This window comes from Capricornis sumatraensis, chromosome 3 (genome assembly GCF_032405125.1).
Source record: "Capricornis sumatraensis isolate serow.1 chromosome 3, serow.2, whole genome shotgun sequence".
In the NCBI taxonomy this organism is placed as follows: domain Eukaryota; kingdom Metazoa; phylum Chordata; class Mammalia; order Artiodactyla; family Bovidae; genus Capricornis; species Capricornis sumatraensis.
Genome location: NC_091071.1, coordinates 4,767,091 through 5,015,818, shown reverse-complemented (window position 1 = coordinate 5,015,818; position 248,728 = coordinate 4,767,091). Strand labels below are relative to the sequence as shown.

At 50.1% G+C, this 248,728-nt stretch overlaps 3 protein-coding genes and 1 non-coding gene across 8 annotated transcripts; 2 read left to right on the top strand and 2 right to left on the bottom strand.

Moving 5' to 3' along the window:
• Positions 1–5,428: 5,428 nt before the first annotated feature.
• On the top strand, positions 5,429–97,181 carry SMURF1 (SMAD specific E3 ubiquitin protein ligase 1). Its single transcript, XM_068967539.1, has 18 exons — positions 5,429–5,483; positions 71,824–71,862; positions 72,984–73,092; positions 74,588–74,721; positions 74,877–74,942; positions 76,330–76,405; positions 77,842–78,083; positions 78,793–78,877; positions 80,539–80,685; positions 81,745–81,943; positions 83,339–83,442; positions 87,335–87,449; positions 88,593–88,771; positions 89,774–89,911; positions 90,572–90,692; positions 91,549–91,750; positions 93,028–93,103; positions 94,355–97,181. The coding sequence occupies exons 1-18, from the start codon at positions 5,429–5,431 to the stop codon at positions 94,452–94,454; spliced, it is 2,187 nt and encodes a 728-aa protein (XP_068823640.1). The 3' UTR covers positions 94,455–97,181.
• A 3,655-nt stretch (positions 97,182–100,836) lies between these two features.
• TRRAP (transformation/transcription domain associated protein) lies at positions 100,837–188,616 on the bottom strand. 3 transcript variants are annotated; one of them, XM_068968837.1, is made up of 72 exons: positions 188,515–188,616; positions 188,060–188,109; positions 183,520–183,630; positions 182,395–182,499; positions 181,377–181,460; positions 180,573–180,629; positions 178,864–178,989; positions 177,251–177,328; positions 176,965–177,053; positions 176,047–176,143; positions 175,143–175,281; positions 173,825–173,903; positions 172,997–173,231; positions 172,046–172,412; positions 171,862–171,959; positions 171,240–171,434; positions 170,201–170,392; positions 168,104–168,269; positions 165,864–166,120; positions 163,721–163,921; positions 161,206–161,357; positions 160,549–160,748; positions 159,086–159,303; positions 158,786–158,983; positions 157,715–157,975; positions 157,075–157,236; positions 155,496–155,592; positions 154,079–154,200; positions 153,590–153,760; positions 152,123–152,191; positions 149,725–149,778; positions 149,573–149,593; positions 147,854–147,973; positions 147,498–147,617; positions 146,979–147,143; positions 146,701–146,882; positions 146,349–146,547; positions 145,787–145,915; positions 142,670–142,936; positions 141,308–141,514; positions 139,900–140,058; positions 139,669–139,803; positions 139,298–139,408; positions 138,219–138,365; positions 136,651–136,864; positions 135,969–136,094; positions 135,162–135,308; positions 134,313–134,512; positions 133,676–133,797; positions 133,291–133,504; positions 132,013–132,192; positions 129,555–129,701; positions 128,299–128,418; positions 127,785–128,072; positions 127,509–127,646; positions 126,798–126,910; positions 126,268–126,403; positions 123,231–123,422; positions 120,610–120,805; positions 119,701–119,966; positions 119,049–119,149; positions 115,908–116,109; positions 114,597–114,761; positions 113,142–113,232; positions 111,443–111,642; positions 110,458–110,719; positions 108,340–108,565; positions 107,350–107,567; positions 106,301–106,485; positions 103,298–103,501; positions 103,015–103,209; positions 100,837–101,778 (listed from the first exon to the last, which is right to left on the bottom strand). In XM_068968837.1, the coding sequence occupies exons 1-72, from the start codon at positions 188,612–188,614 to the stop codon at positions 101,494–101,496; spliced, it is 11,625 nt and encodes a 3,874-aa protein (XP_068824938.1). In that variant the 5' UTR covers positions 188,615–188,616; the 3' UTR covers positions 100,837–101,493. The 3 variants fall into 3 exon arrangements, with proteins under 3 accessions (XP_068824938.1, XP_068824939.1, XP_068824940.1); XM_068968838.1 differs by lacking the exon at positions 149,573–149,593 and having other exon boundaries at positions 111,443–111,588; positions 120,577–120,805; XM_068968839.1 differs by lacking the exons at positions 149,573–149,593; positions 149,725–149,778 and having other exon boundaries at positions 111,443–111,588.
• Positions 188,193–188,386, bottom strand: LOC138077338 (small nucleolar RNA ZL1). Its single transcript, XR_011144783.1, has one exon. It is a non-coding gene; the product is annotated as a small nucleolar RNA ZL1 (small nucleolar RNA).
• Positions 188,617–197,573: 8,957 nt separating the features above from the next.
• Positions 197,574–212,620, top strand: TMEM130 (transmembrane protein 130). 3 transcript variants are annotated; one of them, XM_068969298.1, is made up of 8 exons: positions 197,574–197,658; positions 204,167–204,472; positions 206,276–206,435; positions 207,441–207,607; positions 208,294–208,378; positions 209,424–209,626; positions 211,848–211,960; positions 212,468–212,620. In XM_068969298.1, the coding sequence occupies exons 1-8, from the start codon at positions 197,574–197,576 to the stop codon at positions 212,618–212,620; spliced, it is 1,272 nt and encodes a 423-aa protein (XP_068825399.1). The 3 variants fall into 3 exon arrangements, with proteins under 3 accessions (XP_068825399.1, XP_068825398.1, XP_068825400.1); XM_068969297.1 differs by having other exon boundaries at positions 212,432–212,620; XM_068969299.1 differs by lacking the exon at positions 204,167–204,472.
• Positions 212,621–248,728: the final 36,108 nt, after the last annotated feature.

The following is a 248,728-nucleotide window of genomic DNA, read 5'->3' as shown; positions in this document are numbered from 1 at the left end:
GGAAGACTACTTAGTAATAAACAGGAAAGAACTACTGATACTTGTAACCACTTAGATGGCTCTCCAGGGAATGATGCTGCGTGAAAAAAAAATCGATCCCCAAGGATTACATTCTATACGATTCCATTTATGTAACATTTAGAATGAACAATATGTAAAATGGAGGTCAGATTAGTGGTTGCCAGGTGTTGAGTGGGACAAAAGGTGTGGGTATAAAAGGGCAACATGAGGGATCCATGTGGCATTGGAAGTGTTCACTGTTTTGACCATGGTGATGGATACTTGAACCTACCGAATGTTAAAACCATATAGAACTTCGCACACACCCCAGTATAAGTAAAACTGGGAAAATCTGAACGTGATTGGGTTGCATCAATGTCAATACCCTGGTTGTGATATTATACTACGGTTTTGCAAAATGTTACCATTACGGGAAACTAGCAAAGTATCTAGAGGCTCTCTGTATTGTTTTTTACAACTTCATGTTTAAAAGCATTATCTCAATAAAAATTTCAATGAGGAAAAAACGTATTACCAGTGATAATAACATACTAAGACTTGCATCGAGTTTAGGCTGTAATTTAGAGAAAGATCCTAAAGCCTACTGGGCATAGAAGAATAGACGAATGTGCTCATTAATCATAATTGGTTTTTTAAATTTTTATTTGTTTATTGGTTGTGCCGGCTCTTCGTTGCTGTGAGCAGGCTTCCTCTTGCTGAGGTGAGCTGGGGGACGTGCTTCTCATTGTGGTGGCTTCTCTCATTGCCGAGCACAGGCTCTAGGACACGCAGGCTTCAATAGTTGTGGCACATGGGATTAGTTGCCCTTCGCAAGTGGAATCTTCTCGTACCAGGGACTGAACCTGTGTTTCCTGCATTGGCAGGTGGACTCTCAACCACTGGACCACCAGGGAAGTCTCACAATTATTTGTTAAAACTTGATTTTTAGGTGAAAAGTAAAAGAATCCTAGATCCTAGATCTACAAAAGACTGTAAAGGTTAGTTTGATGTAACCGCTGGTCTCAGAGGCACCAGCTCAGGTCTAAACGTGTCTTCTCAAGAGGCATGTTTTAGAGCTGTCTACTCCCACCAAGGATTCTCTGCACGATATTCCAAACAGATTTCCCTGGGCCATAGTACTTGCTGGTTTCAGAGCAAAGACTAGCACATGCCTTTTACACATACTAATTTTGTTGTTGTTGTTTAGCCACTAAGTCGTGTCTGACTCTTTGCGACCACATGGAATGTGGCCTGCCAGGCTCTTCTCTGACCATTGGATTTCCCAGGCAAGAATACTAGAACAGGTTGACGTTTCCTCCTCCAGGGGATCTTTCCAACCCAAGGATCAAACCTGCATCTCCTGCATGAGGGCAGGCAGATTCTTTACCACTGAACCACCAGGGAAGTCCTCTTGAACACATACGTATGGGATATCCCCAGTGCTGTTCATTTGATCGTTGCCTTTAGATTAGGAGTAACGGGACCTTACAGGATCCATAAATTGGTTTCAGGTGTTCATGAACCCACGGAAATGGGATGCAAAATTCGGTGTGTATTTGCATAGATCAATTTTTCTGGTGAAACTCTCCACTGTTGCTATCAGATTCTCAAAGAGTTTGGGACACACAGAAAGAAGTACTGTAGTCAGACCCAGAGAGATTTTTTTTCTTCTACTGGAAAACCTTTCAAATGCCCAATAACACTGAGTCAGGGAAGTGATACATTTGGGGGCAATAAAATCAGCTGCCAAATCCTACACAGAAAGCTGGATCAAGACTGCTTTCTGTAAAGTCATTGCAAAAAGGATACTCACTGAACTTTGTCTCTCTCTCAGCAGCATTGTTTGGCAATTCCTGTCTATTTGTCAAGGTAGCTTTAGGAGAGAGTAGACATCCCTTCCTATCTGGGTAGACTGGTCCAGGACCTCCTGAAGATAGCAAAATTTTGGGATGCTCAAGTCCCTTATATTATATAAGATGGCATAGTATCTGCATATAACCTAAGTGTATCTTCCTGTTGGGTCAGTTTTTTCCGCTCAGTTCTTGTCTTGCAGCAAAGAATTGAAACGACAGACCAGGACAGCTCAAACAGGCAGGATTTATTAAGCAAGTGGCATGCAGTACACGCTTGAGATGTTAGAGCAGACCAACCCTGGTAGGAATGGCCTCAACTCATTCAGGCTTCCCTTTTTATACTTTTTGGAGGTTATACTTTGGAGGTTCCTGAGGCTATTCCCCATGTAAAATGCGGTTTGCACCTCAGACCAATCAGGGAAGGGAATGCAGATAAGAGTGTATGCTCAAGGCCAATCAGGGAAAGGGGCATGTTAGGCATCTTTTCCCCAATAGGTTCTCACCCCCAGCTGCGGTTTTCCTTTTCTCAGGCTTTTTCCTTTCCTTTGTCTGGTCTCTGCATGCTTCTTACCACTTCCTCTGACTGCCATCTTGGAACCTGTTTCCCTATTCTAACTACCTAACATTCCTAGAGACTTGAAATCATCTCTAGATGTAGATGCTATGTAAATAGCTGCTGGTACAGAGGGCATCAAGTTCTGCTTTTGGGAAATTTCTGGAATTTTCTGAATATTTTTGATCAGAGATTGGGTATCAGGGTACATTTTTTTTTAAAGGTTTAATTTGGAGCTGAGAAGCACATTGAACACATTAAGGATATTTGTATAGTGAAATGATTTTTTTTTTTTGCCACTCAGCATGTGGGAATCTTAGTTCCCCAACCAAGGATCAAACCCATGCCCCCTACATTGGAAACATGAGGTCTTAACCACTGGACCACGGGGGAAGTCCTTCAAGGTACATCTTAAGTTTGATATAAGGCTGGCCTACAGCCTCGGCACAAAATTGTGGGGAGGATTTTTAAGTGGGCAAACATCTTTTCATCATCTTTATCAACTTTTAATGGAGTTGGTGTAAGGAGAGAAATGCAGCAGCTATGTGACTGCGCTGCCACTGAGCCCTGCGCTAGAAAATGCATTCGCTTTGCACAAGCTGTTCCCTCTGTCTATAGTGCCCTTCCCCACTTCTTGGCTCAAAAGACTTCAACTTGCCTCAAAATCCCTAGATCAAGATCTTCTGTGACTCTTCTGAGCTCTCCATCTCTCTCCTTCCAAGCAGAGTGGTACTGTAATCTACTTTCTAGCCTCAGACACTGTATCTTTGTCCGTTCTTGTCTGTTTCAGCCATTCAGCAGAGCCTTGCAAGTGCTGTGCTGCTGTTGCTAAGTCGCTTCAGTTGTGTCCGACTCTCTGTGGCCCCAGAGACAGCAGCCCACCAGGCTCCCCTGTCCCTGGGATGCTCCAGGCAAGAACACTGGAGTGGGTTGCCATTTCCTTCTTCAGTGCATGAAAGTGAAAAGTGAAAGGGAAGTCACTCAGTCGTGTCTGACTCCTAGCGACCCCATGGACTGTAGTAGCTCTGACTTATTTATGTTTCTTGTCCCTAGTCATGTATTACTTGCTAATGAGTAAATAAAATGCAATTCAGTAACCTCCAGAAGTAGCCTTCTGACTCAGGAGTTGAGGAAACAATTAAGAAAAGGCCCAGACATCCAGGAAGGTAAGACAACAATGAGGTTAAGAAATGAAAGGTTTTTAGGTCAGAAACAGCTGGCGTAAGAACAGGGTCCAGCACCCAGGTAAGCAGAGAAAGGAAGACATTTAGTGTAGTTTACAGAGAAGAGGCTCCTCAAATATGGGAACCGAGCGAAGGGAGAAATCCTGACTGCACTGAAAGCAGAATGGGGATTACTTGAGGCACTGCAGACTCTAAATGGACTTATTTAGATCCAGGGACTCGGTGACAATCGTCTCAAAGAGGAACAGAGCTGTATATTGGATCCACTGCTCTGTTGCTTCAACATAGCTTGTATTCTTGGATAGTTCACTAGACTCATTCAAAGTCTGAGCTGCAAGGGGCCACAGAAATGATCTAGGTCTGTCCTTTTAAGTCACCGATGGAGGCTGGGAGAGGCAGCCTTGAATCCAGCTTGCGAGTCGAGCTCAGCAAGGGCAGGTGCGCATGTCAAGGGGCTCTAGGAAGAGGGCTCTATTCTGAAGACTGTGACCACAAGGAAGGTCCCCGGCTGCAGGGGATGGCCGCAAGGGATCAGAGCCTGGTTTCCTTAAGACACAAACCAAAGAAGGCATCCAGAGAATCAGGTAGTTGGTCAAAGAGACAAGTCTGATAAACAAACCCAGCTTTCCCTATCAACGTTTTTCCTCTTTATAACAGGTTAACGAGGGGTTTGTTTGCTGAAGAAAGCATAATGAGCTTTATTTCCACCCTGAAACTCTGGCAGAAGTGTTAGCAGAAGGCAGGGAAACGCAGGCCTTAAAGCTACCTTTTTGTTTGGCTCAAGTGTCTGTTGACTGGATGGTGAAAACATTTACCTCTTTATCCGCCTCTCGCATCTTATTTACCTTGCTCATACATGGCACTTCCTGCGATTCTGGCAACTTTGTTACGGGTCAAGAGACAGCACTAGTTGCCCAGAACCCACCTAGGGGACTTTGTCTCTTTGAGAAGTCCCTCCCTTGAATTGCATTTTTTAAGACACTCTTTACTCAAAGTAAATAAACAAACTGGAATTGCACGCCTATTCGTGCAAAGTCGTTGGTGTAATCACAGACCTCGGTTTGCTGTAAGCCCGCTTTCAACAGCTCTCACGAGCTCGGAGCCTTAAGTGAGAGGCCTGGAAAATCGATGCCGTTCTCTGAACCTCAACGTCCGCATCTGCAAACCGGCTCCGTGGGAGAATGTGGCGGAGAACGAGAAAGCCCGCACGCGGGCCTCGCCGTCCCGCCCGCCCTGGGGCGTGCCCGGCACTCGCTCCCGGCCGCCGAGGCTCTGAACGTCGCGCCGGGTCCCCAGGGCCTCCGATCCCCCTCCTCCGCCCCGGTGCGGGACGCCCCAACCACCGGCTTTGGGACCCCGTGCGCCAGGGGGCTGGGCCGGCGACGCGGGCGTGCTCCGAGCCCCGCCCCGCCGTCCCCGCGGGCGCGCGCACGCACGCAGGCGCGGGGCCGCACGGCGCGGGCGCGCGCAGGGCCGGGCCGGCACGGCGGCGGGCGCGCGCGCGGCTCCGGGAGGCGGCGGCGGCGGCGGAAGCGGCGAGGGCGGCGGGCGTCCGGCTCTGAGGTGGTGGCGGCGGCGGTAGCGGCGGCGGCTCCGGACTGGGCTCGGCTGGGAGCGAGCGAGGGTCGGGGGCGCCGGGTCGAGCGCCGATCCCCCGGCTCGACCATCTGCCGGCCGTCCGGACGCCTGGGCCGCGGAGTTTGTGTCCCGGCTCGGACCCCGGCGCCCAGCCCGGAGCCGTAACCTTGAGGCGGCGGCGGCGGCGGCGGGGCCGGGCCGGGCCGGGCCGGGGGGCGGCGGCGGCGCTGGATCCGCGGCTGCCCGATCGTTGGCGGGAGATGTCGAACCCCGGGACGCGGAGGAACGGCTCCAGCATCAAGATCCGTCTGACAGGTACGGCCGGCAGGAGGCCCCCGCCGGCGCCCGCTCGCAGCCCGCACGGCCCCTCCAGCAGCCCCGGAATTTCCCGCAGGGCGCCTCGGGGAGGCGGCCCTCCCCCTTGCCGGCCGCCGTCCCGGGACCGGCTCGCCCCCCTCGGCGGGCGCCCCTCGCGACTCCCTCCCGGCCCCGCCCCCGCCTCCGGCCCCGCCCCCTCGCTTCTCGCCCCCACCCGCCCCCCGGCTTCCCTGCTTCCCCGCACGACCTGTCCCCTCGCGTCTCCCCTCCTGGCCTCCCTCGGTCTCACTCCCTCCATCCTTCTCCCCTCCTCGTCCCCCTACTTGGGCCTCTCGCTCGCCCCTCCCGGCCCCGCCCCCTCGCGTCTCCCCTCCTGGACCCCCTCCGTCCCCCCCATTCCATCCTCCACGCTCCCCTCTCCTCCATGCTCCTCCCCCCCTTGCCCCTCACTTTACCCTCCTGGACCCCTTCCGATCTCCCCTCATCCTCCTCACTCCCCCTCACTTCTCCCCTCCTGGACCTCTTCCGTCCCCCCCCCAGCCTCCTCGCTCCTCTCGCCCCCTTGCCGCTCGCTTCTCCCCTCCTGCCCCGCCCCTCAGCCCCTCCGTCCCCCTCGATTTCTTCCCTCCCCCCTCACCTGCCCCCTCTCTTTTTCCTTCTCGGTCCCGCCCCTCTCTTCTCGCCAGCTTTTCCCATCCTCTGGCGTTTCCCTGTCTTCCCCCGCCCCCACCTGCCCCCTGGCTTCTCCCTCCTGGCACCCCCCCCCTCACCTAGTTCTCCCCCTTCCCCCATCCGTGCTCCTCCTCTCCCCCCCGCCCCCCACTTGCCCCCTTGCTTCTCCCCTCCGCGCCCCGCCCCTTTCTCTTGAGCCCCGCCCCCTCACTGGTTTCCCCCCCGCATCCCGCCCCCCGTGCTCTACCTTGTCCCGCCCTCGCTTATCTCCCAGCCCCGCCCCCTTGCCTCTGTCTGGCGGCCTCCACCCTTTCCTTCAGCCTCTAATTCCTCAATCCAGTCTCGTAGCTTCTGCCGGTCCCGGTCCCCTCACTTCCCCTCTGGTCCAGACCTCTTCAGTCTGGGCCACTTCCTCTCTCTCTCAGGCCAGGCCACTATCTTCTCTTGACTCTGCTGCTTCAGTTCTTTGCGTTACCGTCACCCCTGTCCCACCCACCTCACCCCCGTCCCCGCCCCCGCAACACTCGCACGCACGCGCGCACACACGCACACTCTGGAGGCTTTGGCAGCTGCATTAGCGCAGGCTTTCTTGATTCACTCTCATTGAGTCTTCAATGAAATGCCCGTGTCTCCTAGGTGGCTCTGTAGTGCCACCTTCAAGGGTGAGCGCGAAGCTCTGTTCTCGGCCTGCGACGTGGTGGTTCTGGTGTGTGCCAGACGTGTCTGCCGGCCGTGTCCCTGGCTGGCGGGCTCCAGAGATCCTGGACCAATATGCACCCGCTTCTGTCTTTTCGTCGCTCTCCCCACTACTACTGTCCCGTCTCCCGGTTTAAATTCACACCTGAGGCTGGATTGTAGTGTTGCAAATACGGTTCTGCTGGGGGACTTTCCAAACGCAAATATTTCCAGCTCTGGAAAGGAAATATAAAGTTCAGGCTAATCCCTGTTAGGGGTTTTCCCCTGGATTTTTCTGTTCAGTGACTGGTCTGATGATGACTTCAGAGTCGGTCTGGCCAGATTCTTTAAAAAAGAGAATGAGCATTTGGGATGGCCCTCAATTATTGGTGAAATCCCTGAAAACAACAGAGAGTGATTTTTTTTAAACTAAAATTTCCTCTGAGAGTTCTTAGTTGTTGCATGATCCATTTTTTGTTTCAAGGAAAGGGAGGTAGTTTTTTTTGTAGAACCATGTCAGATCAGGTTATGATTAGATAACACAATCAAATCACAATGATTTGGACCCAAATCCAGACCCTGGTTTTGTCAATAGCAACTATGTCCCAGGGATTTTTGTCTCTGGAGAAATACAGTTCTTTATTCCAGGGCTGGTATGAAACTCTCACTGTGTAGATGCAGTGTATACATTGTTTTATGGTTACGTAAAAGCCACGTTTTTTACTTTGTAATACTTATAAAACTTTAATGACTGACATCTTTCATTTGGTTCTCATTTGCAGCATAATCTACAGTTGACGTGAGATTGGTTTCAGGTTTCTTGTTAAGAGCAGAAGTAACTGATTTTGTGAGTTACATAAAAGTGTGATTAATGTTTTAGAAGGACTAGGTTTTAATTACAACGTTTGTGTCAGGTGTATATTATTAATCAAGCCTAGTTAGCAGGTCTGGACCTGAGCTTTTTCCACCTGGAGTGGGGGTTGGTTCTTCCCAAATTATTTTCAGTTCCAGGAATTTATTATCTTTAGTTAGTTTTTGGCTGTGCTGGGTCCCAGTTGCCGTGCAGGCTTTTCTCTAGTTGTGACGGCGTGCTGGCTCCTCATTGCTATGGCTTCTCTTCTAGCCCAGGAGGAAGGGTTCTAGGGCACATGGGCTAGGGCCGCTGAGCCACCAGGGAAGCCAGTTTTCAGGAATTTAGATGCCACTGATGCAGAAATACTGCAAAGAGTTTTTGGACATGTTTGCTATTGAAGCATCAAGTTATGAATGTTCTTTCCAAAACAGTTTTTCCCTTTCCTCCTGCTGATGTTATTCCTGAGGGACTGAGGGATGATCTGAGGGACTTTGTGGTCCTTCCTGAAGAGAGGTTGAGAATTTAGTGTTGATTGTAGATGCACATGATGCCAGTAGTCTGATGAATGTTAATCTACCTGGAAACTACGTAAATTATGTGGAAACTTCGTAACTTACGTAGGAATGAGCCGGGGCAGTGGGAGGATAGGTTTCTGGCCCCATCTTTGAACTTGTCAAGGGGAGGTTAAAATCTCTTCTGGAAACTTGGGAAGCCATCTTTCCAAAGGTGTGTACTTTTGTTACCTGTTTCAGGATTTACTTCCCTGTGTGATATTTGAGAAAAGGGATTTTTTTTTTAGAATGAGGGTTATTCTAACCAGTCAGGGAATACCACACAGGGCACAGTAAATGAAAAGCATGAGCAAAAGCGCATTTAGAACTTTGGGGCCCACAGTTATATTTGGTGGTTGAGTAGAACTTTGGGTTTAGAATTAGAAAACTCGATTCGGGTAAGATCTACCATTAACTATGATATGGAGCAAATCATTTAACCTTTCTGGGTTCTCTGTTTCCTAATACATATAGTAAGATTTCAGTTCCATTATAGTTTTCTTTTCCTTCTTGAGGATATATCAGTTTGACTGCCTACTTGTTCCAAATTACTGTTTGCTTATACTTGCTTTTGTTAAATCTCAGTCCTGATATTCAGAATTTATGTTAAAACACAGCGCCTCTGTTTGATTTATGCCAAGCAGTACTTTTTTGTAACGGTTGCATTTTTGATTTCTGTCTCCCCTTTCTCTGGAGCCCTTTTTGTTTTTGAAAACTATTGTGTCGCAGGTTGGCCTGCGTTGGAAAGCAGGCCCAAACTAGTAGAAGAACGTTTGTTTTTATATTGAAAAGAATATGATTTTAATGAATGTCTTTGTGATATCTTAACAGCAAAATCATTCTTAAATGGTTTCAGTAGGCTTGGAGCATAATGTGTACCAGACTGAGTGATCTTGGTTGAAGAACTTTATTTTGGAGATAGTTTAGAGTCCTCTGACAAATCAAATACTTTGGAAACACTTTTTATCTTAAATTCAAGCAGAATTTGCAAGAACTTTGTTCTTACATGGTACACAAATGAATCCTCGATACGATATTTAGGCCACTTTGGTAAAAGAATGGAAATTTTGAGTTCTTAGGGTTCCACAGTGCTCTTCAAACAAATTCAGTTTTATTCTGCTGTTATCTTGTGAGTTAAAATGTGGTGTGTATGCGCTCAGTTGTGTCTGACTTTTTGTGAGCCCATGGACTGTAGGCCGCCAAGCTCCTCTGTCCATGAAATTTTCCAGGCACGAATACTGGAGTGGGTTGCCATTTCCTACTCCTGGGGATCTTCCCCACCCAGGGATTGAATTTGAATCTCCTGTGTCTCCTGCATTGGCAGGCAGAGTCTACCACTGCGCCACCTGGAAAGCCCAGTTAGTTAAAAAAACAAATGCCCAAACTTTTTTTTTTGGTGCTTTTATGTCTTGAAACACTCTCAGATCTCCTCGTGTTTTTATATCTTTCGGAGCGTGACTGTGTACTGGAAAGGGAGGAAGATTCTAATTCCAAGTAGAGAAGGGGAAAGAGACCTTCCTTGATAGCCTGTGGCTGTAGAAGCTGTTTTTAGAGTTGTAGCATGTGTAATGTAGGGCTGACTTTTTTGGTATCTTGGATGATTCAGCTTGGAGAAAAGCAGTTGTAGTCACTAGCTGTTAATAACCTTAATTGATCAACCACAGGTGACCTGAGTGATTCGAAATAGTTGTTTTTCTTAAAGATGGAAAAATCTGAAGACGTAGCCTGTGTCAGTTTGTACCAGCAAAGAACCTGACTTACGTAAGGCAGGCAGAACTCTTGTTTATCAGCCGAAACTGTGATGGGGGACTAAGTCGTCAGTATTTACCCTCCACCTGAGTTTACCTAACCGTGTTTCAGGTTCGTGAAGGTACAGTCCAAGCCCTTTTTTTAATTGAATTATCCAAGGATGAGTGGTGGGGTTAGATCAAATGCTTATTCAAAACTTAAACTGCAGTTACACTTTAAAAGCAATCACCTTCTGCCAAATACATGTTCTCGTATTGACTTTATTTTTGATTTGGTTATATCCATGCTGTGTTAAGAAAAATATTTTCCCTCAAATCCATTAAAAAAACAAAACTGTGACCACCTAAGTGATTTGAGAAATGAACCAGTCCATACGCCCTATTTCTTTCTGTATGTGATTGTAGTTGTGATTTATCAAACTACAATTTTTTACTTCAAGCCTGTTTCTTTGTCAGTTCAGAACTCCTATTTTTGGAACCATGAAAGCTGTGTCTGAACTTCAGTTTTTCTTTCTCTTCTCCAAATTTTCCTTTTCTGTGTTCGGTCACATTGGCTGGTTCTAATGTGGAACGTTGGGTGAGGGGGAGGTCCTGGGGACTGAGTCACTTGTGAAGGAGTATTTCCTAATGAATTTAAAAAAGAAACAAAGACTGACCCTTAATATTTCAACATCAGCTCACTGATCCAGTTCACTAGCCTGGCTATTTTGTAACATGCTTGTGGGCACTGGTTAAAAGTTAAAATAGCTGAATTGTGCATTTTCTTGAGTGCTAAGAGCAAAAAGGAAGTTCAAAAAACCTTCTGAGATGGATGAAATAATTGGGTGTTCATACCATGCTCTGATTTTCTGGGTGAGAAACCCTAACTTTTAGGATTCTGAAATCAATGTTTTGTTACTTAAGAACCATTTCAGAGGTTAAATGTCTTTAAACAAAGAGCATGTAAAAAATATGTGGGTTTGTTGTGGGTTTTTTTTTTTGGGGGGGGGGGTCACTGAATGACCTAAATGACTAGTTTGCTTGTTTTGTCAATGAATTTTATCAAGAAAATGCCCCTCACTTAAATTGTCTTGTTGTCAGCCACATCTAGCTGCCCGCAGTCCCTAAGGCCATTCTAGTTAAGAGCTGCCGAGCTCTCTCTCATGGAAAAAAAACAAAAAAAGCTCATAGCCTTGTGGATCAGGCATGTCTTCTTTTTAAAACGTTAGAATTCCTGTTGTGTCTATAGATGAAATTGAATCCATTTAGATACTTAAACTGAGGGAAATGTTGTTTCCATATTTCTAGATTAAAGGGGGAAAAAAAATCCTCTCATTGTTTTAAAACAAGGCTTAAATAATGTACAATCAGTGCGTCTGGTGATGGCCCCACTCTGTAATTCCAGCTGTGTTCACCTCCATTGCAGCTGAAAGGAATTCTAATTGGCTGAGGAATGTTGGCAGCATCGTGTATCACAGAACGCGGACCTGTTATGCTTGCTGCCGGGTGATGCATTTCAGATGTTTTAGGCTCCTGAGTCTAACTTGAAGGTTGCTTGCAGGGAGTCTGGAAGAGCATGTTGTGAAGTGGGGGTTGCAGAGAGCAGCCTGGTTTGCTTTCCTCGTGTTGTTGGGCTAAATTCTCTAAAGGCTTTGGTGCTTCCTTGTGGCTTAACTACCTGACTGGCGGTCAGAAGGTCTGACTTTTCTTTCTAACTCACAGAAGTGCCTTGGTGAAGAAAGGGGGTGGTGGAATTATCATCCATTTGTGACTCGGTTTTCCAGTCAGTAATGGAGGCACCTGCCTTTTTCTGTCAGGCGAGGACTTGATATGGATTCAATATTTGGATGAGTAGTTGTGAATTATTCCTAGATGAACTCAGTGTAAATACAAAGTCATAGATTCCTGTTATTTCTTTTTTTGTTTGTTTTTCCTGTTATTTCTTATGCTTAAATAATCATGTAAGTGCTCAAGCTAATAACGTACTGAAGGAAATTATGGAATCTACAGATAAACATGGAGAAATTACGCTCAAGAATGAATTGCTAAATTCTCTATGAATTCAGAAAATTCCTTAGAGAAATAGTATCATAAGCCAAGTGGTATCACAGCATTATTTTAAATTGTGAAACCTTGGAAGCATTCCCGTCAAAATCAGGACCAACGCAGGGATGCCCACTGTCACAGTTGTGTCAGCTAGAGAAAGACATCAGAAAGCAAGATCCCTATTTGCAGGTGATTATGATTTTATATCTTTGAAAGTGCAAAAGAATCAGCTGAAAAACAGTTACAAGCAAAACTTTAGTAGTTGGATAGAAAATTTTTCCATGGAAAATAAAATGGATAAAAATTGACAGGCTAGGAAAAACACTTGGTAATCTGTATGTTATGAAATTCTAGCTTGCTTAATATATAAAGAGCTTTCAAAATCAGTTAGAAAAAGGCCAATAACCTATTTGGCAAAGGATATGGACAATTTTCACAGAAAAGGATGAAAATGGGTTTCAAACATGTGAAAAAACACGCAGTCCTGTTCATGCCAAACAAAATTTACCGATTAAAACTAAGGGGAAAATGGTTTTTCATCTAGCAGATTGGCAGTGACCAGAGTTTAACAGTATGTCATGATGACAAAGGTGTGGACAAGCAGAAACTGTTTTACACTGTGTGTGGTTGAGAATATAAATTGGTACAATCGAGTAGGAAGGGCAGTATGATATCGGATAAGAAAAGTATATGGGGCTTCTCTGATGGTTCAGAGGTAAAGAATCCACTTGCGATGAAGGAGACTCAGGAGACGTGGGCTCGATCCCTCCTCCAGGGGGAGGGGGCTTGGCAACCCATCCAGTATTCTTGCCTGGAAAACCCCATGGACAGAGGAGTCTGGTGGGCTACAGTCCATGGGGTCCCAAAGAGTCGGATTCGACTGAAGTGACCGAGCACATGCAAGGATGTAGATACCCTTGTACCTGACAATTTTGCCCTTAGGAATTTTTCTTACAGATATTATATTCATACATTTATGTAAAGCCTATGTGCAAAATTGTTGCAGCATTGCTTAAAATTATAAAAGACTAGAAACAAATCTGTATTAATAGAGAACTAAATAAATTATGACATATCCCCAGGGATACATAGCTGTTTAAAAGAATAAGCTAGTGCTTTATATTCTGAGATGGAATATTTTCCAAGGTCTGTTATTGGAGGGGGGGGGCGGAAGCATGATTCAGAAGAGTGGAAATTTATGGCTTATGTGTATAGACATCACTGGAAGAGTTCTGTTGAAATATTGATTGTGATGACCTCTGGGGAGGCAAACTGGGACTTGAGGGTACAGATCAGAGCGGGAAAGAGAGACTTTGTTTCACTGTATTTCTTTTACTATTTCATCTCCTCCCCACCCAGTTCTTGTCCCTGCTTTGAGCATATATTGCTTTTCAACAATTAAAAATGGTAAAAACAAACAACAAAAGAATCTACAACTCTTTAGCAAAAATTTCTTAGAGCAACTAGTACATTAATTGCTAATAGTAATTATTTCAAACATAGGTGTTCTGGACATTCAAAGTAATTGTGCCAAATGCATTTTAAAGGGCTGAAGTAGCATCTAAGTGTATATATCCATGTCATGTGTATTTCACTACTAGAAAGATTCCTGGGTCCTAGAGAGTAAAATGCATTGCATACTTTGTAAGTCTGAATAGATTATTTTCCCCCCAGAGAATATGTTCATTCTGATACTGAGAACCCAAAAAACCCAAAAGCAAAAAAAAAAAAACAAACCAAGCAGAAGCTCAAAAGCCCTTGTTCTAGCATAATATTAAAAGCTATTCCAACCCAGATGATTCTTTGCAGATTCAGGAATCTAATCCTCCTTAGACCTACTTTTTTATGGATAGTCCTTTGAAAGACTGGAGTCTCGATTCTGAATAACAGTGCTGGTTTATATCTTTTATTTGGAATGTCATTTGGGGTTATCACTGACTGACCTATTTTTGTTTGTAAAATAACCTCCTCCCTGAAGTGGGGTAAAAATGCTAACTTGCATAAACCAGCTGTAATAATTGGGTAAATTTGATATTTTTCCCACATATTTCTAATCAATAAATTTATTTTGAACCTCTAAAAAGGCCTGCTTTTTAATGTTGTCGCTGCTGCTGCTAAGTCGCTTCAGTCGTGTCCGACTCTGTGCGATCCCATAGACGGCAGCCCATGAGGCTCCCCCGTCCCTGGGATTCTCCAGGCAAGAACACTGGAGTGGGTTGCCATTTCCTTCTCCAATGCATGAAACTGAAAAGTGAAAGTGAAGTCGCTCAGTCGTGTCCGACTCTTAGTGACCCCATGGACTGCGGCCCACCAGGCTCCTCCGTCCATGGGGTTTTCCAGGCAAGAGTGCTGGAGTGGGGTGCCATTGCCTTCTGGTACCCAAAAAAGAAATATTGATAGCTGACTCTGTAAATGTAGAAAAAGTCATCACCACATGTAATGTGTTGCTTTTTTGTTCTCTTAGAGCTTTAGGATAAAAATTTTAAGTTTTACCATATTGTATTTCTACATATATTACCTACAGATCATAGATTTGAGAATTGCTTGATGAGAGTTTGTCCATATAAATAATACTAATAGTGATAGCTTTATATCTGTACAGCGTCTCATAGTTTCCAGAGTTCTCATAAGCATTTCCTCACCGGAGGCAAGATGCAAGCCAGCCCCAAGAAGCTTTTTTTGATTTTTGTTTTTAATTGTGTTTTTGTTTCTAGGTTAAAAAAAAAGCTTGAAATTTGTTTTATTCTTTAAAAACACATTTAATGGGAGAGAAAAGATAGTTTCTTTCCTCCTAAATGGATAATCATTTCATGGGCTGATAGAAAAATTCTCAGAAGCAGCTATGATAGATGCGTTCCCTGGTGGCTTAGATGGTAAAGAATCTACCTGCAATGCAGGAGACCAAGGTTTGATCCCTGGGTCAGAAAGAGATCCCTTGAAGAAAGGAATGGCAGCCCCCTCCAGTATTCTTGCCTGGAGAATTCCATGGACATGAGTTGGCAGGAATGAGCAACTAACACACACGCATGCTTTGCAATAATCAATAGTCACGTGCAGGAGAAGGCCTGCATGTCTTCATGGGATGTTGGCTTAACTTAGGCTACACTGAGGATAATCTACACTCACAAAATTAGACAAGTTTTTTTGGGTGGAGATAAGGTAGCAGTTTTTTTCGAGGTTGGAAACATGACGTTCTTCTCCTCTACAACATGCCCAGTAGACTAAGCTTTTCTGATCCCCTTCCCAGGAAACCTTGCTCTCTACAGTCATTCCCACTTCACTGAATCTACCCAGTTGCCCAAACCAAAAAAAAAAAAAAGAAAAAATCAAAAAGAAAAACAAGCCTCGTTGTCGTTCTTCGTATGTAATTCAGCCTTAAGTCCTCATTTCTGTCAGCACATTTTGTCGGGAATGTGTCTTCTCTTCGTGTCCACTGACCCCATCCTGGTTCCAGCTGCCATCATCAGCTCTTGCTTGGACAGCTGCCGCTTGCCCTTTTGTATTTCAGTGTTACTTACAACCAGAACCATCCGGCTGCAGTGTTAGTTATTTCTCTCTTTCAGTGATGTTAAAGGATTCATGAAAAAAGTCCTCATGTGGGCAGATCCTCAAGTAGGGTGGAAAGAAACTGGCTCCATCCGTTCCTCCATCCAGCCACTCATTTCCCACTGCCCTGAGGGGGAGGCTAAGTGGAAACCGGGAAAGCTGCTTTCACTCCTGCAGCGCCTTCCCTCCGGCCTCTGTGCCCACTGCCTGCAGCTCCCGTTCCAGGGGCCTTGCAGAGGTGGCCAGCTGCCCTTGTCAGGGTGACATGGGGCTCCCCTCTGTCTGATGAGTTAGGGGTGGCCAGTGACAAGCTGAGTGGTGTCCAGTGGCGGAGCTGGAGAGCCTGTTGCCAACAGGAAGCCTTTGGCCTTGCTGTCCTGTTTACGTCGGTTGTCCCACTGAAGGTGGCTTGGCTCACAGTGGTGCTCACACATATCCGTTGGTTGAGGGAGCTAATGACCTTCTCACTGATCGTGTTCCATGGCTGCATGTGAGTAGGGCACTGGAGGACACCCCTCTTGGAGGTGGTGTTTGCCACTTCTTGTGGGCCACGGGGTGAGAGACTGGGGCTGGGAACTGGGCAGTCACAGCCTGTGGTTGGCTAGGCTTAGGATGTCTGTGGCCATATGACACCCCAGAGCTAATCTGCTCCTGGACTTTGGGCAGTTCCACAGGTTTGAACCAAAGCCTCAAATACTCTCAAGTCTAGAATTTGGCCTATCTTCGTAACCTTTGGTTTCCCGGTTATCTCCTCAGCTTCTCCCTCAGGGCTGTTGGAAAAAAAAGTAGTTGGATGAAAGTAGTCATTAATTTGTCCCTTGCCTAAGGGGTGCTTTGCAGTTACATCTTGAATGATGTTTCCTGTTTTCAGGCTGAGAATACCTAACAAGCATGTTTGAGGGTGTCCTGGGGGTCAGGATTCTTTTGCCCACCCCTACCCTGAAGTCTTATTTCCTGCCCAGGGTACCATTCCCCTCTCTTTATCCTGTTTCCTCTCTTCACACCTACTGGTCCCCTTGGATTGCAGTTTGAAGCAGAAAGGCCTTCTTTTAGCAAAGGCATATTTTTCTCCCTTTTCATTTTATCTCCTCCTGGAGCCTTAAAAAATCCTGTGAGTAGGAGTCAGAACCTTTCCTTGTCTTGAATCTTCCTGTTAAGTGCCTTCATGCTCCTTGTATTGTCATCTTGGCGGGCACATGAGGCCACAATCTGTTTTTTCTTAGAGAGTAAAGACAGTTAAAGGCTCAGGCTGAGATCCTAAGGTGTTCATTGAATTTTATCCTGTTTCCTTTCTTCAACCAATTTCACATTTTAACTTCTGTCTTGTATTTACAATACCACACTTCCTGATTCCAATTTTTTTATTAGTTTAAAAAAACAGAATGCTTTCAGATGGAAGTAACAGAAAACCTAGCTTAAATTGGCTCAATAGAAAGAATTTTGTTCCGTAAATTTACTGAAAAGTCCAAAAGTCATTCCAGCAGCATGGCAAGGACCTGGTTTTCCCATTTCTCAGTGTTGTGACCTCAGACCATTCTTGGCTGCCTCCACTTGTGTTCGAAAGGCAGGAGGTGGCCACCAGCAGCTCCCATGGCTGGTTGCGTCTAGCTTTAATCAGCAGAGATGTTAAGAGAGCACTTCCCGAACGGCTTCTTCCTGGAGTAGAAGTCCTGGAGCTGAATCTTCTTGTCTGATTGGCCTTTTTGGGTCCACGTGTCCATCTCTGAACTAGCCACTGGCTAGGATGATGGGGATTAGGGTCCATCTTGGAATCTAGTACTGGTATTAGTCTCCCAACATATACAACAGGGGCATTTGAGGGAACTGGAAACTAAATATGAGGAAGGCAGCCAACAAATAAGTAGATGATAGTATTTAAAGAACTTTTGAAGAAAAAAATATAGCCTCTGTACTAGTGTGAATTAAAAAATGTGTTCTTGTAAAAGTCCCAAACATTTTTGCCAAGTGTTAGGAATGGTAGTTTTTTATGTGAACTTACCCCAACAACCAACTCAATGGGCATGAATTTGAGCAAACTCCGAGAGATAGTAGAGGACAGGGGTCTAACGTGCTGCAGTCCGTGGAGTCCAAAGAGCTGGACATGACAGCAACTGAGCAGCAAGCACGCTAATAAATTTCATCGTTGATGTATACGTTGTTTTATTTGGGGCTGTTTCAACACTGATTTAAACAAAATTTAGCTACAGAGTAAAGGAATACATTCTTATATCATTCCTCTAGCAATAATAGAATTAAAAAACTTTTTAAAATATTTATTTGGCTGTAGTAGGTCTTGGTTGTAGCATGCAGGATTTTGGTTTCGGTATGCAAACTCTTACCAACCCTTCCTTTAAGTAAAGGCTATGAATTAATATCTGTTCTTGATATTTGGAACTCTATATTTTTACTTCTATATTCCTTAAAAAAAAAAAAAAGTGCTTAGAAGATGCTTGGCTGAGCCCTGAACTCATGCCCCAAGGAACAGTTGGCTCTCTCAGACCCCCAGCAGGCTCTTCCTCCGTGGAGTCAGTGGCAGGGGTGAAGGGTAGGATGAAGGGCTGAGCTGGAGCCAGCCTGTGCCTTTAGACAAGTGACCTCGTCTCTTAGTTTTCCCAGCTATAAAAATGGGGTAAATAATTGGAGCCACTTCAGAGTATCATGGGTATTAGATAAAATAATCCACATGCAATGTCTGGTATACAGTAAATGTTCAAGACTTGTTAGCTGATATTAACATTGTCATATTTCGGTGACTGAGTTGAAAGTCACACCATTGTTTTATGGACCAATAAAAAAGAAACATCAGTAATTACACTACAGGGTGATTCACTTGGCAATTGCAGAGATGTTAAAATATGAAGAACTGTGTCTTAGCATCAATGATACATGGTATTATGGCTGTCTCGGACTCTAAAGTCCTAGAAATTGTTTGCATACCCACAAATTAATGCCATCTGTCTTCAGTTTAAACATAACACGGTGGGATCTGCAGTTTCCTTTCCTTTGTGTTTTTGTCCTGAAGTTATATTGGATTTGGCCTCATGTGTCGCAATATTGGCAATTTCATAATTGCTAATTCATTGTGTACATTGAGTAGTGGATCCTGTAAGACCCATGAAAGGCTTGGCACACTTGGGTTCTTTGCGTTTCTTCACTGATCTAGAAAGAAACTTGAGAGACATTAAAGGAATTCATTAATATTAGTTGAATAAACCTATTTGGAGGCTCCCAGCAGGTTAAATGATAGTGCACATAACCTTTAAGAAAAGCACAAGTTGTTGGCAGAGAGCCCACTTAGGAAAGTGCCTTTGATACACCCAAACGCGTTCTGTTTGGAAAGCGTAGTATTGCCATTTGAATGAAATGCATGGCAGTTGATTTTCCCCTAAAATATAAATGCGGACAGTATATTGTAGAACTTGAGAGATAGTCACAGGCTATTTAAGTACTAACTTGGTATAGTAAAAAGTGGCTATGTAATGTGCTTAGCATAAATTTAGAAGGAAAACCCATAAGGATATCACATAACTCGATAGAGTGCTATTTCTCTTGGAAATTTTCTGGTATTTTGAGTGCTGAGAATGGAATAGTATAAGCCTGTTTTATTTTTTTTTAGGCCTGTTTTTGATATTGAAATTTAAATGATGATGAAAGAGTTTTGGGGACTTGACCTAACTGTTCGCTTACTGCGTTATTCATGGCTCCCTTCATCAGCTGAGTGTCAGCAGGATCCTGCTTCTGTTGGCAGCTGCGTGAGTGGAGCAGACGCGTTGTTGGGTCACAAGCCTGGAGGCAGGCCCCGGCACATCTGGCCCTGAAGTATTTAAGCGTTGTTTAGGGATGTTGATCATGATTTCGGCAAAGGCTATATCTCAGTGCAGGCCATATTTTAATGCATTCTGAAACACTTCTGGGGAGAACCCAGGAGACTTTGCTGGGTTTTTGGGTTTTTTTTTGAGATTTTGCATAAGATTAAGCTTAGCAGTGCCAGAAGTACACTTTTATTTTAGAAAAGGACATTTTCTTTAGAGAATAAATGATACTGAAGTTGAAGTAACAGGAAAAATTATTTCAAAGCGCAGACATTTGATCGACTTCAGTACTTTTCTCATCACCTACAATCGTAGTGATGTTTATATTTGGAACAGAGAGAAGTCAGTCCAAAATCTGTCAGCGAGGCTTTACAAAGGGATGTGATTATGTCAGTGTTACTCCAGGTGTTTAATTTCAGGCTGTATGAGTCAAGAACTTGGTGTTTCTTATATTAGAATAGATTGGACTTGATTTCAGAAAAAAACCCTCCAAACAACCTATTAATTTGAAGTGTATAAATCACAGCCTAAAATTTATTTTAGTTTAAAAATAGATTACACGTGTGTGTGATATAAAAGGGTACCCATTAAAAATGCGTTGTCCTCCTCCCTGTCCTTTGCCAACCAGCTTGCCTCCAGAGACGTTAGCTATTTTTCAAAATGTTTTACATATTTTAGAATTTTTTATTGGTTTTTAACGCTGTTTGTTTTAATGTGACATTAGAAATTCTGCTTATTTATTTGTACCTTTTTAATATTCTTCTCCATTATAGTTTATCACAGGACATCGGACATGTTTTCCTGTGCTACACACAGGAGCCGTGTTGTCCATCCTATATGTGATAGCTCGCAGCTGATAACCCCCTCCCTCTTGGCGCTCCCCAGTGTGTTCTCTGTTGGTGACTCTGTTTAAGCTGCAGGTTCATGGTGTCATGTTTCATATCCCACATATAAGGATGTCATATAGTATTTGTCTTTGACGTCCTTCACGTATATGGTAATCTCTAGGTCCGTCCGGGTCGCTCTGTCCCTTTTTATGGCTGAGCACTATTGCACTGTGCGTATGGATCGTGTCTTCATGCAGTCATCTGTCTATGGACATCTAGGTTGTTTCCACGCCTCGGCAGTTGTGAACAGCGCTCTTACAGACATCGGGATGCGTGTGTCTTTTTGAAGGATAGTTTTGTCCGGACATGCGCCCAGGGGCGGGTGGCCTGGCTGGATCATATGGTAGCTCTTGTTTGAGTTTTCTGAGGGCGCGTCATACTGTTTTCCACAGGGGCTATCCCAACCTACATTCCCACCGCCAGTGTAGGAGGCTTCCCTTTTCTCCACCGCCTCTCTCGAGCATTTGGTATTTGTAGGCTCTATAAGGACAGCCATTCTGCCTGGTGTGAGGTGGTACCTCATTGTAGTTTTGATTTGCGTTTCCAGAGAGGTAACTGTTTTTACCACGGTAATACTAGTTTCTCCCGTAGTATTTGCGCAGAGGTTTTCTGTCCCCTTTTCTCCGTTTCTCCCTCCTGTTAACACAGAGGATAGCCTACTCCATGCGCTCTTACTTCTTTCATGCCCCACCCCCCAGCACTCCAGAGCGGCCTCTGCAGTGGCGCAAACAGCTCAGTGACTGTCCTTGTGCCCTTCAGTTGGCTGGGACCGCGTGGTTGGTTCAGGCTGGTCAACCGTGAGGAGCAGTGATCTCGCCCACCCTGAGGCTGCTGCTATAAGCGCCTCCCACTGTGCCGTGGAGCACCCAGAACTGTGTACCACGTGGGAGAACCTCCATCAGCCTGGGTCCCTGAATGATTATGTGGAGCGGGGCGGGGGGGGGGGGTCCCCTTCTGCCCCAGCCCAAGCCCCAGACCCAGCCTGTGTTGGATAAACCAGCCACGTGCTTATTTCAAATTGTCTTACAAGTTGTAATTGGAGCCTCAGGGGGCTCCTCCAGTCTTGATGGTAGGCTGGTGTTTGTGTAGTGGGTTTTTTTTTTTAAAGGTGTTTGTTTTTTGGACACCAGGTCTCCTTTCATTTACAGTCAGGTGCTGTTTAAAATCCTTTTTCGTGCAAAAGAAGTCACCCCTAAGTGCATGGAAGGGCATTGCATGGTGTTGGGGGAGGCAGACTCGGTGGTGGAAGGCCCTGCCCTGTTTCCCTTCCCTTCACCCTGCCCCACATCACACAGGCTGGGGCTGGCAGCCTTCATTCCCAAAGTGTGGGATCTCTCCCCAGATACTCTAGAATGGGAGTCTGCCAAGTGCCGGCTTCCGAGCTTCCGTGTTGGGAAGTCATTCATTCGTGCGCCCCTTCTGTCCTATAGCCCTTTATACGCAACTTTGAGCAGTGGATCCAGGGCCATCCCTGTGTGCAGAGTGTGGGTTTTGGAGCACGGCTGACCTGGGCTTCAGTTCCAGCTGTGCTGCTCAGGAGCTGGGTGGCCTAGGTAATCATAACAAGGTATCTGGCAGTTATTGACTTTTTACTACTTGCCAGACAGACGCTGGGCTAAGCAGTTTCCCTGAGGTCTGTTTCCTCCTCTCAATAAACTTACCAGGGAAGTTCTAATCTTGTCCCCATCCTGGAGACCGTGGAGCGCAGTGGAGTCGGCAACCCAGTTTGACTACATACCAGTGACCTTGAGCAAATCGGATATTTCATCTTTAAGCAGCAGAAGGTACCCACCTCCTAAGGTTGATGCCAGAAATAGTACCCTCCTCCTAAGGCTGTTGCCAGGAATAAATGAAGTAACCAGACGCCAAGCAGCATATAGTAGGGGCTGCCTTGCCCACGACTTCACTGAGGACCTTGTGAATGGACTAACGTGGACTAGCGTGGACTAGCGTGGACTATGGTGGACTAGCGTGGACTAGCGTGGACTAACGTGGATTTCCTTTGTTACCTTTGCATCTTACTTTGTAAGTTGATGTCAGAGTTGTTTCTGAATCTGGTTCTTTTCCTTTTTGTCTCTGAATTAAAGCCTTCATTAAACGTCATTCTGTGAGGAACTCTCAGGTTCAACCGCCCTTCCCAGAGAGTGAGCATTTTAAGGGTTGTTATATGGAGAGGGAAGTGAGCCTGACACAGATGGGTAACAATACAAATAGGAACGAGAATATTTGTTCTCCCCAAATTTCCACCATCTCTTAACCAACCTCAGGTGTTTTTTTTTTTTTTTTTTTTGTATTAGCTATTTCCTACTTGGCCTATACCCCTATTGATTATTTACGAAAAATCAGATTTGACTGTGCCTTATTATCATACATGTATTACTGAAATGTTACTCTGTTGTTACGCTTCCACAGAAAAAATAAAACCTTGGTGACTTTCAGACGCTCTCACCTTCTTGGTGTAAGTTAGCCCTGTGCTGCCTTTCCGTTTGGTTTGGCCCCTGGGTCTCCCCACGGGCTCACCCAATGACTCGGCGGTAGAGAATCTGCCTGCAATGCAGGAGACGCAGGTTTGATCCCTGGGTTGGGAAGATCCCCTGGGTGAGGACATGTATTCTCTAGCATTCTCCACTCCAGTCTTTTTGCCTGGGCAATCCCATGGACAGAAGAGCCGGCTGGTTACAGTCCACGGGGTTGCAAAGAGTCAGACATGACTGAGCGACAGCCACATAGCCCACCATACCAGGCCTCCCAGCCACCACGCTGGGAAAGAGCTGGACAGTCTGTTCAGTGTAATGAAGCCGACTGTTGCTCTGAGCTGGAGTGTTCTGTGGCTCTATGTAATCTGTGAACTCAGGAACCAAGTCTAGGAGAGAATTTGCTAGTACAGATAATCGTGTGATTTGGGAGACGGTTTGAACATCGGCCAAACACAGTGTGAAACGTGGTCCAAAAGACACAAGAGAAAGGATGTGAAATGGTGATTGTGTAAAAAAGGTGGATGTGGAATGTCAGGGTGACTATCAGCCTTTTCAGTAGTGCAAGGACCAGGACATTTCAGAAATACTAAAAACAGGTCTTTCTAGTTGTTTTCATTTTGGCCTAACAATATCAAGCAGCTTCTGAGGTTACACGAGAAAAGAAACATGCCCAGTGGCACAGAGTGGAGACTTGGTTCACCTCACCTCCCACTCCTCTTCCCTCCCCCTTCTGCTCTCCCTTCCCCCAGGGAGTAGGTCTGTTGGGATCGCAGTTGACTGACCGATTTTGGCTGGGCTGGCGTGTGGGATCATTAGTTGTGGCAGGCAGTGTCCGACCGTTGGCGACCTTATTGGACTGTAGGGTCCAGGCTCCTCTGTCCATGTAATTTTCCAGGCAAGAATACTGGAGCGGATCGCCATTTTCTACTCCAGGGGATCTTCGCAACCCAGGGGTCAAACCCGCATCTCTCGTGTCTCCTGCTTTGGCAGGCGGATTCTTTACCACTGACATGCATGCGGCATCTTGAGCGCGGCATTCGGGATCTAGTTCTGTGACCAGGGATCGAACCTGGGCCCCCTGCGCTGGGCACTCAGAGTCCTAGTCACTGGGCCACTAGGGAATTTCCCCCCCCTTTTTTTTTTCCCTTGTGGAAGCTCTTTTGAACAATACTTTTCCCTTGACGTGTGAGGAGTTTTCCTTGGGTGTGGTGCCCCCCTCCACCATTTGTATAGTTTCCAGCTTGCTGTGATTTTTATCTCTCAGCAATGTTCCAGGAGGTTTTAGTGAAAATACAAAACTGCCAAACCGTCTATCAAACAGAGTTTGCAGAGAGACCTCCTGGGAAAGGACAGACTGAGTATTTTAAGTGGTCTACGATCCACAGCATTTCCTGGGTTGAGTGTTTATCGAGGCTGAGCTTTACTTCCAAACTAAGCTCGGGAAGAATCTGGGACTGTTTCCCAGCTGCTGGGGGGCAGGGAGAAGAAGAGACAAGGCTTCAGGAATGAGGAAACTCACTATTTGTCTCTTACACAGTCATCTGCTAAAATCTGTCTAGAGAAGGCTTGCAGAATAGAAGCAGTTTTGGAACATGAAGTTGGATGAGGCTGTTAAATGTTAATTTTAAAATTATATATAATATTTTAACTTTATTTTGGGACTGGAACATTGGCAAAGATTAGCTTTTAAATGGCTCACTCTTAAAGGTTAAAAAAATGCACAGAAAAGAGCATTATCTCTCTGTTGTTGTCAGTGTTTAGTTACTAAGTCACGTCCGACTCTTTGAGACCCCGTGGATTGTTGCCTGCCAGGTTCCTCTGTCCATGGGATTTCCCAGGCTAGAATACTGGAGTTGGGTGGCCATTTCCTTCTCCAGGGGATCTGCCCAACCCAGGGATCAAACCTACATCTCCTGCATTGCAGGCAGATTCTTTACTGCTGAGCCACCGAGGAAGCCCCTATCTCCCTGTTAATTGTTGTTGATCTCAAGTCATACCAGGTTTTTGTGTTTGTGTGTGGGGATTGTTTTCTTTTTTTGTGTGTCTCATTTTAGAGTTGAAGGTCTAAATCAACACATTTGGGAAGAGTAAGGTGTTGGGGAAATAGTACCCGTAAGAAAGTAGATGGTTTTTCCTTCCTGTCTGACTCAGTGTAGAGAACTCCTTTTCAGACAGTATGCTGATTTCAGTACCTTGATGCCAGATGATGTCATGACAGACATCCTGGTATACAGAGTAATTCCTTGCTCGAAAACCTGACTCCCTTAGTTCACTGTTTTCTTTCCCTGAAAGTTTTTGTAGTCACTCCTCCTTTATCGAGAATTAAGATGTTGGTGGGACCAGAAGAAAATTTCTTTGGGCTGAATCGTGCCAGCTTCACTTCCCTCAATGATGACACATTTATATGTACTTTTTAAAGTTGTTGATTTCGCCCCCACCCCCGCTGTGCTGGTGGGCATGTGGGTTCTCTAGCTGAAGAGGCTGGCATCCATGGTGAAAGACTTCAGTCTAAATTTAGCCGCTTTTCAGAGGTTTCATAGAATACTTCCTTAAATGAAGTCACAGGCTACAAAACCTCCTGCTGCATGGGGCTTCCAGGTTTGTTATTTTTTTCTGCTCCAAATGAAACCAGGAGGAAGGACAGACTCTTATTGCCAGCTGCTCCAGGAGGTTCTCTTGTTTTAGCCAGAACCAACTAGCAGCCTTTGTAATGAACTTGAAGATGAGGAGAGAAGATTTGGTGGTAAATGTGACAGAAATGGGAAACAGTCACGAGCCTGAGAGAGTGTGGGTGAGACAAACACTTTGACTCGGTCATATTGCCGGTTGTAGGTAGCCATGAATTTAAAAGACAGTTGCTCCTTGGAAGGAAAGCTGTGACAAACTGAGGCAGCATATTAAAAAGCAAAGACATCACTATGCTGACAAAGGTCTGTCTAGTCGAATCTATGGGCTTTTCCAGCAGTCATGTACAGATGTAAGAGTTGGACCATAAAGAAGCTGAAGAATTGATGCTTTTGAACTGTGGTGTTGGAGAAGACTCTTGAGAGCCCCTTGGACAGCAAGGAGATCCAACCAGTCAATCCTAAAGGAGATCAGTCCTGAATATTCATAGGAGGACAGATGCTGAAGATTCAATACTTTGGCCACCTGATGCAAAGACCTGACTTATTGGAAAAGACCCTGATGCTGGGAAAGGTTGAAGGCAAAAGAAGAAGGGGGTGGCAGAGGATGAGATGGTTAGATAGCATCACTAACTCAATGGACATGAATTTGAGCAAACTCTGGTGGCTCAGCGGTAAAGAATCTGCCTGCAACACAGGAGACTTGGGTTCGATCCCTGGGTTGGGAAGATTCCCTGGAGGAGGAAATGGCTACCCCACTCCAGTATTCTTGCCTGGAGAATCCCATGGACAGAGAAGCCTGGCAGGCTGTAGTCCATGGGATCACAAAGAGTTGGACATGACTTAGTGATTAAACCACAGCAACCGGGAGATAGTGGAGGACAGGGAAGACTGGGATGGTGCAGTCCATGGGGTTGCAGAGAGTCAGAGCTGACTTAGCAACCGAACACCAACAAAAGAGAGCAGCGGACACCGAAAGGACTTCTTTATTTTCCTGACACCTGTCAGTGTGCCCGACTCACTAGCCATGAATTAAAGCAGTATAGTTATTTTGGGCAGTTAGTGATACAGTTGGAAGATCTTCAGAGTCACGAGAAAGTGTTGAAAATAGGCCTTTGGACTATAATGGTGGTCATGGGTGTTCGTACAATCTCTGTCTTGTAGGATTACAGATGTTTTAAGTCAAGCTCCTTTTCAGTATGGGGAACACCCTTACCTGTTAGTGCCTGAAGGCCCCAGGCTGAGATCTTAACTGGGAGGAAAAAGGAGCCCAGGTTTCCTGCCCAAGGGGTCAGGGGTCCTAAGGATGGCTTGCTTGTTGTCACTGACTCAAATAGCCTTTCAGTTTCTTACGTAAGCATCGCATTGTTTATACAGTCTTCTAGTTGGGAAATGTGTAATTACGCTCTTAAAAAGTATTCCAATATCTGACATTGTTGTAGAATCTCATTCCCAGTGCTTTTCCATACCCAGTATGGATCCGCATACTTAACATACCTTCCCGTAAACATGTTTTCATTATATAAGCATCTCTTTATTTATTCTCTTGGAAAGGTTATATATATATTTTTTTTTTGACAGGGTCGGGGGAAGTAATGTACACATACATTTAGGTTGTTCAGGAGGGCTTATTTTGAAAAGGAAGTCTCTTTATACCTACCTGGCCATCAGATTCTCTTCCCCAGAGACAGTTTCTTACGAGTTTGTTGAAATGTTAGATAAAATGCTTGTGTGTATAGCCTTCCTTGACCTGTTCCCCCCTTTAAGGGAGATCATATCATTCACAATCCCATGCGTTGCTTTTTTCACTAAATAATGCATCTTGGAGTGCTTCCAATATTAGTATAGAGAGGGCTGCCTCTTTTTTTTTTTTTTTCTTGTAAATTGAAGTAAAATTCGCCGTGTGATCCAGTGACTTTCCATGCATTCCTGGTGTTGTGCAACCATCACCACTATCAAGCTGTGGAATGTTTTCCTTGCCCCCATAAGAAATTGCTGCTGCTGCTGCTGCTGCTGCTGCTAAGTCGCTTCAGTCGTGTCCGACTCTTCTCGATCCCATGGACTGCAGCCTACTGGGCTCCTCCGTCCATGGGATTTTCCAGGCAAGAGTACTGGAGTGGGGTGCCATTGCCTTCTCCGATAAGAAACTGAGCACCTGCTAAAAGGTCCTTCTCCACTGTCCCCACCCTAGCCCCGACATCTGCTTTTGTCTAGAACTTTGCCTGTTCTGGGCATTTCACAGACTCGTACGACATGTGGCCTTCTGTGTCTGGCTTCTTTCACTTGGCATAATGTTTTCAGGGTCTATTCTTGTTGCAGTATGTGTCAATACTTATTTTTTATAGCAGAATAATATTTCATTGTAAGGATATAGGCATTGTGTCGGTCCACTCGTTAGTTGATAAGCATCGGGATGATTTCCATTTTTTGGCTAGTATGACCAACACTGCTGTGAACATGTGTGTCCATGTTTTTGTGGAACTGCATGTTTTGTTCTCTTGGGTTATACCTAAGGGTAGAAATGGTGGCGTCACATGGAATTCTGTTTAAATTATAAGGAGCTAGTAAACTGTTTTCCACAGTGATTGCATCATTGGTGGACAGGGAGGCCTGGCGTGCTGCGATTCACGGGGTCGCAAAGAGTCGGACACGACTGTGCGACTGAACTGAACTGAACTGAGTAAACTGTTTTCCACAGAGATTGCATCATTTTACCATCTCACCAGCAGTGTCTGAGGGCTCCAATTTCTCCATATCCTAGTGAACATTTGTTACTTTGCATTTTTAAAAAAGTTACTACTATAGCTGTCCTAATGACGGTGAGGTGATATGTTATTGTGATTCTGATTTGCGTTTCCCTAAGGATGTTGAGGATCTTTTCATGTGCTTATTGGCCATTTGTGTATCTTCTTTAGAGAAATACCTATTAATTGGTTTGTCTTTTTGTTGTTGAATTGATAGAGTTCTTTATATATTCTGGGTACCAGATCCTTATCAGGTACGTGATTTCCAAATATTTCCTCTCCATGGTTAGGTTGTTTTTATCACTCTCTTGGTTTTTATCACTCTCTTCCTTTGCACAAAAGTTCTTCATTTTGATGAAGTCATTTGTTTTTAAATTTTGTTTGTGCTTTTGGTGTCATATGAAGCCATTACCTAATCCAAAAGTAATGAATCTACCCCTGTGTTTCCTTCTAAGAGTTTTATAGTTTTAGCTCTTACCTATAGGTCTTTAATCCATTTTGAATTAATTTTGTATATGCTGCAAAGTAGGGATCCAAACATACCCTTTTGTGAGTGGATATCCAGTTGTCCCAGCATCATTTATTGAGAAGACTGCAGTGGACCCCTGAACGACGTGGGTTTGAACTGCACCGGGTCACTTGTGCAGAGGGGTTTCAGTAGTAAATACTCCAGTGTTACTCGATGCTTTGTCGGTTGGCTCCACAGATGCAGAAGCACATTTTCGGCTGCCTGGGTGGTCAGGTCCCTAACCCCCACGTTATTCAAGGTTTAACTGTATTTGTTGAAAAAGACTTTACTCCCCATTGATTGGACTTGGCACCTGCTGAAATCATTTTACCATAAATGTGTTACTTTATTTCTAGACTCAATTGTATATTGTCTTCGTCTCTCCTTACGTCAGTACCACACTATTTTGATAATTATTACTTTGTAGTGAGTTGAAATAGAAAGTGTAAATCTTTTGCCTTTGTTCTTTTTCGAAGTTGTTTTGACTCTTCAGGGTCCCTTGCAGTTTCATCTCAATTTTAGAATGAGCTTGTCCATTGCCATTAAAAGAAAAAGCATTTGAGGTTTTGGTAGGAATGGCTTTAAACCTGTAGATCTGTTTGGGGGTTGTTGTCATCTTAACATTATTAAATATTACAATCCATAAACATGGGATTTTATTTTTCTATTTATTTAGATCTCTTAAAATTTCTTAAAACCGTGTATTATAGTTTTCAGTGTATGAGTCTTGTACTTCTTTGGCTAAATTTATTGCAAACTATTTTATTCTCTAATGTTAATGTAAATGCAATTGTCTCCTTAGTTTTATTTTTGGATATTCATTGCTAATGTATAGAAATACAACTGATATTAGACTGCTGACCGTGTATTCTGCAATTTTGCAGAGCTCATTTATTAGCTCTAATAGTTTTTATATGGATTCTTTAGAGTTTTCTGTATGTGAGGTTTATGCCATTTGTGAATAGAGAGTTTCACGTCTTCCTTTCCGATCTAGATGGCCTTCATCTGGCAAAAGCAGCCATTCTAGTCTTATTCCTGCTATTAGGGGAAATCATTCAGTCTTTGGCGTCTTCCCCAGTGGCTCAGTGGTGAAGGATCCATCTGCAGTGCAGGAGACCTGAGTTCGATCTCTGGTCTGGGAAGATCCCCTGGAGAAGGAAACGGTAACCCACTCCAGTATTCTTGCCTGGGAAATCCCATGGACAGAGGAGCCTGGTGAGCAACAGGGCATATTCTCTTAAAATCTTACTTCTTAGTGAACCCCAGGTTCACTGCTTGTATTAGCGATTTGAGTCATCTCTCTCTTTTCCATGGCCAGTCTAGATAGAGATTTGTTGGGTTTTGTTGATTTTTTCAAAGAACAAACTTTTGGTTTTGTTGATTCTCTCTACTATTTTATTCTGTATTTTGCTTGTCTCTGCTCTGATCCTCTGCCTGCTTTGGGTTTAATTTGTTCTTTTCCTGATTCCTTTAGATGGAAGATTAGGTTATTTGAGATCCTCCTTTTTCAGTGTAGGCATTCAAAACTGCATTTCCCACTTTGCAGTGGTTTCGCTGCATCTCATGCATTTTAATATGTTGGATTTTCATTTTCATTCATTTCAAAGTATTTTCTAATTTATCTTGCGATTTTTTTTTGGTGTACTGTTTTTTCTAAAGTGTGTTGTGTAGTTTCAACGTATTTGTGAATTCCAAGTTTCCTTCTGTTACTGACTTCCAGTTTCATTCCACTGTGATTGTAGAAGATACTTTGAGTTATTTCAGTCTTTTAAAACTTACTGAGACTTGTTTTTTGTCCTAATATATGGATTGTCCTGGAGAATGTTCCACATGCACTTGAGAAGAATGTGTTTTCTGCCATTCTTGGGTGGAATATCTGATATATGTCTGTTTGGTCTAGTTGGTTTATGGTGCTGAGTCTTTCATTTCCTTGTTGATCTGTCTTTCTGTTCTTTCCATCATTGGAAGTGGGGTATTGAGGCCTCCAGCTGTCATTGGAGAACTATTTCTCTCCTCAACTCTGTCAGTTCTTCCTTCATATATTTGTGGCTCCGTTGTTAGGTGCATATATAATTTTTACATCTTCTTGATGAATTGACTCATCATTATATAAGGTCTCTCTTTGTCCAGTCTACCAACTTTTTGTCTTGAAGTCTATATTGTCTGGTATTGCCGCAGCTGCTACTCTAGGTGTCTTTGGCTACTCTTAGCATGGAATGCCTTTTTCTGTTCTTTCACTTTCCGCTTATTTGTGTATGAGTCTCTTGTGGGAATTCCCTGGCAGTTCAGTGATTAGAACTCAGTGCTTCCACTGCGGTGGCCCGGGCTCAATCTAGGGTCGGGGAACATGTGACATGGCCAGAAAAACAAGTCTTTTGTGGACAGCATATAGTTGGGTCACGTTCTGGTGTCTACTCTGTCCATCTTTGCCTGTTAATTGGAGAGTTAAACACTTATACATTTATGTACTTGCTGATAAAGCTTTCATCCATCTTGATATTTGTTATCTGTATGTCTTACATGCTTTTGGGGTTACCCTTTTCCTCCGCTGCCTTGTTTGTGTTAAATCAGTTGGACTTCTTTGATGGACATGCAGGGGTCTCTAGTCTTAGGGTTTTACCCAAGACTCCGCCCCGCGTGTGCTTGAGTGTGTCTCATGGTGCACATCTCAACGGCTGGAGATCCAGTTGCTGCGGGAGTGGTGCTGGCAGAAATAGAAACACAAGGAAGAAGCCCTTTGTTCTTTCTCTCCTCTTCTAGCCTCTCTCTAGGATTTCCCTTTGGCAGAAAGGAACAGGGCGCCAGCCAGCACTGGGTCCTAGAAATGTAGATTGTAGAGCTGTAGCCCCAGCTTCCCAGAATGAGCTCAGAGAGGATAGAAGATGCATGAGCAATGGCCTGCAAGAAATCATCGTACTCTCTTAACATCTTATTTCCAACGTCTTAAAATTCAGTCAGTTTCTTAATATCATATCGGGAGAGATCAATCTCTTGTGAATTACAGTTCACAGCGCAGACTTGTTAATTTTGTGATTCAGAATCCTGTGCATGGTTCTTACGCACCTTCTCCTGTGATCCAGGGTGTGACTGTTGTGTTAGGCTTGCAGTTGTGTCTTTTGAAAAAGGGACTCTGGGAAGTGCCGTGCAGCTACGGTTACTGTGTCCTTTTTCACATCAGGGATGCGTAAGATGCTGTCAGTTCCTGCATCAGTTTACTGGACAAACAATGCATTTCAAGTCTCAGCTGTATTTTACCTTCCTCCCCCCCGGCCCACTTCCTATTATTCTGCCATTATCAAATACAGGTCTACCTCAGAGACATTGTGAGTTTGGTTCTAGATCACTGCACTAAAGTGAGTGTTGAATAAAGTGAGTCAGTGGACTTTCTGGTTCCCCAGTGCATATAAAAATCATGTTTATGCTCTACTGTGGCATTCTGTCTAAATAATGTCATGATGTTGTTGTTTAGTCACTAAGTCATGTCCGACTCTATTGCTAAAAAATGTTAACTAGCATCTGAGCCTTCAGTGAATCATCGTAACGTCAAAGATCACTGATTACAGATCACCATAACATATGTAATAATAATGAAAAAGTTTGAAATATTGTGAGAATTACCGAAATGTGACAGACACACAAAGTGTGCAAAGGCTGTTGGACAAATGGTGCCTGTAGACTTGCTTGACACGGGGTTACCGTAAGCCTTCAGTTTGTAAAAACCTGCAGAATCTGAAGTTCCATAAAGTGAAGCACCGTAAAATAAGGTATGGCCGCAGTGTGCCTGAGAGGAGGTGGCCTACCCAGTGTTTTGGCATCTATAGAACAGTGTAAATAACGCCTTAGAACTGGGAACAAGTTTTATCTGGTGGGAATATTCTAGAGTAATCATACTCTCAGTTTTTGCCTGGAACAGTTCTGTTTAACCTTTTGTTTGACCCTTTTGTCCTGGCATAGTTAATAAGAGGACCTTCTCTTTTTCTAAAAAGGGCTCGCATTTGGTTGATTTGGTCACTGGATATAAAACTTAACTATTATTCAAGCCAGTTTCTCTGGTATTATTCTATCTTTAGAAATTCTGAAACTTAGCTGCTCAGATGTCCAGCTGTGTCATAGGTCACCATGGGAAGAAGACTGACATAGAGAGAGGCTAAAGTCTGGGGTCGGGGTTAACATAAGGCCTGAGACTGAAGACCGTAGATCCGTAGACATAACATGTACAAGGTCTTCAACATACGTGATTTGGCAGGAGATAAAGAATCCACCTGCAATGTAGGAGACAATTCCTGGGTCAGAAAGATCCCCTGGAGAAGGGATAGGCTACACACTCCAGTATTCTTGGGCTTCCCTGGTGGCTCAGACAGTAAAGAATCTGCCTGGAATGTGGGAGACCCCTGGGTTGGGAAGATCCCCTGGAGGAGGGCATGGCAACCCACTCCAGGATTCTTGCCTGGAGAATCCCCATGGACAGAGGAGCCTGGCGGGCTCCAGTCTGGGGTCGCAAAGAGTCGGAAATGACTGGGCGACTGCGCCCAAGCACACATCCGCACATCCAAATACATGCTCATTTCTAACGAGACTGTCCCAGTCAGTTCCTTATTAAAGGAATGATTCTTTTCAAGATAAGCAATCCTATTACTCTTTTAAAAATCGAAAGTCGAGTGCAGGGGAGTGACAGGGGGTGCCTGGTATGGGCCAGCTGTGGAGACTCTGCAGCAACAGTGGCCAGGGTTCTTCAAGTTGTGAGCGGGCTCTGGGTCCCATTATGGTTCGCCTAGGTCTGTTCCGCTGGTGCCTTTCGCACGGTTTCAAGGGTTTCTCTTAAACCTTGCAGTGAGTTTGGAGATGTCTGTTCTCAATGATTTTTTTAGAGAGAGGAATGACTTAAAAAAAAAAAAATGAAGCATAGTTATTATAATTTACAATGTTTTAGTTTCAAGTGTTCAGCAAAGTGATTCATTCACCTATGTGCTTAGTCGCCCAGTCATGTCCAACTTTTTGCGACCCCAGAGACTGCAGCCTGCCAGGCTCTTCTGTCCATGGGATTCTCCAGGCAAGAACAGTGGAGTGGGTTGCCATTGCCTTCTCCAGGGCATCTTCCCGGGCCAGAGATGCAACCTGCGTCTCCTGTGTCTCCTGCATTGGCAGGTGGTGCTGAGCCATCAGAGAAGCCCCATTCCCTCTCTCTCTCTCTCTCTCACACACACACACACACACAGACACACGCTCTTTATCAGATTACACACACACACACACACGCTGTTTTTCAGATTCCTTTCCATTATAGCTTATTACAGGATATAATAAAGTTCCCCGTGCTATTCAGTAGGTCCTTGTTTTCTTGTTATTTACTATTTTACATATAGTAGTGTGTATACGTTAATCCCAAGCTCCTAATTTATCCTCCCCTGCCACAAGAAAAATGACTTTGGAAACTGTTCTCATGTAGGCAAATAAGATTAGCAACCTGGCTTTTGCTCCTTTTCACAGGGTTGGGATGGATGTTTGTCATCTGTTTTCTGGGTCACATGTGGGTAAATGCAGATGAATTTGCTGTTGACGTGAACTATAGGATGTTTCTCTCCCCTGGTGTGGTTTCTAACTGTCAAGAGAAGAAGTGAGATTCCATTGAGGATACCCTTTTCTCTGGGAAGGCCATTTGGTGCCACTTAGGACTGGGAACAACAGACTGGTTTCAAATAGGAAAAGGAATATGTCAAGGCTGTATATTGTCACCCTGCTTATTTAACTTCTGTGCAGAGTACATCATGAGAAACGCTGGACTGGAAGAAACACAAGCTGGAATCAAGATTGCCGGGACAAATATCAATAACCTCAGATATGCAGATGACACCACCCTTATGGCAGAAAGTGAAGAGGAACTAAAAAGCCTCTTCATGAAAGTGAAAGTGGAGAGTGAAAAAGTTGACTTAAAGCTCAACATTCAGAAAACAAAGATCATGGCATCTGGTCCCATCACTTCATGGGAAATAGATGGGGAAACAGTGTCAGACTTTATTTTTGGGGGCTCCAAAATCACTGCAGGTGATGATTGCAGCCATGAAATTAAAAGACGCTTACTCCTTGGAAGAAAAGTTATGACCAACCTAGATAGCATATTCAGAAGCAGAGACATTACTTTGCCGGCTAAGGTCCGTATAGTCAAGGCTATGGTTTTTCCTGTGGTCATGTATGGATGTGAGATTTGGACTGTGAAAAAGGCTGAGTGCTGAAGAATTAATGCTTTTGAACTGTGGTGTTGGAGAAGACTCTTGAGAGTCCCTTGGACTGCAAGGAGATCCAGCCAATCCATTCTGAAGGAGGTCAACCCTGGAATTTCTTTGGAAGGAATGATGCTAAAGCTGAAACTCCAGTACTTTGGCCACCTCATGGGAAGAGTTGACTCATTGGAAAAGACTGTGATGCTGGGAGGGATTGGGGGCAGGAGAAGAAGGGGACAACCGAGGATGAGATGGCTGGATGGCATCACTGACTTGATGGATGTGAGTCTGAGTGAACTCCGGGAGTTGGTGATGGACAGGGAGGCCTGGCGTGCTGCGATTCATGGGGTCGCAAAGAGTCGGACACGACTGAGCGACTGAACTGAACTGAGGACTAGGCTTAGGGGAGGCTGGGACCATTTAACATTGCTTCCTTGCTGTGACTGTAAGCTGCTTGGCACAGGGCAGTCCTGCAATTAACAGAAAGATTATTTCCACCGGGGACTGCTGAGGGCAGTTACCCACCTCTCTGTGTCTGAGAACAGTTGTTTTCCTGTTGTGTTCAGTTCCAGGGATTTCCAAGAGCTCCTTATGAGTCTGGACCAAGAGGAAAGCAAGCAAACACAATCAGAACGATCACAATACAGGTTTCATATCCTTTTAAAAATATTTATTTTTATTTATTTGCATGGCTGTGCTGGGTCGTGGTTGCGTTGTGAGAGGCAGGATCTTTAGTTGCGCTGTGCAGACTCTTAGTGGAGGCCTGTGGACTCCAGCTCCCTGGCCGGGGATTGAACCCAGGCCCCCTGCACTGGGAGCGCAGAGTCCTAGCCTTCAACCACCAGGGAGGTCCTGAGGTTTCATACGGTTTTACGTGAGGCTTTATAGTGTTCAGGAAGGAGTGCATGCGTTGAGATGCTCCCACCAAGGGCTGCGCATGACAAGGGCTTTAGTGGGTCACCCAGGGAGGGTGGGGGAGCGCTTTCTTTTTAGAGTTTCTGTCTTGTTTCGGTTGTGCTGGCTCTTGGTTGCTCTCTCTCGGTGCTGGGAGCAGAGGCTGCTCTCTGTCGCGGTGCTTGGACTTCTCACTGTGCTGGTCCCCCTTGGTGCAGGGGCTCTAGCCAGGAGAGCCCACTCTGCGTTGGATCTGCGGGTGGAGAGGGCAGTGAGTCTTTTTGTTCGTTCTTGTTCCTGTTGGTGGCCCAGGATCGCACCTTTCCTGTAAACGGATCACAGAATCTTCATGTTACCACCTGGTTAATAACCGTAACTCCGTTTGGGTTTCGCCCTCCCATTTTCCATAATTACGTATCCGATCTGAGAAAAATGCAAAGGGAATAATATTTTCTTGTCTCTGCAGTGATGAGCAGGTAACTCAGAAAAATGCAGACAGCTTCTTAGCTTTGATTGAGCCCATAAATCACTCAAGGAAAACCACCTGGAGGAAGAAGAGCTCTCAGAGGGCAGTGGACTCCCGGAGGAGGGCTGCCCTGGAGGAGGGCCGCCCCGCCTGCCTCGCCTGTGGCTGTGACCCTCTGCTGGTGGCTCTAGCAGCAGCCCGAGTTTAGGCTTTTCCCTTGTGGTTCATGTGACCTTGTGTTCCCAATATTTACCAAATATTTGAAATAGTTTTCCCCAAAATTTCCTCCTTCATTTCCCCCAGGGCGCACATTCAGACCATAAAAGGCTCTTTTGAGATAAATGTTAAAATTTCACAAATGATAGTGTCTCTTAATGATAGGTTTTCAGACTTAGATTTACTGGGGCTTAGAGTAGTTTAATGATAGCCTAAGGTTTTCTAAATCTTTGATATTTTCCAGTTGCTTCCTTTGATAATCCATCTTGATGGAGAAGTCTTTACAGCCTGGATTTATTTCCTCAGTGGTTATTAATCAAGCAACTATTTCTTGCAATGACCTTTTTCTATGCAGTGAAGGATACCAAATAAGAGAAGGGAATTGATCAGACTCATGCGAAGAGTTGACTGATTGGAAAAGACCCTGATGCTGGGAGGGATTGGGGAAAGGAGGAGAAGGGGACGACCGAGGATGAGATGGCTGGATGGCATCACGGACTCGATGGATGTGAGTCTGAGTGAACTCCGGGAGATGGTGATGGACAGGGAGGCCTGGCGTGCTGCGATTCATGGGGTCGCAGAGTCGGACATGACTGAGCGACTGAACTGAACTGAACTGAGTCGCTGCTTTCTAGACTCTTACATTGGGAGAGTAGGATGGCAGAGTGTAGTATGCACTCCACTGGAGGTGAACAGAATCACAAGGATATAGGGGCCAGCAAACTCACTCCATCTGGGTGGGCTTGGGGGAGGTTTGTGGAGGATGTGGCATTTGAACTTGGTGTTGTGTTACTGGATAGAAACAGGAAGAAGGGTAAAGGTTTGGAAGGACATTTAAAATGATGGAGATTGGGACTTTGCTGGCAGTCCAGTGGGTGAGACTTCAAAGCTTCCGGTGCAGGGGGCACGAGTTTGATCCCTGGTCGGGGAACTGAGACCCCATGTGCTGCAGCCAAAACAATAAAGTCACCTAACAAAACAGTTAAATTGTGGAAATAGCTTGAGTGAAGGCTTAGAAGTGAAAAAGCAATTGGCATTTGTTGGGGGAAGGGGTGTGATGAGATGTGCTGTGTGTGGGGGCCATAGTCTTAGGGGGAAAAGCTGCAACAGAAAATGGGGTCTTTATCAGAGTCCATGCATGTGGTCAGTACTGTCCTGCCCTGTGGGCACCAACAATGTTATGTTTTGAGCAGAACTCAAATGTCTGTCATCATAAAACAAAAATCAAGATGCAGTATATAGGGTAGTTAAGGACACAGGATTTTGAAGCTGGGTTGCCTGGATCTGAATCCTGAATTGCTGTGTGACCTTTGGCAAGTTACTCAGTCTCTGTGGGGCTTCAGTTTCCTCACATATAACATGGGGATAATAATACCTACTTAAAAGTTTATTGCAAGTTTTTGGAAAAGGAAATGGCAACTCACTCAATATCCTTGCCTGGAAAATTCCATGGACAGAGGAGCCTGGCGGGCTACAGGCCATGGGGTCGCAGAGTCAGACGCGACTGAGTGACAGGGCCCGGCCGTGACAGCAGAATGGCGCACAGTATCAGCGACTGTAGCTGCAGTGAGTGGTGGCAGCAGTAGTGGTTAGTATTTGGGTCTGACGTGCAGTTTGGCTTCTTCCTCTGAGAAGGGGATTAGCCTGGCCTTTCCGCGGATGGCCGTCTGTGTGGTTTTGCGTTGGTGAAATTGTAGCACCTTGGCCTCTAAGTGCATGAAGGTGCCTGTGGCTTTTGTATCCGCTGAAAGAAAAAACGTCTGTCTTGAGAACCTGAGTCCCGTGCACTGCGGTTGTCTAGCTACTGACTGCTTCCTGGGATGGAGCTGATTTTGTGAGGGTCAGTTGGTTGTGTAGCTTGTCATTTGTGTGTGTGCAGTGGAATTATAAGAGAATGACATCGTGTGTATCTGTACAGTGTTGTGGTTACAAGTAACAGAAGCTGACTTGGGCTAATTTGAGCATCAGATAATTTATGCGAAGGCTGCTGAGAACGCCTACAATGGCTGGAAGGCTGGCACCTAACTTGAGAGAAGGCAGAACTGAGTGGCCTGGGTGTCCATTTCACAGGCTAACAGCCTGGTCAGTGTAGCCACGGTCAGTGTCTCTGTGATTTAGGACATCCTCCTTCCAGCCCCGACATCTCCTCGTGCCCCGTTATGATAGCAAAAGGCTGAAGACAGTTTACATGCCTGGCGATGAGGGTCAGGATCCATTCTAGAACAGCCATGTAATGGGATGCACTGCAGCCCTTAAACATTTCATAGTAGAATATTTAATGGCACGGAAACTGCTCACAGATTCTAGTAAGTGAAAATGGCAGATAGCAAAACTCTATAGGTAGGATAATTACATTTAAAAATTCAGTGAAGTAGCTGCTCTTATTATTCCTGTTTGACACGCAGATACTGAGTTCCTAAGTTTGCTCAAGGTCATGGGGCTGATAAAGGGAAGAGGCAGGATTCAAACCTGGGAGTTCAGAACCAGGCACTTAGCCACTTTTATCGCATGCTCTGACAAAGACGCACCCTGATGGAAAGCCGTCACGGGGTTATGGCCAGGTGGTGAGGTTATGGGTGGTTTTATTACTTGCTCTGACTTCTGGATGAGCATATATTACTTCTGCAGTGACCAAACTGGCTCTGAGGTTACTGTAAAAATGTAAAGTTTTAGATTTCTTTTCCAGTTACATGTCCAGAGATAGCCACTGCAAATATGTTAAGTATGTAACAAGAAATCTCAAAAGTTATCTCCATCAATATATGAATTCCCTTCTTGAACTTGTACGTGTCATACAGTATGTGTTTACCATTAATGGAACAAGTGATTACCATCATCACAACCAGAAAATGTTACTGGGATTTTAAACTCAGTGTTGCTGCATTTTCAGGATTATATCAAAGCACTGATAACACAGCTTGTGTTTTAAATGGAAGATTTAAATCTGTGAAGCTTTTTAAGATTTATGTTTGTCGTGTCTCGGCATGAGTTTCTCGTTTGTAGTCTAGTTACGAAAAGACTCTGGTTTCCATATGTATATTTAAAATACTCTGAGTCATGGATTCAAATGAGTAATAGACATTATATCCATATCAGATTTCTGCTTTGTCATACCTTAACTTGAAGGCCATGCATTTATTTTGGTACTTGGAATAGCAAACATTGAATTGGCAAAAATGAGATTAGTTTAAAGTATTCTTCTCTGTGTTTTTTATTACTTTCCAAAAATTTGTTGGAATGAAAGTTGATATTCTGTTTCACAGGAAGTGAGGGAAGGAGCCCATGGGTATATGCACAAAGGCATATATATATAATACACATATATATACACATACATATATAGTGCTGGGTGGTATGTTCATGGTTGTTAGAAAACTAAAAACAAAACATTTCCTGTTTCCTCATCCTTTTCAGCAAGTCTCAACTCAAATATCAAAGCACACTGATTGTGAGAGGCCATTATATGCAGTACTAGAAAGAGAATGTTGTGCCTTATTTATATTATTTATTTATTCTATTGGAGGAAAGACTTGTTTAAGTATAGGTTTTTTTTTTTAATCATGTAGTATTCTTCTGAATTATAATTAAAAAGTATAAGTAAACTGGATGAAAGAATCCCTAAAACAACCTCACATTCAGGTTGATTCTGAGTCAGCTGACCCAGAATCGACAATATTTGTGCCTTTCTACACTAGGCCATAACGAGAGTTGGCAATGCGACTGTTTTGGAAGAGTGGTCCACTCTTTCTCTTATTTATTTGAAATAGCATTGATTTACTGTGTTGTGCCGGACAAATTTTTAAATAGGAGAATTGTTTGCTATAGACAGTGGAAGCTGTCTGCCTATCCTATACCCCTCCCCGCTTTCCCCTGCTATTAACTGATAAGATAGCTGTTGATTCCAGAGTTAGGAGCGTGAGCCTGCAGGTTTCATTCTAGGCCTGTGGCCACATTTATTGCCATCATTTTATCTTCCTCATATTCCATTGTCGTGGGATCATACTAATGTTTCTGATTTGTTTAGAAACATCTATTTGGAAGGAGATGTAGCAACTTCATTTTATTCTATTCTCTGTTAAAATTTCTATTTAAGAAATGTAATACTCTGCCTATGGTAATAAATAAATTAGAGAAGGAGCACCAAAGAGATTAGGCTGAAAAACTGACAATATCTCTGCCTTCCTTTCTCCACCCCCCAGAGCTGCTATGTTTGGTTCCTTTGGTTACTCCAGATAATACAGATATACTTATCAGTGTCTACTTACTTTTGCAGAACAGTGTATTTACTATGTCAGAACTTTTCAGGTTTATATAGATTCTGTTTGAAGACAGCATGACTGTTCTCCACCCACTTTTATTTAAAAATATCACCTCTGCTCCTAAGACCAAAGTATAGTCCCTGCTTCATTACTGAATTTCTGGCAACCTTTAAGTCTGGGTTTCTTTCACCTGTGAATCCAGGAATGTAACACCATTCCCGTCATATGGCATGCCTTTCTTGTAATATTGACATGACTCTAGAGTAGATAATTTCTCTTTCAAAACTCTTTAGAGACAGATGTATAGGATGGTAGTAATATATACAAAGAACCAAAAAATGCCGAGATGAATCCATTAAAACATTAGCGAGATTTTAGAATTAGATATAAAAATTTCAAGTTACTGTCTATAGAAGATCTTATTTCGCCTAAATTTTGTGCAAATAAAAATTGTACAGCCATCACCAGGATCTTATTTTGGAACATTTTGATCACTCTAAAAAGAATGTAGATTTAAATGGGATTAAAAAAACAAGAATTCTAGGTTGTGCCTGTAAAAAGCAATTTATGATGCCTTATTAAAAATTTTCAAATGTACATCATAATATCATATTTTATTTAACCCCCCCATAATATCATGTTAAAAGTCTTTGAGTTTGACTAGATATGGAAATGCAAAATAAGAAAAACTAAATTATTTTGTGTTTTTGTATATATCATTTTTATCCCCTTCAGTGTGAGATTAAAATCTGAGTCTTCAAAAGTGCAATTGCTACCCCCATTTACAGAAATTGATTGTACATCATCCAACACATTACACATATGTGTTGTGTTTCAGTTTGAAATTTAATTGTGCATGTCTCCTATAGTGTATTTATTTGTATGTCTAACCTCCAGTCCAAACATGAGCCAAGAACACAGTATCTTAGTTTTTAAATTAGTAGAAACTGCATGTTACATTGATGGGACATTCTTATCAATATCCCCCAGCTCAGACCCCAGATTTCTTTAGGACATAGCAATCGCATTGCTCCTGAACAGGAATCAAATTCACTGGTAACTTTTTAGAAGATTGAATTCTCAAATGGAAATAAACAGTTGGAAAATTGATTGAGATTAGAAATTGGTTACCTCTTCCTCTCATTATTTGTGTGTGTGTGCGCTTAGTTTCTTGGTTGTGTCTGACTGTTGCGGCCCATGGAGTGTAACCCGCCAGGCTCCTCTGTCCATGGGGATTCTCCAGGCATGAATACTGGAATGGGTTGCCATGCCCTCCTCCAGGGGATCTTCCCAACCAAGGGATCGAACCTAGGTTGCTCCCGAGTTGCAGGAGGATTCTTTACCATCTGAGCCACCAGGGAAGGCCCAATTATTATTATTTTTTGAAGTCTTTAAATCACTTTACTAAGTAAAGAGTTCTTTCTCCTACCAGGTTTATCTCTGGCCATTGTTTTTTGGATATGGGTTTAAAATTTGATGGGGATTATCTTCTCTCTAGCTAACTCTGAAAATTCTTGTTGCTTCACAGTGTGAAGCATCCCACATGCTCTTCTCCATAGCACATCAGGAAATCTCGCTTCTCTAGTCTCCGTTTCAGCCTCAGTTTGATCATTGATAGAATGTTTCTAATATTAACTTCTAAACCGTGACTATGAGTTAGTGATTGTTGTTCCAACAAAGATACAGAACTTATTCAAGTAAATGTGGTTCTTTATACATATCACCTGGGAAGACAGGATCTATATTTCTATAGACAGTTGGGCTCAGAACTTGCAATTTGCTTTTTGTAATTGAGGCTCCGGTTGCTCTCTTCCTTTTTTTATTTAAACTAAAGTGCAGCATCTTTCCAGGACTAAATTCATAGGTTTCCTGTTGTCTGGCCTGTTGCTAACCTCAGTGTATTTAAGTGAATGTGTGATATTTGTAAGCCTCGGTTATTAATAATGATCCTGGATCAGTTGTTTAAAATAACAGGCAGAGACTCTGAGTTTTGAGCGTAATTTGCTTCAAACCTTCTGCTCACAGGAAATAAACGCCTGGACCTCCATTCTGTCCAAACCGATTAACTTGTTACAGCCCATGTCTTTCCCTGTACTTTTCCCTGCTTTGTTGCTATTTAGCCCGCATGCCTGAATAGCTCTGGACTTTGTAAAAACAGGGACTGTTCATTTAACTGGAGAGATTAGCTTGACGGTTTAGAAGTAGATCTTACCCTACATATTTAGAAAGCATATAACATTTGGCATTATTTAAGGGTAAAAATCTTTCAGAGTCATATCTTTATGCTGTTTACCTCACCTTTGTGATGGTTTTTTTGGTTCAATATTTTCCGAATAAATCTTAAACTGATTGTTTATAGAAGAGAAAATAACCCATCAACACCAGTGCCAGTTTGGTTCATAAGCAATCATATATATATAACAACTTTATTGAGATATGATTCAGTAACATAAAGTCCACCTTTATGGACTTAAAGTCCAGAAATAAAAAGCATAACAATTCAGTGGCCTTTGGTGTTTCATGGTGTTACATACAACCATCACCACTGTCTTTATTTATTTACCCATTTATTTGGCTCTGCTGGGCCTTCGGTTGCGGTATGTGGGATCTTTGAACTCCTGTTTGCGGCATGTGGGATCTAGTGCCCTGATCAGGGATCAGGCTCGGGTCCTCTGCATGCGGAGTGCGGAGTCTTTGGCACTGGATCACCAGGGAATTCCGCACCACTGTCTCATTCTAGAACATTTCCATCACTCTAAAAAGAAACTCTGTGCCCAGTAACAGTCAATCCCTATATCCCCTCCCTTCATTTCATGAAATCTACTATTTTCTGTCTCTATGGGTTTGTTCGGCATCACCGACTCAATGGACATGAGTTTGAGTAAGCTCCAGGAGTTGGTGCTGGACAGGGAAGCCTGGCGTGCTGCAGTCCACGGGGTCGCAAAGAGTCGGACACGACTGAGCGACTGAACTGATGGATGTGTCTATTCTGGACATTTCATATCAAGGGCATCATACAAGATGTAATCTTTTCTTTCATTTAGCATGTTTTCAGGGTTCATTCATGTGGTTTGTATCCGCAGTCCATTCCTTTCTTTGCTGAATAATAGAATAATATTTCATTGTACGGGTATGCCATATTTTATTCATTCATCGTTTGAACTGTTTTTGCTTGGGGGCTATTATAAATATGCTGCTAATGAAAATTTATGCACAAGTTTTTATGTACACATACATTTTCGATTCTCTTGGGTACATACCTTACGTGTGGAATTGCTGGGTCATATGCAGTTCTGTGTTCAACATTTTAATGACCTGCCAAACCTTCCCAAAGTGACTGAATCATTTTACAATCCCACCAGTCATGTTTTAAGTATTCCAGAACTTGTTAATGTTATACTTATTTTGCCTATCTTAATGACTGTGACATAGTATCTAACTGTAGTTTTGATTTGCATTTCTCTGATAAGCATCTTTTCCTGTACTTAGTGACCACTTGTATATTTTCTTTTGAGAAATGTCTCTTCATATCCTTTGCCCATTTTTAATGGTTGTCTTTTTATTGTTCATTTATAAGAGTTCTACATTCTGCATACAGGTCTCCTTGTATATTTTCATATAGTTTTGAAGTATTCTGTGGATTGTCTTTTTGCTTACAGTTTTTAATTTTGATCCAGTACAGTTTATATATCCTTTATCGCTTCTGCTTTTGGCACCATATCTAGATAACCACTGCCAAAACCTAAGGTCACAAAGATTCGCTACTGTAGTTTCTTCTTAAGAGTTTTATAATTTAACTCTTGCATTTGGGTCCATGATCCATTTTGAGTTCATTTTTGTGTATGATGTGAGCTAAGGCTCCAGCCTCATTCTTTTGCATGTAGATATGCAGGTATTCCAGCACTATTTGTTGAAAAAACTGTTGTCTCCCCCATTGAATTATGTTGGCACTTGTCCAAAATCAATTGACATAAATGTACGGGTGTATTTGTGGACTCCCAATTGTAGTCCGTTGATCTATATTTATATGTCTCCCTTATGCCAGTACTGTGCCATTCTGATTACCATAGCTTAGTCAAAAGGTTTTTAAAATTTGTGTTTATTAAAGTGTAGTTGATTTACAATGTTGTGTTAATTTCTGCTGTACAGCAAAGTGACTCAGATATATATATATATATATATATTTCTTTTTCATATTTTAGGCCTTGTTAAGGATTTGAATACCAGTCTGAATTTGTATAGTGCCCTGTGCTGTACAGCAGGGCCTTGTTGTTTATCCGTTGTGTATGTAATAGTTGGCGTCTCCTAATCCCAGACTCTCAGGCCGTCCCTCCCCCACCCCCCTTGGGAACCACATATCTGTTCTCTATATCTGTGAGTCTGTTCCGATTTCATAGATATGTTAATCTGTGTCATATTTTAGATTCCACCTATAAGCAATATCATATGGTATTTGTCTTTCTCTTGCTAAGTCATTTCGCCTAGCATGGTAATCTCTAGGGCCCTCCATGTTGCTGCAGATGGCATTATTTCATTCTTTTTTTAGCAGAGTAGAATTCCATTTATATGCACACACACTGTATCTTCTGTGTCCGTGCTTCTGTTGATGGAAATTTAGGTTGTTCCCGTGTCTTGGCTGCTGTGAGCATAGGGGTGGCTGCGTTTTCGAGTTGTAGTTTTGTCTGGACATATGTCCAGGAGTGGGATTACTGGATCGTATGGCAGTTCTCTTTTGGCTTTCTGAGGAGCCTCCATACTGTTTTCCATAGTGGCTACACCAATTTACATTCCCACCCACAGTGTAGGAGGGCTCCCCTTTTTTCCACACCCCCTCTGCACTTGTTATTTTTAGAGCTTAGTCATAAGTTTTGATACTGCTGTGAGTCTCCACCTTTGTTCAGGTTGCTTTGGCTTCTGAGTCCAATGAATTCCCATAGGAGTTTTGGGCTCAGACTGTCAATTTATTAAAAAAAAAAAACAGCTGGAATTTTAATAGGAATGCAATCAATAGTAGATTGCATTCAGCTTTGAACAGGTCTCAGTTATTTCAACTGTGCATAGGAGATTTTTGTCTTGGTGGATAACAATGCAAGTCCAAAACTAAGTTTTTTGAAGAAACACTCAACTGGCATTATCTTTGTATTAAACTCTTTCCTTGGTTTCATTATTAAAAATACAGATGTGAAAAAAAAAATTAAAAAAAAAATAGATGTGGCATCCTTTGGTCAGAGTATTTGTTTTGCCGGCTTTTTACTCTTCCCATTTTTTAAAGTTTTCACTTAGCATTAAAACAAATGTGTCTATTGGTTTGTTTGTTGTTGGCTGAGCTGGATCTTTGCTGTGAGCAGCCTTTCTCGAGTTGTGGTGAGCGGGGGGCTACTCCAGGGTTGTGTGTGCGGGCTTCTCGTTGCAGCGGCATGGGCGTGTGGAGCACAAGGCTGGTTGTGGAGCGCAGGCTCCAGGGCACACGGGCCTCAGCAGTTATGGTACACGGCCTTAGTTGCCCCATGGCACGTGGGATCTTCCCAGACTAGGAGTTAAACCTGTGTCCCTTATATTGGCAGGTGGATTCCTTACCACTGGACCACCAGGGAAGTCCCCCACCAATGTTTTGAGATCAGTGAAATTGTGATAAAGACAAGGAGAGACAAAATTCGGAGAACCAGGGTCCCTCAAGGTTTTAGCTGTATATTATAGAATGGTATGAAAGAAATTGGTGGTCTTATCAGAGTATACATGGTGTGGCTTTTTTTTTCCATCCCCCTATCTTGAGGAAGAAATTGCCTTAGAAAGCAAGAAAGCAGTTTGTAAGAAGTTTAGGTCTTTTTCTGTTGGAGTCAGTTTCGTTGAGCATTGCCTTCTCTTGTCACACCTAAGGCACTGTGGTAGCTGCTGCAGGGGGAGAAGAAAGGAGACGTCCTTTGATTTTTGAAACAGCTTCCAGATAACGTCAGTCTTCTTGCCTCCAGCCTCTCCCCATTCCTTCTCATTTTCTCCTCCAGCGACAAGAGTTCCTAGCTTCTTAACCAAGTCATCTGGCTCCTGGTTGCCCGGGTTGGGGGTAAAGTCCAAATTCCTGAGCCTTGCAGATAAGACCTCTTCCAGTCTGGCTGTAGCCTTTTCTCTCATTCCGGAACCAGGTAACCCGCAGAAGCACAGTTTTCCCTGAATGCATGATGCCTCTCAGACATGCCTTCCTGTGTGTTCCTTCTCTGTAGAATCGCCTACTCCAGCCCCGTCCTGCTAGACAGAGGCCAGTCCTCTTCTCATCTTCCTGCAGCGGTGTCTTCAGAACCTTACTCAGATTATTCTTTTCCTTGTCTTTGCTGCTGCTAAGAGGCAGAGACTCGGCCATCTGTTTCTCCAGTGGCGCAGGGCCTGGCGGAGCACTTCCTCACTCTTATTTTCTTTATTTGAACTTTTATATCGGAGTATAGCTGGTTAGCCGTGTTTTGATAGTCTCCGGTGAACAGCGAAGGGACTCAGTCAGACATATGCACGTCCCCCTCCTCCCTCACCCTTCCCTCCCATCCAGGCTGCCACAGAACGTGCTGCACAGTAGGACTTTGCTGGTTACCCGTTCTAAACACAGCCCATCTCAAACTGGTAATTTAGAGTCAGCATGTGTCAAAGATTTATTTAATTCATAAATGAGGAAGCCAGTAAAGTAGCAAGAATGATCTTGGCCGTATAGCTTTTAGTTATATAAATGAAGGTACTGTATCTTGCTTCCCTGGTGGCTCAGATGGTAAAGAATCTGCCCGCATTGCAGGAGATTTGGGTTCAATCCCTGGATCGGAAAGATTCCCTGGAGAACAGAAAGGCAACCCACTCCAGTATTCTTCCTGGAGAATTCCATGGACAGAGAAAGGAGCCTGGTGGGCTACAGTCGATGGAGTCACAAAGAGTTGGACATGACTGAGCCACTACAAAACTGTAGTAAATTTACTGTATAATTTTAAAGTTCACTGTTGAGAACTTGCATGTTTTGTTTCATGAATGTTTTAAATAAAAGCATTTTTTGATGGTGACAATGGAAATTTCACTGGTAGCTAATTTAGGTTTTGTTCTGAAGAGATCTTTATTTCATCTTTTAAAACATTTTTAAAATAAAAATTTTTATTTTTAAATTTTTAAATTAAACTATAGTTGATTTGTAGTATTGTGTTAGTTTCAGGTATCCAGCTCCAGATTCTTTTCCATTATGGGTTATTATAAGATACTGAATATAGCTCCACGTGCTATACAGTAAATCCTTGTTTGATGCGTACTGTCAATCCATGCTCCTAATGTACTCCCTCCGTCTCCCCTTTCCCTTTGGTAACCATTACTTTGTATTCTGTGTTGATGAGTTTTTCTGTTTTGTAAATGAGTTCGTTTGTTTTAGGCTCCGCATATAAGTGAGATCATGTAATATCTGCCCTTCTGTGCCTGACTAACTTAATATGATAGTCCTAGGTTCATCCATGTTGTTTCAAATGACACGATTTCATTCTTTTGTATGGTTGAGTAATATTCCGCTGTATATGTGTGTGTGCACACACGATTATATATATATCACATCTTTGTCCATTCATCTATTGATGGACATTTCATCTTGCTTCTTGAAAGCTGTTTTTACTGGGTAGAGAATTCTAGAAAGTGAAATGTGTCAGTTGCTCAGTCATGTCTGACTCTGCAACCTCATGGGTGTAGCCCGCCAGGCTCCTGTGTTCATGGAACTTTCCAGGCAAGAAGACTGGAGTGGGTTGCCATTTCCTTCTCCAGGGGATCTTCCCAACCCAGGGATCGAACCTGCTTCTCCGGTGTTTTCTGTACGGGCAGGCGGATTCTTTACCACTGAGCCACCAGGGAACCCCAGTAGTCTTTCCTTTTTCTATGGCGATTTTTAGGATTTTTCTTTGTCTTTCATTTTCTACAGTTTTGCTCTGATATAACCAGATATGCTTCTTTTTATTTATTCTGCTTGGGCTTTTTGAATTTGTGGATGATGTTTCTTCTTACTTCTTACATTCCCAGCCAGGATCTCTTTCACTGTTGCTTTTGCCCGCTCTCTTTTTCTTCTCTTTCTGGGACTTCAGTTAAACTTACAATTAGGGTTTCTCACTATAAGTTTGTTTTGACCTTTTCCTAATTTTTTAAGGTATAAAAGATTGTCCATTTGTAACTTTTCTAATAAAAAATTTTAATCTCATAAGTTCCCTTCTGAGCCTTACTTTAGCTGAATTCCACAAATTTTGGTATGTTTTTTAAAATTTTTTCTTTCAGTGTAATAAAATATTCTTTAATTTCCCTTTAGACCTTCCCTTCTATCCACTGATTATTTAGAAGTATGGTATTTACTATCCACGTGTTTGAAGATTTGTTTGTTTTGCTTCATAGTTGAATTCCAGTTTGATCAGAGAACATAGATTGTACAGTTTCAATCCTTATAGGTTTGTTCATTTGTTTTTCACGCATTCTGTGGGTAATTAAGAAGCGAGTGTAAAATAAATGTCAGTTTGGTCCAGTTGATGGCCTTCTGTCCTACTCTATCCTCCTGGCCGTCTGTCTGCTACTTTTATCAGCTGCTGAAGGCGGTGTTGAAGTCTGTAGCTATAGTTTTGTCTTTTTCGGTTCTGTCTTTTTCTCTGGCCGTGCAGGTCCTTGTCGCTGTGCGGGGTTCTCTCTGGCTGCCGCGAGCAGGGGCTGCTCTGCAGTGCGCTGTGCAGGCGTGGTATCGCAGTGGCTTCTTCTGTTGCGGAGCAATGAGGCTCAAGGGCACTGAGTTCAGCAGTTGCGACATGTGGGCTCAATAGTTGTGGTTCCCGGGCTCTAGAGCTTGGGCTCAATAGTTGTGACGCATGGGCTTAGTTGCTCTAAGGCATGTGGGATTTTCCTAGATCAGGGATCGAAGTCGAATCTCCTGCGCTGGTAGGCAGATTCTTCACCACAGAGCCGAGGAAGCCCCCGGTTCTGTCCCCAGTCCTGGCTGTCTTTGATTCAGGTATTCTGAAGCTCTGTTAGGCGCCCACGTGTTTATGGTTATTATGTCTTCTTGGCAAATTAACACTTTTATCATTAGTTAATGTTGCTCATTATCCCTTACAATATTCTTTGCTCTAAAGTTTGCTTTGTTTCATACTGATACAGTGACTCCAGCTTTCTTTTCATTAGTGTTTGCATGGCGTATCCTCACACAAGTTGCAATTTTCCTTGGTTCTTTGTATGCTGAGTAATTTAGGTTTATATCCTGGACATCTTGAGTGTTATGTCATGAGATTGCATCTTGTTTAAATCTTATGGAGAATGTCGATGTATAGTTGACCCTTGAACAACACAGGTTTGAATGGCACAGGTCCACTTAAATATATTTTTCAATAAATATGTGTTTCAGTACTACTTGAACTGTGGTTGACTGAGTCTGTGGATGTGGAATTGCAGATACTGAGAGGTGACCAGTTGCAGGGAGTGGGGATCAGTGTCCCTTAGGCCCAGGTTGTTCAAGGTCCAGCTGTATTTGTTTCACTGTCATTGACCTAGTTGGGTTCAGAGTATGTGTTCTAAGCAGCCCTCTGGGCATTGTGGTTCAAGGTCAGTTCTGTTTCAAAACCTGTTCAGAGCTGTCTGTATCTGACTTGTGTGCTGCTGGTAGTCACCTGACGCTCGGTTGGTAGTTTACCCCATAGATGAGAGGTGCTGGACATTTGTGTCTGCACGTCGTTTGTAGTAATCCAGAACTAAGACTTGAGATTTTCTTGGGTACCAACTGATACAAAGGTGGGCTGCTGCCTGAATTCCTACCCCCAGCATGCTGCCTCCTGGGACTAGCCCAAACTGAGAGTTTAAGTGACTTACAAGATGTTGGTTTAGCCAGAGTTGTATTTTAAAAATTAGCTGTGCAGCTATTTAAAAAGTAAGTTGACTAACTATTTCCCTAAACATGGTCAGTTTTGACATTTTCAGTTAGTAGGAGATGATTTTGTTTATGATCTGTTTAATATAAGGCTGTTCATTTTTCCAGTTGATTTCCTTCCTTATAAGAGGGATTATTTATGAATTTTTATTTTGATCCTGTTTTTATTTCTAGTATTTTAGTTTTCTGCCCTGTAATATCTAAAGTTACTTTCAGGTAATAATGATTAGATTTTAATTTTGAGATATTATATACTTGGGTTTCAAATAACTTCTATCATTTATTTTAAAATCTTGTCTATAAATGTCAACTGAGTTAATACTAATGAAACTTACAACTTGACTTTTGTTGTCTGTTATTTTTTAAAATTCACATTAATGTATTATAACATAGAAAGCCCAGTTATTTATTTAGACTGAAAAGCTTTTATTTTAGCAAATTATTTATAATCAACTCATAACTGAAAAATTGACTTACCTTAATTCAACCTGGGGATTTATACGTAGCTTTTATTTTAAATTGTTACACACACACACACACACACGACTGTACATGTAGGATGATGTAATTTGGATCACATTGATATTTTTCTAAATAAAGAGAATGTCTTAAAGAACAACCCTATATATGAGGAGAAAAGAAATCATAAACTATATTTAGCTTGGCATAAAATAACTTTTGCATAAGAATTTTAGCAATGAAACTGCAAACCTCCTTAGGATTGGAGCACCATTTCTGTAGGGCTCTGGCAATTTGGTAATAATTAATATCATGGCGTGGTTGCTATGTTACATTTGACTGCATTTTTTGCAGTAAATTCCAAGAGAATCTCTATTTTCCAGGACAAAACACACTAAATCTTTGTGGAGATAATTCTGTCTACATTCTCACCTAATTTTTATGGCTAGAACTGAAAATAGTGGCTTTGAGATGAGAGGAAAGAAAAGTTGTAAATTCATTGATAAATTTGATAAATTATCAAGAATGCCAGACTGAAGGCAGCTTTCAATTTGATTAACTAATTTGTAATTCAATTTTGGAAACATTTTCTGAATATAGGGATTTTGGAGATTACTACCAAAGCTGCTTATCATTCTGAAAGTAGGGAGGAGCAGAGAGGAACAGAATATGTTTTTAGTGTAAAGCTTGCATTTTCTCCTGTCCTCGTTTGAGCAGTGTGATTATTGGAATACCGTGTTTGCCTGTCTGCATTCTGCTCTTGTTCCTTCTTTTGCCAATACTCTGCCTGGCTCGAATCAGTGCCTGATGGATGGTGCGAATTGGCGGTGGCCTAGAAACTTCGGGTGTGAGTCTGTATAATGCCTGAGGTGTGGATAACACCAGATCTGACTGTCAGTAGAAAGCAGACTCTACAGTTGATCCTTGTTATCCATGGTAACTATGTTCTAAAGTCCCTCAAACTAAATCAGTGGACACAGAACCATGGCTTCTAAAGGAATACAGGATTCTCTTCCCATGAGCCTCCCCTTTTCGTCACCTGATCAACACATAAGCTTGTTTCATGCTTCTGTTGAAAGACACCGTATTTAATATATATTGCCAATTCATTAACACTTAAAGCATGGCCAGCCCCTGCTGTGAGTCATCCTGGATGAAGCTCACCTAACACACAGGAATTTTCTGGAAGGCGCATCGCATCCTTCTTTGGTTTAGGAGCAGTAGGTCGCACTTGAACACTGTGCTTTGGGCCGATTTTAAATAGCAGAACCACCAACCAAAGCACAGAAACGTGGAAGATGCGGCACTAAATGGACCAGGAAAAGGACATTTCATGTGGCATGACACCTGAAACAAGAAGGCAGAATATCACCCGCTCAACCACAGCTGGGAGTGTGCACGCTGGGTGACGAGTTAGTGCTCATGCCACTCTGCATGTGTCTATGAATGACAGGAAAAGTGCCACACGTATGGATTTTGGAGTTACAAGCACATTTTAACAAGGAGGCCTGTTTGTGAATACCGAATTCATGAGTAACGAGGATTAGCTCTGCTTCAAAGACTAGGGGTTTGTGTCTGCTAATCCCAACTTTCCAGACCATCCCTGCCCAATCCCTTCTCCGTCTTGCCAGCCACACGTCTGTTCTGTGTCTGAGTCTGTTTCTGTTTTACCAGCAAGCTCATTTTGTTGTATTTTAGATCCCGCATGTAAGTGGTGTCACGTGGCATTTGTGTTTTTCTCTCTGACTTCCCTGAGGATGATGATCTCTAGGCCCATCTATGTTGCTGCACATGGTAGGATTCCGTTCTTTTTCACAGCCGAGTAATAGTCCCCTGTATATATGCACTGTGTCTTTACCCAGTCCTCTCTTGATGGAGCTTTAGGTCGTTTCCATGTCTTGACTATTGTGAATAGTGCTACTGTGAACAGAGGGCTGCGTGTATCTTTCCCAATTTTAGTTTTGTCTGGATATATGCCCAGGAGTGGGTTGGCTGGATCATATGGTAGCTCTATGTTTAGTGTTTTGAGGAACCTCAATACTGTGTGGATCAATGCTAGTTTACTTTCCAACATTATTTTGACAAATAGCATAAAAATTTAAAGGCTTGAAGATAAACTAATCAACAGTATTTTAAACATTTAATTCCTATCTTTGTCTCAGTCCTCCCAGTAAAATGCAGTCAATTAACACATGGATCCTGGGCTTTACCTCCCTCCCCTGCCTGCCTCCTCTGATTTCTGACAGTATTTCCTTTCCATGAATCCAAAACCTACCTAGCCTTTGAACCCAACTTGTCTCATTTACACAAAAACCAACCAAAACAACCTTTCTAAGCACTCCCACAGTAATATTGTGTTTCTCTGAATTCTTCTGATCTGCCTGTACAGCTCGTTTTGAAATTTGATTCCATGTGGTGGTGGTTATTGAGCAAGATGTTAATCTTAGGTCCATTTCTGCCATGGATCCTACTTTCAGTTTAAAATCTGTTTGGAGGGGTATATAAGTAACTAGTAAAAAATGTAAGTAACTCTACAGGGCACTGAAGGATAGGGGACAGATGATAGGAGAGGGGAGTCCTGAGCTTGGTCTGGAATCAGAAATCTGGAAGGATGATGATGTAGAGGAGGGCAGTGGGTGGGGGCTCTCGAGCAAGGGACAGAATTAATTCATGAGCGGGGAGGGATATTGGGGGGATGGATTGGGAGGTTGCGATTAGCAGATGCAAAGTATTTTGTGGAGAATGGACAAACAACAAGATCCTACTGTATATGGCACAGGGAACTGTATTCAATATCCTGTGATAAACCACAATGGAAAAGAGCGTGAAAAAGAATGGATACATATGTTTACCTGAATCACTTTGCTGTACAGCAGAAACTAACACAACATTGTAAATCAATTATCCTTCAATAAAATTTTCAGAGAAGCATGAGAAAGATCTGGAAGACAGTACAGTAGTCTGACTGGAGGGGCAGCACTTTTTGGGCCCAGACGGGTGGTAAGGCCAGAAAGTGAGTGGGACAGAATTATAGAAGTTTCTGTGCTAGATGCCAAGAGTTTACACTTTCTCTCTCTCTCTCTCTCTCTCTCTCTCTCAGAGGGAGGGTGGTGTCCAGGGATGACTTTATATTTTATTTTGTAAGTGATGCTGAACTCAGAGGTTTTTATTATGTGAAGGGGGTTACATAATAGCATTTTATTCATTTAGCCAACAAATAATTATTTCATGATTAAAATGAATTCGAGAAAAGAAATGCCAGAGCCTCTTGTCATAACTCAGGAGACGAGAGTGGCTGGGGATTGAGCAACCATAGTGGGCCTGGAAAGAATAGATTTCAAAGATACAACAAAGGATGAATTGATATGACTTGATGAGTCATGAACAAAAGGGATCTGCTTTGCACTATTGTGTTTCTTGACTTATGGTGTCTGTTGAGCCAAACTGTAAGCTCTTCGGGAGATACACTACATTTTACCCTCTTTTGTTGTAGGTGCCCATTGTCTTTTTATTCCAGTTTAAAGAATGTATTGACACTTATTATTCCACACGACGTGACAGTTTAGACAGTGTCCTATAACTCCCTAATAAGAGAAAGCTGAGACTGAAGGGTGTGTCTTATGAGAAACAAACACCACTTTCATTAGTCCTTGAATCACTATTGCATTTAGTTTTTAACTGAGATATGATTATATCATAAACTATACACTTTCAAGTTACAATTCATTGTTTTCAGTATGTCATGGAGTTTAACCACTTACCAGCTGATTTCAGGATATTTTCGTTACCTCCTAAAGGAACCCCCACCTACTTGAGCAGGCACCCTCTATTCCTCCTTATCCCCAGCCTCTGGCCACCACGAACCTGTTTTCTGTCTCTATAGATATCCGTTCAGACTGCTGTAACAAAATGCCACAGGCAGCCTGGTTTATAAGCAACAGAAATCAATTTCTTGTAATTCTGGAGGCTTGGAAGTGGCACCAGCTGACTTAATGTCTGGTGAAGCCCCAGTTCCTGGTTCATACGTGGCTTTCTTCTCTCTGTCTCTCTGTGGCCACCAGGGCAAGGGCGCTTTCTTTTGTAAGGGTGCTAATCCATTGGTGAGGACTCCACCCATGACCTAATTGCCCCTCAAAGCCCTCGCCTCCAAGTACCATCACACTGGGTGTTAAGATTTAGCATATGAATTTTGAGGGGACACAAACATTCAGGTTCTAGCGGTGGATTTGCTTATTCTGAACATATCATATAAATGGGATCATGCAGTATGTGGTCCGTAAGTGTCTGGCTTCCTTGACTAAGCATAAAACGTTCAGGGTGCATCCACGCTGTAGCGCGTGTCGCGGATCAGCGCTTCTTTTTTACGGCCGAGTAATATTTCATGCAATGGCTGCACCGCGTTTGTTTATCCGCTCATCAGATCATGGACATTTGGGTTGTTTCTACTTTCCGGCTGTCAAGAATAATGCTGCCACGGACATTCATGCACAAGATTGTGTGTCTCCTGAGCGTAACTAGCAGTGGAATTGCTGATTCATGGGGCAACTCTCCGCTTGATGTTTTGAGGAACTTCCAGGCTATTCCAAAGTGACTGTACCATTTTACATTCCCACCGTCAGTGTATGACTGTTTCAATTTCTCTGCATCCTTGCCAGCTCTTGCATTTGTCTATCTTTTTTATTTTAGCCATCTTAGTGGGTGTGAAGTGGTATTTCATTGTAGTTTTTATGTGTATCTCCCTGATGGTCAGCGGTGTTGAGCATCTTTTATGGGCTTGTTGGCCATTTGTATATCTTCTTTGGAGACATGTTGGTTCAGGTCCTTTGCCTATATATTTTAACTGGGCTGTCTTTTTATTGTTGCTTCGTAAGAGTTCTTTAAATACTCTGAATTCAACCCCTCACCCGATTTTATAAAAATTTATGTGTGTCTTCTCCCGCTCTTTTAGCACGTCATCTTTTCACTTTCTTGATAATATCTGTTGAAGCAGAAAAGTTTTAAATTTCAGTGAAGTCCAACTCACCTATTTTTTCTTTTGTTGCTTGTGAGTTTTAAAAGATGGTTTACTTTTTATGTTTATGGCTGTGCTTTGGGGTCTTTGTTGCTGTGTGCAGGCCTTCTCCAATTGCAGGGAGTGGGGGCTTCTCATTCCAGTGGCTTCTCTTGTGGAGCACAGGCTCCAGGCTCCACGCTTCAGTAGCTGCAGCTCATGGTCTTAGCTGCTCTGGGCTGTTGGGATCTTCCCGGACCAGGGATCAAACCCATGTCGGCTGCATTGGCAGGTGACTTCTTTACCACTGAGCCACCAGGGACGCCCCTGTTGGTGGCGATTTTGGTGCTACATTTAAGCAACCACTGCTTTGTCCCAGATGTAGATTTATTTAATCGGGCCTATGATTTCTTCTAACTTTTATATCTGAGTGAGATTAGGGGTCCAGCTTCATTCTTTTGCATGTGGCTACTCAGTTGTCCCAGCACCATTTATTGAAAAGACTGCTGTCTTCCCATTGAAGTGGTTTGGCACCACTATTAAATTTGAATTTTCATAAGTTTGACAATACATTCATGAAATAAGGTCCAGACATCTATTGTTCTAACATACTGACTTTATTGGGTTTGACTTTTACAGAGCTTGCTTCAGTTAGTGGTGATTGTGGATTTGGAGAGTATTTCTAAGGCTTTTTGAAGCAATAGCATGAAAACCACTGTTAATGCCATGAAACTCGTGGTCCTTTCCAAAACCACAGGATTGTAGTCAGGAGCTGTCATGGCACAAAGCTCCCTGTGTTTATGGGTTGGCTTGCTGTTACCACTGATTTCTTCTGATAATTTTATGGATTGCTTCAATGAGGATAACTTCAAAGAATATGAGTTTGGAATTTTAACCAGCCTATTAAGAATTCAGGACTCTGAGGGTGCTAATGGGTTTCCCTGCTGACTCAGTGATAGAGAATCTGCTTGCCAGTGTAGGAGATGTGGGTTTGATCCCTGGGTCGGAAAGATCCTCTGGAGAAGGCAGTGGCAACCCACTCTGGTATTCTTGCCTGGGAAATCCCACGGACAGAGGAGCCTGGCGGGCTGGGTCTCCCGTTCTTCGCAGTGTCTATGTGTCTCCCTGATGCTCCTGGGTATGGTCCTGGTCTGGCGTTCTGCAGTGCAGAGGGCTGCAAAGAGTTGGACCTGATGTAGTGAGGAAACAACAAGCAAGGTGCTGATGGCACCTGGTTCCAGCTCCATGCGTCCTGCAGGTGGTTGGCACCGTGATGGCTAGATTTGCCGTGAGTTTCACACTTACTGGGCACTTGGATCCACCACATCAGACACGAATCCGGTAAATCCATAGCCTGGTCTAGCCTCGTACCCACATTGTGTGCTTTCCAGGGAGAGGTTGGGGTTACAGAGGCTTAGGAGCTGCTGTGCAGCAGGAAGCCGTGTCGTCCTCCGTGGCTCCCGTGTGCTCGCGTCACCCATCTGGATGACAGCTGCCAGTAGACAGAGGCCACATATTGTCTTCTATATGGATGACGTGAATTTTCATCAGAGTTACTGTAAACGTCAGGTGCTACTACTTCCCAGGGAAAGCAGTATGGCTACTCAAAATACCTTTGATATATTGAAGCTCAATTTTGTACATAAAAATGTGAAAAAAATTAATGCAGAGGCCACAGCCAGGGATAAAATATTTACAAAGGATATATCTGATAAAGGACTGTTAATCCAAAATAATAACTTAAAAATAAATCGAGGTATAGTTACTTATAATAGTAGTTTCAGGTGTACATAGGATGCTTAAAACTCAACAATAAGAAAACAGCCCACCCACTCAATTAAAAAATAGGCAGACGACCTGAACAGACATCTCACCAGAGAAGATATACAGATGGCCAAAAGTATATGAAACGATGCTCCACACCATACGTCATCAGGGCAATGCAAAGTAAAACAACGATGAGATACTGCTGCACACCTATTAGAAGGGCCAAAGTCCAAAATACTGACACCATCAAATGCTGGTGAGAATGCGGAGAAATAGGAACTCTCGTTCACTGCTGGTGGGAGTGCAAAATGGTACAGACCCTTTGGAGTATGGCAGTTTTTTTCAACACTAAACATATCCTTGCCGCATAATCCAGGAGTTGTGCTCTTTGGTATTTAACCAAAGGGGATGAAAACTTAGTCCACAACAGAAACCTGCACATGGATATGATGAAATAAAATTACTTTCGAGACAGGACAAGAAAATTTTTAAACATGAAATTCTCTTTGCCTGTTTGAGCCCCTTTCCCTCTCACCTTTAGTGAGCATGGTGTATTTGCATTACATATTACCTAGATCCCCCTAGAAGATACAGGAATGCCTCCTTGCCAGAATAAAAGGCAATTTCCCCCTGGCGCCAGCAAGGTAACTCCTTAGGAGATAACATTCCTTCCCCAACCCTGCAAGGGGCCACAGGAACCCACTACTGGCCTTGTGGGACAAGGACACTATCAATATGTTACTCCCCAAAACTTGCATTACTGTGCCTTGACCTCTAAAAGGTGGAACGGTCCTTATAGCTTTCTGAAAGACTGTCTCCTGGGGTTATAATCCTCAGGTTGGCTCAAAATTGTCCATTTCCTTGTTAGATCGATGTGTTGATTAATTCTTTTGTTGGTAGATGTTTATTGAAGTTTTATTCATAATTGCCAAAACTTGAGAAAGCAACTCTAGTCCATCCAGACAGTGGAATATTCTTCAGTACTAAAAGGAAATGAAAACCACTACAATATTATAAAGTAATTAGCCTCCAATGAAAATAAATAAGTTAATTTAAAAAAACAAAAGGAAATGAGTTGCCAGGTCATGAAAAGACAAGGAGGAGGAGCTTTAACTGCATATTACTAAGTGAAGGAACTCAATCTGAATAGGCTACATACTGTGTAATTCCAACCATATGATATTCTGAAAAAGACGAAACTATGGAGGTTGTTTAAAAGATCAGTGATTGCCAGGAATTTGGAGGAAAGGATGAATAAGCAAAACAACCTTCGGGGCGGTGAGACTCTTCTGGTGATCCTGTGTGTGGATATGTCTCTGCAGGCTGCGCAGCACTCGGAGCGCACCGTCCGGTCAGCTGTGGCCTTGGGGCACTGCTGCGCCAGCCTGGCTTCACTGACTGCCGCAAAGATGGCACTCTGCTGAGGGCTGCTGAGAGCTGGGGCGGCTGTGCACGCGGTCGGGGAGCATAAGGGAAATTGCCCTGCTTCCCACTTGATCATGCTGTGAACCTGAAACTGCACTAAAAAATAAAGGCTGCTTTGAAAATACGATTCAGGGCGGTACATGTCAAAGGCAGGAAGTCCTTTAGAAGTTCAGAGAAAGGAGAAATCGCTGTTGGCCTAACAGGGAAAAAGTTAAGATTTGAGCTGTGACTGAAAGAATGAGTAGAACCGCAGTGACTGAACGGTGTTTCCACGTGTGCAACCTTGGCTGAGTTTGTCCTCAGACCCTTGGGTTCTTCCTGGGGTTTGTGGAGGGGTTCCTGGAGGTTGCAGAGGTGAAGTGCTTGGGACAGAGTTGAGCAGGAGACAAGTAGAGCTCTCAACAGATACTGACTGAATACCTGCTCTATGGGTTAAAAAATTTTTTTTATTGAAGTATAGTTGATTTACAGTGTTTCAGGTATATAGCAGAGTGATTCAGATTCTTTTACATTATAGGTTATTACCAGATACTGACTATATAGTTCTCCGTATATGTAGTACTGTTTAGCTGTTAATCCCAAATTAATCCCTCTCCCCACTTTCCCTTTTGGTAACCATAGGTTTGTTTTCTATGTCTGTGAGTCTGTTTCTGTTTTATAAGTAAGTTTGTTTGTATCCCTTTTTAAGATTTCACGTGTAAGTGACATGACATGACATTTGTCTGACTTCACTTAGTATGTTAATCTCTAGCTTCATCATCCAGTTCGCTGCAGATGGCCTCATTTTATTTTTATGGCTGAGTGCAATTCCACTGTGCCTATATGTCTGTGTGTGTGCATATATATAGGTGTATATATAGTATACAAAGGGCTTCCCTGGTGGCCCAGACGGTAAAGAATCCGTCCGCAATGAGGGAGACCTGGGTTTGATCCCTAGGTTGGGAAGATCCCCTGGGGAAGGGCATGGCAACCCACTCCAGTATTCTTACCTGGAGAATCCTGTGCACAGAGGAGCCTTGTGGGCTCCAGTCCATGGGGTAGCAAAGAGTCGGACACGACTGAGCAACTAACACACACACACACACACACACACACACAATATACGTATGTTATATGTAATATACATATATACACAAACACACCACATCTTTATCCATTTATCTGTTGTGGACATTTAGGTTGCTTCCATTTCTTGGCTATTGTAAATCATGCACAATTGTTGGACTCACGCTCTAGCTCAAAAAAAAAAAAAGAAACCGCCTGCTTAACTATCACAGAAAGAGGCCAGCATGCAACAGGAAGAAAGGCCCAGTGGTAAAAATTGCTATGTTGTGGTCTGGGAACAGTTAAGTAAACCATACTTGGGTGATAAAGCTGGTTAAAGTAGATCAAGAGAAATTTTATTTTGTGTTTTGAACTCCAAAGGGAGCAGTCTGTAGACAGTGGAGATCCTTGAGATATTATCAAAAAGGATTTTGGTAATGTTTTAAGAATAATTAGAGTTTAAATCAATATAGGAAGCAGGGATTTCAGCTGTGACTCTTCCAATAATTTTGAAATCATTGTAGCAGTCTTTAGCTGGTTTGTTTAATGGGCAGGTCATTTGTCCATCTAAAATGGACTTGATCAACATTATAAAAGTAAACAAGTTTTTTTCTTTCCGTAGTTTAATATGCTGGCATTCAAACTTAGCTTCAGATGATTTAACTAATTTGTAAAAAAATCATCAGTCTTAAACAGAGTCTTTTTGACATTGGCCTGGGGAAATGAACCCTATAGTCTTTCCTATAGAGATAAACTCCTTTCATCTTGTACTTTTTCATTTATCTACGCAATGGGGTTCTCTCTCTCTTTCTGTTTAGTAACACCTTTATTGAAGTAGAATTCACATATTATAAAATCCACTCATTTTTAGTGTATCATTCAGTGGTTTTTAGTATGTTCGCAGCGCTGTATAACCACCACCACAATTGCAGCACTTTTATCGCCTCCAAAATGAACCCTGTATCCCTTAGCTGTCATCCTGGGTCCTCTCATTTTAACTTCCTTTATAGCCATTAATCTACTGAAATGAGAATTGAAGACAATTCCTTCTAAAATAGCATCAAAAACAGAAAAATAAATATTTGAAAACCAGAAAACACTGAAAGAAGCTGAAGACCTGAGTAAATGGAAAGACATTCATGCTTACGAACTGGATGCATCTGCACCCGTAGCAGTTCAGTTCAGTCGCTCAGTCGTGTCCGACTCTGCGACCCCACGGACTGCAGCACGCCAGGCTTCCCTGTAGCACAGAGCCAGTCAACATCTCAGCAGGCTTCATTTGGGGAATTTACAGAGATTGGTCTTCAGATTCATATGGAAATGCAAGAGATCTAGAATAACCAAAACAATCTTAAAAAAACGACAATTGGAGATTCGTACTTCCCGGTTTCAAAACTTACTATTATACCAAGCCATGGTAGTCATTACAGATGGTAGAAGTATATAGATCAGTGGAACAGAATTGAGAGTCAAGAATAAATCCTCATGTCCTCATTCAGTTGGCTTTCAGCAGTGATGTCGAGACAACTGAAGAGGGAAAGAGAGGTCTTTATGTCTCATGGTGCTGGTACAGATAAAAATACTCGGAGGTGAGGATGCAGAGAAATTGGGACTTTTACACATTGCCTTGGGAATGTAAAACTGTGCAGCCACTTTGGAAGACAAGTTGGCAGTTCCTCAAAATGTTAAACATAGAGTTACCATATGATCCAATAATTCCCCTCCTAGGTGGATACCTAAGAGAACTGAAAGCATGTTTCTACGTAAAACCTCATTGCATGAATATTCATACATCATGCACAGTAGCCCAGATGTAGGAACAACTGAAATGTCTATTTTCTGGTGAGCGGATCAAATGAAGTATGATATATTCATACAACTGAGTATCATTTGGCAACAAAAAGGAATAAAGTATTCACACTTGCTACAATGTGAACGAACCTTGAAATCCTTATGCTAAATGAAAGAAACCAGTCATAATAGGCCACATACTGCATGACCCTGTGCGTGAGGTGTCCGCTGTAGGCAAACATCAATACAAATATAAACAGAGGCAGAAAGCAGATTAGTGGTTGCCAGAGGCTAGGACAGGGGTGAAGGGGTGTGTAACCACTAATGGTACAATCTCTTTGGGAGATTACGAAAATGTTGCAAAATTAAATGGTGGTGATGGTTGTACAACTCTGAATGTATTAAAAACCACTGAAATGTATTCATACTTTAAAAGCATGAGTTTTATGGTTTGTCAATTATATCTCAGCAAGTTGTTATATTTTAAAATGTATGCTTAATGAGATATCACTGCTTTACAATTTTTTTTTCATTTTCTAGTTAGAAGTAGGATTTAGCAGAGTTGGTTCCCTTTTTATTTTTTTTAAGTCATATTTGTTTGCTTTTACAAAAATATGTGTTTCTCTAGAGTATTCTGGCTTCCTTATGTTTATGTCAACTTGTCACCGTAATTATACCTTTTGGAAACTGTATCAGGATGCATGCAGTAGAGCTTGGGCTCTGGAGCCGGTCAGACGCAAGGGAGAAATTTACAGGTTCCATGGGCTTGGGCAAGGGATTGAATCTCACCTGTCTTGGCCTCCTTCTTTGTTGTGTTAAATAAGATATAATCTGTAAAGTGCTATTGATAGTGTTTGGCACAGAGTAAGCTCAATAAATATCAGCAATTGTTACTGTTAGTTTACAGTTAATCATTATTTGATCTCCTTCTCAATGTATCTGCTCTTACTCCCTGCATCTATAATTGTTCTGCCACGTGAACGTATGTTTGTGTGTATTTTTGTTAATTACATGCCTAAGGGTGGAATGGCTGGGCCACGATTTTTTTAAAAATTTAAAATGATCTTACGAATTCAATATTGGCCACACAGACTGAAAAATTTTAATATGGTGACAAATGGTTTCATTCCTAACACTCAGTTGTCTTAATGAAGGAGCATAATCCAGTGAGCTCTGTGCCTTTCATTCATGGATAAATAAAGTTCTTATCTCCATCACTGACTTACCAAGGTCACCTTGAACAAGTTGTTCAGTCTCCTTTTCTTCTATTTTTCTTGACTAAACTGAGCATAATAATTTCACTCCGACTAATGCTGTGATGTGAATAGTGATTAGCTCCACAATTATAGACGATTTTGTGATAAAACTGTGCCAAATAATACCTTCACTTCAGTGCTATAGAAAGTATGATTATAAAGTGATATATAGGAAAGAAACGTTACGGGACTTTGTTTGAGAAGAGTGTGCACTGTGGCTTTTTCTTAGCTGTTTGTGGGGATATTTGCTAAAGCTTTGGTCTCCCCTTGCAGTTTTCTGTTGACCTTTCTATGCATCAAGTTAATAAAGCCTCATATGTCAACTCAGTAACTGAAAGAAAATGCAGCCAGAACTTTCTCAGGCTATTATTACTTTTTCCTTGTCTATTTGTTTTAGGTCTGGACTGATTGTGAGGTTGTAGGAGAGCTTGCTTAATTCTAGCTCTCTTCCCACAACGTTCCTTCATTTCCCTTTCACCCTCAACAGTTACCACCTTGTTTAAAATGACTTAGCCAGCAGAGCACAGTTTGCATTTATCTTAATAGTTCTTGAGCACTCAACGGGGTGGGGATGTTTGGCCTTATGGGAGGTTCTCCTTGTTAACTCTGGATTATCTCCTGTCAGTGGAGTTCATTCACTTTCCTTCTAAGGTGACAATCAAATATCATTTACTTAATGACAAGCTTTTGGGGGTTAAAATTCATTTCCTTCCTGACAACGTTGAGTTTTATTTTACATCATATAACCTTAGGAAAATAGTCTAAGCTTAGGAAGTCAATTTTAAGCAACCGTTTAAAAGGAAAAAAAAATTTACCTGACTTGCCTTAAAAGTCAAACCCTCAGGCCTGAGAAGCACCCCAGGACAAGCACCTTTTTGGTTTGGTTTTGTTTAGTTCTTCATAGCATTCTGAGCTTGGAACAGGACTTGGCCTCTGGTGGGTCATCAGTGGATGATTGTTAAATGGATAAACTGATGCACTGCCCAGAGCTGCAGCATTAACCGTGGCTTTTGTTGGTCAAGTTGTGTGATCTTGTTAAGCCCCCATTTTCTCATTAGGAAAATAAACATGATAGTAACTGTCTCATGGGATTATGGTGTTGGATAAACCTGGCCAGGCGTGTCAGACCCTTAGGGTAGTGCCTCATACCTTGTAAGCATCTGATACATTTTAGCTTCTGTTGTTAGGTCTGTGAAAGGGAATTAGATTGTATTTGGAACGTTTCACAAAACAATGACAAAGTTTCCAAACCTCCCACTGTGATTCCATTGATAGATTTCATCGAGTGTTTTTGGCAGAGGCACTGGTCAGATGGTTGCTGGGGAGACGGTCTGCTTCACAGGGTGGTTTTTGGAAGCACCAGTAGTTAGTTCCTGGTTATAAAATCACTAGGAGCTTTTGAGGAGATGAGATACTAGACATCAGGGCTGAAGTTTGGGAGTTTTATTTTATTTTTTTAAGTTTTGGAGTTGAGTAAACGTCACCACGTTATGACTCTTGAATAAGGACGCTTGAAAACAAAGAAACATGTAGGGAGACAACATTGATACTAATAATCAACTGATCGATTAGGTGATTAATTTTGGAGTGTAACTTTAATTATTTAGATAAAACATTCTCTAAGGAAAACTTAAATTTTCCTCAGCTCTTCACAAGGGAAAATGCTTCTACCTAGAAAATTCCCCTGATTCTTCCTGCTGTCTTAGTCCCACTCGAACAAGGTTGAAAAACATCTCATTTACTTTATTTAAGACAGAAATATGATCTGGAGATAGAAATTATTCTAAGTGACAGAGACCCTTAATGAACTATTTTTCTTATCTTCCAAGGCAAAGGTGCCTAGCCCTGTAATATTTGAGGGAGAAAAAAGGTCAAACCAACCATAGCTTTGGAAACTGCTTCCCGTGAGGCCTTTCTCCTCCACCCAGGAAGTCATCCTCCTGTAGGTTCTGTGGGGAAATCCAGGTGTCAAGGAAAGCAACGTTTTAAGATTAAAATTAAAAAATGTCTTAAAAATTTAAATTTAAAAAAATTGAAAATTGCCCCTCAGTTATAGATTTTCTTTGAATGTAATGGCTTCACTGGTCCATGGAAATCATCCCTTAAGATATTAAAAAGTGACTGTTCATGAAGGAGGGCTTTGTGCAAATATAGTGAAAGTCACTTAGATGTGTCTGACTCTTTGTGACCCTATGGAGTATACAGTCCATGGAATTTTCCAGGCCAGAATACTGGGAGTGGGTTGCCATTCCCTTCTCCAGGGGATCGTCCCAACCCAGGGATTGAACCCAGGTCTCCCACGTTGCAGGCGGATTCTTTACCAGCTGAGCCACAAGGGCAGCCCAAGAGACAATCGGGTTTACGCTCCCAGTGTTCTGTGTTGTGCTTGGTTACTTAGTCAAGTCCGACTTTTTGGGACCCCATGGGCTGTAGCCTGCCGTGCTCCTCTGTCCATGGGGATTCTCTCGGCCAGAATACTAGAGTGGGTAGCCCATCCCTTCTCCAGGGGAGCTTCCCAACCCAGGAATTGAACTGGGGTCTCCTGCATCGTAGGTGGATTCTTTACAGCCTGAGCCCCCAGGGAAGCCCAAACACAATAAAAAGTCCCAAATGCGCTCTGGACTTTTTGTTGTTTAGTTGCTAAATCATGTCTGACTCTTGTGTGACCCCTGGAGTTTGTTACTTGTTTTTTTTAACATGAACGATGTTTCTCCCTCACTGTCATACAACCTCTGGCTTGGAACTGCAGGCAAACATTTTTATCCATAGTGCCAACCAACAGACACTAATGAAACCGTAAGGAATAGCATAGACTCCTTCTGAAGAACATGATCTTTCAGAGAGTGGGTGAATCCCACAAATAGCGGGGGAAATCCACAAATAGTATTTTCGGGACTGTACACATCCGTCAGGGAGCTGGTAGAGAAGCTTGACTCACTAACTGAATGTTAGCAAAACACGCCTTTCCGTGTACTTTCAGAAGCTAAGTGAACATTATGTAGTTTGTTCTTTCTTTACCCCCCAAATTAGGAAACTGTGGCATATGATTGGGAAATTACTGGATTTAGACATGATTGTCCGCAGTAGAGAGCACCTCAGAGTTGAAGAGAACACACGGCAGTATACTCTGAAAAAATCAGCTGCTTTTTCTTGAAAGAGCAATTGTCGCTTTTGTTCATTGTTGTACTTCCAGAATCTTACTTAAAATTGGTATATGTCTTTACAGTGAGTGGTAGATCCAGACAGAGTGGGATTTTAAGTGCAATAAGTTATCTCTTATCTCATAGAGTAGACAAACAGAATTCTACCACAGGATCACAAAATTTTTCTGCTCAGTTCAGTTCAGTCACTCAGTCGTGTCTGACTCTTTGCGACCCCATGAATCGCAGCATGCCAGGCCTCCCTGTCCATCACCAACTCCCGGAGTTCATACTCACGTCCATTGAGTCAGTGATGCCATCCAGCCATCTCATCCTCTGTCGTCCCCTTCTCCTCCTGCTCCCAATACCCCCCAGCATCAGAGTCTTTTCCAATCAGTCAACTCTTCTCATGCGGTGGCCAAAGTACTGGAGTTTCAGCTTTAGCATCATTCCTTCCAAAGAAATCCCAGGGCTGATCTCCTTCAGAATGGACTGGTTGGATCTCCTTGCAGTCCAAGGGACTCTTAAGAGTCTTCTCCAACACCACAGTTCAAAAGCATTAATTCTTTGGCACTCAGCTTTCTTCACAGTCCAACTCTCACATCCATACATGACCACTGGAAAAACCATAGTCTTGACTAGACGGACCTTTGTTGGCAAAGTAATGTCTCTGCTTTTAAATCTAGGTTGGTCATAACTTTTCTTCCAAGGAGTAAGTGCCTTTTAATTTCATGGCTGCAGTCACCATCTGCAGTGATTTTGGAGCCCCCAAAAATAAAGTCTGTCATTGTTTCCACTGTTTTGGGACCAGATGCCATAATCTTTGTTTTCTGAATGTTGAGCTTTAAGCCAACTTTTTCACTCTCCTCTTTCACTTTCATGAAGAGGCTTTTTAGTTCCTCTTCACTTTCTGCCATAAGGGTGGTGTCATCTGCATATCTGAGATTATTGATATTTGTCCCGGCAATCTTGATTCCAGCTTGTACTTCTTCTAGCCCAGCCGTCAATCAAATGCCCTTAACTAAACTAGATTCATAGTGACCGTAAATGATCTTTGCACAAAATCGAGGCAAAATTCTCTTTGTGCTGACAATATTGAAACCCTCGCCACTTCTTGAGGTAACCAAATTCCACTGGAATGAGCCTTAAATGAAAACCCTGTTGGTCTTCCATGCTCCCAATGCCAGGAGCCTGGGTTCAATCCCTGGTCAGCGAACAAGAGCCTGCATGCCGCAGCTAAGAACTAGCACAGCCAAGGAAAGAAAGAAATACTTTTTTAAAAAAATTACTTGTCTTGTGCAAAAGAACAAGGATTAATCTTTTTGGATGTTACCAGAATTCTTCCAGTCAGAAGCAGTCCAGCATCAGCACCTTGGGAAACCAAGGAAGTGGAAGGGAACAGTACCTCACAGGCTCATTTGAAGAGCAGTGAGAAAGATGGCAGGTTTACAATTATTATGAGGCAAGTGATCACCTATACCCAAATAACTATTAGAAAGTGCACCGAAAAACCATAAAAGAACAGGTATCTTGGATGATTGTTTTTAAAAATGCAATGAAAGGCACTCTCCCATTCATCACAATAACAAAACCGAAGACACGTAAGAGTAACCCCTATTAGAAATGTGGAAAACGTGAGTAGGTGAAAATGTTACTTAAAGTCATTTAAAGAAGAATTTAATAACTGGATATATATGTTGCTCTCAAGAATGGGAATGCCTAATACTGTAAAGCAGTAAATTCCCCTCAGATTTATTTATGAGTGTTTTGAAAACTTGCTCAAAGTAATTTTAAAGTTAAATGGGAAAAAAGGAAGTATGTGAGACCAGCCAGGAAAATGCTATTAAAAAACAAAGGATAACGATGAGATTTTGGAGGCATGCATTTCCTATTTACACATTTGCAAGTTTTCATTTTTTGTAAGTACTTTTGTCCTTGATTTTAAATTAGAGAAACAAGTAATAAAGCCCTAACCAGAGCTGTAATAAATTATGGTCCAGCCACAAAAAAGGCTGAAGAGTGTTGTGTGTGTGTGTGTGTGTGTATCTCCATTGAAAGAAAGGGTGTAAAGATTATACTGAAGAGGAAATGTAAATTTCTGTATAGTTGGTAGTATTTTCGTATTATCAGGAGATACTGTAAACAACTGTATGCCAATAAATCAGTAACTTAAGTAGAATAGACAAATTTCTAGAAAGACACGAACTACCAAGGCTGATTTGAGAAGTGAAAAACGTTACTAGACTTGTGAAGAGATTATGGATTAGTGACTGGAAACACTTTCTACAAAGAAAAGCCCTGGCCTGGCTGGCTCACAGCACACATTAAAAGGTTCTGTTATGCGCCATAACCAGGTGGCCTTTAGCTCAGAATGCAGGGTTGGTTTCACGCTGGAAGTCAATTCATGTGAAACAGCATTATCAGTAGGTGCAGGACAAATAGCAGTCGGTCATCCCAGTAGGTAAAGAAAAAGACGCAGACCTAGAGAACAGATTTGTGGACACAGTGGGAAGGAGAGGGTGGGCCGAATGGAGAGAGTCGCATGGAAACAGACACGTTACCGTGTGTAAAACGGATGCTCAGTGGGACTTTTCTGCGTGACTCAGGGAGCTCTGCCTAGAGGGGTGGGAGGGAGCGTCGCGAGGGAGGGGACGTATGTGTACCTGTGGCTGAATCATGTTGATGTACGGCAGAAACCAATACAACACCGTAAAGCAATTAGCCTTCAATTAAAAAAGTAAAAAAAAAAAAAAATGCTAAGAAGCCAGTCACGGAATACCACGTATTCTATGATTCCATTTATGTGAACTATCCATTCTAGGCACATCCAGAGATGTAAAGCAGATTAGTGGCAGCTGTGACTGGTGGGGTTTGCGGTTAATAATGAGTAACTGCTAATAGGTGCAGGATTTCTTTTATGGGATGATGAAAATGTTCTAAATCGATGTGCTGATGGTTATACAGCTCAGTAAGTATATTAAAAACCAATAAACTATACACTTCACTGGGATGAATTGTATAGGAATTTTATCTTGATAAAGTTGTTATATAAAAGGTACTAAAAGCGTGCAGAGCAGTATGTTATGAATTTCCTGCCAGTGAAACAGTCGCTAGCCCTATCACCTGTACTTGCCTTAGTAGTGATCTGTGCGCTCTGCCACTTCAGTTGTGTCTGGCTCTTTGCGACCCTGTGGACCGCAGCCCGACAGGCTCCTCTGTGTATGCTTTTGTCAAATAAGGTCACGGTAAAACACTGTATTCTTCAAAATTGGGATGCTATGTATGCACGATACATCGGTGTATTTTCCCTTCGTGCCATAGTTTAATCATGTAATGGATCTGGTGGCAAAATTTCTCACCAGCTGTATACTACCGTTGTTGCTCCTTTGCTCAGTCGTGTCCGACTCTTTGCGACCCCGTGGACTGCAGCACACCAGGCCTCCCTGTCCATCACCAGCTCCCGGAGCTTATTCAAACTCATGTCCATCAAGTTGGTGATGCCATCCAGCCATCTCATCCTCTCTCGTCCTCTTCTCCTCCTGCCTTCAATTTTCCCCAACATCCGGGTCTTTTCTAATGAGTTGGCCCTACGCATCAGGTGGCCAAAGTATTGGAGCTTCAACTTTAGCATCAGTCCCTCCAATGAATATTCAGGACTGATTTCCTTTAGGATTGACTGGTTTGATCTCCTTGCAGCCCAGGGGACTCTCAAGAGTCTTTTCCAGCATCACAGCTCAAAAGCATCAATTTTTTGGCTCTTAGCCTTCTTTATAGTCCAACTCTCACATCCATACACGACTACTGGAAAAACCATAGCTTTGACTATATGGACCTTTGTCGGCAAAGTAACGTCTCTGCTTTTGAATATGCTGTCTGGGTTTGTCATAGCTTTTCTTCCAAGGAGCAAGTGTCTTTTAATTTCGTGGCTGCAGTTGCCATCTGCAGTGATTTTGGAGCCCAAGAAAATAAAGTCTGTTATTGTTTCCATTGTTTCCCCATCTATTTGCCATGAAGTGATGGGATCAGATGCCGTGATCTTTGATTTTTGAATGTTGAGTTTTAAGCCAGCTGTTTCATGTTCCTCGTTGACCTTCAGCAAGAGGCTCTTTAGTCCTTCTTCACTTTCTGCCATAAGGGTGGTGTCATCTGCATATCTGAGGTTATTGAGATTTCTCCCGGCAGTCTTGATTCTGGCTTGTGCTTCATCCAGCCCGGCATTTCGCATGATGTACTCTGCATAGAAGTTAAATAAGCAGGGTGACAGGATACAGCCTTGACATACTCCTTCCCAATTTGGAACCAGTCTGTTGTTCCCTGTCGGGTTCTAACTGTTGCTTCTTGATCTGCATACAGGTTTGTCAGGAGGCAGGTGGTATAATATATATCGTGCATTTTCCCTTCATGTAATAGCTTTAATCATGTAATGGATCTAGTGACAACATTTCTTAGGCACCTCGTTACTAAAACGGGAACAGCGGGCTTTGCTGCATTCTTTCTGTACACCAGCGTTGTGCGGAATTCTTAGCATGCATTTCATCATTTGTTTTTCACAACATTTAATGACGGCCCCATATTTTCCGTCACTCTTCCGTTCTGTTCTCCAGCATACCAGAGCTTACGTTCATAAAATTGGGTTACTTAGTCAAACACCAAAGATGCACGGCTCCTCTTATGAGCAGGTGCTCTGAAGATACAGACTGTAGGCCTTCATTTCAACTGGTGTTAATGTGATCCTGGCAGTTTTAAGAACACATTGATAAATCCACCCAAGTATGTTTAAGAAAGATTTTTAAGTTTAAACCATTTTGCATTTGTTACAGTTGATTTCTAACTGAAGGAGAACACATTTTCTAGTTACTTGTCAGTTTTTTGTTTAATGTAACACTTAATTTGAGATACAGTCAATGGCAAAGATAATTTTGAGTTTTTTTTTTTTTTTTCTTCCCATTGCAAATATAGGCTAGTGCCTCAGCCAGTTTGGGCCACTAGCAAAATCCCATCGGCTGGCGGTTTACACAGCAAACATTTATTTCCCATAGGAGGCTGGAAAAGCCTGAGATGAGGAGGGGCTAGATTTGGTTCTGGGCCAAGGCCCTCTTGCTGCCTTGTAGGCGGCCACCTCGTGCATCCTCACACGGAGAGCTGAGTGAGGGCGTGTGCTGTGAGCCCTTCTTCATAGAGGCAGGGACCCCCCATCCTGACAGCCCCACCCCCATGACCCCAGCTAACCCCAAGCGCTTCCTGAGGGCCCCACCTGTGGATACCTTCGCATCAGGGCCTGGACCTCCAACATACGAGTTTTGGGTGGGGTACAGTTCTGTCCATAGCGACTGACTGTGGTGAACATCTTGTCCGTAAGTGCTAACTCTTGCCTTTTTTGTTTGCTTGTTTTTAGTATTATGTGCCAAGAACCTTGCAAAGAAAGACTTCTTCAGTAAGTAAACACCGACTTTTGCTCTTTCACTATTGATATTCTTCACATATTTCTTAAATTTAAAACTTTTTCAAAAAACACTGGGTGTATTCTCCTAAAAGAAAAGAATAGAAGCCCATGGTTTGACAAACTTCATTTCCCAGTTGACTACGGCACAGAGGCTCCTTAGCTCCAAGGCACAGAATTTATAACTCAATCAAGAAAAACTCTCTCTCATTCCCTATTCTGGCCACACCATTTTCTCTGCCTTTCCATCCATTAATATATCGCTTTCTGCTGAAGTGTTCTCTACTCAAATACAGATGAGACATTTTTCTATAAAGCATCTGAGTTTCAGTAAAAACTGATAGTCAAATTTGATAAATTAAATCACACTTGAAAAGTCGTGTAATGAAAGGAATTGTAAAAATAAAAATAATAAATAGTCATTTTCTTATGAAAGGAATCGCTTCTGAAGAAGCTCACCTACTATAAAGTAGGTGCCCAGAGCAGGAAAATTTTCACACTCTTTCTGATCCTCACCAGAATGCTGCTTGGTTCCTAAGTGGTGTATTATTCACACTCTCAGGTGAAGAAACTGAGGTTCACGGGCTTTATTCAAGGAGCTAAGAAGGTGCAGAGGGATGGATCCCATCCAGGTCTGTCTCTCAGACCTGGCCACCTCTCTGATCTTATAAACCTGTCTGATTCACACTCCAGCATTTAAGAACCTACCTCATGAAAACTTGGTGAATACTGCTTCCAGAGATAAAATAGACAAAGGCCAGCAAACACAATGTCCAAGTATTTTTCAGAAAGCACAAATGCACTTATTTGTGGACACTTTTTCCTCCATTCACCTAGTAGTGATCTTCAGAAATAGGGATCTGAATTTAAGCCTGTTTTCAGAGTTTCATTACTAGTGTCTAAAAATCTGAGGAGGATGCCATTCTGGGCTGCTTTTCTTAGAGAGCTTAATGGAAATAACTTATTTTGCTGATCGAAACTGACCTTAAATTTGAGGATGGAATACACCAGGATAGCTGGGTGGTCTTGGCGCGCCCTTTACCTGCGGGACCATGTTCTGTGTCGCGTTGGCAGACCTGTCATCTCATCCAGTGTGGCTGTCCCCTCTCCTCCAGGGCTCCCTGACCCTTTCGCAAAGATTGTTGTGGACGGATCTGGGCAGTGCCACTCAACGGACACTGTGAAGAGCACATTGGACCCAAAGTGGAACCAGCACTACGATCTGTGAGTCGGGTATCCTGCAAGGCACTTGGGAGTGAGAGGAGAGGCGGGGTCTAGCTTGTAAGAGAAGCATTTTTTTGAGAAAGGGATCACCAGCTTCTTTCTGGTAACACACGTGGATGGCCGAAGACCCAGTGCCTACTTTTGGAATTCATACACTTGGGAGTTCTTGCATTTGTTTCTATACAGTGTTTATGGTTTGCTTCTGTAACTGTGATCTTCAAACATTCAGTCTCCTGGCCCTCTCTAACAGGAAAAAGGGGCTATAGTTCAGGTCCTCTATATGCTACTGTTTTTTCAGCAAAACCATGAGCATAGTTGTAAAACGCATCATTTGAAATGCATTATTATACATATTTATTATGTTGTTCTTGTTGTTTAGTCTCCAAGTCATGTCTGGACCCCATGGATGTACCCTGCCAGGCTCCTCTGTCCATGGGATTTCCTAGGCAACAATAGTGGAGTGGGTTTCCATTTCCTTCTCCACATATTATACGAATATTTTATACACACACACACATACATATATATGCCGATTTTAAAAATTTTGCTTAGATGGTAAAGAATCTGCCCGCAATGCAGGAGACCCAGGTTTGATCCCTGGGTCAGGAACATTCTCTGGAGAAGGGAATGGCTACCCACTCCAGTATTCTTGCCTGAAGAATTCCATGGGCAGAGGAGTCTGGCTGACTACAGTCCATGGGGTCACAAAAAGTCGGACACGACTGAGCAACTAACACACACATATTTTTTGCAAGAGCAAATAAAGTTTGGTATGAGTGAATGTATATAAGCCCACTCGCCATCCGACAACTTCTTGTATCCAATCATTACGTGGATTGCCCTTTGAAAATCACCATTTTATCTTCACCTCTGTTTTCATGTCCTTGCTGAGAAATTTTTGTCAGGTAACGCTGAATGATTACTGCTTTGTTTTACCGCCACACCACAGACTGTGCTGCTTTTGAGTGGGTTTTTAGTAGCTGGATCCTGAGGCCCATTTTCAATTACACTGTGGCACAGGAGGTGGTCTGGAAACCGGTTGTCAGTCCAAGCCCTGGAAGCCCCCTTGTGGCTGACCTGCCCTGAGAGGCGGGGGTCTCCTCTCCGAGCTCTGCTCTTGCCTGTGCTTTGGGTGGATGGAGGGTTTGTAAGGAGTCCTTTGCTGCAGACTGGTTATTCTCTATGCAGCCTAATTGGTGGGAGCTTATGAATCCTGCCATTATCTTTGGAACTATTAAGATCTAGTAAATCCCTGTTACAAGGTTATCATCAGCATGTAGTTATCTCCATGTGCTGCTCACATAATCAGCTGTAGCCCTTTTGCCACCCATTGAAGTTGGTAGACAGATATTCATCGAGTGCCTGTACTTGTACATATAGAGCCAACATTATTTTCAGAGAATTCTCCTGGACTAACAAGTCAGTCAGATAGAATCTCAATGGGCTGTTGTAATATAGAAATGCAATTAAAGATGAATTCGCACTTTGGTTTCAGATATGTTGGAAAAACGGATTCTATAACCATCAGCGTGTGGAACCACAAGAAGGTTCACAAGAAGCAGGGAGCCGGCTTCCTGGGGTGTGTGCGGCTGCTCTCCAATGCCGTCAGCAGATTAAAAGACACTGGCTGTAAGAGCCCGACGCTTTTCTGCCTCTTAATGTACCGAGGAAGGCTTATGAGCCATCATTTTGTTTATTATTATTTTTGAATACTGAATACAGAATTCCTGCCCTCCTCCCTAGTTAACATTCCCCAGGTTAAGTTTTGAATTGTTTGTTTGCAGACCAGCGTTTGGATCTGTGCAAACTAAACCCCTCAGATACTGATGCAGTTCGTGGCCAAATAGTGGGTAAGAACTTTCTCATCTCTAAAGAGATAACTTTTACAGAACTTAACATCCAGCTCTTCATCACTGAGAAAACACACAAAGCCACTGACCCATGGTGACATACGCGAAGGACAAGCCACATTTGGGGGCCATCTCTCCAGTACTAAAAAGTTTCATCTTGTGTGGTTTTTATTACTTTATCCGATTGCCTTCATTTAGTCGTTCCAGGTGGAGTTAAAGTGACTAAGGTACACAAAGATGTAGGGTGGTAATTTTTGATGTACTTTTAGTCCTCACATTTGCCCCGCTACCCAAGCGCGGATGGTAAACATGGTGGCCGCGCACGGGTGAGCTGAGACAGCTCCACAGGAAGACCAGTCCACATGTAGGAGGCAACGGGATTTCTGAAGACTTCCGTGTCCTGTGATTTTACAGAAGACTGACTTACTTAGAATGAAGGCGCGAAACATGCTGATGCTCCGAAATGTTGACTAGACATACTCTGCTGGAAGTTAATTTGCTGGTTAAGCAGTTCATCCTGTTATCCACACATTTCAGAGTAACTCAGATATTGACCCTGCATTGCAGGGAATCCAAAAAAAACCCCATAGTATTTCAGTGGCACACAGAATGACTGATGACCCCAAATCTTTTAGGTCTTGTCTTATGTAGAACTTGTTGTTCAGTTGCTGAGTGGTGTCTGACTGCAACTTCAAGGACTACAGCACACCAGGCTTCCTTGTCCTTCACTATCTTCCAGAGTTTGCTCAAACTCATGTCTGTTAGGTCAGTGATGCCATCCAACCATCTCATCATCTGTTGCCCCCTCTCCTCTTGTCCTCAATCTTTTCCTAGCATCAGGGTCTTTTCCAATGAGTCAGCTATGTAGATCTGACCCAGGATAAATGAACAGTGAGTATCCATCCTGCAGACTCTCCTGATGACAGGGTTCTCACTCTCTGCCTGTTTGTGATGTCTCCTTTTCTTTGTGGAGGGATGTGCGGGGCAAAACCAGTATCTGGAAGCAACTTCATCAGTGTCTTTGTTGATTGTATTGGGGACGGAGAGTAGATACGCAGACGCGTGTAGATTGTGCAAAGAGTGCTCTCTGTGTCCTTATCCAGCACAAGTCGGAATCTTCAAAAAACAAAATAACTTGGAAAAAGTGAATATTGTGTTATTTTTATGGAGAGCGTGGAAAACACAGCACCTCCTTCTGTTCCACGTTCACGAGGAAGGGTCCGGGTGGTGTGCAGTGGTGTGGAGCCACTGAGTGAAATGTCTCATACTTGAAAGCCTCCCTTAGTAAGAATCATCTCGTATATGAATGATGCATTTCTAGTGGCTCACTGTATTGCAGCCGTGTAGAGTATCCCTGGATTTTAATGCGAGTGTCCTTTCCTTTCAGTCAGTCTACAGACACGAGACAGGACCGGCACCGGCGGCTCTGTGGTGGACTGCAGGGGCCTGCTGGAGAGCGACGGGTGCGTGCCCCGGCCGCCGGCGCTCGCGCTGCCGGAGGGCGCCCCTCACACCTTGTCACTGCCTTGAGTGCCTGAGGTGCAGGGAGGGACTTCGGGGTGCAGCTGCGACCCAGTTTCCTTGTCTGTAAAGGAAGCTGTCAAGACGAGTAGGCTTGTGCCCCAAAGACTCAGGGTCCAGTTTACAGAGGTTCCCACTGGCCTGAGAGCATTGGTCAAGAATGATAACTGCAACACATCACACCAATCTGTGGAGTTCATGACGATACAGAAAGAAATAAGTTATAAAAAACCAAACCCCCAAAGCTGTCAAGAGCTCTCGTTGGTCACTACCATGATTTTCCGATCCCCGATGAATTAACTCTTAATGCCGTTAATAGTTGTGGACACCATCAGGAAAGAGAACCTGGCGTGAACACAGGTCTTGGGGGCCCCAGGGGTGGGAATGGGCTGCCCAGCCCCAGGGGACTATAGCAAACCCCATCCAAAAGTGGGGCTCCCTGTAGAGTGGAGCAGACCTAAGCCAGTGTCCTCGGCAAATACGCTGCAAGGAGAAGAAGGGAATAAAAAGGAAGGAAGAGAACCTGCAAATTTAATAAACAGGATTTAAGAGACCCACCTACTAGATGCAGTGTGTGCATCTATTTGGACCCTGATTAATGAGATAGTGGACTGGCGAAATTTGAATATAGACTGGCATTATGATGACCCATTTTTGGGATCATGCTAATGGTAAAAGGCCTGTCTTTCAGAGCTATGTGCCAAAATAGCTAAGGATGAGATGGTAAAATGTGGGGACTGTTTTCCGAATAATCCAGTGGAGGGGGGAAGAGCTGGACATGCGGCCACGGGATGGTATCGGAGGTGGTGAAGACTGCAGGGCGCTCACCTAACTAGTCCCTCTCTGTTTCTCTGAAATTTTCCAGCGTAAAATGTTTTCCAAAAGTACTTGCTTAAAAGGGAAAATAGCCTATTAAGGTAAATTGTCTTCACAGTTGTTCAGGGGATGAGGATTTATGGTAAAAGTCACTTTTAAAGTCATTGTAATATTTGATGTAACCAGGAGTTCTATTATAAAATGACAAGGCAAATGTAATGTTTGAATTTGATTCCAAGTCAAGAAAATTGAAATCTCCTTTCTGAACTTCTTACATTCAAGGTTGGTGTTTTCCGACCATTCAGCTATCCCCAAGTTTGAAATCCTACCTTGGCCTCAGTGGCGCTTAACACCCGGCTTCCTTAGGCCACTGATTCTTCGTGAACAAGTTCTGCTTCCCAGTGAAAAAGGACAGGATGAATTTTATGAAACTAAGCCCGGGGGACATTCTGTATTGTCTAAGAGAAGCAGAATAAACAGGCGTGAGAGTGTGGTGTGAACTGGGGGCGCGTCCCCGGCTCCGGCGGGTGTGGTCACGTGGGCTGTGCTCTCCCCCTTCCAGAACCGTGTATGAAGACTCCGGGCCTGGAAGGCCCCTCAGCTGCTTCATGGAGGAGCCAGCCCCGTACACGGATGGCCCCGGGGCTGCGGCCGGCGGGGGCAACTGCAGGTTTGTGGAATCCCCGAGTCAAGACCAAAGACTTCAGGCCCAGCGACTGCGAAACCCTGAGGTGCGAGGGTCGCTCCAGACGCCACAGAACCGGCCTCACGGCCACCAGTCGCCGGAGCTGCCCGAAGGCTACGGTGAGGGTGCGCGCCCGCCATTCCACGTGCGGTCGGCCACGTGTCCCTCTCCGGTTTCAGACCTTTTCTGGTACCGCGTGCCTGCCAGAACCGCTGATGTTTGCAGAGCTCTGCCCCATTGTGTCAGTGTGATGGTTGATAAATCCTGCTCCTCCTCAATGTATCCGCCCTTGCTTCAAGCTTCTAGGATAGCAATTGTGTGAAGAATTTAGGCAAAGGAATGTCAAAGAGAGCCAAGAGGACTGGGGCGGGGGTCTGGATGAAGCTCTTCGTAGCGTCCTGGGATTTGAACGTGGGAAGGACGGCCTTGGGTAGGAGTGGTAAGACATACCACTATCACGAAAGGTAAAACAGAATCTTTTGACAACCACAGAGGAAGCGCCTAAATGAAGGAGTATCCATGTAGATCCGTGTTGGAGGATCCACATAGATGGGGCAGATGAGACCGGTAGTATGAGCAGGGGACAGGTGGAGGCAGGATGCGTCTGGAGGTGGCAGGTTGAGGGGTGTGGCCGCCTCTCCAGGTGGGAACAGAAGTGAGATCTGTCCACACACTGACCCCAGCAAGCCAGGCCCAAGTTCACTGCTGCCCTCCACACCCTTCTCTCGGTCCTTTGAAAGACTGTGGGAAGGAAGTGGGGCCTCCGAGCTTACAGGATTGACTCCTTGAAGTGAGTGTCACTGACCATGTCCCCACTGTGTCATGCAGAGCAGAGAACCACGGTACAGGGCCAGGTGTACTTCCTGCACACGCAGACGGGAGTCAGCACGTGGCACGACCCTAGGATACCCAGGTAGGTCTCCTGCGTGGCTCACCAGCAGGGCTGCATTCCAGCAGTGCCCGGGCCCTCTGGCTGTGGGCAATGCAGCCCTTAGGGCTTGGAGGTGTGGGCTCAGAGGGTGGGCTGCCTGAGGTCCTGACTCAGACTCGCGGGGCGGGGGGCGGGGGGGGGGGGGCGGCAGTCCCAGCTCTGCTCCTCCCTCCCCCCAGCTGGTCAGCAGCTGCTGTAACACACTTGGGTCCTTTAGACTAAAGTTTAGAGAGCGACCCTGGGTCTTGAAATCAGGTTCCATAACTGGAAAAGACCCTTACCCTTAGATGAAATCAAATGCACTTACTCAAAAAACCTTCAAGATGTGGTTGCTCTCTCAAAAAACCTTCAAGATGTGGTTGCTCTCATTTTAAACTAAAAATATTGCTGAATAAAATGATCTGATATCTGACCTGATGCTTTAAATAATTGGAGTGGGGGAGTGAGTGGGGAGCCCTGGCGTCAGGTTGGTGATGAGCTGGTAATTGTTGAAGCTGGTTATTCACTATGGCCTCTCTCTTTTTTTATATGCTTAAAATTCTCCATAATAAAGAGTTAAACAGGAAACATAAAGACTCTATCACCCTTTTTCTCTTCTACTTTACCATCCCTATTGCCTCAGTCCCTTGGGGACCATTCCTGGGGGAGATGAAGCTTTTCTATACGAATTCCTTCTACAAGGCCATACATCTGAGCCCAGGTCAGAGAGATCCCTGCCCCTCCCCTACCTGTAATGGAGTTAAGTTTCTTTTTTCTCTTTGCTCTGCTTTCTTTTTTTTCTTAGAAATTTTTTTTGGTTTCAGAATAGCATTACTGCCTAATAACATTTTAGTAATGCTCATTTCCTTTTTGTTCATAATTTGTTTCATCTGAGAAGAAGCTTCTTGCCTTTGATTTGCCAAATCTATGTTGAACTTACAATTCAGTGTCTATAATTAGAATGGAAGTCTTACCTGCAAACGAATGAGCTATCTCCTTGGTACTCTCGGGAAGGAAGTTCAGGCTTTTGTGCTCATTAGAAAAGCATCTTGGTCAGTAATGCTTGCTCCCAGGTGACTGTGGATTGGGTTGAAATAATTAATCAAGAGGTTAGACTTAGAGCTACTTGCTTATTAACAAAAGTGACTCAAAAATGAGACGGCCTTGTCCTGGCGCAGCTCTCTAGAATGGGAAGATTTCCAGTGCATGTTCTTATACCCCTGACTGCTGGAGAAAACGTGTTTCCTGGGAGCTTTCCCACGGAGAGACCCTTCTAACCTTGAGCATCTCGTTAACTTGTGAACCCAGAGAGGCCTTCCGGCAGCATTCAGGTCCCCCCGCTGCTGGGCTGGCCAAAGGTTCGGTCGAGGTTCCCATTGCATAGGCAGTGTTGCACTCCTCTTTGGTGGAAGAAATGGAATTCCCAGGCAGACCATGCTCCCTGTCCTGACCACAGGCTCTGAGAGTTGCGATTTTATCCGTGGGATTTTGCTGCCTCGTGCACCACGGAGGCTGGGCCTCGGTGGGTGTTTGGTGTAAGTAGCGCCTCGATTGGCCTGCGTAGCCCCTGGGTAAGGGGGCGCCCCTGGTTCTCTCACTGAAGTTTTGGTGTCAGGCCTCCACGCTCAGATGGACAAACCGCTGTGTGTCTTCCTTTCTGGTAGAGACCTTAACAGCGTGAACTGCGATGAACTTGGACCACTGCCGCCCGGTTGGGAAGTCCGCAGCACGGTTTCCGGGAGAATATATTTTGTAGATCATAATAACCGAACAACCCAGTTTACAGACCCACGGTTACACCACATCATGACGTAAGACTCTGACCGGCTCTTTTCGGCCTCTGTACCGTTACAGTGCCGTGTTTCCTACTGCTATTTCCCTTCATCTGTCGACTGCCTTGTTGGTTAGCAGAGAATAAGCGTGAGCAAAATACGCTAATTACTGAGTGGACAGTCATGTGTTTTAAACGCTCAAGCCAGCTGGGTGCAGTCCTGAAGGCCTGTGTCACAGCCAGCCTATAGCTGAGCTGCAGCCTAAATCAAACCCCCGAGCTGGCGCAGCTTCATTCTCGGAGCTTCCACACGCGTATCTGATGAGACGGGTGGCCTCAGAGTGGGAAGCAGCGGAGTGAGGTTTCCCTTGGGGCCTGCTCACCACCACGGGGGAGGGCTGGTCCAGAGCGCCGTTTGGCTTCCCAGACCATCATTCCCGGGGGAGTTGGGTCTGAAGATGACCTTGGATCCCACGCTCCATGTCCCAGGATAAGGGACGTGTGTCCTCAAACGAGAGCCCAGAGGTGCTTGTCACTGAGAGCTGACATAAGTCATCAAAACTGGAGCAGAACAGATAACTGGTCCTGGGCCGCCTCTGTCCCTGGACTTGTGCCTCTGGGAGGAGCCCTGGAGATGCCCCGGATGAGAGGAGGAGCGGCCCCCGCCATGTTTCCCTGGCTTGCTCTTCTGCGTGTCGCCTCCTCCACTCTCATCTGATTTCAGTGTTCCAGTCACCTCCATGTAGTTCTCAGCCCCGAGGCCCCGCTGAGAGCGCGTCGGCACTAGATGCCGATGAATGCTAGAAGCTTCTGTGTTTACTCATGGCAGTGAGAATGTATGAGGCGGAGATGGGGGTCTCCTTTGTTATATCCTGGACACCTGTTGGGTTGGCCAGGAAGTTCGTTTGGGGTTTCCGGTAACATCTGATGAAAAGGATGGTCTGAGGGTGGCCTCCTGGATTTTCGCGTATCTGCGTACAGAGTTGTGTCACCGGGGAAGCGGTGTCCTGACCTCTCTTCTTGGTCCCTTGGTGTGTGTGTGGGGGACCCCACTGGCCGCTGCCCTTGGGGTGACCGCAGCGCTTCTGCTCTCCTCAAGTCACCAGTGCCAACTGAAGGAGCCCAGCCAGCCACCACCACCACCCAGCGAGGGCTCCGTGGAGGACGAGGAGCTGCCCGCCCAGAGGTACGAGAGAGATCTGGTCCAGAAACTGAAGGTCCTCAGACACGAGCTCTCCCTGCAGCAGCCCCAGGCTGGCCACTGCCGCATCGAGGTGTCCAGAGAGGAGATATTTGAGGTACGGGGTTCTGGGCAGCTGGCCGTCAGGCGGACTCTGTCCCCGGTCAGTGGACAGTGAGCTCTGCTTCCTATCTGGTGTGTCGGGGGTGAAATGCAGCGCTTTATCAGGGCTGAAGCCCCAGGTAAGAGAGGGGTCAGTATTTCCTCCTGTGGTCAGGGTTTAAAAATCAGTGACTTCTGAGTGAAGATCTTGCGATCTGTATACAGCTAGTACGAAGTGGTACTGTAAATCCCGCACCTGCATCGTACGGATGGTATTTCCTGCCGTTGGCACGGCATCCTCAGAACTGAGCATCCCCATGCGGGGCCTGGCCCGCCACCCCCCCGTAGGGCACTGTCTCCCTGGAGGAGCCAGTGGCCTCCCTCTCCCTTCTGGCTCTGGGTGGCATGCTGACCTCTGTCCAGCTGCCCTGCGGCATTGGGCTCCCTAAATAGGGGACCTCTGGCAGGCAGGGCCCTTTTCTCAGGACCACCATCATCGGTAGAGTCTCAGCCGTGTACGGGCCTCTGTGGAAGCCTCGCTGAGGCGCAGGCTCTCCTGGCCCACAGCAGCCGGGGGGCCGCTCAGCCCCTTCTCCAAAGTGCCCGAGTCTGCATGAGTGGAGCAGCTCAAGTGCCTGGTTTTGCCCACTGAGCGTCTTAAACGGCTGTCAGGATGGGGAAGCTGAATTCTGGACACGCTGCTGCCAGATCTTTTCCATTCAACATCCCCTTGCCTCTTGGGATGGTCGCTTTTGAATCCCGTTAAATGTAAAGCAAGAAAAGGTTCTTAAGTGCCTTTTCACTGAAAATACCCACAGACACTGAGCTGGTTCCACTCCAGAGGCTGACTCTGAGGCCCTGTTAGGCTGACCACATGTTTCCTCTGTCTGATAAGCTGCTTTATGTTCCACTGAACGCCTGCTTGGCTTTTAGACTCAGTGGGAAAATGTGCTTTTTGACTTCAGATGTAAAACCAGGCTCAAGATTCTTTTACTGTTTCTTTCTTATTATTTTACTCTCTTATGAGGTCTTCATTTGGCTAAAGCATATAAACTTATAGGACACATTGAAATTCATTTGTGTGGAGAAAATCAACCCTAGAGAGGACGTTTAATCCTTAAGTTGTGATTGTGCTGAGGGTAACTGTGTGTATCCTTGGGTACAGTGTTAGCTGCCATGAGCTTTGTTGTTTCTGAGGGAGTGATGGTGGGAGAAAGGTGAAGAAGGAGCAGTGAGCCAGAGCCCAAAGTAACATCCTGAACAGGAACCAGACAGGACTCAGATTGGAATTCTTAAAAATAAGCTCGGATCTTATTTATAGTCGGGCTCCATTATAAATAACCTTTCATCATGTTATGACTTTAAAAATAAGACAAGTTCTTTTCTCTGAAACTGTAATTTTGACGTGCAGGAGTCTTATCGCCAGATAATGAAGATGCGACCAAAAGACTTGAAAAAGCGCCTCATGGTGAAATTCCGAGGAGAAGAAGGCTTGGACTATGGCGGGGTGGCGAGGTGAGAGGCTCGTGTGTCCCCGCTCCTGCGTGGATGTCAGCGCACCTGTGAGCAGATGTTTGCCGAGCAGCCCTCTGCCCCTTCCTGGTGCTGATCTCGGGGCAGTCAGAACTCGGGTCTTGCCATCAGAGAGCATTCTTAGGAAAAGAATTCCTAAAAGCGTGTGCTTGCTAGCATCTCGCTGTGACCCATCAAGACCCAGCTCTTGACCCAATCATCGCCTCACTTCTTACAAAGTTTGAATTAAACTTTTAACCTTACTCTCTTCTCCAGCTGGCCTGGGAAGACAGTACACTCACTGAACTTCCTGAACCGGAAGTTAATGTGGAGACAGCCTGGCTTTTGTCCTAAGAGGACTTTCAGGGGTGGGAGGGAGGAAGGCATGTACATTGCCTTTGTGTCAAAGGGGTTTTGTAAAGTGAGGTTTGGGTCAAAATGATTCATGCAGATGATTTTAAAGGCAGTAGTTTCTCATGATTAAGTTATGTGTCCTATCTTCCCTCTCTTCACCTTTGAGACAACAGTTCTTTGGCCCTTTTAACTGTCTGTCTCAATAGAACTAGTCATCTAGATGGTGAACTTGCTCAAGTTCATTTATCATCTGCTGACCCTGTGAGGTGTGTTTGTAGGCACATAGACTAGGTCATGGCTGTGGTGAGGATCAAGTTTAATCCTTTACAGCTTTGGAATCTCAGTGTCTTCAGTTCTTCTGTTGTTGGCTTTGCAACTGTGCACGATGTGTTTCCGCCTTTATTTTTCTGTTGTCCACGAGAGACACTGTCTTTTGGCCTCTCTTTTTCATAAGAGAAGGATATCAATGCTCCTGACTTTCCCTTCCTTCCACTTGTTACCTCTTGCGTTCCATTATCTGTAGTATAACTTTTACAGTGTCAAGGCCAAAGAGTTACATTTTGTTCTGTAAGCAAAATTAAGTCAGTCTCCTGTGCTTACGTATTATTTGTAAGAGTCGAAAGTCAATACATTGTTTTAAATTATTATGACAGTGTAAATATTGTTCCCTGAGGGATTAAGTGGTATGCTATCATTTATTTTATCCGTTTGAGCAAATTTTAATTTTTCTAAGAATTTCTTCTTTTAAACCAGGTCTTGTCTTTGTTGCTCCATTGAATATCGCCTTTGGCCAATTCCCCCCTCCCATCCTCTCTTGTGGAGGCCCTGTCCCCTGACACGGTTTCTTTAGACCTTCTGCATAGCTGTCTTCATGGGACATCACTGCTTTCTTGGGTTGGAGCCATTGTTGTGTGGGTCTCACGGCTACTTATTCCTTGGCTTACTCCCTTGTGTTATTGGGGTATATCCTCAAGTAGGTTTCTTAGAAAGGGTGTGTGTGGGGTTAATTTTCCAAGATATTAGGTCTGAAAATGTCTTATAATCTTTGCTTTGATAGCTTGGCTTCTTATAGACTTCTAGAAAGAAAATCATTTTCAGTCAGAACTCTGAATTTGCTCTCCCGTCTCTCTGCCCCCGGGTCACTGTCTGATGCGAGTCTGGTTTCAGTCACTTTTGTGCTGTTTGTCCCCATCCGGGAACACCCGTCATCCATAGATGCTGTACCTTTTTCCCGTTTTTCTCTCTCCCACTCCTGTCTTCAAGGCCTCCTTGCCCGTATCCACCGTCCTGCTCACTCCTCCCACCCCCTCCTCACTTCCTTGCTTCTCTTTCGGCTTGCTGTCACTCACTGGCAGAACCCCAGTTCTGAAGCGTCCCATCCCCTGTGAAGGAGTCCCCTCTCTGACAAGGTTACGAGTCAGAGAATCACCAGTGACTGCGAACCTCAACTCTGGTAGGTGCTGCAAGGGGCCTCGTTAACATGCAGTCGTGTGTGACAGTGACAGGAGAGCCTCCCACCCTCACAGTTTAGAATACACAAGCAGATTCTCACCCCTGCAGTAGTCAGCACCAGCAAAATTAGGTTCTGAGAAGTGATATGGGGGTCTCACTACGTCTCTGGGTGAAGTTGGGATCTTTTCCAGCTGCCAAAAGTAAGTAAATGGGGCCAGGAACAGAATCGTTCCTCCAGCCTCTTCCCATAGCGTCTGCCTCTCTCCCCTCCTGCCCCTCCGTCTGGGATACAGGTTGAGCCCGGGCCTTCCTGACCACATGCTCACACTGCAACTGCCTCTCCTCGGAAAGTGCTTTTTCTTTCCCAATTGTCCCAGGTTTCTTCTTTGATCTTCTCCATATTGAGTCTAGAAAGCATCTTTCTTCTGGCAAATGTAACGTTCGTCTGCCCTGAAAACATGAGTCCCACATTCCCAACAAGACAGGGGCTCTAGGCTTTCCGTCCCTCTCTTCAGGGAGACTTCTGTTTCCTCGTTCATGTTTGTCCGAAATTCATGCCACACTACTTCCATTCTCTCTCCTCTGCCTTTTTCTTTCTAGTCTCGGGATGTCTCAAGAGTCAGTATCTTGAATGGTTTCACTTTACATTGTTCCGTGTGTAGCTGGGGTTACGGTCCCTAGGCGAGCATGTGAACAGCTGGGTGAAGTTTGATTTGGAAGGAGTTTGCTTTCTCTACCGTTTTCCATGGTTATGAAGTCTTGCAGGTGGAGATGAGTGTTGGTGTAGCTGCCTTGATAAACACGGTGCTGCAGGGGAAAGAGCTGAGAAGCCCTGCTTTCCTGCCGCTAGTCTGATCTCCCGCTTTTTCAGCTCTGGCGTCTTCCCCGTGTCTGAACGGTCCATACCTGTCGCGGAGGGCTGAGATGTCAGTTACCTGTGTGTTACACGTGCGTGTATGTCTGTTCCTCTGCCCTGCCTCTGGGTCTGAACCTTTATCCTCTCTCTCTCCCTTCTGACTCTGGGGATAGCTCTTCCTTGACCACTTCTGGAACTTTTCTCGTGCTCTATACCTCGTCCACAGCTCAGTTGGAATGTTTGCTTGTATTTTAATCACTTCCTGTCTAGACAGTTGCAGGTCCTTGGCGTTTATGAAAATAATTCTTTGTAAATCCAAACTCTGAAACTTGAGGCTGAACGAAGCACGAGTTGGGAAGTCCTGCCTTCCTGATAAAGAGGCTTCCTAAGACTCAGCATCTCATCTCTGACAGTTCCTTCCTGTTGGAGTTCGATATGTCACTTTGTGTTGGTGTGATCATTTTGTGGGTATTTTCACGTGCTCCTCCGACAGATTATCTGCATTTGTGCTTATCCTTCCATATTTTCTCACTTCTGTGTTTTCTATTTCAAAGAGTAAGAAATTTTAGAACTTAATAAGATTCGTCTATTTAAAGAAGTTTTGAGTAGAAAGAAGACAAGGTTACACAAGTGTTTATATAAGACTGCATACCTGGGTTTACCAAACCTGACCACAGCAACTGAGTCACGTTTTCTGTTTAGAGTGCTTTTTTTTGTTTGGTTTTAATTTGGGCCTTTTAAAAATTAAAATATTTATTTGGCTCTGTGGGTCTTGGTTTCTGCACACGTGTGAACTCTCAGTTTCATCACGTGGGATATAGTCTCCTGACCAGGGACTGAGCCTGGGCCCCTGCATCGGGAGTACAGATTCTTAGCCATTGGACCACCAGGGAAGTCCCATCGTCACCTGAGATTTTACCTCTACAAAGTAGCAGAGAAAACCTTCCCTGGGGCACAGGCAGGCTGACAGACACCGTGCCTCTGAGCTGGTGATGATTCCCAGCAGCCAGAGATAGTTCTCAACTTCGGAGTTGCTGAAGTTTTGATTTTCTGGTACCACTAGAAGCAGTTGTTTCCTTCTTGAAGCCTATTTGCCCAGTCTGTACCAATCACCTTTTCTCAGAGCCAGGCAGCCTTACGAGTTTGGCTTCCAAGGGCATAGCCTATCAGTCCCGTGATGAGGATCTAAAACCAGGGGGTGTTAACAAGTCTTCTTGTTGTTGTGCCTTCTAGGGAGTGGCTTTATTTACTGTGCCATGAAATGTTGAATCCGTACTATGGACTCTTCCAGTACTCCACAGACAACATTTACATGTTGCAAATCAACCCAGATTCTTCAATCAACCCTGTAAGTATTAATGAATATGGAGGTCAGAAATTAAGTTGGAGAATTTAAGTGGCTTTCCAGTTTCAACCTCAATTCTTGGTTTATTCATTGTAGACCTACTCAAAGTCTGTGGCAAGTAAAACATGGAAAGGTAGAGTGACAGCGGGATCAGGGATGGGTGGTTTCCACCCCTTCTCTTCAGTGACTGGGGTCACTGAGTATGTTGTTTCAAAGACAACAAGAGTGCAATTGAGCTGCTCGTGGACTCAAAGCATTTTACTGCCATTTGAGGGAACTCTGGCTTGATGGCTGTGTTTGTTGACAGTGTCATTCTGAGAAGTGGGGTACGAGGTCCGTCCTCCACCCAGCCAGAACTGGAATATTCCCTTCTGTAACTGGCCTTTTTGGCCAGCGTGCTGATACTCTTAGCTGCTTGTCATAGCAATGAGGAAATGGGAGCAGAATGTGGCCCAGGGGTGGCCCACGGCGAGCGGAGGGCTCTGCTGCGGGGCCGCGTCCTGTGGTCCCCACCGTGCACGTGGCTCTGAGGGGCAGTCAGTGCGACTTTCACCTGTGTGGACACTCTGTAATTCCAACCTAAGAGTAGAAACGGGGGTTCCCTGGTTACAGACCACAACAGCACTGGTTTTGGGCTGTGTCCCCCGCTCAGTCCCTTCTCTGGATTTTTCTCTCTTCTGCTTTCCTGTGGGATGAGGGAGGGATGGCAGAGGAAGAAGGGGGCTGCCTTTTGCCTTTATTTGCTCGTGGCACGCCGGGAGGAGAGGCCGGCGGCCTCCTGGGTGTGCCAGCACCAGGCGCTGCGCTGAGAAGGGGCAGCTCATGGTTGACACTTTGCATGTTGAAATTCTCCATTTCTGAATAAGAGGTTCTGCATTTTCATTTTGCACTGGGCCCCACAAATTCAATAGCAGTTTGGAGAAGGTATTTGAACCAAGGGCACATGAAGTGTCATTCAGATGACCTTTCCAGAGTCCTGCTCTCATGTGACCTTTGACCGGGTGGGTCCTGAGCGCAGCCTGTGAATCACTGATTCAGCTTCCTGCCTGTGGGACGGGTCTCCTGAGAAGCCTGGAGAAACACACCTGTCCGTCCACCCGGCCGGTCAGCTTCCTAACACTTAGTGTTCTCTGCTGCCCCCTGCAGGACCACTTGTCTTACTTCCATTTTGTGGGTCGGATCATGGGTCTGGCTGTGTTCCACGGACACTACATCAATGGGGGTTTCACGGTTCCTTTCTACAAGCAGCTACTGGGGAAGCCCATCCAGCTTTCTGATTTGGAATCGGTGGACCCTGAACTCCATAAGAGCTTAGTGTGGATTCTGTAAGTACCGACTCAGGGAACTGAAAATTCACGCGTCACCTGTCTTAGTTAGGGTGCACCAGATCCATGGGTGTGAGACTGGAGGAGAGAAGCAAACCACCTGAGACAGAGAAGCTGGTCTGAGAAAAATATCTAATTGACTTACTATCTCCTATACTGTTTGACCAGCTACTCTTCATGGACCAGTTTCTTTTGTTGTTTCCTTGAATTATTAGGTTATAATTGTGGCTGTTAATCCCCAGGCCTGGTTTGTTTTTTTTTAACACTCTGAGGTGTCTCATGGTCTCTAGAGGGACCAAGTGAAGTGAAGTGAAAGTCATTCAGTCGTATTTGACTTTTTGCGACCGCATGGGCTGTATAGACCATGGAATTCTCCAGGCCAGAATACTGGATGGGGTAGCCTTTCCCTTCTCTGGGGGATCTTCCCAATCCAGAGATCGAACCCAGGTCTCCTGCATTGCAGGAGGATTCTTTACCAGCTGAGCCACCAGGGAAGCCCCTAGAGGGACCAGGAAGTTATCAAAAAAGTCCTGATATTCAGTCGCCTTTGTTTTAAGATTATCCTAAAAGTCTTAAAAGCAACAGGCACAGCTACACGGTCGCTGTGGATGTCGGGGGTCCTCTTGAATGGGCTGATTTCACAGGAATGGGAGGTCCAGCTCCTTCCACATGTCCCAGCTGCTAAGGCTGGGGTGCGGGGGTCAGACCTGCATCCTGTGAACCACCCCAGCTGTGTTCCCAGAAACGTGGCAAAGGAGCCAGCTCTAGCTTTCAAGGGCTTCTCTGCACTGGAGCCTTGGAGGGGCTGCCTGGAGGCAGGGCGGCGCTGTCTTCTTGGTGTGGCTGCCCCTTGACTCCGTATCCCCGTCACTCTTCCTCGTGTCTGCTCGGAGACTCGGGCACCCTGTCTCCAGGAGCCTCAGCAGCATTGCTCCCATCACCCTCCTCTTCCGAGGGAGGAAGCCGGGCCGCCCTGACCCCCGCCTCTGTGCTCCCCCCCAGGGAGAACGACATCACCCCCGTGCTCGATCACACGTTCTGCGTGGAGCACAACGCTTTCGGGCGGATTCTTCAGCACGAACTGAAACCCAATGGCAGGAATGTCCCCGTCACAGAGGAGAATAAGAAGGAATATGTCCGGTAGGCAGTGTTCTGGGGCATCCGGGGAGGGGGTCACCCTGGGACGGCGGGCAGAGGTCATGTTGGGATGGCCGAGGCTCCTCTGCTGCGTGAGCCTCCCTTCCCATACTTGGACCAGAGTCACAGTAGAGACTTCCAGAAAGCGGTGGCATCAGCAGTGGGAGCTCTGAGTGGAGGGCTGACCTGTTAAAGGGGGATTTGTGACCCCAGAGCCCAAGGGGGACTGGCAAGGGAGCACTTGGTTCTGGCTGTGACGGTGGAGACCACAGGAGGCGGGGAGGAGGAGGAGCCTGGAAGCTTCCTGAGCTCAGTCTCAGGGCATCTTCCCTCCGGTCTGTCCTCCCCCTTCTCCATGGGGTATTCAGACACATGTGGGGGTGTCGTTCTCAGGGTCCTATATTTTACTTTCAAACATTTTTTTTTTCAACTATGGCATCCCTAACAGGTCAGGTCAGATCCGACCGATTTCAAGCAGAGAATCAGCACGTCTAAGGGAGGGGCTGGCTTCCTTCCTCTGAGTCTTAGGCTGGTCACCAACCAGCAGGGGGCGTTGCTCCCCGTCAGCGGGGCGGGCGGGCAGGGCTTAGCAGATGTCAGCCCCGACTAACGGAGGAAAGAACTGCTGCGCTATTGCTTCCAACGTGTGACTTTTGCTCTCAGGTTGTATGTAAATTGGAGGTTCATGAGGGGAATCGAGGCCCAGTTCCTGGCTCTTCAGAAGGGGTTTAACGAGCTCATCCCTCAACACTTACTGAAGCCTTTTGACCAGAAGGAGCTGGAGGTGGGCCATGCAGGGCTGGGGTGCGAGGGGCTGTTGTGTGCGGGGTGGTCCCTGCCTCCCGGCCAGGCTGTGGATGAGGCCGCACAGTCCCCACAGGCATGGGGGTCGCCGTGGCTACAGGAGCAGAGACAGGGATGGGGGCAGGGGGCGTCGGGGAGCCCCGAGCAGGGCTGACGAGACCCGGCGTCCATGTGGTGGCAGGGAGTCCAGTTCAGCCGTGGGCCATCAGTCATGGTGTTCCATGGCTTCCCCTGACTTAGAGACCTCCAGCGTAGAGAGGATGTGACCGTAACCAGCTGCTCAACCTTGATTCCAGCTGTTATCAGGCCCAGGACGGGGTGTTACTGTCCTTTCTTGTCCATTTTCACGGGACACAGCGATTCACTCACGTCTTGTCCACCTCTGGCGCCGCGTAGCTCAGGCGTTTTAAAGTGTCCCCAACCTTCTGCCTTGGTGTGCTGGAGTGCACGTGACCCCCCGGTGGGGAGTCATACTTTACACCCCACACGTCCCCAAGTGTGCCCGAGAGGGCCCGGGAGGCGGCCCCGCTGGGTAGGTGGCCCTGTGCTGCCGTTCTGGCTCCTCAGTGCACGTGTGCGCACACACACACACGCACTCAGTTGTAGGGAAACGTCACGTTAGCGGCCGCCCCGCGCCCCGGGGGTGGCAGCCAGCCTGGAAGTGCAGACACGGACAGGGGCCTCGGGCTGGCTCTGTGTGTTGGCGGGGGGTGTCCCCTTGTCTAAACATTGCCCGGTTGACTGGGGCATGGTTGGTCGGTCTCTCCATGGCCCGGGAGCCCGGGCAGCCTGTCGCGTTGCGTGTCTGGGAAGTGACCCGCCTTCACGCCCCGCAGCTGATCATCGGTGGCCTGGACAAGATCGACCTGGACGACTGGAAGTCCAACACGCGGCTGAAGCACTGCGGGGCCGACAGCAACGTGGTCCGGTGGTTCTGGCAGGCGGTGGAGACCTTTGACGAGGAGCGGCGGGCCCGGCTGCTGCAGTTTGTGACGGGCTCCACGCGGGTCCCCCTCCAGGGCTTCAAGGCGCTGCAAGGTGACTGCAGTGGCGGCCGGGCCAGGCCGGGTGGGGGCCTGGGACGTCTCCTGGCATCGGGTCTTCCATGACGCACGCAGGGCACGGCAGTGTCACTTGTCCAGAGGCCTCTTCTCTCTCCACTGCCTCTCCCAGCGTGAAAGAAACATCTGTAGACTGGGAGCCCGTGTCAGCCGCACGCGTCTTCCACACCGCCTGCTCGGGGTGCCTCAGCCCATGGGCCCGCAGCGGCGGCTGCTGGCCGGCTGGACGGGTGTCCCCGCGGGGCTGGACCAGGAGCGACCCCACCAGCAAGGCCAGGGGGGCCGGGGTAGTGGGTGGGTTCCCCGTGCCCAACAGAACAGATGGCTTTGGGGGAGGAAAGCAGCTGTAAAGCGCTCGGGTTAACTTCTGAGTTCTCCCGAGCGAGCACATAAGCACGCTGTGCAGGCTGGGCCCTCAGTCCCCTCATCCATTGGCCCGCCTGGTCGGCTGCCTTGTCCAGCACGGAGCCGTCCTCCCAGGTGTCCCTTTCGGCTCAGACTGGGTCCCCGGGAAGGGTGCTGGGGGCGGCCGTGCACAGTATTGCAGCTGAGCTCAGAAGGGGCTGTGGGGCTTGTGGTTGGCACCTCCACCCGGGAAGGGCCTCTCCTGCGCGCTGATGCTAAATCTGGGGGTTTTGTCACTTGATAACCCTGGCAGAAGGTTGAGAATACTAGTATCTTAAAACTTAGTAAATGGACTTCCCATGTTCCTAGTGAGAGCGGGCAGGTTTCACGCGAACGTTCCCTGTAGCCTTGTCCTTAGCCTGAGGCCCTCCTGGACTGAGAAGTTCCCTCCTGTCCCGGGGCTTTGGTCCTGGTGTTCATGTCTGTCTGTCTTCCCACCGGCCACTGCACAGGGGGTTTCCTGACTCCAGAACCCGCTTGTCCTGGGACGCTGCCATCCGCTGCCAGCAGGGGGGCTGCTTGCTAGACATACCTGGGGTTTTTTTTTTAAACAAATTCCTGGTGACGTAAGGATTCTTTCAGACACCTGCCCTGGGGCAGGCTCATGGTCGGCTGTGAGAGGACAGCTCGGTCTGTGCTCTTTCTGCGCCCGTGAATTTCCTAGAATGTCTGATGTTAGTCACTCTGTGGCCACCATGTGCATATCTCGAGACTGCGCAGAGCTCCCAGGGTTACGTGCACCCTGACACGGTCTGGCAGGACGGGCAGGGGGCCCCGGGTGGTGGCAGGGGGCCTGGGCCCCACCTCTGAAGCGTGTTAACTAGACTGTGGTCTCGTAAGGCTCTACAGGCGCCGCAGGGCCCCGGCTCTTCACCATCCACCTGATCGACGCCAACACGGACAACCTGCCCAAGGCCCACACCTGGTAAGGACCGGTGCCCCGCCCTGGGGGTCCGTCTGCGGGGCAGCCCACACGTCAGGGTCAGCACGAGGCTCTTTCAGGAGTGCAGTTAAGTCCCGAGACGTGGCTGACCTTGAAGCTACTCCCCTGACCCCTGCTGCGTGTGTGTGCGTGTCCGTGTGTGTGTGCGTCCCCCTGTGTGTGTGTCCCCCTGTGTGCGCCCGAACTGGTGCCGTCAGGAGGGAGCACTGCAGGTTTAAGTCTGGGGTTACTGGTCTCTTCCTTCTTGGACCTCTGCCTGTGACAGACGTGCCTTGTGTACTGAAAAATGTTTCCTCCCTCAGTCTTCACTTAAACAACACTTGTAGTGGGGTTAGTCCCTTTGCGGTTTAAAATCTAGTCACTCATTCACCCTTGTGAACCACGTCGTGAGTGTCCCTCCAGTTGACCAGAACCGGTTCTAGACGCTGCCGGGACGCATGGTGACGTTGCGGGAGGTTCCTGGCTGGGAACCGGGGCTGGGGGTCCCACGCTGACCACGACATCCAAGTGGGTGGGCCTTCATGTCTATGAGACAGAGGACAGCCCCCTGGCCCACGTGAGTCTGTGTCCAGCGGGGTCGACCCCCAGGGCCACCTCTCCCACCCCAGCAGGCTTATGTCCTTGGGGTCAAGGACCCCTGAAAAAGATTCCACACCCTGTAGCCTGATGCCTCCTCAGAAACTGTCCTAATGGCTTAGCCCCTAGCAGTGCAAGAGGCCTCTGTGTGTCCTCTCAGTCAGAATTCTGTAGTTTTGAATTCATTGTGAGGTAAATAGATTCTTAGGGCTTTTGGACACAGCCTTGGGAATGAACATCCCTGAGGAAATGCTGGCCCGTTCATCTAATCCCGTTGGGGATCTGCCATCTTGTTGGTTTTGAGAGACAGTCTATCTCTGCTGGAAATACTCCGGACTGGCCAGCTGTGGTTAGCCCGGGTCCTGGAGGGTTTGGTGCCGGGCAGTGAGCTGAGAGTGGAGTTTAGACCACGGTGCTCTGCAGCTGTGTTCCTGGTCTGAGAAATGACTTCTCCCCAAACAAGAAACCAAACAAGGTGACAGCTTTGTCCTAATCTGCCCAGGATGCACTCACCTGGTTTCACTGGTTTGAAAATCTTTGCCCAAGAAGCCCCAGGTGTACACACAAGTGCTCAGCCGCCCGCCCTCGCCCCTCTCCCGGGAGCAGGCCCTCGGCCAGGCCAGCTCGGCGGTGTGTCTCACCTCTGTCTGTTTCCAGCTTTAACCGGATCGATATCCCGCCCTACGAGTCGTACGAGAAGCTCTATGAGAAGCTGCTGACGGCGGTGGAGGAGACCTGTGGCTTTGCCGTGGAGTGAGGTACACCCCGAGGAGCAGACACAAGCTCACGGCCACCAGACCCCGAGCGGCAGCTCTCTGGATGCCTCCGTGAAGCCGGCTGAGGCCCTGGAATCCTAGAAACCCGAGGGAAAGGCTGGTCTCCCCTGCTTTTCGCTGGGGGAGCGAGGGGGCGGGCCGACTGTGGCTGGTGGCTCCCCCCACATTCTCCCCCTCCTGGCAGGAACCCCCCCCACATCCACCCCATCCAATAAACGCAGCCAGGTCAGCACGGCTTCGGTCACACAGGACCCTCCACTAAGGCCGCGGCCCTCGCAGTGGCAGCTCGGCGCCCGTGGGCTCCACAGGAGTCTCGACCCCCAGGGAGGGAGCCGCGTGGGGCTGCCCGGGGCACACCCCACCGCTGGACCTGCTGCTGTGCCTCAGAGCCGCCCTAAGGCCCCTTTTTGAGTTCAGCAGCTCGGATTCCACACCCCCCGTCCAGCGGCCTGCTCTGGGTAGCAGGTTAAGTTCTAACTGACGGTAACCGTAAAATAGATGCTCACTGGAGTTCCGCCACTGCAGGAAGCTGGCGTCAAGACTGTGCTTCCGGTTTGGAAGGGGACACAAGTTGGAGCGGCTTGCGCTGGGGGCCTGGGTGTTTCTTTTCAGGGTTTCCTGGCTGAAAACTTTGTTCTGCAGAGAGAAAAATGATCTTTCCTTTTCAGAGTCCTTTTAGCCACATTGTCTATCCAATTCAAAATATTTTTCCAGCGAAACCACCACATAACAGAGCTTATAAAACAGACCAAAACCAGCCCCGGCCCGCACCCACACCTGCACCTGGATACTAACGAACCATTTTGTGGAAAGTGCTTAAGAACTAAACTGACAGGACAGAATTCTGTCTTCATAGCTGCTGGCTTGGTGCGAACTAGCTTGAAAAGGAGAGAGAGAGTGTCTAACCCTCATGACCTACGTTCACCCCAAGTCACTTTTTTACAAAAAGCGGGTCGTGGATGGAAACCGAAGGCAGAGGGGCCCCCGGAGCTGCTGGCCCACGTCCCCATCTGATGGCAACACTAACCAAACACTGCGGCGCGGCTCACCCACCCAGGCGATGAGAAAGCCTCGACCCTAAATTTCTAACACCGTTCCCCAATTTGCACAAAAGTTCAAATAATTTTTAGAGTAGTTCGGTTTCAGATAGCTAAACTTCAGTGGAAAAAGAGCAGTGGCAGCAGCCTCTCCGTGTGGACGGCCGTTGTTTTTGTTTAGGGGCCAAGTGCAGGGTAACTCACTACCAGGACGTGTCCCTGTTGAACTTCTGTCGTGGACGTTCCCGAGGTCCGTGCTGGGATCCGGCTGTGGGTCTGGAAGGCGCTTTCTGGCCTGTCCTTTTTCGTTCCCGACGCCTGTGGACAGCGTTGACCCTCTGCATCTTGCTGTGGTTCTTCTCTTGACCCAGAAGCAGTCAGTGGCCTGGGGTTGGGGGGCAGACTGCAGCTGGGGGTTCAAGGAGAGAGAGCTGTACTGCTGGGTGACTCGCTGGGGTTCTAGAATAGGAAGGATGCCGTTGGCTGTAAAAGGAAAAGCACCCCCTCAGAATGTGCTGGCCAGGCTGAGTGCTGAGCCGTGCCCGGGTTACCGTCATGCTTTCCGGGCGTGCTGGGAGCTAGCTCCTCGGGGGTGTCCTCTGGCAGTGTGAGGGTGCAGACACACCCGCCCTGTAACCCGGACCTAAACCTAGAGGAGGGGACCGAGGGGTTAAGACACCTGGTTTTCCTGGGTGTCGGCCAGAACCTGCTGTATTTAGGGAGGAAACGGGGGTCTCGTGGCTGAAAAGACCTGGAAGCAGGAATGAGGCGTTCGCCTCCTTTCCAGTGACCTTCCTGCTGATGGGGGGTGGGCTGCTGGCGACAGTGAGCTTCACCTCCCCCCAGGGCCCGGCTCTGTGCTTCCCTGCTGGCACGTGGACGCCTCAGCCCCCACAGCTGGTGTCGGGGAGCCTGGCAGAACCTTCCAGAGCTCCAGGTCACTCTTGCCAAGCAGGCCTGTCGGTGGCACTGCCCCTCAAACCTCAGTGTCCATGGGGAGTGGGCCTTTTGACCCCCCCACCCCCACCAAAGAATTGTGTCTAGCCCTGGGTGGTCCCAGGTGAGCCCCCCGACCCCTGCCCTTCCTGGGAGCCATAGACGCCCCCCGTCCCCCCGCCTCTGCCCGGAAGCTTCAGGGCCCGACCTCCAGGCTTGCCTCACCAGCGGTCATCAGCCGACCCTCAGGGATGTAGCAAACCACCGCTCTTCAGTGCTTTAGAAAGACCGGAGGGGCTGCGGGGCGGCCGCCAGCCATCTGCCGACTCCTCCCGGGAGAAGCGCCTGGGAATGAGGCCCGGGGCTCGCCCAGCCCAGGGTCCAAGTCCAGGTCTGGCGGTCCTCCAGGCCAAGCTATCCGAGAAGACGCCCCCCGGCTGCAGCCAGGTGTTGCCGCACGGCAGCCTTCCCAACACATAGTATGAATTTTAAAAATTTGTTTATTTTTGTCTCTCAACCACTTTATAATGTATTTTTATTTATTTTAAGTACTGCTGCTATCCTTGTTATCCTTCCCACGGTTTTTATTGCTGATTTATTTTGTGAAAGTTGTACACTAATGTTGTTTTATGTCAAAATCAAAAGTATTTAAAGAATACTAGTTCTATTTAATGTGGTTATAGAACCAGCTGGAAACAAAAAACAGTGGTTGGACAGCAGGCTGGACCCCGGCGGTCAGGTTCATTTTGTTACATTTGCAATAAACTCACGACTCTACATTTTTGCCGTCTGTTGTTTGGTGTGCGAAAGAGTTTCCAGCTTTTTTTTTTTTTTTTTTTTAACATGACAGGAAGTCAGTGGCAAGGGTCTTCCAAAGAAAGGGGCAAACTTACCACTCCAACGGCAGGAGGAAGTGACAGCAGCACGTTTGGAAAACAGTATGGTTTCTCAAGAGACTGAAAATAGAGCTACCATGTGAGCCAGCAGTTCCACTCCTGGGTTTACACCTGAAAGACAGCAGGCGCACTGGATCCGAAAGATGCACCCCTCAGTGTGCACAGCAGCGTTATTCTCAATAGCTAAGACACAGAAGCCAGCAAAGCACCCATCAACAGACGAATGGATAAAGGACATGCGGTGTGTGTGTGTGCGTGTGCACATGCATATACACACGAGCACACGCGTGCGCGCGTACATGCACATATAGACGCGTACACGCACATATACACACGTGTACACGCACAGTGGAATACTAGGCCATAAGAAGTATTCTGAAGTTCGCGACAACACAGATGGCCTTGGAGGGTGTTATCCTAAGTGAAACAAGCCCAAGAGACAAATACTTTGGTATCACTTATAGGTGGAATCTTAACTAGTGAATGTAACAGAAGGGGAACAGATTCACAGGGAAACCAGTGGAGGGGACGGCAGGCGCGGTAGAGCGTAGGAGCTGGGGATGAAGAGGAACGAAGGACTAGGCACTGCGGCTTCCCTGGTGGCTCAGGTGAAGAACCCACCTGCCGGTGCAGCAGACGTGGGCCCTGACTCAGGAAGATTCCACGTCGTGAAGGAGCAACTCAGCCCGTGCGCTGCAACCACGGAGCTGGTGCCTTAGAGCCCACGTGCCCGTCCTCCGCAGAGAGAAGCCTGTGCACCGCAGCTAGAGAGCAGCCGCCCCCACCCCCTGCTCGCTGCATCTAGAGAAGAGCCCGCGGCAACAGCGGAGACCCCAGCACAGCCTCAAATAAAAACGAAAACTAGGTATAAAATAAGCTACGAGGGTGTAGTGCACAATACAGGGAATATATAGCCAGTATCTTGTAATAACTATAAATGGAATATAACCTTGAAGATTGTGAATCATTACCATACACCTCTAATTTACACTGTACATTATCTATACTTCAAGTAAATAAAAAATAGTAACTTTGAAAAGAGAGAAATGATTAACCTGAAAGGAAAAATGAACCAAATAAAAATTCGGGAGCTGAAAAATACATGAAGTGGGAAATTCACTAGCAGGTTTCATAGCTGACACTGGATTTGGCAATGATTCCTTAGATGTGAAACCAAAAAGCACAGGCAACAACAGAAAAACTAGACAAATTGAACTAAATCAAAATTTAAAACCTGTGCAAGAAAGGACACTATCAACAGAATGAAAAGGCAGCCTGAAGATGTGGAGGAAATGTCGAAGTCACATATCTTATCATAAGGGTTTAAGATCCAGAATCTATAAAGAACTCCTACAACTTACAGAAACAATGGTTTTGAATTTACATTTCTTCAAATAAAACTCAAATGGTCAGCAAGCTCATGAAAATATGCTAAACCTCACCAACGAGAGAAACGCAAACCAAACCTACAATGAGGACGAATAGTACTTTACACCCCTTAGGATGGTTCTTACCAAAAAATAAATGTGTTGGGGACTGGCCTGGCGGTCCAGTGGTTCAGATCCACGGTTTCATTGGAGTGGGTGCTGGTCAGATCCCTGGTCAGGGAACTCAGGTCCCACAGTTAAAAAATATATATACATATATTTTTTTCTGATCAGAAAATAAGTATTGACAGGGATGTGGAGAAAGTGGAACCCTTGTGCGATGCTGATGGGGATGTAAAACGGTGCAGTCACTAGAAAACTGTATGGAGGTTCTTCAAAAAATTAAAAATAGAACTGCCATATAATCCAGAAATTTCAGTTTTGTATATATTCCCCAAGGAATTGAAAGTTGGAAGTCGAATGGGTATTCTGACTCCCCTCAAAACAGCCATGTTCATTCCAGCGTTTTTCACAGTAGCAGAAAGACGAAAGCAAGCCAAGGGGCCAAAAACGTGGTCCACACACGCAGCGTATAACCTTATCCGGCCTTGAAAAGGAAGGCCGTTCTGTCACGGGCTGCACTGCTGTGCCAAGTGAGCTAAGTTGGTCACAAAAGAACAAAGAGCATATGCTTCTACTTACGAGATTCCTGGAGGAGTCAAAACCGTAGAAGGGCCGGAGGAGAAGCATGGGACTCGGGGGCTGATGGACAGTTTCTCCTTGGGACGAAGGAGACGAAAAAGTCCTGCAGGTGACGGTGGCGAGGGCTGCATAATGATGGGAAGGTACTCAAGGCCACTGAGGCGCACACACGGAAACGGCGGAAACGGCAAATTCTGTCACATGTAGTTTAGAGCTGAAGAAAAGCTTAATGATCATGCTTACCTGGAAACCGCGTTAAGAACACTGGGCACACACTGGGGTTGGCTCCCCACACAAGCCCTCTGTCTGACCTTCCTCGCTCCTGGGTACCCAGGTCCCAGCAAACCCACATTTTTTTGGGAGAGAGAGCAGAGGCTTCTGGTCACGGAGGTGCTGGCTCAGGGCTGCCGACTCCGGGAAGAACCGATGGTGCACGGGCGGGACTGGGTCTCTACTGGGGAGAGGCTGGCTTTCCCAGGAACAAGGGTCAGTGCCTGGGGCACGGTGTGGGCAAGCCTGGCCTTGAACCTGGGCCCTTCTAACACCCAGACGCTGACTCCAGACTCCAAGCAGCAAAGCTGAGAAGCAAATGCTCCCTCCACCTGAACGCTGTCCATGCATCTCTGCGACCACCAGGCTCCACACCCGCTCAAAGAGGACCGAAGTAACTCAGCGTCTGGTTTCAGCTACGTCCTGACCCCGGCTCTGGAGACCCTGCTGCACAGTGAGGGCTGTCAGACAGATGGGCGCCTTCCCCTCCCAGCCTGCTGGCTGTGTGGTGACACCTGTCATTTGAAATACAGGCTCCTGTCATTCCAGAACCCAAGACGCTTGCTCACAAAAACAGCCAAGTATTAGTAAAATAACTTACAATCAGTTCCAAATAAAGGATGTGACAGTCCAGTCAGATGGACCAAGCCCAGTCCCTCAGGCTCTGTCCGTGTCGGGGCTGGAGTCCAGGGGATGAGGTTCAGTCTGTCTGTCCCGCTGATAGGACGGGCCGCAGCCGGGGACGCGGCTCCAGGCCGCCACTTCTGGGTGTCTCCCTGTTGCACGCGGTCACTGGGCTGCAGCCCTGAAACTCGGGAATGGCGCCGAGAGGGACCAGCCCCCTGCGCGTGCTTTCCTGCTAAGGCCCGACTCGCCTTTGCCTGTCGGGCCCCTTAACCTCCATGACCTTTGCCACAGGTGGGACTCCTCGTGCTGGCTCCCGGCACCTGCCTTTGGTCGGGACCAGGACTTCATGCTGAGGGGAGTGGACCCGAGCCCTAGCTGAGGTCCCAGCCCGGCGCATGTCACAGTCGCCGTGGGGCCACCCTGGGGCCCAGGCCCCGCTGGCCCGAGGGGCGGGAGGCACACTTCGCAGAAACAACACGTCCTTTGATAAAATATTTATTCTAAAAAAATCACACTGTACAAATTTAGAACGTTCTCAAGGCTCATACTTATAAAAATGTGAACAGAACAGATTGGAGGTAATGAACAAACCTTCGTTGCTTCTTTTTAAATTAAGAGGGGAAAATGGTTTTTCCAGGTACAGTGACAGTAAATATTGAGAAGACAGCCAAAGAGCAGCGGAACGGCGAGGGGCGCGCTTGCTCTCCGGCCCTGCGGCCCCCGAGGAATCCAACTCCAAACGCAGGGGCGGGCAGCCCCGGCCTCTCCATCCACGCCGGCCGTGCTGGGAGGTTCTGAGGCTGCTTCCCCACAGCCTGGAAGTTTGTGCTTAGAGAAAATCCAGCACGCTGTCTTCATAATTTCCTGTTTCTCTAACAAAGTGGGCTTTCTGTACACTTGTTACAAAGCTCTGTACAAAAGCTTGAAGCTCCTGGGAGGTGTAACCTCTGAAAGTTAAAAACGACAAGGAAGCGTTTCCTACAGTTCAATCTGTACATTCACACGAGGGAGGAAGTCAATAAAAAAGAATTCACAAAGAGATTCCAGGCCAGGGAATCCTGGCTTCTCTGAAGGCTGCTTTAAAAGCTGCGGGTTGGTCTCTGCTCCTGCCTGGACTTGCCTGGCCTTCCTGATGCTCAGCCCCCAACCGTCGGGAACCGCCCCATCCCGCCGATGTGGCCGAGCTCACAGCCAAGGGTGCCAGGCGGGGTCCATGCGGCACAGGTTGTCCAGGCTGTTGGCGGCGGCCACCAGGGTGTTGACTTTGCTCTCCCCGCCCTCAAACTGGGCGAGGTTGTGCAGGCGGGTCATGATGGCTGTGACGGCCTTCTGAACCAGGGAGACCAGCTGCTGGCTGTCCATGTTCTCAGGCTGCCCGGCAGCCGACAGCGGGGACGACGTGTCCTCCTGCGTCTTCTTGTGCCAGGCAATGATCTCGTCCCGCAGCACGGTTTTCAGGATGCCGTCCACCTGTGGGGCGAGAACGGAAGGTTCGCGTTTAACTACCGGCCCAGAGGGCAGCGTCCCAGTGAGCTGCTCTGTTGCGGCGGCCGTCAGGGCCTCAGTGGCCAGGGCCCGCACTACGGTCACTCTGGTGGGGACGCTGCAGCCAGACACGCGTGATGACCCCTGGGGTTCTAAGAAAGTGGCAGGGGACCAACGGCTGCCACACCCCCGGGTCAAGGCACCGTGGAACGGAGTCCTGAGGGAAGGTGGTGGGGGCTGGAGGGGGGCCCACGGGAGGACGGCTGGGAGTGCCGGAGGGAGGGGACAGAGGAGGGCTGGGGTCCAGGCCCATCGGCCTCTGACGGCAGCACTGGGATGACAGGACAGTGTGATGGCAAGACGGAAAGACCATGTGCAAATCCTCCTGAACTGGATGCCCAGCCGCAGCCCACTGCCACATCAGAGACGCTGGGGCTGCTTAAATGTAACCTGGACTGACACGCTGAGGGTCTGGCCCCAGCACAATGTGCTGAGTGGTCTCTATGTTGATCTAATGCAAAGGCAATCACCCCACTGGGGCTGGAAGGAGCATGGCCCAAGTGTGGAGAAGCCCAGCTTCCTCCCCCACACAGTGATGCCGGCAATTCTTCCAGGTCGTAACAGGTTTTTAAAAGGGGGTTTCCAATCACGGGCCGCTCTTGGATAACCCTGTCTCCACAAGTGTTTCTACATAACGAGAACTTCGTGCTGTATTTCAGGTCTTCACCCTAAGTGGACGAGCGTCACTGCCTGAGAGTGGGCTCCATGTTCTGACCCGTTTCACAGAGGCCGTCACGGGCCCTGGAGCAGCGCCGAAACCGGGAAGGGGGACGGGGGCAGGAGAGCAGTCGGACGTCAACAGAGCTCAAAGTCTGACTGCAGTCAGGAGGTGACTCGACTTAAAACCTGTTCTGAGTAAACGTTTTGCAAAAGCAACTGGTATCTGAAGCCTTCTCTAGACACAAACTGCTTATCTGGGGAAAGAGCAATCAGTACAGACGGTCCCGGAAGTCAGAAGAAAAGAGAGTAGACTGTGTGTTTGGCCCCAACTGCGAAGAGACAGACTTGGGGTCAGATGGACTGGACCACACCCCCGTCTGTCCTCCCAAGCACGGCGTGCAGCACAGCGCTGCCAGAGCCCTGGCGTGGCCACGGGTGTCTGGCCACGTCTCATCCCCCGGGGGTTCACCGCGCGCTCCTCCTGGGACGGCCCTGACCCACCTTGAAGTTGGGCTGGGCGAAGCAGCGGGCGACGGCAATCATGGACGCGGTCAAGGGGCCAGAGACGCCGACGGTGGTCAGAAACTCAGAGATGTTGGGCGTGAGGCGGAAGGGGACAGGGCGGTTGGCATCCAAGTCCCCGGTGGCGTCGTTTATGTCAAAGCGGAAGTAGGCCACGTTCAGCTTGCCCGTGTCCTGAAGGTCGGAGGCAGACACTCAGGGGCGGAAGCGGCAGGCGCAGACTGAACGGGGGTGGGGCGGGCGGCCGCGGCCTCCACGTTACCTGCGCGATCTGCAGCATCTCGGGGTTGAGTCTGTTGAGGTGCAGGACGAACTCCGCGAAGCCGATGAGCGCCAGCTGGATGGTGACCATCTTGCGGAAGGTCCAGTAGTCGGTGGCGTTGGGGAAGGTGTGCAGGGCCCACTCCTTGAGCATGCTGCGGGGGACCATGTTGCTCTGAACCTCCTTGAGGATGTCTCGGAGGACCTGGGGGACAGGAGTTCGGCAAGTGGGTCAGGCGCGGGCTGGCTGAACAGACACCTCGGGCGGGGGCAGGGGGCGTGGGTGTGGGTGTCTGAGGCGCTCAGGGCCGCTGGGAAGGTCCCAGCGTCGGTTCTGGGTATTCCTCAACGGCCTCCTGGGCTGACTGAGCCCAGCAAAGTCACCACACACACAGCAACACACCACGTGGGGAAGGGCCTGACGGTGAGTGTGGCCACACTGTATTATCCAAAACATCCTTCTGTTTTCAACAGAAGGTTATGAGGCACATGGAAAAGAGGACGATGTACACAGCACAGAAAGAAAGTCACCTGTGTCACCACTCACATCCAGATCATAGAAAGAATTCTCAGAATCAATGGAAAGACAAGTCTTTTTACAAATCACCCAACATAAAAAAAGAGCAAACGGGGGTTTCCCTGGTGGTCCAGTAGTTAAGAATCTGGCTGCCAATGGAGGGGACGGGGTCAATCCCTGACCCGGGAAGATTCCACACGCCAGGGGGCGCGGAGCCTGTGTGTCTCAGCTACTGCAGCCACCCCTCGAGCCAGGGGTCCATAGCGAGAAGCCGGAGCACAGCGACGAGAGCTGACCCCGCTCACCACAGCTGGAGAAAGCCCGAGGAGCAGCGACGACCCAGGGCAGCACAAAATGAAAATAAAAATCTACTTAAAAAAATGAGCAAAGGACTTGAACTGACTTTCCTCCAAACAAAATATGCAAACAGCCAATTAGCAAATGAAAAACACTCAGTGTCGCCTGCTAGCGACCAAAATAAGCCAGCACGCCACACCCACTCGGGCGGCTGTAGTCAGACAGACAGACAGACAGAACCAAGTGCTGCCAAGAACGCGGGGAAATCAGAACTTGCATACACTGCGGTCACTTTGGAAAAGTCTGTGGCTCCATCAAAATGTTAAACGTAAGAGTTACCAGCGATTCTACTCCTGGTATATAGATGCCAAGTGAAGTGAGAACACAAGTCCACATAAAAACCTGTACATGCATGTTCACAGCAGTATTAACTTAACAGGCAAAAGGTATAAATGTCCACCAACTAGTAAGTGGTAAGTTAAACGTGGTCCCTTCACACAAGAGAATCATCAGCAAGAAACAGTGCCGACACACGCTGCCAAGCGGATGGCCTTGAGAACACGCTGCGGAGGGCGCCGGGCACGAAAGACCGCATGCTGTGTGGTTCTGCTCTCATGACGCGCCCAGAATAAGCACACTTACAGGCAGTGTGGTAAGAAACGCAGAGGGTAAAGGAGCCGAGTTGGTAACAAAGCAAACTAGGGCAGGAAGACTAAGAAGAGACGTCCGCGCCGTCCCTGTGCCAGACCCGCGCTCAGCTCCATCTTCACAAAGCGGGAGGGGGCTTCTGATGTAGCCACACATTTGCAGACAAGGGTCACTGGCTCCCACAGTCCAAGGAACATAGAGCCTTGAGAATCCAATCCATTCACCTCCCACCAACACCTCCAAACTGCCACAGTCCACGGAGACCGCTGAGCACAGAACCCCACCTGCTTTGCCCACACGACGGTAGGGGCTGACTCCAGACCCTATGCCCCAACGAGCACGGCACGGGGCTGAGACGGGCACCCCTGGGCTCTGTCCTCGTGAACCAAGCCCTTCAGGACCCAGATTAATGGAGACCAGTCCCTGGACAACAGAGGGCTTCTGGGGGTCTCTCCCCAGATCCGGGAGGTGCCCACGGGGAGCGCAGGTAGGACCACGGAGGCAACAGGGGAACTGGCCACAGGGCTGCCTCGTGGTGACCCAGAGAGCCCTGGACAAAGCCTTCTCACCCACGCTCCCCCTGCCCTGCTGCCCCAGGCGGGGACCGCAGGTGCAGAGAGACCCAGGCCCGCCAGCAGGCGCAGAGAGACCCAGGCCCGCCAGCAGGCGCAGCGGGGACATCCGGGACTCCCAGATCTCCGCTGCCCCGGGCGGGACCCGCAGGTGCAGAGAGACCCAGGCCCGCCAGCAGGCACAGAGAGACCCAGGCCCGCCAGCAGGCGCAGCAGGGACATCCGGGACTCCCAGATCTTCGCTGCCCCGGGCGGGACCCGCAGGTGCAGAGAGACCCAAGCCTGCCAGCAGGCGCAGAGAGACCCAGGCCCGCCAGCAGGCGCAGAGAGACCCAGGCCCGCCAGCAGGTGCAGAGAGACCCTCGGCCCGCCAGCAGGCGCAGAGAGACCCAGGCCCGCCAGCAGGCACAGAGAGACCCAGGCCCGCCAGCAGGCACAGAGAGACCCAGGCCCGCCAGCAGGCGCAGAGAGACCCTCGGCCCGCCAGCAGGCGCAGAGAGACCCAGGCCCGCCAGCAGGCGCAGCGGGGACATCCGGGACTCCCAGATCTCCGCTGCCCCGGGCGGGACCCGCAGGTGCAGAGAGACCCAGGCCCACCAGCAGGCGCAGCTGGGGCGTCCAGGAGTCCCGGATGCCAGAGAAACACCCGAGGCCACAGAAACAGCTGGCCCGGCAGGTTTCTGCTTCCCCACGTTCTGGACTTCAGCAAGGACACACTGCACAGAGACTGCGTGCGGCCTGGAGGCCCGGCAGCAAACCTGTGAACGTGCCCAGGAGGGCAGACAGCCTCACACCTGCTACGCCCTGCTGTCAACCAAACGAACCTGCCAGGAAGTTCCTTTAAAATTCACATTTCTGAGCTGCTTTGCGGGAAGGACTCTGAGCTTCTACAAGGCTGAATGAAAACGTATCTCTGTCCTGCTGCAACAAATGGCCCTTGGCTGAGGCCCATGGCCCCGCCCGCCCGCACCTGGTGGCTGGCCTGCGTCCCTCGCGCCTGCACCGTGGCCAGGCGGTCGTAGTAGCGGGAGATGGGGTTGTCGTGCTCGATGCCCTTCTTGGCACAGCGCTGCTTATAGATCTCCACCAGCGACAGCGAAGAGGGGTTGTCCTCCACCAGGCGCATCTGCGGGGACACGGCCACCACGCGGGGGACTGAGGAGAGAGAGGAGACGGCGGGTGAGGCGGGGACCGACTGGCAGAGCACGTCACGCGTGCGCCCGAACACCCACAGCGTGCTGCAGAGCGGATTTCTCAATTCACTTATCTTGGGGGATTATGAACTTAAGGGTGAGAGACTTTAGGTCAGAAAAGGCTGGATCACAGCGCGGCCAGCAGAGCGCTCCGAACAGGACCAGACACCACGCACGGCAATGTCAGGGGGGACTGCCGTTCTCTCCCCGGCTGGGGAGTCACAGGCAGCCCCGCCCCGCCCCGCGTGACAGGTTCACGATTCACCCACCACCACTTGGTTCTGTAAAGACCTCACCTGAGGTTGCTGGGTGCCGCCTGAACAAGATGTCAGGGGCCTTCTTGGGGCTCCTCGACTCCCAGGTAGGCGCCTCAGGTGGTGCCCACAAGGCAGGTGGTGCCCAGAGCAGATCAAGAAGTTACAGTGAAAGTCGCTCAGTCGTGTCCGACTCTTTGTGACCCCATGGATTATACAGTCCGTAAAATTCTCCAGGCCAGAACACTGGAGTGGGTGGCCGTTCCCTTCTCCAGGGAATCTTCCCAACCCAGGGATTGAATCAGGGTCTCCTGCATTGCAGGCGGATTCTTTATCAGCTGAGCCACCAGGGAAGCCCAAGAGTTCAAAGATTGTGCTTAAAAACTGTGTGGAGCACGCCATCAGCAAGCCCTGCTCAGCCGGCGTCACCGGAGCCTGGGCAGGCTCCCGGGCGAGTGGAGATGGCTGTTCGCCCGGTCGGGGCCTGCTTCTCCAGGCAGGCGCTGGTCAGGCGCGTGCTCTGCAGGGGCTGTGCGCCAGCAGGGCGTACCCGGAGGCAGCCGCGCGCGTACCTGTGAAGAACAGGTGCCTCTTGGTAGTCTCCTTCCGCTTCTCCAGGCAGGGGTTGAGCAGGCGCAGCAGCTGCAGCACGCGCTCCTCCCGCCGGGACTCGGTCAGGCAGGCGTCGTTCATGACCAGGTACGGGTAGATCTTGCCGTTGTGCCCGCGGATGTAGAGCCTTCTGGCGGCCGTGTTGTGCTTCTGCACAATCTCCACCCGGGGCATGAACCTGCCAAGACCCCGTGCGCTGAAACCACACCCCGCGCCCACTCCGCCCCTCTACTTTGAGAGGGTTACCTACGCCCCGCCTCGCGGGGATGGGGGATGGGAGCGCCTCGGCGTGGGAAGGACAAAAGGCGAGGAAGAGTGGCAAAGCTGGGGTTTCACACAGTTGCGCCGAAGGCTAGGCCTCAGCAGTCAGAGGACACTGGGGACCCTAGAAGTGGGAGGGCCTGGGCCCCTGGGGCAGAGGAGCTGCTACTGATGAGCCAGCATGGGGCCTCTGCACCCTCGGGGCTCACAGCAGAGGGGCGGCGTGGGGCCTGCACACCCTCGGGGCCGACAGTGGAGGGGAGCAGCAGGGTCCTATCTGGAGGGCCCTGTTAAGGGTCGCCACTTCCCAGCTCACTTTACATTTTAAATGAGATGCAACTTGCTTTGCTCTAAAAAATTTCACCATCGTCTGATTCTGTTTTGAATACTGTGCTTTCAGAGTATACAAAACACTGCAAAACTCTGCTTCGTCAAGTTCTACAAGCATTCAGAAAGGATTCTTTGGAGAGCAAGCACAAGCTTGACTCAGACGAGACAGGGAACCCACGGGTTCGCCCAGACCCGTGAAAGGTGCCCATGACTCCAATCCGAGGGCAGTTCTGTGTCCTCTCCCAGGGGCAGCGGTGAGGGAATCATAGTGTGAACCGCTGACTGGTCTCCCTGGAGCGTCTCCCGGGCATCTGCTGGGGGAAGGTGTCGGTGACCCTGGGCTGGCCAGGCGCACTCACCGAGCGATCTTGATGTAGTAATGTGTCGGCTTCGGCATCAGAAACTCCCCAGGAATTTCCACCTCGGCCGTCTGTGCTGAGAAGTTGCTCAGAAACCGGCACTTCTCTTCAATGAGGAAGAATTTTGGAAGCTGCTTGGTTTTAGCCTCCAGGATTTTGATCCACTTTTTCAGTTTGGAAATCAGATTATGAAGCTTCATGGATCCTGGAACACTGAAGTCAAAATCTGCAAAACAGAATATGATTAGAAGCATTTTCGGTCACCTGGATGATTTTCAATTCACTGCACCATGACGACTCCAGCGCGGCCCAGGGAGGAAACAGGTGGGTTTTCTATCTAGTCTGTAATAAAGTGCTTGAGGGGTAGGACTCCAATAAACAGCACATAAAAATGCCGACTGGAATAACCGGTGCGGAGCTCTGGGCATGACACACGGCTGCTCCCACAACGCCACTCGTCACGCCCATGTGCGAGTTTAATCATGTAAACGTGTCGTCAGTGTCACGACAGTCGACGCACTTCTCTCGTGGGGTTTTTCTCACGGCATTTCTCCGGCTTTCCTTTACCATCTCACGAGCACGGGGGAGGCAGGTCTCCATCTGCCAGGACACAGGGCTGCACCGTCTCAACTCAGGGGCAGGAAGCTGTTATCAAGGCCAGGCCTGATCTTCATGGAACGGGTTTCTGTTGTTAACTCTTATTTTGAAATAAATATTCACAGGAGCGCCAAGAAATGTACAAGGAGGGCCACACACTCCTTCCCAAAACCAAGGCCCTGGCACACCCATGGGGCTGAATCAGACACGTGACCTGTGCGTGTTCTGCGTGCACATGTGCATCCGTGAGATGTGCAGGGGGCGCTGTGTATCCAGGAGGCGCCCCGTCCACCAGCTCTGAGCCATGCCTGCCTCCCCCGCACCCAACGCCTGGCCACTGCTGGTCTGTTCTCCATCGTGACCTCACAAAGGCGTCAGAATTTAGAAGTGCATGGCAGGAATCCTTCAGCAGCGGCTTTCTGCATTCAGCATAATTTCTCTGAAGCTCATCCAAGTTGCCGTGTGTGTCCGTTAGCACCTCTCCATCTGCTTTCAGTGTGGAAGGGCCGCACTGTGTGTCCCTTCTCCTTGGAGGGGCCCCTGGGGGACTCGTGTCTGGGGCTGTCGCCACAAACCGGCCGTCAGCGCTCGGGCACAGCGTTCGCACGTGGGTCAGTCTTCCCTCTCGGGACCAACTCTCCGGAGCTGCCTTCCCCCCCTGCTCACAGACGTGGAGCCAGGGCTGCGATGCTGCTGTGGGCGGAGGGGCGACCCTCCTGCGCTCTCCAGACCAGAACCCAGGGCGGACACAGGGTCGGCCCCCGGGGCGCGTGGCCAGAGGGGCTCGCTGCGGGCGTCCGGCGCTCACTGCAGCTGGTGGTGGGTCAGCGCCTCGAGGCCAGCCCTCTTCCAGGCTTCAGCGCCTGTCATTTTCTCACGTCAGAATCCAGATCGTTCCACCTCTAACGCTCTACTTCAGACTGCATACGCAGTCTAAGTATCACTTCTTCTCGGTAGTTTAGGATGGCATCCACAAGACTTCCATGTCAGACGCCTCCGTTTGCCGTGAGCGACAGACCACACAAGCTCCAGCTCCGGGGGGCGCGGCCTGGCCTGCGTGTGACCGGGGGATGGGGGTCCCCGACGGGGACTCAGGCTGAGGGGCACCGAGAGGTCACACAGAGAGGTGGGGCCGGATCCGTGCTCCCGCGGGTCCAGGAAACGCGAGAGCCCCCTCCTCATCCTCCTGACGCCAGAGCCACCACCAGGGGGTTCCCTGCCTGTCACTGCGGGGCTGGTGCCTTCGGGTCTTACTGCCTCACCTGACCCTGTCTAGTCTTCCACAAAAACCTGGCAGGCGGTGGGACTGCGTCCTGAAACCCTGTGTCTACCCTGGCTCTGATTCTTTGACTTTTCCCTGGAGGGAAGCCCGTGAGATCTCGGGGCAGGGAGTGTCCCGTTTCCTTACAGTCTAACCCGCCCACCTGGTGCTGCGTTCCAGAAAAGCAACGGAGGCGGTTAACTGGGACGGGAAGGACCGAGAAGCAGGGTGAGGGGCCACTTCCCCGGGTCGGGACTCACCGGTGGTGAACTGGCCCTTCAGCTTCTGGAAGACGGGGTCCTGGGCGGTGGCCTGGGCGCGCCGGGCCAGGGACTCGGAGGCGGCGCTGGAGAACATGGTGGACACATTGGACACGTTCTCCAGGCCCACCCCGAACGTGCTCACCAGCTTCTTGACAAAGTTGAGGGTGTGTGGCGTGATCTTGGCGTCCGACACCGCTCCGCTCTTCTCAAATGCCACTGAGTAGCACTTGGCCAGGCCCTGCTGGAGCTGCCTGAGGACCTGGGGGACAGAGACAGAGTGGGCTCACACAACAGAGCTCTGCGCTCGAGCAAGCTGCCCCCCACCCACTGGGCACCCGCCCAGCCGGCCCCATCACGGACAAAGCTCTCGGGGCGCCGGTGTGCAGAACCAGGGCGGGGGGGTGCCCCGGGTGCTCACGCCACGAGCTGCGTTCTCAACAGCAAGGTACAGCTGTCCCGAACGTTAACAAAAGAAAAAGACCCACAACCCCACCCTCTGCATCGCGCACACGCCCCTCTGTTATTCAGGGAAAAGCCTATTTCAGATCGCGTCTGTGTACTGCGCACACACAGAGTTAACACAGCACTAACAAGGGGGCCTCATGGCCAACCAGACAACAAACGCCGATTATTTATCACCATCACTGAGGCGGCGGCCCGAGAACCAGCTCTGGGCCCTGGAGATGATGACCCCTGAGATGACCTCAGCCCACATCCCGCTGCTCCTTGGCTAGTGGTGGGATTTCAGCGGTTAGGTTCAGACAAGTGAACAAAAGCAGCATTTTAAAGGCAGCAACGGCTTTCTTGATGTCACCTTCGTTTGAAGTCTTCTGCTTCGGCGGTGATGACGGCACCAGCGTGCAGACGTGGAGCCTCTGCGGCTCCGTCAGCGAGCCCACCCACAGACACACACGAGCGGACAGGCCGCGCCCGCGAGGGCCCCCGGACCCACGCCCTCCGCGCACACAGCCCCGCCGCCTACCTCCTCGTGCCAGTTCTCCCGGAACCAGACCATCTGGTCGACGATGCCTTCCAGGGAGGACAGCAGCGTCGGGTGCAGCTCCCGCTGCATGTGCATGATGCGGCTGCAGCGCCACATGGGGGCCGTGGCTCGGATGGGCCCTGGATCTGATGCAGAATGGGACTGGTTACCCACTGAGCTTGGCTGCTGCTGTCCAGAATCTGAGAGCAACACACACAACGCCAACGTCAGCGCCGAGCTGACCGACTGGAGAGCCGGCGCTCCGAGGACCCCCCGGCCGGAGGAACGCGGGTTCCTGCCGGCGCGGGACACACCCCGGGGGCTTCCCGGGGCTGCGAGGCAGGCGCCCTGTCCCGGGGTGCAGTGCCAGCAGAAGGCGCACGGGGGAGGGCGCGAGGTGGGCGTGCGACTGCGGTCCAGGTGGGGGGCGCGGGCCCCCTGGACTCCCTCTGACTGCAGTGGGAGTCTGAGCTTTTTTTTTTTTTAAAGGTCTGGCAAAATATTTCACAATTCATTCTTTGTATTACAGCTCCGAGAATCTAGAAATGTGCTTTCATCAAGGAAAGTCAAACCACAGGTATAAAAAGACATTAAAAACAAAGCTAGCTGCTATGTAAGAAATGTTACAGAACCCCTGATGCTCATTTTTTTAAAGCTTTAGCTCACTTAGAACAAAAACCCTTAACTTTCAACTGACCCAAACTCCAATCTACTTAGCCAGCCAGGAGGTTGGCACAAAGTCCCACCCCACGCAGGACCGGGAGCTGCCACCACCGTCGGAAGGAGGGAGGCACCTTCCTGGAAAGGCTCTGGCCTCGCAGTGAGCGTGTCTACGTATTAAAGACACAGGAAGCAAGCGGTGCTTTAACTGTTTACAGAGCACCATGCTTAGTGGGTAACTGAAACCATTAAGTAGGTTATTTCTCTACATACCACAGTAATCATTACAGATTAAAAACTTCTATTTTGAATAGGTTTTTACATTTGGTTAAGACTGCTTTCTTTTTCTTTAGGCTGTACCATGTGGAAATGGGATCTTAGTTCCCTGACCAGGGATTGAACCCGTGACCCCTGCATTGGGAGCTCGAAGTCCTAACCTCTGGACCACCCGAGAAGTCCCAGGTAAGACTGATCTCTATGTGGATTCTTCTGACAGCTGGAGGCACGATTCCTTGTAACACAGTAAGTGGCATCTGAACTGTTTATCCGAATGCACTGATAACTAACGAGGTAAGTTCAACTTTTGCTTTTTGTTTAGTAGCACGGTTTTGTCCACTCTTTGCAACCCCATGGACTGTAGCCAGGTTCCTCTGTCTGTAAGATTTCCCAGACAAGGACCCTGGAGTGGGTTGCCATTTCCTCCTCCAGGGCATCTTCCCGACCCAGGGATCGAACCCACGGCTCCTGTCTTGGCAGGCAGATTCTTTACCACTAAGCCCCCTGGGTTTCACACATTTTTCCCTACGTATACACGGAATCACTGGAGTGGATGAACACCTTGTCACACTATGGTGAAGGAGAGCCAGCAACCCCTAGGAGATCAGGTTTCGTCTTCCCGCCCCGGTGTCCTCGCAGCGTCTGAACACAGACGGGCCCACGGGCTAGAGGGGAGCTGCTGGTGGGCCTATGCTGGGACAGCGGGAACTTGGACGCCCCGGGGACCCGCCCCGCGGCCTGGCCGCAGCCCCAGGAGACGTACCGCTCTTGTAGCGCTCCCGCTGCTCTATCTTCAGCGTCAGGTACAGGGTCCGGATGGGGAAGTATACAGCCTGGGGATACACGCGTCCCACCTGCTCAGAGAGAGAGAGTCAGTCATGAGTGGGAAGGGGCCCGCACCTGGCCGACACCACTGACTTAGCACAGACAGGAGGCCGGACTGAATAGCAAGCCCAATGTCCAGTTCAGCTGGAAAAGACCCAGGCAAGCCCAGCCCGGTGGATTCCATCAGTCTCGCCCACCCAAGACTCCTCCTGGCAGAGCAACCTTACTGTCATCTGGTCTAACCCGAGGGTTACAGACACCCGAGTGCCTGCCTCTCAGGCCGATGACAGAGAACACAGAATGACAGCCGTCTTCATTCACCAGAACTGAGAGCGGGCTGACGACGGGGCTCCCTAGCGAGTCACTTCACTCTGGGTAACTGTAGGACGCAGGGGACCGGCCTTTTTCTTTTAGATAAGGAATGCCAGTTTTGGTCAACTAGAGTTCCACGGCTTCTTCAGAAGGGCTGAGCAGACATTACCCAGCTTGGCCACTGGCTGCAGGGAGGCTGGCTAATGTATGTTAAGAGATGTCCAGTGAGTGACGATACCAAACAGAATCTACGTCTTTGACAGATCAACTCCAAGTGAAGCACCGGTACCCAGGAACACAGCCGCAAGCGCTCAAGGAAGAATGAAACCACTTCTGGGTGCCCCGTAGATGCTGTGCGTGAACGGGGAGTGAGCAGCGTGCCCCCAGGTGCTTGGTTACAGGTTCACGTGTGAGAGGTTACATACAGGACTCTATAACTTGATAAAACAAAGCGCCATCAAAGGCACCAATCCCAGACCAAACGGTGTGCACGTGTCCCGTTTAGGCCCCTCCCCTACCTCTTGGCCTTTGCTCAGGAGGACGACAGTCTGGAGCAGACCTCAAACACGGGTCACGACAGCCTTTCTACAGGCCCAAGCCCCCAGCCTGCCCCAGTGCACACGACTGTCAGCCCCCAACAGCCGCAGCCGGACAGCTGGACCAACAGCAACAGGCCCCACAGCCCGCTGAGCTTTCTGCTGGGGCTCAGAGCGCCCGGTCCAGCCCATGACGGGGAGTCAGCCGTGAGCACTGACCGGACACCGCACTCGGGCAGTAACCTGAGTGCTCGCCAGGGACCCTGCGTTTTAACAGAAGGCGTGCTTTACGTGTATCTTGCGTGGCAACGTGTGTGAGAAAAGCAGTTAGCGCCCTGACACCGTGAGTCCAGCAGATCACTGCCCACCAGACCCGCTGCGCTCTTCAACTACTGCCACTTCGGCGTGACATTAAGCGGCAGCTAACTGCGTGCCCCTGCCCATCCATCCTAGTTCCAAAACTCTGAGCACGCACGTTTTCTTTCTTGGAAACGAGGATGTGAAAGGAAAACACTTTGCGACTGAAGAGGCCTTGCAGGTCCCACCTGGCTAATCAGGTTCAAAAGCAGCTTTCCCTCAGAGCCGACCAGACAGGTGAGCAGCTGCGGGATCCAGGCCAGCCACTGGATGGGCGGCACGCCGATGCAGTACTTATCCACAGCATCTGCCAGGGTGTTCTTGTCATCGTCAAAACTCAGAAGCCACAGCACCTAAGACCGAAGGGAAGTCAGAGAGCTGAACCAAAGTCTCCGGTTCCAGTCAGGGGGTGTTCCCGCAACATTAAACTGCCACCCAGGGCACCTTTCCTGGCATCACGGGAAAACATGGACAGAAGGACCAACTGTATGATAAAGCTTCGCTATAAAGCTCACAGACAAATGAGGTTGAGAATTTGAATACAGTTTTTATGAACGTTTAGCTTTAATGCCAACTATTAACTGATCTCGTCAGCTGGCTAGCAGTGGTCATGCGGACCCCAAGGGGCTCCAGCCTGTTATCCACACTTGCAATCTCCCCGGAACAAAATGGGCTTCTGCTCAGATCTCAGATGACCACCACCACCCTAGTGCGAGGCCACCCCCTGCTGGGAGTCTGCTGCCAAGAGACGTCTGGAACTATTTCATCTGCAAGAAAGCACATCTGGACGAGGGCGGTGAGGCAGCCTCTCGGCATTACTGCAGTCGGGCTGTGTCTACAGTCAGCTTTTGCTACAGGGATGCTCAAGCCAAACTCTAACGGTAAATCAAGGAATTCTAACAACTCCTAACCTTTATTGGACAAAGTAAGCAGAACAACCTATTCTTAAGTTATCTGCAAGAATGGATTCTGGGTTGTACAGATGTGTTTCCTGGAGAAGCCAAGAGGGTGCAAGCTGGGAGGGTGCTCGGGCTCAAGCAGCCACCCACTGGGCACACGTGGATACAGCCCTGTGCCCAGCGCTGCAGTGGGGTACCACAGGACGACCTCACCCTGCAGGAACCCAGGGACTCAGCGTCACCTGTGACCACAGCCAACCGGCTCCAGCCTGTGTACACGGTCCTGGGAGTGAGAGGTCAGAGGCTGAGGTGCGTGGCAGGGCGCGCTCCTGGCAGAGCCCTTCAGTCGGCAGGAAGCCCCGTCCAGGTCAGCCACACTGGACCTGAGCTCTAAGACCCACCCACACTCCAGGTTCGGTTGTGCCGCTGAGAAGTCCTCTGACCCCAAGAACGTCCAGGCCTCCACTTTCCAGCTTTAAATAGAACCTATGGACTCTGTGCTGCCTCAGGCCCAGCACGGACCAGGAGGTCACTGAGCTTCCATCCCAACTAAAGGTTCCCAGGAAGGTCTCTGGCCGAAGCGAGTTCCTCCGGCCTCACCTTGGCCAGGTACTTCCTCGACTTGCTCTCGTTCTGGTGCCGGCACGCGTGCAGGTAGCAGGTGATGGCGGACACCCCGAGATGCAGCTGCCGCTCCTTGACGAAGATGTTCTCCAGGTAGTCGCCCCACATAGCCCAGGCTTTCACCAGCACGTCATGCATCTGCACAGCCGCAGAGAATGCTTTGTTCGCTTCCTCAGACCTGGGAGGACACGAATTGAGACTGTGATCACCACGGAATAGAAAACCAACTGTTGCAAAGTGACTAACTCGGTGGCAGTTGGTACAGTTAAAATGCCGTGTGCCCACCACCTCTACGGAGGCTGCGAACCTTGTCATCACCCCCAAGGAGACCCCGACCCACGAAGCACCACTCTCCACTGCCCCCAACCCCCAGCCCCGGTGGCCGCCCATGGAGTTTCTGCTGCTGTGTCTCGGTGGACTGATCACCACACATCTCACATTAACGGACCCACGGACGGCGACTTTGTGTGTCTAGACTCTTTCAATCAGCCTCAAGTGTTTTTGAGGTTCATCCACGCTGATGTTCATGTCAACACTTCACTCCCTGGAGAAGGAGATGGCAGCCCACTCCAGTATCCTTGCCTGGGAAATCCCACGGACAGAGGAGCCTAGCAGGCTACGGTTCATGAGATCACAAGAGAGTCAGACATGACTTCTCAACTAAACAACCACCACCCCTGCCAAAAGGTTTAAAGTAAAACATAATACACGTATCTTGCACAAAGTCAGAAATACTCAACCCATATTTGAGAGCTGTGTTATGTATGCTAATCCAAGAGGGTCTGGTGACTCCTGCGATTGAAGAAACACGAGGTTCATGTCTGCTGTGGAGAAGCAGCAGCATCTCGGCCACTGGATCGCCCTGGGAACATCCCATCCCTGCTCCCAATTACTTAGATTGTTGAAGCAAAGACAATTTGGTTTAATGAACACAAAACTGCTTTCATGGTCTCAGAAGGTTTACAGCGATACAGAAAAGGCAAGCACAGAAACGAACAGTCATAGTACAAGTGGTAAGTAAAAGGTATGCTACAAGATTCAGAAGAGGGACTGATTAATTTTGGAGTTGGATGGGCTTAAGGCGGCCTTAGGGGAGAAGTCACGTGTGAGCTGGGTTGTGAAGGATGATGGAGTTCACCAGAACTCAGGATGAAAGGATGGTAATGAAGAAAGGGGGGCCGTGGAGAGTCCTGCAGAGAGTTCTCACAGCCGGTTAGTCTAGCGTGAAGCACTCTGATGGGAGACAGGCAGGAGAGGTGGGTGTGCGCCAGATCACCGAGGGCCACCGTGCTCACAAGAGAGAGACCAGGGCGCGGTGAGGAGCCAGGGCAGGGTTTTGAGCAGAATATGGGGTGATCCTTCTGAGACACAGATCTGACCACTCTGTGACCATGCTGAGAAGGTGTGGGAGAGTGAAGGAGCTGGAGGCAGTTAGGAGGCTTGAACTGAGGCAGTTGCAAATGCATGTGGGGTGGGTATGTTTGAGAGGTATGCTGGAGAACTGCATGGACTTGATTTCATAATTAGATGAAAGAGAATGTGTGTGTGTTAGTCACTCAGTTGTGTCCAACTCTTTGCAACCCCATGGACTGCAGTCGGCCAGGCTCCTCGTCCATGGAATTCTCTAGGCAAGAATACTGGAGTGGGTTGCCATTTCCTCCTCAAGGGGATCTTCACGACCCAGGGATCAAGCCTGGGTCTCCTGCATTGCAGGTAGATTCTTGACCATCTGAGCCACCAGTGAAACCCAAAATGAAGGGGTGCAAAGCTTAATCATTTAGAAAAATGTTAGCTATATTTTTAATATTGTTGACATTTAAAATCATTTAAGCATCAGACTGGCTTAGGTAAAACTTAATAGGGAATTTATAAACGTGGAAAGAAAAAATATTAAACACACTTCTAATGAAGGTAATATTTTCAAAGCATGAAATAAATCATTGACTATCATAGATCTGCTATTTGAATTCAGATTTACCAGTCTTATTTGTAGTAATTTTCATATAACAAGTTTCAACAGATAAAAAATTCAGACTACCATAGCTATAGCATCTTTGAAATGGAATATCCTACAGTTTTAAAAATCATGGTTGTATTTATTCTGTGCTTGAGCTTTCATTATAAAACTCATGTTTGTCCACATATAAGCCATGGCTGAATTCCTGGGTCAAAGATTTCAGAAGAGATTTCAGCAATGTTCTTCATCACGCAATCTACTCACCACAGAAAGCCTGGCCCTCCCTGCCCGTGATGGAGCATGGAATTTTCAGGTCATTCAAGGAGTCACTTTCTGTTAAAAAAGGCTTTTAATTCTTACTAGTAAATTAAAGTTACTTCTTTCCTAGTGGCTCAGACGATAAAGAATCTGCCTGCAATGCCAGAGACGGAAGATCCCCTGGAGGAGGGCATGGCAATCCATTCCAGTGTTCTTGCCTGGAGAATCCTCATGGACAGAGGAGCCTGGTGGGCTACAGTCCATGGGGTCTCAAAGAGTCGGACACGACTGAGTGACTAAGCACAGCAACATATTAAAGAAAATACCGCTTCATCTTTTCTCATCTGGACAATATTCTACTGTTTGTACACACCACATTTTGCTTATCCAGGCATTGAGGAGTTTCAATATTCTGCTACTGTAAACAGAACTCTGAACCTTCACGAATGACTACCTGCTTGAGCTCCTGTTTTCAACTCTTTTCCATAAATACCTAGGAGTGGAACTGCTGGGACATAATTCTTCGTTTATGGTTTTTTGAGGACCTACCACACTGGTTTCCAGTTGATTGACCCCTCCTCTAAAGCAAGAATCATCTCCATAAAAGGGATCAACTCTATTCCCAAGACGGCACACTGAGAAAACGGGGCAATGAAACTGTTATTGGCAGTTCCATGGTCAAGGAACTCATAGTTAAAAAGTACCACACTCAAGCCAGCTTTCTGATCCTGCTGCCAGTTACGACTTTCCTAGAGATACAAAAGCTGAACACCATGTCTGACGACTGATGCCAACTCATGTCAATTGCTAGCTTCATCTTCACATTGCTTTTAAGTTACAAACAACTATTTAAATAATCTGATGAGTCTTTCTCTCACCCGCCACCTATATAACATACATACTTGTTAATCTGTGCCAAGAACATCCCCTTCAGTGCATAAAATTCAGCCGTCATCTCTTTCGTGAAGTATTTTAAGTTTGTAGATTCAATAACTTCAAGGCCCTGTTTGTAAAAACAGAAAGGTTCTTGAACTTGCTAGACACTCATTGAAAACCTCATTAAAATACTGATCCAGGCAGTTAAGTCCTAAAGGTCACTGACAAATATATTTTAAACTGATGAGGCTTGCCTACCTAGAATATTTGTTGACTGACAAGGAGTATTTAAACTGAATCACTAAACACAAATTCAGTTCCAGACACCTTAATGGTATTATTTTTTCCAAAGCTTTAGATAGCTTGTCAGTTTGATTGTTTTTGATTAATTTTCCTCTGAACATAGCCCAAATCTACCATATACCCTCACAGTCCTGCAATTTTTAGTTTTCGTTTTATAACTACCTTACCCAAGTATATGGCAGATTAGACACCGTAGCATATAATTCAAATACTCAAGTGGCTTCCTGTCCCTTTCTCGTTCTGGCAGAACTGCTCCCCGAGACCAAGGAGTCCTGTAGCGGCCCAGTCCCTTTCCCTGTCGTCTGAGCCAGGAGCTGGCCCAGGGACCCTCACTGCCAGGGCAAGGATGGGCACTGGGTCCACCGGGCACCCTACCTGCATACACTCGTTCTTGCCCATGACGCCTGCCAGCTGAAGGTAGCATTTGACCTGCTGCCGAATCTTCTGGAAGCAATCCACAATAGGGACGGTGGGAATGGTGTGGATACGACTTAATATATCCAGAGCCACATTGACCAGGCCCTGCTTCCGGGCAATTTTTCCATACTGGATGATTGCTGAAGCCGACGCATGAACCCCAAGCATAGCATTGTTTGAACTCGGGTCGTGCTGAGAACTGTTTTCATATGCAGTTACAATAGCTGGAGAGGAAAGAAGGGACATTTCAGTCCATGTCAGACATTTCTCAGTTTAAGGCTTAAATAAAAAATGAAAAACAAACAGGTGGCTTATGAACATGGGAGGCTCTGTGATCAGCCCACATGACTCTCCCTCACATTTGCATCAGAAGGATGATCTAAGAAGCACTAACTCCTCAGTGGAGAATCGCCCTCTTGGCTAAGGCTGCTCTGGATAAAAAGAGGCCTGGCAGGTCTACGGGAAGCAGCAGAGGGGCCCAGGGAAGCTGAGCAAGGCTCCACCCTGCCCCCCGAGAGCAGGTCTTAGGAGTGGGGGCGCCTTCAGAACAAAAGGGCCACGACCCAGAGCTCTGATCCCACTGGTCCGCGCCCCTGGTGCCAACAGGCAGCTGTTTGGCAGCAAGGCTGTCCTGGGTGGAGAAAGGCAACACACAGGGAGGGAAGTTCTTCCCCTCTTTCACCACCTTCATCTTTACCCTCGTCATACCAACCACCTCTACCACACCTGCCAAGAAACAGAAGATTCGGTGAAAGGAAAAACAAACAAAAAAAGCACAAACAGAAAAACACAACCAAGACATGCAACCGGAACAGCGGGGGTCTGGAAAATTACGTGGTGGAGGCATGCCGGACCAGGCGGGTTTACCCTGGTAATGGTGCTGCCGCCACATGAACACGCTGCTCCAGTGGGACAGGTCGTCCGACACGATGGGCAGCCGGTTCCGCCACGTCTTCACCACCGTCTTCATGTCGTGCAGGCTGTTGTTCCTCCCCAGGTTGGTGGGCTGCAAGCCTGCGTTGATCTGAGCAGCCTCCTGAAGCTCGATGATTTGCTGGGCTGCCTAAGGGGACCAGAGTGAGAGATTCCACGGTGAGCAGGGCGCGAGGAGTGGATGAGGAAGGCAAACCAGAGCCGACCGGGAGTGTCTCCTGTGAAGGGCCCAGGATTCAAGGGGATGCTCTGGGATTTACTCAGATGCAGCATCTAACTTATTCCATGCCTCACACACGACTCTCGGGATACCACCCCCCCACTCTTAAGACCTCCACCTCCGGCTGCCGTGACACTGGAGCCTGGAGAACAGCGGGGTCCTTGCCGCCCCACTCCCGCCCCCACAACTATCCCTTTGCCCTCCCTCTGCCCCGCGCTGGGTGTGGTTCTCAGTAGGTCTTCGACAACGCCTCCTGCCCTCAAGCTTTCCTCCATCAATATCTGAACCCTGGGGCCACGTCAATCATCTCGAAGACAGCTCTGATGCTCTCTCCCGGCTGATACGTGCATTCTCACCACCCGCCTACCCATCTGTCCAGGCCCCCTCCTGTACATGCCGCTGGCTGCAAACGTGCGGTGCTCTCTGGAGCCCCTCTCGGCTGGGGGTGGGGGGTGAGGCGCAGCTCTGAGCCTTTTCCCACGCTGTTAAATTTCACCCACCATTCCCCACAGCGATTCTTCCCTTCTCTGAATCTTGGGTTTATCTGTGTTTGCACATGGCTCCGAGTCACAGATGCCCCCGTGGGTTCTTACGGATATGTCCTCTCTTTCTAGCCTAACTCTTCAAGGAGAAATGTTTTTAAATTCTCTGAATCGTCTGAACTCCCAAACACAGCAGCAAGTTCAGGACATAGTATCCTGCTGTTTGCTCTTAATTTTAAAAATTGTCTACAAGAACTCACACTTTCCATCTGTATCTATACTTCAAGTTTAGTTCACTACACTCAGATTTCTGAAACCTTAATCTAATCTTTCTTCCCACCAAAAGCTTACTGAAGATAGAACTACAGGGTATTTGTATTGTAACAGCTTTACCGAAGTATAATGTAAACATCACTGAAAGCACCCTTTCAGGTGTACGGTTCAGTAGTTTTTAGCACTGATCTTTCTCAACTTACCATGGTGTCATGTCCCAACACACTCATCGTAAGTTGAAAATATCTTAAGTTGAGAATGCGTTTAACACACCGAACCTACCAGACATCCTAGCTTAGCCAACCTGAATGTGCAAAGAACACTACCTAACACAAGGCCTGTTTAATAACGAAGCACTGATTTTCTCACATAATGAAAGTGAAAAGCAGAACGGCCATCAGCAGGCAGCTGTCCGCCGTCAGGATCTCATGGCTGACCAGGCACTGACGCTCGGCGCCACCGCCCAGCACCAAGCAGCATCGTGCACGCTTGTTGGTCTGGAAAAACATCCAAATCCAGCACTCGAAGTATGGTTTCTAGTGAACATATACTGCTTTCAGGGCCAAAATAATAGATACAAAAAGGGAAAATATCAAGCCAAGAAGATAAAACTGCTTTGATGAACTTCTGGTTCATTATGACAAAGACAAGATAATCTAAGTATATTAGTAACTACATAATTTTTAAAACCTATAAAAAAATTACACTATAAAAATCAATGTAGCAGTTTTAAGTCTCAGAACTACTCTTTCCAGAGGGAAAAAAGTGTGAGCATTCTGAACTACTGTTAAAACGGCAGCCTATAGTTGGCCCTCATTCAGCCACACTGGGAGCTGCTTTGCGCCAGATGAAAGAGGTGGAGAGCTGGCACGGCCCAGGGTGTGTGCACATATCCACACAAGGGCCGGGAGGATGGGAAGACGGAATTTCCACGCACGGGGCGGCGTGCGCAAGGGTCTGTGGGGAGTCACTGACCGGTGGCCCGTGTGGCTGAACGAGTCAGAAACAGGATGAAACAGAAAGGAAGAAGCCGAGGCGCAGGCCACTTAACTGCAGCCTTGGAGTCTCAGGTGGAGAGACCCCTGCTCAGACTGAACAGTGGCATCACACTGAGGCTGGGATGGCGGGCGTCAGAGCATAATCCTCAAGCAAGAAAACCATCGCAGTCACCCCTGAGGGAGGCCTTCTGTCACTGAAACCCCCGGATACCCCGAACACCAGAAGCCGCATTTCGGTCCTCTCCCTTCTGACTCTAGCCATCCTCTCACCGAGCCCGAGTGCAAATGGCGGGGAGGACGGGGGGAAAGTTTCCTCTGCCGTCCAGCTCCACTCACAGCCCTCAGCCTGGACGGGAGGGGCTCTGCCGGGAGGGACCCCGTGGAGAAGGGACCTCTACCCCTGGAGAAGCTCCCCCCATGGAGAAGGGCCCCCCTCCCCCTGGGAAGGCCCCTCCCCCCCCCCAGAAGAGCCCCCTCTCCCCTCTGGAGAAGGTCCCTCTCTCCCCAGGAAGGGCCCCCTCTCCCCCCTGGAGAAGCCCCTCCCTCGGAGAACCCCCCACACACAACCAGTACGGGCCCCACCTGGAGCAGGGGCGTGTGCACGTGCGACACCACGTGCGGCAGCCGCCGCCACTCGCGGATGGCCAGGCTGCTGGCCATCTCCACCAGGCGCTCGATGAAGCTCAGCTGCTGCTCCTCGGGGTGGCAGATAGCCAGGTACCCGCGGTACATGTTGACCTTCCAGGCCATCTCCTTCGGACAGCTCACCTCTACCTGGGTGGGGAAGAGCATCACACGGAGGCAGTGGGTATACTTCCACTCAGCGCAGAGTCAAAAAGCAAACTTTCTGGTAGCCAGTTATGCAAAGCAGTAAAGAGCAATTAAGCTGCAGACAGACACTCCTTTTCTCTGGAGAAATAATGCATTAGATATTTTTCTGAATACTCTCCTTTTCCAAACACCAAAGTGTGGCCAATCCCTCTGGCTACGAAGCCTTGCCACAGGCTCCTTGCTTTAAGATCACTTTTAGTTCCACAAAGGGGAAACTGATCAGATTCTGTTATGACAGACCAGGTGAAAAACCTACAAAGTCAGCCAGGGAACTTCAAAAGGCTTAAATACGTGCTCATCTCCACTCTGCTAAGTATCAGTACAATTTTGAATTGTCTCCAACTCACACTGTTATCCTGAGAAATCAGTCTACCTTGCTGCACATCATACACAGAAGCAGAAGGCAGTGATTCAGGCGTCTAAGAATCTGAGTGAACATTCACAAACCTTACTGTCATTTAAGTCCACATTTATTATCCATTGCAAAATGTTCCCCAGATCTCTCTCGCATCCTGGTTATCAGTTCTACTGATGAAGCAGACAGAGCCCAGAGCATCACATTTGCCCCCTAAGCCCAGGCGGAGGCTCCAGGTGTGCCCTGGAAAGCCCCCGTGTTTGCCCAGCACCTTCTAAAGAAGGTGTTAGAACTCATTGCATCTTATCAGCCTTTGACTTATCAGCATTTTAAAACTCTTATCGACATTTTAAAAACTGTAAATAAAAAAAAGTCTTTTCAAAAATAACCTCTTTGTATATAAGCAGATGAAAGAACACAGAAATATTCTTGAAAGAATTTTACAGGACTTGCTGTAACAACATCAGTAAGACGTTCATTCGGAAGCACCCCTGGAAGTCACAACGGAAACGACACATCAGAGCCGTGCGGCTCTCAGTCCGGAGGGGGCGAGAGCAGCGATGGTGATGGGGACGCGCTGTCCTGACACCAGCCCTGTCTGCTGACATCTGACCCTGGAGCACAGTCACCTCCGCGGCCCCTCCTGCTTCTCAGTAACCCAATCGTGAAGAAACTCAGGGAGGCAAACTTGCGAACACAACTGCTTCCTACAAGGTCCTTTACGATCACAACCTACCGTCTCACATCTTCCGGACTTAAACGCTAGTTAAGATAGGACTTGTTCAATCACACCTACTCTCTGGAACATTAACAGCAGCAGCATCTCATTTTTCCTCTGCTGGAAAATATTACCTCATTTATTAAATCGAACCAAGAAATTATGTGGCAAGCAGCCCCATAATTGTAAGACATAAGACAAAGATTTTTTTGAAGTACTGGTAAATGAGTAAATAATTCAGTACTATCAAAAACATTTGAAATTAATTTCTTGCAGATTACCCATAGTGCTCATTAATATACTCTGAGCTTTTTCCAACCAGTAAGTGCCTTAAAACTGGGGGAAAATAATCAAGAACTTGTAAAAGAAGAAACTCATCTGTCAGACCTATCATCAGTATGCTACTGCACACATCCTGCTGAGTGAGACCTCGGAAAGGAGAAAAAGAAACATTAGAGTGAGCTATAAATATTTTTATATTGATATAAAATAAAGCAGAATAATAATCAGAATAAAGAAAGGACATTAAAAATAAATTAAAAAAAAAAAAAAGAACCACCAATGATAAATGCAACCTGTCAGTAAACTATTTTTGTTTACTTACATAGTGACTGGTTTACTTCTCAGAGTAACTCTCTGCATCAGAGGAGCCATTTCCCCGATCCCAACTGAAAGTCCAGACCCCGGGCTCTATAACCCCCCTGTGGTTAATGGTTTGTGACTACTTCAGTTCCTGCACCTTTCGCATTTTGTTCAACAGCAGCAGCAGTGGCGAAATAAGCACGGGAGCCACAACACGGGTAAAGTTTTAAGTCAATCCTTTCAAACACAGTGGCCTGTAACCTCCGTGTGCTTTGAGCCTACACATTAAGGGAAATCACTGGTGTGCCTGTAAATACGCCCTCACCAGGCAAAGGGGCAAGGTGAGAGCAGGACTGCAGTACAAACCCCTAAGCCCCGTGACACGGACACCACAGGGCAAAGGTTAAAACCTGAGCAGGAAAGGGGCACCAGGGGAGAGAGGCACAGGAGGAAAGAGAGCGAGCCACAGGCTCGGCTGCGTCGGCAGAGGCTGAGGCGCTGGCAGGGACGGGGGCTCGGGTGGCAGAGCTGGGCCGTCAACCCCGGCTGCCCACGCCCCGCAGAGGCTCCCAGGGCGAGAGAGACCAGCACCTTGGTGCCCACTCTCCTGTCTCACACTGAACTCCTCTGGATGGAGTTTAACTTCTGAAAAACGTGCAGCTCAACCAAGTTAAGGGCTCGACGTCACCTACACGACACGGTTACCACTTCCGTAATACAAGATACGTTGAACGTGATGCTGCGTCTCGTGCCGCGATCTCACGGACAGCCCGGCCCTGCGCTTGCACCACACTCACACCTGCAGCTCCTCTGCCAACCAAATCCACCAGCAAAGCGGCCTCTGTCCTTCCCCGTTTCTCACAGAGTCCAGTTTCCACACCTGATGCTTACTGTAACTGGAGGATGAACTGAAACTGAGTCATCATTTAACTCAGACTCAGCAAAGATTTTCGTGAAAACCAAAAGTAACTCTTACTTCCCAGGAGCTATCCTGCATGTGCCAAGGTGCCCCGCGTGACGCAAGTGAAGGGAGACCCCCAGAGACCCGGGGCTTTGGAGAAAGGGTCCCCCGCGCCTGCAGAGACTGCACCCTGAGCGTGGGCAGGTCATGCTGCGGGGGGTGCAGTCCTCACCTGCACCAGTGCCTCCTTCACGGCGGTCCAGTTGGACACCCGCCAAGCACACTCCAGCACCAGGTAAGGGTTGATGTGCCCTTTGGACTGGCCGTACTCCGTCAAGGCTTCCCACTGGTTCAGCTCCTTGGAACACCTGGAGACCAAGGATCGGCCCAAACGCAGTGATTTTAAGCCACTTCCATTACACAGAAAGGAAAAAAGTTTCCCCCAGCAGAGAAGGGTGGGCTTCTGTGCGGTGCCACAGCGCCCGGGGCACTGAAGCAGGGGACCCCTGGAGCAGCAAGAACAGCACCCCCACAGCAGAGCAGAGCTCCGGGCCAGCGAGGGCAGGACTCAGTCACTTTCTCCAACACGCACTCAAGCACCCGAGCCTTTAACAGCTGTTTCTCCATTTTTGTTTATACTTTTCTTCGTGGGGCCATAAAGAGAGCAGGAAAGTCCCTTTCTAAAAATACTTGTCAGGGAAAATTTCAGGCTTTCCGCTGGCTCCCTTCGGTGACCCCTGGCCGCGTCCCCGCTCAGCTCACCGGATCCAGTGGTCCTCCCAAAGCTGGTACTCTGGGAAAATGGCAGGGGAAGCGTTGCTCCTCTCGTGTTCCTTCTTGGCTTTATCCATCGCCTTTTCATACGACTCTTGCGCCTGTAAAAGTTAACAATGCTTTCACACTGCTGCTTAACTAGCAAGTGCTGCATGACCACAGCTCAATTACTTAGGGCAAGCCGGATCGCAGACCCGGGGCCGTTTTGGGCTCTCAGCGTCTCCACCCAGAGAACCAGAGTGGATGAGCTGGCGGCTGAGTCCCCGCCCCGAGCAGAAGCAGCGGGACTTCGCGAAGGTTGCCACCCGTCAGTGATGGCAGCCGGGCCACTGAAGTGCCTCTGTTTCTGGAATTTCTGTGGCTCGGCATCCTACCCGGGGCTGCGTCCATGCTCAGCCACCCCACGGCCAAGCAAGGACGGGCAGGGGGACTAAACTCTCACGCTCCACCAATCCCAACGGGGCCGAGGACTGCAGACAGGAAGCATCCACACCGGCTATGCTGACAGTAAAGAACTTACGACCGAGCATCAGCGTTCACGTCTCTAAAACTGAGACTTCAATCTCATAGTCTGTACTGGATAAATACATGCTTCCAAGAAATCAGGAGACTTCTTATTTAGACAGGAACTGCCTTGAGGCCACAACACCGGAGCCTCTGTGAGCACCCTCCACCGCCCACGAGGCCCGGCGGCGCTACCTGCTCGAAGAAGCCGTGCTGCTCGTAGGCGATGGCCGTGGCCGTCTCCGAGTACTTGCAGCGCTTCTGCCACAAGCCCGCCCACATGTCCTCCTCTTGCAGCAGAGAGTAGAGCTCTGCAAGGGAGTCCAGGATCTCCTGGAACAGAACGCGGTCTCCGAGTGCTCGGGGAGGGACACCGTGTTTTCCCCGACAGGGCGACTGCACGGCCCCTAATCTGCCACCACGGGGGAGAGGCTCCTCAGGACGTGTGAACAGGGGGAGGTGAGGCCTCACCTGCTGGGGTGGAGTGATGCTCTCCTGCTCGTAGAACTCGGCTGTCTGCTTGGGCTTGATCTGCAGGCTCAGCCCCTTCTCGAAGGCCTGGTGCTCCAGCATCAAGGTGGAGCGGAACCAGAGGTTGTGGGTCTTGCCCAGGTACTTGAGGACGCAGGGCCGGATGGGGATGGGCGGGACGCACTGGGACATGGCCTCCACAAAGCAGTTGAGGGCACTGGGCTGGCAGTCCCGCTGCACCTGGTGGCTGCCGCTGCACAGGAACGGGCTGATCTCGCCCGCCAGAGCCTGAAACCCAAGCACACGTTGGGGTTGGCCGGGGCCTTGTGCGCGAACCAGCCCGCCTTCGTGCTTCCCCCCCCGGCATCTGGCATGCATGTGATAGATAACTCACGCTTGGATAACGCAAGTTTCCTCAGCCTTTGAAACTTCGTCAAGAGTTTCTTTCACGAACACTCCTCAAAAGCTAAAACTGCATTTTTCAAAAGAGGATTTAAAGAAAACACAGACTCACATGCTGCTGTCTGTCAGACAGGATCTTCCACAGCCTGGGGAAGAGCTGGACCCACGTCTTCTCAGCCAGCGTGGTGGAGATGTGGCAGAGCTGGACGAAGGCGCCGAGCAGGGCTCCCGTCTGCAGGGGGAGAGACCGTCTGGCACCGGGCCCCCGCCACGCGGGTGCTGCCCGAGCTCCCTGCCCAGGAAACAGGACCACCCACTCTCCCCGACTCGGCTTCACTGCCCGACGTTCAGAACCTGAACAGATGCTGTGCCGAAGTGAAGCCCGAGTTCTGGGCACCACAGACCCCTCCTGCTGTGCTGAGCAGCTAGTAGAGACACGGGAAAGGCGCTCAGTGACATGCCTGCATGTCTAACTTCCCAGGGCACCTCCTAACATTACTGATTTCACCATATCTGAGAAGTATGAACACCACGTTGACCCGGGAAGTGCAAGCAAGAGATATACAGGGACCATCAAAGAGAGGCTGCTGAAGATACCAAGGGGAAAGAGAAATACACGCATAGGATCTATGTTATTTGCCAACAAGTGTCATAATGAAGAAGAAATCAGGAACCATGAGAGGCTGGAGTCTCTGCAATGAACAGTGGGCAGATGGAGAAGTGACTGGAATGGACAGAACGGGACCAGAACACCCCACAGCCGGGGACCCAGTGGGCACATCACATCCACAAACATGGCTGCCTCCGCCCACAGCTCCGCTGTCTCTAAGGTGTGAATGTCTCACGGTCAGGTTTCGGGCAGCTTGAAGCCCACCTCCCCACACAGCAACACACAGCCAGCGCAGAGGGGCTCGGGCACACGCCTGCCAGCCCACGGTGGGCCCTGCGGCTGAGACAGAGACACGTGTGTCAAGATCATGTTGTCGCTTTCACCCAAGAGCAGACCAGGAAGGGAGCTAACCCCAGACCACATCCCCGTCAAAAACGCAGAAGCCCAGGATACAAACATTCCACGGAAAGGAGGAGAAAACAGTCAAGTGATGAATGCTCCTCTCTGCTACTCAGGCCGCCTGCGGGGAAGGCCGCGATGAAACCAGCCTGGCTGCCCCCACACGGCCGCTCCTGCCCACCAGGCAGGCGGCTCCTGGCTCCACGTTAACACAGCAGAGGCCAAAGCTCTCAGTGGCCACGGACCTGCCCCCAGAAATGCTCGCCTCGAGCTATGAATGGGGGAGCCCGTGGGCTCATGGACTGTTCAAAATATCGGGGCGGGGGGGAGACAGGGGAGAGCCACCATCATGAACAGACCTTCACTTCCCGGAGCGTATCAAGGAATTTGTCGTGTCTGTTGGTTAACATGTGCAGCTGGTTTCCAATGTCCTTCTCAGACAGCTCTTTGGTTTTGGGCGTGCTGGTCTGATCTCCAGGAGCCAGTTCAATATCTATCTCTACATCCTAAAGAATACCAAAAAAAAAAACGTGCAAAACCAAAAGGTCAAATAGTTGAAGAAAATCAACACACATGACTTTCATAAACTTTTTGTTACATTTTTGCCAAGTAAAACTTCAGTTTCCTGGAAGTCTACGATTATTTAAATAATCCTGAGTTCTAACATAAAAGACAAGCAGATAAAACTCGACCAGATCTAGCGCTTTCTTACATGATGCTATAAAAATGTCAGCATTTTGCTGTCATATCTGGATTATAGAAAGGAAAGTAAAAAAGAAAGCACTGCTGCTTTAAGCAGTATAAAGACTACTAGGAATCGCCTGCCACTCCTGAGAATGCGGCACAGACTTGCTCACTTGTATCAAGGCTACCATCGGGTCCAAAGCACAGCACCTTGTGGGCACAGGGCTTTACACAACTCGTCCCCAAAGAGCAAGGAATCCGATTTCTGTCTGAAGCTTTTGGGAAGTAACAGTCAACATCCCATCACCAGACTGGGCTCAAAGTATGGAACATTGAGAATGAAAACAAGTCACATCAAAAAAGTGAAAGTAAAAGTGAAGTCGTGTCCGACTCTTTGCGACCCCAAGGTCTATGCAGTCCATGGGATTCTCCAGGCCAGAACACTGGAGCGGGTAGCCTTTCCCTTCTCCAGGGGATCTTCCCAACCCAGGGACTGAACCCAGGCCTCCCGCACGGCAGGCAGATTCTTTACCAGCTGAGCCACAAGGGAAGCCCAAAGCTGCCTTTGAGTCATGTCAAAGCTGCCATTCATTCCACAGAGGAAACGGAAAGGAAAGAAGGTCCCGTCACCAAATGATCTCCTGCTTAGCAAGTGTGAAATGAAAAAAGTTTTAAATTCTTATTTGTTAATGAAATAAGTAAGAGATCTCACATACAAGAAGGGGTACAAACCACCCCTTTCACAGCAAAGAGAGTGCCTTCCTCCGCCGGTACCAACTGGCTGTGTTCAGACACCCAACACTCCAGCCAGCTTGAGCTTCCACGGGCCGACGGCCCTGAGGGGCATCCCCACTCCCACACGGAGTCCTGACAACCGTCGGGACCGAGGCTCAGCCCTGATGGTTAGTTACAGGCTCCTGGGCTACCCCAGCCAGACTGGGTAAAGACCTAGGAGGGTCAGAGTAGGCGGCCTGCGGAACCAGCTAGAGACAAGGCTCCTTCAAGACAGTGTCACTCTCCAGAGCGGTGCTTTAGGATACAACGTGGGCAACTCCTGACTTGGAGAGGACCATCAGCAGAGAGTTAAAGACTCTGTCCTCAGCAGCACCAACTTGTGATAAGTGACTGCTCTTAAAACTGAATGGCAACGCCAGCTGCTCATCAGTTCTACCCTGAAATCTTGCCATCTGCGCCATGGACAGACCCTGAGGGCACTGTGCTCAGCGAAATACGCCAGACCAGACAAAGACCCACACAAGCTCATAAACACAGAGAACAGACAGACGGCTGCCAAAGGCAGGAGGTGGGAGGTGATACGGGCAAAGACATGCAAAAGGCACAAACTTCTGGTGATAAACTCATCACGGGGGTGTCACGCACAGCATGGGGACCACAGTTAATAACGCTGCACTGTGTATCTGAAAGTTGCTAAGAGTGAATCTTAGAAGCCCTTGTCACAAGAAAAAAATCCTTAACTATGTGTGGTGATAGATATTAACTATACTTATGCTTTGAACTGTGGTGTTGGAGAAGACTCGAGAGTCCCTTGGACTGCAAGGAGATCCAACCAGTCCATCCTAAAGGAGATCAGTCCTGAGTGTTCATTGGAAGGACTGATGCTAAAGCTGAAACTCCAGTACTTTGGCCACCTCATGAGAAGAGTTGACTCATTGGAAAAGACTGTGATGCTGGGAGGGATTGGGGGCAGGAGGAGAAGGGGATGACAGAGGATGAGATGGCTGGATGGCATCACCGACTCAATGGACCTGAGTTTGAGTGAACTCCGGGAGTTGGTGATGGACAGGGAAGCCTGGCGTGCTGCGATTCATGGGGTCGCAAAGAGTCGGACATGACTGAGCGACCGAACTGAAGTGATACTTACTGTGATCATTTCACAACACACACAAATACCAAATTGTTACATGTACAGCTGAGACTAACAGGATGTATGTCAACTATACCTTAACACAAAACAGGAAACAGTAAGTAACTGAACAGGCACCACACTCAGACCTTTCCGCAGAGACAGGTTCTGATTTGTTCCTCTTGCCCTAAAACTCCCACGGCTGATACAGCATCGTTCCAGCGAGCCGGGAGGCTGGCTGCAGAGGCAGCGCGGGCGCGGGGCCTTACCTCCTCCTTGGACTCGCTGTTCTCGCGCTCCCGGGGCTCCTGCTTGACGTGTGTCACCATGGCGAAGGCCGCGCGGTCGTGGCTGTCGGCCAGGTTGATGACGTTGGTGATGGAGGGCAGCATGGCGCCCTGGCAGCTGGTCCCGATGGGCGTGCTCTTCTCACACACGGCCAGGAGGAGCTGGGGGCGTGCAGGGGAGGAGAGGCCTGGGACCTGCGCCTGGCGCTCAGGCACAGGGACCCCGGTGACCTCCGAGTCACCTCAACTGGCACACACGTGCACTGACCCCCCCAGCGCCTGGCTCGCTCTATCCCGCTGCCCCCACCTGGACAGGAGCCTGCACCTCCCTTCCACTGTCCCCACTCAGTGCCCCTGACTCCATGTCTCAGCGGGCTGGACAGAGGGGCCAGCTAGACCGGGCCCCGGAGGCTAGACCGTGTGCTGGGCACGAAGGCAAGCAGCGACGCGATGTGCTTCGCCATGAGAAAGGTCATGAGCACAGCTGGCAGGAAGAGGCAGCCTGTGCTGGGCAGCACGGGGTGGACGAGCCCTGGCAAGACACTCCCAGCCCCGTCGTGAGGAACGAGAGGGAAGGCAGAGGAGCGTGGGGCCGTGCACTGGTGCCGCCTGGAGACAGGCCAGACCACAGGGCACAGGAGGAACGGCCAGCCCCTCCTCCACGGTCTCTCTGACCTCCTGACCCAGAGCCTGGCACCTGATATAACCGACAGCCTCCTGAATGAGGAGCAAGTCAGGGACCTCTGCCCACTGTGCCGTCGTCACAGAGTCCCACCCCCTGCTGCTCACAGTGCCGAGAACGGACGCTCAGCCCTGGTGGGAACGCGCCCACACGCTCTCCCTGAAGCCCGGCCACGAGTCCCTTCTTTCCCTCAAGGAGAATCTCACAGCCTGGCACGTCAGCTAGCCTATGTGCACGGCACGCGTACCTCCCGTTCTCTACGGGTGACCTGGGCTGCCTGGTGTGGCACGCTGGTAATAAAGCCAAATCAGTGAGGAATACAGATGCCTGACCACAAGCTGGTTAGAAACGGAGGCCATCTGACTCGCCATCCACTGAGACAGCCTGACTGTTTGCAGGGGCCTCACCTCCAGCTCCCTGGCCCCGTGAGCCAAGTGGTCAGAGCCCACGTGCTATGAGGCCAGCTTGGCCTGGCCGCTCCACCTCCTGGCTGTTGGTCAGTTCCTTCCTCCCAGAGAGGACAGCGGTTCTGCAGTGGAGACGTCTGCCTCTCCGCGTCGGTGTGGACACCGGCTTACCTCAATGCACTGCTTGATCCAGAAGTGGCTCCCCATGGCCTCCCAGTTCTGGGAGCAGGTCACGTAGAGCAGGCGCTCGTAGACGCGACGCTTCATCGAGTTGTCGAAAACCTCGAAAAACTTGGCCCTGATGAGCGGCTGGGCACAGCGCAGCCCCGAGAGAAAGGCCGGCTCAAGTTTTGCAGTCAGCTCACTGCCCGACAGCGTCTCATCCCTGGAACATTTGAACAAAAGGCTCACTGATGACGCTGACCTACACTGTGTGTCTTACAATGTGAGTGAACATTTAAAACTTATTATATATGAGAAGATTAAAAAGTCACACCACCAGTGGGTCAGAGAGCATAGCACGGATGACACGGACGTGCTCAGCTGCGGTGATTACCTGTAGACGTAGTTAACAAGGTCTAAAAACTGGGCGTTTAGCTCAAGGTCTTCTGGAAAACGCTTTTCTATGTATGTCATCATTTTCACAAGCAAAATGGACTTCTCCCGGAGTGTAGGTGTCTGCACAAATTTAAGAGTCAATTATTTGAGAAAGGACATGTTCAAAAGTATTTCAGCTATTTGCTCAACTGATTTTTAACCTCCTACAGTCTTGTCAGGTAAAATAAGGTTGTTTCTAAATGGTTCTTTGGATGCTTAAGATCAAGACAGGTGCCAACATAATTTTCCTGGGGGGCTACAACTCACTTGGGAGAGAAAGCAACTAAACTAGAAAACAAATTGGAAGTTTGCAAGCATCTTAGTTACCAAGTAATAGTCCCTCATCGTTATTTTTGACTCATTTAACATTTTAACAGAAGTAAAACCACATTACACGACCAGTTACTTCAAGTTTCTGTTCAAAATCTGTGAAGCACGGTGAGAAAAATCCAACTTAAAAAAAGAATCCCATGAGGGCAACTACTGGAGAGAAAAAAGTACTCTGCTTGAGAACTTGCAGAAGCGCTTAGAAAGCGACGGCTGAACCTTCTCTCGGGAAGGCCCACAGGCCAGGGCACAGCCCCTGCCCAGCTCACCTGATTGGCTGCCATTGGGGAGTTGTTCTTAACCCACTCTTCCACGATTTTCACCACAGACCGGAGGATTTTGGCATCGGGGGACTTCTCGATGAGGGAGGTCAGGATGGCCTGAATGAAGTTCTTCCTCATCTCCATGCTCATCACGGCCAGGCGCGTCTTCACCAGCTCCAGACTCAGCATCACCAGCTCACTGGTCCCTGTGCACGCGAGGCACGCCGGCTATCCCCAGCACCCGAGCGGCTGGATCCCGCCCACGCCCTCCCCAACGCTTTCGCCCCGCAACGAGAGCTCCGGCGTGGGAAGTGCCTCCTGGCTCTGACCGCACCCCCGTGCCAGGGCGGCCCAACAAGAGCCTCCTCACAGGGCAGGGAATGCCAGAGCTGACGGGACCGGGGCCTCGGCCAAGCCCTGGAGTCACGCGCAGGGCCCCGGCGGGCTGAGAGGTGCGACCCCCACAGCTCCCCTCCCCACAACACGTCACCCGCGTTCCGGAGCTCACAGCTCGGGTCTGGACCCTGAGACTCCATTCTTTAGAAACGGTGGCTCTGATTTGGCCATCTCCGCTTACAGCAAAGCTGTCAGATAACTCTCAGCTAGTGGCAGAGACTCCTCAAAGTCTCTTCTTCCTCACAATCACAACTTAAAGGCATTTCACTCTAAAAGAGTGCTCGACTCAGACATTTCACTCTGAAAGAGTGCTCGACTCTGGTGGCCAATGAGACGTTCGGAATCGCTCTGTTAAGAGCAAATGATGACGCACATGAAAACAGTGGGCAGCGGAGCTGCCAGTCGCGGCGGCCCCGCCCAGGCGTCGCGGCCCGAGGCGGGGCCGGCCCAGCGTGTCACCTGAGGCGGCCTCCGTGCTGCCCGAGGCGGCCTGCGGACTCAGGTGCTCGCGCACCATCTTCTGCAGCGAGCGCATGAAGACCGAGATCAGCCTGTCGATGTAGCTCGGGTTGTTGCTGCAGGCGGACTTGAGGATCATCAGGGTCCCTGCAGTGGGGGGAGAGCCAGGGGGTTTCTGAGTCTCTAAAAACTGAGTAAGTCACAAAAATGTCAATTACCCCTAAAAATACTTAAACAATGCGCTAGACAAAAACGGGCCGTTTTTGACAAAAGTACACACTGATCTGAAATGCTGACATTGCCGTTGAGCCTGAGACAAGTCTGAACTGCTCAAGTCCACTCGTGTGTGGCTTTTTTCCAGCAGTATACACGACAGCGCCACACGGTCCTCAGTCAGCTCAATCTGCGGACGAGACACGGTGGACGCAGCGAGACCCTGTACAGACACTGAGGCCGACTACACTCACAAGAAGACTTTCACCTGCATGGGGTTGGCGGCCCAGGCCCCAAACTGTTCAAGAATCAGCTGTAAACGTCCCATAAAAGCTTACACCACGGACCTTTAACAACCCTGGAGATGGGGGTGGGGAGCACGTGTGTCCGAGGCAGGAAGAAGCTCTGAGGCTGGGCGGGGGGTCTTTCATCTTCAAGACCCCACGGAACAGTGGCCTTGTGTGCGCCCAGCCACTCACAGACACTCTCAACAACACACTGGCTCAGAGCTCCTCCCGACAAGCCGGGCCCTTCCCAGAAGGGAAGCCCGTCCAAGCGAGCCGAGAGACGTGTGCAGGAGGGGTGCGCACTCACCGAAGAGCTGGGAGGGGCTGGCGCTGGCGGCCTTCTCGTAGTTGGTGAGCCCCTCGTAGATGACCTTGCCCACGGCCGCGTACAGGCACTCCAGCTCCTCGTACTTGGAGGCCACGCTGGAAGTGCCTGAAACAGGAGTGGGACTGTGGGGCCGCGGTCGGGTTGGCGGGCCCTGCCTGGCTCTGAGAGACACTGACTCTCCCCAGGCCAGCTCTGAGCTTCATCATCTGGGACCCACGGTGACCCTCACCCCACGACGCGTGGCTCCCAGTTAATGGAGCTCAGTGACCACCTTTCATGTCCTCGAGCCTCAACTCAACCCCCTAAACACAAGGAAAACATGCCAAGATCCTATCTTGCCAGCTGTTCAACGCTTGACCAAAATGTTTTAACTGAACTTTCTTTCAACCTTACAGAAACGGTAATGTTTAGCTGATGAAGAAAAACTGTATTTCCCAAGTGGACCAAAAAATGTAACGCAAAGATTTTGACTGTAAAGTTACATCAACCTTTTTTTTTTTAAAAAAAAAGAAAGTCTCATGGTACGAAAAAAAAAGCTTGGATGATAAAATGGCTTGCTTATATGGCAAGCAGAGGAGGGAGGGGCACTCTCAATAATAAGCTCTGGGCCCACCCAGCCAGGCGGAAAGAAAAGAGAGAGAGGGGAGTACTGGCTACGTACTGGGCTCGGTGGGGAAGAGGCTCATGAGGCGGGACAGCAGGCTATGCACGGCCCGCAGCACCTTGGTGTTCCCGCACGTCATGCACGCAGCCACACCACGCTGCAGGGGCTTGAAGCTGCTCAGGATGGCCGGCGGCTGCAGGACGGTGAGCAGGAAGCTCAGCACTTCCAGGCCGGTGCAGATGTTTCCGTAGTTCACCTGGTTCGGCTGCTCCTGCAACGGGGGACACGGGCCAGGCGCGGATGAGACAGCATGTGAACACTGGCGATGGGAGCGGGCAAGCGAAACCCAAGCCCCGTGCCACTGAGCACTTGGGAGGTGAAACCGAAAAAACCCAGAACCACCAAGGGGTGAACACATCAGGTGTATAAAAGGCCGCCATATTCTGGGACTACAGTAAGATTTCACAATCTTCGTTTCAATAAATTCGCCTTAAGTATTTAGCCAAACTTCCTTTAAAAAGTTCACGAAAAACATTAGCATTTGGCTTAAGAAGGCAGCTACTGCAATGAATTTTGCTTTTCACCTTTCATGTTTTTAGTTCAACTACATACATCCTTCCAACAGGAAATATCCTTGAAACTGTGTATTGTAAAATCAACTTCACAAACTGTCACCACTAAAAGAAAAAAAAGAGAATAAAATAGAAAACAGAGCACCAAGGTCCGTAGTAAGGATTTAAGTTTGGCTTCAGGACACTGTGTCTGTGGCTCGCGCACGCGCGCACGCGCACGCGCGTGCCCTACATGGATGCTACTCTGAGGTGGACTCTGGGGAAAAGGCAGAAGTCAGTGTGAGCACACCCACTGCTCTTGGAAAATGTAAGCCTGTGAAGGGGCTGAGCTTGAGTCAAAGGTGACTAATTCTGATAGGAAAATAATTCCCTTTCCAAGAGAAACAGAGGAAAGAAATCTGCAGGTATCTAGCAGTGAAGCCTAAGGCTGGAATCAGAGCACGCACTGCAGACCCAGCGGGCCGACCGCTCTAGAGCGCCTGTGACACAGGTAACCTGTTGGACCATTCGATACACTTGAGCAGCAACACTCATCTTTGCAGCACAAAGTAACAGACATTTACCGCAGGTTTTAAAATCTTCAAACTGAAAGCTTTCGGGTTTCACCAGAGACCTAGACAAACAACTGCGTCCTGGTAACGAGACGGATAAGGCAAGAGAGCAGCTTCTGCAACCTCCGGGCAATCACAGGACCAAGAACATCCAAAAAGCCATCAAAAGATCAGCACTTGGGGCTCTCTCTCAATACCTGACTATTCGGTGCCATGTTTATTATTCCATCTGGATTCAAAATCTCAACTTCATTTTAAAGACTGTTGACTAAGTCAATTAAATATGCTTATTCCGGGCTAGCCAGTAGGTCGGTTTAAGCAATGAGCCCATGAAAGGCAAGGGCACTGCTCTGCTTCCAAGACTCCTGGTTCTGCCTGGGGTAGAGAGGGCAGCACGGCGCTCTCTCCTCCTCTGCTGGCGGCCAGAACAGCAGTGGGATAAGTCCCGACCGGCGGAGGGGGGCGGCTCAGGGGCCACCATCCCGAGGGCCCCCACACCTACCACACTCATCAGCAGCTTGTCGAACCACTGCAGCTTGAGCTCTGACTTGGCCCACATGTCCGGGCGCAAGGCTGTCTTCAGGAGGGTCACACACCGGCGGGACAGCACCTCCCCAGGAGAGCCCGCCGCACTGGTGTTGTCGTTGACCTGGAAGTTCACGCAGGTCAGGCCCGAGTTACCCTGCACACACGGCCCACCCCTCCCGGCCTCCACCGGGACCCTGCCCCCTCACAGTGGGTCAGTGATGACCTGCACTCTTTTGTGCAACTGAAGGGGCGGCATCGGGGCCTCCCCAGCTGTGCCCAGCACGCTGCGGCACTCAGGGAAGGATCGGCTGATAGTCGGGTAGCTTGTTTCTAGCACTTAGAGATCCTCGATAGTGTTGCGAAATAGTATATATACACTACTTCTTAATAGCTATAAAACTCCTTTGTGAGGGAAATCTCATTTACAAGGGTTTCTTTGAAATATAAAAAGACAAAGTTTCAGAAACTGATTGCCAACGATGGTGTGAAAATATGTTACTGATGTGAGTGGTAAACGAATGCACGTTACAAGGCATCTGAGCCACTGAATGCTGCCCAGTACGCGTGTGGGATAGGTCACTCCAACACCCTCATGACACAGGGCACCTGAAGGTCAAGTAGTCCAACCCAGGGTCACTGAACACCACCAACATGCTGTTAATTGTAAGACATGCTACTATTTCATCACTAATGGAAAAAAAACTTATAAAAAATCCTGTTATAAAACACAGTCAGGTTCCAGGAACATCAGCATGGCACTAAGCAAACGAAACCTGGTAAGAAAGGGACACGCTACTAAAGACAAGCTCTCAGACCTGGTTTGTCTATTTCTTTTCTGACCGAACAGATGGCTGAACTCGCCGAGTCTGCCGGGCAGCCTTCGTTCAGAAGGACTTTCTCTTCTGACCGAACAGATGGCTGAGCTCGCCGAGTCTGCCGGGCAGCCTTCGTTCAGGAGGACTTTCTCTTCTGACCGAACAGACGGAGGAGCTCACCGAGTCTACGGGCAGCCTTCGTTCAGGACGCCTAACCCGGGGCGCATGGGGAGCATACCTGGCAGGCCACGCGGATGAGGAAGTTCACCACGGTGTCCGTGTGCTGCTTGTCAATGGGCTTGGCGAGCAGGGAGTCGGCGCCCGGCAGAGACTGGCTCCGCCCAAACACCTGGAGAGGCAGCAGAGGGTGCTCAGGAGCGCGGCCTGGCCTCGGCCCGCCCCGGGGCTGCCCGTGCTGGGCACCAGGGCACCCCCGGCAGGCCCACAAACACAGCCTCCACAGAGAAGGGTGGGGCCTGGGCCACGCCCGAAAGGGAACCAGGTCCAGGAAGCGGGGGTGCGGGCCTCGTGGGGTGTGGTGTGGCGCCCGGCCCGCATTCCGAGTTCCTGGATGAGTGAACCGCCGGCGGCCCAGGCCTGCGCTCTCACCGTGCTGATGGCGCCCGTGGCCGTCCTGAAGCGCTTCACCTCCTGCGCGGAGTCCACCGACAGGCCTCTCTTGATGGAAGACGAGACGGAGGTGACCCCTTCTCCACTCGAGTTCGGGTCCATGTCTGAATCGGGCTTAAAGAGACGCACCCACGCTTGACTCTGCCGACCGCTCTCCAGGGGGAGGCGTGGGAGCGCAGCCGGGGCCGGCGGGAGGGGCTGCCGCCCTACCTGCTGCTCCTTGACCCGCTGCAGCTCCCACTTGATGACGACCTCAGACAGGTCCACGGCCAGCCGCCGCTGCTCGATGGTGACGCTGGGCGTGAAGCCCAGCCTCTGCATGGCGCTCACCATGTGCTGCACGAGGTGGTGCCGCACCGGGTAGTACACCTGCGAACGCGGTCGGTCACGCCAGGGCACATGCGGGCACACGCGCGCAGCCCGCCTCGGCCTCAACACGCGACCCGACCTTCTGCCCAACAATTCTGAGCCCTAACTTACGCTAAGAAATCTCTCAACACTGTTTACAAGTATCACTCCCCCTTCATTCACTGAGTTCCAATATAAAAGCGTGTTTTAGCTTTTAAGGACCATATTTTTAAAAATGCTGAAATAATGAATTTTTGTTAGGTAGGCAAGTCTCGTCACACGTATTAAACTTCAGATGATGTCATAACAGTTAGCCATAGACCCAAAAGTCTATGAAAGATAATCTACTTCAATCCTTTCTCCTCCACCCAAAAGTCTATGAAAGATAATCTACTTCAACCCTTTCTCCTCCACCCAAAAGTCTATGAAAGATAATCTACATACAAATAAATACAAGGAGGAGATGATCTGATCATAGAAAACGAGACGCCAGTGAGCTCTTCAAGAATTAATGACACCACTTCCCACCTTAAAATAACAACTCGCCTGTATTCACAGGCAACTGAGTACAGCTGATCCTTGAACAACACAGGGGTCGGGGTGCCCACCCTCCACGAAGTCAAGAACGCGACTACAGAGTTTAGTCAGTCCTCGTATCCATGGTTCCACCTCCACGGATTCAACTAACCACAGATCATATAAGATTATTACAGTACGTATTTATTGAAAAACGTCTGCATGTGAGTGGATCCACACACCGCAAACCCTTGTTGTTCAAAGATCAAGTGTACTTACAAGAAAAATGTTGTCTTGGACAGAAAGAAGCGTATACCTAGGATACATCCAGTAAACTACAGCACTTTCCATGTTGCGAGGCCACACGCATACTCATGCTAATCTACAGAAGAGAAATATCTTCTCTGAAAGATGAGGAGTGGGGAGTGTCTCGCTCAGTCGTGTCCGACTCTTATGCGACCCCGTGGACTGCAGCCCGCCAGGCTCCTCGGGTCCATGGGATTCTCCAGGCAAGAATACTGGAGTGGGTTGCCATTTCCTTCTCCAGGGGATCTTCCCAACCCAGGGATCGAACCCAGGTCTCCTACATTGCAGGCAGACGCTTTATCCTCTGAGCCACCAGGGAAGCCCAGGGAAAGATGACAGCCTCATTACCGCAGAAAAATGAAAGATGAGGGAAACTTCAAAGCAAATGCCCGAGAACGTATCAGCATCTGCTCTGAGGCCTCCACGCCCAGCCACAGCATGTCCCCACCTTGAAGTGCTGCACGATCAGGTGCAGGATGTGGACCAGCTGCGGGACCGTGTGGCCCTCCTCCACGATGATCTTCCTCGTCCAGTGGGTCAGCATCTGGTGCCCATCCTCCATCCGGGCCGGCACCGCCGGGGTCAGAATGGCCATCGCCTGCCTGACAATGGCACGCGCTTCCATTGCGTGCGCCTTGAGAAGACTGTGGAACACCTGAGACAGGACGGAAATTCTCACATAAGGATGGAGGCTTTAACAAGCGAGATGAAAATGGTCACTCAGAAACAAGGCATTATTTCTGCAAAAAGAGTCTTTAGACAATTGCTTGAGGCTCTCTTACTGGGAAAGCACGTAGTAGTGACTGTGTCTATCATTAAGTTTTGATCTGTGAAGATGTCTGCCCTAATGTTTCCTGAGCACCTAGTGTGTGCCTGTGCTGGACTAGGCTCAGATGGTAAAGAATGTGCCTGCAATGTGGGAGACCCGGGTTCGATCCCCAGGTCAGGAAAATCCCCTGGAGAAGGGACTGGCAACCGACTCCAGTATTCTTGCTTGGGAAACCCCGGTGGACAGGAGCCTGGCAGGTTACAGTTCATGGGGTTGCAGGGAGTTGGACACGCCTGAAGCACACACATGCACACAAAGCAAGCCCCGGCTTTCCCAGCGTGACCAGCACGGAGTTGGTCGAGGGACACAGATGACGGACAGGCTGGAAACAGTAGGACCTGCTGAACCCGGGGGCCTGGGAGAACGACAGGGTGTCACAGACGCCCCTGGCGGGTCTCTGGCCCACGGAAGTTCCCAGGAGGGCGTGGTCAGAGGAAACAACCAAGGGTGACTCACAGGATAGGATGAGAGCCACCCCTGACCAGTGGCTCAGTGGGACAGACAGGTGCTCACACACAGGATCACAGTGAACTCTGACACAGAGACAGGGACGAGCTCGGTCAGTCATGGAACTCATAAGCAGGACAAACCCAGGCTGCGTGACATCAAGGCCCAAACCCACTGAGCAATACCAGGAACGTGCTCGAGATGGTCCACCCGGACAGGGTCAGGAGACGAGGACCCCAGAGTGCCCGCTATCTGGCCACAGCTAACGAGTGGGCTGGGGCCCTGGAGGGACACACTTTCAGCAACAAGCAGAGGAGCAGGAGGTGGACGAAGCAGACACCGTATTGCTTCAAAAGCAAGGCTGAGAGGAAGGAGCAGACAGAGCAGGAGTGGGAGGAAGGGCGAGAACAAATCATGGGGGAGGATCCACTGTCCCAAGACGATGGCAAGAGGAGCATCTGTACACGCACCAGGGAAGATGATGAACCAGGAGGAGGCTGTGCGTGCTGAGGGGGACGGGGGCCCTGCCGGTACCTGCAGGACGATCTTCTTGTGGATGGCGAACTTGGCGATGATGTGGGCCAGCAGCAGGTGCCCGCTGTACTTGCAGGCGGGGTCCACGCAGGCCTTGGACAGCAGGCAGGGCCACGCGAAGGTCATGAGGCGGCGCAGCTTGCTGTTGCGGTTCTTGTTGTTGTCGTGGATGTGGTGGGGCGCGTGCTCCACCAGCAGCGTGGCGAACTGCAGCAGGTAGATGCGCAGAGAGTCCAGCATGTCTGCCTGCTTCTCGGGCTCCAAGACCTGAGGGCACGGGCACAGGGGCCGCTGCTGGTTCTGCTACGCCTGCCGCGCAGGGCACGCGCGAGTCTGCACCTTCGCACACGCACACGCACACACGCTCTAGACACACACCTCCCAGGGGCACGCATGAGTCTGCACCTTCACACACTCACACACATGCACACACACCTCCCAGGGGCACGCACGACTCCACCTTCACACACACATGCACACACACACATACACTCTAGACACACACCTCCCAGGGGCACTCAGAAGCCTTCACACATGCATGCCCACACACACTATACACATACCTCCCAGGGCACTCATGAGTCTGCATCTTCACACACGCACGCACGTGCACACACACCTCCCAAAGGCACAGGAGTCTGTGCCTTCACACACGCACACACATTCGAGACACACACCTCCCAGGGGCACTCACAAGTCTATGCCTTCGCACAGGCACACACACACACACACTCTGGACACACACCTCCCAGGGGCATGCCACAAGTCTACGCCTTCACACACATACAAACACACTCATACATGCACACACACTGTATACATGTAACACTCTGCTACCTCTGCACCTCCCAGGAGCACGCCACAAGCCTACGCCTTCACACATGCACGCATACCCATACACACACTCCACACAAAGACCTCCCAAGGGTCACTTGACAAGTCTACGCTTTTACACACGCACTCACACTCACATGCACATACCCTCTATACACATACCACTCTGTACATCCCAGGGTCACTCGACAAGTCTACACATTCACACACACACACGCACACTATACGTAAACCTCCAAGGGTCACTCAGCAAGTCTATGCCTTCACGCACACACTCACACCCACACTCACACCCACAAACCCTCTATACACATAGCATTCTGCTGCCTCTGTGCCTCAAGGGTCAGCTGGCAATCTACGCCTCAGCACACACGCACACACGCTCACTCATAACACGTGTACCCTCTACACACATAGCATTAAGCTTTACGGGCATGGACTCAATGACGTCACATCAATTTTCCTTTATTATGTACACATTACAAACTTGCTGGATTTATTTCAGTGTTTTAGAGGGAGCCGGGACGCTGGAACACAGGGGACAGAGGGGGCCCAAGCATTCCCACACAGGGGGATTCATGACCAAGTTTCTCAATTTCCAAGTAATTGAGTTATTTTTTTTCCTAGTCAATCCTTAATTACTAACTTGTTTTCTGGTATTATTAGAAAATATTACCTACTCCCCAATTCTCTATTCTTAAAAAAGTTGCACTCTTCCATACAATCAAAGGTCTGACAAATTCCTACATGTGTTTCATGGGTATAAAAAAAACGTACACGGAGGAAAATGCTACCTGCCTCAATGGAGTCACACAGACCGACCACAGGGTCCAGTAAAAACCCTCACAACCTTCTGCCTCTCGGAGGACCTGCGCCGGAAGCCTTCCACAACAGCTGTGTTGTCATCAGGGGCCCTTTAGCCCCAACTCCCTCCCTTGGATCTACGGCTTCACAGAGGCCCTTCCCCGGGGGCGCCAGCTTGCCCCGCACCATTGATCCTCATCGACACTTGAACTCCTGACCCCTCACTGGTGGCAGCCCATGGCAGGGCCCGAGTCTGGGTTTCCATCTCCCCACAGCTGCCCAGCACAGGGCACGTATCAGCATGTGGGCCAAAACAATTGATTGGACTCAGCTCTCACTCCCCCGGGAGGATGGAGCTAGGGTCAAAACTGCAGAAGGACGCCTGTCTTAAGCAGCAAAGACTACGGAAAGCCTGGCCACGTGTCCTGTGAACAGCCTCCCCTCTACCTGGACCCCAGGCCAGGGGGTGTGGAACCTACTCTCTTCTTCCCAAGGGCAATAATTCATGGGCCACACAAGGAATGAAGTGAAGGCCCATGATGAGTGAAGGCCCACGGTCACAGCATTCAACCGCCAGCCGTGCATGAACACTCGGCCCAACCACCTCAACGCAAACTGCGCATCTGCTGGTGAAGAGCACCATGGGAAGTTCTCAGGTGAACACTTGATTCCCAAAGCCTCCCTTGTGCAACCTGCAAACACCACTGTGCACGAGCCAAGACCCAAGTTAATTCCAGACGTTCCACTGCCGCAGCGTTTCATGAACTTGGCAGCAAAGGGCCACGGTGGTACCTGGGTCCAGTCTCACATTCTCACTGGCTTTTAGTAGATTCTTTTGTACATAGATCATGAAAACACTGCTGACCAGCAACAGGAATTTCTGCAAACAACCGCGACATATGAATTTTCAATAGGATATATTCTGCTTCCCACTGAAATCTATTAATGTCGCAAAGCTAAGTGATTCCACAGTGAAGATGCCTTAAGTTCACTAGTAAGAATGAATGCAATCATGAAAAATAAAAGCCGCAGGGAAATAACCTTATTTCGATGAATCCATCACACACACACACACACACACACACACACACACACACACACACACACCGCTGGGAAATAACCTTATTTCGATGAATCTATCTCACACACACACACACACACACACACACACACACACACACCGCTCCAACGCTGTGTGTGGTTCATGACATCACCTTATTTCAACAACCCATCACACACACACATCTCCCACACTGGTGTGGTTCGTGACGTCACTTTATTGCAATGAACCCATCTCACACACACACACCCCTCCCATGCTGTGTGTGGTTCATGACATCACCTTATTTCAACAACCCATCACACACACACACACCCCTCCCACACTGTGCGCGGTCTGTGACGTCACTTTATTTCAACGAACCCACCTCTCACACACACACACACCCCTCCCACGCTGTGCGTGCTTCGTGACGTCACCTTGGTAATGAACACACTGGTGATGCTCTCGGGGTTATCGCCTTCTGGATTGGGAGGTCCTAGGAGCTGCTCTCCTTCCCCCTTCTCAAAGCTGTATAAGAAAGCAGGATTCAAGATATGCTGCAGAACCTACAAAAAAATTTTAAAATGAAGGAGAAGGAAAACAAAGCCAGGCGCGCGCTCTCTCACTAGGCAGAGCCCGCTCGGGCATGCGGCAGCGCCCGGGCAGAGCTCAGTCAGGCTGCAGCTAGCAATCTTGCCTTTCCTGCCGGTGGCAACTGCAGAGGCAGGTGAACAACCTGAGGCAAAGAGCAGACTCGCTCACTGTTCTCACCTCAAAAAAGCTGCTTTATAAAACAAAGGAGCTAACACACCACTCGTGAGCGCTGGTTCACAGCTGGACCTGCCGCACGTTTCTCAACAATGAAACTTCCTTCCTAAACAGCCCAGACTGCTCTTCCAATGCCAGGAAAGGCACAGCAGACCATGGGCAGAGTGCCCTGGCTCCCGGGAAAACGAGCTCAAGCATCGTGGGTTCTCCTGCGGCAACGGAGAGACCCACCTTGGCTTTCAGCTCATCTCCGAAGTTGGGGTCATTGAAGTCCACAAAGCGAAAGAACAGGGCCCGTTTCTGGGCGATGCTGTAGTTTTGGGGAATCTCCTCCTCCATGTACTCCTTTAGGAAGGTCATGTTGCAGAGGAAGCGACCGGTGAAGGCCCGGAGCAGCTGGAACAGCAGCTCGATGTCTCCGTAATTCTTCCTGCGTGTTCCAATGAGAGGGCTGTAACTGCCAGGGACATCCGACCTGCCCTCCCGCTGCTCAGAGCCACAGGCCATGCCTACACACATAGGGACCCCCGCGACCCACGGCTCAGGAAGAGCCCACGGGGCACCGGACCCCGGATGCACCCACTTGCAGTAATTCAGCAGACAGTAGGCCAGCAGCTTGGGCTCCTTCCAGTTGGTGGCCGCCATGTTCTCCTTCCGGTGTCTTTCTTGGAAGGTCTCACTGACCCACACGCGCCTCAGCTGGCTCACCAGGGAGTGCTGGCTGGCCAGCCAGGAATCCTCATTTTTAACGATAATACTGATGATCTGCCAAAGAGGAGACGGTGAGGACGTCGGCGGGGCTCTCCCCGTGTCCCGACGGCACGTTCGGGGCACCAGCCGTGTGGCGGGGAGCCGCACTACCTTGACGGCCTGGAACTGCAGGTCCAGCCGCAGCGTGCTGGTACTCGGCGAGCCGGGGCGCACCGCGGTCTGGGTGCCACCGGGCAGCAGCAGCGTGATGAACCGGTTGGGGTTGGCCGCCAGCACGTCTCGAAGAGGTTTGGCATCTTTGTGTTTTAAGAAACTCTGGAAACAAAACAAACAGCTGTTTTAAGCTAATCAAATCCCACAGACTATTTTAGATGATATGAGCCCTAAGGTTCTTCCTAAATCTCGAGGTAGAATTAAAAAAAAAAAAAAAAAGACTACAAAAGCACTCTCTTCAGAAAGTGCTTTTTAGACACTTGGTTTTCATAATTAGAGCAGCTCATTATCCATTACGATCGAAGTCCTGCAAAGGATTCCCGGACCTGAGCTTTTCTCAGCAGGACACGACAACGTTTCTAATGCTCAAATTATATCAGAGAAAAATAAAACCTCAACAAGTAAACTACAAATTTCAGACTGTCGAGCAGCACCCAGTCCCAGCCCGGCTCCCACCATGAACATCCGGCTCCACTGCGGGTCGTTCAGCGTCGCCTCCATCATGAACAGCTCCACTGTCTGCGAAGGGTGGCGCGTCAGGAACTTGATCAGAGGTTCTCTGAAGGGACTGCCAGCCTGGAAGACATGCGGTGAAGCCTGCATCGTCAGGGGCTCTGAGGTCTCTCTGGTCCAGCGACCACCGGTGGCTCCGTGTGCGCCTTCTCCCCTCGTGAGTGGACTGCACGCACCACAAGCCAATAGGAACACTCCACACCTTCCTCTGCCAGATTAACCCAGCTGAAGCATGACACTGAAAACACTCCCCGTCAAAGATGCAGGAAGAACGAGGCGAGCCCAAGCTTGGCCTTTACCTCGATCAACATGGCCCGTTCGGTTTTCATCACGACCTCTAGCAAAGGCTTGACCAGAGTCTGGGGCGCAGCTGGGATCAGATGAAAAAGGTTTATGATGGCAGAGCAAATTTTCATCTCCTAATGGAGAAAGCCAGAAATTAGAAAACAGGCCAATTCATCATTCCAGCCAGAGGCATCAACCTCATACAGACCCTGCTAGGCTCTACTACGTTCGCAAGGCTCGCCAACAGAAGCAGAGTTAACATGTAAAAAGCCACAACTCACCAACCTCAGCTTCCAGCTGTGGCCGGAGGAAACGACCCGCCCTGGGCTCTGCCAGCGGAGGGAGGGGACCGCACACCTGGCGATAGTGCCTCGTCCCCTTGCACGTACACTGACCAGCGTTGGGCGCGGCCTCTCGGGCCGCCGAGGTGAGCCCCCTCGGGGGCAGGGGGTCGTGCCCGTGGCCTGAGCAGTAGAGTCCCCCACGTGGCCGTGACCTCATGGGGTCTCCCCGGTGCAGCAGGTTCCAGGGCACAGACTTCTTCTGCCCTTAAAACTCAGCCACAAAGTCCTCAAAACATACGGGAAGTCTTTACCCCGGAAATAAACTATCAGCGGAAATAAACGACTGACTGTGGCACTAAGAATTTGTCAAGCAGGCCTGAAAACAAAGCTGACAAACTGCTCCCCGGAATCACGTGAAAAGTAGACTGCTCAGTGACCAATCCCCGTCACCCCGACTTTGCGTTCTCGGCGTCAGTTCCCACGGTTTTGGGTCCGCCATTTGGGCCACGGGGGCGGAAGATGCCCTGATGTCCCTCGCAGGTGGGGGGCGCCAGGCACCCAGACCCCACTGCAGTAAAATGGGGATGGTAAGCGCCAGTCAGGGGCACCGGGTCCCGGCAGCAGTGGAGAGCGCGCTCAGAACGCCTCTTTAAGCCGAGAGGCCAAACATGAGACGGGTCAGAAATGAGAAGCATCAGCTCAGTGTTGCCCCCGGCCTCCCCTGGAGTGCCCATCTCCAGTGTTTCTGAGTTTGGGGGCAGAATAAGTTAGTTTGATCCTCAAGGTCGAATAACCTTCTAACAATGGCACTTTCCTCTCCAAGGGTTTGGTTTTCAAAGCCCTGTCACAGAACCACTGCTGGCCTTCACGTTACCACCGGGAGGGGCGGCAGGAACGACAGGCGTTACCACCCCCACTTTACAGGAGAGGCCAGCGCGGGGCTGCACCCCCCGTCCCAGGCCACAGCGCTGGGCCCACCTGAGGGCGCTGTGTGCAGCAGACACACATGGGGGACGGGGCGCGGGCAGGGCCGTGTGAGGCAGCTGCTCAGTCAGACGTGTGCAAGAAGGAATGAGAATGCCTCCCAGTTTCTAGCAGGCCTCCTGCATTCTTTGTGGTCGGTATCTCCTCTCAAGAGGTTGTTAGATGTGTGAGTTCATACAAACGGTATGAGACCAAAACCCCGAGGGAATCAGAAAAATTGAGATGTGGCAATTCTAGCGTGTAGGCAACAGAAGAACTTAGAAACCGGCTCAAAAAGGTCCTAACGGGAAGCATGCGTGGCCCCCGGACAGTTCACGGCAACGGTGGGACCGACACAGGCCCGCCACAGACAGACAAGCACGCTCACTGCACTCAGGCACGACACACTCTGTCCACCACAGAACCACAAGTCACGGCAAAACCAAGGACGACGACAACCCCTCCTGCACCTCCACTGGTTCTCACCTCTACCCCTTCCACGGCAGGCTGAACCAAAACAAAAATTACAGCATGAAAAAAGGCAACGCAAAGGTAAACAGAACAGAACAGAAAAGGAAATATATACACTGTTCTTCACAGTGCAAGTCATAAACTGACTGTTAATAGGTTGCTCTCACCTCAAACTGACAGAATGGAGACAAGGAGCATCTCCCGCACTCTGAAATGCTCTCCTGAGGATGGGGAGGAAAATCATCTTTTTTCTATTCATGTTATTTACACAGAACTTTCCGCATACTCAAAACACAGTCGGGGTGATTGGGGGAAACAAGACAGGGAAGACAATTGTCAAGAAAGCACACAACAGGTAACAGACGTGCAACAGCAAAACGTACACCTCCGCCCTTCAGAGGCCAAAACAGCCCTTCCGGCGGTGTCACGGGGAGTGTGCTCTTCCCTAAATTTAACAAACAAAGAGTTTTGGAATTCCTGTCCCGGGGGAGAAACTGTAAGACTTTGCTGTATGCAAATACATTTTTAAAAACTGTTCTGTTTAGCATCAGTCAATCAAGATTTTATGTGAGGGCCAAGACATTTAAAAAAAAAACTTCTTTCCCCGCTCAAGCTGGGGCTTAATCCCCATCAATTAGGCATGTTTCAGGCCTGCACACTCAGAAGAAGCCACAGACCCTGACACCACCCACTGGATGGACATCTGGGTTATCTTGTGAAGTGAAGCTGTCTGTGTGCCTGCGCATGTGTGTGTAACAGGTGGTCATGAGTTCTCCCCTGTAAGTTCAATGCCAAACAGGCAAACCTTCCTAATGTGGTGATAATGCAAAGCTCGGATCATCAGGGGTAAAGATATCATCGGGAATGATTATTTTTATTCAACTTTTAGCACATCGTCAGTTACAGTTTCTCAGCTGGGCAATGATATTTGGGAATCCAACCAAATAAACTGCTCCTCAATCTGTGGAGCACCCACTGAAAACCATCAGGGTTCAAGAGCAGAAAGGAAGCTTCGCTCTGGGCTGATGCCTGAAACCACAGCCGCTCTGCTTTGGACCCCAAACACCGTGGCCCCTGAGTGCAGAGCCGTGACTCCCTCAGCAGTGAGAAGCTCTCGGGGACACGCTCACTGCTGAGCGACAGGCTTCAGCAGGAGCTTAACCAACTCCCAGTACCCATGGCCCCAGCCCTTGTGCAACTGGCCCCCATCGCATGTAAGCTTCAGGGAAAGTTTCTGGGGTCTTTTTGATCTAACGGAAGTCGTTCATCTACCTGCTAGGGCTTTAACGTTTATTGTAACATTGGCTGTAAGTTTCAGAGTATTAACAGCTAACTGTAAAAGCAAATATAAAATTCAGAGCAAAAACACCTAACAGATGAGAGCTGGGGAAGAGAAGTATAGAGGCACTCATGCCTACTCCCAAGAGCTTAGGGTTTTCAAACACACTCCGCGACTCCCCCATGAGGATTTCCTGGGGCTTTTTCCCCTATATACACAAATAACAAACCTTCAAAGAGGTTATGGATGGTTTAACACTCCTAAAGAAAGTTTAAAATCCGGGTTCAGTTTTGCTTGTTGGCTGTTTAGAAGCAGCAAGAAACAAGACTCACATAAAAAGAACACCTTGACGTAGAATGGTTAACACAAAGCATAATAAAGCCAAAGTAAACAAAACGCAAGCTGGGATGAAACACGGCATCCAACGGGTAGGCACAGGAGCACGGAACACCACGTTAATGATGCCTCTGCAGAGCTCGGGAACCCCTCATCGGGGTGCTGCTGCAGTTCCACGGGGCGGAACAGGAGCTTGTGGAAACACAGCCCACTGAGAGGACGGACATCAACTTTTAAAAGATATTTTTAAAGAGTATTAACATCTGTGAATAAGATTAGAGTCAAAACAGCAAGAAGCATTCATTTGTAACAAAGTAAGTCTTTAGCGACCCACATCAGATCCTTTAAAAGATTTAACTAGAGTGGTTTGCCCTCAAAACTGTAAAAAATCATGTTGTGAAGTACGGGCCATCTGGCCTTTGGGCAAACAACGGGGGTGGGGGATTCAGACCTCAAGAACACCCGTGCCAGGATTCACGTGACGCTTCATCACGTTCTCCTTGGTGCTGTGTGAAGGCCTAAGACCTCTGCTCAGCTTGTGAGGCAATGAGGGCAGAAAGCAGTGGGAACAGCTGAGCACTGCACCCCGTGCAAACGACAGCTGCCAAGCACCGTCCAGAAAGCACGCTCTATTCACTTTAAAGAAAAGCTAGTAAAAGTGAAAGACTAACACGTCAAGCTTCCCAGGATTCTCGTCAACAAAAACATCGTGTTAAAGTGAACAAAAGGGAGATTTTTTTAAAGAAAACACAAAAAGGAACGTTCAATGTAAGAGAAATAAAAGCGAAAATGTAATGCTAACAAAATATGTGTAACAGGTTACATGGACTAGAGTCACACACAACTAAACTTCTGACCGGGATTTAATTAAGAGCATGGCTCCGGCGTTCGCATCACTAACGGCAGTGCCCGGCGGCGGGGCTGCCCCCGGAAACAAACGAGTCACTCACATTTCCGTCACTCCTCTGGCCCCCTTTGTGGGTGAGGACCACCACTTCCATCCACTTTCGCAGATGTTGCTGTTGAAAAAAAAATACAACCTTAGGCATTTTCTTCTTGACAACGGGAGCATCTCAATTCCAAAACAGGTGAAAACCTATATGTGATCAATTCCCAACCTACTCAACGTGAGAACGGCAGTGTTTCTAATTACTGAAATAGAGCAGCCAAATGAGTGATGAGAGTAACTGATGTTTGCTCATGTTCTATAAACAGGAAGGCTGAATTTACCCTGATACAGCAGGAGATGTCCTGCAACCGGGCATTCCAACAAGAGGACCTGTATTCCTGTTACTCTGTGCCGTGGCGGTCCCCCGAGTCGACCCGGAGCCAGCAGCCAGGCTAGGCGTCGGGGCAGAGACGTGAGCAAGCACACGGCACCCCTAGCCTGTGGAGCTCCGGTGTACAGCAGGGGAAACGAGGTAAAACTCAGGCATCTGCCAGGAGCCAAGAGCAGGAACCAGCTACAGGAGGGCCCTGCAGAGGCGGCCAGGCCGGAGGCAGAGGGAAGAGCATTCCAGGTCGTATGCGTGTAGACCGGTAGGTACATATCTGTATCATATATGGAAGCTTAAAGGGAAGGAGCCTTGCAATTTGGAGAATTCACTTACATTACACTCTACTATTAGGGCATCACTTACAAATTTTAGGACCAATCAATTCCCAGTTAGGTATTTGGGCCATGGTTCATTTCTTTGGTATCTACAGACACGAAGAAACCAGCATGTGAAGCTTAGAAGCTGCATAGAAAACATGCATGTTTGCAGTAACGTACTGCAAAATCGTAAAGTTAACAAATTATATACAAATGTTTATTTACAGAATGCAAAATGAAGTTAATAGCTGAAACTCCTTCATCTGTTTACTCCTCGGGTTTACACACTCTTCAAACAGATCTTTTATTTGCATAGCTATTTCCCTGCTAACTGTAAAAACTCAAAAGGGTTTCTAAAGCCCTTACAAGTTTTTCACTGCATCACTGTCGACAAAGGCCAAACACTGGGAACAACCCAGACGGTCAACAGCAGGGAAAGACGCGGGAGAGTCTGGCACGTCCCCGCCATGAAACACTATGTGGCCGTAAGACAAGGATGAAGAGGCGCTTCACATACCCATCTGAATGACGGGACGGTAAATATAAAAAGAAAGGACGGATGGATCCCACTTCCCTTTGTGGGAAGTAACTGAAGAGACGTTATGTCCCATGACAAATGGGAACCACCTCTAGAAGGACACACGGGAGACTGTTCCCGCTGGCTGTCTCCCGGAAGAGGAGCTGGGAGGCTGGAGGGCGGGGATGGGAGGGAGGCTGTTCATAGTACACCCTCCACACCTTCGGAGCTGTAAGTCATTTAAGTGTGTAATTCACTTTTTGAACAAGTTTAACCTTTCAGTTTCATCATACACGTCGGGCTTACCATCATCTGATCACAGAATTTGTCATTGAAGGAGTTTGGGAAGAGCCTGGTCACCGAGGTTAGACGATTGACGACGTTGAGTGTCAGGCTCCGATAGTCGCCCAGCATCATCAAAAGCGGGCGCATGTGGGTGTGGATCTGGTCAACTTCTATGGTGGCGCCTTCCAGAAACTGCGAACAGAGAAAGGCCGGGGGGAAGATGCCGGAGTACAGCTCATACTGACCAGAACTCACAGCTGAGTCTAGCAGCAAGTCTCTGCTTTGCTTGGGAAAACACAGTATGAACCAAACATATCCCACAAGTTTATGAGGAAATGAGGAGGGCTGGGCATTCTTGTTTGATTTTTCAAGGGTTCAGGATGGCTCTGGAATAGGAAGAGACGCTGTTACACTCTGGGGAGGGATGACCCACAGGCAGACTCCCGAGCTACAGACGAGGTCAGCAAGACGAGCTCAGCGTGGACCTCCCACCCGCCCCGCCCCACTCACCTTTCTCATGCAGGCTTCTCCGGCCTCCTGGAGCTCGCTATTGGTTGAATTCAGGGCTTTGAAGAGCGCAGCAATGATCTTCTCTCTGGACTGAGGAAGATAATTGCAGGCTGCAAGCGCATCTTTAGGGAGAGAAATCAACACGATTTTCATCATTCACCTGAAAAGCGTACAGCAACATCCTCGTCTAAAGGCTTTACCAACCAACAGACACGTGGGTCACTAAACTCTCCTAATAACCCTGCTTCATGCAAGACAAAAGAACGCGTGGCCTTCTACTGACAGGGCCACTATTATCTATGGGTGGGTATCATCTAAGAAGGTAACAGCCTGCCAGAAAGCCCACGATCAACCTTATTGTCCAGATAAATGGAGGGGTGAAAAGAAAAACAATGTGAAAACAAGGGTGAAGGGGTCCCCAGCGACACCCTGCCCCCAAGATGTCGTCGCAGGCAAGGGCACGGCAGACCCGTGGGCACGTGCACTGCGCTAACACTGAGGGCGGAGCCGCAGGCTCTGGCGACGGAGGAGACGGACACGCAGCTCAGTGTCTCCCCATTATCTGCACCCCAATCTGCAGGGCGGTCAAAGGCTTTGAAATGCAAACATTCTCAGGACAGAGGACGTAACTTGAGCCTGTATGTTACAGGTTAGTTAAGCAGTAATGTTCTAGCTCGTGTGAAAGGCGTGAGGGGTGCCCCAAGGAGAGGAGCCCCAACAGGAGGGGCGAGAAGGCCCCCTGCGGCGCCCCCCCCCCCCGACTCTGGCCTGCCATGTCTTGGGCTCCATCCTCAAGTTCTGCCTCTCTGCTCCTCTACCTCTAATTCAAGGAGGATTCTGGCACTATTTCATCAAGTCATTAAGTGTGTAAAAGTCAACAAGAGACAAAGATAACCACTAGGTATTTGTCAAAAAGGAGGAAATGACTGTTTCTAAGTATGAAGGCAAATAGTGTACTTTCCTAAATTATGTACAATTCTTGTGCTAAACAACGAAGACTGACATTCTTAACGAAAGCCCAGAGACAGCAGGAGTCTCAAATGCTCCTAAATCATTAAAAAGTCTAAAAAGACCTAAACACTTTGATTCAGATGAAAACGGCAAGCTGTGAATGGTGTGGCAACACTCTTAAACCAGGAAATTGGAGACACACCTTAGAGAAATGTTCAGTTCCCATAAGAGGGCTACAAAGAGTCTACAACACAGTAAGATCCAGCTTATTAGAGAGTAGAAGAATTACTTAGATCCTAGAAATCTACACATCTCACTATGCAGCCTGATAAATACACCAACACTTTTTTTTTTATTCCCCCTCAGAGGCCACAGAGAGTCAGAAAAATCAGACAACCAAAAAAGGGCCATCGGTCCCCCTCCACTTCTGCGCCTGGTGACCTGTTTCAGGTTTACGTGAACTTACTTAAGGCTGCAATCCGTAAAGGGACAAGCGATGGAAGGCTTTTGTAACAGGGCAGCTTTGTTAAAGCCGAATCTTCAGCCTCACACAAGTTCAGGAGCTGCAAGAGACAGAATGACATAATTCGGCCTGCTCGCACTGTGAAGACCTTGCAAGTAAGAGCGACCATATGACAAATTAACAAACCAAACCCAAATCCTGAAGCACTTAAGTATCACAATGTCACTGGGCTTCCTTATTCTAAAGCAAAACTCAGTCAGCCTCTGAAATAAATTCTTTGGCACTCGCATCGGCTCTGATACCATCATGCTTTTTCTTTATGCAGAAGATCACTCTCTCTAAATGCAAATGCCACAATGGGGGGACAATGCCTTGTTCAGAGCTGTTTCCCAATGCCATGGGCCAAGGCCCAAGAAATAAACACGCTGTAATTCAAGCGTTTGAGCAGTAATACTTTTTCTTTCTTTTCATGCACACAGAAGCCTAAGAAGGAAGTATTTTGTTGGAAATACTATATAATGCAGACACTCCAGCAGCTAGTTTGGCAGACATTTCACCAAACCAGGACACGTTTATATATCTACCGCCTAAAATACTACATATGGCGCTCTATTACTACTCTCCCCTTCTACTGACATCCTGGACAACTTACATAAGGGCTATAGCCAAGGTATAAAAAAATAACTAAAAGCTAGAACACACAATCAATGACCTCATGTCCAAGTAAAAACAAGGGACTTAAAGAATCAAGAGGCAAGTTTTTCATAGCTGGAAATTCAGACTTGGTGTGGACAAGGAAGAACTCGCTTCCTTATGACTTCTAGCTCAGTTTAGTTTAGTCTGACAATGCCTCCAGAATAAGTCACATCTTGAAACCACTTCAGATTGGGCTAATCCACAGCCCATTATTGAGTCTAAGCTGCTGTCTCTGATTTGACTGCATCTATAGTTGCGTTCCTATTTTGCACTGTCCAGTACCATGCCACACTGTAATACTGACAGTGATAGGCACGCGGAAGAGGCCATCTTCCACCGCCTGTTATCTTGGGGTCAAGGGGCAAGTCAAGTCTACCAAACAAAATGAGAGCCCAGCAGGGCAGTGCAGTGATGAGAGGCCAGGTTCTAATACAACCGTGGCGGCTCCAGCCTAAGCTCTCCAGCTAGCCTGCTCTGGGGCTCCAGGTGCTTAACCAACCCTAAGGCTCAGGTCCGGCACCTTCAGAAAGAGTGTGCTCAGGCTCTGTACTTCATGTGGTACTGCTGGAGCCAGGTAAGGGTGCTCACGTGAAGTGAGGTCTTAACAGGGCATGGCACACTCAAGTCTGATAAACTTCATAAACGGGGAGCCTGCTGACATGAGTGATGGGGGGGGTGCAGTCTCGGCTCTGAAATGCACTTCACGGTTCTGAAGAGCAAGGCTCCCCAAGAAGGCTAACAGAGCTCCAAGGACTCAGCAACCCCCCACCTCACTGGCCATCTCAGACACACGCCTGCCGCCTCCCCCGCCCCAGGCTCCCTGCAGGCTCCGTGCAGACGGGCTGCCGGACGCGCGCGGGCGACCCCAGCCACGCCGCGTCCCTACCTCGGTGTAGAACACTTTGTGCTCCACCACGTTGAGGTCCATGGTGAAGAGCCGGGGCTGCAGCGTGGTGCAGAATGTGTTCCCCTCCATCAGCCCGATCTGGGCGTTGGCGGGCTGGTGTCGCAGCAGGTGCTTCTTCGGGGGCACCATGTCCTGGAGGACCTGGGGGAGACACGGAGGAGGCACCCCTGATTGCCGCCCCTTTAAAAGCAAACACCTCAGCGCAAGATCCTACGCCAGTTAGCAACCTGAAAACCGTAACTGAGATCAAGCTATCCCAGACAGGCCTCAGTTAGGAAAAGGAGGAGCTGCTTCAAATGCCAGTGCTGGATCGTGGAGAGATGCACTCAGACACATTCCACTCCTCGGGGTCCAGAGCAGCCGCTCTTACAACAGCAAAAACCAAAACAAAGATGAGACCAGGTTGTGCTCATCAGGCCCAAAAACTAGCCCCTACCCTTGACAGTCACTGAAACAGATATTAACATAAGCACGTTGCCGTCTGCAAGCCTGAGGTCAGAAAGAGCACGTGTAACAGCACTTAGCTCACTGGACACAAGACGCCAGATTCCGTATCATTAACACTCAAACCTGAAGGAAGAAAGTCTGCGGAGGCTCTGCCTGGTGACCGACGCCTCACCTCCTTGTGCGGCTCCATGATCACGGTCACGCTCTTCCCGGTGACCTGGGCCAGCACCTGCAGTGAGTGCATGGCCTGCTTCCTCACGGTGGAGTTCGGGGACGTGACCTCCCGAACCAGGTCGTGGGTCACGTGGTGGAAGGACTTCTCCTGGGCCACCACGATCTCCTCCACCCTCTCCTCGTCCTTGAGGGGCGTCGCGCACCTCATCAGAAGCTGCTCCAGGGTGGTCTTGGCCATGGCGACCGCCCCGTTGGAAACCTGCAGGCCAGGGACTCCTCAGCACCAAAGACGGGCGCTGATGCCCACAGCACCCAAGTCTGCACGCCTGCCCGCCCGCCCCAAACGCTGTCGCTGGGGGCCCACGCCCCTCACACACCAGCTAAGGCATCAAGACTGCTTTGTGTTGTCCTCAAGGTACTCTGGTAGCTAACCCTGCTGCTTAGACATCGACTGTCATTCAGGAAGAAAATACAGATCTAAACTCGACCCTTCTGTTTTTACCAAACAGATTTAAGCAGGCGATGCCCACCATCTACTTGTTTGTGCTACACGCATACAGAGGTTCATAAAGAACACGGCTCCTACAGGAACTTCTGCAGCACGTGTACTGTTTAATCTGTGGCAGGACTGAGAAGTAGTTCTCCCTTCACGGACCACTGGGTAAAGTCCTTTGCCAAGTGACTGTTATCAAGACTGACCCATTTTAGAGTCTCAGAGAAAGAGAACCTGAGGGCTGTGATCTGTCCTTTCATTTACGATGCTGTGGCGAGATCAGAGGATGAGACGGTTAGCTAGAGACACCAACTCAACGGACGTGAATCTGAGCAAACTCCACGGGACAGTCGAGGACAGGGAGGCCTGGCCTGCTGCAGTCCATGGGGGTCACAGAGAGTCAGACACGACTTAGTGACGGCACAACGGCAGCAGCGAAACCTAAGCTTCCCGGAGAGCACGCTTGCAGAACTGCCTGAAACTCACTGCTGCCCAGGCGGACGACCGTCCTGCGCCCGTGGTGGGGTCCGGGGCCACCCCCCGCCCCGCCGCGCCCTCCCCGCCCTCCCCGCCTACCTCGCCCGTCAGGTCCATCATGACGAAGAGCAGCGCCTTGAGGAAGGTCTGCTGGTTCTGCAGCACCCAGGTGAGGGGCAGGCGCTCCATGAGGAACTTGATGGACACCACGCCGCCCAGCTTCGCGTACCAGGCCTGCTCGTAGCAGCAGGCGCACAGGCGCTCCACGATGTAGGAGAAGAGGGGCAGCTGGCACGCCTGGAAGAGACGCGCAACGCTCGGTGTGCTCCCAGGTCCCAAGACTCGGAGACCGGCCGCCCACGGGCACAGACAGCCCCACCCAGACCGCACTCTGCTCACCCGCTCCTTCGAGCCCAGGATGATGCTCGCCACGTCGAAGATCACGGCGAGGGCCACCTCCCCAATCTTGCAGAGCTCCTTCTCCTCGTATGCCATGCAGATGGCGATGGCGTCGATGAGGACCAGGGGGTCCATCCCTTTGGAGCCGTTCTCCTCACTGTGGAACATGGCGGTGCTGGGCTGGCTGCCCACCTGGTAGCAAGGGAGCAGGAAGGGGCCTGGGAGGAGAGGCGGGCAGCAGGCGGGAAAGCTGGGCTTAGTGCCACAGACACACTCGGCTCTCCAACTGCAAAACTACCCTCTGCCCTGGAGGTTAGGAATTTAATAAAAGCCAACCCTGGTACCTGACCAACTTCTGTTAAACCGCAATTATTTATAAACTAAGTAGGTATAATGTAACCGACTCCATCACACAGTGTTAACTTTCAGATTTTCTCAATCACAGCTCAAAGACAGACTTGTTTTAAGTGAGAACCGTAATCACGTCTCTTCGTTGAAAAAACTCATTACCCAGGACAAGAGGCACGACGTGGGAGTGACTGTGGGTTATGCTTTGGACATTCCTGACACACAAGAGGAAAAAGCAAGAGCACCCAGCTTCGAAACCCAATCCGCACAGCAGAGTCTGGCAACCACTAACAACTCACACCTGGCAGGCACCGGCCCGAGGCGAGGTGGGAGTGACTGAGACGGGAAACACTGGGAGACAAGCTAAGTGTCCAACTGTACGGCGTTGACTGTTTGGACAGGAAGAATTTAAAAGGGGGGGAGTCCTGCGTTCTGCAGTGTTGGGAGAAAACTGCTTGTCCACCAGGGTGAGAGGTTTCGAGGACACAAAGCGCTACTCAAGAGGTCATGCCCACGACCGGCGCCGGTCTGGGAGCAGCTGCAAAGCTGAGGCTGAGTGTTCAGGAACAGCAGCCGGTGGTGCTGTGACATCTCCACTGCCTTCTACAAAACCACCAGTCTGCCATGGACTGGAACCACTAACAGAATAGGTCCTTTGGCACCCAGAGCCCGGGAACGCCTGGAGCAGAGGTAGGGAGCGGCCAGGCAGGGGAAAGGCACCGATGAGGGTCCAGGAGCAGACTGAGCGGCTGGGGGACCCGGGCGAGCGGTGACGGAGGCTGGGCCTGGCAAACCCCACCGGGGACAGGGGGCCGGCAGGGGGCAGGACCACACACAGTCACCCCTCTACACGCAGAGGGTCCAAAAGCACTCAGCCCCCGAAACAAAAAACAAAGGGCCACAACGTTAAACCTTCCGTGTTAATATTTTATCCGTAAAACCAGGTGACAATTTTCAAGTGAATACAGCGCCTACTGCTGGAACACCAACTCTGTGTGTCAATGGAATGAGTGGGCAACCAGCAAACAACAGTCCAAAACCAATCAGCCAAACTCAGCTTCTGTGAAACATGATGTCCCTGAAGACCTCAACCCGGCTGGTCTGGGGTCACTCACCGCACTGCTGGGCGACCGCCACCATCGTGTAGTGGCGGATCAAGCTGGCCACGAAGGGCAGGGCGCTGGGCCGCAGATCTTTAATGACCGCGGACATGAACGCCCCGGTCAGGGCTTGCTCAAACGTCTTCCGGGCTGGGGTGTCCTGCGCTTTGTAGCGATGTGATATGATGACGTTGGGGATGGTCTTTTCTGTAAAGCTGTGCGACAACAATTAAATTCACCGTCACCACACTCGAGTCCAGAGCTGACGATCCTATCACAAGGGACTTATGTGCAGCTGCACGGGCCTGAGTGACTTCTCTGCTTTAATTTCAGCAACACGTGGAATCTAACGTGACAAGTTTCACGATGCATGTCTTCAGCCAACGGGTCAAGAGACACCAAATGTGCTGTCCCCTAATGTGAGCACGGGTCAACGACTCAGAGGGACATCACAGAACGGATGGCAGCACATTCAACGGCTGAGAGAGACTAACCCTCAAGCACCCAAGATCTTTCCATTTTCTCTAAAAGAGAAGCAGGGCTGGGCAGACAGCGTGTCCTTTTCCTGCCTGACCTGACGGAACACACCTCCGACACCGAGAGATCTGGGAGGCAGCCCCACCCCTAAAGCTCTGAAACAAGGCCCACGGCCCGTCCCCGCGCAGAGCATACTTGGGGTGGGCCAGGAGCTGGTAGAGCGCGTGCTTGTTGTCCTCCAGACTCATCATCGCCACCAGGAAGCACTTGATCACTTCCCACGCCTGCCTGCGGTAGTAGGGCTCGGTGTTGGCGCTCTTCAGGCAGTCTAGAGCCGTTTCAATGGCCTGTGGCAAAGCAGCACAGCAACTGGGTTTGTGCTGAATCGTGATTCTGAGAAGCCTTCGCGGGAGGCACGAGCAGCACCCAGAAGCAGCTCGAGGCACATCTACCCTTAAAGACAGCAGTGGGTCTGCAACAGGCGAGCAGGTTTCACCAAATGCCTCCGGAGGAGGCAACGGATGCGGCTCAAACTGAATTGTGAAGCGGGGTTTACTGATTTTGTGCTTCAAAGGCCGATGGGAAATTACAGAAATTAAGTGAGCACAGGACTCCTGTGGCAAATTTGCTGGATTAAACTAGAACCTGAGTCGTCTCAGTGAAGGTTTGACTAATTTCTTTCGAAAGGGTTTACTTCATTTTTTCAGAAAACCTACCCAGCTTCAAACATGTCTTATCCTAGCCTGTAGGTGGACCAGAAGGCAGGGAAGGCAGGATCACACAAAAAAACACTCTAAGTCTTCACCGGCTCAGGTACTAATGTTAAAGGTACTTAGTGCTGCTACTGCTTGCTGCTACTGCTAAGTCGTGTCCAACTCTCTGCGACCCCATAGACGGCAGCCCACCAGGCTCCCCCGTCCCTGGGATTCTCCAGGCAAGAACACTGGAGTGGGGTGCCATGTCCTTAGAAATCAAAGGCCTAATCTGTACTGAAGTCTCCTCCAGTGTGAGGAGCCAGGGAGGGGCTGGCGGGATGGGGCCTGCCCTCCAGATGCAGGCTTCTCCCTACCTCACCCCTCTCTGCAGAAACTGGAGAGGGAACTCAGAGGATCAGCATAACCTCCAAGTCAATCACCGTCCCCTCCCCACTGAAGGACGGACTGTCTTATGCCAAAAGCAACTGCTGTCATGTAAACCTGCAGCGCTGGGCCTGGCCCTTCCCTGCCAGGTTCTGCACGTGCCCCCATGTGCCACCCTCTGGGAAGGGTCCCAGGAGCAGCATGGAATCCCTGGAAGGACCAGGGAGGCATGTCTTCACTATCCGGTTTCTTCCCTGCTTTAGCTGCTTGGGGGAAAAACTTCTACAGGGATCTTCTTGCTCTGCTCAGTCTATGCAGAGATCAAGTGAAAGTCACAGCTTGCATTCTAATGCCGACCCTGCACTGACAGGGCCAAAGCAGACAGAACCCCAGCTGAAGGAAATGACCTAAGACGTGTGACCTGGCCGGGTTCACAGAGCGCTCACTACGGTCATTTTCAAGGTAACGACAGAACTGTAGCTGCATTTTCTTACAAGGAAACTAGTGTTTATTTGGCAAGTGCTTCGATAAGGGTTGAAATGAGGAGCTGAGATTAAAAAGGGCAACACGTGTGTGGGGCAGGGCTGGGGGAGGGGAGCGATAATGCGTGTGCTTGAGAAGGTGGGGGACAGGTGGACGGAGAGAAGACCCCAGAAACGGCTCCAGAGAGACGCTACCCAGAGGGTTCCCATCCTCACAAACGGTCAGCAATGTCTGGCTCAAAAAAAAACAAATCACAGACACTCCTGCTGTGTCCAGTTCCCACATGGATAGCGGAGTTCTAATACACAGGACAGGGCGAGGCGAGCCTGCACTCAGGCAGGGCTGAGTGGTCCCGGCCAGGCCCAGGCCTGCATGGAGCTCAGCGTCCGGCCGGCGTGCGGCTCACGGAAGCGGCCGTCACTTGGACACACGCCAAAGGGTGCAGTAAAACCCTTCCCCAAAATGCTCGCTACGGTAATGGCTGGGTAAGTACCCTGAAACGATGAGGTATCAAAAGTGGCAATGCAGGCAGCGAGGGCAGATTCTATAATAAAAAGGGGAAAGTCGGATGCGACCACACGGACTGTAACAAGTACGACCTTGAGTGTGGGAGGCCCAGAGGGGTCAGTGAGGTGAGGGGGTCAGTGAGGTGAGGGGGCCAGATCTCAGTAAGGGTCAGGCGGAAGCAGCTGAGTGACTGCAACACGCTGGGCACCGTCTGCTGGTTTTGACAGAGCTGCCCCTGGAGGGAGCCCGGGAGGAAAGCGGGAGCCCGGGAGGGGCGAGGGGTGAGACAGGGACATGATCAGCCTGGTCCTACGTCACCCTTGATGAGACACCCGCTGGGCATCAGAGCGGACGAAGGGCAAGGCTGAGGCGGGCGGGGTGGCACCCCCGCCCGTCAGGAAGGACAGCCCTGCCCAGGGGGCAGGTCCTCAGGGGCAGCGCCCCCCACCACTGGCCTCCTGGCGTCACGGAAACCCTCGCCAGCCGAGCTGGGCCCCAGCAAGCCTTGCTGCTCTTTGGGTTAAGAAACTCCCGCCCAAAGGGACTGGTTCTATTTGCATGTTTCTGAACAGAAATTGAACGTCTTAGAGTGGAACCTGCAGCCTCTTTTTTAAGACGCTCCCAGAGAGGCGCGCAGTTACCTTCTCCATCGGGAGCTGAAGGGACGCTTTACAGTCAGAAAACTCCACGGTGACGCTGGGGCCCTGAACTTCGGTCACGACGTAGAGCAACTTCTGGGACTCCTTGAGCATCTTCCTGTTGCTGCCGCCGAACTTCCCGAGGACGCGGTAGGCCACGTGCGAGATGCTGTCCGCGGGGTTGCGCAGGGTGCGCCACAGGGCCTGCAAGCCAGCGCGCGCCTGTCAGCCTCCGAGCCAACGTGCGCCCACGGCCCCCCAGCCCCACTCACAAGCTCTGGGGGACGACGCGGCGAAGATGCCCTGCCCCAAAAGCCCTGGGGGACCACGTGGCGAGAACGCCCCTCCCCAAAAGCTCTGGGGGACGCCGCGGCAAAGACACCCCTCCCGAAAAGCTCTGGGGGACGATGCGGCGAGGACACCCCTCCCCTCGGCCCCCTACACACAGCTCTCTGCCCGGGGGACCGGTGTTAAATCTTGTGTGTGTCCTTCCGAGAAACTGAATGCCTTTACAGAAAACACACACGTAAATGTTCTTCCGTGTTCTTGGAACACAAATGGTAGCGAGTCGTCAACAGCATAGAGCTCAAAGGCAAGAGAACGAACACACCGCTTGGATGGATACTCACAACGGGCTGGGGGAGCAGACAGGAAACACATTTCGCCGGTAAAGTCCTTAACCCTAGGTTAGATGGGAGCGTCCTCAGGTTTTTACTGCTACTAGGTTTTATAACTTATAAACACGATACACAAATTTCTTCTACATTTCAATCCTGATATGAGAAAGGATGGTGAAGAGGGAACACTGGGATTGTGAAGGGACCGGCATTACAGGAAAAACGAGTTACTGGGTACGTCGTACTCACAGTCAGTATAAAGAACAGAGAGGCCCTCGACTGTTTCAAAAAACTCTGCGATTTCCCCAACTTTTTCACTGGTATCATCATAAATCCTGAAAACGGCCACAGCTCACTATTTAAATCTATTTTCTGACACATCCTCTGTAACAAGGCCAGGTATTAGCGTCTAGTGATCATCAATACAAAATCTTTGAACTCTTCTGTAAGCAAAATTCCAGTTTCTCTTATGTTCCTGTTGGCCCACCCGAAGCCTGAGCACCGCGGTAGAGGGACGTCTGCTCACCTCCCTGGGAGGAGGCAGCCTGGGAATGGGGGTCCAGTCTCCCACCCTTGCACAGGGACTCAGCAGGCTGACGGGCCTCTGCCAGGCGGGAAGCAAGCAGGGGCCCTGAGTGGTCTCTCCCTCGGCCTGTTCTGCTCACAGAAGGGCAGGAGGCCCCGAGCCCAGCCCTGCCTCCTCTCCCCACGCGGTGCTCACCCAGGCTCAGGTTGGGCCCATGGTCGGCCTTCCAGAACCAACAGTCCTGATCGCTGGCCAGGCCTCCACATGACTGGCCTTGGCGGCTCCCACCCGGCCTCTCGGCCATCTTCTCCTTTCTAGATGGAGCCTGAGGCGCGCGTGCAGCTCACTATCTTGTGTCCACTGTCCAGAGATCCTGCATCTCAGGAGTGACTGCACGCCCATCACAGAAGCTGGCACTCGGACCCCGACCTGGGGCCAAATACTCTCTGCTAAAGGGGTGGGTGAGCAAGCAACAGTCAGCCCTGACCTCTAACATTCACCAACCACAGTACAAACCGTCACCATCAGCAAAACATGAGGGGACAACCCCACACCTGACACAGAGCTCGAACAACCACGAGACGTAACATGGGTTCCAACCCGCCTTTCTGTTTCCTCCAGGGGCGGCCAGACGGCTCTCTCTCTCTCAACAAGCATGCACCTCTGCACTGTGTAACTCAGGAACCCCCAGAAAGAGAGCGCGTCTCCCTGGAAACAGCAGTAGCCAGGTAACGCCTGCCTTCCCAAGCCATCAACCTCACGAGAATGCAATGCTGCGGGAGCCCTCCGAGAGGGGAGCGATGCTGCGAAACAAGTATCCACTCGACGCACGTGGTGTTTCTCCACATCACTTGGTAGGCCAGCAGCCTCAGGCAGCCAGGCGAAGGCCCCATCGGCAGCGCAGCAGAGTGCCAGCCAGCGCACGGCGAGGCGAGCTCCCGGGAAGGAGGCGGTCCCGGGGCCCGCGGCGCCCTCTGTCGGCAGCACGGGGACGCGCGCTCACCTGCATGAGCTCGGCGCGCACCGGCTGGATGTGGTCGTACAGGAAGTCGGGCTGCAGGTTGTCCACACACAGCTCCAGTGTCCGCAGGCCTTGGCTGACCAGCGTCTGAGAGCCGTTGAGCGCCGACACCAGGGGGTCCATGAGCATGGGCAGGTAGGGCAGGAGCGAGCTCAGCCGCACCGGGACGGTCAGGCACAGCTCCACGAACAGGTCCTTCATGTGCTGCTTGTGGAGGCCACTCTGCAGCATGTTGAGCCCTGCGTGGGGACATCAGCTCGCTGAGCCCTGCGCATGGGGGACGGTGCCGCCCGGCGCACCCCAGTAACGCAGAGAATAACCGGCCACTCTTTCTGTAAGCACCCGCCTCAAGACAGAATCACACCTCGGAGTCACGTCTGCTGCACCTGTCCTGTACCTGCACCGAGGCCTCGTCCGTCTACCGCATGACAACAGCAGGCTGCGTGCAATCAGGTTAGGTTGTGATGAGTTATTATTTAATGTGGACTGAACTAACGTTAAGGACTAATTAATGCTACACAAGGTATTTAACATCATGTTCTCCAGTGAATAAGCCCAATCTAGAAAGAAAACAGACTCCATCGTTACGTGTTCACCTCAAGTCTGAGGCTTACAAGCTTGCATGTCATTTCAGGTTTCCAGTAAACCACAGCTGATGTTTATGCTTTAAAATAAACTTAAAAAAAAAAAATCCACTTGATTTTGTAAATGAGAGGAGCTTCCTTCTTATAAACTCACGGCCCCATACACTCTTAAGGAGGGTAACCGAGTATTTACCGAGCCCCGCTCCTAAAAAACGTCAGATGTGGACCTGCCCACAGAACCTGAGAGACAGCTGGGAAGAGAAAAGCAGGGAACAGCGCCCCCCAAACAAGGTGCGTCCCGGCCAGCTGAGGCTAAAGAAAGAGGGACTGCGAGGCGAGGCAACACACAGCAGTCACACCAGACTCAGAACCCAAAGGAGAAGGGAGACAAGCAGAGGGGCCAGGCCCAGCTCCCAGGAGGCGATGTGCTTGAACAAAATAGGTGGGCAGAGAAGGGAGGCTGGGAAGACTGCAGGCGGGGCCGTGAGACCGATCAGAGCAGAGGGCGCAGGCTGGGGAGGCCTGGTGTGTGTTTGTGTTAGTCGCTCAGTCGTGCCCGACTCTTTGCGACCCCATGGACTGCAATCCACCAGGTTCCTCTGTCCATGAGGTTTTCCAGGCAAAGATACTGGAGTGGGTTGCCATTTCCTTCTCCAGCGGATCTTCCCAACCCAGGGATCGAAGCCGGGTCTCCTGCATTGTAGGCAGATTCTTTACCGACTGAGCTACAAAGGCAGCCCCTGCAGTCCAGGGGAGGCCTGGAGTCAAGGTCAAATACAGACAACACAGCCCGCCTACGGGCCTCCTTAAGCACCTGCCGGGGGACTTAGGGCCATGTTACCTACAACATGGAGGAGGGCATGGCAACCCACTCCATTATTCTAGCCTGGAGAATCCCAAGGACAGAGGAGCCTGGTGGGCTACATCCCGTGGGGTCATACAGAGTCAAACTCGACTGAGCAACTAACACTGCCTTCAACATGCTTGAGGCTTTCTCAGGTACCTTCTGGGCACATTATGCTATAAATGGCTTCTCTCAGAAGAATTTATAAAGAAAATACAGAAGATTCAATCCCTTGCCAAGAGCTCACCGTTACCAAAAAAAAAACAAACAAAAAAAGACATTCCTAGGACAGTGTGTCCACTCAGTTCATATCTGTGAACATTCACTGGACTCAAGCTGCCCTTTGGCTGTAAGCCTTGAAAGCATTCCTAATGCACAGGAATGAAAGAATCCTGTCTGTGCACCATAGCAACTAAATAAAAACACATATTTTAATGTATTTTTATGTATTGTATATAGGGCTTATATTAGCTTTATAACTTGTTTTTTTGCCTTTTTTGTTCTCTTTCAGTCTAGAGATCTCTGACCTTACTAAACTACTCTCTAAAACTGCTTCGCAAATGCTACAAAAACGTCCTAACTCGGGTCAACGAAGACCTTCCCACTTGCAATCAATTCTGAGCAGGGAGACGTACCCACCCCTTTAAAGCTCAAGACACAGGGACAGACACACACACACGCACACACGTCCCCGCACCATGACCGGGTGCAGGGGAGGAACCCCAGCAAACACGGTCAGCCAGAACCCGCGCGTGCACACGAGACTCAGCGGCGGCCGGGATCACTGCTCTGACCTTGCAGGAGGTTGGGTAGGAGAGGCAGGAATTCCTGGTACAGGAGGTCGTGGCTCCCGCCCCCAATGGAGCGGAACAAGGCCCGCAGCAGCAGGAAGTAGTTGTAGGGCTCCTTGGCTGTCTGGGCGAGCTCCATGGAGCTGTTGACAATCTTGTGCAGGTGAGGCTGCGGGATGGAGGAAAACCAGGTTAACAGGCTCCGAAGGGAGGAGGGTTCACTGCACGAAGGGAGGAAGGGAAGGTCATCTTGATGAATTTTCCAAACAGAAAAACCAAACAGAACCTTTCCAACTTTCATTTGACTCAAATTAATTTCTCTTAAAATACAGGTAGCTTTCCACCCAGTTTGGCTGTGAGAAAAGCATTGACTAGGTTCCTATCTCACCACTAATATGTAGGTAAGCGATGCTGCACAGACACTTTGCAGCAGGACCTGGAGGGCCTGTTGGCTCTGCAGTTCTTGGGAACAGTCCCTCCCCAAGACTAAATAATCAAACAAGACGAAAGAAGCCGGTCTCCTAATAACTATCGAAATACAAAAAGCAACCCAAAGGCACCAAAACTTCACTACCAATCACATACTACACATGCCAAGTTGGGAAGAGCCTCAAGACATTCGAGATCGGAACGTTTTAGAAGACTTGATCAGAAAATCTGTTCATGAGTATTTTCTTCAAGAAAGCATTTTATTAGCTTAAAGTTTAGTGAATAGCTTAAAACAGGTTAGCTTTTTATCTTGTACTTCAAATCCCAGTTCTGACATGCGACAGGCTAAGTTTGATGTGAGTTTTTCTGCAGGCGCATTTAAAGTGAACTGGGAACTGCAAACCATCAGCACAGCCATTCGTAACTGCATAAGGCATGATTTCTTTTACAGATAAGCCATCCCTATTAGTCTCAAGACAAAGCATTCTATCAAATTATTCTTTGAACACCTCTCCAACAATATTCAGACACCTCATCATTAGACTTGTCTGTTAGGTTTTACTCTCTTTTTTGTTGGTTGCTGGTTTATATAGTTGTCCCTGAGGTTGGCAAAAATTGTATTATTTGAAGATATTAATGTGGACAAAGAACACAAATATTTTACATCTTTCTGAAAGTCTGTCTTTTTATACTAACTCAAAAGTAATGTCAAGGTTGTTGGTAACTGAACACTATGTAACTGAAAAAGTGGAGGAAACTGTCTCACACAAGCACAAATTACTGGTGCTTTACGTCGCATTTACTTCAGAAGAAAATGGACCTCCTTTACATTCTCAAACTCTCCCCCATAGGAAAACATCTCTCTTCAGATGGAGCTGGCAATACTCAGCCTTCTGCAGAAACAAAACATCCTGCTGTCGGGGAAGAGAATTTTGAAAAGGTTTTTTGCTCCATGTGCTGCCTTCGGTGGCTGCCATAAGCACGCACTGGCTTCCGCCGTTTGCTGGAATCAACTAACTGATGAGACATCACAACACGCACAGGATCAGTCGCGCAGAGGAGTGCGTCAGGAAACACCCCCCTCCCGGACGGCCTTAACACGGGGACACAAGCTGGCTGCAGTCCTTGATTCAGAGGGAAATGAGCAAACAGGCCTGAGACGGGGCGTCTGTGCGCCAAACGCAAGAAGGTACGAACACAGACATGACACACCGGGCAGGAAGTGGGTGCGACGGGAGCTGCTCAACAGCCAACCGCTTCTCGTCGGGTCTGGGAGGTCAGACGTTCCTTCCTCTTCTTTCGTGTCACCCGATTTTTTTTTTTTTCTAAAAAGAACACGATGTGCTCCTACCCTACTTGTGTGGTTCATGTAAGAAATGACTTCAAAAATGAAAATTCAGTGGTGCCAAGACTACTGACAAGCCCTGCGAGTGAGAGTTCTCACGTGCTCATCCTGGGTTGGCAGGCGACCAGGAGCAGCTCTGCTTTAAAACACCTGCAGGGTTTTCCACATTTGGCTCCAACTGGTTGTAAGCATTTATTAATTTAATATTATTGTGTTTGAAAATATAAACAGCCACTCCGGTTTCTGCTCAAGATGAAAAGTATTGAGAAACAACGACGACAAAAAAACCACCCCAAACACAACGCGCGGGCTGGGTCTGACTCTACCTTCAGCATCTGTTCATTCTCAGCTGCGAAGAGGGAGACAGAGCCGAAGACCAACTTGAACAGCTTGAGATACAGGTTGGAGAGCTCGACGTTCGAGCCCATCTCCGGCAGGCGGTCCAGGAGGTACTCCACCAGGATCGTAGCAAACAGAGCAGAGGTAGTAGGGTTTGCCAGAAAGGAATTGGCGACAATCTGTCAGAACGAGAGACACACGTGACAAACATCGCCCCGTCCACAAAGCGGCTCCAAGAAAAAGCAATCGACATTTCAAAATCACAAAATCAAATCTGCATCAGACACTCCCAGACGTGAATTATCCACCAGAAGAAAAAAAAGCCATCAAAATCGATTTATTGAGTGTTGCGTGGAACAAACAGTTCACTTTAAGAACTCAAATCTGTCATTTCCTCCCCACTCTCAAGTACCAAGAGCCTATGTCTAACACATACTTAATTTCTACTACGAAGGGAACTGGTCCAAAATACCCTGAGCTTTTGAAAACAATTTTTTTTTCTCACTATGGCCTAACAGTTCTCTTTATGGACCATAAAGATGAGTGCCGAAGAATTAATGCTTTTGAACTGTGTTGGAGAAGACTCTTGAGGGTTCCTTGGACTGCAAGATCAAACCAGTCCATCCTAAAGAAAATCAGTCCTGAACATTCACTGAAGGACTGACGCTGAAGCTCCAATACTTTGGCCACCTGATGCCAAGAGCCAACTCACTGGAAAAGACCCTGATGTTGGAGAAGGCTGAAGGCAGGAGGAGAAGGGGTGACAGAGCATAAGTTGATGGGATGGCATCACTGATTCAATGGACATGTGTTTGCGCAAGCTCAGGGAGCTGGTGAGGGGCAGGGAAGCTTCGTGTGCTGCAGTCCATGGAGTCTCAAAGAATCGGACACAACTGAGCGACTGAAATGAACAGTTCTCTATAAATTTTGCTCTACAAGCACTATCCTTAGGCACGTTATTTAGAAATAAAAGCAATACCGAGTATTCGACACGTGTTGAAAGAATGTAAGAAAGGAGTGTCATACCTGAAGAGCGTAATTTTTTGAGATTCTTTCCACCATATAAGGGACTGTAGTTTGAAAGATCTCTTTAAACGTCAGCGGGTTCATCATTGTGAAGACACCGGCAAAGTGCTCCAGCACCTCCTTCTCTTCCTTCATCCTCACGGTTTGGCAGTTTGCTACTCGGATGTACGTCTGTCCATTTCCTGCTATCTGAACCTTGCACAGGGGAAAACACCACGGGACTCAAAACTGAGTCTCTGAATGTATTCCATTACACAACCCGATGAGCGGGGTGCACGTAAGAGAATCAGAAATCAAATGGCTACTGCCCACCCCCATCTTCTAAATTCTCTATTCTCACCTAAAATTTGAAAAAAAAAAAAAAAACAACCCAAAACCTTTGTTACCACTAACAAATTCAGTAAAATTAAATCTTATTTCTACTGCATTCCCTTTATACCTTCTGCCCCGCAAAATACACTGACATGAGCGTTCTCACCATCGATGCAACCCTGTGCCGGAGAACAAACGCAATCCGGGACGTCAATACTCCAGACCACCCAAACGGCAACAGACTGTGAGACCCCTTCCGTCACTAGCATCTTAATTCTAAGAGGAACCTGGCCTGAGGACGCTGCCTTACCTGATAAATATCTAAAGCCTGCATTGCGTACTTGACAAGCTTGATGTAAATCTGAGTCTCTTTGGGCTGTAACTGCTTGTTGGGAATGAACTGAGCTTCTGGAAGAGAGAGGGCACGGTAAGTTACTGGGAGCAACACCTACTCTGGGAAGAACATGGTCTAAGCGACTCAGGAGCGGGATTACCACCAGGAGCTTTACACGACGTTATGCCCCACGTGATGGTCTTGACGCCGCAGACCAGGGTTTTGACCAGACTCCGGCAGTCCGTGACCTGGAACGTCTGCTTGTCCTCCTTGTCCTTCTCGCCTTGCTTCTCAAAGGGCGGCACGGGGGCCGGGGTCACGGGGGTGGCGGGGGTGGGCGGCGGGGGTGGTGGCGGGGCAGGGGCGGGGACAGGGGCTGGGGATGGGGCCGGGCCCGGGGCTGCAGGGGCCGCAGGCACCCCGGGCAGGGCCGCCTCCACGGCCCCGAGCTCAGACTGAGGCTTGCACTTCTTAAAGATGGCAGAGAGCTGGTACCGCGCGATGGTGTGGAACTTGAGAACAAACACCTGTCAGGAAGGGAAAGTGCAAGGCAGGCGCAAGTCACTCTCTTCGCCAGGCCCAGCACCTGTCCAGAGGGCAGAACACACTCTCAGGCCGCCTGCTGAAGTCGCTGTTTCCCCTCCCGAGTCACTAGATGAACTTCCCCAGGGGAGAAGCAGGGGGTGATCGGCCCGATGCCCTGGGACCGCTCCATGATCCACCCCTGACCCGGCACCAGACTCCTCCCTAGAGATGTTCACGGACAAGGGAGCGCGGGGCTACACAGCATCACAGGAAACACCGCTCCAGACTGGCCGCCAGCAGTGCTGAGCGCGCCTGTGGTTGCTTCCCTCAGCCCTGAGAGTCCTAGGAGGCGGCCTGCGGCTGTCCCAGGCAGGGGACGAGCAGGCCAGCAGAGGGTCCAACATCCCGCCCCAGGACCCTGGCCTAGTTGATGAGGGAGCGGGGCCTTGCACCCAGGGAGTCTAAACACCCGGGCCCCAGCTTGGCGACCAGGCGGCCCGTGAACCGCTGGCAGAGCGCTCAGGTAAGCACACAGCGCCAGGTGGGGGTGAAGGCGCGTGTGGTGCGGGGGTGCAGGGCACCGCACCTCCAGCATCCGCATCAGCACGTCCCGCCCGTTGCCGCTCTCCTGCTCGCTCTTGGAGCGGATGCAGTCCACCAGGTTCAGCAGGAGCTTGCAGGACATGGTCTGGATGCTGCTGGGCAGGGACTCGTCGTCAATGTTCTTGGCGAACAGCTGGACGGCGAGGGAGAGGTCGCTGAGGGGCAGGTGCTGGCGGACGTGGTGCACGAGGTCGGCCAGCGTGCTGTAGGCGAGGGGCCTGCGGGCAGAGACCTCCGCTAGCGTGTCTCCCGGCCCGGTCTGCAGGCCTCCACCTCCACCACCCCCAGGGACCCCGGCGGCAGAATGGCTGGCCTGGGCACACTGCACATGGTCTCGGGTTCCCCGTTACCTCCTCCCAGCTATAGGATTAAGAGGCTCCAGTCTTGTCTTATTGCTTAAATCTTTACTTTCTAAGTTGAAAAAGATGGTTACCTTCATGCACCCAAGTGTACCTCCATGTTTATACCGTCACGCCTGGTTAGCCTGAGCAGAACCACCCACAGCTGGGCCCTGCCCTGAATGCGCTCTGCTGCTCAAACACAGCCTGTCAATTGGTAACTTACAGGCCATGCGTCACATTTCCTACGTGCGAAACAAAACACTCAACACTAGTCAAACAGTTCTACCTACAGTGTAAATCAAGACAGCGACTCGGATTCAGCCAAGGCACATAAAGCAAACCAAGGCGTTTCCGAAACTTCGTGCAACTCTCAATCCAACGGGAGAGGAAAGGCCCATAGCCCACACTCGTGGAGACGCTCCTGACACAGTGCCAGATCTCCGGCCCCAGGGCCGGCTTTACCATCATACCTGAGAGTCTCCCGAGCGGTGTATCCTGAGCCAATCAGAATGGATTCGTCAAACAGCTTGTCCATGCAAGGAATGAACTCTGGAACACAAACATCCATTGCCTCCATCACCAAACAAGCCAGGCGGCCAGCAAGTCCCGTAACAGTACTTTCACAGGCGCTGCTCTGCACCAGCGAGCCACCCAGATTTGGCAAAGTGGGGAGAAGAAGGCACCCACAATGCTTTAGTCTGAGATGCTGGTTTTGCTGGGTGATGCCAGCCACGCACCTCACACACATCAGTGTCAGAGACGAACCATGCGCCTCACGTCCCTGGCATGGAACCTGCCCCAGTGCTTCACTCAGGTCAGTCCAGGGTCCTTAAAAGCTGGCACCAACCACCCAGGGGGCAGTAGTCTCTAAATGTCCCTTTATCCACTGCCCTTAAGTTGTCCTTCTTAAAGATCTTAAGGTTGGTTATCATGGAGAAATAAGGATACTTCTCTATGTAAATTAACAATGGGCTTCAAAATAAATATCAGAAATCTTGTTTGGAAGGAAAAAAAGCAGCAGCCTCTAAAAGCTGAATTCAACCAGTCTAACATTTAACCTAACTTCGGAGAGTAGTGTCTTAGAAACCTGTTGTTCTTTGTAGAGTTAACAAGACTGAAACCAAGCTTCCCAGCCCCAGAAGAGTGCCTGGGAAAGATCTACCCTGCCTGCTGGATCGGAGGTGACCAAGCACAGATGAGAAAGATTTCTCATCCGTCAGCACTTCAGCAAGGACAAGCCTCCCGCTGAGTGGCTCCCCACACCTCCAAAGTCACTATTACTCAGCTGGCAGGAAAACCGAAAGCTAGTCACTCCAGACGCGACTCAGTCACTTCAGCAAACAGATTTTTAAGACATTCCATGTAAAACTGTTCATCATTTCACAGCATGGAGAAAGAAAACAGTCTTCCTCTCATCTTTTAAAGCTCGCTGGCTCTGAGTCAGAAAAAGCAAATGGCTATCTGCAGTGTCAAAAGACAGGCAGTCAGAAGGCAGAGACATACTGAGAGCTACTCAGACGGTAAACTGGGCTAAGGAGATTGTCACATTAATTATGAAATTGTTGACGAGCTAAAGCAAGAACCCTGGTGGCAGGTGAAACAGGGAGGCAGGCAGAGAGAGGAACAAGGGGGAGAGGGAAAGAGGGGAGGGAAGAAGGCAGACACAGGCCCAGGAGAGAAAACACAGCCAGAGCAGCAATAAACCAGGGACAGGCCCACGGAGCCAGAAACCCCGGGCAGGACGGGCCAGGCCTCGCTCGCTCGCTCGCAGGGGCCGGGCGGACGTACGGTTTCTCAGCTCCGTGGTGAGGATGTGCTTGGCGGCGATCAGCAGCTCCTTCCGGAGGTGCGCGGTCTCCGCCGGACAATTTGAAAGCAGCTGTAACATTCCTTTGACCATTTGCTGAGAGTACTTAGTCACCAACTCCTGCACCAGGGAGAGGAAAGCAACGCAGTTACACTGGTGGGCGGCTGCTGAGAAAAATCCAAGTTTTATAAATTTTTAAACAAAAAAAATTTCAGTTAGGACTAAATTTGGCTCAGAGGACCCTCAGAAATAACAGGCCTAACAAACAAGCATTTGCCTTGTCGGGTCAGTCTGCGCGCTACCACCCTGCTGGGAGAGGCGGCAACACAGGAGGAGTTCAATGGGATCATGGAGGCCCTTTTTATTTTCTGCGTCTTTCCAACTTTCAACAAGGTCCCTGTTACAGGGAAGGAGGGAGAAATAAACATCGAAGTTAAACAAAATTCTTCACTCAGTCATCCCATCGACGTGAGTCACAAATGACACTTTTAATCAGCTCAGAATGAGTTCAAGTCACATCTGCTTTCTGAGGCGTCTCAGGAAGGTATTCACGATAACTCAAGCTGACCAAAATATCAAAGGGCATCTAATTCAGATTTTTTTACTACTATAAAAATGTCATCTCTTTGACATTCTGGAAAAGTCAAAAAACTATGGGGACAGAAGACAAACCAGTGTTTGCCAGGGACGGGGGTGGGAGGACGAGACTGACTGTGTAAGAGGAATTTTTCGGAAGATGGAAATGTTCTGTATTTTGATCTTCTGGTTGGTGGTTAGGTATGCATCTGTGGATTCAGCGAACTTTACACCCACAAAAGGTGAATTTTACTCCTTGTAAATTATGTCTCAGTAAACCTGATTTAAAACAGAGGTCAGTGAACTTACCTGGTAAATTCTGATGATGTAAGCTAAAAATGACAATGTTTTAATTTGAGCAGCAATGAAATCAGCATACAGCTCCTTGTTGTAAAGTTTATGTTGCCTAAGTGAGAAGTGATAAAATTAACAACATTAGCTGTCAGTTCTTTAGGTGATATTGTATCACCTACAGTAATTACCAAGCCCAAAAGGTTGCTTTCTACACAGCAGCAACAGTCAACGTGCCCACACTTTTATGCAGTTCTGAGTAACATAAAGAGGCCTTAAAGACATAAAGCAGGCATTTCTGCCAGGCCCTTGGGCAGCAGCCACAACCTGAACCCCAACAGTCAACGGGAGCCCGACCTGCCTGCTCCCCAAGGCGGGCGCCTATTTGAGCAGTGAAAGACCTCTGCCACAGGGGTTCTCAGAGCGGGTCCACCCTTAGATCCTGCCCTCGAGTGACTCAGAGCCAGACAGGCCGCAGGTCAAGAGACAAGTGGCAAGGGTCTGAGGAGGAATGCCGCGAAGTCGGAGAACACGCTTTGCTGAGAGGCTTCGTGGGGTCTGGCCCAGTCAGTGATTAAGGGTAATGGGGTAAAAGGGCCTCCTAGCCCTCATGCTAAGAGGAGCAGCAAGAAAACAGGCTTGACGGCGAGGCAGCCTGGAGCATCTCAGAGCTGAAATCAGGACAGGAAGCCCTAACGATTGTTTCAAATTTACAGGACACCAAGGACAGAGGGGGCACGTCACCTTTCCCAAACAAGGGATGAGAAAACCATTACAATCAGCATCAAAATGTAAGTTCAGAAAGCCACAAACGCATACAAGCGAAAGCAAACGTTTATCTAAGTTTCCTGTTTCACAGATGACGACAGCAAGCACAGTGCCACTTGGGTTAAAGAGCTATGGTGGTCGACTACGTCACTGGCCAAGAAATCTCACCTGGCTTGTGCAGATACCTGAATTGCAATCGTATTCATGATCAGGGGCACAAATTCCGCAACGACATTGTGGATGTTCAGTTTGTAGAGCTAAAAGCAAACACATCAGATTCTCATGCTTTTTCACCCTGCTTATAGCTAACTAATTTGGCATAGCAAAGACACTGTGAGATTCACTGCTCGGCACACGTGTAACACACACATCTATTCGCCACAGAAAAGCGGGTGTGTCAAGTGTCGTAAAATGAGAAGCCTTAAACCCGGGAAGCTACTGAAAATACGCATACCTGATACATTAACACAACAATGATGGGCAATTCTGCCAACACTTTCAAAGAAAGCGATCCTCTGGGAATGATGGAATGCTGGAAGAGAGGAATACAGAGGGCTGTGGTCACCACCTTGGCACCTAATATAGCCCCCATGTGTCCCACGGCTGAGCACCACCCGGTCGAAATAAAGGGAAGGGAAAACACTGACTCGTCTCTGTAATTATCTGTGGTGAAAGAAGCAAAATATTTTGAAAACAAAGCACAAGAATTATCATTCGATGTAAAGGGTTTTATATTTTACAATGTCATCACTTGTAGTAAAATCCTCAAGAAAATGTGTCAGAGATTCAACTCACTGGAGAAATCAAAAAAAAAAAAAAATTTTTTTTTTAATCTGTTATGGGCTTCCCTGATAGTTCAGTTGGTAAAGAATCCGCCTGCAATGCAGGCAACCCCAGTTCAATTACTGGGTCAGGAAGATCTGCTGGAGAAGGGATAGGCTACCCACACCAGTATTCTTGGGCTTCCCCTGTGGCTCAGCTGGTAAAGAACCTGTCTGCAATGCGGGAGACCTGGGTTCGATCCCTGGGTTGGGAAGATCCCCTGGAGAAGGGAAAGGCTACCCACTCCAGTACTCTGGCCTGAAGAATCCCATGGACTGTATAGGCCATGGGGTCGCAAAGAGTAGGACATGACTGAGTGACTTTCACTTTCACCTCACTTTCCAAAGAAAAACAGTAAGAAGTACATGCGTGCCTAGTTTTATTCAAAGGTACTTATAAACAGGAAAACTATAATAAATATAAGAAAAAAATAGTCTTTTAATACATAAAATCTCAAATAGGTGAGGAAAATATCAGACTCAAAAACACAAATGGACAATGAATGGATAGGAAAAGGGAAGTGGAAAAAGAGACACAAAGACTGATAAACAGAGGTCTCTAATTCAGGACGAGCAAAGAAATGAAAGCTTTGTTCCTTGTAAACTAAAATGCAGTCTCCTATTTATCCCAGCTCACATTGAAACAGTCTGCAAAACACTGCAGTGGAACACACACAGATGATTCTCTTGACTTCATCATAAAACACAATTGTAGCACACACTCAACACGTGTTCCCTGTGTGGCCAGTGCTACAGATTTCACACACGGGCTGCAGAAAACAACAGTGTTACCATCACAAAACTCATGGTTCATGAACTTTCCTACAATGGGAAAATGCAAGTGGTGGAGCTGTTACATTCTAGAACTTCTGTCCCCAGAGCCCACATGGGCAGGCACTGAACTACAGGTTTATCTGTAGTTTAAAGGGACTTCACTTCTGTGGAAGCTAAGGGCAGACCAGGGCCCCCTGCAGGGTCAGCTGCTCTGACTCCACCATGATTTTGAGTGTCTCTGCATTAATAGTGAGCGACAATTCCCGTGCACACCTACAGAGCACAATCAGTGAGGCTCTTTTGTGCGCACACACATTTATTTGCTTATTTTAAACGCCTCCATGTGTTTAATTTTTACCAAAAAAAATAAAAAAGCTTAGGGGTCTAAAAAGTCAAGACCTCAGGCTTCCTCCACCGGGGGAGAAGACGTGGATAAAAGCAAAGCTAGGAGCAAAACAACCGAGACACGTACTGTTCTTGTCTCGCTGTCCTCACGCTCAGGGTTCACCTTCACAGCGATCGTCGTGATCATTCCGACCATCTCTGGGGGAGGGATGGTGTTCTCGGGGATCACCTGAGGGTTCTCAAAGTAGCGGTTCTACAGAAAAAGAAGAGAAGTCATTTTTTCTAAAGTCAAACACAACATTCCTCTTAATAAAACACGCCTGACGTGGGGCGGGAGGGACGCTCAATGTCCTGCCCATGTATGCAGCACCAACCCCACAGTCCTAGGAGGCCCCTTCCTTCAAGGCCATGAAGACACACAACACATTCTCCACCTCCGACAACAGAGAACACACTTGCCCACAGCACCCTCTGCTAGTGTTTCCTGGCTGATGGAAGAGGAAAGGCGTGCCACGTTACACTGCTACCTCAGTGAAGCAGGATGCAACCCAGCTCTCTAGTGATAAGAAACCAGGAGCTGGTCCCTACTGAATTAACTTCCCAGTCTCCTAAATAAGGTCAGATATGCAACAGAAGCAAAGTCCAGGAGACATTTTAAAAAGCCAGGAAGGACCTCACTGGCATCCTTAGTTCTCAGTGGAATTTGGGCTTCATGTTAAAAAAAAGACAGCTTCGTATGAAAAATAGCTCTTTGATCAAAATAGTAGCTAACACAATGATAACTTAGAAGGCAATGTAAGTTTTATACACTACTAGCATCACCGACTCAATGGACATGAATTTGAGCAAACTCCAAGAGACAGAGGAGCCTGGTGGGCTACAGTTCATGGGGTCAAAGAGTCAGACATGACTTAGCAACTGAACCGTAGCATCAGCAGCAGCAGATTAAAATCCTTAGAAAACAAAAAACAATTTTACCATCTGTTAATTTTTTTTAAATTCAAGCTTAAAAAACCCTTTACAGTAGAAACTCTGAAACAAGCACATTTGTGCACAATGATCTTATACTACAGCATTACTGGTGGTAGCAAGGAATTGAAAAATGGGGGGAACCAGGGAGAAGGTCAGAGTACACCAATATGGCAGAATTATCGGTCGCTCAGAACGACGACTGCCAAAGGGAGAGCCCTGGAGGACACGCCCCACTGTGACAGAGAGTCCTTGCGGGGGGGGGTGGGGGGGGGGACGGGGAGCGAGGGGCGCTCCTCTTCCACTCCACACACTTGAACACGGGTGGCCCTGCTCAGAAACAGTTCTTTCAAGATACGGAAAAATTTTAATGACACAGAAAAACGCTGCAAGTAAACACCACTCCCTCAAAAGCTTCAAGGCTGAGTGCAACCCATCTCTACAAAGCACAAAGTGAAACTCGAAACAGCAAGGTCGATGGTTGCTTACAAGTAAAAGGATAATTATGGACAATTTGTTTTCCTTTTTGTGATACAAAACTTCTAGAAGAATACACTGCTTTATGTAAAAATGCAGTATTTAAACAATGAAACCAAAAGGACTCTTTTTTTGAAGCGGCTAATTTATCAATCGCTATCTGGGAGATGGTGAAGGACGGGGGAGCCAGGCATGCTGCAATCCATGGGGCCACAAGCATTGGACACAACTTAGCAACTGAACAGCAACAATTTATCATCCTAGATTTTGACTAAACAAAACGTTTCTCATTGTAAAATTAGCACCCCTCCAATTATTCTTTCAACCCTTTGGAATAAGGAAGGCATAAATATAAATGATAAATTCAAAATAATATAAAAAACAGCATACCACTACTTTTGGAAGCTCCTTGTAAATCTGTTTCACAAAATCCAAAAAATGATGAATCTAAAAAAAAAGGACAATATAAAGATATTTGTAAACAGAAAACGCTTACAGTAAGAAAAATATCAATAGTCTCCATATATAAGATCTCATGAAACAGGCAAGAAAAATGCCAGACTCAAGATACAAATAGGCAATGAATGTGAACACACAGAACAAAAAAAGAAAAAGAAGCAAAGACTGATAAACAGAAAACAAGCTTTCTAATTCAGGGAGAGGAAAGGAATGAAAATGATAATAAATGCCACCTCCTGTCTTTCAAAAACTAGTAACAGCACGAGCTGGAGGGAGTGAGCCGGGGAGACTCCCTTGCACCAAGCTTCACAGGCTGCTGAAGCCCTCTGGACACCAGTGGGGCAACCCAGCTCAGAGGCATCAGGACGTGACACCTGTGACCTGAGGGTCCTACTGCTGCAAACTCAGTCTACAAAGTAATTTAAACTGTACACAAATACTAGGCTACGGTTATGAAATAAAAATTCTGAAATGCCCTAAATATCCAAAACTGTAAAAGATTATTATACACCCATTACAAATTAACTTTACAAAACATTCTTTATGATTGGGAAAACACATACATATAAAGCGAAGGGAAACAATCAGGATGTGATATGTTATCCACAGTAGAATTACAAAACAGACAGACACGTAAGGTGGGACAAAGAAGCAAGGAAATTCAGAGTGAAAAATTCGCACAGCAGAAGGAATCTGTCAGTACACGTCATAAATGCCATCAGAATAACCACTCACCTCCTGGGTGATGGGCGGCCTGAACTGTTTGTGTAGTTCAATAATTATTCTTAGACAAATAAGAACGTTTTCTTCATTTTCCGTCTTAAAAAAAAAAGCATTTAGAAGAGTTATATTACTGAAAACTTAACTTACTAAAAAGATTAAAGAGTATTTCCTCAGCATTTTTTGCATATACACCCTCCATCAACCCACTTAGATGTGATTTGCAGAAAGCTGATAAACCCACAGAACACAGCCGACCAAGACAGGACTTGTCCGTGGCCTCTGGTGACCACCTGAAGGTACCCGACCGGCAGGTTCTGCCAGAGTCAGCAGATGAGTAACCAGCAAGTCACACTACAAACCAAGGTCTTAACAACAGACACGTCTCCCTGCTTGCAAGGATTGCCAGAAGAATAATAGCTGAGCACCCCACGTGCACTGGACCCTGTGCTAACACGACACGTATCACGAGAGTTGGGGTGTCATCCACATCGTAACAGGCAGCTAAGGCTCAGGGCAAGAGGAATGAGGCTGACATGGCAGAGCCGACACACGGCAGAGCCAAGACCTGAGACCAACGCTACGCCCTCCCGAGCTCAGCTTCCCAAGGGGCCCAGAAGTGTGACAGAATGCTAAACATGTCAAGACTGAGGACAGCAAGAAAACGGTTCCAGAAGCTGGCTGAGCAGGTACCACGTGGATTAACCCAAGAATCTGAGCAACTCTTCATGACGACCGTGCCTGACACACAAACACAGAGGCACAAGGCCAGTGGCCCCCGAGCTCAGAGTCTGCCAGCCACCACCCACTATGTCGAGTCAAGCCCCCAGTGACTCCAAGGAAGATCTTCACTTAATAATCCTTCTTAGTAATCTGGCTGGCAAAGTAGGAGAACACAGGCAGTTAAGAAAATTTCTATTTGTGAAACAGAATTTTACTGAAAGAGAAACCATTGTTTACAGACAGGATTTTACTGTAAGAAAATCACTAAAACTTTCAAAGTGGCTAAATAAAAAGAACTCTCAAAAGTTACCTCTAAAAAGCGAAACATCACAGACAAAACGTTTTTTGTGTGAGGTCGAAGATGCTCGTTGGTTGGTATTCTATGAATTATTTCAAGAACAAGCTTCCGCAGTTGCTGTTGAAGAGAAACAAAGGTGTAAATACGAAACCCTTCCAAGAGTTCCAAGATCATGTTTTGCATCCCACAAGCGTCCCGCACGCCTGCACCCAGCACTGGGGGCTGCCAAGCTACAAGATGGAACCCATCCTACAAACAGTCCGGCAAACCACTCACATGTAGTCCAAAGCACACACTACAAACTGGCATTTTCTGTATTTCTGCAGCTGTGTACCAAGTCAAGTAAGCCAAAGTTTCTTTCATACCTCGTCACCACTGCCAGCAGAAGGACACAAGTGAGTGCAGTGAGTGTGAATTTAAGACAAAAAGAGCAGAACACCAACGAAACTCCACTGGCCATCTCCCTGCATGATCTCAGTTCAGCTCCTGGGACGAGCTGTCCAGTTACCTCGGACCCAACCGCTAATTGTATCGCAGGCTGTGATTTTGTCTACAGAGCTAAGAACCTGAACGCAGCTCAGAGAGACATCTCGAGTGGTCACCACACAAGAATGTTTCATTCCACAATTCACCTTCACTGGTGCTGTGGTAATTTTTAAAATTCTTTTTTAAGAGATACAAGCTGAAACATTTATAGAAAAAAAAAAAGAAAAGATGACGCCGCTGTTTTAAAATGATCAAGGTCAAAGTGTGTGGGGGAGGTGCAAAGAGGAGGCGGGGGTATAGATAAAACCGGGCAGAGTCACAGGAACTAAAGATAGTGTGAGGCTAGAGCTGGGCACCAGGCGTGCAGGGGGTCGTGAAATTCTCCCCCCACTTGTATATACGGGTGAACCGGCTAAAACACGCAGCCCACGCATGCGCGCGGGCCAGCAAGTGTGGAGAGGGTAAACAGGCAGATGGCCGCGAGGAAATAAAACCAAGACATCTACCTGAGGAGGCGGTGGCCTTGGGCAAAGGGACCCTTATCTGACAGCACCGCTCTCACTTCTAAGGGCAGCCGTAGGTGTCCGAGTTGTTTTCATTCACGAGGGCTGGGGCCCCTGCAGCAGGACACTCTTCTCCGGAACAGCTTACCTGGGCTGGTTTCTCCTGAAGAAACTGAACTTCTCCATCTTGAAGAAACGTAAGGAACCGAGGGATGATATGTTCCAGGAACGTGGAATACTGAGGAGAGGAGGTCACATTCTAATCACAGAAAGAAAAGAAAACCCCCGTTAAGGTCTGTGTACGTATAGTTCCGCTGCAAATTCACATGTCACCATCATCTCGAGAAACATTCTGGGAGAGCTGCTAGCAATTTTTAAAACTTTCAGATGCTTTAATGATAATATCATTTGAAATAAGTTGACTGCTGCTTCTGAAATCCACTTCAAGAGAACTCAATGCCAACGTTTACTACTCAGCCTAGAAAAGCGGATGCTGTGGAGAAGGCTCACTTCGGAGCCTGCCGGGGCTGGCTTTGCCACCCTCTACGGAGACTTGTTTGATCTGAGTCTCTTCATCTAGAGAATGAGGGGCCTGACCACACTAAAATCTAAAACTCGAGCTGATCAGTTAGGTTGATATGAGTTAGATGAACATCACGGGTGTTAAAAGCAAACTAGGAAATGAAACTGCGGTCTGGAGACAGTGAAGTCAGATGGCGACCAGGGCAGGGTCTGGCCCCACTCAGCAAGTATAAACCTGGGACAAGCACCTGACCTCCTGGGCCTCAGGGTCCCCACCTGTGAAGAGGCTACCACCTCCTGCCTTACGGAACCATGTGAAGAGTGCACGAGCTGGTACAAGTAAAGCTTTCCACACTGCTGATGGGAAATGCTCAATGTCCCTTTGTTATTATTTACAGCTCCCCTGTGCTTCACACTGTGCCCTGTGCCTTTTACTCTTTCTCAGTCCTCACCATGACTCTCCAAGTATTTTGTCCATTTCACCAATTAAAAAAAAAAAACAAAGCTCAGACCTTGCTGACTGTCAGAGTCACAAAGCTTTGGAAAGCAGATTCCACTTACAAGTATCTAACACCCAAGTGCTCATCTCTCTTCCCCTTGAAGGCCTCACCTGCACATTCAACACACGCTCCTATCACGTGCTCAACGGGGATAAAATGAGGAAGAAGGTGGGTAGAGTTCATGTCCTTGGAGTCGGGGGAGGCAGCAGTGTGGTGGAGAAGACAGGTAATCAAGAAACGATCTGATAACACGGAATTATGATGGGGGAAGCGCTGGGCTGGCAACTAAGGGAACCTAACCAGCGAGGCCTAACTAACTGGATGGAACCAACGGCAGAGAACACCCTCCGAAGAAGGGATGTGGCTATGAAACCCTAAGAGGCCAGCAGGGGTCAACCAGGGGACAAAGTGGGAAAGGTTCTAAGGAAAACACACGCAAAGGCACAAATGGATGAGAACTTTTTGAAGTTTCCACGTGGCAGGGATGGCCGTACAGGAGGGAGGCACTGAACTTTTACTATCGTGAGTGAGAAGCCCACGGGTTGCAACTAAATGTGTCTGGCACTGCAGACACTGATACGGGAGAGGATACAGGTCCAAGGTCGTCTGCTGCCTGAGGAATCTACGAAGGAGGAATACAGGCAAACACAGAAAACTGTGTTTCGCCATAGGAACAAGGACAGAGCCACCGTTCCTGGAATACACACCCGAGCACTGGTCTCCCAGGACCAAGTTCAACTCCAGGGGCTCTGAGCCTGCAGCACGCTGGGCGGGGGGCACCCCCAGGAGCTGGCAGCCCCTCCGCCAGCAGTCTGCGAATCCATGGGGGACAGGAACTGTGCTTGTCACTTTCCACCCCCAACATCCAACTGTCATGAAACACACCCATTCAAGGATTCAAGGAAAAGAGGGTGAGCGTCAAGCTGGAACAGTATCGAGGTTATCGAGAAAGCCAGGTCATCTGCTCGTCAGCCCACAGTATCCAGATTCCACAGCCTTCAAAGCATCTTGAGAGTCAAATTTCTCCCACAGGACAGATGCAACAGGTTGCTCAGTTATGCCAGGATTTCAACTCAGCCCACACCTTTTCAATCCACAGGAATGTCCTCCACGATTTCTAACTTGAACGTTTCTCTATTTTCTGTTAGGAGAGACAGCCCCTATGATACTTACTTTGCTTGGAATCTTATCCCTAAGTGGTTAATGAAATGAATTTCTAAGATTCCTCAAACTCTTGCGAAGTCTTCATTTCACTCATTTCATTTAAATATTTAGTTCTGGGTAGGAGTGGTGGTAATTTAGCATTACTTTCTGAGGGTCATTCCAAGTGTTTCATTCTTTGAAGGACTTGGTCATCTGAATTTCATTTAAGCTAAATGTCTATCAGATAGATTTCAAAAGGCATTATTTGGAAAAGCCCCAAGTGCTTTTCATTCTGCTAATTTAATCGAGGCATCTGAGACCAAAGCGGGAACTGACTTGCTAACTGCCAGACTCTTGCCAACAGGAGAGAAAGGGATGAGACACTTCACTGGAAAAGCCCCCTGCGCCCATGAGGCCTGGCCCACCTGCCACTCCTGCAGCATCGCAGGCGGCGCCGTGATCTCAGCCTTTCAGGTAAACCTCTGAGGGCTGTGGTTCTGTCCAGAGGATGCAGAATGCAGGCCTTTCCTGTTCTGCTCCCACCTCTTTTTTCAGTGTTGTTGTTGTTGTTGTTTAACAGTTTGCACCAGTAACGGAAGAGAAAGCCCTTTCATTCAATCTCTAAATATCTCAGGATTTTTTTTTTCCACCTCAGTACAAGGCAACAAGTTCTTAAAAACATCTATTTAACACAGAACAAAACCAAACAATTCCCCTACCAAACAAAAATACCATCCATTACTATAGATAGTAAGGTATCAGATTCAATCCCACTAACATTCATCTCATGTTTAGTGATTCAAATGACAGAGGCTAGGAAACATTTTGTTCTTAATAATCATATTAGCTCTGTGAGAAAGGTTTTACCGTCCCCACATTAAAACCAAGAAAGTGACTTTCTCTTTGGCCTATGAGACTGACTGGCACCAGACTAACCGTCAAGCTGGACAAAATATAGATAACAGTTTTGGGCGCTGGACCAGAGGCGGAGCAAGGCCGTGATCTCCAGAAGAGGGGGAACTCACCCGCCGCACCCCACCTCGACTCTCTGCCTGGGTCCCATTTCCTGAGTGGGCTCAGGAGGCCGGAGCCCAGGGTAAGCACTGTGGTCCTGCTGAGTTCAGGAGCAAACACCGAGTTTGCAGCAGCCAAAGTGGCTGGAATCTGCAGGGCAAAGCCCCCGAGGAGGAACCACAGAATGAGCATTGGGCTGTACTTCTGGTGAGGGAAGGTAAGACTGCCTGAGGCTTGCCAGGGAGTGGAGGCTTGAGAACTGAGAAATAAAGAAATGTCAGAGGTCTAGCAATGTTAGAGGACACTGGGGGTCCAGCCTCGGCACAGTGCAAAGACCTTAACACCTGGAGACACTTCAGACACTCAGCTGATGAAGGACCACGCCCCCGAGGAAGGCCTAGTTTAGCCCCAACCCACAGAGTCTAAAATCAATCTCCAGCGAGAGCCACACCGAGATGGGGTTCGGAGGTTGAAGCCTACCAAGTCAGAGGGACTTGGGAAACCCCTTGGGCTTTCCACAGACCCTCTCGAGCACAGTGTAAAACCAAACCTCCCCAAGTTCACTGAGATCGGCCAGCACCTGCATTGCTGACTACAGTACAAATATCAACTCTTCCAAGGGAGGTGAGAGAACCAAGGGCCCCTACATTTCACACACAACGTCTGGTTTACAATCAAACCTACCAGACATGCAAGGAAGCAAGGTAACATGACCCAGAGTCAACAGAAATCAATCTTGATACGGCCCAAATTTTATATTTAGCAGACTTCAAAGCAGTTACTATAATAAATACGTTCAAAGTATAAAAGGAAAATATGGTCTCAATAAATGAAAATGAGGAATCTCTGCAGAGAAGTGACATCTAAAGAAGAACCAAATGGAAATCACAGAAAGTACAGTGACTAAAATTTTAAAATTAAAAAATACAAATAAACTGAAATTTTAAAATAGCATCACAGAGATTGGAGATGACAGAAACACAGCCACTGAATCTGAGGACAGATCAGAGAACAAAGAGGGAAAAGACGGAAGAAAAATGAATAGAATCTGAGCGACCAGTATAAGACAGAAAACTGCAGGATGTAAGACCCAGAGGAGGGAAACCGAGTCTCAGAGGAGGTACAGGCAGCAGAGCCAAAACCGAGCCAGCACTCATCCCACACAGCAACGCACCGTCCGTTACCTAACGCGGCGAATCGACAACAGAGGCCTGAGTGTATTCTGAAAGCATGCACCTAGCAGAGGTACACGGTATTTGAAAAGTGGAAGAAAGGCCAAATAGCGAAACAAAGCTACATTCCTCAACACTGTTTGGGGCTCACTATCACTAGTGTGAAGACAGTGGACAACGCTGTACAGATTTTCAAATTTCAATCCTGAAATACAACACATTACATGAACAAAGAATAGAACTCTTAGGTGACTAGTGAAGAGACTAACAAGGCAACTGTAGCAAAGCACATGTATTTATCTCAAAATGAAAAGGTATAAAAATATAAAGCTCATACCTCGAAATTTTCACTAACTTCCTGCATCATTTTTAACTTTGTTTCATCAGCTGTAAATAACAAAACAAATGGTCAGGTAATGGAAATTATGTTAAGGGTGTTCCTAAAAATTACTCGATTTAATAATATAAGAGAAGCAATCAGATCTTATCAGTTTGACTGTCATGGTCCAAAAGCAGGCACATAACTAGTTCCCTACAACCAGTCGCACGCATTCGTACTCCCAGACACACGTGTGCATGCACAGACAAGGATACACAAACATACACACACACACACATGCCTCTTTGGAGCTCCAGCCAGTAATGCTCATCACTTTGCTTCTTTACAAGGCAGAGAATGGGGAAGTTAGGATAAAAGTTGACGTTACTACTTATCTCGGTGTGGGCATCGTCTAAACAGAGATGACGGGGTCACATCAACACATTTCTTAATGACAAAAAGGACCCACTTACGTGTGTTTACATCCGTGAGAGCTGCCACAAACTGAAGATATTTTTTCATCAGAGTGGTTTGGTCAACCACCGTGGCCCCTTGTGTTGCAACAAATGCCATTTTTCTTTTGAGTTAGTTTGTTTCTCAAGAGAAAAGTATCATGTCCATGAGTTCACCCAGCCTACGAAAAGAAGCACATGATTAGCTAACTTATTGAGAGCATAAATTCAGTGTCTAGGAAAATCTTATCTAAATGCCTGTGTTAATCTAAATACTTTGCCATTAATTCAGAAAACAACATGACTCCCTCTGCTTTTTTTGGAAAGTAAAAGTTACTAAGTCCATTCTATTCATTTCTAAACATGACTTTTATACACAGATGCTTTTGTTTCCTAGAGTATGTCCATCTTTTCCTAGGCGAGGGGTCAGCAAATTCTCTGTAAAGAGCCAGATAGTAAATATTTTGGATTCTGTGGTCTGTCACAACTCCTGAGCTCTGCTATAGCCACAAAACAGCCACAGACAACTTGCAAATAAATGAGCATGTAATTCATAAACCTTTGACTTATGGACATTGAAACTTGAATTTCACTTGAAAATTGTACCATGAAACATTATTCCTCTTTTGATGCCCCTCCAACTATTAAAAAAAAACTGTAAAAACCATTTTCAGTTTCCGTGCTGTATAAAAGTAGCCACTAGGCTGGATGCGGTCGGCTGACTGTGGTTGGGCCCTCTCTGCATTGGGTGACCCCAACTTCACTGTGCAGTAATATCAGCAGGTACCAAAGGTGGTCTCCCAAGCACCCGGCAGAGAGGAGCCCTGGGAAGCTGTCAATTTTGTTCCCACCCGGGGAACATGTCAGGCACTCAGGAAACACTTCTGGGATGAATGCACAGGTGCTTCCAAAAAGCATCTCAGTGAGTTGGAAACAGGCATGGATGACCACACTTTGAGCACTGCAACTGCAGGTGGAAAAACAGGAGACCTGGTTCCTGTACTAAGAGCCCTACCGAGAGAACCTGGTCCACCTGCTTTTATCCATCCTCCCTGCCTGAACACCCGGCTCGTTTCACTCTGCACGAAGGCGCACTTTCAGGACTCGGTTTTCTTTCTTCCTTCAACAAACACACCACGAACTCCTCTGCAGGCCCTTCCACGGCCCTGCCTCCCGGCTTACGCTCCCCTGCAGCTCCCACTTCTGCGCCCCACAAGCGATGGGGACCATCCCCCCGCCCCCAGAGACCAAGAGAGAGCCCCTTCCGGCCCGCGGCTCCAGGCAAGAGAAGGCACTAAACGGGACCAGCTGGAGGGGATCCCGCCGGCCGCTTCCTCCTCACCTCCCCACCGCGAACCCCACCCCAGGGGGGACCCGAGACTCGGGGTCACGGCCTCCCCTTGCCCAAGAAACTTCGGGGAGCGCGTGGGGGGGGGGTGCGTGCCCAAACTTTTTAAAAGGCTCGAATCCCCCCCACCCTCTTCACCGAAGGCATCAAACTCTGCCACTTCCCGGGACCCTGAGGGGCCAGGCTCTCTCTCTGCCCGGGCCCGGAGTTGGCGGGCGCCCCTGAGGGGAAAACCTCCCATCCCCGCCTTGAGGGTCGGAGAGCAGCTCCAAGAGCCGGAGGCCGAGGGTCCGAGCCTGGCTTGGGTCCCGCCGCCGCGTCCCGGCCCACGTTCGGGGCTGCGGGTCGGAGTGGGGGTGTTTCGGGGAGTGGGGGGCAGCCCCCCGAGCCGCCGCCGCCGCCGCGCCGGCTCGCAACAAACGCCCCCGCCCCGCCGGGCCAGAAGGGGCGCTGTCGACGCCGCTACCTTCGCTCCGTGCGCCCGGCCGGGGCGAGCCAGGCGCCTGCGCGCAGGCCGAGAGCGGCCCGGCCGGCCCGGGGGTGCAGGGGGGACACGGGGACCCCCAAGCCAGCCCTCCTATCGCCCCGGCCCCAAACGGCCCGCGGCTCCGCTCCGTGGGTCGCCGTCCCCGGACGCCCGGTGCCCGCCTGCCAGCGCCGAGCTACGGCGGGCGCCGAGGGCCAATCCCCGCGCCGCTCGCCCTCCGCCGTCCCGCGCTCTGCCCGCCCCGCTCCCCCGCCGGCCGCGCCGCCCGGCCTGAGCCCCGGCGTGGGGGGTAGGGGCTGCGGGGGCACTCCAAGGCCGCTCGGAGCCTCTCTCCGTCGCTCCGCGGGCCGCCGCGCCCGCAGAGGCCTCCTCACGCCCGGGCCCCGCCGGAGCCGCCGCCGCCGCCGCCGCGCGCCTCCCGGGGCAGTTCCGCCGCCCTCTGGCGCAGCCCCGCCCTGGTCCCCGCACTTACCCCGACCTCGGCGGCCGGCCGCCCGCAGCCCCGGCCCGCAGAGGCCCCCGGCCGAGTCCCCGTCTCCGTCGCGCCGCGCGGCGCGCAGTCCCGCCCCCGCTTAAAGCCGCCGCGCCGGCCGCCCGAGGACTAGGCCCGGGCGCACCGCCCTCCAGTGGGTGCGGCCTGGGCGGGCGGCGGGAGCGGGGAGGGGCGTCACGCCCGGGTGGGCTCGGCCCGGCGCTTTTCAGCCTCTGTCCGCTGGGGTGAGGGTTGCCGGCCCGGGAGGGAGGGGCAGGCAGGTGACCGGCGTCTCTGGGCTCTTTCTGCCCTGAATGTCTCCTCCGGAGCCAGGCAGCTGGGGAGGAGGGACGCTTGCGGGGGGCGCTGCAGCGGGGGCGGTGGGGGCACCCTTAGCAGGCGGCGGACGGGCCCGGGAAGAGGCCACCCCCAACGTGGCAGGCTGGGCGGGGTTTTCTCCTTCGCCGGCGTCCTGGGGGTCCTTCTGAGTCCGGGGAGGGGGAGGAGGTAAGGAGGGTCTTTGGGAAAGACGAAGGTTGCAGACGGACGGAAACCCTGGAAGCATAGGGCAGTCCAGGTGTTCTGCCTGGAGGTGGCTGGCCTGGTCGGTTGCTGCACCTCCATCACCCTGAAGCTAGACCTCAGACGAGGCGGAGGCCTTGGACCAGAGCAATGATGACGGGGAGTGAAGGCCCTGGCCGTCCTGGCGTGGGCTGGACCTAAAGGTCCTGGAAGAGAAAGGTACCATCGGATCTCACCTATAGACTCTCATCTTTGAGAGTGGTTGAATGATGAGCTATTCCTGGAAACGTGCGGTTAGCGTGTTAGATCGACAGAGCGCCAAGTGATGACCTGAGCGACCTCCACCTGCTCCATGACCTGGCTCCACCTCCTTTTTTTGACAGTACTTCCCCGTGACCCCCAAACCCCCCATCATCATTAACTCACCAAAATCTTTGTGTTCCCTTCTCAGATGGATACATTTCACAGCTGGTAATAAACAGGGCTTGCAATTCCTGCAAGATATCCTGTTAAGAGCCATGCTTCTTGCTTTTGTTTAATGTTGGCTCTCAAGAACAAGCCTCAGCTGAAGCACCTGGGATTGTAAATAGATGCCTTGGTACTTAGTGCCAATTACTTCTGCCCCAGGAGATATAAAGTGAGTTAGAACACTCCTTCCCCCATGAAAGAAGTTGCCCACTTGCAAGCAAAATCCTCTCTGCTCCTACCACCACCACCCCCAAAAGGTAGGAGGTCTAAAGTTAGGAAAGTCGAAAAATCTAAGGGCTAGAACCAGTGTGCTAACCAAGGTCATTTAATATTGTTTTGCAGGGGGTGGGGGTGGGGTAAGTCAAGAAAGAAGCAGCTGTAGACAAATCCTTTAATAAATTTCAGTTTCATTGCATGTGATAAAGACCTGAGTATTAGGTCAGTGATAGTGAAGCGAAGTCACTCAGTGGTGTCCGACTCTTTGCGAGCCCATGGACTATAGCCTACCAGGCTCCTCTGTTCATGGGATTCTCCAGGCAAGAATACTGGAGTGGGTTACCATTTCCCTCTCCAGGGGATCTTCCTGACCCAGCGATAGAACCCAGGTCTGCCGCATTGGAGGCAGACACTTTAACCTCTGAGCCACCAGGGAAGCTGGCAAGATTCCTACACTTTCCCATGGCCTTAGCTTCTCCTTTAAAAGTACCCATCATGCTGCTATGATTTTTGCCTGTTTTATTGTCTGTCTCCTGAATTAGCAGTTGGGGACAGTGTCAACTTCATCATAAATTATATCATACCCCTCCTCTGCTTAAAACCCTCCAAAAGATAACTGTTTCAGCTTATCCTCAGCCCCTGGCCCTGTGCACCTTCCAACCTTATTCTTCATGTTCCAGCCACAATGGCCTTGCTGTGCATCCTGCCCACCTAGGACCTTGGTAGCTGATTCTTCTGCCTGGAATATTCTTCCCTCAAAGACATAAAGCAGGCTGCTTGTCATCCTTGATGAGCTCAAATGTCATCTCCTCAGAGAGGCCTTTTTTAAGGGCCAATAAGAAAACCATCACCACCACCCCCCCAGTCTCTCATTATACTGGAATTTTCCTTAGAATCTGAAAATTCTTATCTACTCGTTTATCACCTGTTTTTCCCTCCTAAACGGAAAGCTCCCTTCCTGTCTTTCTTTACCAACGTATTCCTGTTGCGCATTGGATGTTGTCTTAGTCTCCTTAAGCTGCCGCTACAAACTATCACAGACTGGGTGGCTTACCCAACAGAACTTTATTTCTCATAGTTCTGGCAACTGGGAAGTTCAAGATCAAGGTGCCACCAAGGTAGATTTCATTCTGAGGCCTCTTCCCTTGGCTTGTGGTGGCATCATCTCACTGTGTGCTCTCTCAAGAGATCAATCTCTGGTGTTTGTTCCCCTTCTTATATGGATACTAATCGTATTGGATTAGGCCCCCACCCTTATGACTGCATTTAGCCTTAATTGCTTCTTTAAAGGTGCTATCTCCAAATACAGTCACTTTGGGGGCTATGCCTTGACATATGAATTTCTCAAGGGATACAATTCAGTGCATAATAAAATGTATAAATTTGTACCCTGTATGAACCCCTAGGGCAGGATCAGCTGGGACACTACAGAGAATACAGGGAGCCCCAAAATATTCAGTCAGGTGGGCGCGAGCAGTCTGCAGAAGTGGTCCCTGCATGGAGTGGGTCAGGGCCTCAGCCTGACTTTTTGAGAGTCATCAAGAACCCACTCTTCCTCTCTCTCCCTCCCTGATTACCTTTGCCTCACCTCTTGGGCTGGCCCTAAGGGTCCCACCCCTATGAATAATCTTTCCCCCTGATGAATCAATAAATCCTCCCTAGGTCTCATGTGAGTTTCAACAGGGTGACTGGGTGTCCTGAGGTCAAAAAATTCCAACAGAAAATCTGGCAGAGTGGAGGTCTAGGCCTGGAATCATGGTGAATTCAACAAAGAGATCACCCTGAACTCTTTTTTGCCCCCTCCACACTACCATAGGATTTAACCCCAAAAGCCTCTCCAGAGCCGATCTGGGGTGACTGTTATCAGATCAGGGGCCCCCACTTCCCACAGTTACATTTCCAATGAAGGACAATGAGGATTTGCGGTAGGAAGTTGAACTCTACGGCTGCTGTCCTTCTGTTACCAAAGGGAAGTCTAACTATGCTATTTTGCTAGGGCCCACAGACCAAAACACCTGCTTTCGAAAAATTTTCAGCAACAAGAATGTGCCTCAAGACAGGTGCGGGGGGCGTCCCTGGTGGTCCAATGGTTAAGAATCTGCCTTGCAATGCAGGGGACGTGGGTTCCATCCCTGGTCCAGGAAGATCCCACATGCCTGGGGCGGCTAAGCCCACGCGCCACAACTTCTGAGCCTGCCTGCTATAACCACGGAAGCCTGTGCACCTAGAGCGCATGCTATGCAGCAAGGGACGTGCCGCAGTGGGAAGCCTGTGCACCACACGTAAAGAGCAGCTCCCGCTCGCCACATCTAGAGAGAAGGCCGCGCAGCAGTGAAGACCCAGCACAGCCAAAAATAAAGAAATAAATATCAAACTAACACTTCAAAAAAGACAGGTGCTCTGAGAGCCCAGAAGAAGGAAAGTTTCCGGCAGAGGTGATACGTGTGAGAAATTAGACAAAGAAGACTCAGATCAACATCAGCTTCAGGGTGGCTTTCCCAGGTGCCTTCTGCGACTCTGGCTGCTCTAAAGTTACCCAATGTAACGTTACACATTTTTTAAAGTAATAAATGTTATTATTCTTTTTATATAGTTAGTAAATTTTATTTTTTTTAAAGAACATATTTGTCAGTTTAATTTTTTTAATTAATTAAAACACTTATTTGGCTATACCACGGCATGTGGGTTCTTTAGTTGCAGCATGCAAACCCTTAGTTGAGGCATGTGGAATCTAGTTACCTGACCAGGGGTCAAACACAGGCCTCTGGAGCTTGGAGTTTTAGCCATTGGACCACCAAGGAAGTTCTACAGTTAGTACATTTTAAAAGGCACTAACAGCCAGACTCTTGAGAGTCCCTTGGACTGCAAGGAGATCCAGCCAGTCCATTCTAAAGATCAGCCCTGGGTGTTCTTTGGAAGGAATGATGCTAAAGCTGAAACTCCAGTACTTTGGCCTCCTCATCCGAAGAGTTGGCTTGCCGGGGGCTCGCCAGGGCGCCCGGCCGCAGCGTCCTGTAAGTCCTCTCCTTCCTTGGGAGGTATAGTGTCCCTCCTTTTGTTCGCCAATGGCAGAAAATATGATCTGCGTAGAAGGTGGAGACCCACTGCCATCCACCGCTATAGCCTCTTCCATAGTCTATCTAACAGCCTCATGACGGGGATCCAGAACAGTTCTAAGCATATTCCACAGAGCAAAAGCATTTACAGGCCCATGTAAAGTATAATAAGTTTTTAGCTGTTTCCTTAGCTTCACCCAAGTATCTAAGTTCACAGTGTCCTTGTCCGGAAACCAAGGACATTGGTCTTATACAAATTAAAAAATGACTGAATATTGGATTTCTTAATTTTAATTTCTCTCTTACTTAATGACTGCAAAATCACTCATAAAAAGCTGTGTTTCTTTTCACTCACTGTTACCCATGTCAGAAAATTAAGATTTATAGAAAAGTCTGCCTCAACAAAGGTTTTACCTTTGCAAGGGGGGTTTTCTTTTCAACCCGAAGAAAGCAGGTTTCTTTCAACCTCTACAAAACCAGGTTTCTCTTAAACCCTTCAACACTTCCCACTCCTACTCACCCTGTCTGTCCTACAGGGGGGTCTGCAGCACCCTAAGTGGGGTCCTATCCATCCCGAAAACTCAACACTGGGGGAGTAACCAAAATTACTCCGGGGGGAGCCACAGAGAGTGCTCCGGGGGTTGACTCATTGGAAAAGACTCTGATGCTGGGAGGGATTGGGGGCAGGAGGAGAAGGGGACAACAGAGGATGAGATGGCTGGATGGCATCACGGACTTGATGGACGTGAGTCTGAGTGAACTCTGGGAGTTCGTGATGGACAGGGAGGCCTGGCATGCTGCGATTCACGGGGTCGCAAAGAGTCAGACACAACTGAGCGACTGAAGTGAACTGACTGAACAGCCAGTGAAATAGTTAAATATTTGAAACAATTTATAACCTTAACATATTCTTTTCTTCTCAAGCAGGATGTTCTTCTCAATTCCTGATGGACAAGCAAAATTCTCCCAATTCCTTAAGCAGTTCTCATGATGACAGCCAGCACTGACTGAACACTTAACTGTGTCCAAGTACAGACTTCCTCTGTGGCTCAGTGGTAAAGAATCCACCTGCCAGCGCAGGAGAGGAAGGTTAGATCTCTGGGACGGGACCATCCTCTGGAGAAGGAAATGGCAACCCAGTCCAGTATTTTTGCCTGGGAAACCGCAACCCACTCCAGTATTTTTGCCTGGGGAATCCCATGGACAGAGGAGCCAGGTGGGGCTATAATCCATGGGGCTGCAAAGAGTCACATGTGACTTGGCGACTAAACAACAAGTCCAAGCACTGTTCTATGTGTTCACTCATTTTACCCTTACTGCAGTCTCATGGGGTGTTATTTTTCTTATTTTAAAGAAAACTGAATTGAGGCACCATGACAGTTATGCGACTTTCTGAAGGTCACAGAGCTCTCAGGGAGAACGCAAAGTCTACTGGTATTTGTCCCCACAATGGTGACTGGTGCCATCAGTGAGTGACATCTGTCTAGCACTTTTAACTTTCTTAAGGGGACTCACTCAAATCTGTCCCCCCACCCCCTGGGGACCCTGCGGCCACTCCCCTGGTCCCACCCAACTCCCTCTCTCTGGGTGGGCTCTTTTGCCAAGGAGGAGGGAGAGGCCCAACTGGGACCAGGATTCAGGCTGCGGGTGTCCAGTCTTTAAGGTCAGCCAGACTGGCCGCCTTCTAGCAGAAAAGACATGCTCTGTTCCTGTTAAGGCAGATGGAAGCACCTGCTTGGGCCAAGGAGTGTCCAAGGAGCGACCTGGTCTCTTCTCATCGCGGTTGTCTTGAGTGTCGCAAGGCCTCTGACAGCGCTGTGGGCCAGGGACACAAGCCTCATTTCGCAGCAGGTGCAGAGACAGTAACCAGAGGAAGGGCATCGGTGCCAACGTCTACGCTCGGGGTCCTTCTCTCTGGAGGGACACAGGAGTTCCCGGTCCACCGCCCAGCGCCGGGCACAGGGTGGCTCCTCAGCGTTTCTTGAACGGAGGGCAGCATCTCCAAGCCGTGTGCGTCATGAGTGAAGGCACCTGGAGAAAGAGCCCAAAGGGCCCTTCTCGAGGCGTCGCAGCGTCGCGCGCGCCTCTGGGGACGCTGAGTCAGAGTCGCCGGGCGCGGGCACGGACGCGGGGAGGGGAGGGGGCGCCGACTGGAGGAGCGGGCACCGGGGAGGGGAGGGATCGAGGGGAGAGGAGGGGCGCGGCGACGGGAGGGAGGAGGGCGCGCAGACTGGAGGAGCTGGGGCCCGCGGGGAGCCGGGAGGATCGCGGAGAGAGGCGGGAGCCGCGGGGGCCGGGGAGGGGGCGCGACGCGGCTGACGTGGGCCGGGGTCGGCGCGGCGGGCCGTGGGCGGCGGCGACGCGCAGAGACTCCGCGATCCGAGGCGAGGACGAGCCGGCGCCGCGCCCGCACCTCCCCGCACCGCCCTCGCCGCGCGCCCCACCGGCCGCCGCCGCCGCAGTCGAGCCCAGCCGCGTCCCCTCGGCGTTCCAGCGGCTCCCGGCGCCGCCATGGCCCGGGCGCTCTGGCCGCGCCTCGGCCGCATCCTCTGGCTAGCCTGCCTCCTGCCCTTGGCCCCGGCTAGGGTGGCCGCAGGTAAGGCGCCGCGCGGATCGGCCGGTCGCCCTCCCCGGTCGGCTGCGCGCCGGGGGCCTCGCCGGGAGCCGGGGCTGCGGAGGTGGCGCCCTGCGCTCACCTCCCTCCTCTCCCGAGGCCGCGCACTGTGGAGGGGAGCACGGCCTGTCCCTTCACCCCTGTCCCCTGAAGTCGCCGGTACTTGGGGGGCTCCCCGCGCCCCTCGCTTCTGCAGCCCCCTCCAGATCGGCCCTGCCCTAGGAACGGCGCGGTGGCCGGGGCCTCCATCCCGGAGCCTGGGAACCTCGAAGCCGCTGGAGGTGGGGGAGGATGCTGCGGGGGGACCGGGGATGCTGGGGTCGGTCGTCACGCCACAGACCCCAGGGAGCGCGGCCAGATTGCCTCCAAATGTTGCCTTATTGGGAGAGGCGTGCCACCCAGCTCGTGTCGGCTTCGGGGTGGTGGTTGGGGGCGGGGGGATGCGATTTTCAGAGCCCGGGAAGCCAGCCTGCCATTTCCTCTCTGGGAATGGTTTCCAAAATGGACCCTGAGCTGGATCCGCTGGGTACCACTCCGTGTCCCCCGGGGCTGTGCTTCTAGCATCCCCACCTCCTCACCGCCCGAAGGCCAGCACCCCATTTTTCTGGCCCATTTTGGCGAGTTTGGAGGAGACTGTTGGCAGCTATTGAGTGCATTCAATATTATTGAACGCAGCTATTCAATATTATCCAATATGTTCATCATGCCCCGTCCACCCTTCACAGAATGGTAGAGAGAAGAAGAGATCGAATCCTAACTTGTGAAATGAAAGCCACAAGGGAAAGTAAAAACCCTGCATCTTAGGAGTGAATGTTAAGAGAATTTTGTGCTCGTCAGGATAACGCTTCTCCCTGGATATTCACGGAGAAACGAGGCCTCTTGTCTGTTAGGTTTGCAGGTGTCCAGAAATGATCAATGTGGCCTAAATCGCCGGGAAAAAAAGGAGGAGGGGATTAATTCTTTGGAAATCATATGTGGTTCCCAGCCTGGCCTACTGCACCCATGATACAGTCGAAACAGCTGAGATGCAGTTGGGGAAAACCCACAGGAGAGAAAGATTCAGAAGCCCTTTTGCAGCCTCCCCAGGTCTGGGTCAGACTCAAACATGCTTCCTGTACCAAGGGTTGAAGTCAGAAGTCGGTGTCCTGGACCATTTATTAATTCCAGGTTGTGTTGTTCACACTTCAGAGATACTTTGGGAAGTGTTTTGGGCTGACAACATGTGCAAGGTGCAAAGGCCGATGTAGCCCTTTTCTAGAAGGTTCTAGGGCCCCTGCAGGCTGAGTGGTCAGGGAGTATGTACATGCTCCAGGTGGAATCCAAGGGAGCCTGCTGGTGGGCGTTCTTCCACGGGTCAAGCTTCACGGCTCTTGCCACTTCACGTCTTGCTGTGGCCCTCTCAGCTTTGGGCCACTGGGGTGCCTGTGGGGTCCCTCAACCCTGGCGTGGGCTGCTCTGTACTCCAAGGCCAGGGCAACCTGGGCTCCCGAACCGGAAACATGGATTTCGACAGGTAGGTTACCTCACCGGGGCTTGATCCCTTCAGCCACAGGTGGCAAAGCCTTCATGGTCTATTTCAGATTCTGGACAATTCTGAGACCCTGAAGACGAGGGGCAGCATCACCCAGGGGCTGTGAAATACCTGCTTTAAAAAACAAAAACACAAGCCTGAGAAAAGTGCCCTTGGAGGCTCAGCGTCTGGATTGGTGGTGGAGGGGATGGCTTCCAGGAGCTGGGCCACTTGTCTGCTGTAGCCACACCCCCTGCCCTCCCCCACCGCGTCCCTCCTCCCAGCTGAGCCGGCTGCCCCCCTGTTCCATTCCCCTGGCAACCGATCTGCGTCGTCTTGTACTCATCATCCTGCTGACATGCGCCCCGTCTTGCTGCAGATTCTAGCTGGCCATTAGCATGCAGCCAAATGTCCCTGCCACCTGCCAGCCTCGCTCTGGCCCACGAGCCTCTCCTTGTGGGGGGGGGGGGCGTGCAGAGATGGTGGGCAAGAGCAAGAGGGGGAAGGGTGGAAATGGCCTCTCATCTCAGCGCCTCCTTTTGCTGCAGCCTGGCCAAAGGCTGGCCCCCCTTCCCCTGCCAGAGGCTGCCCCATAGCCAGAGGGACTTAGCCTGGGGCAATGCAGATTTACTCTGACACCAGGCAGTAGCGTTATCCCCTGGGAGCCCTTGGGGACTCAGGTTCCCCAGTGTAAAATCTACACTTTTTTTTTTTTTTCAATTTAAAGAATCTTTGAAAGTTTATTTTTTTTAGCTTTTATTTTATGTTGGAGTATAGCAGATTAATTGGAGAAGGCAATGGCACCCCACTCCAGTACTCTTGCCTGGAGAATCCCAGGGACGGGGGAGCCTGGTGGGCTGCCGTCTATGGGGTCACACAGAGTCGGACTCGACTGAAGTGACTTAGCAGCAGCAGTAGCAGCAGATTAATAATATGGTGGTAATTTCAGGTGGACAGCAAAGGGACTCAGCCATACACTGTGTTTTCTTGGAGAGACTTCTCTGTCTGGAATTCTCTCCTTGAGGTTAAGACACTGCCGGTCCCTTTTGCAGTGCTGGCCCAGATGACTTTATAATTCAAAATATGGCATCAAGGAAAGGGATTTGGAACCGATGTGTAACATGAGCGACCAGAAGGCTGGAGACAGAGAGTCCCCAGTGGGGGCAGGCAACGTGGTGTCGTGGGGTGAATGGGATCCAGCTGAGGACCCACTCGCCCACCTCCCAGTTTGGCTGAATGAACAGGTCTCTCGTGAACCCCACAAGAGCAGGGGGCACGTCCTGTACTTCTGGGTCCCCTCAGAGCTGTGGGGTGGGGCCCAAGGAAGGGGCGCAGTCTGCAGCACCTGGATGAAGAGTTTCCTAGGGCAGCGCCAGGTGGCCTGGTCTCTCTGCCACACCCTTCTCTCCAGGTGCCACTCCACAGCGCAGTGTCCAACCCCTACTTGGTGCCGAGTGCTTGAGTAGGCTCGGAGGAGATGGGGATGACCCCTGTCCTGCCCTCAGGGAGCTTGCGGTGCAGTTAGGGGAGATGAGGCAATGTCTATCCCAACCCAGGGTGAGCTGTGTGCCAAGCTGTTGGGAGACTGCTGAAGAGGTGGGGGTGGGGCGGGGGGATGGGAGTCAGGGAGGGCTTCCTGGAAGAAGTTATATCCACAGACAGCTAGGTGAAGAGCAGTGGTGACAGCATGTGCAAAGGCCTTGAGGCTATGAAGGACAGAGCAAGTGTTAAAGCTACAGCATGGATGTGCCAAGACATGAATGTGGATTCCTTCTACCCAGAGGCTGGCCTGTGATCAGATGAACTGTGCAGGAAGCTGCTTGCTGGGGTGGCTGAGAGTAGGGCAGGACTGGAGGCCAAGGGTCAGCGGGTAGGATGGAGCAGTCATCTACTGGATGGGGGCTTCCCAGGGTGGCGCTAGTGGTAAAGAATCTGCCTGGAAGTGCAGGAGACACAAGAGATGTGGGTTCGATCCCTGGGATGGGAAGATCCCCTGGAGGAGGGCATGGCAACCAACTCCAGCATTCTTGCCTGGAGAATCCCATGGACAGAGGAGCCTGGCGGGCTACAGTCCATGGGGTCGCAAAGAGTCAGACACTACTGAGTGACTGAGCGCACACGCACACACACACACACACGCACACACACACACACACTCACACACACACACACGCACACACACACACACACACACACACAAGTGGTGTTCGTAGTGATGGCGAGGAGCAGCAAGAGTGGCAGGGGCCCAGGGACTGGGTCTTGAAACAGCTGGACCCTTTAACCAGACAGAGAATGACAGGTAATGAGAATGATAGGTTTGGGAGGGGAGAAAGCTAGGGGGTCTAGAGCAGGGGACCCCAACCTCTGGGATTAATGCCTGGTGATCTGAAGTGGAGCTGATGTAGTAACGATAGAAACGAAGTGCGTGATAAACGTGATGCACTTGAACCATCCTGAAACCATCCCTACCCCGCTCCCTACCCAACTCAGCGGGAAAATTGTCTTCCACGAAACCGGCCCCAGGTGCCGAAAAGGCTGGGGACTGCTGCTGCACTCCTGGCCTACAGAACTTTGGATGATGAGGGATATATTTTCCATCTGTGCTGTCCGGGAGAGCTATGGCTCTTGAGCACTTGAAATGTGGCTCTGGTGCAATGGAGGGACTGAATTTTTTAGTATTAATTACATTTGAGTGATTAAACATAATGGCATGTGGTTAGTAGCTACTACTACATTACTGCTTAGTAGAATTGAAGTCACTGTTCCTGGGTTCCATCAGCATTTAGGAGGTACCAGAAGCCAAGGGAGGGGGTGCCTATGCCCGGAAAAGGAGAGGTGGGAGGGGCTGAAATGATGGGGGTGGGTGTTGTGGCCCCTCCTCCCTTCCTTCGGTATCACCTCGTCTGCCCAGGCATGCCCTGCCACAGGCTGGACAGTCTGACCTCGCCAGCCCTTCAGACATCGCACCTGAAGAGGAAAACCCAAATTGCAGGAAAAGAGTTACCGAAACACGCAGTAGTGCTATTGACGAGAGGGAAGGGTTCTGGGAATTCAGATACACCTGCTTGAGGGATTATCTTGCAACTACTGAAGTTCATGTTAGGGCCCCCGCGGACATCCTTCTGATGTGTTGTCGTGTGGAAATAAAATCATGCAGAGTTGTGTGCAGAGGGTGATTCTGACGAAATTGAAACTGGTGCATGAAGAAGAGCCAGAGGACCTTAATCTGTTAGCAGCTGTTTTTTTGGGGGGGAGGTGTAGGGTAACAGGACACTTCTAATACTCTTTATGCACATGTATTACCTTGTGTGTGTGCGGCCGTGCTGTGCTGTGTGGCATGCGAGATTTTAGTTCCCCAGCCAGAGATCCAACCCGTGCCCCCTGCATTGGGAGCGTGGAATCTGAACCACTGAAGACCCTGGCTTAACTTTTATGATGGAAACAAACCTGATTTTTAAAATCTTACCCGTGAGTATGATAAAAGTCTGCAGCTATCTAAAGCAGGTGAAGCATAATAACTTAGGAAGATGCTTGATATGCAAAACCAGCAACAACAGTGGAATAATCTCAGAGTAAGCATCATTTGTTAAAAATAGTAGGAAATGTCCAAATATAGTAAGAGGGATTGTTGCCGATTATTTTAAAAGTTTTCTTTTTTAAAAAATTTTATACCTTTCTGTATTTTCAGATTATAATTAGTCTTACATTCAGCGTAAGACTGAATGGTCTTGGTCGGGTGGGGAGTATTATTTAAAAGGTCTCTAACATGGTCTCCATTCCATGTCCACCAGGCCCTGTTCTCTCTCTCTCTTTTGAAAAAAATACTTCTTTATTTAAAAAAAATTATTTATTTATATTATTTGGCCATCCCAGGTCTTCACTGAGGCATGTGGGATCTTTCTTGTTTGTTGCAGCATGCGGGATCTTTTTTTCAGTTGCAGCATGAGGAATCTTTTTTTTTTTTTTTTTCTGTTATGACATGAGGGATCTAGTTCCCTGACCAGGGATTGAAGCCAGGCCCCCTGCGTTGGGAGTGCAGAGTCTTAGCCATTGGACCACCAGGGAAGTCCCGAGGCCCTGTTCTCTGCTTGCAACCTGCAAGTCTTAATTCCCAGGTTCCCTGTAAGAGCTGTATCCCCAGTATGTCAGTTCAAGTTCCTCAAGGAGCAGACCCAGCTGGAATCAGAGTGCTCCAGTGCTGACCCCAGCCGAGACCCTGGGGGTCCCTGAGAACGTGTGGTCCTGTGGAGCTTTCTGTGATAACGAAGATCTGTATCCACAGTGTCCACTCTCGTGACCCTTGGCCACATGCGGCTGGCTGTTGAGCCCTTGGAACGTGGCCAGTGGGACCGAGAAAGTGGGTTTGAAGTTTGTTTCCTTTTCACTGAAGCCTCGGGAGCCCCACGTGGCTAGTGGAACCAACCGTATCGGGTGGCTCAGATCTAGAAGCTCTCAGTTTATGGATTTGCAGTCTGAGACCAAAGAGAAGCGGCCTAGTCTTGGATCACAGTGACCCTTCCTCCCAAGTCTTGTTCTGCCATGTCAAGGCGTGAGGCCTCTAAGGGGGTCCAAATTCAGCTCTGTGTTTCAACTTGGAATTTTGTTTCACATGTAAAGCTCGGGCCCAAAGAGTGGGTGATGGGGGGCCCTTTCTGGGAAGCAGCTGCAGTGGGTCCTCCTGTGACATGAACTGATGGTCATTTTTGTAGCTGAGAAGCCTGGCCAGGTCAGCAGACTCATGCTCTATAAGGCCCTGCATGGCTGGCATGAAAAAAGGAAATACATTGAGACACTGGAAAGAGTGTGGGTTTGGAGTCAGCCAGGCCTGGCAATGTGCTAATTATATGATCCTTGGGCTTGTCCCTTGACCTGACTCAGTTTCTCCACCCATAAGATGAAGAGACGCCCACGCAGCATGGGGCAGTGGCACTCCTGGCCATGCCCTCTCCTGAAACACAGCCTTTGTTTCTGGGTTCCTAGGCTTGTATGAACTTCAGCTCACCACCGATGGCCCTGCCACCACGGGGGCAGAGGTGACCATCATGGCCAGCCTGGTGGCCGATGACAACGGCAGCCTGGCCCTGCCCGCCAGCACCCACCTCTACCACTTCCACTGGATCCACACCCCACTGCTGCTCACGGGGAAGGCAGACGAGGCTTTCAGTTCCACCATCCGCGTCGTGGGGAGCGTGCCCGGGGACTTCCCGGTCTCCGTCTGGGTCACCGCCGCCGACTGTGGGATGTGCCAGCCTGTGGCCAGGAGCCTCCTCGTCCTCCCCATCACCGGTGAGGACCTCCCCTCCTAGCTGATTTGCCTTCAGGCTCTTGGGGCAGAGAAAACAACCAGGCATCACAACCTGCATCACAGGCATCACACCCATCACACACAGGCAGATCAGACCCATGGTTCTCAGTTGCTGTCAGTTGCGTTCACAAAGTTCAGGGCTGTGCTGAAATGGACACAAAGTGCGTATTTGCTACTGGGGTGTAAACTGATACACTGCTTTGGGAGAGGAGCTGATCCATATGTATCAATGGCTGTAAGTTATTTCAGTCTTCCGCTCCTTCTTTCTCTTTCTCTCTTTCCCTATCCCCCCCACCCCCCTCTCTTTCCCCTTCTTCCTCCCTCTCACCCTCCCTCTCTTCTCTCTATTTCCAAGAACTCCCTGCTTTCTTGGAGTTTGCAATCAAGTTTTTTCTCATTTCTTTGGCTGCGCTGGGTCTTATCTCAGGCAGGATCCTTAGTTCCGGCATGGGAGCTCTTAATGGTAGCATGTGGAGTCCAGCTCCCAGGCCCCCTGCCTTGGAAGTGTGCAGTCTTAGCTACTGGACCACCAGGGAAGTCCCTGTGCTATGCTGGGTTGAATCACTGCTTTGCAACCTGTGGACTGTAGCCCGCCAGGCTCTTCTGTCCATGGGGATTCTCCAGGCAAGAGTACTGAAGTTGGTTGCCATGCCCTCCTCCAGGGGATCTTCCCAACCCCGGGATTGAACCCAGGTCTCTTGCACTCCAGGCGGATTCTTTACCCTCTGAGCCATCAGGGAAGCCCAAGAATATGGGAGTGGGTTTCCTATCCCTTCTCCAGGGGATCTTCCTGACCCAGGAATCAAACCGGCATCTCCTGCATTGCAGGCAGATTTTTTACCAGCTGAGCTACCAGGGAAGAAGCCTCAGAGAAATCCCTACAATCTATTTAAAGAACTTATCTTCAGGTAATGAACCTCCATTTGGGTAATGGTTTATGCACAAAAGTGTTCATTACAGTTTCTATAATAACAGGAAAATAGCAACAAGCTAAGTATGCAACCATAAGAATACTGATATAATTTGTAATAATAATGATCTTTACAAAGAGTGTGTTTTAGCCTGAGAGAGTACTCATGCTTGTAAATTTTTAAAGATCAAAATGAAATTCTATGACCAATTTGAGCAACTGTGTTTAATGTACGTATACCTTAAATACGTACACACGTATACTTGGCAATGGGCTTCTCACGTGGCTCAGTGGTAAAGAATCCACCTGCAGTGCATGAGATGTGGTTGCATCCCTGGGTTGGGAAGATCCCCAGGAGAAGGAAATGGCAACCCACTCCAGTATTCTTGCCTGGAGAATCCCACAGACAGAGGAGCCTCGGGCTACAGTCCACGCGGTTGCAAAAGAGTCAGACACGACTTAGTGACTAAACGACAACAGCAAATGTGGTCAGTAGAAATCTTGTGTTTTTTCTAGGCTCATTTAATACTTCAAAGTATTTCCCAAGAGTCGATTTAAAAGCCTGCACATTTCCTTCTGGTCCTGGGCATCTTTTGTGCCAGAAAGTTCAGGGTCCTGCTGAAAGGGGTACAGGAGCGAACTGTATGTGTAAGACAGGAAGTGAGTCTTCACCAGCATCCGCTGGCCCGGGGCAGTGCCTAGGAGGGGGCCGTATGCCTCTGTGTTCGGAGACCTGCAGGGTCCCCTCTTGCTACCACGACGTGACAGTCAGGAGGTCGGGTCGGGGAGAGGCCGCCCTGCCAGCTGGCACACGGCTCCGCCCTCCTCCACCCTGGGGGCGGGGGACTCACCCTCCCTGGTTTCTCCCTCCCAGAGTTCCTCGTGGGGAACCTTGTGGTCACCCAGAACACCTCCCTGCCCTGGCCCAGCTCCTACCTCACCAAGACAGTCCTTAAAGTCTCCTTCCTCCTCCACGACCCCAGCAACTTCTTCAAGAACGCCTCATTCCTCTACAGCTGGGACTTTGGAGATGGGTATGTTCTGACCCCCTTTGATGCCCCAGAGGCCTGGCCTGTGCGGTGCGCTCTGTACTCTGCTATCTTCGCCTGCTCTCTCTCACTCCGAACATGCCTTGCACACCCGCTCTGTGCCAAACTCGGGGTCCCTGGGGACCAGTGTGAGCCAGTCTAATCCCTAACAAAACCTGTTCCAAATTTACAGATTTAAAATAGTGAACAGTAAACATAATAAACCCAGACTAGATTGGAATGTAGGCGATGATCCCCTGCAATTGAATAGCTTGGCAGTGGGGAAGGCATTTCTAAGAATACAAATAAAAGGTAGAAACTGTAAAGGAAAAAAAATGCTAAGTTTGGCATCATCAGATTTAAAATTTGAAATGAAAGAAGCAAGTTGAGCCAAAAGATAATGGTTAAACTGGAAGAAAATATTTGGAAGATATATAATAGATAAAGGTTTGATAAACTTCATATATAAAGAGCATCAACAAATCAACAAAAATATTTCCTTTATTGTTACTCAAGTTCCTTTTGAAGTGATTCAGGTAATTGTAGAGGAAAAAGTCATAACCTAAGATGGAGGTATGATTCTTCCTGTTTTACAGATGAGAAAAGTAAGGCTGAGAGTTATGTAGATAGGAAATTTGGAGCTGAGATTCAAAGCCAGATTTGTCTTAACTCCAAAGTTCGTATTTCTCCCCTTCCCAGATCACGTCTATCTAACACATGGTCCTTCCTTGGTCTGGATGGGGTTGCAGAGCTCTTCCTGGCAGGCGACAGGCACCTGTTGCTAAGAGTTCTTCTACCTGTAACTTACAAGTCCAAAGATGACCAGCAGCCACTCCACCCATGCAGGTCAGCTGACCTCACGGCCTGGCTGGCCCTGGGGACTGCTGCTGAGGTGACATTTTGGCTCGCAAAGTGACATTGGTCTGAATGTGTCACTGAACACCCAACCGCTGACCCTAAAAAGTCACGTGGATCACTCCTGTCATCTCTCCCCTCCCCAACACCTTACAGCACCCAGATGGTGACCAGAGATGGTACCGTCTATTATAACTATTCCATCATCGGATCCTTCACCGTGAAGGTCAAGGTGGTGGCAGGGTGGGAGCAGGTCACGCCGGACGCCGGGAAGGGCATTCTGCAGAAGACGGGTGACTTCTCCGCCTCGCTGAAGCTGCAGGGTGAGTCTTGGGGGGCTGGTGTGGGTTGAGCGTTTGGCCCGTCGAGGAGCCCTAGGTACCACTCCTTCCAGGGCTGGATCACATACAGATCAGAGTGGCTTGCACAGCCTCTCTTCAGCTCCCTTGGCAGCCCTGTGAGGCGTCTGTCGTTCCCCACTTCTAAGAGGGCACTGAAGGCCCCGGAGGAGGTCAGACTCTGTGCCGTGATAGGACGCCTCCCCGTCACTCTCTGTTTCCGGCTACACCTGCCTCCAGTCAAGGAGCGTCCTGTCGGGGACGCGACGGCCCCAGTCGGCTGCACCGGGAGGGAGCCTCCAGACCCGCCACTCCTGGCTTTGTCAAGATGGGGCACTGGGGCAGCTGCAGCCGATTTCTCAGTCATGCGAACAGGGCGCTGCTCCCCTGCCCCCCACACAGCACAGATGGTGGGGAGGGAGGTGGTTATCCCAAGCCAGCCCCAGGTCCTGCTGACCAGAGTCCTGCTGGCTTCCCCCAGCGGTCTCAGTCTAAGCGGCTCCAGCATCTGCTGCTGATGGGGAAGCAGGACTCTGGATGTGACCTGTGACCCTCCCTTCTGGGGGGTCAAGTGGACAGGGTGGTGGTCGCACAGCCTGGGAGCCCCGGGAGCCCCGAGACAGCTGTCGTCAGCCACCAGACATAATGAGGTCTTCCTCTTTGCCTTTCAGAAACCCTTCGAGGCATCCAAGTCTTGGGGCCCACCCTAATTCAGACATTCCAAAAGATGGTAGTGACCTTGAACTTCATGGGGAGGTGAGTGAAGCCTGGAGCACACTGTGCTTGAGCTGTGGTCCTGTCCACACTCCCACTGAGAGGCTCCTGACTTTGTTTCAGTTCAGTTCAGTCGTTCAGTCGTGTCCGACTCTGTGACCCCATGGACTGCAGCACGCCAGGCTTCCCTGTCCATCACCAACTCCCAGAGCTTGCTCAAACTCATGTCCATCGAGTCGGTGATGCCATCCAACCATCTCATCCTCTGTTGTCCCTTTCTCCTCCTGCCCTCAATCTTTCCCAGCATCAGGGTCTCTTCAAATGAGTCAATTCTTTGCATCGGGTGGCCAAAATATTGAGTTTCAGCTTCAGCATCAGTCCTTCCAATGAATGTTCAGGACTGATTTTCTTTAGGATGGACTGGTTGGATCTCCTTGCAATCCAAGGGACTCTCAAGACTCTTCTCGAGCACCATAGTTCAAAAGCATCAGTTCTTCAGCGCTCAACTTTCTTTATGGTCCAACTGTCACTTCCATACATGACCACTGGATTTCATCCCTGAGGGGACCCAAGTTAGGGAACACACGGAGTGATGAGCCCACCCTTCAGTGGGGCATGGGAGAGCCACAGCATGACTCCATTCTCAGGGTCCAGGGGAGGGAGCACTGGCCTTGTGGGGCTGTCTGCAACGTGGGACTGCCCTCACCCCTTCAAATCTATAGAAAGCCCACTTATCCTTTCAGATCCTACTCAAATGTCACTTCCTCCAGGAAGCCTTCCCTGACTTCCTCATTGAGAGTGTGCTTCTCTGTCCCTGTGACACTCTTAAGGGCATCACTGGACCATGCATTCTGCCTCACCCAGCAGTCTGTGCATGTCCCTGTATGTGTCACTGCCCTGGCCTCCCCTTGGAATCTCGGGCCATCTCTTATGTACTATCATGTTCCCTGGAGGCCTGGGCACCGGGGTGTTCTTTCCTGGAAAGAACGCTGAAGTTCATGACTGCCTGACCTTTCTTGGACTTGCTCTGTGCTCACACCCTTTGGCAAGCCATTGCTGAAAATCACCCCCCCCCATTTCCCTGCAGCCCCCCTCTGAACGTGTGCTGGCGTCTTAAGCCCGAGTGCCTCCCGCTGGAGGAAGGGGAATGCCACCCAGTGTCTGTGGACAGCACGGCTTACAACCTGACCCACATCTTCCGGGACCCCGGGGACTACTGCTTCAGCATCCAGGCTGAGAACGTCATCAGCAAGGCGCACCAGTACCACAAGGTCCAGGTGTGGCCCTCCAGTAAGTGACTCTTTGCCTCTGCTCCCTGCAGAAACCGGTCGACCCTGCCACCTCCACCAGTCACCCTCGGTCCACCAGTGGCCATCAGCAGCCAATCCCACTGTTACTGGAATCCTCGGTAACCCTGCCGGCCCTAGTCAACACCAGTGCTGACCACCCATAGCACCACCACGAACCTCTCGTGCCATCGGCCACTGCTCTAGCCCCCCGATACCAGCCCTTTAGTCCCACCAACACCACCCTCAACACCAGCACCACCAGTAACAACAGCAAACTCAGCCGTTGCCCGGCGACTTGTCCAAAACCACAGCCACCACCACCACACACTACTGACCGTTCTTCCAGCATCTTCACGAGCCAGAGTCAGCGCTGCCACGGCAACCACCCTGGCCAACATCAGCACCGCTGTCAATGCCCCTGCTCCCAGCCCTGGCACCCACCATTTGGGCCAGCGCCATCCACACCGTGCTGCCCCGAGATCATCCCAACTTCAGCTCTTGCGTTGCCACCACCGCTGCCAGTGGGCAACGTCCCTCCCACACGTGACCTCTGCCTCCCTTGTCCCCAGCACGAGCCCTCCATCCTTCACTGCCGTCACACCCGCCCCATCACCTGCGTCTCAGTGTTTTTTTTTTTTGTGTGTGTGCTTATAATTCCAATTCTTAAAAAACAGATTTCCCCAACAAAACACAAAACTCCCCATCCCAAAGAAGCTAAGCGTAACACGTTAGCGTTAACAGCATTAACAGCAGAGAAAGGCGCTAAGTCACAGACGCAACATCGTGGCTGGCGGCTGACACGGCCAGAACCCAAGGGGCAGCACGGCTGCACATCGCCCCACAATAAATAAACACGGCGCCCTCCCATCAGGGAGATGTGAGGATGACGTCTCAGTGTTTTTGCTTCCAGCAAAACAAGCATCTCCGTGGCGACTGTGCTGGCCTCACTGGGCTTTCAGTCTCCCAGGGAGTGCGGGCAGCTCGGAAAGTGTGCAGTGCGGTCTCCCCCCATTCACATGGCTGCCCAGCCGTCCCCCCGGCATACTCTTCTCCGAACAGTGACATGGCCCAGCTGCTGGCTTGCAGCCGTGGGATTGGCTGATGACAGCACCGGGCTCTCCCCGTCACTTCCAGGGGCTCCTCTGGATGTCCTCCCCCAGAAGGGGGCTTTCTTCTGTGGAGTAGAAAGGATCCCAGACCCTAGGGATGGTCTTTCAGATGCCCAGCCAGGTCCCATCCTGTGCGGAATTAAAGGGGACCCCCTGCCAGCTGCACTTGCCCCAAGGTTGGCCCCATTGATGCACCAGATGTGCTCACTGCCCCCTTTAGTCTCCCAGTCCCTCCTCCTTGAGCCGACTCCATGCTCTGCCCTGGGCCCTGGTTGACCCTGTGTGCCAGGCAGACTCTCTGACCTGCAGGCATCCCTGGCTGCCTTGGGCCCTGACTCCCCCAGCACCTCCTGGGCACTGAGCACCTGGGGTCCCCTGAATCCTGCGGAGAAAGGTGGCACTGCAGGTAATCCATGCTGCCTTTCCTCGGAGACAGATCCTTTTGGTGTCTGGTGGTGTCTCTACCAGGAGGAGAGCAGGGGAAGGGTGAGAAGGAACCCACACTTGCCGATCACCTGCCTTGCGCCTGCCTCACCTGGTTGCATCTCCACGGCTGCCTCGTGGGTCAGCGTGACTGTCGGGTCACCTGGGCAGAGCCAGGATTTGCCCCCAGGACCCGCTGGGCTCTTCTTGCTCTGCCCTGTGGCTTCTCCACTACAGGATCTAAGTGAGCAAGCCCAGAGCTGCTGGAGGTCACAGGGATGCTTGGGTGTCCTCACACCCTGGTCTCCTTCCCCAACGCAAGTCACCCGAGAGAGAAAGAAGGGAGCTGCGGGGTCTTTCATGGTCTAGGCTTGGAAGTTGTACGTCATCCCTCTGTCCTCTGCTGCTGTTTAGAAGCAAGTTGCTATGAGTCCAGCCCACACTCTGGTGGGAAATTTAGTTGCACCCTTTGGAAGTTACTATCAAGTATCACTTTAAAACCCCAACAGACCCTACCTTGGGTTTTGTGAAATCCTGGATTTGCCCATCGGAGTTGCCTGATTGGGATCCACACACGCAAAGAGGGAAAAGGCTCTGGTTGGCTCTGTTCTCTCCCCCGTGCTGCACCCTGAGAGCTGGTATTCAGCACTGTCTGCCCAGGCTCATGGCTTCACCCTCTCTTCCTCCCAGGCATCCAGCCGGCTGTCTTTGCTTTCCCATGTGCCACGCTCATCACCATGATGCTGGCCTTCATCATGTACATGACCCTGAGGAATGCTACTCACCAGAAGGACATGGTGGAGGTGGGTGCTCGGTGGGGACAGATGGACCCCTGGCCTTGACAGGAGAGGATCTATGGAGAGGGCGAAGAAGGGGCCAGACCAGGGGGTCTAGGAGGTGCTCTGGATGTCAGAGCAAGACCCTGGGGCTGGGGCTGACATACCCATGAAGCATCCATAACGGGGGCCCCGTTGATCAACTTGGTTGCTTCTCATGTCACTTACCTCCTACTCCGCTTGCCCTTGCCCTGCCCGCCATGCCCATGAGCTGGTAAAGGAGAGGGCACCCAAAAGCAGGGGAAACCCAGAAAGCAGAAAAGCCAAGGGCACAGGGAAGCCCCGTGTAGTGTCCGAAAGGTGTTTCTGTGCGTGCAGCAACCAGACAGCTGTGCTTGTAAGAGGCTGCCCAGCCAGGTTGCTGAGCTCGTAAGGCCACCTCACAGGGCTCCCGGTGGGCGGGAGGGTGATTGACCCATGGGATTTTGTTCACCATAGGTGGCTGATTTTGACTTTTCCCCCATGTCTGACAAGAACCCGGAGCCGCCCACGGGGGTCAGGTGCTGCTGCCAGATGTGCTGTGGGCCCTTCTTACTGGAGACGCCGTCTGAGTACCTGGAGGTCGTCCGCGAGAACCACAGGCTGCTGCCTCCCCTCTACAAGTCTGTCAAAACTTACACAGTCTGAGCACCGCCCACCCCCAACCCAGTTTCAGTGTTAACTGACTGCTGACCGGGAATTTTGGGCAGTGTCGGGGGAAGGCTGTGCACACCATGAGTGAGGGGCCATCCGCCCTGGCCAGTCATCCATCTGTACAGTCTAGCCACCTCCACAAGCCCCGCTCAGTCCCACCTCCCAGCCATCCATCCATCTATACGGCCGGAAGCCCCTCTCGGTCAGCCCCGCTCCGCCCCTTGCCTTTGAGGACGCCCCCAAGCGGGACTCCGACACTGGACGTGGTCCCTGTTCTCTACCAGGTGTGCCCGTTGCCCCTCACCGATTCCTCCCCTATTTGGCACATTTGCCGTCCACCTGGGGTTCACACTTCCCTCCTCCAGGCGGCCCTGCCCAGGTCAGCGAGCTAGGAGGAAGCTCACAAATGGTTAATTCAAGGCTACATCAGGAAAGGTCTTACATACAGGGACAAGCGTGCACGACGTCACCCAGACGTTTCAGATGACTTCCTCTCTCTCAGTTGGTTGCTGAGATGTCCCCTCGATCAGAGCTAAAAGGAAACCTGACCTTTCCCACGTGGCCCGACAGCTCCGGGGCCTGGCTCCTGCCTCTGTGTGCTGTCCCAGGGGCTGCTAGATCCCCTTCTAAGGACACCCTGTTCCCTGTCTGCTTGCTGGGGGTCAGGTGGGGGGCAGGGCTAATGCTTGGTGAGCGTGAAGTGCTTCGTAGACAGCACTTTCTTTTACTGAGTCCGTTTCAACTTGCATTGAGGAAGAGGCTCTGCGGCAAAAAAAAGAGTCAGGCTGGGGGGAAACTTGGGTACCCTGTGTGGGGGACAGAGTTCTCGCCCCCTTATCTGCTCCCAGGGTAGCCTTGAGAGGGAAGAGGATTGGATGGAGCCCAGGGTGGGGGACCAGTCCACCCCTCTCCCTTTGGCCCAGTGGCCTGGGGGAGGCAGGTCAGGTGCAGAGACTGTGGGAACAGAGGGAGCCCACGGTTGGGACCCCATCCAACCGTGCAGGAGTGGGGAGCAAGCTGGGCCTGTCTGGGGAGGGGGCAGGGCCACGGAGGCCAAGCTCTGTCGCCGTAATTTTTTGCTCTCAGACTTTGTGCTGGAGACAGCGTCCCCACCGTTGTACAGCTCATACTCATAAATACTGCCGTTATTGCTGAATAAAGCTTGTGTGCTCCAACGATAGCCAAGTCTAGAGAGGGTGGCCGAGTCTCTTTCTTTTCTGTGCCTGGACGTTTGCGCCTTGCAAGCAGCAGGAGAGGTTCTTGGACGTAGCTGGATGCCCATCATGTTCTCGGGCAGGTGCACGGGATGGAGCCGGTGTCCCGGGCTCCAGTCTCGGTTTGGACCAGTGGTTCTCAAACTGCCGCTTAGGCTGCCTCACAGACGGTCGGGCTCCTGAGGGTCCCCCAGGGGTGGGTGCAGGCGCCCCCAGGTGACTCTTAAGTCTGAGACTCTGGGGGTGACTCTTGGTCAGGGTAGGACATAGGCCACACCTAGGAACTTGGAAATGCTGATCCCTGGGCCGCATGCCACACCCAAAACAGCTCCTGGGGGCGGGGCAGCCCCAGTGCACCCTCAAGTGTGAGAGCTTCCTGTCTCCAGCAGGCCCTCTTGAACTTTGTTCAAACGCTAGGACTTAGGGGTAGGTTTGAGAAAAGAGATTCCGTTTGCATGCTTAGTCGTTCAGTCGTGTCTGACTCTTTGCGACCCTTTGAACTGTAGCCCACCAGGCTCCTCTGTGCATGGGATTCTCCGGGCAGGAACACTGGAATGAGTTGCCATACATGCCAGGGGCTCTTCCCCACCCAGGGATTGAACCTGTGTCTCTTATGTCTCCTGCATTGGTGGGCGAGTTCTTTATCACTAGTACCACCTGGCTTCCCTGATGGCTCAGTGGGTAAAGAGTCCCCTTGCAATGCAGGGAACACAGGAGATGCGGGTTAGGTCCCTGGGTTGGGAAGATCCCCTGGAGGAGGAAATGGCAACCCACTCCAGTATTCCTGCCTGAAAAATCCCATGGACAGAGGAGCTTAGTGGGCTGCAGTCCTTAGGGTTTCAAAGAGTCGGACACAAACGAGCGAATAAGCACCTGGATATAGCCAATTGGAGAAGGAAATGGCAACCCACTCCAGTGTTCTTGCCTGGAGAATCCCAGGAATGGAGGAGCCTAGTAGGCTGCCGTCTATAGGGTCGCACAGAGTAGGAGACGACTGAAGTGACTTAGCAGCAGCAGCAGCATAGCCAATTAACAGTGTTGTGATAGTTTTAGGTGAATAGTGTAGGGACTTAGCCATATATATATACATGCATCCGCTCTCCCCCAAACTCCCCTCCCAGCCAGGCTGCCACATGACATTGAGCAGGGTTCCATGTTCTATACAGTGGGTCCTTGTTGGTTATCCATTTTAAACATAGCAGTGTGTACGCGTCCATCCCAAACTCCCTAACCATCCCTTTCCCCTGGCAACCGTAAGTTCGTTCTCTAGGTCTGTGAGTCTGTTTTTTAAGTTCTTTTGTATTGCTTCTTTTTAGATTCTACATATAAGGGATGTCTTATGATATTTCTCCTCTGTCTGAGAACTGTCAGGATTCTGTATTAGTTCACCCTACACTTACATCCCAGCCCCAGATGGCAAAAGGGCTGGGCAGCCATTCCCAGCAGCCTGCAGTTCTAGGAGGCACTTCACCATGGCTAATGAGAGGCTGTGGGTTCTAATGACCACAGGATGTCACGAGCAGAAGCAACTGAATGTATTTTTGCTGGTACCTGTTAAGAGCCACGTTTTCCTTGAAGAACCCCATCACCCCAGACATGCCCGGGTGTCTCGGAATATTTCAGAGAGTTTAAGCGTGATAGGATTAAAGCAGGCTTCCAAGGCAAGGTAGATGAATTCATCTATTCTGGGTTGAATAGCGGTTGTTATTGTTGTTCCGTTGCTAAGTTGTATCTGACTCTTCGCAACCTCATGGACTGTGGCATGCCAGGCTTCCCTATCCTTCACCATCTCCCAGACCTTGCTCAAACTCATGTCCATTGCCTCGGTGATGCCACCCAACCATCTCATCCTCTGTCGCCCCCTTCTCCTCCTGCCGTCAATCTTCCCCAGCATCAGGGTGTTTTCCAGTGAGTCGGCTCTTGGGATCAAGTGGCCAAAGTATTGGATAGTGACTCTCCTTAAATTCATATCCACCCTGGATTGGTGAATGGGCCCTTCTGTGGAAACAGTCTCTACAGATGTGATCAAGTTAAGATGAGGTCTTGTTCATCATCAGAGCGGGAAAGCTATGGCTGTCTTCTGAGGATGATGCCTTGTTCTGTGTTGGGGGTGGGGATCAGAGGGTGGGAGGGAGGCAGCCAGGCTCTGGAAGGTACGGCAGGGGCCGCAGCTGGGCTGGAGCCTGGCTAAGGGGCTGAGGAGGAGCTGGGACCACCGGGCAGGATCTGGGTCTGGGGCTCTTAACCTGAGGATGCCTGACTCCCAAGGGACCTATGGAGAGAATTCACCACCTTGGATGGGAGAAATGACATCTCTGCTGTTAGAAACCTTTAATCAAATCGAGGTTATAAACATAGGCCCGAAACTGTTGTCAGCAGTTTCTGTGGCTTTGCCATTAGTAACAATCACAAATGCGTTCACATCACATTCCAATTGTGAATCTCTCAAAACGACATTTATGCTGATCATGCCTTCAGAATCACAGTTGTTATTAGACTTGTTGCTGGATCTTATTTCACTGAGCACATATATTACAATTGCCATTTTGATAACTGGTTGCCTTTGGATTCCTATTATTTACTATCATGCTTTCAAAAACATTCTGATTTATTCTGATGACTGGGGCTGCCTGCAGAGAAGCTCAGAGTGTCAGGAAGGCTATCAGAGCCCTGTAGCTGTACCCTGGGGCGGTCCTTGGGGGGCACAGGGGTGACTCTGCTTTCTTTGTCCCAGAGAAAAGGATCCTACCCTGGGCGTCTGACCCAGGAGACCAGGTGTCAGGTCCCCACGGGCCACCTGCCTGCAGTGCCCAGAGTGACCAGCAGATGGCAGCCCTTCTCAGCCATGCTCTGCAGTTTCCTCGTTCCAGGGCAGCCTGTGGGCGCCAGAGGAATACAAGGGCCACAGAGGGCGTGGGTCCTGGCAGCTGTGGCGCTCACAGATGCATGCACCTGTGCACACGCGTGAATACACAGGCACACGCCGCATGCATATGCACGTTCACACTGACAGCTGAAGGAGCCTACTTGGGAATCAGGTTCCAGAACATTCTACCCCTTCCAGGACTGAAGGCATCCCTGGGACCCTTGCCCTTGGGAAGTCCTTGCAGGAGAGGAACCTGCGTTGTTCTTTCTCATCTCTTCCTTCCCTAACAGCTTTTCTGAGGTGTCCGCAGGTCAGCACAAGCCAATAGCTCCGGCCACAGAAATAATCTAATTCCAGCTGAGGTGGGCTTCCCGTGGCCCTAGTGGTAAAGAACCTGCCTGCCAAGGCAGAAGATATAATGAAATGTGGGTTTGATCCCTGGGTCGAGAAGATCCCCTGGAGAAGGAAATGGCAACCCACTCCAGTACTCTTGCCTGGCGAATCCCATGGAGGGAGGAGCCTGGCAGGCTGCAGTCCATAGGGTCGCAAAAAGTCAGACACGACTGAGCGACTTAGCACACGGGAAGTGGGGTGAAGTGTAGACTGGAGTCCTGGCCTGGCTCCCCGACCTTGGGCAAACGACTTAACCTGTCCAAGCTCTAGTTTCTTTGTGTTGCACAATTTGTATAAAGACTGAACTCTTACAGCTCAATGTCTATAAGGCAAATCATGCAAATGAAAACGAGCCAAGGACTTGAATAGACAGTTCTCTAAAGAAGACATACAAATGGCTAATAAACACAAAAGACGCTCAGTACCGTTAGTCACTGGGGAGACACGAAACCTCAATGAGAAACCACTTCATGCCCACTGGGATGGCCCTAACAGAGAAAACGAAACACGGTCAAACCGAAACAGGAAACGGTAAGTATTGGCAAGGATGGGGACGCACAGGAACCCTCGTACGTTGCTGGTGAGAATGTAAACTGCTAGACAGTTTTGGCAATTCCTCAAGTTTCAATTAGAACCACTTAATTCTAAGTTCAATAGAATTACCACGTATGCACATGTGCTCAGTTGTATCTGACCCTTTGCGACCCCATGGACTGTAGCCCGCCAGGCTCCTCTGTCCATGGGATTCTCCAGGCAAGAATACTAGAGTGGATTGCCATACCCTCCTCCAGGGGATCTTTCTGACCCAGGGACTGAACCCCTAGATATATGCCTAAAAGAACTGAAAACAGAGACCCCAATACTCGTTCATGAATGTTCATGGCAGCGCTATTCACAGGAGCCCGAAGGTGGAAAGAGCTCACATATGTATCAACGGAAGAATAAACAAGCAAACCACGGCACACACTGCGTGGAATATGGAATACTGCGTGTGTGCTCACTCAGTCATGTCCAACTCTTTGCAACCCCATGCAACCTCCTTGTAGCCCGCCTGGCTCCTCTGGCCATGGAATTTTCCAGGCAAGGGTACTGGAGTGGGTTGCCATTTCCTGCTCCAGGGGATCTTCGCGGCCTGACCCAGGGACTGAACCTGTATCTCCTGAGTCTCCTGCATTGGAAGGCAGATTCTTTTCCACTGCGCCATCTGGGAGGCCCTCAGTGGAATATTATTCGACCTTAAAAACTAATGAAATGCTGCTACAATAAGAATAAACCGCAAAAATATGCTCAGTGAAAGAAGTCTGCCGTGAAAGGCTACACATGTGTCATGATTCCGTTTGTATTGTGCCCAGAACAGGCAAATTCATAGAGAAAGAAAGCAGACTGATGGCTGTTGGAGAAGGGAGGGAGGAATGGGAAGGGATTTTTTTTCAAAATATGGGGAATAACATGTATTATATTTATACTGTGCACATACAACTGGCAACAGGGTTAGGGGACTGTTTAGTTAGGGTTAGGATACATGTTTCTGACTTAATGGTAAAACATGATTTAATACATGAATATCACAGGGGCTTCTGCTGGGAGCTCCGTTAGGTGAGACACCACATCCTAGGACAAATACTGGGGTAAACTTTTTTTTTTTGCTGGGGAAGGGATTATTTAATCCAACTGTCCACACCTCTTTGGCACAGTACTGGTTTTGAGGAAGACAGTTTTTCCAGGGACCAGGGTTGGTGCGGGGGGAGGTGGATGGTTTTGGGCTAATTCAAGCACATTACATTTTTGTGCACTTTATTTCTATTATTATTATATCAGTTCCACCTCAGATCATCAAACATTAGAATTTGGAGGTTGGGGATCCCTGGTTTAATGGGTAGTGGGCATTGTTGGGGATGGTGAACAAAGTTTTGAAACCATAGAAAGGTGGTTGTACAACATTCCAAATGCATTGAATGCTACTGAATGGGTCACTTTAAAGTGCCCCGTTGAATGTTATGTGAATTTCATGCATTTTTTCCCCCCAACAAAATAAAAGCAAATGGGTGCATTTTCCAAGCAGACATTCAGAGACTGTTCGGGCAGCATTGACAAGCCTGGAACAGGGGCCCAGAAGGACCAGGAAACACGTGTCCTTTTTTCCCAGCAGGTTGGGCACATATCAGAGTCCGAGTTAGTAGTGAGTTAGGATTGTGGAGGCCCCGGGCAGCAAGCGGCCTCCCTGCCTCCCTTGCAGGCCGATGGGTTGGATGCCATCTTTGCGGTCTTTGCATTTTCTTCCCCAAAGTCCAGTGTGCTTCCAGGAACCGGCAGCAGGGGGTGCTATAAGCTAGCTGCAGAGCAGGGTATGGACGCCCGGGCCTCCAGAAGGCTCTGCGGCTCCAGCTCCGGCTGTCGTTGCCAGCTGACCTCCAATACCCCCAGACCCCAAGACTCCCAACGAGCGTTTGATGGGAGCCAGGCCACTCCTAGCCACACACCCCACCCCCAGGAGGGTGGAGCAAGTGGTGCGTCTTCTCTCAAACAGAAACCACAGCCTTCTGGCCCCAAACAGGTTGGGATCAGTTCTAAAACGCTGAAGGGCCCCCAAGGAAACACAGAGAGAGCCACGGGCTGTCAGGAGCTGGTGCCTCTTCTTCACGTTCTGCCTGGGGAACATGCCTGAGACCTGGCCGGTGCCCAGCATCCCAGGCCACAGCCACGAGGGTTCTGCTGGCCACGTGTGGCTCTTCTGGCAGAAGATCACCAGGCTTCCCTGGGAGATGCTCTGGGATTCTGAGCTCAAGGCAGGAGAGGCAGAGGGGAGCCACAAACAGCCTGGAGTGCCTTTTGGTAGCATCACCACCCTCTACCCAGGGCGACCTACACGCTTCTGCCAGCTTTTAACATGTGTTAGGAAAAAAGGTTCTTGCCTGTGATCCATTTATTCTTGTATTTCACCTTGGACACAATTAACATTCTTCCTACCTTCAGGTTCAACCCACAAATGGCAACAGTGCCCTCACTCTTGACAACGTTGGATTTTTTAACCTGAGGCTTGAGCTCCCAAGAAACAACAGAGGTTAATGGGAGGCCCCCCACCTCCCACCCACCACCTCCTTTGCACTCAGGAAGATGGCTTATTGCAAAGGGTTACGCTTCTTTGCCCTCCACCCATTTTTGCCCATGACAACCCAAGGCCAGATACAGATGCTCAAAATCCTTTTCTTTGCCTCGTAATGATGACCTGAACTGCTCCTCTCCACCGGCTGATCATTTTGAATAGAGTCTGTCTTCCTGAGTCCAGACTTATCTTTATTTAACACTCTTGGGAGACGGTTGCTGATGACTCAATGAAGGTTTCAGGAGGTCTTGAGCAGGTGATGTCAGAAGCCTGCCCACCCACCTTCGGTTCTAAACGGGAGCTTACGTTGTTGGGAAAAGTGCTTTTGTGTTCAGACAGGCTGGATTCTTGGGAACACGGCGCCGCTGGACAGTATCCACCCTCTCCCACCCCGGCTGCCCCAGAGGTTGGCCCTGAGTAATAGCCTCTAGGTCAACATTCGCCATACAAGCCAGAAGGCAGGATTAGCTGATGCAAACGCCTGGAGGCAGAGGAACTCGGAGGCCTGCTCCTTTCTGGGAACCGGGCAGGGGAAATTCAACAAAAAGGACGCGTAAATGTCAGCGGCGTCTCCCGCCTGAGTGACATCTCTGCCCAAGGTAGCAGAGCCAGGGTGAGGCAGCAGGGCTGGGATTTGACTTCCTGGCTCGCCGGCTGCCACCCGTCCTGGTGGGCTCCCCAGCGGCTGGTCCTCCGGCTTTCAGAGGGACCCACCTGTCCCAGGTGTGGCCGTGACGGAGGTGGGGCCGCAATGGCTTCTCCGACCACCAGGGGGCGCCAGGGCTCCAAAGAGGGGGAGGGGAAGGCCCTGCAGTTGGGTCGAGAGCAGGAACAAGAGGGTTCAAGGTCCCGGTCCCAGGTTCTTACATCCTCCCAACAGCCCTGCAAGACCATCCAAGTGGGGCTGCCTGGGTTCAAATCTTTGCAAATGTGTGACCTTGGTTTTGTCATTTTGCTCTTCTGAGTCTTGGTTTCCTTGTCTCCTTTGGGGGAAATAATGGTGCCAACCTAGGGGACTCTGTGCCCCGTGCCCCGTGCCCCATGGTTAGGACCCAGGAAAAGTAACTGCGACACGTATTCAATCCCCTGGAGAAGGAAATAGCAACTCACTCCAGTATTCTTGCCTGGAAAATCCCATGGACAGAGGAGCCTGGCGGGCTACAGTCCCATGGGTCACAAAGAATCAGACACGGCTTAGCAAGCAAACAGCAACAAATAGTTATTCAACATAACTGAGTCACTTTGCTGTTCTCCTGAAATTAAAGCAGCATTCTAAATCAACTGTGTGCTGTGCTCAGTCGCTCAGTCGTGTCCGACTCTTTGTGACCCCATGGCTGTAGCCCAGCAGGCTCCTCCGTCCATGGCATTCTCCAGGCAAGAATATTGGAGCAGGTTGCCATTTCCTACTCCAGGGGATCTTCTCAACTTAGGGATCGAACCCGAGTCTCTTGCCTCTCTTGCATCGACAGGCAGATTCTTCACCCCCAGTGCCATCTGGGAAGCCCATGCTCCAGTGTAAAATAAACTTTAAAACATATATAGTAACTGCTGCTACTACTAGCATATTATCAACCCAATCTACAGCCAAGGAAACTGAGGCCCAGGGAGTCAAGGTCATGGGCACACAAAAGCTGGAGTGATGCTTCCCCACCTGGATGTGATTCAATACACCATTGGCAGCACCTCCCAGGCATAAGCTCACAAGGAGTTCCAGAACCTTCCAAGTCCCCTGGACCAGAGCTCTATGGAGGGAGAAGGAGCACCGTGCATTTTATAAGGAACCACGGAAACGGAAAGAACTCCGGTGTGCGTCCCACCAGGGCACGTGCAGCCGGCGAACTCTCTGAGCCTCAGTTTCCCAGGAGATGATGCCTTCCTTGGAAGTGGCCAGGAATTAGGTGTGGGGATGTGTGTGAGAGTGCTTTGTTCCCAGGAACGTTGACCCTGACCTTGGAACTGCAGGAGGGCAGGGACCAGGTCGGAGGTCTTGGTTCCCAGGGTGGGACAGGGCATCCAATGTGTGTGCGTGCGGTGACCAGGTACCAGGACGTGCAGCAATGTCCATAGTGGGGAGGGCACAGGTGAGGGGCAAATTGATTTAAAAAAAAAAGAGTCATCCATGGGGTCAGAGGTGGGAGCCCGGAGGAGGAAGGAAGGTGTGGAGACAGTGGAGGGGGTGGGGGCAGTTACAGCCCCTCCTTCTGGATCACGTGCAGCCCAGGGTGCTTGTCGTTGCTAGGTCAGCGATGTCATAGATCACAAAGTCCCTCGGCCAAAGGAGCAGGCTAAGGACACTGCCAAGGATGGGGGGCCACGCGGGGTGGAGGTGCATTCTAGGAGCCGCACCCAGGACCTCCGCCTTCTGATGGGCTCCAACCTGTGGGGTCCGGGAGGTGCCCCGCCAGCTCTGGCTTCCCCACCCCCACCCCCAACCCCACGAAGTGCTGGGTGACCTTCAGAAGGTCTCCCTCTGTGATCTTCCTCACAGCCTTGCCTGCAGCTCCATCTTTAAAAATAGCTGCAGAAAAGCCCATTGCTTATTCAATGAGTTCTTTTGTTAAAAACAAAACAAAATAAAAGTCTGCAGCTTTGGTTTGTTTAGCTCCTAAAAGGCCAGATTATCAAAGTACCTGCTCCTTAAAGAAAAAGAGGGTGCAGGGAAGGAGTGGGAGAGGGAGAGAGTTTGGGGGTGGGGAGTCCCGCTGGGCGGTGGCCAGTCGGGGTGAAATCTCGGTCCCCCCCGGAAACCCGGAATGCCCCCCTCTTGGTCTTAGCCTCAGTTCCGAGCCTTAGCCTTCTCACGCGCATGCTGGTGTGATAATAATAATGCCAGGTGCAGGGATTCAGAGCCAAACACAACACGCTCTTTCTCTCCACCTTTCTCTCTCTGGCTCTGCCCCCGCCCCACCCTCCTAGCCAAACTTCCGGCAAGAATTCCCACTCCCCTCCCCTCTGAAACTGGTCTTCCCAAGGTTATCAGTAATGTCCACATGGCTAAACCCACGTTATTCACCAAACACTTACAGAGCATCTTTGAGAGCCAGGCGTCATGCCCCCAGTGCTCTGCCCTCATCCTGCTTGGCGCTCAGCAGCGTTGGGTCCTGGGCAGCGGCTGGTCCTCCCTGAAACCTACAAGCCCTAAGCTCTCCTTGGTCCCCTCCTAGCCCGCTGGTGGTCCCTTCTCTCCCTCTGTTCCCTGGACTTTCTCAGTGGAGGTGACCAGTTGTCTGCCCACCCACCATCCTTCCCATTTTCCTTAGGACGAGGGCCCCAGTTTTGTTTGGAACAGACACGAGCCCACCCAAGCAACTTTTCCAGTCCTCTGTACATTCTGGGGGGTGGCTGATGAGATAAAAGCAGATATTTTGGCAAAAAGAAACCAGAGACCTAAGGGAAACAGTGAGATGGAATTTGCAGGTCAGCCCAGGAACTGGCAGAGGGGAACTGGAGTCCGAGTGAGTTAGCTCACACTTTGTAGAGACTGAGTCTCCAGAGGGCTCCATGATAGATGAGTTCCCTGGGAGACATTGAAAATGCGGATCTTGGGGAAATTGTGTGCTCTGCTAAGTCGCTCAGTCATGGCTGATTCTGTGAGCCCATAGACTGTAGCCCACCAGGCTCCTCTGTCCATGGGAATTCTCCAGGCAGGAATACTGGAGTGGGTTGCCATGCCCTTCTCCAAAAGATCTTCCCAAGCCAGGGACCGAACCCATGTCTCTGGTGTTTCCTAGACTGTAGGCCAATTCTTTACCACTGAGCCACCAGGGGAAATTAGAAATCTTGCCATTTCCTGTTGAAAATACCTTTGGATGGTTATAAATATCTTTAGGAAATGTGCAAGAAAATAAAGAGCAGAAGTTTTTCATGAGATGTCTGCAAAGCCCCCTTACATGGGAGACAAGCAGTTTTTCTCCATCTCTGTAGCCACCATCCTAATGCAAGCCAAGGTCATGTCTGCTGACCTCGGTGACAATGACTTCCCCCAAAGTGATGGTCAGAGGGATCTTCCTGGGCCCCGATGTCTCTACTCTGCTCCAACACCTGCTGCGGCTCCCCACTACCCAGGTAGATGTTCCAACTGTGTCGTCCATGAAAACTAATCAATAGTCAATCTAAGAAAGAAGTGGAAAATTTTATTTGAGCTAACCTGAGGATCATAACCTGGGGGGCCAGTCTTTCAGAACGCTCCTAGGATGGTTAGAGGTCAAGGCACAGTTATCTAAGTGTTTGAGACAAAGGGTTATGCATCAAAGTAACATACTGACAGCTTATATAGCCCAACAAGGTGAGTCGTGGGTTGCTGTGACCCCTTACAGAATTGAGAAAGGATTGTTATCTCCTAAGGAGTTATCTTGCTGGTGTTAGGAGGAAATTGCTTTTCTTCTTTTTCTTTTCTTTCTTTTTTTTTGGTCAGTAGGCATTCCCGTGTCTTCTAAGGAGACCTAGTTAATATGTAATGCAGGTGCACGATGCTCACTAAAGGGGAGAGGGCAAGGTCTCAAAGGGGCAGAGAGAGAATTTCATGTTTAAAATTTTCTTGTTTTGCCTTAAAAGTAATTTTTTAAAAAAAAATCAGTATTGAGCCAACAAGATCTCCATACCCAGTGCCGACCCCTCGGCTCACTATCTATCCGTCCAAGCCCTAGAAATACACTCAAGGCACATACTGATTTTATTTTGGCTTTTCTTTTTTTCTATTTTCTGGCCACACTGAGTGGCATGTGGGATCTTCGTTCCCTGACTAGGAATCAAAGATTCCACTCCATCCCCTGCAGTGGAAGCGTGGAGTCCAAACCAGTGAACCATCTGGGGGGTCCCGTGTCATTTTATTTTGTTTCTTTTTTTCACAATTATTTATTTAACCTGTGCTGGGTCTTTATCGCTCTGCTAGTTGTGGACAGCGGGGGCTATTCTCTAGTTGCAGTTGGAGTGTTTTTCCTTGACCTTAGATTTCATAAAGTGTAGCCGACTCATTGGAAAAGACCCTGGAGGCTTCTCTCGTTGCGGAGCACAGGCTGTTATGTGTGAACTCAGTAGCTGTGGCTCCTGGGCTCTAGAACGCAGGCTCCGCGGTTGTGGCGCATGGAATCAGCTGCTCCACAGCACGTGGGATCTTCCTGGACCAGGAATCGAACCCATGCCTCTTGCACTGGCAGGCGGACTCATCCACTGAGCCACCAGAGAAGCCAGGGTTGTGTAACTGTAAATGTTCCAATGTCCACACTAAAAAAGTGAAAATAAGCAGGCTGGATGATTTCACTCATCTGCTTTCTTTAACACACTGTTCCCACAGGATCATCATCCCAGCGTGTAATCCATACCGTCTGTTAGGGAGCTGGTTTACCTTCTTGGTTTTGTCCTGTGTTTTCACTAATTGGTGTGTGTTCCTTCCTCTAACAGCATCTACCGCCTTGACCTTAGACTTCACAAAGCGTAGCCGACTCACTGGAAAAGACGCCGATGCTGGGAAAGCTCGAGGGCGGGAGGAGAAGGGGACGACAGAGGACGAGATGGTTAGATAGCATCACTGCCCTAGTGGACATGAGTTTGAGCAAGCTCCGGGAGATGATGAGGACAGGGAAGGCTGGCGTGCAGCAGTCCATGGGGTCGCAAAGAGTAGGACACAACTTAGAGACTGAACAACTGGGAAAGTGGATTCACATCCCCGAGTCCTTCCAAATACAATGAGAAGTCTTCCAGTGACTGAATTATAGATCTGCTTTAAAATGTTAAGTAACTGAGGCTGTGATGGAACCTGGAAAAAAGCCCCCTGTGGTGGTGAGCCCCTGAACCTGTGCGAACGCGACACCTGGAGGAGAAGGACGGCTGGCACAGGGCAGATGGAGGATTGAGAGAAAGCCGGGACTTGGTGCCAGGCGGGCCCGCAGCCATGTCAGCCTGCAGAGAATCCCCAGGGAGCAGCGCGAGGCTGGCGGTCCTCCCAGGTCCTGGACGGGGGCCAGGGCCAGTTTCATGGGAACATAGCAGGACAAGGTGACCTCAGCTGGCCGGCGGGCCTGGGGGTGATGGGAGAGGCTGGCAGGCGGGCAGACAGCAGCGAATGTGCTGTGCTCCGGGCTGGCCCCCCGTGCTCGCCTGCACGCTCACGCCCAGCCACAGGTGCGCACACACCTGCGTAGGTGTGCACGCGGCGGGCGGGGGAGCGGCCACATGCAGACAGGCTGGGCGGCAGCCTCACCCCCACCCCAGCCTCCCTGCCGGCATTTTCCATTCCTCGAGGTGTGCCATCCTAGAAATCCCTTCCCAGGCGAGGATTTCTCGGAGGCTGCAGCCAATTCTCATTCCTGCCGTGGAGTTCCTCCGCAGACCCTGCCAGGAATGTCTCTTTTTTCATTTATTTCAGGCGCCGGAGAGGCAGAGAGAGGAAGAGGCTCCCTGGCGTCTTCATGCACGAGACCGCCTCCTGGACACGTGCACCCTGGAAGCCAAGGTTGCTGAACTGGGTGCTGCTGAACCGGGTCTTTCTTCCTCTGGGCTAGATCCCCCCAACCCCCGCCTCGGGAGCAGGGAAGTGGGATGGAGGGAGGGGTCCCAGTGCCCCTGACACACTTCCTCCCCACCTGCCCGCTTCCTAAATCCTCTGTCCCGTGAGGCCAGGGGCCACCTTTGTAGTTCTAGCATCTAGCATGATGCCCGGCCCACAGAGCGTGTGTGAGCGCAGGTCCACCGGCAATCAGATGTCAAGATGGCATCTTATTAGGGGAGATGCCAGGGTAGTGGGTTGAATAGTGTCCTCCTGCCAAAAAAAAAAAAAATTCATGTCCACTCAGACCTCAGAACGTGACCTTACTTGGAAACAGAGCCTGTGCAGACATCATTAGTTTAGGTCCTCAAGATGAAAGCATCCTGAATGCAGCGTGTGTGCTAAGTCACTCTGTCGCGTCTGACTCCTTGTGACCCCGTGGACTGTAGCCCGCCAGGCTCCTCTGTCTATGGGATTCTCCAGGCAAGAATACTGGAGTGGGTTGTCATGCCCTCTTCCAGGGAATCTTCCCAACCCAGGGATCGAACCCACGTCTCTTACAGTCTCTTGCATTGGCAGGCGAGTTCTTCACCACTAGCGCCACCTGGGAAGCCCCAGGTGCTTGTGCTGGTGGTTAGGGTTTATTACAGCAAGAGGTTCAGATTAAGCTCAGCCAAGGGCAGAGACACCTGGGGCAGAGTCCAGGAGGGCGGGCAGCTGCCCCATCCCAGGAAGGCTGGGGACACACTAACATCTCCAGGCAGTGACATGACAACACACAGAGGCACGCCGTCAGAGATGCTCCCTGGCTTGGCGTCCAGTCTCTACTGGGGCTCCATCACTTAGATGTGGCTGACTTCTGATGTGGCTGGGCGTGGTTGCCAGCCCCTCTGGAGGTCAAACTGATATTGAAGGCTCAAAGCCCCCACCCTAAATCTTGCCGTTGGACTTTCTGACACGGTCTAAGACCCCCCAGAAAGACAAACTTATTATTGGGCAGGACATTCCAAGGGCTTAGAAATCACCTTCTAGGAGCTGAGAGCAAAGTCCAGACGTCTCTTCGGATGAGGTTGACTCTTTACTGGATATCTGCCAAGAGACCTCAGATGAGACACTAAACCTCATGGTGCCTCAGTTTTCACACCTGCAGAACGGGCAGGCAGGCACCTTCCTTCCAGTGTTGTCAAGAGGATTCTGTGAGACTGCTTCTAGGGAAGCCCCCAGCCCAGCCCCTTACACATGATTGGTCCTCAGGAAGAGGGTGGTGCCAACTCACCCCCATACCTGACTCTGGATGACACAGATGTAAGGGTTCTTAAAAAGTAAGCCATCAGCCCTGGCTGCAGTTAAGAGTGGAGCTCATTACGTGTGGCCTTTTTGATGAATTATAAAGAGCCTGAGCCTCGTGCTGAGAAGGGAGAGGAAGAGATGTGAGGCCACAGGCAGGCAGACGTATACAGTTTATTTCTGGAGCGAGAGGAGTTCGGTTCTTTACTGGGAGAGCTGGGCCTTTGTTGCAGAATGACCAAGCAGGCTCCGGGCTGAGTCAGGAGACGGGGAGCCCCATCGAGGAGAAGGTGGGCGGCAGGACCAGGCAGGACCAAGAGGCAACTGCCTCTTAGCGGGTTCTTGGCTGTGTTAGAGGCTCAGGCTGTGGTATCTGCCCGTCATGAGAAGGGGTCATGGCGATCCCCTCTCTGAAGGTGTTACCTCTCTCCTGAGACATGCGCTGACAAGCACGGGCCTGTGCAGGACTGGGAGTTCCTGGCTTTCTGAGGAGAGGCTTCCACTGGGCACCCTTCCCTGAAGACAAGTGCTTGGAAGGCAGATGGGTGGTGGCAGTGGGCATGGGGGTGGTCCTTGGATCTCCCACTTGCCTGCCCTCCACCCGCTTCCTGTCTCCTGAGATGGGCTCCCAACAGACTCAGGGCAAGCCCGGGGCCTCCTTTCAGCTTCAGTCCCCTGCGACTTGCTCCTCCCCCTCTTTCCCGTCTCAGCTGACGGCTGCTCCGTCATCCTGGGGTCTCAGGCCAATCCTTCAGGTGACCCCAGACCAACCTCTCTCTCTCTTTCAAACACACCATATCCATTTGTCAACACATCCCGGTTGAGCCCCAGGCTTCTGATGTGCCAAGCCTGTCACTAAATGCTTTTTGAGATCTATCTGCTTTAACCCTGTCAATGACCCAGCAGCATGGCTGGGGCCGGGGTGAGGGGTGGGTGGGATGGAGAGCCCCATTTTACAGGTAAAGAGACTGAGGCTGAGAGCCTCAGTCATTTGCTCCATCAGTGGCAAAGCCTCGGAGCTGGCCAATTCCCACCGGCTCCCTCAGGACTGTTTTTAATTTTTTGGAGACAGAGACCTCCATACATGTCCGAAGGCCCCTTGGTCCTCCAATGCGGGGGGTTGGTGCTAGACGCCCCCGCGCTCCACCGCTGACCTCTCAATCGATCTAGTCCCGCCCCCTCCAGATTTTCCACAGCTGGCCAAGCCCTGTGCTCTCGGGACTTGCCTGCCCATCACAGCCTTTTAGCAGCCTGGCCACCCCTTATCCAGACTCTCCAGGCTCCACCTAGGGACCAGTTTCCAAAAATACACATTGGCTCCAGCATGTGTCTGAAGGGCAGGGCAGCTGGGAGTTGAGGGCGGGGTTGGTGCTGCATAAGAGTCAGCTGGCCGCGCTTCGATGGAAAATTTTACCCAAACTCCTGGAGTTGCAGCAAGGACCCACTCCAGATGCTGAAGCTCATATTCCCGGAAACAGTGTGACCGGATATCTAGTCTCCCAGGGTCTCGCTGTAACCTCTGTGGGTCCCAGCGCAAGGAAGCTGGCTCTTTACCATTGTGAAGGCTGATCTGATCTGTGTGCGGGACCATAAAACCTAATGTGTGAGCCACGGGGAAGAGATTTTAATAAAAGCCACTACATACCGTTTTTCAAGACAGGCTTGTCTGATGAATAGCTCGGAGGAGCCTAATAAAGTTATAGGTGGATGGAAATTAGGCCTTTCATGGGTCCAGGAGTAGTTGAGGATGGCTCGCGCTGCTTTTTTATGAGACGGGGACAGCATGCCCCTCCTTCTTCATTCCTTCAATTCCAGCCTACAGGAAGTGTTCAAACAGACCTAGAATGTTCCATTGCATGTGTGCATGCTAAGTCACTTTAGCTGTGTTCCACTCTTTGCGACCCTATGGACTGTAACTCCCCAAACCTCCAACCCCGGCGCCACCCCCGCCCCAGGCTCCTCTGTCCATGGGATTTCCCAGGCAAGAATACTGGAGTGGGTTGCCATTGCTGTCTACCTTCAAAACACTTTCAGATGCCACCTGGATCCCAGCTGGGCTCTCCATATACAGCCCAGGCCCCCAAGGCCACCCTCCTCTTCCTTCTCCACTTCTCATTCTTCCCCAGAAAGCCGGCCGGCCTGTGCATGGTGTTTGCAAATATCCTGGCTGGTAGAGCCCCCTACAGCCTGTGGAGTCATCGCACACGCAGACCATCCCCGCCCACCCCACGTCCCCCGACTCCCAGACATCCCGGGCAGCCCCTGGAGGAAGGTGTGTGAGTGCCGAGGCAGATGCAGAGCCCAGGTCTGTGGAGCCGGGAAGCTGCACAACCAGAATCAAGACCTCACCCTTGGACTTCCCTGGCGGTCCCGTGGTTAGGAATCCACCTGCCGACGCAAGGGGCACTGGTTAGGTCTCCGATTGGGCAGCTAAGACCCCCACGTGCCATGGAGCGACTAAGCCTGGGAGCCACGCCCACTGAACTCGCGCTCCAGAGCCCGTGAGGGGCAGCTATGGAAGCCCGGAGCCTAGAGGCCGTGCTCTGCAGCAAGAGAAGCCACTGAAATGAGAAACCGCGCAGCGCGACGAAGAACAGCCCCGCTCGCCGCAACTCGAGAAAGCCCGCGGGCAGCGATGAAGACCCAGCTCAGCCAAAAATAAATAAATAGATGCAATAAGAACTGGATTAAAAAAACGACCTTGCCCTTTCAGCTCTCCTTGCCCCTCGCCGTCACTGCTCGCCCGGTAGTAAGTTTCCGACGACCATTCAAAGCCTCTGCCAGTTGACATTTCCGATGAGGACTTTACACAAGCGTCTGCGGTCTGGCAGGGCATCGCGGCTGCTTGCTGGCTTTTGTAGACCCACCACTGTGGTCCACTCAGGCGGCTCTAACAGACTCCCAGAGACTGGAGGCTTAGACACAATGTGAGTTCATTTCCCACAGTTCCGAAGCCGGGCAGTCCAAGATCAAGGCAGGTTGGCAGATTTGGTGTCTGGTGAGGAACTGCTTCCTGGGTCACAGCCTGCCGTCTCATGTGGGTGCAGGGGTGAGGGAGCTTCCGGGGTCTCTTTTATTTATTTTTGATTAATATTTTCTTTTTGCCTGTGCCACAAAGCATGCGGGATCTCAGTTCCCTGACCAGGGATCGAACCCACGCCCCCTGCTGTGGAATCTCGGAATCTTAACCAATGGACCGCCAGGGAAGTCTCCGTGGGGTCTCTTTTAAAAGAGCAGTAGTCCCCTCATGAGGGCTCCACCCCCATGACCTAAACACCTCCCAAAGCCCCACCTTCAAACACCATCATCTTGAAGGTTAGGATTTCAACATATGAATTTGGTAGGGAGACACAAATATTTAGTCCTCAGCACCCCTAAAGCACTTTGTGTAAATTAGGATGAAGGAAAGCGGAGTCTTTTCTTTTTGTGTGTGTGGCACGTGGCAGGACCAGGGATGGAACCTCCTGCACTGGAGGTGTGGAGTCTCAACCGCTAGACCACCAGGGAAGTCCCCGAGACGTTTCTTAAAACGACCCAAAGGTAGCTACGTGCAGCTTCTCAGAACACAGACGTTCTTGGGGCTTCAGCTCCCCAAAGAGGAAGATTTCAAAGCTCCGTCTTTGACAATGACATCAAGGTGGGCAGGTCAGAGTCCACCAAAGCCCTCAGTGGAGAAGTCTCAGCATTTCATCTTTATTTCTCAAGTTCAACTGATGGGCATCATTTGGTCAGGAACTTCTGGGTCTGGGGGTGGGAGAAGGAGTTAGGAGTGGAGTTCATGGCCGGGGGTGGGAGGAGGAGGTGATGTGGACGCAGGGGCCCAGTGCCCTGGATGAAGGGCAGCCAGGAGGGGCCCTGGGGAAGAGGGGAGGAGAGAGACTAGCCCCCCACGAGGGGGATGAGGGGAACGTATGTTAGGGGAGGGGTAGCTCCTCCCAGAAAAAGCGGAAGTTGAATGTTTCTCCACTAGTTGAGAACTTCCGATTATTTAGATATGACCTTGGAGCCATCAGTGGAGAGGCAGTCTGCCATGCAGGCGACTGGTGTAGACAAAACTGCAAGGAGAGGGCTCATAAGCTGCTCCGTCTGAGGCAGCGTTTTCAAATGCTGTTGAGAACTCTGCAGCCCAGGGATCAGGCCAGGAGGGGGCAGGCTGGTGACCGAGCAGCAGAGCCCCCTGCTGGCCGGTGATGTGACGCTGACGGAAGCCCAGCGCCGCTGCCTGCGCGCGTCTGTGTTCAGTCACTTCTGCCTTCTTGCAACCCCATAGGCTGGGGTCTGCCAGGCTCCTTCATCCAAGGGATTCTCCAGGCAAGAATACTGGAGCGGGTTGCCATTTCCTCCTCCGGGAGATCTTCCTGGCCCAGGGATCGAACCCATTTCTCCTGCATTGGCAGGAAGATTCTTTACCGCTGAGCCACCGGGGAAGCTTAGGAGACCCTGACTTCACTGGCCTGGGGAAGAGCCTGGGCGTTGGTAGGTTTTAAATCTCCCAGGATGATTGGTGAAGCAGAACGAGGCTGGTCTGGAAACCAGGACAGCTGTGTTCTGCCTCCTGCTCTGCCCTGGCCTCACCGGGGGACAGCTGGTGTCCTTTCTGAGCCCCTGTTCCCCTAATTTTCCCCACATGGAGACAGAACTTCATGCACGGGGATCTGTTCTACATCTCTGGGGATGCTGACAGTCAGGCACCTCCAGGCTAGCAGGGATGGGCATTCGAAGCCTCCCCGGGGGAGAACTACAGGAGCCCAGGGTTTCTGTCCTCTTTCCTCCACCTGGGGGCACACCTCTCAGGATTCCTAGCCTGCATCCTGCTCCCACTGCCTGAGTCTCGCCCCTCCGCCACGCCACAGCTCACTGCCCTCCGGACACAGGGCTGAGACCTCCTCAGGGCTCCAGGCTTTAAGAGCCATCCTGGCGCCATAGGAAGGGGGAGATGAGCTCCCAGGCTCTGACCTCCTTTCCATGGCTTCCCGGGTGGGGCCTGGGGAGCCTGTGATCCAGGGCAGTGAGCCTTTGGTCTGCACCCCAGTTTCTCCAGCTTGTGGGTTCCAGCTGCCCTCCCAGGGCCTGGAAAACCAAAGCCAGTGACCCCCGCTCTGGGGGCAGGGTTTGGTTGCCATGGAGACCTTTTTGCCTCACAGGCGCTGATGCCTGAGTTCTGCCCCTTGCATCTTCCCAGGATGGGGCTTGCTGTGCTGGGCGCAGTTCCACACTCAGACATGGTCCCTGCCAGGAACACAGCGGGGGCAGGAGGGGGGCAAGGCTGCAGCCACAGACGCTGGCCAGCACCCGCCATGGGCACCTGGGGGTCACTGCCCTGAGCACATTCAGTGACCCAGCACCGAACCCGGCTGCTGACTGCCTAGGTGAGACGTGGTCCTGGCAGTTGTTAGAACAGCTATGTGGGTCAACGGTGGGGCTTCCCTGGTGGCTCAGATGGTAAAGAATCCACCTGCCAATGCAGGAGACCCGGGTTCAATCCCTGGGTGGGGAAGATCCCCTGGAGGAGGACGTGGCAACCCACTCTAGTAGTCTCGCCTGGAGAATCCCTTGGACAGAGGAATCTGGTTCACGGGGTCGCAAAGAGTCGGACGTGACTGAGCGACTAAGCATGGAAGCACGTGAGTCAGTGGTGGGTGGGTCTGGCCCACTTCTGAGCCCTCTGTGTACATTCCTGTCCCTCTGGCCCCAGTGGGCAGGGGACCACATCTCATTCATGTTTCTGTGCACCCCTGGCATTGCTAAGGGATGCAGACTGGAGCTGAGTTACATCCTTCCCACTCCTTCAGGGGGAAGTCCCAGGTCCTTGGCAGCTTCGTCAGAGCGTCCAGAAAACCTCAATTTCATACCCGATGTGGCCACAAGGCAGCCAGCTCCCACACACACCCCCACGGGCCTCCGTCTTCTAGAAAGCTAGAAATCGGCTTTTTTAAAAAAAATTCTGCCAACAGCCCGAGAATCCTGTGATTTATACGATTAATATGAGGAGCAACATCATTATTCTGTTAATATATTATTCATTTCACCAGTGATCTATCCTCCCCGCACCCAGCTCTGAGAGTCAATTTTCCCTCCCCACTATTTTAATAGACCCGCATTCTAAATGGCGAGAACAGTACATTAAACATGTATGAGATGTAATCTCATTTGGAATGCGCCCTTCCAGTGGATCCGTCTCATAAGCATACAGACAACAATGTTGCCTGGTCTTGTTGGGGCCCGCACGGGTGGGCAGCTGAGAACAAAGTCGGATCCTAATTAAGGAATATGTTAAAACTTCCCATCTGAGCTTTAGGCTCATTGACAGGAGGTTGGGGGGAATGGATCAGCTCCAGCCCCAGCCACTGAGGCTGCAGGTGTACCCCCCCAACCAACTCTCAGTGTGTCCCCTCCCCCACCCTTGCCATCCACACCCCCGAGGATGCGACATTTGGGGGAAGAAGGAGGGAGGGGCTCCTCTTTAAGGCAGTCAGATCCTCATCTTTCACGTAATTAAAAAGCACGTGGAATGGCTGTGGCCTTCCTGGTGACTACCATTCCTTCTCTTCTTAAAAACAAAAAAACAGTGAAAGCGTTCGTCGCTCAGTCGAGTCTGACTCTTTGGCGACCCCATGGACGTCGCCCACCAGTCTCCTCTGTCCATGGAATTCTCCAGGAAGTACAGGTGTGTGGCCAGAAAGCTGAAACCTCAGAAAGACATGGGCTTCGCAGGTGGCGCTATGGAAAAGAATCCTCTTGCCGACGCAGGAGACACGGGTTTGATCCCTAGATCAGGAAGATTCCCAAAAGAGGAAATGGCAGCCCACTCCAGTATTCTTGCCTGGAGAATCCCATGGACAGAGGAGCCTGGCGGGCTACAGTTCACGGGGTTGCAAAGGGTTGAACACGACTGAGCACGCGCACACGCAAAGAGACCCAAGCTGGAGGCACGAGCCCAGCGCCATCCTGCCCCGTCTGTGGCTCGGTCACCGCCCATTCTCCTCCGCCGGGCCTCTGGCCCAGCACACGGGCCAGGACAGCTCACTTCTCCCCTTCCGATGCCAGCTCCCACTGCACCCTGCCCAGAGCCCACACTGGGAAGCGGTCCTGGGCAGTGGCCGTGAGCAATACAACCACAGCAGCGAACTATCTGGAAACGATTTCTCCATCCCTCTCCCATGAGCGTGCTTCTGAGAGATGGGCCCCCTGTGCGCCCTGACGGTTCCCAGTACCTGGGCCCCACTGTGGGGACCAGTCCACCTGCTTCCTGAAAGTACTCCTCCACTCCCTCCCAGGCGCAAATCTCCCCAGCCCCCATCTTCTAAGTACCCCCTCCTCTGTCTGTTGTCCCCCCCCTGGAATGAGCACCTCAGGGCACAGACTAGCTGGAAGACATTCTGGCCACGGTGCCCAGTCCAGGGGCCCATCGTGGAGCGTCAAATGGACCAAGGGCGCCACCCCCCAGTGGGCAACACGGACACATTGCCAAGACCATTTGTTCTCAGTGGGGTGTCGGCACCCCACAGGGCTAAAATCAGTTCTGGGAGGAGGGTGCAAAAAGATTACAATATTAATATTACAATATGACAAAATATGACAGTCTTAGCTATTATAATGATTTGTGTCCATCCAAAGCTCAGTGCTACCTGCTACCTGACAAAATCATATTTCTTAGTATTTAGTTTCACAGGGAAGGAGACGACTAGATTAAAGGGGTCTAAAAGGTCTCCTTTACGAAGGTGATAAAGGAAAATACGTTGAGAAACCCTGGGCTTGATGGCAGGGTGCATGGTACCAGTTCACCATCTCTGTCCATCCCGAAGCACCGGTGGTACTTACCTGACTTTGGAGAACAGCGAGGGCTGGACCAGGTGGGTTGTCTGTTACTGAGACAAGGAAGGGGCCTGCCAATCCCAGGCCTCCGGCACTAGAAGGGGGTAGGTCCCTCAGCTCCAAGCCCGCCCAGCTCCGGGGCTGACGGGCTACCCGTACCCGATGGACATGCGCTGGCTTTATTCATCCCTCGATGGAAGATCTCAGCCCCAGGCCACCAGGGCGGGCAGGTTCTTCTCGTCCCTGAGGCTAGAAGACCAGCGATAACGACTGGTCCCAGGAAGCCAGCCTGCGACGCTCAGCTTTCTTTCCTGGCACCCTGAAGCTTTCATCTAACTTCTGGTTGCTCACTCAGGAAACCAGCAGAAAGACCTGGAGCACCTCCCTCCGGCTAAGTGGCTGCAGCCCAAAGCAGGGACACAGCCCCCTGCCCCCTCCCACCTCTGGAGCCGAGGAGCCGCCGTGGTCAGAGAAGGGGCTGGTGGCCAACCCCCGACCCCTGGGCATCCTGCATCTCTCCAGTCCTCCATGGGCGCCCAGAGGGCTGTCCCAGGGGCAGCCAAGCAGTCTGCAGCAGCCTTCCAGCATCGGACGTGGGAGAACGGATGTCACACTTCCCTCGGGTGGTCAGCCACCGGGCCTGTGCTCAGTGGCTCGGTTGGCTCACCGCTGTGACAATTGTCATCACCAAGCAATCAAAACCCAGTTGTCCCTTCTGTGAGCTCTGTGGCCTTTGGCAGGAGGCCTCAGTAAAGACCCCAGAGAATGGTGGCCCAGGAGGAGCAGGGACCACCGCGCTCACCTCCAGCTCACTTGGGAAGTAGGGTGTCTGCAGGCGGCGGGTCCTCCCTGGGGTGGGGTCTGCCCTGTTTCCAGGAAGGGTGAGGTTCCGGGCCAGGGGGTACACCACAGGGCATAGTGGCAAGGTCAGCATGGGCTCACCTGGGGCCCTGGCTGTGCACTCACCAACACAGGGCGGGCGCCCTGGGCAGATGTGGGGGTTGGGTTGCTCTCTGCTAGGCCCAAGCCACGTGGGGGGACCCTGTGTGGACTCGGGCTCCTCCAGAGCCGGCAGGCCTGCACCCGCCTGCCTGCCGGACAATGGTGAGGGCCTGGGAGAGGCTGCCTGGCTCCATGCGGCCCCACCACGTGACCCTGGGCAGGTTCCCCAAACCTCTGTGCACCTTGGGGGAAAAACAGATGTGCTGGCTGGCCTCTCAGGTGGAACCCCACAATCCAGAGCCCCCCAACCCCAATTCCCCACTGTTGCTAAAAGGCTGCATCTGTGGGTGCAACCCCGGATTCTGGTCTCTGGGAGTTTGACTTCTTGGGTACAGTAAGTGGCAGATTTGGTGCATGGTGGGAGACACCCCTCTGCACTGCGGTCTGAGTGTGGAAGCCCCCAAGACGATCCCAGGGCTGCGCTGTCGCTCTCACTGCTTCCTGGCTCCGGACCCCCTTTCCTCCCCACTGTGCCCCTCCCTGGCCCTCCCAGGCCCCGCCCCTCACTCGGCCCCGCCCCTCCACCCCAGGCCCCTCCCCTTCCCTCTACCCTCCCTCTCCCTCCACGCCAGTAATGAGAGGCATCGCCTTTCCTGTTGGCAGAGAAGCCCTCGAGAGCCCCTCACATGTCTGGCTGTGCAAAGTGTGGCCCTGATTCATGGTTTCCATGGCAACGGCACTCATGTAACAGCCTTGGCTTGTTGCCAGGGCAGATGACAACCACGACAGCAAGTCAGACCGCGTCCAGCTGCGCTCACAGCCGGAGGGGACGGGATGCTGAGTGGGGGCGGCCCTCCTGCCTCTCTCTCTCTGCCCGGGTCCAGCCTGGCGGCCACTCCTCTTGCCTGGACAACCTCAGCCGGGAAGTCAGGGTGCAGGAGGAGCCCCGGATGGGGACCAGGACCTAGGAGCAGGCCAGATGCTTGCCACTGTCTCTCTGCGCAAGCTTGGGTGGGACCGTGTCCTCTCTGGGCCCTGGCTATGCAGAGAGCTGGGCTGGATCAGTGACCTCCAGGGCCGTGTGTGGGCTGCGGCCGCTCCCTGTGGCCCTGCCAGCCCGGGTGGCTGGACTGAGTGGCCTGTCTTTGACACTGCTGGACCCAGTGGGCGGGGGCTGCCCTTCTTTATTTTTCCGGCCCAGCCCTGTGTCCCTACAGGCGCTCATAAGGGCCGCCTTCGGGGTCGCACCGGCGCCCTCAAGTTTGCAATCCTTTGGATCCTGCTGCTTCCAACAAGCCCACAGTCCTTAGCTCTGAGTATCACAGAGGGGACAGCGGATCTGAGCGGGAAATGAGAGCAACCAAGCCCCCCTCAAACCCCTTGTCCCCCACCCCGTGCCTTGCTGTGGACCCTCAAACACATGCTTCTTGAACTGACCTCCCATTGACATTTCACGGGAGTTTTTTTTTTGCCGATTTCAGCCCGGCAGAGGCAGAGTGCACACCCGCTGTTTCCCTTGGCTGCTGCCGCAGGAGGAGCCACCCCAAGCTGCCCTGCTGTTCTCTCTCCCGGGGCCGTGGGCCGGCTGGGCTCCGCAGGGCAGTGCCTCTTCTGATCTCGCTTCAAGTCTCCCATGGTGTCACCAGGTCGTGGCGGGGCTGGTGTCATCCGCAGGTGAGATCGGACCCAGGCTAGGCGCCTCTCTGCTCCATGTGGTAGAACAGTCTGGCCTCTCTCCACGTCGTCCTCCTGGGGAGAGGGACCTGGACTTTCCGGTGGTGGCCCAGAGCTCCCCAAAGTGCAGGATCCAAGAGGGAAGAAGCGGAAAGGGGGGCAGGCCAGACCTGGAATCGGCACACTGCTGCCATCCCACCTCGGGAAGGACCCGCTGGAGGGCGTAAACACTGGGGGGGGCGGGGGTGTGGTTCATCCCGGCCGTCTCGGGAGACTGCCCAGCACCCAAACTGCGGATGAGAGAGCTGGGTGCAGACAGTTATGTGACTTCCCTCCTGACTCAGTCACTGGTGTCCTTGTGGGAGAGGAAGAGACCAGATGCACATGGCTGTGCCCATATGTGCACATGCACACGCATGCTCACGCACACACACACACAAGTAAGACCATGTGAAGGCAGAAGTTCAGGGTGAGGTGTCTAAAGTGAGTTCCTTGTGCAGCGAGTATTCCCGTCCCGACTGCTCAGCCTCCCAACCCAGGAGGCTGCCGCATCTTCTTCACAGCGAATTTCAAAGGACCCTGAGGCAGCTGTTCTCTGCAGCTTTTTTCCCCCTTCTTTTTAACATTTCTTTATTGGAATATAATTGGCAGCTTTTTAAAAAATGATTCCCCGCCCCCCACTGTGGGCCACTTTTAAAGTCTTTATTGAATTTGTTGCAATATTGCTTCTGTTTTTCTGTGTGTTTTGTTTTTTTGGCCAGGAGGCATGTGAGATCTTAGCTCCCCGACCAAGGAAGGAATACACGCTGGAAGGCAAAGTCGCAACCACTGGACCACCGGGAAGCAGCACTTTTGAAGAAAGGAAGGGCAAAGCTGGGGGCAGGGGTGGAGCAGGCGCTGGGAAGGACACTGGGCATGCAGCCTGGGGTCTCCACTGCCTCTTGCTCTCCTGGGACTGCGCTGTTTGTTCACAGGGAGCCCAGGTTGCGGCTGCAGCTGCTGTAATCTTGTAACCTTGCTGCAGCCCTTGTAACCTCTTCCAGCACCAGTCCTGACCCCCTGCAGGGGAGAGCATGGCCCGGGCTTCCCCCTACAGTCACCTAAAGGTACCTGGTGATGCACTTGGTTGGGGGGAACTTCAGTCCCGCTGGGGCCAACTTAGGAGATGAAAGATGGGATGAAGCTGGGGGATAGATTCTCCTTTCCTCCTTTGGAGATGTCGTTCTGAGGCTTGGCTTTCTTGCTGTAAACGTGCTGGGAGACCTCCCTGGGGCCCTTCTTGCAACCGGTGAAGCAGTGGGTGGCCCAGGAGTCTATCATTATGTGCTGTCTTCTGCATCCTCTCTCCCCGCCCAGCCTCACTCTCATCACCCTGGGACTGCACCTTCCAGTAACCTGTTAGCACTGAAGTCTTGCCTCAGGTTCTGTTATCTAGCAAACCTGGGCTAGGATAGCCCTGGAGCCTCACGCAGCCCATGGAGGATGGAATAGGATTCTGAAAATGCTTGCTGAGCACTGACCTGCAGGAGATGAACGCTCAGTAATGGTCACTCTTGTGACTCAAAATAAAGACTTGAAAAGCTTCACCCCATACCTTTCCAGGAAACCTCCTCTGGGGGAATCCCAAGAATCCTTCATTACCTGAGTAAATGCAGAAACTCTTGTCTGTAGAATCCACGAGGCCAAGCTCCAATTTGATTTAGATCCCTATTTTCAGGCTTAAGGAATTTATATTTCATAGAGTCAGGTGATAAACGCTAACATGTATCAAGCACCTGTCAAGTGGCAGAAACTGTGCCTCGTATTTTAGATGGGTTATTTGATTTTATCCTCTCAATCGCCTTGTGAAGAAGGTACGATTATTACATCCATTGAAAAAGAGGAGATGACAAAACAGGTCCAGAGACACCGAGCGCTTGTCCAACAACACGTAGCTGATGAGAAGTGGAGCTGGGACTTGTCTGGTCTCAGTCCAAGCCTTTATTCTTCACCAGAACCAAGAGAGACTTCCCCTGCTCTGCTTGGCAAGAAGCATTTGCCTTCAGAAAGGACAAACACTTGCCTCTTGTCTCTTCAACTAAAACATCTTCCTTTTGAGGTAGTGAGTTCTTCAGCACTAGGAGCATGTAAGCAGTAAGTTTCCAGGTTTGTGTTACCCTGGGCATGGAGAGATGATTGGGTGACAGATCCAGGAAGCAGACCACCTTTTAAACTTTCAAACATCTCGTTCTGTGATGGGCTGTCCTGCTGTAACCATGGCTTTGCCAGGAGGACACGTTAATTTTCTGGCACCCAGTTTATCTGGAAGGGCTCTCTGTTCCTCCAACCTGGGTACCATCCCCACTCCACACCCCACACCCCCAGTGCACCCAGCTTCTCCAGGCTCAGTCAGGACTGGGCAGAGCAGCGAAGGCTGATGCTGGGTGAGGCAGGCTGGCTGTGGGGTGGAAGAGCCAAGGAGCTCAGTTCCCTGGCAGCATAAGAAGAGCCTCCCTTCTAACCCAAGGTGGGGCAGGGACCCTGATTCAGAAGAGGAAGCCCCAGAGAGGACGGGCCCACATGTGCTCTATTTTTAAAAAATAATAAATTATTTGGCTGGACCAGGTCTTAGTTGCGGCACGTGGGAGCTTTCGCTGCGGCAAGCAAACTCTTAGTTTCGGCATGTGGGATCTAGTTCCCTGACCAGGGATCGAACTCGGGCCCCCTGCATTGGGAGCACGAACAGCCACTGGACCACTAAGGAAGTCCCCATGTGTGCTCTTGAAGAGAAGAGCATTTCTGGACCAGCTGTGGGCTTGGCCCTGCTGTCTGTAACTGGCAGGACCCCTCCTCTGTCCTCCGCCCATGTTTAGAACAGCAGGGACTGAGGGCGGGGGTCTCCAGGTGTTCCAGCCCACCCGCCACACTTGGGGAAGGCTCTGGACCCACAAACCTTTGCAGGATCGGGGGCCCCTCCCCTCTGCTGGAGGCCAAAGTGTCCCAGCCTCACTCTGGTCCCCGCAATGGCCTCCCATTTGCAGGCACCTGCCTCACTTGTCCTGGGGGACCTCACCCCTGGTCAGCCCCCCAGTAGGTCTGGGGTCCTTGGGTGCCCCCCGTAAGACCTTCTCCTGCTTCTCCTTCATCTGAAGCCTCTGCTGCTCGTGGAGCTATGGGAAGCCCTCCGTTCGGCTGCCTCCTCCAGGCCCCTCAAGAGGCACCAAGGAGCTCCCAGGCCAGCCCCCATCTTCAGTGACTCCCCACAGGAAAGGCTTCCTTCTCACTCTTGGCTCAGCCGGAAGTAGGCTTTGTGGATGCTCCGCTCCACGTGGTCATGCAGGGGCCCAGGCTCCTTCCCATCGCATGTCACATCTTCGCCTAGAGCCCCGGAAGCCAGGGAAGCAGGGAGCGCGGAGGAGGGTGTGATGGGCCAGGCCTGCCAGGGGGTGTGTACCTCGCTGCCCACCCAGCCCATGAACCTGCCTGCAGGGGCCGTGTGGTTCAGCTGTGTGTCTGGGAGGCAGGAGCCAGGACCCCCAACCACAGACACCGCTGAAGGGTGGGGATTTCTGCATCCAGCGCACAGACCTGCACAGACCCAGGGTCTCTCCTGGAGGGGAGCTGGAGGGGAGAAGCTATCCTTGAAGGAGGAACCAAAAGACCTTGCCTGCTTTCTCAGGCAAGGGGCCCGAGGTCCTTGGCCTCCCACGCCTGTGGCTGGGGCTCAGGTCAGGCCCACTTTCCACGCCCACCACCTGTCCAGGGCTGGGACTCTGACACTGGGCCCAGGGCTCGGGGGAGGCACACGTGAGGGGTGGGCCCCCCAGAGCCCCTGCTGTGGTTTCCAAATCTCCACCGTGGGCAAGCCCGTCTGTCTGCTCCCCTCCAACTCTCTCCTCCCCAGCTCCCAGCAGCCCACCCAACATGCCAGAGCCCCTGGAGCCCACCAGCCAGGCTGGAGCCCGACCCCTCCCTACTGGAACAGGAATCAAATCGAGTTTCCACCCCCTCCCCTTGGAATCAGTCACACGGGCTCTGGATAGGAGGGAGCCTGGTCTGTGGGCATGGTGTGGGGGCTGGAAATGAACATTTCTCCCCAAATAATAACATCAACAGCAACCTAATTCAGACCCAGCCTGGGCCCGCTGAGAGCCTTCTGTGCTTCCCTGGGAGGTCTGGAAACTGGGCCGAGCCCTGTGGGCAGAACTGAGCAGCTCCGGGGGCAGGGGTGTGTGTGTAGGGGGTAAGAACAGACCCCCAGCCTAGAGCAATGGGGAGCAGGGACGGACGAGGGTGGCTGAGGGAAAGTACCAGTGTGCAGCCCCTTGGAGTGGCCCCCTGCGGCTCACCATGAGGGAAAGTGCCAGCCTTGGAGGTGGCACCCTTGCTGGCTGCTGGATCCAGGTGCTGGTGGCTATGTTCCCCACTTTGGGGGCAGGGGCAGCTCCTGGGCTTCTCACCCTGCAGTGTTTGCTGAGCCCGGTGGCTGACCCTCCACCATGATCCCGGGCTCCCTGCATCCACGCACCATGCTCACTTCCGGACTGCGGGGCTACGCAATGTGTGGCCTTAACCCAGGCTCAGCTCCCGGCCCCATCTCGTCCCTGCTCTGTCACCTCTGAGCCTCGATGTTCTCATCCATAAAATGGAGATAGTAGCAATTTCCTTGAAAGGCTGTCTTACGGGCTTTGTCGCTCAGTCATCTCTGCCTCTTTGCAACCGCACGGACTGTAGCCCGCCAGGCCCCTCTGTTCATGGGATTCTCCAGGCCAGAATACTGGAGTGGGTTGCTGTTTCCTTCTCCAGGGGATCTTCTCCACCCAGGGATCGAACCCAGGTCTCCCGCGTTGCAGGCAGGTTCTTTACCAGAGCCACCAGAGAAGCCCGGAGGATCAGAAATCACGTGTAAAGCAGTGGTGCCTGGAGCACCTCCTGAGCTGGTGGCGAGTGTTGTCATGGCGATGAAGATGCTACGGAAGACGGATGACTCCCAGACCTGCCGTGTGCCCCTCCCAGCCTCCCGCCCGGCCTCGGATCCCAGGAAATGAAAGGAACAGGACCTGCCGCCTCCAGTGGACTCATTGTCAGGAAACCTCTCCTGAGGGCCCCTCATCTTAACTGGGCCTCACCTGGGAAATGAGAGGTGGGGAGACGCCAGGCTCAGCAGTGTCACGAGGGACATTCAAGCTGGGAGCAGGGCCCCGCAAAGTCTGGGAGCAGGGCCCCCCACAAAGCCCCCAGAGCCGACTCGAGGGCAGCGGGGCCCACAGTCCCTGTGACAAGCTCTCCAGGTCACTGGGCAGCGCTGGCCAGGTGGCCACCCAGGCGTCTCCCACCCTGCTCCGGCTCTGAGGTTCCACACCTTCAGGACACGCTCGGTTTCCACACAGACCCGCAAACGTTCGTCTTCGCAGGACAGTCCTTAGCGACCACCCGCCCTCGTGTGACAGAGGACGAAACCCGGGGACGGGGAGGGACAGGCCTGAGGTCACTCTGAGCCGCAACTCACGGCCTTAAAGGACCCCACGGACGCAGAGCTGCTCTGACCTTCCCCACAGCCACATCCAGTCCTCGGAGCCTCCACCCAGACCCCGCGTCCTCTGCCCTGCCCGCCTCAGTCCCCACATGCAGCGACTGGTCTGGACCGCTCACACCCTCCACTGACCTCCATCACAGCTGGACACAAAGACCAGACACAGCAGCCGGGCCTCCCTGTGGGCACTAGCCTCGATACCTCCCTGGGGCCCCGATCTCTGAATTTAATCTCACGTTACAGGGGCCCAGAGCGCTCTGGGCCTGGGGGTTTATTGAGACGGGGTGGGGGTGGGGTCTTCTTCTAGATTCCAGGGTGGGCGGCTCAGCACCAGGACACCTGGGATCCCACTCTGGGTTTGCCCAGACACAGAGAGGGTGCCCACTGGGCCATCCTACCTGCTCCAGGGAGAGTAACGCCTCTTAACCACTTCCAAGCCACTTCATTTGTACCATTAGTGACATATACAGAATATGTACTGTTTTGGCCATTTTTAGGTAAGCAGCTCAGCAGCACTAAGAACACTGACCCTGTTGTACGGCCCCCACCACCATCCATTTCCAGAGCTTTTTCATCTTGTAAAAGTGACCCTCTGTCCCCTTTAAACACGAACCCTCCATATCCCCTACCTGGCTTCTGGGATCCACCTGCTACTTGCTGTCTCTATGAATCTGATTCCTTCAAGGAGCTCACGTAAGTGGAATCCTACCGTATTTACCTTTCTGTGACGGGCTTATTTCACTGAGTATAAGGTCCTCAGGGTGCATCTATCTTGCGACAGAATTCCCTTCCTGTTTAAGGCTGAGTGATCCGCCCTTGTGTGGACAGATCACACTTGAATCATCTGTCCACGGACACGTGTGTTGCCTCCATCTTTTGGCTACAGTGAACGACGCTGCTGTGAACACGTGTGTGCAATTAACTGTTCAGTTACTCGGGCTATAGCTCCAGAAGCAGAAGTATTGGGTCGTACGGCAGTTCTGCGTTCATTTTGGAGGCATTCATCCACCTCTTACCTGGGCTGCCACTTATGAACCTGCACGGGGGCCGGAGCGTCTCCCACACAGGAGAAGCCCAGCCTTTCCTCCCGGAGGAATCAGCGGCAGTGTGGCGCGGGGGCGTGGAGCTGGCTGAGGCCTGTCTGCCTTCTCACTGTCTTCAGGCGTTGCTGGCGAAAGCTGACCCTTTGATCTCATCAGATTTCCAAGGGAAAGAAAACAGGAGCGCTGATGAGTAGCAACGTGACCTGAAGGCTCCTCGGGAGAAATCTCATGCCTGGAGAGGCAAAGAGCTGGAGCGGGGAGCCTCTGCTCCATTCTGAAGAATCCAGATCCTGCACCTACTGAGAGCCTCCAGGCAGGACAGGGGAGAAGTAATTCCATTATTCAACAGTGTGGCTTAGCCGGGGCAAGAGCCCTGTTCTGTGCACAGTGGACAAACGCTGGTGACAACATCGCTTATAGCAGGACACACGAGCAGCGCCCGGTAAAATGCATCAAACTGTCTGGACTCAAAAATGCCTGCTCTCCTTCACCCGGGCCCCTGGGGTGGCGGTGGGGGGGCATGTCGACTGAAATCCAGCTTTGAAACATTACCCCAAAAGCCTTGGTGGTGTTTTCACTGCAGAGAATTGTCACCAACCTGCCGATGATTTTGGAAGGACTGATGGCAGAAAACCAGGATGGCTTCCCTGTGGAGAGAAGGGCTTAAGATGCTGGACCTCGGCAGAGTTTTCTACCCTCTGAATTCCTCTTGCCTTCTCAGTCGCCCCGAATCACACTCGCCTGTTTATTAACCCCCTTCACTGCGTCTGGCATCTCTATGCAGCATCTCATTTGTTATGGGCTGAATTATGTCCTCTTAAAAATTCACACAGTGAGGTCCCATCTCTCTAGTATCTCGGGATGTGACTGTATCTGGAGACAGGAGGAGATTAAGTTAAAATGAGGTCACTGGGGTGGGCTCTAATCCAGATGACTGGTGACCTTAGAACAGATGAGGACACAGACTCACAGAGGGAGGACCACATGAGGACACAGAAGACAGACATCCACAAGCCAAGGACAGAGGCCTCAGGGGAGACTGACCCTGCTGACACCTTGATCTCAGACTTCCAGCCCGGGAAAACATAAAGTTTTGCTGTGTAAGCCACTCGGTCTGCGTTAGTGTGTTATGGTGGGCCAAGCAAAATAATCCATTGTCCATCATTTAGTCCTTCGAACAGCCCAGGGAGGTGGGTGACGTTCAGAATGGGGAGGACGAGGCCAGACTCTTGCCCAAGATGGTCTGGCAGCGCCAGCGGGAGCCAGCGTCTGCTGCCTCCTCCCTGTGGCCTCCAGCGGGGTCCATTCCTTTCCCAGGCTTGTTCCAGGCTGGCGAGGCTGCAGCTGAGTCTGCCTGGGTCTCCCTCCACTTTGACCTGTGGCTAAAGTTTCTTTTCCGGTCACCCCCTGAAAGCACCGCCTGTGGTCCTGGTTACCATTTGGGCTGGATCGATGCCTTCGCCTCCCAGTTCATCCATCGCAGGCAGTGAGAATGATGGCTGGGCAGCCAGGCTGGTGTCCGAGCCAAGCGGCCCTGCTCGGGGCAGGGAAGCACCAGCCAGGGTGGGTCCCTGGAGAGTCCGGGACACAGGATGGCAGCCAGCGGCTTGGCTCGAAGGCTGGGGGCCGGGGCCAGACCAGCTCTGTCTCATCCCAGCATGTGGGTTTGCACTGCAGGCAGTGACACTATTTTGGCACAGAGAGGGCCCATCTGCTGTCCAGGCCAAGCCCCCACTGATGAATGCCAGGCCTCTGGCTGCTGGCTGCGAAAACTCCGAGTGCTTTAAAGCCTGACCTTAGGGGTTTTCTATTGGTGTAATTTATAGGTCACATCAGTTTTAGGACATCCAGAAATCACTCCAGACCAGCCTCCAGCATCTTCAGCCTGTGACATCCACCTCTCCGGGAGCCCCAGACGTTTCTGTCTCTTTTTCCAGAGACCTTGAAACTCCATCAATAATCAACGCGCCCCGCCCCCCCGCCCCACTCCCCGCCCCAGTCACATTGAAGAGAGAGCAGGAAAGTCCCTCCCTTCTTGGGTTGTTATTTACTGTGTGTTTTCCTAGTTGTTCCAACCTGTCTGCTTCCTGGATGCAGCGTCATGATTTGTTCTTGTTCTTGTTTAGTTGCTAAGTCGTGTCGGACTCTTTGCAACCCCACGGCAGCCCTCCAGGCTCCGCTGTCCACGGGATCACCCAGGCAAGAATCCTGGAGTGGGTTGCTATTTCCTTCTCCAAGGGATCTTCCTGACCCAGGGGAATCTTCTGGGGGTTCCTGCATTGGCAGGTGGATTCTTTATCACTGAGCCACCTGGGAAGCCCAAGTGTCATGATGGACACGATTAATAACGCAGCTTCTTTCCTGGGCTCTGGATGCTGCTGGTAAAGCCAGAGACTGGTGACCTCCCTCCCCTTAGAGAAGAGAGAGCACAGCTGTGCAGCTGCCCTGAGAATCCATCACAGCACATCAGGCTCCATTTCCTCGGTGGAGCTTCTGGAATAAAACACAGTTGTTTACACATTCGTATTTCAAGCAAATGCAGGCTGTTCCTTCATCTATTAATATTGTCTTCAAATAAGAAGAGGTGTGATGAATACTTTCTCTTACTCTCTCTCTCACACACACACATCAGGCATCGAGACAGTAGACAACGCAAAGTTCTGGGCATCAGATCTCCCCAACCTTGAGCCCTGGGTCCACTACCTACTTGCCATAGGTATAAACTGACTTGAACGCAGCTGACCTGGGAATTACCTTGAGCACAGGGGCGGGTTTCTTGGAGGGACAGGTGGCCTGAGGAGCTGGGCTGTTGATAGACAGGAGGCGAGGAGCACTGGACCTCAGGATCTGCAAAAACCATGAAGCTGCTAGCAACAGCATCCGTGTGCCTGAGAAAAGTGCCGCGAGCAAGCAGCCGTGTACATCTGTCGGAGGCGCGCGTCTGCAGTACTCATCAGGGTCTCGGAGCAGGTCTGTCACTCCCAACCCCAGAAAGGTTCAGAATCACTGCTTGAACCCCCTCCCTGGCCACTCAGGGCCTAACCCCTTCTCTCCACTCCAGTCACAAAGTATTCCCTGGTTGCACTGTCCCGGCACCGACTCCCCCCATTGCCGGGGGCTTCCCAGCACCTGGGACTTTCAACGTTACCACCAGGACAGTCCCAGGCAAACAGGACAGTGGGTCCTCCCAGCTCCGTCCTCTCCTGACTTTGGCATCCTTGCTCTCTTGGCGTTTCTGACCACCCACTCCACCCCCCTCGAGTGAGGTGCCCCTCATCCGTGTGCCCACGCCCTCTCTTCTCGTCACAACGCCCACCCCGCTGTACTGAAATTGCTCACTTAATCATCCCCCTTCCTGCTGCTTTATTCACTGCAGCATCCCCTGGTCCAGTCACATGATCTGTATGAGCACAATAACACGTGTGGTTGGAGCAGGAGGGAGCCGATGACTCCATCGTGAGCAAGCCCGCTGCGCAGGGAGGCAGGGAGATTTCGCCCCCTCCCTGCCTAGAGACCTGGCTTCCAGGGACAGCTCTTGATTCTGACGTCAGTCAGGCACATCTGACTGACAGCAAGATAAAAAAACATTCTGCATTCAGAAAGCCCCTCAAACTTCTCAGGAGGTTCTGGGGAGATAACCCAGAGAGTTGAAGGGGAGGTTGGAAAGAAATTCCCCACAGAAGACTTACCCAGCTGGTGGAGAATGCCAGGGCTCACTGATGGCCATGGGGGTCACCTTTCAGGGAGTGGGGGGGGGTCACCTGACCAG

Bases quoted from the DNA above. Each gene is read 5' to 3' on its own strand.
- TMEM130 (XM_068969297.1), top strand. From the start codon at position 197,574: ATGGCCCGGGCGCTCTGGCCGCGCCTCGGCCGCATCCTCTGGCTAGCC. The intron at 206,436-207,440 runs GTATGTTCTGAC...AACACCTTACAG, and splicing joins AGCTGGGACTTTGGAGATGG to CACCCAGATGGTGACCAGAG. The intron at 207,608-208,293 runs GTGAGTCTTGGG...TTTGCCTTTCAG, and splicing joins CGCCTCGCTGAAGCTGCAGG to AAACCCTTCGAGGCATCCAA.
- TRRAP (XM_068968837.1), bottom strand. From the start codon at position 188,614: ATGGCATTTGTTGCAACACAAGGGGCCACGGTGGTTGACCAAACCACT. The intron at 163,922-165,863 runs GTGAGCGCGCGT...GCTGGCTTGCAG, and splicing joins TGCGCGCCGAGCTCATGCAG to GCCCTGTGGCGCACCCTGCG. The intron at 153,761-154,078 runs GTGAGTGGGGCG...CTCTGTTCGCAG, and splicing joins GAGAAGCCTGCATGAGAAAG to TTTCTGGAAGGCGCCACCAT.
- SMURF1 (XM_068967539.1), top strand. From the start codon at position 5,429: ATGTCGAACCCCGGGACGCGGAGGAACGGCTCCAGCATCAAGATCCGT. The intron at 73,093-74,587 runs GTGAGTCGGGTA...CTTTGGTTTCAG, and splicing joins TGGAACCAGCACTACGATCT to ATATGTTGGAAAAACGGATT. The intron at 78,878-80,538 runs GTAGGTCTCCTG...CCTTTCTGGTAG, and splicing joins CACGACCCTAGGATACCCAG to AGACCTTAACAGCGTGAACT.